General features: G+C 35.7%; 1 protein-coding gene and 1 pseudogene across 2 annotated transcripts; one reads left to right on the top strand and one right to left on the bottom strand.

The window, feature by feature from the left end:
• The first annotated feature begins 55,177 nt into the window (after positions 1 to 55,177).
• Positions 55,178 to 192,654, top strand: LOC145287598 (WD repeat-containing protein 25-like). 2 transcript variants are annotated; one of them, XM_080135460.1, is made up of 10 exons: positions 55,178 to 55,677; positions 94,014 to 94,098; positions 113,196 to 113,340; positions 130,377 to 130,566; positions 132,936 to 133,044; positions 137,315 to 137,346; positions 170,420 to 170,519; positions 185,252 to 185,317; positions 191,392 to 191,484; positions 192,448 to 192,654. In XM_080135460.1, exons 1-10 carry the CDS (start codon positions 55,484 to 55,486, stop codon positions 192,607 to 192,609), a joined length of 1,176 nt encoding a protein of 391 aa, XP_079991586.1. In that variant the 5' UTR covers positions 55,178 to 55,483; the 3' UTR covers positions 192,610 to 192,654. The 2 variants fall into 2 exon arrangements, with proteins under 2 accessions (XP_079991586.1, XP_079991620.1); XM_080135494.1 differs by lacking the exons at positions 55,178 to 55,677; positions 94,014 to 94,098 and adding an exon at positions 98,756 to 98,880.
• LOC145284229 (U2 spliceosomal RNA) lies at positions 77,585 to 77,711 on the bottom strand (annotated as a pseudogene).
• Positions 192,655 to 262,500: the final 69,846 nt, after the last annotated feature.

The raw sequence follows: 262,500 nt of genomic DNA, 5'->3' as shown, positions 1-262,500 counted from the left end.
TGCGTGAACATAAACGAAAACTGTTTAATATGCATTCGCGTACCAAACTGCCTTGTCGAAAAACCTTTAAGCCAATAAACACGAAAATAAATGCCCCTTCCTCAGGTGGCCAGAAAGTGGGTGCTCATTTCAAGTTAAATTTACATGGAAAAGTTTTTCGAAAAAAAAAAAAAATTCTTCAGATCATGAAAACTATTTTGGTACTCCTTGGGCGTTGAGTTCCATGGCGACCCACAGAATTATTTAATGGTCGTTCCCTTAGTACCCCCCTAGTCAAGGCTAACGCATGCGCACGTAACATTTTATTTATTTACTTACTCACTTTTTAGTTACCACATTCTGGTAAATCGATCACTTTTTTTTTTTTCTAAATACGGAAGTGTCTTCGGGAGATATAAAATGGTCGCATGTTGACGAAGCAATGTATCGGGAGGCGTACAGGATGAAAAATTATCGGTAAATTTTTAGATTAGGTCCACCTCCTCAATTTTCTTTTAAATGACGACTTGAAATCGTTTCGACTATGCTGAATACGAAAATCGCATTGAAATTTTGCAGAAATAAGTAGTTATCAAGATATAAAAAGTTGTATTATGCATTGTAATCTTTGGCGGCCATCTTTTTTTACGTGCGTGTATTTGTTTATGGCGCGTGTGCACGTAAAAAGATGGTCGCCGAAGAATACAATGTACAATACAACTATTTATTTCCGCAAAATTTCAATGCGATTTGCGTGTTCAGCATACTCGGAAACCTATAAATGTCGTCATTGAAAGGAAAATTGTGGAGGTGAACCTAATCTAAAAAAATACCAAATTATTAAACATTTCTCCAGCATGTTAGTGAAATTTATAATACTTTAAAAAAAAAATTAAAAAAAACAAAAGTTTTGAAAAAAACCCAGAAACAATTAAAAAAACAAAACACCCACAAACTGACTTTTAAACTCGAAACTTTATTTTCATAAAAACAATAAAAAAAGTCATGTTAAATCTATTTTTTTTCTTTGAGAAACAAATATATTTCTGACTTACAAATGCGGTAGAGGCTCATATTATTTTTACTTTCTATGGTTTTGATATACCGTGTTTTTATTGCTTACAAAATGGGTGACTGATTTATCAGAACGTTGTAACTAAAAAGTGAGCACCACTTTCAAATGTCGAAATAATGATTTCTTTTTAATTTTTGTTTAATAATCTGTTTAATTAGTGTACAATCAATAATAATCTAGTGAAAAAAATTCCAAAAACCTATAAGTATAGAAATTAAGCACGTTAACTCTTTTCATAAATAATTAAAAAAAAAGTAACTAAACCATTTATTGCTAATTTGTCACGTGTACAAACATTTATTTATTTACGTAAGCTTAACTCTTTTCATGAATAAGAAAAGTTTTACTCTTTAAGAATAATAAAAGGAAAAAGTTACTGAACATTTATAAAAGGAAAAATAATTTCTCACGTACTTACTTCTTTTCATGAAGGCCAGAGGAATAGTTGGCCGAAAAGTCGTGAAACAACAATTAATAAAGATGAGAATAATAGTCCGCAATAAATAAAAATGTTGCTAATGTAGAGAGCGATCCGCGCTATTTTTTAAATCATATTTCCACGTTTAAGTAAAATTTTACGATATGTTTTCTTTTTATTCAATTGTAAGGTTAAAGTACAGAATAGGTACAAAACATCCTCACCTCCCCATGTTAAGAATGACTTTTTAAATAATAACATTATTTCAGCACGGATCACTCTCTGCATGAGTATCATAAAAATTAATACAAATAATACTTATCTCAATAAGTGAAAGGCTAATTTCTACCGGAAATAAAATGGCGATAATCTCGTAGTTACGAAAAATATTTTTTATTTAATTTAATATTTTTATAATTCGCAATGTTAAATTATTTTAGTAACATGCACACATTCCTTGACTTTAAAAATAGAATTTCTGAAAATTTTAATTAGATTGGTAACGTAGAAATATGGTTTAATTCGCTTATAACGAACCAAGAATTACATTTATATATATATATATATATATATATATATATATATATATATATATATATATATATATATATATATATATATATATATATATAGTTTTTATCTCACAACATATGTAAGGTCCAATATAATAATCGATAAAGAATTGTTGCTATAATAATAAATACGTAAGTTGCATGAATTAAAATATCATATTTAAGCGTATGTTACAACCGGGAATCGCCGAGCGGACTGCTACTTTTATATGAAAACTTTAGTATGTTCTTCTTCTGAACTTAGATCTCTCCGATCCAATTAAAACTTTTATTTATAATCTCATGTAATCGTTTTCCGCTTATATTAGTAATCGCGTTCTTATTTTGATAAATCTATCTATCTATCTATCTATCTATCTATCTATCTATCTATCTTCCTTATTTTCTAAAGAAGGCATAACTTTATTTTCTCAAGGGGGGGCTTTATAACTATAATATTTTAAAAATAAATATTAACAATTTTTTTTTACACAGGCATCACCACTTATCAAGGCCAAGAGGCCACTCGAGGATAAGGGTTAAAAAGTGTACAGTAGAAATTGGACAATATAGTAATCGTTAGTAATGGACATTTAGTAAATTTTTAACAAGTGGAACGGCTCATCAATAATTTGTTTACGTTAGACTTGAAGACAACCATATTGTAGTCAGCTGGAAAGCAGAAAAACGGAAGACAATTTCACAGGAAAGAAAGAAGCTTTGCTCATGGAATCTACGTTTAGGTTTAGGCACAGATAATGAGTGGGGGAAATTATTGATAGTGTTTTCAGCTAGACGAGTGTTTCTTGTGAAAGTTTGATGAGGGGGGACCATAGACTGAAGCTCAGTCGAAAATATCAATACAGCAGAGACAAACTCGCAACATCTCTTCTGTGAGATAGAGGTTGCAGGGAAGAGAAAAGGATATCTCCCACGAGACTACGAAGTCTATTTTGAACTCTATCAAGGCAGGACAAGTCCTTTCTTGCAGCTCCTGCCCAGATATGGCAACCGTATTCAATCCTTGGACGTATCTGGCTCTTATATAGATAGAGAATTGCATCAGCAGTGAGATATCTACTGGATCGATAAAAGGATCCCACAATTTTCCAGCGGCCTTGGCAACAGATTTGATGTACCTGTTCCATTTAAGATCTGGGGTAAAGGTCAAGCGCAGAAGCTTGTCAAAACTTGAGGCCTCCTCAAGACGAGAGCCATTCATTTCAACTGATGCCAGATGTGGATCAGAATGTTGATGATGTAAAGATAAAAGCTTGGTTTTAGATGCATTAAAAGTAACCAGCCACTTCTTTCCCCATTGTACCACGTGCTCAAGATCAGAGGAGAGAGAATCGGAGAGAACTTGGTCGTTTACTGTCTTAGGTGTGCTACCATAGAAGGTAGTGTCATCAGCATAAATGTCTATGAATGATGTAAGGATGTTATGTGGAAGATCATTAATGTAGATCAGGAAAAGAGTTGGGCCCAGGATGGACACCTGAGGGACTACAGCATTAATAATGTGAACTTCTGATTTTTGCCCATCAACTACTACTCTTCTAATCTGTCAGAAAGAAATGATTTAATAATTTCCAGCTATACCATAGCTAGAGATCTTGTGAAGTAAACCTTCATGCCATACCCTATCAAAGGCCTTTGTATATGTCAAGAGCAATTGCCCTAGAAAGGTTGCATCCGTCGAGAGATTCGCTAATCTTATGAGATATAATTGTAAGCACATCTGCTGTAGATCTAGCAGAATGGAAACCATATTGTGTGTTACTAAGAAGGTTATTTTTGCTGAGATGGTTGATTACTTCTGTATTTAACACAAATTCCAGAAACTTACTCATGACGCACAGGAGACTTATTGGCCTGTACTGAGAGGAGGATGAGCGATCACCTGAATTCTTAAATACGGGGCATACTGATGAGATTTTCCAGGGTGATGGGAAGCAATTCTCCTTAAGACAACGTTTAAACAGTTTTGTAAGTTTGGGAACTAGTTCTGGTTATAGTTTTTTGAGTACTATAACTGGAATACCGTCAGTACTATAACTGGAATCAAGGTTTTTAACTAGCTTGGCAATATCAAGTACAGATATATGTATATCACATAGCGTGTTTTCTGATACAGGAGGAAATATTGGGGGTTAGCGGCCTTGGCCGCAAAGAGTAGAATTAGCTGCAAAGTTCTTGGCAAAGAGTTTGGCTTTGTCTGATTCTGACGAGATTACCTCTGGTCCATTGATAATAGTTGGGATAGAGCACACGCTTCTGTTCAGGATTCTGTTTGCTATTTGCCAAAACTGGTGGTAACCAAGCCGCTGCTCAGCTACTTTGGAGTTAACGGACTGAGTATACAACTCTTGCGTTCTTTATTACTTTCTGACAATGGTTGCTGGCAGTCCTGAAAGCGGCTTTAGTTTCCATACATCTATTAAGTTGGAAGCAGTGGAAAAAATGATTTCTGTGCGCAATGACAGCAGCATATTCTGGAGAGAACCATGGCTTGCTGTTAGGTTTTTGCTGTACTTTTTCAAGGGTATGAAACGGTCTATACCTACAATTAACCATTCTGTCAGGTCTGATACTATAGAGGACACATCCTTTTTAAACATTGAACGCAGAGGTAGATCCGATATAAATGTACGTAAGTTATCCCAGTCAGCCTTAGTATATCGATATACTGTACGATGGAGAGGTACGTCTGAGGACTTATTTCATTTCATTTTTATCTTAATTGATACAACAGAGTGGTCGGAAGATCCAAGAGGAGACAGAACAGAAACTGAACATAGCTCAGTGCAAGTTGTGAGAAAAAGGTCTGGTATGCGAGTGCATACTAGCCGTCATTGTCGGGCACACGGATGGGTTCAAGAACAATCTGAGTGAGGTAATAAGCAATGGAGAAATCATGACAGAACCTCTCCTCATCATCGGTCTTGTTTGAGTGGGTCAACCATTCGACGTTGTGAACATTGAAGTCTCCACATACGTGAATGTTAGCGGAAGGATAAGCAGATTTGACTTGGTCAATTTTCTCAGATATGCATTTAAGGATAGTCTCCGCTGTTGTGGGGGCGATTGAGAGTAAATATAAATACAGTACTGTGAGCTAGTGCAACCCGGAAGCACATAGGGTAAGTTAGGATCTTCTCTGGAGATATCCCTACCACATGGAAAGCCATCTTTAATATAGGCACATATTCCATGCCCATGGCGATCTTGTTATTTTAATTATTTTCATAGCGACACACACACACACACACACACACACACACACACACACACACACACACACACACACACACACACACACACACACACACACACACACACATGTGCATGTAAGAAAATCTAAAATAAGATAAATATACACATGAAAATAAACATAAAAAATAAAGAAAAATATACAAATAGAAATAAGGGTGAAAAAATAGAAGGAAGAATAAGAATATCGGATGATGATTGAGGTTATGAGGAGCAGAACGAGAAGAAAGGTAGGGAGATGGAAGTTGCCATGATATAAGTACGGGTTATATTAAGGCTAGAGGAGGCTGTATTGGTGACTAAGGATAGATTCTAAAAGATTATAAATTTTTTACGTCTCAGGATAAATATTACCTCTTCAAACAGAAAACTTGTGCACGAATTTTATGATTTTATGTCCTCTTACGAAAATATAAAGATATAATGCCACTAAACTCTAGGTCTAGAATACTTGTTTCAATGCTGATCAAAATACATTTCTTTACTGGAAAATGTCCAAAATTCAAAAATTAAACAGTCTTTTGAAAAAAGATGAAATTCAGAGGATCTTGCAGAATTGATATCAAATAATTATAGATCAAAGCTAATCTGATTTGAACTTTAAAATAAGAGGTTGTACATATAAAACAACAATTGACTAGTTTGATCGTAAAGCAAAGCAAATATTCTATATTTCACTTGCCCACCCACTTATTATATTTTTTGAAATGATCAAATTTCTTTTCGCAACTAAATGTCTGTAACGGTACGCCAGAGACATTAAAATACATAAATAACATTTCAGTTACGCGCATATTTCCGTATACACCCATGCAAATTCTGTGTAGAGAAAAAGTAAAACTTTGTCTTTTCGTGCGGACGTAAAACAGAGCATACCACGTGACAGAGGGTATCCACTTTTTGTCGAATCACCGCTCGAAGAAAAATACATTTCTCAAATCTTTTTTGACAGCCTCGCTAAAGACACCAAGGGATATAAAAGACACCGTGTGAAAATCAACACCTTTTTTTCTCTCTTTTTCTCTTTTCCTGTCGTTTCAGCAACATGGCGCAAACACGTACGACCCGTCTGAGAGGAAGAATATGTCTCCGCCGCTCAAATTTACTTTTTCAAACCGAGCAGGATAACTACCTAACGATCGACTCGAAGATATTTGCATGCAAATTGGATCTGATTTCTTTTAAAAATAAATAAATAAATAAATAAATAAATAAATTCTTTTTTGCGTTATTTTTTTTTAAGGAACAACACTTCATCAGACTCAAGACCCTCTCATTTAACTCCGGAATCAAAAACAAACTTTACCATTTCTTTTTATGTGCGACGACAGAGCACACATACATAAAAAATGATGGTTCCTTCAATAAATTTCTCTATGAAATGTTGAAACCGGTTTTCATATTGCTAATTACTGACACCTTTTATTTTTTATTAGGGGTTGGGAGATACTTATCTATGCTCACGCCATGTTTGTGATACCAGGCATCAGTGAATATCGACCAATCCCAAACATGTCTATACAACGTCTCTTAGACCGTTCACAGTTTAAATATAAACGATTTTAAATTCTAGGACAAGTTTTAAAAAATATTTTAAAAATGTTTCTGGTGCTGCTGTTTTCGTCGATTATGTGAAACAAATCAATCATTTTAGAATTTCAAGCGGGTATTTAGTTTCGAATATAAATTTAATGTAAAAGGATTCCTTATTATCGGGACATTCTATTCTTTTGAAAAAGTTACAAAAAACAAACTTTTATATATACAATAACTCTAACCCTAACCCTAAAATCCTTTTAATATTCTAGAGAAAATGCAGATGTATAATATCTATTGTTAAAATGTCACAAAATCGAATGTAGCTAAATTTTTACGAAAGTATTCCACCCCACTGTCAGTGTCTGTTTGCATAAAATATATTAAATAAAATATATTACACACTATACATCATTTCTCTAAGCAGGTGTATTCTCAAATTCATATTAAACAACGATTAATTATTCAATTATTTCACTCCAGGTCAAGATTCTACACTGAAGATTCTGAAAGAAAAAAAATATATACGTATACTGATAGTAATAACATATTTATGATTAAATAATTAGTTGTAACCCCTTTTTAGACGAGCCCTTAAAAAGAAGTAATATAAGCCGTCTAATTTAAGCTTAAATGCAAGTTCTTTTATACGTGATTTATTAAACACTGTAAAAAAGCCCTCTAACTACAAGTCGTTGTCAGATTCACTGGCGGTGACTAATAAATTGATACTTTAAAGATGCTATTTCAGAAAAATCAGAATTTCAAAGTTTTATGAAAAAAAAAAAATATTTTAAAAAGTCAAAATATTTTCATAAATATTTGGAAATTCCAAGTGACTGCTGCTGCTGCTTTCAAAACAAAACGTACACGACCACATATTTTCACAACTACCACTCAGATTTTATGACGTCATATTGCTTTTATCAACTATCGTTCATCATGTATGACGTCACACTGCTTTCAGAAACCATTTATCCCTTATGCTGTCACACCTTTCAGAATGAGTTAGTTAATTGCTCATTACCCGAGGCGCCCGTAACAGGGAGTTTCAACGTGACTGCTCAGGCTATCTAGAGTAGGAGTACTCTGTCTCTTGGGCGCTGGATTTTCAATCCTCACCTTCCGACTTTGTGTCACATCTCGCAGAGTAATGAGGTAATTCATGCCGCAACTCATCTATGGGGCCAAACTGACTCCATCCATAGCGGTATTTTTAATACTATGCTAAGGATGTGTATTTAACATTCATCCCACAGACTCTGAGATCACTTCGGCTAGGTGTCTTTTTCTGTCGGACTAAAGTGTGGAGGCGATATTTACTAGGTACGTGCAAAATGAAAGCCGATGCTCAAAATGTATAAATATTTTGACCTCTCAATTTGCTTAAAAATTCACCAAAAATCAGGAACTTAACCAATTTTTATGGAATTTTCATTATTTATCAAATAATGATCGCAGAATATAATGAAACCATTATTTTTATTTGACTATTAGTGGAAATATATTATTTTGTTTAAACAAAAACATCTTTAATAAAGTTATGATCTCCACTAGTAAAAATAATTGAAATTAATTTTGCTTTTTTATGAAAATAAAGCATGGTAAATTGTAACAATGAAAAAGAAAAATTATTTTTCAGGAATATTATGACCCCCCCTAAAGCCCGTATTAATGAATTTGATACAACACGAAGAAAAATTAATTTCTCATACAACCGTTATTATCATTGAATTAAAAATTGTTTATTTAATATTTTCACACAAAAAAATTATAATTACAAAAAATATTTCTATGTTTTTTTAGCTGACATATTTCGCGTAATTTTTATGTTAGATTCTAACATTTCCCTTGCTAGAATGAACGTGTAACTTTCAGCGTAACGTAATTGTTATATAATCTTGAAAAACAAAAGAAAATATTTAATTTAAAAGCAGGAAAAATAATTAAATTAAAAAATGGTAAAAATTGTACAAACGTTCACGATAGGAATGCACAGATGCATGGTTGAAAAAAAAAGAAAAAAACTAGCACTTCCCTCCTCCCTCTAACTACCTGACGTCATTTTCAGACAGCCTTTTGACTTTCTAACATTTTGGGCTTCCGTAGAATCCATTTTTAGACGACTTCGTTTTATTTTGTTTGAGCTAAGCCAGAATCTCTTGCTTTTGGGAGCTAATTAAGCTCTTTTTTGTACAAACAATGTGTTTTCTATTTAATTTAATATATTTGAACTTTACTAATTAGCGTTAAAATAGACCCAGAAAACTAATACTTATTTTTCAAGGGATTTTGACATTGAATTTACTTAACTTCCAAATTTATCTCAACTCGTAAATTTCCGAATGTCGCCGTGAAAAGATTTTTTCAGAATAACCTTTTTTCATGTATACAAATATTTTTTTTTTTGCAAACTAACTTTATGCTTTAATTTTTCAAATACAATCAATAAGTAGTTAGAAACCTACAAAAAATTATGATAAACTGACTTTCAAACCTATGTCCCCTTATCTTTGTTCCACCCTTATTGGCCGCACCTAATATAATATGATGTAAAATTATGCCTGCTTCTTGAAGTGGATCAATGAAATGAGTTGATTTTAAAATAGAAATGAAATATTTCATGTGTATTTGATAATTTCTAAATATTGTTACAACATAGAATAAAATATCTAATGTCAAGTACAAAAATTACTGTTAGATTCAACATAGAGAATCAAAACACAGAACAGATACTAAATTATCTCTACCATGCCAGAAAGGAAGAGATAATGCCTGGGAAGATGGTATCATGACACTACACTCTCTTCAAAATAGGTGATGGTAATCCCTGTGATGATAGTAACAGAACAGATACATTATCCTTACTACCCAAGAATGGAGAAGGTCATACATGGAGGAAGGTCTCATGACAACGAACAGGTACTACACTTACCTCCTCTCCGCAAAAGTGATGGTAAGCTCTATGATGATGGTCTTATGACTTTACCATTTCCATTATAATTTTAAGAAAAATAATCTGACTACGGAATATTTTGGAAAATGACTACTTTTTTGTTTTTTTTACAAATTACTACATAATTTTATTGCTTTATCTTAAAATTACTACATTATGACGTTGAAAACTTCAAAGATACGCTAACCCCTCTTATAGAATAAATATATTTTTTTAAATTTTAGATATTATACATCCGAGACAACGCCGATGAAAACAATACCAACTTGATAGATCTTTATATATATATATTATTCCTTAATTGGAATTCATTTTTTGAGATGAGCATTATATGTTAATTTTTATTTCGGACTATTAGTCTCATCTTTATTAGTTGTTGTTTTTGGATCTTTTTATTGGTTCACAACGTTTCGGCCAACTACCTCTGACCTTCGTCAGGTGGTAACCGCGACGGATAGGAACTTCGAATCTCCTAACTGCATTCTCAGCCATCACTGCCATCCGTAGTTATTTGTCGTCTCACCACATTTTTTTTTTACTAATTACCTCTGGCACGCTTTGGGTGGGATTGAAACCGCTATCTTCAGGAAATGTTCATCTGGAACCATAGAGATTCAACGTCTCTATCAACTGCGCCACGGGCCCCGAAGGGCGATCAAGGTTGGATTCTTTGATCTTATAAATCCACGTTTATTTATTATCTGATCTTCCATAGTCGGGTCCGTACCGATTGGTATTCATTTTTTGAGATGAGCATTATATGTGACGAAGGCCAGAGGTAGTTGGCCGAAACGTTGTGAACCAATAAAAAGATCCAAAAACAACAACTAATAAAGATGAGACTAATAGTCCGAAATAAAAATTGATAGATCTTTGTTTAGTAGTTTTGGATTTTGGCTGGACATATTAACATATACACATAAACATTATACCGGTTGTGATAGGAGCAACTGGCTTAATAGAAAAAAAATCTTCAGAAATATTTAGCAGCAATCCCTGGAAGACCAAGCTGTAACGAAATACAAATAGCAGCCACAAAGAGAACAGCGTCAATTCTTAAAATAGCCCTCGGATAAATAAATTTAAATCATAACGGAATCAAGTGTTAGCTCCAGGAGGAGTTAGCTCCCTTGATCTCTTAAAACTTACTGAATTGAAATAATAATAAAAAAAGGCTTACACATACACACATACAAACATTTGTTCTTTATATAATATGCTAGCAAAGCTAACCAGTGTTGCTCAGACCATTTTCATATCAAAACGTCAATCTCCTCTCTCTCCAACCATCTCCTTATATTTCTTTTCCTCCCATAAAAACGGCAGTAAAATTGTGTGTAATATTTTATATTAAAATTTGTATCAATATAACCCCGCGTCTTTTTTCTCCACCTATTACATGCATTGTGCTATTAAAGCATATAAGAAAAAGCAGCTTTGTTAACTGAAATTTAGTATAATAATATTCATGTTCACGTCTGTTATTAATCTCATCTACGAAAGCTATTGTTTTTTTTTTAATATAAAACCTAGCGGGAGACCCGACGGTGCTTGGGATTGAATGAGCATCAACGAATGCTCCACACGTCCAATACTTTTATTGTCATCGTAATCATTGAAATCGCCCATTTTTCAATCAAATTGATTGATAGTCTGCTCTAGTCGGGGACGCATCTCGGTAAACCGGAAGATTCACATGCTTTCCCGCAGTGATTTAGTCCACAATACATTGTAATTTACATTGCACTGTAGAGAACCTACGGTTGATTGAATAAGATTATTTTATATAATGGCTTGAATTGAGGTTTAAAATGCACAAGTTAAGTATGATGATTAAATTGTTGTCTAAACAGAAACATTCACTTCGAACGCGTTACTGTCTCATGAAAGAAATTACTGTTGATTTTATACGCTAGATCGTTTTGCTTGTGCGTTAACAAAACTTCCTAAAAGCATTTCTTTTTAAAAATCGACCAGTTTTTTCTTTAATCGTATTTTTCTTTTTTTTAGATTATCGATTTTTTTTATACTTATCGGATGCATTTCGATACAAAAGTCATCTAAGAACACTCCTAGACACATCAAGTGCACTTGTGTGTAATTAAAAATGTCGATCTAGCAGTTTTGGAGTCTATAGGGAAAAAACTCACACACAAAGATAAAGTGCCTTTAATATATAAGTAGATGTTTGTGCACGAATTTTTGAAAATGAATAAAACGAAGCCGTTTATCACTTACTTCTCGTTGATGTTATGTACTACGGCTGATCTCCAATAATAGTCGTCTCGCCACCAAGCTAGCTCAATTCTAGTACAAAATCTAGCGTTAATCTAACGGATATACTACGTGCAACACAATTATTACTGTGATGTAACAGTTAAGCTTAGCGCATACTAAAGTAGATAGTTGTTCTGTTGGCCGTAAGTATTCTCTTTAACGTATTTTCTCACGTGTCTTCCTCTTCTGACTTAGAAATGGTTACTTTCTTTCTCTTTTTCTTTTGCTTCACGAAAGCTATCGAATCTTACCACATGACTGGACCAGTCTTTACTTTATTCTCTGCCATGTGCTTTTCTTAACTTTTGAACGAAAAACGATGAGTTTGCCCGCAATACGCCACCATAAGCAGTCGAGCGCTAACCAATTTATCATACAAAATGGCATATTAGACGTCCTGAACTACCACACTTAACAATTTGGTGCAAGATGTATTGTCTATAAAAGACAATTTCTATATCTATCTATTTATCTATTGCTAGCGCGGGCGGGGGAGGGGTAGCGCCAGGCTTTGCCCGGTTGTAAAATACACTTAAATATGATATTTTAATTTGTCCAGATTTCGTATATATTATTATAGAGGCGTGATTTCAAAAGTAAACATAAAAAGTATTTGGGTGCCATCAGCATTTCAAGTGACTTCACACTTTGTTTCGATTTCCATTAAAAAATATTTTAACTGTTCCAATTAGACGTAATCTATAATAAATCTTACAAGTCGCACAACTTTCTCTTAGCTGTCTATATATTTATCGCGCCTCCTCACTATATTTTGTTTCGACTAAGCTCTACTATTTCTTAATGTTTCCGTGATCACATGGAGAATGGATGACTTCACAAAAACATGTAAATAGAATAGAAGAAAATGTCTCTTTACTTCTATACGAGAACTTGTAGGGAGACCTGCCGTTGTCCAGGATTGAATGGGGGAGGGAATAAAAAATATTCCACCCTCCACCCTCCTATACGTTTATTGTCATCGAAATCGGTGAAGTCACACATTTTAAAATCAAATCCATTGATTATCTGCTTTGGTTAAGGACTACCCCGAAGTGTACCGAGAGAAGCCTTCATATGCCTTCTGTCAGTGATTTAGTTCACAATACATTGTAGCCTACATTGCACTGTAGAGAATCTACTGTTGTGTTTATAAAATAATCTGTAAATAATGGTTTCGCTTAATGTTTAAAATGCAAAAATCAAGTATCATGGTTAAATTGTGCTCTGAACAGAAACAATGTGCTCCTGTCTTCTAAAAAATCAACTCCTGATTTTATGAAATTATTTTTACGCAATCACCTGAATTAAAGTTAAACGTACACAAGTCAAGTATCATGGTTCAACCGTGCTCTGAACGGACTGCTTTCTTTAATCGGATTTTTTTTCGATTATCGATACTTATCAAACGCATTACGATACAAAACTTACGTAAGAACACTCCCAGCCACATCAAGTATCTTTGTGTGAAATTTAAAAAATTAGTCCAACCCTTTCCGAGTCCATAAGGAAAGAACACTCACACACACATACATATTCACACACACATACACATTCACACACAAAGTTCCTTTTATATAATAGATGATAAATGATAAAAATTCTTTTCTTTACCACCACCACCAACAATAATAATAATAATAATAATAATAATAATAATAATAATAATAATATGTCACATAATCCCGAAATCGAGTTATGTATTTAAAATAATATTAAATAAATAAAGGGAACTTTTAATTTAATTTTAAACCAAATCTTATTATGTTGCTTGACTTGCCCTCGACGTGAAATAATATAAGAGAGAAAAAAAGAGAGAGAATCTATAAAGAAGAGACGTTTAAAATAGAAAGTGAAGACATGCGTGCGTGAAAAAAAAATGTAAAAAGAGAGAGAATCTACATAGAGAGGAAGAGGAGGAATACATTAGGTAGCACACGCGTAAAAATATGCACCGAGAAGAAGAAGAAGAAGAAGAAGAAGAAGAAAATGGAGGACGGTTAGAGGCAGTGGGCAGACGACAATAGTAGAGCAAAGGACAGGCCGAGGAAGAAAATGGCAAAAGTTTCACTGTATCTCCAGATGAGGCGAACAATTGATGCGAAGTAAAAAGAAGGAGAAAGAATACGAAGAAATAAATGAAAAATATGTTTTGGCTAGCAACAATAATGCTGAGCGATGAACAACGAATTTCTATGTCCGGATACTGTGACAGACGAGAAGAAGAGGTGAAATTTATCAACGCAAACTTGCTGCAACATTAGATAGCAAAAAATAAAAGAAATTGCGAAGAGAACGAATCGAATAAAATGGGGCACAACCGACATCGAAGAAAGAATGAATAGTTAAAACCCCACACACATAAAAAGAACGGAACTGTGAGTTTATCCCCTCCTTTCTTTCTTTCTCCCTCTCTCTTATACCCATATACCGACGAACTATTATTTTTGTTTTATTTCTTTTTGAGCCATTGATATATCTTCTGTCGGCATATTTAGATACTGCTGGATTTTCCGGTTGTCATAAGTTTTTTGCTCTGTCTGATTTTTTTTTTACCTTTCTTTTACTCCTAGTTTCGGAATTTTTAAATTCGTATTTGATTTTCTGCATTCCTTTTTATTGTGTTTTCGTCTATTTACTTCACAATTCGCAGGTTTGAGAGACTTTTCACCTTTCCCTAGCGTTCTTATATATCGAACCCCAACGAACTTTTTACTTTAATTTTATTCTTTTTATATAATTGTCACGAACAGTACTTCTAAAGGAGTCGCTCTAGTAACAAAAGTGGGGGCTAACCGCCCGGAATTATTTTTCCTTTTATAAGACCCATAGACGAACACAAGTATGAGATAAAAGAAACCCTAAATCTAAAATAACACGCATAAATACATTCTTAGATACCCCGCTCCCGAGGGCTTGTGTAAGTTAATTAAAGTTGACATTTTAGCCGTCGGTAGACATTATAAATTAGAGGTTAGATCAACTCTGAGGAAATATAAACTAGTTTAATTAGTGACTGAGTACTTCGTAGAAAACTACTAGGTCGACAATATAGTACTGCAAACCTTAGAAGAAAACTTACCAGAGTCTCACCATGTCGAAATTAAGCACCGGGTGACCCTGAAATATTTGTTCAAATAGAATTAACTAAACTAAAAATGAAACAGGCTACTAGCATTAAGGAATTAAATGAATTGTCGAAACAATATAGAATAGTTGTTGAAAAATGATTATATCAGCTCCCTGATCTACCGACTCCCCCCTCGAAATAGCACGCACAGCCCTTAGTTATGATGATATGGAAAAAAGATTAGGAAGGAAAATCCCTCGGCATTTGCACACTGCCATATAACCCTTAAGTAAACAACTGACCACACTAGCAGTAGTTTAAAAGTAAATCAACAGCAACAAAAATCTGGTATTGAAGATGACATCAACATTCTTCTATTATGTCGATATGGCCGAATATTAAAATAACAAGCTCTCTACCGAAGAGGAGAAACAATTGGTCTACTCTAATAACGAAGGAGATCGACAGAGGGTCAACGTTATAAATACTATTATTGCTACTGCTACTGTTATCACCACTACTACCTATACTACTCCACTACCACCATTGTTATTACTACTCCCATTAAGAAATAAGACCCCTAATATTTTCAGAGCTGTAAGAACCGACCTTGCGACAAGCAACGTGATACCTTAGCTAGGAAAATGTTGGGCGACGATGATAGTTATAGCGACGACGATGATTATCTAATTAAATTACTCGACTGCAACGGCGGCGATTATTATAGTAACGGCGATAAAGATAACGACATTGAAAATAGTGAGTATGATAATTACAATGATGATGACGGTTATGGTGATGAAAATGAATTGGTCTGTGTTGACTGTAATTATATTGGACTAAATTGAATGATGGAGATGACAGTAGAAACAAAGATGATACTTATAGTAATAGTGACGATAAAACCAAGCTGACACCAAACGCAGACAAAAGTGAGTATAAAGACCAATGATGATTAAGAACACAACAACAGCGACGGCAACGATGATGATGATGATGATGATGATAACTATAAGAACGATAACAATAAATTAAACGACAAAAGAAGTGATGACTATGAGAATAAACTAAGAGACGAAGATGACGATGTTTATAAAAAGAAATGCATGTGTGTATGTACCGACTCATATCGTCCAGTGGATGTAATTGTATATGCGTGAATATATATATATATATATATATATATATATATATGTAGTTCATAAATGGGACAATAACATGCAATGGACAGTTCTTTTAACAAAAGGACGAATAACATCTTTGTCTGTGACACACCAGACAAAAGGACACATACCTTCTTCCACTGAGTCATTTTGATTCTGAAGGGTCTTTGAAATAAAACACTTCCCCTTTGAAAGAAAAAGCATACGCTGAGTTATATTTTCATATATAACATTTATTTACATGACGTTCTGATTCCCTTTGTTTTGTTCCTATAACATTTAGTGTGCCCATTGGAATGCTTCCATGGACAGTAGAGACCAAAAACCTCTCCCAAACCAATCTCCAGTCAGACTCTACTGGGCCCTGGTCATTGACCAACTCTAACTATCCAACTGCCTCATCTGTGTTGTCAATAGACGATAAATCATTTATTAGTTCGTAAAACTGACGTCACAGAACGAGGTTGTTTAGATCATTCTTGTTATTGTTAATTACCTTAACTTTTGTTTATGTAACTTACATTCCAAAATCTCTTATTACACAAATTTTCAGTAAATTCCAATATTCATTATATAAATATCAGCATATTTTGTTTTAAATACCTATCCCATCTCAATAATATTTTTCTCTATCGAAGGTAAATCTAGAGAGACCACTGTATTCTTTTAAAATAATAGTGATGGCTGCATTTTAAGGATGTACCATAACACATGCTGAATGTAAAACAATGTTATCGATTAGGAAATATTCTTTTCCTAATCGATAACATTTTACTTGTAAAATACTGCAGCCCACATTTTGTTTGTTTCTTCGATTCATCGGGTAATCCAGCGTTTTCTGGGAGTACAATATTTAACAGTATCTTTAAAATCTCTATAAATTCGTTTATATATGAATAAGTTGTTTCTTTTACAATGTTTAATCTCAACATTCTTGTCGGTTATCGTACATTCTTAAAATGCAGCCGTCACTATTATTTTAAAACAATACGGTGGTCTTTCTAGATTTACCTGAGATATCTAACCCAACGGAATTTAAAACAAAACATTAACTGCTCACTTGCTCGTCCTTCAAAACAGTTCCTCTTTGTAGCATGTCTTTCAAAACTTTAACAAACGTTGCTTTTAGGTTACGTCTTCTGATAGCAGTCGCATAGACTCTTAGAAAAACGCAACATAAAGTAAGTAACATTTACTTAGTCATTTTCTCTCTCTATGACCCTGACAGCGTGTGTTCATTCTTATTGTAATTTCGTCCTTAATATATTATTTGCTTAGTACCTATATCTGATGTTCTCTCCTTCTATTCCGACTCTCCGTTTATATTTGTCTTCAAAAAACTGTTTAGCTATGTATCTAAATCCAACTGTGTCTTCACCATATTCATTGTCAGGAAGCGACAGTGAATAAGGGGTTAACAACACGTGTTATGAAATAGGTAGAACAGAATAAATTATCTATCTATCGATCTAGCTATCTGTCCATCTCGATCTGTCTATCTAATTGGAGAGGTAGACAAGAGATGGATATGATGATGTTTTCATAAAACCTGTGAAAATATGAAAAGCTAGATCGTAGACAAGTTTACCGAAAGGTCTGGTCAGCTGATCGGATCTACGTGTAAGTCACGTGATCAGGTTAACTGGAGATTATCGAGAAGTTGGAAACAGAGCGGTTGAGCTTTACGGTTGTCTCTCTTCCCTTCCAATGTAGACTGTTAAGACCACAAGCAAAGAAACCCACTTTCCATTTTCACCTGCGCGACATCCTGGAAAGTAAAATAAAAACTAATATGAAAACCAATTATCGTCTTGGAGTCAATGTGTTTCGTCCAAAAGATCCCAGCCCCCTCCAAGAACAAGATGATGTTAGGATGGACCAGGTTCAGTGATCAGAGAAGATAAAGGTATGTCGAAGATACACATATGACACACATACGCACGCATATGAACATTAAACGATCAAATACCACACAACAAAATAACAACGGGTTCAGAAAGTGAAGAACCACTAATAGACATTTAGTAACACATTTAGGACACGTCACAAACAAACACGAAACGTATACCCCGTTTATATGGGTGCCGTTCATGTTAGCATAACGTAAAACACGGATTGACAAGCCTGGTGTTAAAATCTAGCTTGTTTCACCGAAACATTTTCACTTATGATGCTGGCAACCTGCACGTAAGTACTCGATGTGTTTCTCGAAAGGATTTTAACGAGAAATATATTAGAAAAACCAATACCAACGATAGAGATATCTCATTCATACGAAATTATTCAATGGATGTTCTTTATTATTATTATTATTATTATTATTATTATTATTATTATTATTATTATTATTATTATTTTTTTTTTTTTTTTTTTTACTGCCCACGATTATAAAACATGTAAAAGGGAGACTTCATAATTATTTACTGGATATTAAAACAGTTTACTTGTTTATGAATAAACGAAAATGCATTCTGGTGGATTTTAATGTTAAGTTTCTTTTAGTATTTTACGCTATTGTATTTTTTTTTTCAATAATTAAATTGTAATTTTGGATATAATATATTACGAGTGTTGAAAATCTTAATACAGTCCCTCCCGTAAGTACCCGATGTCTTTCTAGAAAGTACTCTAACTAGAAAGATATTAGGGAAACATATACCAACAACAGAACAATCTGATTAATTTGCGAGCCTATCCTTGTTTTATCGTTATTTCCATGGCAGGTGCTCGTCTGGACTCCAATCTCTGCCCCCCCTCGCCAATCTTTCACGAAAAACACCCGTCTAGCTGAATCCACTGTGAAAAATTTTTCTTCACTCTTTATCTGCGCCTAAATCAAAACGTGGATTCCATGAACAAAGCTTCTTTCTTAGAACTGCACGCCTGTGGAACTCTGTTCCGTCTGCCTGCTTCCCACTGGACTACAACTTGGATGTCTTCAAGTCCAACGGTAACAAATTCCTAATGAACCACCCCTTAAGTAAACACTTCATCAAATCTCCACACTAATGTAATGTACTTGCAATAACCCTTATCCCTGAGTGGCTTCCGGACCTTGATAAGTGGTGATCACTGTGTAAAAAAAAGATAGAAAATAAAAATAAGAAATTAACAAATAAATGATACTAAACAACAACATCAGCGAAGGATCACAAATAATTAAATGGTTTCTCGAAAAATTAGGACTCTAACTGTTATGGATACGAGTGAATCGATTGGTCCAGCCAATCAAAACATCTTTCATATTTAATAGCTTAGGTAAATTAATAACAAACCGCATCAGGAAACATTGTCGATGGACTTAGTTCTAGAAGCTCCTTTAATCACCATTATTCGAGGAAACGCTTTGAACTTGCTCTTGGCCTGTAAACCCAGAGAGATATCCGATGAAACTTCTTGATAACATTTAAAATGGCTATTTTGTTTGCGGAAAATAGATACCCGACACGTTCATCGCTAAATTTATTTAATCCTACAGCATAAAATATTCACAGCTTTTTCAGCTTTGATACTAAATAGCGCGTGTGATTATATTTTTGTACGTAAATATAATTACCAGTGCAATTAACCATGTTCTTTGGTTTTGTCGCTTTGTGTTTTCAGGGAAAACTTTGTTTTTACATATAAAATCTAAAACAATTATATTGTCATTTTGACGGGGGCCAGATTTATAGGGATCAATCTTTTTTTTTTTTTTTTTTTTTTTTTTTTTTACAAAGGCATCACCACATTATCAAGGCCCAGAGGCCACTCAAGGATAAGGGTTAAAGAGTGTACAGTAGAAATTGGTCAATATAGTAATCATTAGTAATGAAAATTTGGTAAATTTAATAACTTATATGGAACGGCTCATTAAGAACTTATTTACTTTAGACTTGAACACAACCATATTGTAGTCAGCCGGAAAGCAGGAAAACGGAAGACAATTCCACAGGCGTGCAGTTCTAAGAAAGAAGCTTTGTTCATGGAATCTACGTTTAGGTTTAGGCACAGATAAAGAGTGGGGGAAATTATTGATAGTGTTTACAGCTAGACGAGTGTTTCTTGTGAAAGTTTGGCGAGGGGGGACCATAGATTGAAGCTCAGTTGAACACTTTCCATGAAAGTAACGATACATCAGAGACAAACTCGCAACATCTCTTCTGTGAGATAGAGGTTGCAACGAGGAGAAAAGGACATCTCCTACGAGGCTACGAAGTCTATTTTGAACTCTATCAAGGCAGGACAAGTCCTTTCTAGCAGCTCCTGCCCAGATGTGGCAACAGTATTCCATCCTTGGACGTACCTGGCTCTTATATAGATAGAGAATAGCATCAGCAGTGAGATATCTACTGGATCGATAGAAAGATCCCACCATTTTTCCAGCGGCCTTGGCAACAGATTTGATATACGTGTTCCATTTAAGATCAGGAGTAATGGTCAAGCCCAGAAGCTTGTCAAAACTTGACGCCTCCTGAAGACGAGAGCCATTCATTTCAATTGATGACAAATGTGAATTAGAATGTTGATGATGTAAAGAGAGAAGCTTGGTTTTAGATGCATTAAAAGTAACCAGCCACTCCTTTCCCCATTGTACTACGTGCTCAAGATCAGAGGAGAGAGAATTGGAGAGAACTTGGTCGTTTACTGTCTTAGATGTGGTACCATAAATGGTAGTGTCGTCAGCATAAATGTCTACAAATGATGTAAGGATATGATTTGGAAGATCATTAATGTAGATCAGGAAAAGAGTTGGGCCCAGGATGGATCCCTGAGGGACACCGGCATTAATACTGTGAGCTTCTGATTTTTGCCCCTCAACTACTACTCTTATGAACCTATCAGAAAGAAATGATTTAATAATTTTGGTCGGAAGTTGTGCGGCAAGGTGTTTGTTCATATGACATTTACATTTCTGCATGTTGGTAACATCAAGAAAACAAGAATCAGGGAACGAATTCCAAAGGTTAGCTATTGTAGGGAGGAAACGTTTTCCAGTATTTGGTTTCCTGTAAAGTACAATGTGGGATTTTAACGCTAGTCTGGTCGATCCAGAATAGTTTCTTTGAGAGGTTACAAGTGCAATAAGTTCATCAGAGCACATTCCGGAGAAGTACTAGTAAAACAAGCTTAGGAATGCGGCGATGTGACAGGGAATGAAGCTTAAAAAGCAGTGCGGACTGTTAGATTAGAAACTCTTTTGGCACCCTGTTCAAGATAAATGGATTAGCAGTTGATACATTTGCTCAGATATGGCAACAATACTACATGCGCAGGGGAATTGTGACTTTATAGAGGTATATAATACTGAAATATGTAATACTTTTTCTCGTACATTAGAAGGAAGACCCCTTCTTTGCTGTAGATGTGGCAGTATCTTCCATAGACGTATTCCATTACATGTTGTCTTAGAATTTCAGACTAAGTAGTAAGAACCTACAACCGAAAACCTAGGACATAGGCGTGAATTAAGGGCATCACTCAAAATTGTGAAGATGAAAGAATACTGCACGATTCTCTTCAGCTAAGGAACGAACCTTGGCACGAGCATTTATTTTAGACCAAAATTCGGGGTAAGAGGGTGTGTCGTATTGTGCACCCTGTGGCCTTTTTGTAATTAAGGGGAAAATATCTTAAGTAGTTTTGCCGATAGTAAAGCGAAATGCGCAAACAGACACAAAGAATGTTACTCGCACCGAGTTCATTGCCTTTGCTTATAGTATGCGACCATAATCAGCCGAGCATGAAACCATTCATCATGCAAACTGGCATATTGGACGTTTTGTACTTTAGTGCTTTTTTTTTCAGATTGACGCAAGGTGTATTTTTGTAATTCTTACAGACTGGTTGAAAAAAAACAAAACAAAACAAAAAAAACTATTTCCTGTAGTTTTCGTCCCAGAACGGTAAAATTGTAAAACACAAAACAGAATTTGTAAATGCAACCTGTGGCATACTGGCTCGTGTATGAAAGAATGATACGGATTAGCAGATTTGCGTTCAACCTTTTTTTTTATATGGAAATCGACAAAACATGAAGCCACTTGATGTAAGGAGCTAAACAACACTTCAAGATCAAAAGCTAGCCCGCGAAAAGTGTTAAGTAGATAGATTCCAGCCCAGAAAACAACAATTCTGTCTCTTTCATCAAAAACATCGCTTATGGAATGTGATATCTAAAGGACAAAATGACTTACTTCAGAGAATCTTATGCGCAGACACGTGTGTGTGGTTCTGAAGTAAGTTATTTTTGCAATCCATACAATTTTCCCTACACATACACAAAGAAACTCTCATTTATATAGATTCCCCGAGGAATAAGTCAGCATAAGAGAAGTAACTAATTTTTAAAAAAGCAGAGTTTCTTCTTTTAGTACAAAAAATGGCTGACAACAGACTCACTCTGATGAAATATGCATCAGTTTGAGGTAAAAGAATCAATGATTATTTTCTAATTTTTAGATATTATTCATCCAGGGTAACGCCGATCAAGAATATGCCAACTCTGTGCCTTTTTATTTGTTATTTTGAACTTTAAGCTTAATATACACACATACTGGCACAGAGAACTGCTCTTTATATAATAAACTCTGAGCCGAGATAAACTTGAAATAAATTCAGAGTAAAACGTAATAACTTTTTACGTTTCTAAAATTTTGATTTCACAACGTTTTGGTCGATATAACTTCTGATCTTCTTTAGGCGTATCTTGTCGAACTCGGGAATCTTTCTATCAAACTTCTCAAAGACCCGTGATATAGCGATTAGAGTCCTTGGGAAATTTCAGTTGTAAATGTGACAACTCTTGAAAATGAAATGTTCCATAATAAGTGTGGGCAACCGAAAGTACAATGGCGAATTACTTAGGACTTCTATCCAGTCATGGTTGCCATGCTATCTCCGTGAATTAAATGAAGGGTTCCGTTCTGCGCAGATTTCCGAATTCGATAGAAAGATTTTCGTGAAGAAGGTCGGAGATTACACCGACCGGAACATTGTTAAAATGACATTCAATATGAGAACAGTAGCCCGAAGAGTCTAAATAATACGTATTTCACTTTTATAAATGTCAAGCGCGAACGCTGACTTCACAATATTATATGCATGAATAAATAATGAATAAAACGTATTTTCTTTTTATATATGTAAGACAAGAACGCAGACCCAAGAAACTTATTTGTATTAATAAATCAAAAGTAAAATAATTTATTTGAAAAAGTATACTTCTTAGCCTTTTGGCTAGATCAAATTGTAGTATCTGTTCTTCACAACATCAGCGGAAGTTTCATGCAATTATCTTCCTTAAAAAGTTCAAAATACAGTCAGATATACAAGCAGATAAAATGTTGCTTATATCATAAGTGGACTAGACACTCCGAGCCTAGTTAAACCTCAATATTAATAAAATGAATGAATTAAAAGTAAAACACATTTGCATTTTATAAATGTCAAGTACGAAAATAAAATATCAAAATAGGTAGGCCCCGAAACTGTGCATATTCTCTCCTGATGATCCAGCAATATCTAGAGACCGAAATGGATTGTTCCACAAGTGAAAAAAGCTGGTAAACTTTATAATATACAAGTCTACGAGGTAGGACCCTAAGTAATGCGTATTCTTTCTTGATAACTCTACAATATCTGCAAACCGGAATTAAACACAGCAAGTTAAAACGGCCAATAAACTTGATTATATAATGTTTTACAAGGTAAGCTGTATTTTCCAACCAACATGTTTGCTCACTTCATTGATAGTTTTTGCTATGTTGCTATGGCAAATATTCAAACAGAGAAAGATAAAATATAAGCAGCTAAGGAAAGATAACTGCGAGTGTCTTCACCACATATTTAAAAGTACGGTTATAGTGTATGCGCGTATATTTGTTGCGTGTGCACACGTGCGGTAAAACGCAGGCGCGCTTTAAAAAAGAAAGCATATTTAAATATGCGACATCCCAAGAAACGGAATTGGGATCGAGTGAATGAAAAGCAAAGCATATAATTAACTGACGTATGGTTAGTGCATCAAAATAAGGATGGACGTTAGAATTACAACACGAGTGAATGATTGGGAAGACGCCATATTTTAGAAAGATAATAATAATTATATGATTATGTTAACATCTGATTTCACATAAATACAGAATTGCCTGCGTTGTTTCGGAGATAGGTGTTAGGAAAATGGAGAACGGACAGTTGATTTATGGTCTGCCAGGAATATGGAAAGTAGGAAACCGATGAGAATTAAATTAAACAAAATGGTGTAAAGAAAACATCGCTTGATATATGACCGCTTGCATATATATATATATATATATATATATATATATATATATATATATATAGACATATATATACATATCATAATGGAATGCTTGTGTCTGTCTGTCTGAAAAGGAAACTACGCTTTTGTCTAGGTCACACTTGACCTATTTTTTACTTCTTATTTAAGATTATCTTAGTTTATTATTGGAATTTGTTGAGATGAGTAATTTGTATTTTTATTTGCGGACTGTTATCCTTATCTTCTGAGCCAGTAGCGCAGAGGATAGAGGCGTCAACTCTCTACGGTTCCAGGTGAGAATTGTCTTAAGATAGCGGTTTCAATCCTAGAAGATTAGTTAGCTAAATCGTGGTAAGACGACAACTATGGAAGGCAGTAATTACTGAGGATACAGTTAGGAGACTTAACACTCCTATCCTGTCGTGGTTAACCACCTAACGAAGGCCAAAGAATTAGTAGGCCGAAACGTTGTGAAACAACAACTATTAAGATAAGATTATTTTATTTTAATATTTCACTCAAGAAATAATCGAATATATAAATTGTCTCTCTGATATATCATGTTAAATAGCAATGTACATGAAAGTTTGATATTTGATTTTGACAAGCGATTTTTGCCTTTTGGAAAATAATTATTCCGGCATGAAAAAATGTTACAATGAAGATATTTTTAAATAATGACATAAATATTCAAGAATGTAATAAACATTCATTTCTCTTTAAATGTAAACTTATTTCCATTAATTTTTAGAGTCTTTTAATCTTTTTATCACTTACATTTTTTTCATTTAAACTAAGATGCCATTAATGAAGTTCGGCTATTAGTTGTGAATCAGTTTCTCTGCTTAGGTGTTCTTTTCTCAGCCATGTCCAAACGTTTTCGTGAGACTTTCTCTTCACATTTTTCTTTTCTTGTTTTATCTCTTGCCTCTCTGTCTTGTTTGATGTTTTAATCCATCCTCGCACTTTTCAAGTAAAATCAGTTAGCATCATAATTTGGGTGTAGTACATAGTGCATGGTCATAAGTTTCCTGGTCTTCTGGTCGAGATGTGTCAGTTCTTCTTTTATCTAACTATAGACGACCCAGTGTATCTTACTATCGATACTTCCTATGTGTTTATTCCTTTTCTTAGGTTCCTGCAATATAATTTCGTTTCCAGGAATTTTCTTGTTCTCCTTATGTGTTTTGTTTCCTATTTTATCTTTCAATTCTGTTGATTTTATGCAGGTGTCATGTTTGCCTAGCATTCTCATGTGCACTTGGTTGGATGATTCCTAACCCTCCAGTTTTCGCATTCGTGTAACTAGCAATGCAATCATCATCATCATCATCATCATCATCATCATCATCATCATCATCATCATCATCATCATCTCACCAGACGTTCGCACAGGGGTTATCATCAGAAACTGCTCTCTTATAACAACCGATGATGTTCCCAGAGTCTGGATGCAAACAAATCTCCTCAGATTTTCAGTAGTCTCCATTTCTTTCAGTAACCTTTGCAAATGAATTTGCCTTATCACAAAAGTCATTTGCCATTGAAAGGGATATAGCGCCTATTCTCCGTTTGATTCCGATTTCTCTTTAGCTTTTTTCAGGTTTGTAAGAAGTGTTCCTAGTGCTCCTACTATTATTGTTATTATAGTGATCATAATTATCCCTTCCGAATCCCACATGAACTTTTAATAATTTTTGTCAAAAAGTTGAATATTGTTACAAAAGAGTTGAATCAGTTATAAAACGTTCTTCTACCTTTGAATAAAATTTGGATTTGAGTTCAATCCCCAGTAAATCTTTCACAATCCTCCATTTATATTTTCACATATTATTTGCTTTTATGTATGTTTCATTTATAATTTCATATGTTTTTAAATTTATAATTATCAATTTTCCTATTAATTCAAAGACTAATACTGCACACAAATGTGAAAATGATGGGCATCCGTAAATGTGTTAAAAAATGAAACTCAAAGTCAAAAATCTGTCAACTGAACAATGAACGAATCCTTTGATCTCCTGCACTCTGATCCCCAATGCTGGACTTACATAGATCCATTGCTAAAGTTGCTGGGAAGATGGTTGGATCATTCTACCGCTCCAGAGCGTATCTCACTCCCGACTAAATTTTCTACCTATACAATACCTAACTACATCCTAAAATGGAGTATAACTGCCACATTTAGGGAGGGGCTGCTAAGAGTACCTATTACTGCCTTGGCAGGACACAAAACCGTATTTGATATCTAGTGGACGAGGATTGTTTCAATGATAATCTGAGGAAGCTAAGTCAGAAAAATATGCAGGATGAGGCAAAATTTCCTGATCAATGTCTCCTAGAAGATCTGCTGAGTGTGGGCGGGTATTATCATGATGAAAAATGACTCCATTCCTGTTGACTAAAGAATGTCGTCTTCAGGTCAACATGGATGAAAATGTTGCAGAAAAATATACATGATGCTTTAATAATCTGAAAGAAAAAGTTATAAACTAATTATGGTGGTAATATGTTTAAGTAATAAAAATTTGCATAAAATAAATTACAATGGTTTAGTATGTCCCTTCTTCAACCCGGTAAAAACTTTTGCACCGATCTGATAAATACAATTGCATGTCTGTGTGATATTTCTGCGAATCTATAATCGATGCACAGAGGCAGATGTCTGCTAAGTACATGAATAATCAATGAGCAAAACCGGAAGACGTATCACCGTTTTTTTTTTTCACATTTGTTTCTCTAATGTCGCCATTTTATGGCCAATCACGTTCAAACAACGAAATGTCTGTATGAAAAGTCATCTATTTTTTATGTTGTTATTGTGACTTTGGATACAGTTCGATGTAAGTAGCTGTTTAGATCTTTAGAATTATTCCAACGCAACAGTGGATGCAAGTGGGTAATATGACGCAATGAGCCACACGAAGCGCCGCAGCTAATTGAACGCACACCAATCTCCATTTGATGACGCAATGTTATGTAATTTGTGTTACCCCATTCACCGATACAAGCGAGTCACTAGTTAAGAATTGACGAAAATAGTTTTTAATGATAAAAATCGCTCGAGAGTAGAAAAACAAAGGCCTGGTTCCAATGAGTTTTGGCGAATACAAATAAGGTCCTGAGCAGATGCGTGTCCTTTATTCCGACCATCATCAACGGGGTTGGGGTGCAATCCTCTACTTGCATAAGAGCCATATATGTTCTAAACTGGATTCCTGTTGCCTCATCTGGGCAGGAGCTACAAGAAGCACCTTATCCTGCCTTGATAAAGTTCAAAACCGGCTTTGAAACCTAGTAGTTGATGTACTTTTCTCTTCCTTGCAACCTCTTTCTCACAGAAGAGACGTTGCGAGCCTGTTTCTGCTCTACTGTTATTTTCATGATAAGTGTCCGTCTTGACTTCAATCTATGCCCTCCACCCCCGATAAACTTTTGCAAAAAAGCACTCGTGTAGCTACAATCACTATCAACAATTTCTCCCACACCCTATATCTGCCTAAATCTAAACACAAAATCCTTGAAAAAAAAAGCTTTATTCGTAGAACTGCCAGCCTATGGAACTTTGTTCCACTAGTCAGATTTTCAGCTGACTACAACATGGCCGTCTTTCAATTCTTGTTGCACCGCCTCCTTAAATAATCAAATTCTCAATTTGCACCACTAACGATTACTACACTGTTGTCCCACTAACTATCGTAAAGTCATTAAACCTTATCTTCGAGTGACGTACGGGCATTGATAAGTGGTGACTCTCTTGTAAAAAAAAAAACTTTAAGAATCCCCTTAGGAACTTCTTCCTTTATTTCATTCGGTTGTAAGGTGAAAATGCGGTTCATCTAGATGTAAATTCTTAAAAAGATTACTGTTGTTCTTTTTAATTGTTTCTATTGTTTCGAACCATGAGAATTCTATAGAATAGAAGAAATAGAAGAAAAGAACAACACTTCTACGAATGCTAGTGCCAACATTACTGCGAGTCAATTTCAACATGTTAACAAGATAGACGAACTCCTGTTTCTGCCGACGGAAACGACGACGAACAATTTGTGAGGATCAAAGAAATCCCCCACGCTGTTATACAGCTTGAAGAATTGTAAATTTTATGCCAGAACCGACTTTTAAGTCGACAGCTTAAATGTTGCCAGGGAGATGGTGGTGACTAACCTTAACGACACGGACTGACAACCTGGGTATCAAGTTGGACTCCTGTTCATTCTACAGAAACATTTTCACTTAGGATGTAGGCAACCTTCACGTGTTTGAAACAAAAACAAAAGAAAAATAAAAACAAAAGAAAAGAAACTAGATGTTATATGGAAAACATATAAATTTATTAATGTTAGACAAACAACTGCAGACGTCCATAAGAAATTAATCGGATGCCAGAAAGAAATGTTATTTTTAGTACTTTACGCAATTGCATTTTTATTTTAACAAAAATAGCAATAAATGGCAAATATGAGGTATGTATAAGTCACGTAGAGATAAAAAACATACATCCACGTTCGAGAATTATTCACACCACTTTTATTATTAGTATAGAGTAGAAAGAGAAAAATCGTTAGTCACTTTTTCACAAACTTGTACAGAAAATTATTCTCCTATAAAATTGAACAGCTTCGTATCTTTAATTGCATGGTAACAAGGCCGATAGCCATTAGTCGCGTGCTCTTGTGTAATGAATGAATGCGTGAATGTAGGATTGACATGAAATTCTTAAAGACAAACTAAAATGACCGAAAAATGGGCTGAAATGACTTAAATAAATAAAAAGTAAATGACTTAGAATGACTTTAATGAACTTAAGGATGAATTGAATGACCTTAAGAATGACTTGAATGCTTAAAGAATAACTGGAATCCTTCAAAAACAACTTGAATGATCTGGAGAATGACTTGAATGGCTTTGAGACTGACTGGTTGTACAGTGGGTGATCATTTTACATTAAATTAATATAGAAGAGCGATCCTCAACTTTATATGACAATAAGTACAGCATGTAGTAAGACAGATACTACACTTTGATCTTGACCAAAAGGCCAAGAAAAAGGGTATTTATTTGCTCCCCCACCGAGAAAATTAGGCACAAGGTAGATTTTAAATGTGACGAGTGAAGAGGAAATGGGGACCAACTCCTCGGGATGTAGGGGAGCTGGATAGTGACAATTGGTATGAAGGGTTTCCCCTAAATCGACCAAGGTCTTATATGTGGGGTTTCCTCCCACATATGGTCTTTTGCTTTCAGTATCTGCCGGAACAGATACTACACTTTGCTCTTGGCCAAAAGGCCAAGAAAAGGGTATTTATTTGCTCCCCCACCGAGCAAATTAGGCACAAGGCCGATTTTTAATGTGACGAGTGAAGAGGAAATGGGGACCAACTCCTCGGGATGTAGAGGAGCTGGATAGTGACAATTGGTATGAAGGGTTACCCCTACATTGACCGATGTCTTATATGTGGGATTGCCCCACATATGGTCTTTGCTTGCAGTATCTGCCGGAACTGATACTACACTTTGATCTTCGTATTTAATTTATTTCGTTTAAAGAAAAAATTACAATTAAAAAAAATCCAATATAATATTAAAAAAATTTTTAAAGTAAAATCTCCAAAAGACAAAACAAATTTAGGCACAAGGCTCTATAAAATCTGGGGAGGGGAGTGTTGCATGGTCTTTGTAACTAAAGTAAAAATGGAGTCTTTGGCGAATTTACTCTTGACTGGCAACATTTACCACAATACCTCGTTCACTGTGTGGAATCTAAAGCTAACTAATGAAAACCCCAGCGTTTTTGGAAAAAGGATGTATATACAATTTCTGTATGTGTGTGTGTGTGTGTGTGTGTGTGTGCACGCATTTTTTTTTTTTAAAATTAAAATGTGTGTGTGTGTGTGTGTGAAAAAAGTTCAATTCATTGGAAAAAATAAAAAGTTCTTGAATTTGGAAGAAAAACAGTTCGTGCTAGAGAGTGGGAAATATAGAAAAAATGTACAAAAAATAAAATTGCCTAGTGCATTGTTAGTAAGGTCCCTCCGTAAGATAATCTAAGTTAGATCGCCTACTGTTTTCCGGGGCACCGAAAACAAGCGGGGAGATTCCTAATGGGGATTGGGAAGAAATCATATCGGGTGTTGGGAGTAAAATAAATAGATTGTTAAAAACAAAAGGGGGGGAATATATTAGGTGGCGACCTTCGAGTAGGGGTTGATCAGGGGATGATAAAACAAAAAGATAGGGAGGAGGGTAGTGGTAGGGTAGCCTCGGAAGGTTCTCTAGTGCCAAAAAACAAACAATCGAGGGACAGGATCTCATTTGTACCACTAGTCAAGAGTCTCTTTACTTTTTATTTGTCTAACCTAGTGGGATAGGCTCCGTAGGACCCAGTACCGCATGTGTCATGCCTATGGTGGTAACACGAATTCAAACTTGGCGCCTCGTCAGATGCACAAGTTAGCGTCATGCACCCACCTCTTGTCTAAGGCCACTCGAGGCAACCTCTTCCAATCGCATCTGATCTTTACTTTAAGCAGATGTTTAAAGTAGACGATCAGATCCCGATCTGGAACAGATATCCCTTCGCGGACTTGCTTGAGGCATGTGATCGATATGACCATCCTCGCTACTGCTAGTATTGCTAGAAAAACCATTCTTTTCTCCCTAGGCAGCGGCGGATCAATGTTCTCCACAAAATATGATTCGTCGAGTTCAAGCCAGCGCTTGGCATCGATGCGAGCCGTTACTCGTTGACGTACCCTAGGAGGGTCTTGAGCCTGCTACAGCGGAAAAAGGCATGACCGGCTGTTTCTCTCATGTCTTTGTCGCAGCGCAGGCAGTAGACCCAGGTTTCTTCATTGTAAAGATTGAGTTCCTCAAGGAGGGGCAGTGCGTTCCGGACAAGTCGCCAGGTAAGGGAAAATTCCGAATTTGTAAGAAAGTCCCATCCCGGCGCCCAACTCCACTGCGAGCTGACCTCCTCCAACGACATCCCCGTCCGTTTCACTAGTGGTTCCTTTTTGCTACACCCCACTAGCTCCCGATAAAGCCTGTTCCTAGACTGTTCGAGGATACTGGTCCCTGGCAATGCTCTAAGTGCGGACCGGCATTCGGCGTAGAATGTTTTTTCCCCCTTCGGTCGAAGCACAGCGGAGACCGAGGGGTTAGGTGTGAGATTGGTAAACGAGCTTTCAACCGCAGTGACCCATGGAACATCTACGTACAACGAACGGCCCAGGAAGGCCAACCTCTCTGCGTGCTTGTGACACAGAAGATCAGGCAGTCCCAAGCCTCCCTCGCTCGGATTTCGAACACAGACCTCTCTGCAAACATAATGCTTACCCTCGTTCCACAAGAGTGTGTCGAGGTGCTCCTGTAAGCTGATTCGTCATTTTGCATGGAGGGGAAGTACAGACAGACGGTAAAAGATGAGCGGAAAGACGTATGTAGCACACGCCTCCGCCTGACCCTTCAAGGACAATTTCCTTCGAACCCAAGTCTTAACAGGGGATTCGACCTTGGCCTCTACTTCCGACCAGTTTTTCTTCAGCTGGAGACCCGGTCCGAACCACACACCAAGGATCCGGACCAGGCCGTCGGTCCAACTGAAGATGCCCGGAAGCGAATTTACTCCGGTCCAGGCACTCAACCGCAGACCCACTGACTTACTGCGATTGAAGACGGCCCCCGTAACTTCTTCATATCGAGCGAGCGCCTCGGTGACCACTTGAATGTCCGTGGGGCAAGACACAAACACGGTGACGTCATCGGCGAACGCAGAAACCCTGGCTCGTGTGCCTCCAGGGAGAGCTATCCCACGCAGGACTGGTGTAGTCGCCTCGTCCCTTAACTTGTGAAGGAGGGGTTCCAACGCCAGAACGTACAAAAGAGGCGACAGCGGACAACCCTGTCGCACCGACCGGGAGACGGCAAAAGACTCCGACAGCTTACCGTTGATCTGCACCGCTACCGTCGGCCTGTCATACAGTACAGAGATCCACTTGCGGAAGTCCGGATTAAATCCGGCGGCCTCCAGCACAGATCCCAGGAACCTATGGTCCACCCTATTGAAAGCCATGGACTGATCCAAACTGATAAGCGCGGCCTCGGCGGCGTCTTCTGTCCCCTTTATTATCGTGCGTATCAGATGAAGATTGTCCTGAATCGATCTCCCCTTCACAGCATAGCTCTGGTCTGGTTCGATCAAGTCCGTGATGACAACCTGCAACCGATTCGCAAAAACTTTGGCCAAAATCTTTAACTCTGTGTTTAGCAGAGTCAAGGGCTTGAAATCGTCTGAATCTTCCTCACCACCATGCCGTTGACCTTTCTTCAGCAATGTGATCACACCCTTGGTCACCTGCCCAGGGATGGAGCCCTGAACAAATTAATGGTTGAACATATCCTTCAGAATAGGGATCAATATGGGCGACAGCCTCAAGTAGAATTCGTAGGGTAAACCATCAAGCCCCGGGGACTTGTTGCAGCCGACCTGCTTCAACGCAGTAATGATCTCATGTTCCGCGACAAGACCATCACAGCTAGCCGCTCGAGCCGCCATGAGGCGGGGTGAGTCGGCCAAATAGCTGCCAAATTCTTTGACCTTGAGTCTGTGTAGTTGGGTGAAGCGCTCTGATAGATGCTTTCGAAACCCCTCGCAAATCTCCCGCGTCGACGCGAGGGCGTGCCCTTCCAGGTCGTTTACTTTTCGAATGTACCCGTCCGAGCCGCGCCTTAGAGCAGCCTTATGCTCAACAGCGTCAACATTAACAGCCTCATTAGAGACTTTCATTAGCCTAGCCCTAACTATCTGGCCCTTGTACCGCTCGCTAGCCAAGCGGTTGAGGTCTTGTTTAGCTAGCGCTATCTCTAGGGGGTCCCCCCCTTCAATGCCTGGGTAAGCCTATTCTCTATACACTTCTTGGCCTTAGCCCCTTATCTAGTGCGAGGCGTTGGCTGTACTGGACCGAGAAGCGTCTAATCTTAGCCTTGAGACAAACACACCACTTACTCCCGGTAACCGGGGCGGTTACCGGGAGTAAGTAACTAATGCCCGTTGGATTATCTCTGTAACCTTCAACCGGTAGTCCTCCAACTCCAACAAGGTGCTGTTGAACTTCCAGTATCCAGCAAGTCTAGGCCTAGAGCTCAAGTTCAGACGGGTCATAACTAGTTTATGGCCCGAGTGTCCTAAAAAGTGGAACGTGGGACAAGATAGGAAATCTACATCGCCTCTTCTAACATCCGATCCAAGTAAGTACTTGGATAGGAAGGCATATTAGGATGCCACGTCCACATCTCCCGCCCCAGGTGATCCAGGCGAAATCTGTCGACCAGGTCGCTTGAAGCCATCAGGTCAGAAAGACTGCTGTCACACCACACCGACCCGCTAGCCCCTCCCGACCTTATCTATCTTGGGATCAAGGATCGCATTCCAATCACCCATTAAGACTACCCTCTCTGGATTATCAATAAAACCTTCCACCCATCGAAAGAATGAAGCTCTCTCCACAGCGGAATTAGGCGCATAAACTGCGACTATCCGAAACACACTGCTATTAACGGCAACATCGACGACAATCGCCCGCCCGTCCCCGTCCGCGTGAACAACATTCACCGACGCTGATAGGGTGTGATTTACTAGCAAGGAGATTCCACGACTATAGGTATAGCCATATGCTGAGTAAACATCATAGTCGCTCACCAGCACCTGACAATCACCGTCACAAATAAAGTGGGTTTCCTGTATAGCGGCAATATCTACCTTGAGGGACACCAGATCTCTCATCACGCGCGCGGCCTTACTTCGACATCTGAGGTATCTCACATTATAAGTAGCCAAGTTTAAAGCCATGGTCACCTACCTTATTCAGTGTCACACACCGGCCTGAAATCCTCAGGGGTGAGGACGTGGCAGGCTTGTCCGAGGCTTCCGGTCAGTAATTCAACTGAGGGTAATCCATTCTTGGCCACGCCTTCCACATCCAGGGGAAAGGTTAGTTTGAGTGTCCTGTAAAAGGAGGGGTGGATGTAAACAGGGACTCTGCCCTCACATTTGTAAAATAAATTGTTCAGCAAAGGATGCTCCGTGTCCACCAGCTGCTGGCCCGGGATTGCATCTTTCGTGGCATCTATCATGGCCCAGATAGCCTCTGTCCTGGAATCCTTGTTGAATAAATGTGGTCAATAAGGGAGCGTCTTTGAAGTTAGTGGGATCAGTGATATTGTCCCCACCGACATATGTAAAGTTTCTTAGTTGGTTGTAACGGACCTTCTGCAGGCCTTTCAGCTCTGGTGTTGCCTGCAGAGGGCCCGTCTCATATATCCTTCCTCCTGGAAGGAAGGGAGTCTTTTTGTCCGCTCTGTGCGGACAGTTGTGGTTGGGGTTGGTTTCTCTTTAGCGGGGGGGGGGGAGGAGTAGGGGAGGAGGCAGTGGGGGTTGGCGTGTCTGGTGTAGGGGTGCTTGGTGCTGGGGGTGTTGCTTTTTTGGGGGCGTCATTTGTCTTTTCTGGGGATGGGTTACGTGCTAGAGTCCTTGGGGGGGTTGGGGATGGAGGGGGGTTGTTGCTCTGGCTGTTTGGGGGTTGGGGTTGAAGGGAGATTAGCCTCGGCATTTGAAACATTGAATTTCGGGGTGGGGGTGCTTCCTTTTGTCTTCCTACTCTTTCTCCTCTTTGTACTCTTCTCTGCCGTCTCTGCTGCTTCTGTTGATTGCACTACTGCTGATGCTGCTGTCTCTTCTTCCGACGCATTCTCTTCCTCCGAGCCTTGAAGTTTCCTCTTGTTCGAGTAAGAGGGTGCCGGGATGTCCATGGGAGTTTGCTCTGGCTTGTCTTGGGTCACTGTTTGCTTGGGCATGCCTTTGGGGCGTCTGCCCTTCTTGGTGACCGTCGACCAACCAGCCTCTGCTGCTTGTCCCGGTTCAGCTGTAGTAGAAGTTGTTGGTGCGGCTGCAGCCGGGGTTTGCATTGGTTCTTTGGTAGGAGCCATCCCTTGTGATTTGGGAGGGGCTGTGGCCGGGAGTCTTTTAGGGAAGTCCTTAGCCATGTGCCCTTGTTTTTGGCAGTGCCAACATTGGGGCCTCCTGCCCTCCGCAATGATGGTCATCGTCCACTCGTCGAATTTCATCATCGTAGGGATTTTATGGAATTCGGTTTTCTCCAGGACCATCTTGACCTTATGATCTCCGGTCATCACATTTCGTTGACCGCGGACAACGTGACGGATTCCACGTCTCCATACTGGCTTAGTATAGCCCCGACCTGCCGGGCTCCCATGAAGACCGGGAAATTCAGCACGGTGACGTTCGTTCTCCTCTTATTGAGGTACTCTGGTTGGAGTCGAATCCTCTTCCCCCGGTGGTCGGTTTTTGCTAGCCTTATCGCGTCTTCTGGGCTGGGGAGCAGCACGTCCCACGTGGCATAGCTCCTCATGCAGATGTAACTGGCTGGAATGTTAAGCTCTAGGAGAAGTGCGACCATGCTGTCCTTATCGACTCCTGTCAGGCTTCTGGTCTTTAGGTCAGATGCGGTCAGGGAGAGAACTCTTTTCTCCAACTTCTCGATTTGACCTAAGAGGGGTTTGACGATGTTGCCCACTGTATAGTCCTTGTAGGTGGAGTTAAAGAGCTCTCTGTAACCCTCCAGAGTCAGTTGGTCTTGCTGCGTTTTTCCAGCTCTTGTGGTGAGTTGGATGGCCTTGGACGTGGAGCTTCTGGCACTGCCTGTGGTTGAGTTTGAGGTGTAGTCTTGGCCTTGTTGGGGGGTTAGAGTCGGCCAGTCAGCGCTGAACGTTGCTTTCTGGCTTTGTCCAGCTCCCTGACTGCCTCTCTTCTGCTTTGTTGCAGAGTCACCTTTGGGAGGATGCTCTGCGAAAGTTTTCTCCTTGGATGTTTCATTTTCTGGAGTTGGAGCTCCTCCAGTTGGTAATGAGGCACCACTTCTTCCAGTTCTGCTTTCCTTCTAGAGTGTTGCCTTTGGGTGCGGGTCGTTCATTTCCCCTCTGAGAATTTTAAGAGAAGCTACCGTTTCTTGTATTAGCTTCCTGGTTCTCATAGTGACTCCGCTTTCCTCCTCCTCCTCCTCCTCCTCCTCCTCTTCTGCGGATGGGGGATCCTCTCCGGGAGGAGTCGGTGGGTCGCTTGAGGTGACTAGCATCTGCCGAGCTGGGATTGCCACTAGCTGTGGTTTTCCATCTGCTTTTGCTGTCTCCTCGTTCTTCTTCCTCTTTTTCTCCTTAGGGTTGCCCTCTTGGGGAGCTGGGGTGACTTGGTTGCCATCGGCAAATGAGGATTGAGGTTCAGAGGGTGCCACTAGTTGTGGATCACTTGAGTGGTACTTCGTTCCCTCATCCGCTGCAGGCATGGAAGCTTCCATCTGGGAATGGTCCTCTTGGGGAGCCTGAGCGGGAGTGTTTGCTTCGACCGACGAGGATTGAGGTGGAACCGGTGTCGCTGGGCGTGTACCACCGAGTCTGAGCCTCGTTCCCTCGTCAGCCGCTTCTTTGACTCCCCGGACTGGGGAGTGGCCCTCGTGGGGAGCAGGGAGCTGGTTTGGTTGCCCTTCTGGTGTTGGCGCTGCTTGGATCGCCGTGGGCTGCGGCCCTACCCTGGCCTTCTCCTTCTCTTCATCCCTCGTGGGAGGTGCTCCCTTCGATGGGGAGTACTCGAGTGGGGCGATGTTGCGCATCTGCGGTGGTATACGTCTTTTCCCCGGAATCGTGCGGAAAAACTGCACCGGCCGCTGCCGCAGACCAAAGTGTAGCAGGGCAGAAAAGAAAATGCAGGGAAATGGGGGGGGGGGTGGAGGGGAGTGGGTGAGGTCAGAAGAGAGAAAGTGGATTGACCTTCCCTCACGGGGATGTCAGATTAGTCAGCTCAGATCCCCCGCAGGGGTGGGAGAGTAGTGAAGGAAGACGCAGTGGGTGCTAGCGGGTCAGAGTGCCGCCTCGCAATTAAGAGAGAGAGGGGATAGACATCTCTGCCCAGAGAGGAGAGCAGAAATGAAACACCCGCCGTACCCACGTCACCCTACCCACAAACAACCCCAAGGAAGCGAGAAAGAGAACCCGGTCTGCTCAATCCACTGGGGAGCAGCGAAGGAAGGCAAAGAGTGGGCCTAGCAGGTCAGAGTGCTGCACAGGCAATTAAGAGGGGAGAAAGTAGACCATTTCAACCTCAGAGGGGAGGAGGAAACAAAGTACCCAAAAGAAAAAATCCTAAGCTAACCCGACGAGGTCGCGTCTACCAAAGAAAGTGTTGTCGGTCCCGAAAACAGCAAACTCCCAAAGAAGGGATTGGTTTTCGGGTCCAGACTACCACACAATGGCGTCGGTCCTGGGGGAGCGAAAAGGGTGCAGACTCCCCAAAGAGCAGGTCGGTCCCACTAACCAAGGTTAGTAAAGTCACAAAAGTGACCAAAGTAAAAGCCTTAAACTTGACGGGTGGGTCAAGTGGCGGGACCTCTTGAAAAAAAAAAAAATAATGAGTAACTGGGGAACAGATACTACACTTTGATCTTGTTTATATATTTTATTGCTTTTAAAAATTTTGAAAATACAATTAAGTAAAAAACAAAAGATTTTTAAACAACAAAATTAGGCACAAGGCCCTACAAGAGATTGGGGAGGGGAAGGGTTCAGGGTCTTTGTGACTAAAGTGATTAAAAGTAATAAATGTAGACTTTGGAGTCTTACTCTTGACTGGCAACATTTACCAAAATACCTCATTCACTCTATGGATTTTAATCTAACTAATAAATCCCCAGCGTTTAAGAGTCAAAAACATATTTACAATTTATAAACAGTTGTCTGTGTGTTTGTGTATGCATTTTTTTTTTAATTAATTTTGTGTGTGTGTGTGTGTGTGTGTGTGTGTGTGTGTGCATGTGTGAAAAAATAAAATTCAATTTCATTAGAAAATAAAAAGTTTTTGAATTAAGAGAAAGATTGTTCGTGGAGTGGGGAAAACTAATCAAAAGTGTTCATATCAAAAACAAAAAATGAATCCTACTGGGTTGTTAGTGAGGCCCCCGTGTACTAATCTAGGTGACTAGACCCGCCCCCCCCACTGTTTTCCGGGGAACGAAAACAAGCAGTGCGATCCCTAATGGGGATTGGGGAAAATACCTTAATGGAAGTGGGAGAAAACAAAGCAACGGGTGGAGGGGAGTTGGAAGGTGACCTCTGAGTAGGGGAGTGACCGGGGATGTTGAAAAAACAAGGATGTCGCACAAAGGGGATGGGCAGACTCAGAGGTTCTCTGGTACCAAAAAATAAAATCAGGAACAGAATCTCATTTGTACTACCAGTCAAGAGTCTTAAAATGACTTAGCTAGAACATAAGCGGGATGAGTTCCGAAGGACCCAGCACCGCCCGTGCACTGCTTAAGGAGGGAACATGCATTGAAACTTGGCTCCTCGACGGATGCACAGACTAGTGCTGTGCACCCACCTCTTGTCAAATTCCACTCTAGGCAACCTCCTCCAATCGCATCTGATCTTTACTTTAAGCAAATGTTTAAAGTAAACGATCAGATCCCGATCCGGAACAGATGTCCCTTTGCTGACCAACTTGAGGCGCGTGATCCAAATCACCATGCACGCTACTGCCAGGATCGCCAGGAAAACCATTCTTTCCTCCCTGGGGAACGGCGGCTCCATGTTGTACACAAAATAACCTTCGTCGAGATCGAGCGGACATTCCGGACTCTCCGACGTACTCCAATAAGGGCTGGATCCAGCTGCAACTAAAAAACGCGTGCCTGATTGTTTCGGGCTCGCGTTCGTCACAGCGCGGACAGAAGCCCCTCGTATGTTCTTTATACCGGCAGAGTTCGTCGAGAAGGGGCAGCGCGTTTCGGACCAGTTGCCAGGTGAGGGAAATAAGAACAGCATCTATTAAGAACAAACCTTTGATCTTAACCAAAAAGGCCAAGCACAAAAGTGTTACGGACAGACCGACCGACCGACTGACGGAGTGACTTATAGAGTCGCTTGCACGCGACTAAAAACCAATTTAAATTAAATTGTTTTATCTTTCTTTCAGACTTTTCCTGTTTGCCAAAAAATTACTGTTTTGTTGCAGCCACCCTTTTCTTTGTAATAACAGAGGTTGTAAAGTATATATATATACAGTGATGATCATATTTATTGGCACGGTAAAATAAAAGTTAAATTTTGTCTAATAAATTCTAAAAAAGGGATTAAATTAAAGAAAATAACAAAGTATATTATGTATTTTTAACTGGCCTTTCCGATGCAGCAATCGGATTTTAGAAAAAATAAATAACAAAGGAACAACAAACATAATTGCAAAAAACCCTTGTTCAAAATTATTGGCACGATTTATTTAATAATCAATTGTATAGCCTTTGGCCTTGATTACCTTCCTCAGTCGCTTTTCATAGTTTACAACCAAGTTGTTGCACTCTTCAGTATTAATTTTAGCCCACTCTTCCTGACAATAATCCTCCAATTGAATAAGATTCTTAGGCTTCCTTTGCATTACCCTCAATTTTAATGTTCTCCATAAATTTTCAATTGGATTAAGGTCTGGGCTTTGTGATGGCCACTCCAAAACATTAATATGATTGTCCTCAAGCCATTTCTTAGTCAGTTTAACCGAATGCTTTGGGTCATTATCTTGCATGAACCACCAACGACGACCAAGTGAGAGCTCTTTAGCAGAGTCTTTCAGGTTTTCATCCAATATTTTAACATAATCTTCCTTTTTTATGCTACCTGTGACCTTAACAAGTCGCCCTGGTCAAGAGGCAGCAAAGGATCCCCAAAACATCAAACTGCCTCCACCGTGCTTCACTGTGGGTATGGTGTTCTTAGGCAGGAAAGCTTCGCCAGATTTTCTGTAAATATAAGACACTTTATTATGGCCAAATAACTCTATTTTCGTTTCGTCAGTCCATAGAACACGTTTCCAGAATGCAACATCTTTATCAATATGACGTTTTGCAAAGGCCAGCCTTGCTTTCAGGTGCATAGGCTTCAATAAGGGAGTCTTTCTCGGACGACATGCTTTTAAACCAGCTCTCTTCAAAACTCTACCAACTGTATGTCGAGATACATTCACTCCAGAGGTGCTCTGTTCATCAACAATCTCCCCAACAGAGATCCTTGGGTTTTGTTTTACTTCTCGAACAATTTTCCGTTCATCTCTTGGGGAAAGAATCCTTTTTCTCCCTCTACCCTCTAAACTCATAACGTGGCCTTGCGATTTGAACTTGTTTATTATGGCTCTAACAGTGGATTTGGGAAGGTTTAGCTTCTTTGAAATCTTATCATAGCCCTCCCCATTGGTATGGCATGCTACAACAAGCTTCCTGACGTCTTCGCTGTGTTCCTTAGTTTTAACCATGGCGATTGAAAATTATAATTTAGTCACTTATAATAGTTTAAATAAATCGCTATCTAAAAATTATCTGAAAAAAATTATTCACTGAATTAGCGTTAAACAAGCATAATATGGCTATAAAAAAGTTCAGAAAGCACGTAAACCGGAAATTGATTGATATTATACTGATACTAAAAGAAAAACAAAGCCGTGCCAATAATTTTGAACAAGGGTTTTTTGAAATTATGTTTGTTGTTCCTTTGTTATTTATTTTTTCTAAAATCCGATTGCTGCATCGGAAAGGCCAGTTAAAAATACATAATATACTTTGTTATTTTCTTTAATTTAATCCCTTTTTTAGAATTTATTAGACAAAATTTAACTTTTATTTTACCGTGCCAATAAATATGATCATCACTGTATATATATATATATATATATATATATATATATATATATATATATATATATATATATAATACTCATGAGCAAAAAAAAATGGGCCAAGAGTGAAAGAAGGAAGAAATCGATTTTTCAATATTTTTCCATGAATTTTTGTTCAATTTAACTGAAAATTTCTATTTTGGAGATCATTATTATTATAACATATAATATGTGGAAAAATTAATTTTAAAAATGGTAAGTCCGCATCTTGGCGAGGATATAAAACACTGAATTGCAGGATTAAAACTGTCCAAAATGACTTACAAGCAGATTTTTGATATTTTAAGAAAAGAAAATGTGAAAACATCTCTTTCTGCAGTGAAGCGAATTGGTCAAAGGTAACAATCAAGAATCCAGAAGCTGAGAATATCCCAGAACATCATTTTTCAACACGATGATACCCCTGAACACACTGCTAAAGTAACACACACACACACACATATACACACACACACACACACACACACACACACACACACACACACACACACACACACACACACAAATGGTTTTCTGATAATTCAATTGATGCGATGGTTTTTGCCAGGTGAAAGCCCCGATTTAAACCCAATCGAAAATATTTGGTCCATAATATCTCGTGCATTGGCTGGAAGAACTTTGTTGAAAAACGACAAATTGTGGGAAGCTGTGCAAAGCGGATGGAATAGCATCTCCTCTTCAGAGTGTTCCACTTTGGTTGAGAGCATGTCTAAAAGTATTGATCTTTTAAAGAAATAAAAAGGAATGCGATTCTGTTCTAAGCATTTAATAAATTAAATGTCTTCTTCTGTGTTATAAGGCTCTTTTAAGTTTCCTTGTTCAATTGTGCTTTGTTCAAAATAGCTTTTAGTGCAATAAAATGGATAAAATTTGTTTGGCCCATTTTTTTTTGTTGTTCACGAGTGTACATTATACTCCCAACACTTACTCCTACAGAGATATTGTTAGGGTAAGAAAGGTGAGGTTTATGATAGGATTATATTAAGTGAATGTTTGCAGATCGTTTTGGTAGTAAATACGTATGGCATATGATTTTACAGACAGCCTAGTATCGGAAATGTCCGGAGAAATTCCCGATGATCATCTGAACTGCACCGGCAAGGATCTGCTCGATCAAGTAGCAGCCCAGTACGGCGAATTTACAAATGCTGCCGACAGTGCTCGGGCTTTAATAAGAATAAAATAAGTTCGAGGAGGGGTACTTGCGGACTTACCAAGGAGGATAAACAAATTTAGCTTATAGGGATGCAGAGATGAAGGAAGGTCCAGCTGTGCAAGTGCACGTGCACTTAGCTGAATTATTCATAGATGCGTTAAGTAAACCCTTTATCAAGGAGGATGTGATCAGATCGAATCCGACAACATTATCGGAGGCCTTGTCTGCTGCTAGACAAAGCGAAATGCTCTATGAGCGACTCTAAAGTGGCCACAAGAAGGAGCAGGCTTTCTTAAATGATAGCGTTTACAGGTATCAGGGGCACAAGGGGGGCCCAACTGGATTTAGGGTACCCAAAACCGAACCTTACAACAGCTGTAATGCTGTAAGATATAAGTTTTGTGGGTGTGCTTCGGCAAGACTGCAGCGAGGGCGTTCCAACTATAATAAGCTAGAACGAGACTGGCAATGTTCGCATGAAGAAAGATTAAATAACTTCACTTCAGGAAAACTCAACGCCAGATTACACTCGAATCCCACTCACCACCGAACGCCACAGATGTCAAGCACACGGACATGCAACCATGAAATACCCTCACAGAAAGGAGTAACCCTGGGAATACCTGTACTTGCAATAACCTTTATCCCTGAGTGGCTTCCGGGCCTTGATAAGTGGTGACCACTGTGTAAAAAAAAAAGGTCATGGATGTCTAGAAAGCGGCGAGAGCAGACCTTAACGGCCCCACCAAAGAAATAAATCGGTCAAGGAAACTCGGGAAAATAGAGACACCCGAAGAAATAAACTCCCCAACCAGAGATCCGGAATGGAGTGGAAAGTAAAGATAAGAGGTAGACCTATAGAGGCACTGATCGATACTGGATCGGAAGTCTCACTCCTCAAAACATCAGTTTTATAGGAGATAAAAACGCATAAAGGAGAGTTAAGGGATTCTAAGCTAACGGTTACTCTTGCAAACGGACAAAGGATGGCACTAAAAAGCATAGCCCATTTGCCTATGAAAATGAAGAAGGCAAAATCTTCGTCAAGGTTTTATATCATTCCAGACTTAGATAGGGAGTTGATATTTTGATATTATGTGCAGAATGGTTGCAAAGGAACCAAGCCGAAATAACCTTTCACCCTAACCAACTAACGGTTAGAGGGGCGAACATCCCACTTTGTAATAATACCAGTGGTAGAATCAAGTTACCGCCATGCACTGCATCGACGCACACTGTTAGAGCAGTTTCTAACAAACATATCAAGAATCCACCCCGTCAACATCGATCTCCAATCCAAAAAAGGAAACCTGTAACAGAGGCAATTAAGGTATGCCCCACCTACCCACACCACATCTATGAACCATAAAAGCCTCAGAAAAATTGTCAGATTTCCACAAAACTTTTCCTTTCGGAAAAAGAAGCGTCTTTCAATGACTAATCCTTTCACACAAAAATCCAAGAACACTCAAATGCTTACAAAATATCTGGATAGCCCACAACCTAGAGAATTCTCGAATTTACCCCTGTTCCATATCATAAGTAGCAGCCGAGTACAAAACAAAAAACTTTTGAAAACGGCCAAGAAATTCGAAAAAAAAGAAGAAAAATATATATGCACAAGAGCAAAGAGAAATTGTCACTAACACACACACACAGACACACACAGACAGACAGACACACACACACACACACACACACACACACACACACACACACACACACACACACACACACAAACACACACACACACACACACACACACACACAAAATATTGAAAAATTAAAAAAAAATAAAGCTTCACAAAAAGTCAATAAAAATCAAATGACTATAAACCTAAACAGGGAATGATTAACATTTTTCAAAAAAAAAAAAAAAAAAAAAAAAAAATTGATCAAATATTATATAAAAAAAATGAAAAGAATGAATGTTTCAAAAAAAAAAAGTTAATAAAATTAAATGAAAAAAATTAACGAAGATTAACGTTTTTTCAAAACAAATAAATAAATAAATAAAATAATAAGAATAATATTAATATTTCATCAAAACAAAAATGATCAAAAGAATTTATATTAAAAAAAAAGAGTGAACAATAATTAAGAATAATTGAGAGAAGAGAATAAGAATTTTAAAAATAACCATTGTGACAACGACCCGACGATAATGTGACACAATAGAGAGCGCCCCTATTGAGGGATCTGGGGTGTTCTACATTGATGAACCTTGTGCCTAACTTGTCTGTACTTGTGAGGTGCAGACGTGTTGAGCAGGTGCTTGTAAGTTTAAGAAGGTTGGAGCATGTCGGCTGGATTTGAATGGCAGTCGTTTATTAATATTCAACCAAGTCAAAACGATCTGAATTCAAAAGGTCAAACCCAAAAGAACTCGTCATCAAGAAACAAAAAAACAAAACAATGTTCACGCGTTATATATGAATCTTTTTCTCTCTCTTTCTCTCTCTTTCTCCCTTTCTATATTTCTCTCTTTTACTCCCTTTTTCTCTCTTTCAATGAAGAAAGAGAAAATTAAATATAATTCTATTGTTTTTTTAAACAGTTGAAGCTTGGATTCTGGGGTCGACGGACGCGACATAGCAGTTTTAGCTGCATTCGTCTGATTTCAACTAGTCTTTATAAAAATATGCTCCGCAAGTATTAAACGCAAAATAACTTATGTATTTTTATATAAAAATACATTTGTTCGCTATTTTTGTACAAGCGTTCGATTTCAGCATGATGTCCCAGCCAGTAATGCCGACGATAGAAAGCTGCCTGTAACGGCGCAGTGAAGACACAAGAAGCGACCCATGCCAGCCCATTATAGTCGACGACATATTGACCCATTGTGTTGTTGTGTCCATGGTCCTATCGTTTGATATCGTGTCTAACACCGAGGGATCTGGTTGCGTTCCCAGGACTAATCAACTCCCCCAGGAAACGATAGTGTCACATCTAGTCTTCTTTGAAGTAATTTCTTCCGCCTACGATTCTCTTGTTGTACCGTTCCAACAACTTATGGAAGTCACAGCCTCTTACATCCTCTCAATTCTTTCATAACAACAACCTCTACGGGTTTCTTTGAACTTTGTAAATAACCAAAAGTCACAGGGAGCAAGGTCTTTACTATTGGAAGGGTGATGAATTGTCTTGATGCTCGTCTTGGTCAAATGGTTTGTGACAAGAATGGAGTTGTGGACTAGTGTATTATCTTGGTGGAATATATATATATATATATATATATATATATATATATATATATATATATAGTATTCCTTGTTGACTGTCTGTTTAGTGGGAATCCAGTGAATGTATATCATGTCCATGCTGTGAAAAAATCATCATATGTTTCTGGGTTGATTTGCCCTGTCTGGCATCCTTGTGTCGGGGAGAACCAGTATGATTCTACTGGGCAATATGTCTCTTGGTCTGTATCAAAGCAGTAGATCCAGCGTCCATCGCAGGTTACAGAGCATCAAGAACTGCGGGATCTGAATTGATCAACTCGACCATCTCCCTGCTGTCATGACAACATCTTTCTTTCTGATCTTCTCTGAGAACCCTTCGGACAAACTTTACGCAAATCTTCAGTTCCTCGCGAATAATTGTGTGTATGGTTCTCTCACTGACATCAAACTATGCACTTATTGTCTCTATAGACACATGAAATTCTTTATTTGGCCTATCAACTCTGGTGTTCTGACTTCCTTACTTCTCCCACACCTCTCATAATCCATCACGGACTCCCTACCTTCCTTGAATCTCTTATGCCACTCAAAAACTAATGCTTGATTAATGCAAGATAGTCTAAAAGCAGTCTGAAGCATTTTATACGTTTCTGTGGCATTTTTTCAATTTTAAAACAGAATTTTATCGTATATCATTCTTCTAAAGTGTCCTCACGTCCAGACTGCATTTTTGATATTCACCAGCTATGACAATCAGGCTTTAGTATGGTGCATTCCACTTCCTGTTGTAACTGTTCATTTGAACTTGAAATGATAAAAAATGGGTAGTAGATAAAAATATGTGTAGCAATAACATATTGATTTTTCAAGAGGTGACGATAATTTTAAATGCCTGTACAACATGCCAGGAAACATATTTAAGACACCTTGTTTATTGCTAAATGTCTAGAGTGCCTCGACAGGAATGCCCAGCAATTTTTAAATAAGCCAGAATGCTCAATCCTAAGGATGCAGGCTTGATTCTCCCATCTTCTGGACTGTTGCTACATCTTCCCGCCATTCAATCTTAATCCGTTTCTGTTGTATGTTCTTCCTTCTTCCTCGCTGTTTCTTGAAAGTAGTAGTCGTTAATGGTCCCGTCCGTTGAAAGCGATGTTCGTTGAAAACTTGCAGCCGTTAGTCCATTTGTCGAAAATAAAATCCATTTAGTTAAAGGTTGGTTGCCAAATCAAAAGAATCCTCCAACTCAAAGTCTGAAGCAAACGGTGTCCGGTCATATTCAGTTCCTGATATCAATCTTCATCTGTAACATAGCTTCTAGCGAGAGTCTCAGTTTCACAAATTAATTTATTTGATTAATTGTTAGGTAAAATACTGAATAGTTAACAAAGCTCGCCTCTCTATGTTAAAAATTGCTTTCTAAATAATAACGTAATATTATACTTTCGACTAACCGCAGATTATTTAGCAAGTCATTCTTTACAGGGGGAGGTGGGAGATCTTTGTGAATTGTTCTGTATGTTCACTGCACAATTTAATAAACAACTTAATGAATAAAAATTAATACAAAACTTGGCAAACTACAAAAATAAGCTTACTCCGTACATTAAGTGGCTTCACGTCTTAGCTGGAGCGATTCCTATATAAAAAAATATATATTAATATATATATATATATATATATATATATTATAGGAATATGACCGGATACCTTTGTTGTGGACTTTTTTTTTTATTACATCTTCACCCCAAACAAGGCAAATTGCCACTTTGGTGTAGGTGGCTACTATCAGGGGCATTGGTCAAGATCAAGGTGTAGTGTCTGTTCTTTGGGTGCTGCACTTCCATTTCTTGTTCTCTTTCGGTGGAGGAGAAATCCTTCACGACTGAGACAATTTTTATTTTTGTACCTTTTCTTCACGTTAAAAAACGACCCTGGTGTCTAACTCTGTCCCGTGGGGAGGCATAGTAACTAGGTACTATCAGGGGCAACAACTACTGGGTTACTATGTAGGGATTTGCGCAGCAAGATGTTGGTTCACGTTACACTTGAACTTCTGCACGTCAATACTGTTGGGGAAGCAGGGACCTGGAATGGAATTCCAGAGTCTAGCGGTTCTGGGGAAGAAACTATTGGAGTAAAAAGATCTTTTACATATAGGGATCTCTACAGTGTGGGGTGGGATTTAGAAGCCTGTCGGGTTTGTCGAGGGTGCTCACGTCGTGGGGGCACAAGTGATTGCAGTTCGTCAGAGCATTCACCACTAAAATACTTGTAGAAGAGGCAGAGGGATGCAACGTTTCGTCGATGGGACAGAGGCTGAAGCTTAGATGCTAGTTCAGGGCCTATCAGGTTTGCGACTCTCTTTTGAACCTTGTCAAGGAGCGAGAGAGTCGTTTTTTTTTCCTGATTTGCCTGCTGGTCAATTTTTGGATTACTATATATTTGTTTGTTGTCCTGTAGAAGTCAAGGTGCACGCAGTGCCTCGATCAGGTTTTATTTACTGCGATATGAAATATTTCAAGTTTGTTTTCTTTTTAAAAAGAAAGTGGCAATTAGTTGTTATTTCAGTTTAAATGAAACTTGTGTTTGAAGTGGGGAGTTTTTGTGGTGTTCATATTGAATTGGTTTTGTGTATATTTATTTTTTAAATTTTATTTTTCATGGTGTTTGTGTTTTACCGAGAGAGCAGCGGAAGCATTAATAAATAAATAACCAAATGCTTCACAAGAATCTTACTCAACGATTGCAACCGTTAGAACGAGTTTAATTTAATCAACTTTATGTCGAGAGTTCTAGTATGTGCAAAGAATCGGTGTGTGATAAAAAGAGACGAAAACGGATGCTTTCGGGGGGGGGGGAATGTCGATAAAGAAAAGCAAAAAGATTTGATACATTTTTTTTTCTTTAATAAGTATTAGCATTAGTACATGTCAGCAGCAAAAGTCACCAGCATGCACCGGGGAGCTAAACATGAACGAGAAACCATGTAAACTCTTAAAAAAAATGCCTACAAAATACGTATTATTTTGCAGTACATAAAAATCTTTTAGGAATAATACTCTACTTATCCAATTTACGACCCAATCTCTGGCAGTTTCTCGTCGGCATCTTCCGACAGTTTGCTTAAGCAGATATTACTCACCGACAACAACCAATGTGTGAGTTGGAGCTGGCTGACAACAAGCCTCTCTAGATTTCCATTCCTCTCCACCTGGTACGATAATTTTTGCAATTGAATTTGCGTTATCGCAACTGCCGCTTTCCATTGATTCTCGCTGGTAGTGACTATTGGTCTTCACTGGATTTCGGTGGCAACAAGCCTGTCCAAGATACCAGTTCTTTTTATACTTATCTAGTGGAGGTCTGATTAGGGCTTACCTTCCTCGGTCTTTCCATCCTCCTTGGGCCTTTACAACTTTTACGACTTCATTTTTTGTGATGGTGTTGGCATAGTTAATTTACAATGATGCAGTTTTAGTTTTCTTAGTTTCATGTGTTCTTTTCTATACTTTATAAAACTTCTATTGCAGTTTCCATATTGCTGGTTAAGTTTGTATCTCATATGGTTTAATTTCCGCAGAAGATTTTAGCTGCTTGCAGCATTACTGTCTGTTGTATAGTCGCAGTTATCCTCTTGATTCTGATTTTTACTAGTTTCTTTTCCATGGTCTTTGACAGTTTTCCTAGCGCTCCCACAATTATTGGTTTCATATTGATTTTCCTCATGTTTCATATACATTTCAATTCCCTGGTAAATTCCGCACATTAGTTTCGTTTGTCCATCTATTTGGTCTTCACCCCATGTTTTGCTGGAACGACAAAATCTACAATTTAACAGGTTCTTTCCTTCTTGCAAATTATCATGGCAACCGATTTCCTTTCGTGGATGCGTTTATCTGTTTATTCCCCCATGTCCCAAAGGTATTGTGATTTTTACTTTTCAGTACAGTTTTCGGTTGATGCATTTAATATATATATATATATATATATATATATATATATATATATATATATATATATATATATATAACGGTGTGTTTGAAGGCTTGTCAATGCAGGGATTATATATATATATATATAATATATATGATGAACGTTATTACTTTATATATATATATATATGTATATACATATATATATATATATATATATATATATATATATATATATATATATATATATATATATAGAGAGAGAGAGAGAGAGAGATAGATAGATAGATAGATAGATAGATAGGGGGAGTGTCTTCGATGGAAACTTATTAAAGATATATATATATATAGAGAGATTGATAGATAGATAGATAGAGAGAGAGAGAGAGAGAAAGAGAGAGAGAGAGAGAGGGGAGGGAGGAAGAGTGTCTTCGATGGAAACTTATTAAAGTATTCGTCAATTTTTTTTTTTTGTAAAAGTAACACCAACTCCCACCTGTTGATGAGCGCGAGTTTGTTCATTTCAGTCATAAGAAAAAGCTTAATCCTTAATTGATTACTCGATTTGAAATCGATTGCTGTCACTTGTATTATTTAAATGAGCCTAAGTGTATTTTCGAACATGCTACATACACTTAATTACCTGTGATGTCGGTGGCTTTTGATTCTGTCAATCCGAAAGGCTTAAATCATTAAATAAATCTAATTGTTGTGTTTCTTTTTCTTTTTTTTTTGTTGTTTTTTTGTTTTACGTTCAACGGTTTTAATCTTTTTCTTTAATCCGAAGGAAGGTGTAGCACAATTGTTATCGTCATGGTCAGTTGAAACGGTGAAACAGGTTAAAAATTCACCCATTCACCGTGGATTTTACAAGCTTATGAAAACTTTCACATTTCCATCCCTTTTTTTAATGTTTTAGTTATCCAACTTCCCTTTAGCTTTCATGTAAATATTTTTTAAATGAAATTCATTTAAAACAATTTGAGGATATTTTAAGTCAATTAACCGTTTGTTTATATGTCATAATCACGTTTAAACACGGGCTCCCGTTATATCACCGACGTTTGCGACGTTGAGCTTGGCCAGCATCATATGAGTGACTATTTGATAATCCTAGGTAAGCGTGTATGTTTGTAGGTGTTTTGTTTGTGACACCATCATTAGAAGATTGCCGTACAGAGCCAACAAGCAACCCCTTTTGGTTTTTTTTTAACAGAGCTTCCCCCACTTTCCTTCACCACGGTTGAGAAATTTACTTCCTTGTATTGCAACCCTTCAAAAACTAGAAGGAGGTTAACATGTTGAAAGGTGGCCTGGAACTTTGCATGGCAGAGGGCTTCATCTCCCTGAAGTATTATACATAACCGCTTACCTAAATCCATACAGCGTCTAGTATTTCAAATGGTCACACATCTAGTACTAGTTTGGCTAAACGTTGCTTAACATTGGTGATCTTAAGAGACCCGTTGTTTCAACGTGATTATGTCACACACACACACACACACACGCGCGCGCGCGCGCACACACACACACACACACACACGCGCGTGCGCGCGCACACACACACACACACACACACACGCGCGCACACACACACACACACACATATATACACACACACACGCGAGTGTTGTTCAAAAAGTAATACCTCCTATATTTTTCTGCTAGAATGGAAGAGAAGAGATTGCAAATTACAGTGTTATTATGAGTGAACCTATGCATTCATGACCTGAAAGTTTCACATCTCTGTTGTAGATATTGACGGCGCAAGACTCCATGAAAACATAACATCTCAGATTATTTAGCAAGTCATTCTTTACAGGGGGAGGTGGGAGATCTTTGTGAATTGTTCTGTATGTTCACTGCACAATTTAATAAACAACTTAATGAATAAAAATTAATACAAAACTTGGCAAACTACAAAAATAAGCTTACTCCGTACATTAAGTGGCTTCACGTCTTAGCTGGAGCGATTCCTATATAAAAAAATATATATTAATATATGGACGTGCATCAGAATCAGAGATGCGTCACTGAACTCCTGGCAAAAGTGTATTGAGAATGGTGGTGATTACGTAGAAAAAATAAATTCTAGAGTACAAAAAGTTGCTCGTTTGAATGGTATAATTCCTGTCTTCATAACTCTAACTTTTTGAGAAAAAATTCAACGTTTTGCTTTTAGAACGAATATATATATATATATATATATATATATATATATATATATATATATATATATATATATATATATATATATATATATATATATATAAACATATTTTTCTTCCATTCCTTCTTTATTTTCATGCCAACAGAGGTGACGCACTAAAGTTGTTTTGAAAGTTTGAATGAGACATTGTCCGTCTATTATGCATTTTGGTGACCCCGATCGTGAAGGCTTTTAATACCTACGTGCCGTTTAACAATGGTTACACCTCACAATCACTCCGATATTGTGTCACATTCAGACAGGAGTTTGAAGGAAGAATTCTCGTATAGGATATCATTTGTCATGGATACTGGTGGTTAGAGAGGCGTAATTGTTAAAGGAAAGCAGCATAATCTTACTAGCATTAAATTACGACCCCATCTCACTACGGTCTGGAGGACATTTTCTAACGATTCTGCCATTGTCTTAGATTTGTGTACATATGTTCTTCTCTCGTGCATGTTATAAGGCGTTGTATCATCAGAAAATATACCCATCTTGGACACAATATTATTAGGGAGGTCGTTAATAAATCTCAGGAATGATTGTGGTCGAAGGATCAACCTCTGAGACACTCTCACATTAATGTTATGCTGTTTGGATGTACGTTCATCACTGACAACCTGGATTGTCCTATCGTCTTAGAAAAATATAATTATATTTAGTATACGTCCAGTTATACTGTACGATTTAAGTTTCATTAGCAGCCCTTTGTATCAGATTTTGTTAAACGCCTGGGATGTATCGAAGGCTATAGCTTGGCTTCGCCTGACTTATCCAGTGCATGCGATATGCGTTCAGAGTATCTGTTAAAATATCTGCAGTAGAAAGATATTGACTAAACCTGTACTGTTTGCGAGTTGGTGAACCAGTGCTTTATCAATTTAGGTCTCAAAGATTTTAGTAATGAGAGGGAAGAGACTAATAGGGTGATAATTGAGAGAGTCGGTCTTTTCACTAGAATTCTTGTACACTGGTACCACAGCGGCCATCGGCCACCTATTAGGAAAGCAAGATTCAGCAAGGCATTTATTGTAGAGTTTGCAAAGTACGGAGATTAGCTCAGCTGAGAATTTGTTAATTAGTTTAGCAGAGATGGGATAAGGCCCACACGCCTTGAAAATGTCTAAGTTTTTATGATATCGCGAACATGAGAAGGCGTGATTTTCAGATCAAGTGTGGCTTTAGTCCGTAGGCGTATCATCGGGCATCAGTTGCGCTTTCTCGGTTGCCATACATGCGACCTTCTTGTTGTTGGGTAGTTGATGAATTACTGACTACCCTTTATTCATTACACTATTATAGAATTTCCAGAAATCACGAGTTTCTAACTTCTGCATTCCTATACGTTCCATGATTATTTCAGGATGCTTTCTTTTGGCTATCGTTATTTCTCTCTTACAATGATTTCTAGCATCTATGAATTTTTGCATATTTGTATTTGACTTATGATGCACAAATCTGCGGAATACGTGGTGTCTTTATGCAATGGCAGCTGCACAATCTGTAGTGAACCAAGGGCATGAGTGGGGCTTGCTATAAACTTCCGCGCCAGAACATGTGCTTTGGTCCGCTTTGCGCCATTCAGTTATCTCATTGGAACACTCTTCGGCAGGAACATGGGGCATCTCTGACGCGTTCTCTGATGGCTTCCCAGTCAGCTCTTTTGTAGTAACTTGTTGTTTAGAGCAATGGCTACTTGCTTTGGAGTTGGAACTTAAGTGATGTCAACTGATACCACTAGGTAGGTGCCGTTTCCAAGTGGTCTGTGGATATTAGTCACACAATCCTCGGGTACTGTGGCGAGGCATAGATCTAGAAGTGAAGCCTGCTACTGCCCACGATTTAGTACATCCAGCTGCATTTGTTCAACCTGAGAAACCAAGCCAATTTTTTTTTATAGTAGATATTAAAGTCACCAAACGCATGTATTTGGGAGTTAATATCTAAGGAGAGTGCTGCACTTATACCATCAAAAACATGATCCTGATTTGAAGGAGAACGGAAGAGAAAATATTAATGTCTAAATCCTAGTAAAAAAGTATTATTTTTTAAACAAAAAATACATCTACTGAAGTTATTGTTTTCAGTAGTAAAATGCATGAGTTTATTTATTTATTTTAATGAAAATAAAGCATTGTAAATTATAAGGATAAAAAAAAATTTTTTTTACAGGAACATTACAAAAAAAAAAAAAAAAAAAAAAAATCCCCTAAACACCGTATTAATAAATTCGATATAACTCATAGAAAAATCCATTTTTCTAACTACCGATATTATCATTGTTTATTTAATATTTTTACCCAAACATTATAATTGCAAACAAATATTTCTACTTTTTCGTTTGAATTACAGATTTTGAATAATTTTTATATTTTCGTTGCTCGCATGAATATGAAACGTTCGGCGTAACATAATTTTTTATATAATCTTGAAAGATAATTAAATTAAAAAAATGGTAAAAATTAGACAAACGTTTACGATAGGAATGCACATCTGGGAGAAAAAAGAAAAACAGCACCCCTACCTCTCTTTAACTAACTGACGTCATTTTGAGCTTCTGTATGAATCCATATGACGAGGACTTTATTTCTGTTAGTTGAATGAAGCGAGATTCTCTCGCTTTTGGGAGCTAATTAAACTATTCTTTTTTGTACAAGCAAGGTGTTTTTTTGTTTTTTGTTTTAAATTCAATATCTTAGGATTTTACGTTACTAATTATCATTGAAATAGACCTAGAAATAATAATATTTATCATTATACATAATAATACATAATAATATTTATCTTTCAAAGGATTTTTACCATGAATTTATTTAACTTCAAAATTTAGCTGAATTAGCTCGCCGGGAAAACATTTTTCATAACTTTTTTTTTCACGTGTACAAATATTTTTTTCCTTTCAAATGCAATAAAAAAAATAGTCGGAAACCTGCAAAAAAATTATAAGTCGGCTTTCCTAATTATGTCCCCTATCTCTATTCCACCATTTTTGTAAATGGGTACGAAATAGGAATCTGATAAGATCAGAGATCAACTTTCAGAATATATTAACACATGCCAGGCATGAAAACTAAATAAAGGGATCTCTACTCCTTCAACTGACACCCAAATTCGTTTTTTTAATAAAAAAAAAAAAAAATTTGTTTTCTTTTTTTCTTTTTCTTTTTTTTCTTTTCTTTTTTTTTTTTAAATATTTTTATTCTTTCTTGCTTCTATTTTTGCTTGTTTGCTTGTTGTTTTTCGTTTGTTTGTTCTTTCGTTTTTGCTGATTGCTTTTTTTTTCTTTGACGAATCAAAATTGAATAAATTATTCAACGCGTCATTAAACGGTTGCTACTTGACAACGCGGACGCCAAGGGCGGATAACTCTCATTTCTCAGTCTTTGATTTGAATGCTGTCAAAAGAAAGAAAGAAAGAAAGAAAGAACGGAAGGAAGAGAAGGAAGATGTGAGCATTAAAGTCCGGACTCAACAGGTAGAAAACAGCTAAAAAAGATTGAGAGCAAAAAAGATTGAGAGCAAAAAATAAAATAGCATAAAATAAAATAAACTACAATAATACCAGCAATATCATCGAACGAAAGGAAACATTTGGACTTAAACGACCAACTAAATAACAAAGCCGATATTTAAAAACAAAAGCAGTAAATAATGTCATATACGCGCTCGCAAACCCCTATTTCTTGTAGCAGCCGGACGTCCGTGTCGTCACAGTCCACCCGTTTGACTTTTTCTTCTCACCCTACTGGACCAGCCCCTGGTGGCGATGGGATCAGCGTCTCGTCGCTCTATCCGGCAATTAAATCACCACAAACAGACGGAAATATTCGTGTGGTAATGTCTTTGTAAGTTGCAATTTTTCTTATTAAAACGCATACTTAGTAGTAGTAGTAGTAGTAGTAGTAGTAGTTGTAGTAGTTTATGTCTTGTTTGTTTTCGGTGTGTATATCATTTCCCGGATTTTCTTTTTAATACTAAGGATTAATGTTTTGTTTTCCTATTTATTCCTATTTCAGTCACCTAAACTATTCAGAGTGAAGTCGGTCTATGTTTTACTTAAATCATATTTCAGTGAAATAAAATAATAATAATAATAATAATAATAATAATAATAATAATAATAATAATAATGATAATAGCGAGAAATCAATGGTAAAACGGCTGTTGTGATAACGCAAAATGCTTATCAGGGTGAGATTTTTGGAAATTATGGGAGACTTACTGTCACTCAGAATACACTTGTTATTACCACTATTATTATTATTATTATTATTATTATTATTATTATTATTATTATTATGTGAGTCATCGTTGATAATTAGTTGAGTGAAAGTTTCTAGTGAGCAAACAACAACAACAACAACAACAACTACTACTACTACTACTACTACTATTACTATTACTCTTGATTTTTTTTTTACATAGGCATCACCACATTATCAAGGCCAAGAGGCCACTCAAGGATAAGGGTTAAAGAGTGTACAGTAGAAATTGGACAATATAGTAATCATTAGTAATGAAAATTTGGTAAATTTGATAACTTATATGGAACGGCTCATCAAGAACTTATTTACGTTAGACTTAAACACAACCATATTGTAGTCAGCCGGAAAGCAGGAAAACGGAAGACAATTCCACAGGCGTGCAGTTCTAAGAAAGAAGCTTTGTTCATGGAATCTACGTTTAGGTTTAGGCACAGATAAAGAGTGGGGGGAATTATTGATAGTGTTTACAGCTAGACGAGTGTTTCTTGTGAAAGTTTGGCGAGGGGGGACCATAGATTGAAGCTCAGTCGAACACTTTCCATGAAAATAACGATACATCAGAGACAAACTCGCAACATCTCTTCTGTGAGATAGAGGTTGCAAGGAAGAGAAAAGGACATCTCCTACGAGGCTACGAAGTCTATTTTGAACTCTATCAAGGCAGGCCAAGTCCTTTCTAGCAGCTCCTGCCCAGATGTGGTAACAGTATTCCATCCTTGGACGTACCTGGCTCTTATATAGATAGAGAATAGCATCAGCAGTGAGATATCTACCGGATCGATAGAAAGATCCCACCATTTTTCCAGCAGCCTTGGCAACAGATTTGATGTACGTGTTCCATTTAAGATCAGGAGTAATGGTCAAGCCAAGAAGCTTGTCAAAACTTGAGGCCTCCTGAAGACGAGAGCCATTCATTTCAATTGATGCCAGATGTGGATCAGAATGTTGATGATGTAAAGAGAGAAGCTTGGTTTTAGATGCATTAAAAGTAACCAGCCACTCCTTACCCCATTTTACTACGTGCTCAAGATCAGAGGAGAGAGAATTGGAGAGAACTTGGTCATTTACTGTCTTAGATGTGCTACCATAAATGGTAGTGTCGTCAGCATAAATGTCTACAAATGATGTAAGGATGTGATTTGGAAGATCATTAATGTAGATCAGGAAAAGAGTTGGGCCCAAGATGGACCCCTGAGGGACACCGGCATTAATACTGTGAGCTTCTGATTTTTGCCCCTCAACTACTACTCTTATGAACCTATCAGAAAGAAATGATTTAATAATTGAGAAGACATTTCCAGCAATACCATAGCTAGCGATCTTATGAAGTAAACCTTTATGCCATACCCTATCAAAGGCCTTAGATATGTCAAGAGCAATTGCCCTAGAAAGGTTGCCTCCGTCGAGAGATTTGCTAATCCTATGAGATATAACTGTAAGCACATCTGCTGTAAATCTAGCAGAACGGAAAACATATTGAGTGTCACTACTCTTGATTAATTAATTAATTAATTACTGATTATTTTTCAAAAATTGTTTTTATATTTACCCCACAAAAATAGTCATTATCTTTAATTAGAAAATTATTAACTTTTCATGTGTTCTTATCTGACTTGTTTATAAAGTTGCCGATTCCCTTTTGGTGCTTGTCCAGATTTTCATCGATTAAAAAACAAAAATCAAAGGAAAACCTTTATGATGTACATACCCGTGACAGAAAAAAAACAAAACAAAAAAAACAAACAAACAAACAAAAAAACAACAAAAAACACGTGAATGTATCAAGTTAGCTTTATTTTTAAATAAGAAAATCAAATGCTACGGCTAAACTACGAGCGACGATCTCGCGACCACACTCTAAAAATATTAAAATATTCTGAAGGAAAAGGCAAGATAACTCCAAATCGAGATATTAGAAAGCTATTCTTAACACGAGGAGCATTGAAAAAAAAACAACAAAAAAAACAAACAAACTTAAATTCACTTTAAATGTTTTCATTATAAAATAAATCTACTAGATAATTTTTGGTGTACGATGTTTTCTTTCTGTCATGGGTACGTCTACGTCACACAGAGCTTTTTTCTTTATTTTTGTTTTTTATATGGGGGGGGGTTCTAGACAAGAAGCGCCCCCATTTTTTGAGCGAATGTTCATTTCAGCGTTTCATGTGTACGTCCGTCTTTTTTTAAAAAGATATTAAAGAAACAAAAACAAACTAAAACATAGTTTTAATTTAAAAAAAAAAAAAGAAAAAGTTGATTTGGAAGAAATATTGAGACCAAATTTGCTTTAAATAGTTTTGGTGACTTAAATAGGAATTAACATATTTTTGCTGTTTGGTTGGTTGTTTATGTATATGTTTGGTCCGAAAAATGTACGCCACTACTAATAGTACCAGTTATGGGTTTGTATTACTATACACATAGATTCAAAACAGTTGTCAAAAAACAAATATATAACAAATAAATGTTATCAAGGCAAAATAAATTACTTTTCTACCTAACTGGATAATCTTTTAGTGTTTTTATTTAATGTAACATGTTTATTCAGCTCGAAAAACATACAGTGTTTACTGATGTATTGAAAAAATTACAAATGACGCCAGACTCTTTGTTGAACACGGTAAGTTTGGGAAAAGGAGTTAAAAATTAAAAAAAAAACTAGACAAAATACTGTTAAAAACTGCCTCGAATATATGTCAGCCTATGTCACGGTATTATATATTGAGCGTATTTTGTATAGTTTTTTTTTATTTTAAACTCTTTTTCCCAAACTTACCGTGTTCAAGAAAGAATTGGGCGCCATTTTTAATTTTCCTTACGAATGTGCATATATATATATATATATATAACAATACAGAAACAAATACGAAATAACTATATATATATATATATATATATATATATATATATATATATATATATATAACAATACAGAAACAAATACGAAATAACTATATATATATATATATATATATATATATATATATATATATATAGTTTTTCGTATTTGTTTCTGTATTGTTTGGATATATTTATATTACTGAAATTAGTGGCCCGTCTATTAATTATCGTGGATTTGTTTGAAATACTGTTTATATACATATAATTATGAATAATAATAATAATTTTTTTATACCTACAGACACTAGTGTTTCATGTTTTCGCAATCATCAGTTTAGGAATTGACAATTCCTACTATTCGGGATATTCGAACCCAGCCAAAACGAAGCCACCTTTAACGCCATTTGCTGTTGGCCACTTAACAATTGCCAGGGGAATGATGAAAATTAACAACTTAATAAACGCCAAATTCAGGTGTATACAGTTCTATCCATCTATCTATCTATTCACTATTATATAAAAAAGAACTTTATGTATATGTGTGTGGGTTCGTTTCCTATAGACTGTGAAACGGCTGGGTCGATTAAAAAATGTTCCTACGTAGGAATGCGTTTGATAAGTATCGATAATCGAAAAAGTCGGATCAAAGAATGAAGTCCGATTTTGATCCAAGTTAACACTTGTATATAACCTAACATCACAAGTGCATTTGAGAAGTCTTATCACCGCACAAGCAGGAAGACCCATCATATAAAATCAACTGTAGATTTCTTTTTGTAAAACAGCCGCACGTGCGAAATGAATGCTTCTGTTTAGAGTACAATTGAACCATGACACTTGACTTTTGCATTTTAAACTTTAAGTGAAGCCACTGGTTTTATAAAATCAACAGTAGATTCTCTACAGTACAATGTAGGCCAAAATGTATTGTGCACTTAGTTACTGCGAGGAGGCATGAGAAGCTTCCTCCTGGTTCATTGCGATGTTAGTTTTCCTATCTAGAGCAGACAATCAATCGATTTAGTTAAAAAAAAAACAAAAAAAAAACGAGCGATTTCACCGATTTCGATAAAAAATAAAAGTGTAGGAGGATTGAACATTTGTTGATCCTCATTCAATCCCGGACAACGTCGTGTCACCCTACTAGTGTTAATATTCATATACGGTGGACTATTGTATGTGTTGTGGTTGCAAGGTTGAACAATACTTAGTAAGGAAATACAATGGAGACGCAAACAACAAGATAACGCAATAATAAGTGTATTAAAGAAAAGGTATATTTACAATATGTACAAATGACGGTGTCGAGTCAGAGAGTCTTGGTGGGAGGACATGTACGCTCTTCGGCGTCACTTCCGGTGGCATTTGAGTAAGACACACCAAGGCCAACCTAGGCTTGCCATTTATAGTGTTATGTTATTCGCATATGCAAATAAGTGGTTGCCACCACAACAGTATGGTTTTCGATAAGGCACGTATGTTTCATACTTAAATTTAAAAGTTCTGCTGAAAAAAATTACTTCGTTTTTATCTCCATGTCAAACAATCTGTATTATTTATTCTCCTTTTATCTAAACGACTGCTTGGTGTGCTATGGAATACGTTTCGAAAGTAAGGCCTGTTATTTTTTTTTAACTACAACAACTAAAACGTTGAAGAGCTACGAAGACGAGAGTGGTATCATAAAAACAAGTGACCTTTCGTGCTTCAGAATTTATTTTTCTACATAGCCACCTCTATTCTAAGTATACTTTGCTAGCTTCTTTTGATGCCACGGTGGTAAAAGTCCAGAGCGCCTTTTGTCACTCAATCTCTGTCGCCACTTTGAAATCAACGAAACCATCTTCCAACTGTGCTGACATCAATTGCATCGGCTTCTTAATCATTCAACAGGCGTCGGTAAATGTTGGTCGGTTCAATTTTTCTGCATGAACGAATTCAATTACGCATTTCTGCTTTTGACATACATCACGCCTTGTCTTGGCCGATTTCCATAAAAAATTATACTTATTTTTAAAACTTTTGAGCTTCTAAAAAACAAACAAACAAAAAAACAAACAAACAAACAAAAACAATGTTATTTATTTTTGAAAAACGAGGCCAAAAGGGTGCGACATTATCAATAGCAAAATAAATTTTTATGCGAATTTATACGCTGTCTCTTTTACAAAACTTTCGCGTTTAATTGATTCAAAGCTTAAATGTCAGAATGAATATAAAATGATTATTTTCTGTTTCCTTCTTTTCGTTATTGACTGACTTTGCCATTTATCTTTGTCATATTCGCTTCTTTTCATGCAGAAAGATAACAGAAAGAGGCGTTGCTGAGTTTTGTTTATGTCTTAGAGAAAATTTACTTAGGAGAGAGAAAGAGACTAGTATTTATATTTACTTCTTAAACTCAACTTTCTATTCTAACAAAATGAGTAATGAGATTATCAGTTTTCTATATTATTGGTCGTGTCTCGTTCGCATTGCTTCCACCATAAAAACCTTAGTTTTTCCCGCCCTTCAGTTAATTAAAATATAGCTTCCATCGATGGATACATTTATAAACTGTCATCCAATCTTCAGCCTCCGTCCCATCGACGAAATATAGCATCCCTCTGCCTGTTCTACAAGTACTTTAACGGTGAATGCTCCGACGAACTGCAAGCATTTGTACCCCTCGACGTAAATACCCCCGACAAACCGACAAGCAGCAAAAACACCACCCCTTCACAGTAAAGATCCCTAGATGTAAGAGAGCTTTCTACTCCAGTAGTTTTGTTCCCCAGAACCGCTAGACTTTGGAATTCCCTTCCGAGTTCCTGCTTCCCCAACTGCACTGACATGCAAAAGTTCAAGTGTAACGTGAACCGACATCTTGCTGCCCAACTCCCCACATAGTACCCCTGTAGCTTATGTCCCTGATAGTAGCCCCCTACATCAAAGTTGCAATGTGCCTTGTTTGGGGTGAAAATGTAATAAAAAAAAAGCAAATTCTTGATGAGCCGTCCCCTGAAGTAATCCAATTTACCGAATTTCCACTACTTACGATTACTACGCCATTGCCCCAATAACTACCGTACTAATTCCTTATATATGCACCCTTTATCCAACTACTCGTAACATATCATTAACCACATACCCAAATCCATCGAAAATAAAATTCAGCAAAACGGAAAATTTTCAATAAACACAAACCCTTTTATGAAGCAGCTCTAAAAGATAAGTATATTAATACCACCATCAACTATATTGCCCCCCCCAACAATAAAAAACACAGATTTAGGAAAATTATTTGGTTCAACCCTCTTTGTAATATAATGATTAAAGATAAACTGGGAAAAAATTCTTCAAGTTAGTTAACACCCACTTCCCCCCAAATAATATAAAATCTTTAATAAAAACACCATAAAACTCAGCTACAGTTGCAACTATAACCTTGAAAGAATAATTAAAAAACATCATAGAATATTTAATAACAGCAACGATTAGAAATAAAAATAAAATAAAAGATAATGATAATAAACCAAACCCAAACCATAACCTTAAATGAATAAAAATAACAAATACTAATAATGGACAAGATAAATGCAACCGTAGATCCAGCACACTCTGTCCACTTAAAAATAAATGTTTAATAAAAAGCATAGTTTACTAGGCCACTATATTTGTCCAAGAAAACCCGAATAACAAGAAATATTACGTAGGTATGACTTCGTTAGATTTCAAAACCAGATATTATGACATAAAAGTGCGTTCAATAATAAAAAAACATCGAATGAAAACAGCACTAACAAACCAATACTGGGAACTCAAAGAAAGTGTTTGTTCGCCGATAGTTGAATGAAAAATAGTAAGACAAGCAAGTACATGTAGGGACCTAGACGATGCATGTAGATTATGCCTGAATGAAAATTTTGCTATCCTATTCTTTTAAAGAACCACAGCATCTATTAAACTGTAGGAGAGAAATTGCGAACAACGGTGTGCACAGGATATATTTTACTCTAGGATAGCGTTACAAAATAATTTTAAATTGACAATAACAATAGAAAATAATAAATAAATAAAATAATAAAAAATAAAACAAAATAAAATCAACATACATATGCATAAATAATTTTATTAAAAAAGTAAAAATATAACATAATATCCGAAGTATAAACCAAAACACAAAACTAAAACTACACCTAGGTTGAAAGTAGGTCAGCTTACTAAGCACAAAAGTATATCTACCCTTCCCATAAAAACACACAAAGGGAAAAGGGTAAACCTGGGGTTAACTGTATCTTTGTCCTATAAGTGTCCGCCCATTGGCTGATTAGGATGGGCGCGATTACAACTAAGAAGCTGATTGGCGAAAATAAAAATGCGCGGTAACTACAACTTTTTGCATAAACCTGACAAATTCTCAGGAGGATGAAATGCGAAATATTCTGTGTAGCTTAATTGCCATATATATTTTTTCATAACTTACTATATATATATATATATATATACACATATATATATGTGTGTGTGTGTGTGTGTGTGTGTGTGTGTGTGTATAATAAAATTATACTTCAAGGTAAAAAATTATTCAACGTTGTATATATTTCGACTCAGAAACAGCAATTCTTCCTCGTTTATCTTGGAATGTGAGAACTAAAAGACATAACAAGGGAACTGAAAGTTACGAGGTTGCTGACAGTAAATCTAAGGTCTGTTTTTTTTTATATTCCTGAATTAGATTTAGAATTATAAACAAAACAAAAATGTTTAAATTTAGTTTTTAAACATTTATTACCTAAACGATATCATCTTAATGTAGGTCGCATGTTATTTACAATACCCCCCCTCCAGAATGTCTTCCTTATTTCTTTCCTGCTTGGTAGAAGTTTTATTCGTCTAGCAACACTGATGACGAATCACAGCCAGAAACAAAGAGGAAGATGAAACGACTCATGCAACGAACACTTGACAGAACAACGACCATTAAAAGAAACAAAAAAGCCTGGAAAAAACCATAACACATAAACACACGTATCTATGTATAAAGATGCTTTGTTTGGTTTATTGATTACTTATTACTGAAAGCATTACATATCCAACTTCAGTAAATACATTTCAATTTATATGACTCATTACTTAGCTTAACCGTCATCAATTTAAGGGGAATAACCTTCGCCACCTAATAAAAAGTTTTTCAATAGATGTGGATTATTTGCCTTGTAGACTTCTTCTTCTTCTTCTTCTTCTTCTTCTTCTTCTTATTATTATTATTATTATTATTATTATTATCATTATCATAATAATAATAATAATAATAATAATAATAATAATAATAATAATAATAATAATAAACAACAATACACTGAAAATTACGCAAATTCATCAAGTATTTTCTAAACAATGAAACACATTTTAACGGCAAAATATATTGTCCGCTTACGTTAAGGTTAACACCAAAGGGACATAATTCAGTATACATCATCAAAATAATATCAGATATGAACCGTTTCCCGATCAAATTTGAAATTTGAATTTATTTTGCAAAAAGAAGAACACTGGGTGATTTGTATAAACTTTTGTGTAGAAACGTTTTTTTACCCAACAAGCATTTACATAATACTGTTTTTGCGTAATTACATTTTTTTTTAATATGAGGTAAAACTGAATAAACGTGCCTAAAAAAACTATTCAAAAGAAATCAAAACAATATTAAAGTGATTATTAAAAGTTATATGTTGCACGTTGTTATATCAGTGATATGTATTTATTATCAATCTTTTGGTTAGAACCAACAAAACAACTCACAGTGCATTGTGGGAAATAAACTGTACACGTTCAACATGTCGCCTCGTGTTCCAACCTGTTTTTAACAATAATCCATAATCGGATTTGTAATCTGTAGTTATCAAGCTAAGAACAACATGACGGAATGCGTAAAGTAGAAGCTAATACTCAGGTTGTCATTAATCAGTTACTTACAAAAAATATGTTGCGGTTAAAGGTACAGGCCTCGCTTTTCTTGTGAGTAGTCGTGTAGTGTGAATGGATCTAGTGTATGTTGTACCATGGCGATAAATTAGTAACAATCGAATCAGGTAAATATCAGGTTTAGAGTTACTTATCTTTACCTAGAAAAGTCTGGGATTTTTATCTCTATCTAGAAAAAAATCTAGGCTCACTCTATTTTACATGAAAAGTCTGTGATTACTTATCTTTAGAAAAAAATTATAGGATCGCTTATGTTAATCTAAAAAAAAAAATCCGTGGTCAGTTATCTTTATCTAGAAAAGTATGGGGTCGTTTATTCTCATCTGAAAACGTCTGCCAGCTTATCTTTACCTCGAAAAAGTGTATCACCCTAGAAGGTGACTATGTTGATTAATAAAGTCGAATTTTGACTAAAAGTTGTATTATTAGTAAGGCCCGAAACTTATTGAGCAATGTGCTATTAGAACGATATTACGTCACGAACAGCACAATAAATCTAATAACAGTTGAATTTCAATATAGCTGATTTTTGCAGTCCATGGGAGCATCCATTATGCAATTAATGAACTCTTTGTTTTGTTGCCATTCAAGTTATAACTGCTCCATTTGGAGTCGTGCTCTCGTTTGTCGTCGTGAGAAAGCGAATAAACGTCACTATCAGCCAGATTGTTTTCCTCTCGTAATCTTTGCCGACTTGACCTCGTTCAAGCGCCTCACACGAAGCCTCCACTCGCTGACACTTATCTAGTTTGTTTCCTCTTTTTCTAATTTATTATATGCACCAAGCCTTCGTCCCATGGCGAACACTCAACTATGAATACGCAAAATATATCGAACGCTAAAAACTAAAGCACCCCCCCCTCGACTTCCGGTCTTTTTATGTAATATTGATAAACGTTATTAAATATGTCTGCATCGTTTTGAATGTCGATATGAACTCATATTAGCGCTTGGACAAAAACTAGACAGTTCTAATCAGTCGTTTCCATTGCAATATGAATTCCCCCAGCATTTGCCCGCTTTTCTATAAACACCTAAGCATATGACAGATTTATCAGAAACATGAACGGAACCTATTTACTTATCCCCATCCCCACGAGGGCAACTTTTGCCGCAAGGTCAGTTTTTAATGTGTGGAAAATCCAATTTCTCCAAAAGGACATTCTGAACTGAGACAACAAAAAATATGTCTTAGGTCTAGAAAGGGGTCGTCTTTACTGACGAATGAGAGAAAAATATGTATATATAAAGTGCAGTATCGGAACAGATGTCGCACTTTGCTCACCAAGTTGTCAGAAAAGCTTACATTTTTTTTTCTGAAGAATCCAATTAAACCAAATTTATTCGGTTTATAATAATTGTCATGAAAGGACTCTGCTACTAATTAAAACATGATTTTTTTTTTTACAATATAAAGAAGTAGCGTCATCAGTCATGCGCAGTGCGCCCCGCACTTTGCTTATTTTTATGAGTTCTGTCTAAAATAGATCAGGTTAGGATTAGATTCTAACTTTGCATGTTAAAATCAATGAAATGCTCAATATAATTGCAGAATAAACACCATTGTGAAGCGCATCGTGGAATAGCGAATAATTATCTTTGTGGGTTTATGCGGAGGCATAAATATAAAAATTATACATGGCATGAATGGATTCTAAATTCTGGACTAAATAATTAAATCATTTTTTTTAAAACATCCTTTATTTTGTCTGTTTTGAAAAACTGACAAAGATATTAGCGAGACTATTCTATAAAAGAGCCAAAACTAAACTCACCTTGATCACTTGAGAAATATCGTCAACGAAGAAATATATTTCTTATATTCTTACGTATACTTTGTGAGTTTTGCGGAAGCAGAAATATAAGGAAAAGAATAAATGAATGAATTGCATCCCATTAAATAAGTAATCATCTTTATTTATTCACTACATCCAATATTTTATCTGCTTTTTTAGTGGGGTTAGTATAAATGATCATTTTGTGTGTGTCTGCTTTTCACTCTTACTGACACCAAACAAGGCATAGTGCCACTTAGTCGTAACTATTTGGAATCATATGTGCAATGTTTTTATTAATCAGTTACTATTACATCAAATAAAATACACTTTATACAGCTAGTGTTTATACGAGGTCTTTTATTCTCTTCATTTTTACTGTTTCTGTTCGACGTGTCTCACGAGCGACCGTTGATTGTTTCGCTTGTTTGATAAACTAATAAAGACTTTTCTTTTTTCAAGGTTTATTTGGAGAGAATAGACTTAGGTGAGAGAAAGACCAATGTAGTCTAATTGTTTTCTTTCTTAACTTACTCTCTAACTTAACGAAATAAATGACACAGACGGACTAACATCTAAGTAACATTCGTTACCATTATCAGTTCTCCACATCAGAGGAACTGCTTAATTCTTATGGTTGTCCTGATATGAAAAGTGTAGGTTTCTCTCGCTCGAAAGACGTGACGCCATTCCTGATTGTTTTTCTATTTTGGCTGCAACGTTTGACTTCTACTCTCTGCCTCTACACGTCTTTTATTCAACCTTGTGAATGATTACGTTTGCAGATCAATTCAAAAGCCTGTCAAAATGTACAGTTGTAAACTAAATCACTACTAATCTAATATTGAACTTAATCACTACTAAACTAATATTAAACTTAATCACTACTAACCTAATATTTTTCTTAATCACCACTAACTTTATATTTAACTTAATCACTATTAACCTAATATTTCATTTAATCACCACTAACCTAATATTTAACTTAGTCACTGCTAACCTAATATTTTACTTAATCACTACTAACCTAATATTTCATTTAATCACCACTAACCTAATATTTCATTTAATCACTACTAACCTAATATTTCATTTAATCACCACTAACCTAATATTTAATTTAGTCACCACTAACCTAATATTTCATTTAGTCACCACTAACCTAATATTTAATTTAGTCACCACTAACCTAATATTTAATTTAGTCACCACTAACCTAATATTTCACTTGTGAATGATTACATTTGCAGATCAATTCAAGAGCATGTCAAAATGTACAGTTGTAAACTAAATCACTACTAACCTAATATTGAACTTAATCACTATTAACCTAATATTTCACTTAATCACTATTAACCTAATATTTCACTAAATCACCACTAACCAAATATTTCACTAAATCACTACTAACCTAATATTTCATTCAATCACTAATAACCTAATATTTAACTTAATCACTATTAACCTAATATTTCACTCAATCACTACTAAAGTAATATTTAACTCAATCACTCCTAACCTTATATTAATTTAATTACTACTAATTAATATTTAACTTAATCACTATTAGCATAATAGTTTACCTAATCACTACTAACAATATTTCATTTAATCACTATTAACCTTATATTTAACTTAATCACTACTTACCTAATATTTAACTCAATCTCTAATAACCTAATAATTCACTTAATCACTATTAACCGATGATTTCATTAATTACGACTAATCTAATATTTCAGTTAATCACTTATAACCTAATATTTAACTTAATCACTATTAACCTAATATGTAACTTAATCACCTTTAACATCTAAGTAACTTTTGCTGCCATTATCAGTTCTTTACATGATGGGAACTGCCTCGTTCTCATGGCTGCCTCGAGAGAACTGGTATGAAAAGTTTAGTTTTCTCTCGCTTGAAATACGTGACGCCATTCCTGATTGTTTTTCTATTTTGGGCTACAGCGTTTGACTTCTAATCCCTGCCTCAACTTTACTCACACGTCTTTTATTCAACCTTGTGAACGATTACGTTTGCAGATCAATTCCAAGAGTCTGTCAAAATTTATAGTTGTTAACTTAATCACTACTAACCTAATATTTCACTTAACGTAATATGTAACAGATCTACGGGGAATTGAGTAGTGAGATGTCAGTTTATATTATATTTAAACTTCTGTTCACGCCAAACCAATCCATCGCTAGATTACAACGGCAAACCAAAATTTTACACCCCTAAATTTTATATTAAAAATAGAAGAAATCTACAAAAAATTAACAACTCCTCTTTCAACCTATAATATCTTCTCTTGCAGTATTTTTTTCAAACAGAACTTTTAATCTGATCCTCCAAAAACTATAGATCTATACGACCTGTATATTCTTACTCCAAGTCTAAAGATGTACGTAGTAGCAATGGATTTACGGATTTTACCATTTTCAACCAGCTTTAATAATTGTATCTCGTTATTGTCTAAATGCATTTCCATACTTGGACATCAATTTGAATATCCTCTTTTCTATATAGTCCTTCATATATTACTGTTGAACTTTGAAGCTTTCAATGTTTATGCTAACCAGCAATGTTATAGCACACCTATATAAACATCCTTTGATAACCATTTTTCACTGAAGAAAGAAGCCAGATTTTTGAAACTCTATGAAACAAGAAAATAATTACCATTATCTTGTATTCCTTTATGGACAACTAGCAAGGAGACTCAATGCTGTCCGGGTTGAATGGGAATCATCGAAGGTTTCACATTTCCAATACATCGTAATGGGTGGAATCGCCCATTTTTTAATCAAATCGATTTATTGCCTTCTCTTATCGGGAACTCGTCGCGGTGGACCGGACGGGAGCTTTACATGCTTCCCCGCTTTGACTTAGTCCACATTACATTGTAGTCTACATTGCACTATAGAGAACCTACTTCTGATTTTATAAAATTATTTTATATAATGGCTAAAATTAAAGTTTAAAATGTAAAGGATCATTGTTCAGTTGTGCTCGAAACAGAAACATTCACTTTGAGCGCACCCCTGTCTTATCAAAAAACATGTTCTTAGTTGAATACGCTGAGCTTTTCTGCTTGAGCCTTTCTGCTAAAATGCATTTGCGATGTTTTGATCAAAATCGAACTGTTCACTCTTTAACCGGATTTTTTCAATTATTGATTTTCGATATATATGGGAGACGTTCCTTTGCAAAACCTATCAAAGAACACTCTCAGACATGAAAAAAAAATAGTGCGAAATTAAAAAAAAATCGACGCAGCCATTACAGAGTCCATAGGCAACGAACTCACAGAGAGAGAGAGAGAGAGAGAGAGAGAGAGAGAGAGAGAGAGAGAGAGAGAGAGAGAGAGAGAGAGAGACAAATGCCTTTCATATATATTATATATATATATATATATATATATATATATATATATATATGTACAAGTAAATTGTTAATGCTTTGTCGATGTCTTCTATTAATTGTAGGAAGATCTAAATTTAGATTTGACGGTTTTTGAGAGACGTAGATAAAATGTTTATCCCCTGGAACTCTTGCACCAACTGATAATAAAACATTTTCAATTCACCTTCGCTTATCTCTGCCGTCGATCGAACCCGGGAGTAAATTTACTAACAAAAATAGAATCGGAAAATTTTCGAGTCAATACAAGCCATTGTACAAGAAAGTACGTTTTTCACTTTCAAGACGCTTACTAAAAATTAGACAATAAATCATTGGGTCAATATAAGTATAAATTTTAGATTATTTCCCTTTATCCGTGCAAACCTCTAACTCACAAAAGACGGAGAAACAAAAACCTAAAACTCAACACTGGTGTGCTGGCTTTTTCTCTCTTGATTAAGCATACACAAAAGTTGTACAACACATTAAGTTTTAGGCTTCCGCTTTTCCATATTAACTGATATCGGCACATTTATTTTAACCTCCTCTATCTATCTATCTATCTATCATATAAATGGACAATGTGTGGGTATGAGTTCGTTCTCTATCGACTCGAAAACGACTGAGTCGATTTTTACGAAATTTCACACGAAAGTACTTTATGTGCCTGGCAGTGTTCTTAGATCCGATTTGTATCAGAATGTTTTCGATAATTATAGATGCCTTTGTTTTTTTTGTTTTTTACATCTGGATACTCCAATTTTACGAACACTTTTGGATTTTACCGTCTTTGGATCTTCCACTCTTCAACCGAACATCCATTCACGTGAAATAATTTTTCATTTTTCGCCATTCCCTCTACTTCGCTGTGTGTGTGTGTGTGTGTGTTTAAAACTTTTAGAAAGTACGCCCTATAACTCCCTTCATATATATAATTTGTTTACTGATTTTTGGGAAAGAATTCAAACAAAGTGCTCGATTTCAAAGAAAAACCTCTTCAATATAAGAGCTTAATATTTATTTATTTAAAATTGTACAGGTCAGAAAAACATTGGTACCGTCGATTTCAAGCCTGCCCCCCTTATATTAGGCTTGAAACCGACGGTACCAGTATATATATATATATATATATATATATATATATATATATATATATATATATATATATATATAAACTGTTAATTCTTTGTCGACAGATATTCTAGTATTCGGGTTTTGACGCTAGCATCTAAATCTAAATAGGACTTCACTACTGTGGAGCTTTTTTCCTAATTATCTGACCAACAATGTTGATTTAAGCTAATGGCGCCCAGTGCTCCAATGATTAAGCTGCAATTCACTTGGAAACTGGATAGAACATTCCGTTTTTGTTAATTGCTTCTTTTTATTGCAGATTGATATCGATCACAATTACGAATGGCTAGTTCATAAAGCAAAACAACAACTTAACAAGATCAGCTGCTCGGTCTAATCAACAGATGATGACTGGCGATTAGCTACTTCATATTACTTTGTTCCAAACAAAATACTTTTATAAGCTGCATTTATAATACTTGAAAAAAAATGCAACCTAATTGGGGTCGTATGAAATTATATTCTTAAAAGGTCCGTCTCTTCCTTTTTTTTTATTAATAAGTCTTAAATGTTTCCAAAGACAAAAGTAGGACAAAATAAATATCAAGCAGACCAATATTTATAAGACAGAGCAACTAGAAGATAATACATTTAATTTGACAGGTTCGGGCTAAATAGAAAAAAAGTTATAGACAACAAACAAAAAGTGGAAACTTCGGATACAAAACAATAAACGCCATTTTCAAAATGCTGAAGTTATCACTACAAAAAGTGTTGTATTTCGGAACCCTATCACATCCCCAAATCGTTTTAACTTTCTCAGTTTAAAGATATTTTTGTTTTTACTAGAAGGAGATCAAGGCCCAAGACTATTTGAGGATAAGAGTTAACTGCTGGTAGGAAACAGTGCTGTTATGAAATGGGAAAGGGAGAAATGAATGCAAAACACAATAAGCACAATTTTCAATTTTTATGAGAAGCAGAACATATATATATATTGGATGGTACCAAGACACTTCAAAATGTTACTATTTTCAAAATTTACTTTGTTTATTTTTTGTTGTTTAGTTTTTATATATAGTGCTTCCAGTATTTTAAATCTTTTAACGTTTGAATCCATATGAATGATTTTTGTGTTTTCAACTAGAAATTTTCTAAACTGGGAATATGGGCAGCCATGTTGTTTTAGGAGTTGGGAAATAGCGCTTGTGTCTGCAAGGTGTGGGGTAATCGTCCGGACAATGTATTAGTCGTGTGTCCAATGTAGCTAATTAGTGTTGGAGAGGCATTCTCCCAAGGGCATTTGAATTGGTAGACTACATTGGTTTCATCGACTGGTTTGTTGTCCGGGAAGTGTTGTTTTTAATTATAAGATTAGCAGTTGTTAATGTTTATAGTAGATGATAAATCGGATATTATTATTATTATTGACTGGGGATATATATCGATGTAATATATTTCATCTGATTTAAAGTTGTGGTGTAGCTGGTTGCGATAGAATATGGGATGGGGGGGTGTTAATTTGGTTATTATTAGTTTGGTCTAGGTTTCTAATTGTCAGTTTAATTTGTTTATCGACTAAGAAATTGGGGAACTGATTATTAATCAAGACCTCTTTAATTCGATGTAGAATATTTTTTTATTTGAGGAGAACAATTTGGATCGATTAATAATATTCTTTATAATTGCGATCTTGTATCGGTAGGGACATTTACTTTTGAAGTTTAAGATACAGGAATTGGTTGCAATAGTTATTTCATACGGAGAAGTAATGAATACATCTTTGCTGGAGTCTATGAGAACATCAAAAATGAAATACTATTGTTTGTATTTAATTCATAAGTGAAAGCCAGTATGGAGTTTGTTTGAAAATGGTCCGTTAGTTTCTCTATTTCGTTATTATTGTCAGCAAGAATAAGAATATCGTCGACGTAACTAACGTAAACAGACTTAAAAAAAAATAGTATTACCTATTTTATTCTCAAGGTTGGACATATGTATGTTGCTAAAGTTGCAATACCGACCTCATTGCTACCACATCTATTTGAGTGTAAATGTTGCCTTTATGATCATTAAAGGAGACCTCGGTTGTACATATTCGTAATATTTTTTTTAGGATTGTAAGGTTGATTTTAAGTTGAGGGGGAGATGGATTATTGTATATATTGTCCATAATGATATCAAACGTTTCGTGAACTGGGACGTTGGTGAAGAGGCTTCCAACGCCTAGTGAAGCGAGGATATTATTAACTTTTGTTGTTTGCAGAATTTGTATAAAAGTTCTTCGGTAGATTTGACGCTGTATTTGCTTTGTAGGTAAAGAGTTATGAGATCATTGATTGTTTGGGTTAGTTTATAAATAGGACTTGTTACTTGTGAAATAATGGAGTGGAGGGGAGAATTGGATTTATGGACATTACTATATAGGTATCCGGGTTTATAATCATTAATTATTTCAGCGAGTTTTGATTGTCTATTGTAGCACTGTTCGCAGTAATGTTTGATTTGAGTGAAATAGCGCATAGAACATCCATTCAAAATAAACTAAATTCTTTATATAAAGGCTTTATTTTACTTTCTCAAAAGACAAAAACAACAACAACAACAACTAAAAAACAAAAAACAAAAAAACTATATCAATCTCTCAAACCAGGAACTTACCGAACACCAAATTGAATTTCTTAACCTAGGACCTAATTGACACATCTTTAACATATGCAATCACTAAATAAAAAGAGCTGAAATAGAACTTCTATATGAAAATATTATTAATTAAAAAACGAACAAAAAATCACTACGCACCGAGGAATAAAAGACGTACTCAAAGCCGAATCCATTAAAAACAGGTTCTATATAATACAATCATAATTAATTATCTGGAAAAATAACCAATGAACTTAAAAATCACCCAAACATTATTGTTAGAAAAAGTGACAAAGCTAACACTTATGTAATACTTAACACATCTGATTATTTTCAAATACTAGAAACCATTTTAGATGACCACACAAAATTTAAAAAACTGGATCGAAACCTATAAATCAACTAAAAACTCAAAAGGTAGCCATATTTCGATTTTTAAATCACGAGGGAGGAAGAGAAGCTATTATTTAACATGATGAGCTGGGTGGCGGCGATTTAGATTGAGTTATCTCCTCATGGCACCCACTCCCTTCGTCGTGGTCAAAAAATTCAAACATTCAGCTCACTGCCATAAAAAATTATTTTTCCTCTGTAAGTGAAATTTTTTTCGGAGAACTTAATTTCATAACAGGTACGTACAATATAACTTTTTATTTTTTTATTTTTTATTTTTTTAAATATTTTCACTTTTTAACGTCTTGATTAAACTGTACAAGCACCAAAAAAGCTTTTTGTTTAAGTTTAGAATTGATATGCTCGTCCTTTGATTGTATACTTTCTCAGTTGAAAAAAATCGGATAGATCACATTCGAACTCTACAAATGTGAAGACTTAATAATACAAAAATTAAAAATGAAAAGATGCCGTTTTAATCTCTGTCAAAAATATAAACGTTTAATAAAGAAAAAATATGTCAAGACCAGTGATTAAAACTGGAGATTGAGGATCTTAAGTGTGACTCGCTCCTACGCTGCCATAAAGACCCAGACAGAGACACTGTTTCTATTATTATGACTGAAACACTGTTTCTATGATTATGGCTGAAACACGGCAGTGAAACTGTTACGCAAAATGAATTGCTCATTATCTTCAGTGATGACGGCCGTCTTCATCGCCTTGTATGCTGTGTCTGCGTTGAAAGTTGGACACTGGTTTCCTAAAACAAGTGCGGCTGACACACGATTACGAACGTGCATAGCTTATTTCACCGCTATATATTTTAATTTGCTTTAATTTGTCACGATCCGTTACACCCCTGCAGTGTATCGCCTTCTTTAAATGACATTATTCGTAATATTTCGCCTTTTTCCCAAGAGTTTTCATTTTGACTTGAACTTATAGTAATGTTTTAGCTACTAAAATAATTTTTATACATGAGTATATTTTATCACTTTTAGCGGAGAGAAATACTCTCCGCTAAAAGTGACAAAATTTACTCACGTATAAAGATTATTTATCACACATGAGACAAAATATACTCACATATACAGTAACAAAATATACTCACGTATAAAGTGACAAAATATACTCACATATAAAGTAACAAAATATACTCACGTATAAAGATTATTTATCACACATGAGACAAAATATACTCACATATAAAGTAACAAAATATACTCACATATAAAGTGACAAAATATACTCACATATAAAGTAACAAAATATACTCACGTATAAAGATTATTTATCACACATAAGAGAGAGAAAGAGAGAGAGAAGGGGGAAGAGAGAGAGATTAGTATTCTCTTAACTAATTAGTAGATATATTATAAAGGATACATTGGTGGACACAGTGAAGAGACATCTTATTAGGGCATTTCGCTGTTGACGATTATCAAAGGTTTTCTTTCAGTTATATCATTTGTTTTTCTCTTGTTTAACCTCATTTAACTTCATACGTAAACCTAAGGTAATCTTCTCGCATCGTGTTAGAAATCGATTTCCCAAACTCCGTGTCACTTCTATCTTCACTTAGTTCAACCTTGTCAATATCAACACTACCTGGTTTACTCGTTATTTGACATAGATCCATCCATCTTTTTGAATCTTGTATCATTCAACGTGAATATTAGTTTAATTAGTTCTGTTGCATAGAGTCACTATCTTCCTCTGCGGGTCATACACGTTTTCCTTTCGGTTATTTCAGCATGTCCCGCGCACGTCCTATAGACAGACTGATCTCAAATCCCGTTTCTCCGTCAACCTCGATATCCGAGATATCATGTGTCGATTTATGTTTATTTGTTTTGCTCTACTTCGACCTATTTGACTTTACAGAATCTCTCCCTGTCCATCTTTTGTAGGGACTTGTTTATTTCGGAAACTTTGTGTTACTTTGATATGCACTTGGTTCAATAATTGTCAAGATTAACACTAGCTGATGTAATCACTACTCAACATATGGCCATTTATTATCATATATTATGCAGTATGCATAATCATTCTGATCAGATCTGAATTATCAGGCAAAAACAAAAAGTGAAAAAAAAAAGTTTGGTGTCTTTTAAATTATGGAATCAATATCTAACATAAAAACCCTGTGACTTACTTTCATTAGCGCATTCTAATGACCTTACCCGACTGAGTTTAATTTATGATCCTCATTTGTAAAAACTCGCAACAAATACTCGTTTACCTACAACAACTTCCTTTACTCTATTTCTGTGCTTAAAACTAAACGAAAATTCCATGAACAAAGTTTCTTTCCTTAAACTATTCGTTATTGGAACACAATATGGCAAGGCTGCTCCCAACTGACTACAACATGATTATTTTCAAGTCCAATATAAATAAGTACTTGTTGAGCCGTCCTCTTATATAATTAAATTTACATAAGTTCCATCATTACTGATCATCACGGTGTTGTCTCATCTGTTACTTGACACTCATTAGCTCTTATCCTCAAGTGGCCTCCGTTCCTTGATAAGCGGTAACTAAAAGAAAAAAAAGCGATTTAATTTCAAAATGGCGCTGATTTCAATGGATTGTCTATAAAAAATGGGGGGAAAAATAGACGAATATAAAGTTAGTTTAGTTTGGTTTTATTTGTTTCCAAATTTCTTTTGATCCTAAACTAAATGGGAAGTAATTGTGTTTCATGTCAGAACAAGTCAAGACTCGAACACATATTTTCAGCGGCCGAGAACCTAATTAATAAACTTTAATACAGTATGAATAGAAATGTGCAGCTTTTAGATTGGTGTCGCAAACTGAAATACTTGAAAGCTTGGCACATGTATTATGCGCATAAAATTCAGGCTTCTGCCTTTCATAATGGTCCGTCCTGACGATGTGAAAACCACAAAAACCAACGATTAGGTTTAATACCCCATACTTAGAAAATGTCTGTAGTATGCGACTAAAATAATTACCGCCTAACACTCGATCTCCTGTTATAATATATTTTATGTGTCTCTAATTGCTAAGTTAACTTGAAAGTTGACATCCCAATAGGTTTTTAAATTTTGAGTTTAAACTCAAATCACTAGAGTTTAAAGTATAACTAGGCTGATAGCGTGCTCTCGTGTAATGAATGAATGCGTGAATCTAGGATTGACATGAAATTCTTAAAAGATAAACTAAACTGACCGAAAAATGGGCTGAAATGACTTCAATAAATAAAAATTAAATGACTTAGAATGACTTTAATGAACTTAAGGATGAATTGAATGACCTTAAGAATGACTTGAATGCTTAAAAAATAACTGGAATCCTTCAAAAACAACTTGAATGATCTGGAGAATGACTTGAATGGCTTTGAGACTGACTGGTTGTAAAGTGAGTGATCATTTTACATTAAATTAATACAGAAATGTGATCCCCCACTTTATATCACAATAAGTACAGCATGTAGTAAGAACAGATACTACACTTTGATCTTGGCCAAAAGGCCAAGAAAGCTGCGTTTATTTGCTCCCCCCACCAAGCAAATTAGGCACAAGACCGATTTTTAATGTGAGGAGTGAAGGGGAAATGGGGACCAACTCCCCGGGGAGTAGGGGAGCTGGATAGTGACAATTGGTATGAAGGGTTTCCCCTACATTGACCAAGGTCTTATATATGGGCTGCCCCCACATATGGTATTTGCTTGCAGTATCTGCCGGAACAGATATTACACTTTGCTCTAGGTCAAAAGGCCAAGAAAAGCTTAAAAAGCTAAGAACAGCATATATTAACAACAGACCTTTGATCTTAACCAAAAAGGTCAAGCACAAAAGTGTTACGGACAGACCGACAGACTGACCGACCGACCGACCGACCGAAGGACCGACGGACCGACGGAGTGACTTATAGAGTCGCTTGCACGCGTCTAAAAATCTCTTTACTGAGTAAAGAATTAAAACTAGCAATAACACTTATTCATAAAGGGAGTGAGAGAAATTGTTTTGTAACAATCGACTCGTTACGAGTTTACTTTTATTTTTACTCTTATTCACAAGGCATAATGTTACCTGACTGTAAGAGGTTACTACTAGTGACCAAGGGCTCTTCGTAGGGAATTAAGCAGCAACGTGTCTTGATCCTATTTGAATTTCTGAGTGTTACTACAGCCCAGCAAGAAACAGAGGATGAATTGCAAAGTCTAGCAGTGGTGCGATTTTCCTGTTTGTCGGGTTAGGTGGAAGTATTTACACCCACCACTATTCTTTTCCTCTTAGACAGTGTAAAAAGCTTCTAAATCTTATATGTCTCGCATTATCAACTAAGTTCCCTTTTCAATCCCCCCCCCCCAAAAAAAAAATCAGGACAATTAATTCATTTACAGGTAAACAACCGTTATGTGTACGTGAATTCCGAACCTTTTTTTCAATGGACTCATAGAAAACTAGAAAGTTAATAAAAATACATCGGAGTAGCCCTAATAAAAGAAGGAATATAATTTGATTCGCTTCTTTCTAATCAGTGTTTAGTTTACATTTTTTTGTTATACTGGGATATATGTTAAATTGACGAAGATATGATCCTCGTCTAACTGCGAGATTGTATAACGGTCTTGCGGTCGAAGTGAACACCAACTGACGCGATCATCCCATCCGAAACGGATATGATTAAAAAATGCTCTTTAATGCCATCATAGTCCCAGCCATATTCAATAGACCTGACAAACACACACACACACACACACACACACACATATATATATATCTTAGTGTATCTGTCTGTTCGTTCACCTTTTTTCGGAAATTTCTAAGTTAACTTAGAAATTTTGTTTTGACCTTGCTATGATAACGCAATGACTGGTATTCGTGTAATGAACAGTAAGGGTTTAATAGGTATTTCTAGGGATTAGACATCATAATACCAAATTTACTGTAGAAGTTTTCTCGGAAACTACTGACCGATCTAGCTGAAAATTTTGTATGAATCTTTGTTATGATGAGATTCAGCGAACTAAGAATTATGGTATCCATTCGATTCACAGTTAGGGATTAATAGGGATTAGTATTTAATGCAAAAATGAGCACAAATTTAACCATTTTACCAAGTGAATGGGCTACAACTTTTTTAACACACACACACACACACACATTTATACTATATCATTTTTTAAATTCCTACAGATACTAGAGTTTGATCTTTTTGGGAATCATCAGTGCAGGGAGTCACGATCACGGCTAGTGGAGAGATACTAACCCGGCCACGAAGCCATTTCTGACTACATTTGCAAGGAACAAACCACACGGCCAACGTTAACTGCGAAAGAAATACAGTTAAAATTTAACCATTTAATATTAAATGTGGAGACGTCCGTCCAGAGTGATATAATGGTTATAAAATTACAGTCTGCGCATACGAGCCTTAGTGACCAACTTTCATTTTACTTTAAAGTGCTCAACAATAAGAACCGAGTTCTTAAAGGGGCTAACATAATTATTACTATAATAATTTTGCAATACCTGCATACACTAGTGTGTCATCCTGTCTGTAATCACCAATGCGGGGAGTCAAAATTAAAGTTATGAGATTCGAACCCGGTCACAAAGCCATCTCTGACTCCATTAGCAAGGAACAAACCACACGGCAAACGCTAACCGCGAGAAATACAGTTGAAATTTAAACATTTATTATTCAATGTCGAGACGTCCGTCCACATTGATCAAGCCTTGGTGCACTTGAATATTTAGTTCCAGTTTCGTACATTGCGCGTATCTATGGGACAAAATAAAGAATGGAAATGATCATCAGGAATCTCAATAAATTAGCTTGGTTTGCCGACCCGCGGTGAATCAGTTAAATGTATTAATTTATCACGCGTTTATTCGCTGACTTCCAACTGATATTTAAATCTATAATATACTACTTCATTTTCCAATGACCACGTTATGCTACTTGTAATTTTCAAATAAGATTAGTTATTTGTAGGCACGTGTTCGAATTCTATACAATTCCAGGGTTTTTTTTTTTTTTTTATATATAAACTGTCTATGTTCCAAGTCCGTAGAATAATTAAGTGGTCATTTAATAACATTATTACATTTATAAAAACCAGTATCAACTTAAAAAAAAAATGTTTGTCTCATTTAAGGGCTTATGATAAATTGCAGAAACGTGTCTGTAATTTGATTGGCCCCCTACCTTTTCTTCATTGCAACCCCTTTCTCTCTCTTTTTTCCATACGTGATGTTACTAGTCTCAGTCTTTTTGATAAATACTATTATGACATGTGTTCTTCCAAATTGTCTGAGTTATTCCTTGATTTCTTTGTTCCAACTTGTTTGACTTATTAGTCTAGTAGTTTCTATCAATTCGATATTTTGCTACCTTATTTTAATACTGCTTCTTATTCTAGTAGCTTCTTTTCCCCAAAATCATATGTTGTGGAACTCTCTTCCTGTTCACCTTTCTTCCTAGTTACAGCCTCGGTCTTTTCAATAGTAAGGTTAATGGCATCTCCTACCCATGTGTTATTCATTTTGTGTGCTTGTTAGCTCCTTATATTAAGTGACTTTGATTTGATCAAAAGTTATCAATAGCTTTCATTGTAGAACAGTTCAGTGATAAATGTTAGTGTTAAAATGTAAACATTTATATATTTGTTTACAATCAGCTTAACTCAGCAGACGACAATGAAGAGATTCAAGCATTGTGTGTGTGCGTGTGTCACGGTTAGTAAGCGTGCATGTTTATGACTGTGTGTATGTGTGAGTTGAGATAGAAACACAAGCCGGGCAGTAAGGCGAGGGGGATCCCAGACAAGCTTTGTCGTGGATTTTGAATGAAAAATAAGACCTTATATGAGGTCGAAATGGATCCAAACGGGCTATTTCGAATAAATTCAGAAAATCTTCTGATTGTTCAGAATATATTTGTTATTTGTTTTTATTAATTTAGGTGAATCCATGCGCGAATCCGGTTGCGCAGAAATAAGTTTAAGAATCTTCATTTTAGACAGTGAATTGTAAACTTCGCTAGCTGCACCATTGTAATAAGCACTTTTGTGAATGTTATAAGTATTCTCACAATTATCATAATCTTTATCGTTAATACTAATATTATCAATATTTCTATAATGATTATCTTGGTGTTTGGTGGAATTAGTTGCATGTGTGGTAAATATATGCCTGCATCTTGTAATGTATACATTTAGAAGCTTTATGTAAATGCGTAAGATGCTGATGCTCTAACTGAATCTACCTTTGTGACCTTGTTGAAAGGCGCTGATAAAGAGACGATTTTGAATGTGCATATACAAAAAAACAAAAAAAAATGATAATTCCAAGTAGTCTCTGAATATATATATATATATATATATATATATATATATATATATATATATATATATATATATAGAGAGAGAGAGAGAGAGAGAGAGAGAGAGAGAGAGAGGGGGGGATTAGACCTAGAGTCTAAAGAGTAGAGTTTATTTTAATGTATTAGTAAATGTATTAAAACAGTGCTTTTATGATTTATGGTGGTTTGAACCTGTCGAATTTAAACCAACGTTTATGAATGCATCCCGTAGAATTTCGTCTTTTAAGTTTAAGAGAATGGATTTACCGTCATTATAGTTTAATATATTAAGCGCTTCATATCTATAAAGTGTGCAGAATCTCTCAGCCGGCATGTACGCTTTATAAGATCCAAGTATTTTCCATTTTAAATTGAAGGGAATATTTCCATCATTAAGGTGCCAAATATATTTTGATAAAGATGTCTGGTTTTTCAAGGATAGATTTTTAAAGGAGTGCTTATGTGTGGAGATTCTCTGTTTACTAAGTCTAGATTGCATTTTGTTTAATATATTTGTAATAATTGTTTACAGCTAGGTTTAGAGTAGTATTGGTATATAATACTTTGGTTGTATTTGATTAGTAGATTAGTTAAGGGGGTGTTGTCGTTGATTAATTGTGCACTGGAATTAGTCTGTATGAAAGGATTGATATGGTTACTCCCCAAACAAGGCATAGTGCCACTTGAATGTACAAGTGTACTACCATCTTGAACATAACTGCAGAAATATTGTGCAGGGAGTTGAGCAGCAAGATGGTTGTTTATATTACACTTGAACTTCTGCATGTCACTACAATAAGGGAAGCACGAAAACGGAAAGGAATTCTAACGTGTAGCAGCCATAGGGAAGAAACTATTAGAATATAAGACTTTCTGCCATCTGGGGATCTCTACTATATAGGGGTGGGATTTTTGGTACTTGTCGAGTGTGTCGGGGGTATTTACGTCGAGGGAGTACAAGGGTTTGTAGTTCGTCGAAGCAGCTACCATTAAAATACTTGTAATACAGGCAGAGGGATGCCACATTTCGTCGATAGGACAGAGGTTGTAGCTTAGCTGACCGTTCGGGACCTATTAGGGTGGCGACTCTCTTTTAAACCCTGTCCAGGAGTGATAGATTAGTAGCAGATGCACTAGCTCAAATGTGACAACAGCACTCCATACATGGGCGAATGGTGGCCTTGTATAGGTATAAGATACTTTCAGGCATAAGTAACTTTCTAGCACCGTAGAGAGAGTCCACCTTCTTCGCAACAGCCACGGCAATGCCCTCGATGTATCTGTTCTAACTCATCTCCATTGTGAACGTTAAGCCGAGGAGTTGAATGAAGTATTTTGAGGTAATGTATCATTAGTCATAGCTATTAGTTGTTGAGAAGGTTTCTTGCAATTATTAAAGGAAACAAGCTTAGTCTTTATATATATATCTACTATAATATAAAGCTGAATGTCTGTGTGTGTGTGTGTGTGTGTGTGTGTGTGTGTCTGGTCACGAATAGGCTCCTATATGATTCACTATTTTAAAAAAACTGATTACATATAATGATAGAAAATCTATCGAGACACAGGAATGGGTATGTTTGATCTGGAATTAAAATTGTGAGGTCTGTGTTCGCGCCTGGTCCACAAAGTATGGAAATAAAAAAATAAAAATAAAAAAAAACGTTTACAAGTGTTTTTGATATATATGTACATAAGAATACTTTGATAAGTATGTTTTAACTTAAATAGGGATGGTATAATAAAATTGTGGGGTCTGCGTTTGTGCCTGGCCTCCATAGAATGGAAATAGGCACAAACTTTAATAAAGACTTTTCATATCTATCTGCATAAGTATACTTTGATAATTATGTTTCAGTTTGAAGAAATATGGTATAATAAAATCATGGGGTGTTCGTTCGCACCTGACCTCCATAGAATGGAAATATGTCACAAAGTTTAACAAGATTTTTTAATATAGATCCAAGAATATTATGATAAGTGTTTCAGTGTGAACAGTTTTGGTATAATAAATTATGGGGGTTATCTATTTTATTTTTACTTTCATCATATTTTGCTTTGGTTTTGATACCCCCAAATTCAACCCAAATTTACAACCCTTCCTTTTCATAACCTATCATACTTTCATAAATCAGAGTCCATTTTCTGTAGGCTGTTTTTGAACCCAATCAACGACGGTTACTTTTGCTAGTATATATATATATATATATATATATATATATATATATATATATATATATATATGTGTGTGTGTTGCCATACCAGACGCAGCTGTTATGACAACATATAACTTCTCTTTATCTCATTCCCTATCACAGATGGTTACGTTTCCAACCGGTTTCCCAGACCAGCAAGAACACACTTCACTTCTAGATCTGTTTCTGACCACAGTTCCCGATGACTGCGTAACTATTGCCCACAGCCCACTTGGGAACGCCGATCATGCAGTGGTAATAGTTGAAATAGCCCTAAACTTTAGAGCCAAAACTGAAGAGCCACTGCTCAAAACAACGAGATATTATAAAAAGGCCGACTGGGAAGCCATCAGCCCCCTCCTTGACTTTCCTTTGCAGACAGACGCCACACTAGACGATCTGAAAATAACCCCTTCTCAGGTGCATGCTATCATAAGAAATCTTGACACTGCAAAAGCATGTGGACCTGATCTCATCCTGGCTGTGCTATTAAAAATGTGCTCCGCCGAAGTAGCTCCAGTTCTCGCCAAACTTTACAACAAATGCCTTAATGAATCTTGCTTTCCTGCCTGCTGGAAAACTGCTTCTGTAGTATCAGTTTTCATGAATTCTGGCGAAAGAACTGACCAAGTAGATTATCGCCCCATTAGCCTCCTCCCACTTTTCGCCAAAATATTTAAGACCATAATTAACCAAGCTCTAGTCCATCACCTTACAGATACTAAACTTCTGACTGACCAACAATATGGATTTAGGCAAGCCCGTTCAACAGCAGACATCCTAACTGTAATCTCAGAACGTATATACCAGTCACTGGACAAAGCAGGGGAGGGCAGAGCGGTAGCTCTAGATATATCTAAGGCTCTTGACAGGGTATGGCATGAAGGTCTTCTCAGGAAAATCAGATCATATGGTATCACTGAAAGAATACATGACATAATTAAATCCTTCTTAGATAAGAGAAAAATCCAGGTTGTCCTCGACGATCATACATCTAAACAATATGATATAAATGCGGGAGTGCCTCAGGGATCTATCCTAGGACCTCTGTTATTCCTAATATTCATAAATAACCTCCCTGAAAAATTGCCTCTAAGATGGGTATATATGCTGACGACACCACACTCTATAACAGACACGACAGGAAAACAAATGAACACATATCTAGAGAAATGGTAGAAACACTAGAGGATGACCTCCAATCTATAATGAAATAATCATGGAGAGTAGATAATACAGTGGATGTGTTATCGGCAGCTCCAGTAACTCGCTTCTCCTATTTTGTCATTCAGTCCTCATTCAATGAGTGATTTTTCTGACAAAGGGTGAAGAAAAAGCTGCTTAAAGGTCGGTAGTACTTGGTGACCAGTAGCCTGAGATGTCGGAAATTTTTCTGTCTCTGTCTGTCCTTGTGGCCATGTCACTAGTAAGGGTGCTGGAGGTAAACGTTTTGTCTGGGCTGACGTTATCCGCCTGATAGTCAGGGACCCGAACCTTGGATTAACCACTAAGGAGGCTGTCCTATCAGCAGGCGCAAAGTACTGGGACTGCTGTATTGCCATTTGGTGAGTGGATCTGGACCATGCAGTATCTCTGGTGGGGCCTCTCGATGCCATACTAGTGGGTAATTGTTACGGCTTTACCTTTTCGTGTGCTACAAAAAAAAAAAAAAAATTTTCCTGTCTTTTTCTCTCTTACTTTCACTCTCTGTACTGCTCTAACCAAGTATGCCGACCTATTCCACAAATCCCAAAACTTCAACATGAAATATCTCCAGAAAAAAACTCGATTAAACCTAGAACCCCATCTTCCAACGTAGACCTCTACTACCAGGTCTCCTTCTCCAACATCAGGGGTCTACGTTCCAACCTTCCAGAGGTTGAAACCCAATTACAGGAGACGAAACCGGACATATTATTTCTAAGTGAAACTGGAATAGGGCCGACCACTTCCCTAGATGAGTTCATAATTAACGGATACTCTAATTTAACAGCTAAATCTGACACCCAAGATCGCCATGGGCATGGAATATGTGCCTACATTAAGGATGGCTTCCCGTGTGGCAGGGATATCTCTAGAGAAGATCCTAATTTACCTTATATGTGCTTCACGGTTGCACTTACTGACACCACTGCATTTATATTTGCCCTCTATAGGCCCCACAACAGCGGAGTTACTATCTTTAAGAGCATATCTGAGAAAATAGACCACATACTGTCTTCACATCCCACGGCTAACATCCACATCTGTGGTGACTTCAACGTCCATAAAGTGGAATGGCTGACCCATTCAAATAAGACAGATGATGAGGGGAGGTTTTGTCATGATTTTGTCATTGCTTATGACCTCACTCAGATTGTTCGCGAACCCACCCGTGTGCCCGATACACCCGGTCAATATGCAAGCCTCTTAGACCTTTTTCTCTCAACTTCCCCTGAGCTATGTTCATGTTCCATTCATTCTCCTCTAGGATCCTCCGACCACTCCGTCGTATCAGTTAAGATAAAAATGAAATGTAAGAAGCCCCCAGACGTACCCCTCCACTGTACTGTATACCGATACTCTATGGCTGACTGGGATAGCTTCCGTACATTCATATCTGATTTACCTCTGCACTCCAAGTTTAAAAAGGAAGTGTCGTCTATAGTATCAGATCTGACCGAATGGTTAATTGTAGGCATAGACCAATTCATACCATCTAAAAAATTCCAACAAAAACCTAACAACCAGCCATGGTTCTCCCCAGAATGTGCTGCTGCTATCGCGCACAGAAATCACTTTTTCCATAGCTACCAACGTAATAGATGCACTGAGACTAAAGCTGCTTTCAGGACTGCCAGCAACCACTGTAAAAGAGTAATAAAAAATGCAAGAGAGCTATATGCCCAGTCTGTTAAATCCAAGGTAGCTGATCAGCGGCTTGGATCCCACCAGTTTTGGCAAATAACAAATAGGATCCTGAACAGAAGTGTGCGTTCTATCCCAACTATTATCAATGGACCAGAGGTCATCTCGTCAGCTTCAGACAAGGCCAAACTATTTGCAAAGAACTTTGCAGCTAATTCTACCCTATGCGACCAAGGCCATCAACTCCCCATATTTCCTCCTATAACACAGAACAAGCTAAGTAACATACAAATATCCATGCATGAGGTCGCCAAGCTAATAAAGAACCTAGATTCCAGTAAAGCAACTGGCCCTGATGGCATCACAATTATAGTGTTAAAAAAGCTTCAACCAGAACTTGCTCCCATACTTACGAAACTGTTTAAGCTTTGCCTTAAGGAGAAGTGCTTTCCAACACTCTGGAAAACCTCATCAGTTTGCCCTGTATTTAAGAATTCAGGTGATAAGTCATCTCCCTCTCAGTACAGACCTATAAGTCTCCTGTGTGTTATGAGTAAGTTGCTGGAATCCATATTAAATAGAGAAATAGTCAACCACCTGAGCAGGAATAACCTTCTTAGTGACACACAATATGGTTTCCGCTCTGCAAGATCTACCGCAGATGTGCTGACGGTTATATCCCACAGGATTAGTGACTCTCTTGACAAAGGCTTCCTTTCTAGGGCAATTGCTCTTGAAATAACAAAGGCCTTTGACCAGGTATGGCATAAGGGTCTACTTCACAAGATTTCCAGCTACGGTATAACTGGAAATGTTTTCTCAATCATTAAATCATTTCACTCCGATAGGCTCATAAGAGTAGTGGTAGATGGACAAAAATCGAAGGCCTGCAATATAAATGCTGGAGTCCCTCAGGGGTCAATCCTGGGCCCAACTCTCTTCCTGATCTACATCAATGACCTCCCTAAACACATAAGTAAATCATTTGTTGACATCTATCCTGATGACACGACCATCTACGGCAACACATCAAAGGCTGTAAATGACAAAGTTCTCTCTGATTCTCTCTCCTCTGATCTCGAGAGCGTGATTCAGTGGGGGAAGATGTGGCTGGTTACCTTTAATGCATCCAAAACCAAACTCCTATCCTTACATCATCAACGCTCTGATCCCCAGCTGACATCAATTGTGATGGATGGCTCTCGTCTGGGTGAAGCCCCGTGTTTTGACAAGCTTCTGGGTATGACCTTTACTCCTGATCTGAAATGGAACACGTACATCAAGTCTGTTGCCAAGGTCGCTGGAAAGATGGTGGGATCCTTCTACCGCTCCAGAAGATATCTCACTACTGATGCAATTCTCTATCTATATAAAAGCCAAGTACGCCCAAGGATGGAATACTGTTGCCATATCTGGGCAGGAGCTGCTAAAACCAGCCTATCCTGCCTTGACAGAGTACAAAATAGACTTCGTGGCTTAGTGGGGGATGCCCTTTTCTCTACCCTGCAACCTCTCTCTCACAGAAGAGACGTTGCAAGCCTATCCTTGTTTTAGAAAAGGTTAAAAAATTCACATTCGCTGATGTTATTGTTTTTTTTTTTGTCAAAAAATCCCTAATTTTTGCGCTATTCAGAAAACATTAGCTTTATCAAAACATATTTGTAAATTTCCATGTATAATATTTTGGTTGCAGAAATTCCCCTCTGGACAAAATACTGTAGGTTTCCACCAACAGATGCCACATACAAATTTATTATGTTTAGATTATTAGTCACTATCTTATGTTACTTTAGAACGACATTTAGTGCACATTTAGTCGCTATAATAAAATCCTAGATTTCATCCTAGGAGCTACATCATTACAATTTCCTAATATCAATTCCTCCTACCGCCCTCAGTCAACACCAGGAGGAAAAATACTCATTATATATATATATATATATATATATATATATATATATATATATATATATATATATTGCGCTTACACCCTTCGTAACTGGATTTTAAACTCATAAACATAACATAGTCTTTCCCTTTTCCGATTCAAAAATTACAAAATCTCCTCAGAATAATGCCACTCATTCTGATTGACTGAGCTCTGACCATTCTTTTATTCCGGATTAACAGTATTCGCATGCTAAACGAACACTAATGTACCATTCAAATATGGAGTCATAGTGATACCTACTTTTGCCATGTGAGTAAATTGCTACGCTATTTTCTTACATTTTACGGCGTCAACAATATCTACACCAGTTTGCATTTCCTCTCACTCTTTCTCCCTATCTCTCTCCGTAATTATTCTTTCCAACTCTCTCTCTCTCGTCCCCATCCTTCTCTCTTTCGTTTGCTTTTTACATTTCTTTTTATGCCAAAGAAAACAGACAAAAAACATTTCACGACGATGCCGAAGAAAAAGACAACAAAAAATTATTTCCTTCTCTCTCTCTCTCTCTCTCTCTCTCTCTCTCTCTCTCTCTCTCTCTCTCTCTCTCTCTCTCTCGCTCGCTCACTTTTTACATTGCTTTTTATGTAAAAAAAACGATAAACATTTTACGGCGTCAACAGTTTCTATTTTCTCACTCGCTCGCTCACTCGTGTTTATTTTATGCTAAAAAAAGTTTTATGGCGTATATATGCTGATGACACCACTCTCTATAACCGACACGACAGGAAAACAAATGAACACATATCTAGAGAAATGGCAGAAACACTAGAGGATGACCTCCGATCTATAGTGGAATGGGGACAAAAATGGATGGTCACATTCAATACTGCCAAGACTAAACTTGTTTGCTTCAATAATTACAAGAGACCTTCTCTATCACCAATAGCAATAGCTGCCCAACTCCCCACATAGTACCCCTGTAGCTTATGTCCCTGATAGTAGCCCTCTACAGCAAAGTGTCAATGTGCCTTGTTTGGGGTGAAATCGCAAAAAACCCCACTACCTACAACAGATTTTATTTCCTCTGTCTTTCTATCTCGCTCAATCGCTCGCTTTTTACATTTCTTTTCATGCCGAAAAAAAAACCCAAAAACAAATATTTCACGGCGTCAACGTTATCTTCAACAGTTTTTAGTTCCTTGCTCGCTCATTCGTTCGCTCGCTCGCTCGCTTGCTCATTCGCTCGCTCGCTTCATACATTTTCTTTATGCCGAAAAACCCCCAAACATTTCACGGCATCAACCCTCCCTACAAAAGTTTTTATTTCCAACTCTCTATCTCTCTATCGCGCGCGCTCGCGTTTTACATTTCTTCTTATGCCGACAAGAAAAACAAATATTTTTCGGCATCAACACTATCTACAACAATTTTTATTCTCTCTCTCCTTTCTGTATATATTCTTTCCAACTCTTCTTTCTTTCTCACACTCTCTCTTATACTCTCGCTCTCTCACTCTATCGCTCGCTCTTCTAGTACTTCGATTATTGTAGAAGATGAGGATAACAATCCGCAAATAAGTAAATACATAACTATTTTTTTTTTTATTGATTATGGATATTTTTTTATAATGAAAAAAAAAAAAACAGTTTGCTACACTGATTCCTTACTAATAAAAAAATGAATTTTTTCCTTTTTTATTTTTGTGATGGTGGTGGTTGTGGGGTTTCATTTACATAAACTGAGCCACAGCGACGCGTGGCCGGGTACGGTTCGTTAAATATATTTCTTATTCAGTGGAATTTCCGCGGGTTCTTCTAGTTATATGTGACGTTAAATTTGAACTCAACCTCAGATCAAAGGTCTCAAACTCAAATTCAACTGTTCTCTTCTCAATCACATCTCATTTGCATACCCCCTCCCTCCTCTCGGCACATCACGTGATTTTCAGTCCATAAATACCAGGGGGCGGCCATTTTTATTTTCTCTTTTTTTTTCTTTCTTAACACGAGCCGCACGATGCATGAGGTAAGGTTCTTTACTTTTAACCACAATATGCTTGAAAATATATGACTTCACAAAGTTAACTTTGACGAAAGCTACCATTCATCATTTATGACGTCATACACTTTAAGTAAGCACTTTATGACCAATAAAATATGAGTATCAATCAATGTGAAGGTCAAAAATATTTAATAGTATTATAATTAATTAATCCTGACCCAAAAGGTCACACTTGATCAAGTTTAGGTTTTAGACCCTAGGATTCTGATTTCGATTCTTGCTAAGTTCAGCCTCGCTAATGAACTGTATAATGATGGAAGTCGTGTCTTTGAATGATTATATCTTAAAAATATGTAGCATCTTGCTTCCCATCAGGTAACATCACAGAAGCAATATTATTCATAACTAGCATTTACATACAGTGCTTTTTGTTCCACAGTATCGCAAACAAAATAAACAAATAAATTACATCTATTACAAAAAAGCATACGTTAAGTACTAGAGGGGAATGTCTCAGTGGTAGAGCTTCAAGCTGCTGTTCAGCTGGGTACAGTTTTAGAACCCCGGTATCTGCAAAAAATATTTAATTAATTAATATAATTATTTAGTAATTATTATAGTAAATAATTATATATATATATATATATATTATATATAAATGACAAAAAGTCTATATTCCAAATTTCAAGATATTGACCATCTTACCGTTTATTTCTTTAAACATGTTAAAATGTTCAATTATTGACAGCACGTGTTTCCTAGTGCAGAATCATTGATGTAATTGATATGTCAATGTTTTACTTCATTCTGCCCTTACTCATCGGAAGAAAAGGAACTCATCAACTTTAAAAGAAAATAAATAGAACATGGACATAATTACAAAATCCGAAAATCAGAAGAGACGTTGAGAGCCTATCTTTGTTTTATCGTTATTTCCATGGCAGGTGCTCGTCTGAAAATCAGAAGAGACGTTGCAATTGTGTTTTCTTTTAGTTACGCCATCTTTGAATTTTAATGTAGAGTCTTTCAGCTTGTTTTCAAAATAGCGTTGCGAGATAGTCACCCCTCCGTTAACTATAAAATTTAATTTTCTTATTTAAAAATAAAACGACTTGATCAATTTATGTGTTTTTTAATATGATATTTTCTTTCTGTCACGGGTACGGACATCATATATTTTTTATTTGCGAGAATTCTGGACCAGCGCCTCTATTTCTTAATTCATTCTTTGCTTTCATTTTTTCCTTTAATTCCATCTTTTACTCTTCATCTTTCATTTGCTTCCTTTCATTCATTCCTACCAGTTCTTTTTTCTTTCAGTCTCTTTTATTCATTCTTTCCGGTATTTTTCTTCTTTCTTTCTTTCAGTTTTTTCTTTCTTCTTTCATTTTTTCAGTTTCTATTCTTCCTCTTTAGAGAAAACTTCAAATTGAAAATTCTCGGTCCTTTGCATACGGCCAATAAAAAACGTGAATTACGCTGGAAAACTCGCGAGAAATTACATCCGTGAATAGTAAAAGGCAAAATGAACCAAACAAGAAAACACACACACACACACACACACAGAGAGAGAGAGAGAGAGAGAGAGAGAGAGAGAGAGAGAGAGAGAGAGAGAGAGAGAGAGAGAGAGAGAAAACAAACAAAAAACAACTACATTAAGCTCTTAAAACAGCGTAGGAAAACAAAAATAAAATAACTTAAAATAAACAAATGTAAAGTATTATATCCAAGACTTTCTCATGGAGTAGGATAGCAAATTAAGTATTCATTCATGAAGAAAAAGCTTGTACTGAACGCCATTTTTTGCTAGCACCAATATTTCTTTGGCTGCAACAGAATACGCACTTGGGAAACGACAGCGTTTGTTTAGGCTTAAATTACAGAAATTGAGAGGAAGATGATGGTCGTACGGTATAACTGTTAGTAGTTGTAATCGTGTTCACACTACTGACAAGTGCTTCGGACGTTGACGGATTCTATATCAGTTATACAAATGAATCAGTATTTTGGACAATAGAGTCACCAATTATCAAGGCGCGTAGGCCACTCGAGGATAAGGGTTAATTAATGTATAATAGTCAATGGGAAAATATTGTAGTAATCGTTAGTACTGAAAATTTGGTAACTTGGATTACCTATGAACGATAAAAGTGTCGTATTAGAAAAGACGATATGATTCCATTTCCGTTTGATGAAAATCGATTTTCTTTTTTTTTTTGCAAACCATCTTGTAGTTTGCCAGTTGTGTACAAATCCCCAGAGTGATAGGAGCCGATGTATTCATACTTAAATGTTATAGATGCTGTTTTTTTAAGCATATGTAAAACTCTTGTGCTATCTATATTATATTTCTCTTTGTCTGGCCACCATTGTGTTCAACTTTTTCTCGGAACTACTAGGCGGATTTGGTGAAAATCATTTGTGGACGTTTTTTATGATAAGATGCAGCTAACTAAGTATTATGGTATCTGTTTGATGCACAGTAAGTGATTTATAGAGATTAATATGCATTAGTATTTAATGCAAAAGTGAGCAAATATTTAACTATGTTCAATTTGGCATAAATCATTCATTCTGAGTCAACAGGCTATAATGTTGAACTGTTTTAACGGGCTAAAAAGTTTAACTGTCTATAATTACCTGATGGAGATGTTTTAGAGAGAAATTGTGACGTAATCCCTCAATGGGAAGCTTTAGGAATAGCTATGTTAAGATAGCTTTTGACCGATCCTGGGTAACGGCATGTGCCTTGGGAATTTAGGGTGGATAAATATAGATATATTTTAATTCATTGTCAAAATGGATATATTTGCTGTTTGGTTGGAAAAAACCTGAGATATTTTGTTATTTGGGAAAAACTCAACAACAGGAATTGTGAGGATTCAAGAAGAACATATTGTACTGGCTGAGTGATGGCTGATGACCTCAAGGTTATGGGATTTTAATCTTGAATTGGGTCTCAGATCGTTGGGGTTTAGCGTGATTTGATTGGCTGGGGAGACTTCTACCCCACCCACATCGGGTCGATACGCTCTAAAATTAAGCAGATTGCTTGTTGATTTCGGGTAGAACAGATCGTATAGAAACCGCCGTTCCCTGGAGGAGCCCCTCTATTTCCTCACCCACCCGTCTGTCGCTGTCTGTGAAGAGATTTGAGACTTTGAAAAAACTTACTAAGAACTGAATGATATTTGTACAAACATTTGTACATAACTTTGTGAACATTAACTCTGTAGACTAAAGTACACGAGTTTGTTTTTCTTCCTGTCTGCGGCTTCGATATTCGCTTTCAGCATACAGAATTCAATGTAACAACACTCAGAGAATACTAGACGACACGAGCCGAGATTTCCAGATAAATAGGGGTCCTTAACCACCTTCTTCACGAGGAGGGGTTACAAAATAAGCATTACACAGAGTACTCGTTATATGATGATATAACATATTGTTCTGCTTAAATTCACCAATAAATTAAAATTTAAAGTTATTCTTATACTTTTTCTTTCATTTGAAAACCAATGTTTATTATCTTCCTCACAGAGAATGTCCTGTAGATGTAATGTGTTGTCAATTCAGTGCGGATGGGAAACGCTTGGCTGTTGGTCTCTCTGATGCATCTATTCGGGTAAGAAACTTTAATTTCGCCCCACCCCAAACCACTTTACACATTAAATATATGAGTATTTTGTATATTTACGTAATGCTATTTTTTATTCCTATTTACAATGCCTCCCCACGGGACAAAGTTATACTATTTTTATTAATCGTAATCGTACAGGCTGGCCATCCCTCTCCTTCCAAATTCCACCTCTCAAAAGGGCCCGCTCCAAAATTGCCAACCATGAAATCGTTAATAAACTTCACAATTATTTTTGTTTTTAATTCAAGCCATATTTTGGTACAAACTTCAGTTGATAACTGACTTGTCTACTAAGTTCCAGTTATAAATGCCCAACAGTCTTTGTTTTGCAGCCGTTCAATATGGCGGATATTTTAAAGATAGTTTTAATGGATAGGAAATGTAAAGCTGAATGGGATCCACACTACCGTACTTTAACCTCCCCGATTGTAGGGTTATCTCAAACATAATGTCTATAAAAATAATCTTTAGACGATTTCTGTATTGAAAATATCGTGGCTGCAAAAATCAGTCGTATGCAGGTAGTGACTGTGGTGGTGATAGTAGTGGTTGATTATTGTTAGTTGTTTTTTTTGCATTTTCTCTCCAAACAAAGCACAGTGCCACTTTGATGTACAGGAGCTACATTCTGTGACATAATTTACAGGGATATTATGTAGGGAGTTGAGTAGCAAGATTGTTGTTTTCATTACACTTGAACTTCTGTATGTCAGTACAGTTGGGGAAGCAGGAACCCGGAAGGGAATTCTAAAGGCTAGTAACCATGAAGAAGAAACTATTAGAGTAGAAGGCTTTCTGGTATTCTGGTATCTGATGATTTCTACTGTGTGGGATGGGATTTTGCTGCTTGTCGGGTTTGTCGGAAGTATTTACGTCGGGGGCGGGGGTGTATAAGGGCTTGTAGTTCGTCGGAGCATCTACCATTAAAATATTTGTAAAACAGTCAGAGGGATGCAACATTTCAGCGATTGGAGAGAGGCTGAAGCCTAGCTGACAGAGCATTCACCGCTAAACTACTTGTAGAACAGGCAGAGGGATGCAACATTTCGTCGATGTGACAGAGGCTGAAGTTTAGATGACAGTTCAGGATCTATCAGATTGATGACTCCCTTTTGAACCTTGTCTAGGATCGAGAGACTAGTGGCAGATGCACCAGCCCAAATATGACAACAATACGCCATACATGGGCGAATGGTGGCCTTATAGAGGTATAGGATACTTTTGGGTGTTAGTATATTTCTAGCACGGTAGAGAGAGCCTACCTTATTCGCAGCGGTCCTGGTAATGCTCTCAATGTAATTGTTCCAACACATGTTTCCTGTGAGCATTAGGCCGAGGAGTTTAAAAGATGTACTTTCAGATGAAGAGTCTTTGGCCATTGCTATTGGTGGTAGAGAAGGTTTCTTGTAGTTATTGAAGGAAACAAGTTTAGTCTTAGTAGCATTGCATGTGACCATCCATTTTTGTCCCCATTCCATTACAGATTGGAGGTCATCCTCTAGTGTTTCTGCCATTTCCTTAGATATGTGCTCATTTGTTTTCCTGTCGTGTCTGTTATAGAGCGTGGTGTCATCAGCAATTATACCCATCTCACAGGCAATTTTTCAGGGAGGTCATTTATGAATATTAGGAATAATAAAGGTTCAAGGATCGACCCTTGAGGCACTCCCGCGTTTATATCGTATTGTTTAGATGCATGATCGTCGAGGACAACCTGGATTTTTCTCTTATCTAAGAAGGAATTCGTCCAGTGATACCGTACGATCTGATTTTCGTGAGAAGATCTTCATGCCATACCCTGTCAAAAGCCTTAGATATATCTAGAGCTACCGCTCTGCCCTCCCCCGATTTGTCCAGTGACTGGTACATACGTTCTGAGATTACAGTTAGGATGTCTGCTGTGGAACGGGCTTGCCGAAATCCATATTGTTGGTCAGTTAGAAGTTTAGTATCTGTAAGGTGATGAACTAGAACTTGGTTAATTATGGTCTCAAATATTTTGGCGAAAAGTGGGAGGAGGCTAATGGGGCGATAATTTACTGAGTCAGTTCTTTCGCCAGAATTCTTGAAAATTGGCACTACAGAAGCAGTTTTCCAGCAGGCAGGAAAGCAAGATTCATTAAGGCATTTGTTGTAAAGTTTGGAGAGAACTGGAGCTACTTCGGCGGAGCACATCTTTAATAGCACAGCCGGGATGAGATCAGGTCCACATGCTTTTGCAGTGTCAAGATTTCTTATGATAGCATGCACCTGAGAAGGGGTGATTTTCAGATCGTCTAGTGTGGCGTCTGTCTACAAAGGAAAGTCAGGGAGGGGGTTGTTAGCAGAGTCCAGTGTGGAGTTGGAGGCAAACCGTCTGGCAAACATGTTAGCTTTCTCAGTTGCAGAGCAAACAACCTCATGATGGTTGGATAGTGGGGGAATTGTTGATTGCCCATTATTTACTACACTGTTGTAGATTTTCCAGAAGTCTCAGGTTCCTAATTTCTGTGCTTCGATGCGTTTTTGAGTGGTTTCAGTAAATTCTCTCTTAGCTGTCGCTATTTCTTTCTTACAGTTATTTCTGGCTTCTATGTACTTCTGTCTGTTTGAACTGGAAGTATGTCGGTTAAAGTTGCGGTACGCCTGCTGCCTTTTCGCTATGGCAGCTGCACAAGTTGAAGTGAACCATCGGGGATTGTAGGGTTTGCTATGGAATTTGCGCGTGAAAATGTCCTTTTCTATTTCATCTAACACAGGCTACGTTTAATATCGACACATAGGTTAAATTATATATCTTAAGGCTTTTCAGAAGTCATAATGAAAAAATATAAGATAAAATGTAATACATACTACAAAATATATGCTTTCGTCAATCAAACTTCTTGTTCAAATGGATTAGGCTTTATTCTGTAGTAAAAAATATAACTAGCAGGGGGGGGGGGGTGCCCGACCTTGCTGGTCATAAAATACACTTAAATATATTTTAATTCATGCCGATTTCGTATTTATTATTACAAGCCAATTCTTTATTAAATAAGTTGTACCTAATATATAGTACTGATTTAAAAAATTAACAAAAATGACTTGGGTGCCCTATACTAGAATTAAAACCAAAAACATTAAGCGTTCCGACCGCGTAGCCTACTGTTTGAGCTAAAACGGTGCATTGATAAGAAAGATTTAAAATTAAACGATAGCTAGCTATGACTATGATGGCTATGATTGAATTTGCGCATACGCAAAACTAATAAAAATATGCCGGCAAGTTGAAATGAACATTTTGCATTTCAAATTACCGACATATTTCTGTAGACGTTATTCATCCACCCAAACAAAGATTTTACTGATTATTTACCATCCTTGGTATATGATTATTTACCATCCTTGGTATATGGTTACTATTTCCTGTTAATTTAAGTGTCATGTGACTAGCAGTCTTAGAGTTCATCATTTAAATACCCACATACATACATCTCCATCCATCCATATCCCTTGAGCCCCTGGAGGGGCATAGGCCATCTACAACTTTGTAGATGCTTTTGTAGCGAGGAGTTTATTTTACAGGGTGAGGGTACTGGCCCCATGCCCAATCTTCCCAGAAGGTACATACAGCGCCTAGCCTTCCCAAATGGTCACCCATCTGGTACTGGCCAGGCTCAAATTTGCTTCAGTGATCTGGCGAGAACCGGTGTATCAACGTGATTGTACCGTAGACATACATACATCTACTGTTTTATTTATATAGAATATTCGATTAACTCTCAGAACAATCTATAATAGATAAAATCGTCCGCAAATCGTCCTCTATATAATATTTCTCTTAGTCTCTCTGTTTATTTACTCGTTATTCTTTTTTTCTCTCGGAAAGTATTGCGTCAATATGGCTGACATTTTGTATGGACCTTCACTATAATAAGGTATAGCAGATTAAGTATTATGGTATCCGTTTGATGCACAGTTAGGGGTTAATATGCATTAGTCATCACAATACTACATTTACTCTAGAGGTTTTCTCGAAAACTACTTGGCCTATTTGGCTAAGATTTTGTATAAATCTTTGCTATGATGAGGTGCACCGACAAGGTATTATGGTATCCGTTTCATGCACGTTTAGGAGTTAATAGAAAATAATAGGGATTAGTATTTAATGCACGGTACTTAGTTCATTGTCATAACAAAGGTCCACGTAAAATTTCAGCCAGATCGGCAGAGAAAAAGTGGATAGACAGACAGACAGACAGACAGAGACAGAGAGATAGACAGACAGGCAGACAAAAAGAAATATAATATAGATAGTTGAATTTCCCTTCTACATTCTGTTTTTATTTCTAATATAAAACAGTTTAACTTATTTTAATAGAGGAACTTGAAACCTCTAATTGTTTATTCACCTCTTGTGTTAATGAAAAATGACCCTTTCTTTTTCTTGCGCAGATTTTGCTTTAAGGATCTTCAAAGATATTTTCTTACTAAGTATTTTTCTTTGTCTTTATTGCTTATTGTTATATTTTAATTTCGTAGGATTTCGGCGAGTAAAGCCTGTACGCATGAACATTGCTGGCAATGTTACAAGCGATAAAGACAAAATAGATTCAGATTTGCTTTGCTTCTCATCTGAATTTCGACTTATCAATCTAGTTGTGTATAAATCTGTCATCACGTGATTACTTTCAAAGCCAACATCCGGTTATAAAGAAAAGCTTTTAACAGAACGTTTAATAACGTCAACGATCCGGCACACCCACTTTAGAATTTACATTGGAACAAAATGTTACTTGGAAAATTGTAAATATACTAAACGTTTCTTAACCCGTTGGGTCAACATTGATTCATTGTACATTAGTCTATATAGTCATATAATTAGAGATAAGCTATATATTCATTGTCCAATTAGCTTTTGTTATCGAAGATAATCGACAATTGTCTTTTATTACGCAACTGATGTATTTCCATTTTTATTTTTGTTTGCGCCATTTATTTACGTAAATTATTTATTTGTGTCATTTTTTATTTTTAATGTCACTTAATATAATGTCATCATTTAATTACGTGTTACATAAGTTGCGTGATTTATTTAATTATGCCATTCATTTATTTACATAGTTTATTTATTTACGTAATTTATGTAGTTACGCTATTTAGTTACCCTATTTATTTAGGTCATTTATAATTACTTCATATGTTAATTTACGTTAATTATTTATTTGTGTAATGTTTTAATACAAGTTATGTATTTACATTTTGCTTTACATCATTTAATTAAGTAATTTATTTGTGTCATTTGTTTAATTACGTCATGTATAACTTACGCAATTTATTAAATCACGTCATTTGTGCATTTACGTCATTTATTTATTTACGTTATTTATTTATTAACTTTATTTATTCTTTTTCATCTGCTTTATTTAAAGTTGTTTATTTATTTATGTCATCAATTGAATTGCGTAATTTTAAGTGTATATATATATATATATATATATATATATATATATATATGCATAATAATGCCATAAATTAAACTCTTTAAACAAATATTGCATTAATTTCCCTGGATAGATATATTTTACAAATCTCTATCAATTAAAGACAACTATATATACATACATACATACATACATACATACATACATACATATATATATATATATATATGTATATATATATATATATATATATATATATATATAATTTCATAAAGTATTAGAGTAGAATGCTTTTCGGCATCTAGGAACCTCAGCAGTGAAAGGGTGGAAGTTTATTGAATAGTGCATAAGAGTCAGAAAGGGGCAGTAGATGCAGCAGCCTAGATGTGGCAACAATACCCCACACCTGGGCGAATTGTGGCTTCGTAAAGATATAATATAATTTTTGGTGTGAATCATTTTTTAACATGATATAAGAGCTCACCTTCTTTGCAGCAGCCTTTTCTATGTCTTCTATGTGTGTTCCTATTCATGTGACTTGTTAATAATGATCTTTGAATAATGAACTTGCAGGTAGGTTGTTATTTGTCTCGTAGTTGATGGTTGAGAAATTTTTTTCCATAGTTGCTGAAGGAAACAATCATATGACGTCATTCTCTTTCTAGCCGTTTCTCCCTTCTTCTATTCTCACGCACATTTTAACATTTTCTCAACAGACCCATCCTTGAACACCCACTTTAATTGATTAAATTGTTTCTAATTCTTTTCCAAAATTGATTTTACTAATAAATTTTATAACTAAATTCCATCATGCAAAGAAAAGGTAACAGCTTCCTTATATTTATAAAAAAAATGTCCTTGATCGTTCCTCGGATTGATTAGAGAACAGAACAAACGTTAGTTCATAAACACAAACAAAATAATCGTCCCAGAGCATAAATTTACAAAAGAAATATTTTGTATATGTTTCAAATATATGTTTACATAACATTCTGTTCATATTTTGCTGAACAAGAAAGATTCTTATTGAATTAATTTGGAATCATTTTGAGATGAATAAATTGGCATAATTTATTTTATTTAATTATTTGGACTATTATCTTCATATTCTAGTTGTTTTTTTTTTCACGACGTTTCGGTCACTTATTCCTCTGGCCTTCCTCAGGTTAACCGCGACGAGATAGGAATGTCGAATTCTCTAACTATATCTACAGCAATTGCTGCCTTCAAAAGCTGTTGTCATCTCACTATGGTTTTGTCAACTAATCCTCTAAATTAATTCAATAATATAACAATCGGTGGAGGTAGCGGTTTCAATCCCACCCAAAGCCGGACAGAGGATTAGTTGACCAAACGGTAGTGAGATGACAACAACTATTGAAGGCAGTAATTGCTGTGGATGTAGTTGGAGAATTCGACATTCCTATCCCGTCATGGTTAAACTGACAAAGTCCAGAGGAATAATTGGCCGAAACGTCGTGAAAAAAACAACTAGAAGATGAGGATAATAGTCCAAATAATTTAAAAAAATAAAGGAAGATTCTGTAGCTGAGATATCTAAGAAATTAGAGTCGATAATTTAAAGGCCGTGAACGGGCCTGAAAAGTCGTTATCAAAACCTCCCCACTTAATTATACAAATTACATTTGATTGAATGTTATTAATAAAAGTCAATGTCAATTTGTTTTCATTGTAGTAAGTCCGGTAAGAAATGAATAAGCTTAGACATTTGTTTTTAATGAGCAGACGATAATAAAAAAAGTTAATGAGTTGTGTATACTTGTTTAATTAGCGTTTGTGTGTGTATGCTTATGGCTGTATATATTCATGAGTTGAGATAGAAACACCAAGTCTGACAGAGAAGCAAGGAAGTCTGAAGCAAGCTCTGTTGTGGATTTTGGCTCAACTTTTTATTGAAGAAAAATCTGTCTTTTTATGCATTCAAAGCGCCAATTTTTATGAATGGATCTGATTGGCTTAGCATATTTTTTTTATTAATTCAAGCGAGTACATACACAAAGAAACATGCGCAGAAAGCATTTTAAGCATTCTTATTTGGGACACCAAAGTGTAAACTTCACGAACTACAGCCTCCCGATAACTTTATAAAAATGTCGTCAGTAATTCCTTTGATCGGTTAGTCATCGTTAAACAGTTTTTCAATCTAATACGTGAATATTTCGCAATTCCATTTCCTTATAAACCAGCGTTTTCCGAAACTCCTGGTGCAAATACTATTGGCATTTCCCGTATCCATGCATTTCCACAATACCGATGCTAACACAAAGCCTAAAAATACATAGGATCCTCAAAATAGCCTACCACATTGTCTGCAATAATTTACAAGTGAATATTTCAACATTTAAACAGACGACGCTACCATTTACGACAAAAGCCAGAAATGATCAAGATCTCTTGGAGCCTCTCTTCTCTAAGCTAGACCATGTGGCACAATGGAATGAATAGTGAGTAGTTAATTTTAATTGATCCAAAACCAAGCTTATATCTTTACACCATTAATGCTCTGATCCCCACTTGGTACAAATCGAAATGAATGATTTTCGTCTTGAGGAAATACTCTGTTCTGACAAGTTTCTTGGACTGGCCTTCATTCCTGATCTGAAATGGAAGACTTACATAAAATCTGCTGCCAAGGTTGCTGAAAAATTATCATTCTACCACTTCCAATGCAATCCTCTACCTATATAAAAACCAAATACGTTCTAAGGCGGAGCACAGTTGCCACATCTGGAGAGGAGCTAATCAGAGCACCCTCTTCTGCCTTGACAGGGATCAAAACCTTCTTTGAAATCTAGTAAATAATGTTTTTTTCCTTCTCCTTGCAACAACTTTCTCACAGAACAGGCGTTGCTAGTCTATCTCTCCTCTAATCGTTATTTTCATCGAAAGTTCTCGACAGCTTCAGTCTATAGTTTCCCCTACAAAACATTCGACACAAACACACGTCTAGCTACAACCACTGCTAACAATTTCCCCTACTCTCTCTGTGCCTACAACTAAAAGCAAATTTCAATGAACAAAGTTTCTTTCTTAAAACTCCCATCGCATGGCAGGTGCTCGTCTGAACTCCAATCCCTGGTCATCCCTCGCCAATCTTTCACAAAAAACACCCGTCTAGCTGAATCCACTGTCAAAAATTTCCCCCACTCTATATCTGTGCCTAAATCAAAACGCGGATTCCATGAACAAAGCTTCTTTCTTAGAACTGCACGCCTGTGGAACTCTGTTCCGTCTGCCTGCTTCCCACCTGACTACAACTTGGATGTCTTCAAGTCCAACGTTAACAAATTCCTAATGAACCGCCCCCTTAAGTAAACACTTCATCAAATCTCCACACTAACGTAATGTACTTGCAATAACCCTTATCCCTGAGTAGCCTCCGGGCCTTGATAAGTGGTGATCACTGTGTAAAAAAAAAAACTCGATACCACGGGGCTACTTTATTTTACATATATTTGCCCAAAATTCGCAAGAAAAAAATGAGACACAATCTTCACATAACAACTGTAATAAAAGATCTTATGTGTTTCAATCTCTATTTATGATATAAATTATACATATGTAAAATATTATTTCTATATTTGTATGGGAACGCGTCTTCTCTGAATATGAATGTCTGGTATACAAATTTTATTATTATTTGTGATATTCAAATGATAATTTTATTATTATTTGTGATAATTAAAATGATAATTTTATTATTATTTGTGATATTCAAGTGATAATTTTATTATTATTTGTGATATTCAAATGATAAATCAAACAAAGCTAAGTAAAATCCTTAACTGTTTCGCATGTAATTAGAGCAAATATTCTTTACATTTCTAGGCATATTGTAACCGATAATTTTTCTCCACTTAAATAGACCATTTCGCAGTTTACAATACCATCTCACTTAAATAATAAGTCAATGCTATAGTTTAAGACAAACTCGGTAAGAAAAAGAAGAAATTATGCTAATTTATTTAGAGGACATGAAAACTTTATTTAAGTACGATACTTAATATAATCAGCCATCGAAAGGCAAATTTTTTTTTTAATAAGAAAAAAAATAAAATAACGTTAATAACATATCAGCGACCCCCCCTCCTTGTACACTGCCATTTCCTTTCCGGACACCTGTTCCAAACCTATGCTCTTGATCCATCATTTCATCAAAATACGAAGATGAGTGGCTCCTATGTCTTACACAACAATTTATCAGTCTGTACTATTGTCTTTAAGCTGATATCATCAAAAATTAGATAAGCTGTTTTAAATTTCCTCTCTTGACAAAATTGCCAACCGAAATACAAACGGATTTTCCTTTACGATAGAGGATAAAACTGAAGCAGTATACTTAATATGTACAATACGTGCATACTAAACTAAACCACCTTTGCTACCTATATATAATCGCCTATACTGAATCCTCATCAGCTCACAACTCTCTGTATCCCCAGACTCTTAATTTCTCAAATCTTATATCACCAAGAGATCCTTCTGAATAGATACAAGAATTCTCCTAAGCAGTTCAACATCCAGTGATCATATATCTAATCCTCATGAAATTGCTTATATCACTCTGAATATTACCTTAAATTTTCATTTTATCTCTAAGCTAAGTAGAACACCTCATAATACACTATTCAACTACTTTTAAAATTAGATAAACCCAGTTGCAATACTAGAAGTGCTTCGTCCCTGACCTAGACTACGGACTTGTACAATAAACCATGAAACTATTGTACCTAAAATTCCTCTCAAAACTGCAAAATACTGCTGCTTGTATACTAAGTACCTCCTATAGATATTTTACCTCCAAGATGACTGCCTTGTCTGTTTTGCATGACAAACCTTTTTATTTTTTACTTAAATTCTCTTTCTCCTGATCACTAACAAATCAAACTGCTCTATTTCCCAAGTTGGCACTAAACCTAATCCGTTTCACGTAACTTAGAGGGGTCCTTGCTCTTCGCCCTTGACCCTAACAGACTCGTAAATTGATACCCATTAACACCTAAAATTTCCTAGGCATGCTCCTGATTATAACTCCTAACCCATAACCAAGCTTCTAAGTAAATACTTACTAGCCATAGTCCTATACACAGACACAAGTAATCTATAATGAACAGCAACCATTAATATCTCTTTGTTAAGAGATAGTATTGCAATAATTATTACACAAACTAAGCCGGTACTCATTGAAATAAAAACTTCCGGATATTAAGAGAAAGGCGAAGTCATTCTCCTTTGTTGTAGTCTAAAGGCAACTTACTCAAATTGTCTAAAATTCCATGCATTCGTATACAATACTACTTATCCATACATCTATATTTAATTATACTTACAGAATATGCAATAAGCTATATCTATCAGGTATAACTGTACTCCATATCAAATGTTCTCTTGTATCTATACTGAGCATATCTTATCTTTCAGTCTTACTAAATATTCGGTTTGGGCACCAAATCAGAATTTCTAATAGCAAGTAAATCATACTCTAACACTTTATCCTAATCTTAAACCTACTAAACCATATCTAACCATACATTCCTAAACTTACAAAACTATATCTAACCATACATTAACTCGTCTCTCTAAATCCAATACTGTAGCAAATTTAGCTGCTTCCACTGCATGAATTTTTACCTATACCCTCTCCCAGTAAAAATGAAAACGGAAGCATAGTAATACCCTTTTTCAACCACGTTTGAGGAGTGAGAATTTTCTGTAGAAGTTAACCTAAATGCCCGATTTTTTCAGGAGATATTAACCTAAATAACCAATAAATATTAACTACCCATGCGGGGTCGCAGAAATACCTGGATTAGGACCCAGGCGCGGCGCGAACCCCCTCGGAGCTGATGGACCCGTAGGTCTTCCCAGGTCATCCGTCTAGAAGGAAAGCTCTGAAACTAAACCTAGGAGAGGGAGGCCTCTTCAGTCCTGGACGACAACCTTCCTAGAGCTGGTGACTCAAACAAATCACCGGTTGGCAAACCTAAACTGCTTAAGGAGGAGATAGGCTCTGTCTATCGCCTGGCTTTCATACTCCTTCTTTGCCTATTAGCCAGGCGTAGAGGTACTATCACAGGGACTCGTCTGAATCACCCAGTGGTTGACCTTGTTTCCTGACTAGGGCAATGAACGCTGCTTTCCTCCGCTCCCGCCACATCCCATCCCGCTAAACTGGACACAGTGGGGTGCTTCAGTGCCATATATGTCGGTGCAGTTGGACTGGGCTGGCTTTGCCTAACGGATTGAGGGTACCGGATTGACAGTTCCTGGCTGCTGTTTCCGACTGATAGTACAGGAGCCCCAACTCTTTGGTAGCGCTTAGAGCGGCTGCTCCATCAACAGTTGTAAAATATCGGGATGTTTGTAGTGCCATGTCGCGCATGGAAAGGGACTCTGCACTCATCCCCGATGGGCTTTCCTGAGGCCACAATCCTGTGAGTGAGGACAGCTGATGGTCTACTTGTATTGCATTCTGGTATTCTGCACAACTACTTGTCCAGCACCCCTCATTCACTAACCCTAACTGAAACTTTTAAATAAAATAAAATGAAATGACAACTCAAGCAAAAGTTACGTTTAAACCAGGACCAAACTCAAAGAAAACCAACCTGCCTCCTCCCTTGAGGCTTGCATTTACTAATATCCGCGGGCTTAGAACTAACTTAAATGATTTTGAGTCATTTCTCCTTGTAAACACCCCGGATATCTTAGCATTAAGTGAAACTAACCTTCACTCCTCCATTCCCTCCAACCACTTTAACATGCCTGGTTATCTCCCACTCTACCGTAAGGACTCGGACAGACATATGTATGGACTTGGAGTTTATATTCGTAACACCCTCCCCCTGACTAGAGAAATAAAACTAGAATCAGAGGACTAGGCCTTTATGTGTTTCAGACTAAATATGCAACACAATATTAGCTACTTGTATTTTCTCTACCGCTCTCCCTCAAACCAAGACTGTACCCTAATAAACAAAGTCTCAGACAGCATAGATATAGCACTCTCCCTCGATACTAGCGCACATATACATATATTTGGTGACTTCAATGTCCACCACAGTAACTGGCTAGGATTCTCTAATCACACAGACGTAGCTGGTAGCGCAACACATAGCTTCTCTATATTCCATTCCCTATCTCAGTTGGTTACATTTCCGACACGTTTCCCAGACCAGCAAGATCAACGTGCCTCACTTCTAGATCTCTTTCTGACAACGGTTCCCAAGCAACAAATGCCCACAGCCCACTCGGGAATGCTGATCACGCTGTGATAATGGTAGAAATCAGCCTAAATTCTCGCCCTAAAACTGAAGACCCACTACTCAAAACAACGAGGTATTACAAAAAGGCTGATTGGGAAGCCATCAGGGAGCTCATCAGAGATGCCCCATGGTAAAATATCTTTACTCTTCCAGCGGAACAGTGTGAAAATGAGACCACTGAATGGTTCAAAACTGCTATTGAAGCACATGTTCTCGCACGGAAATTCTATAGCAAGCCCCACTCTCCCCAATGGTTTACTTCTGCTTGTGCAGCTGCCATTTGTCAAAGGCAGCATGCGTTTCGCAGATTCAACCGACATAAGTCCAGCTCAAATAAACAGAAGTTTATAGAAGCTAGAAATAATTGTAAGAGAGTGATAGAGACAGCTAAGACAGATTACTCTGAAACCACCAGAAAACGCATCGAAGCACAGAAATTAGGAACTCGGGATTTTTGGAATATCTACAACAGCGTAGTAAATAATGGACAGTCAACTATTCCCCCACTATCAAACAATCATGAGGTTGCTTGCACGGCAACTGACAAGGCTAATCTGCTTGCTAGTCGGTTTGCCTCAAACTCCACACTGAACTCTGTACACCACTCACTCCCTGATTTTCCTCTGCTAACAGACGCCACACTAGACGATTTGAAAATCACCCCTTCTCAGGTACATGCTATTATAAAAAACCTAGACACCTCAAAAGCATGTGGACCAGATCTCATCCCGGCTGTGCTATTAAAAAAATGCTCTGCTGAGGTTGCTCCAGTTCTCTCCAAATTTTACAATAAATGCCTTAACGAATCTTGTTTTCTCGACTGCTGGAAAACCGCCTCTGTGGTACCAGTCTTCAAGAATTCTGGTGAAAGAACTGACCCACTAAATTATCGCCCCATTAGCCTCCTCCCACTTTTCGCCAAAATATTTGAGTCCTTAGTTAATCAAGCCCTAGTCCAGCACCTAACAGCTGCTAAACTCCTGACTGACAAACAATATGGATTCAGGCAAGCCCGTTCAACAGCAGATATCTTAACTGTAGTTTTTGAACGTATATACTGTTCATTGGATAAAACAGGGGAGGGTAGAGCGGTGGCCCTTGATATATCTAAGACTTTTGACAGGGTATGGCACGATGGTCTTCTAAGGAAAATTAGATCATATGGAATCACTGGAAGAATTCATAATGTAATTAAATCCTTCTTAAGTAATAGAAAAATCAAAGTTGTCCTCGACGGTCGTACATCCAAACAATATGACATAAATGTGGGAGTACCTCAGGGGTCTATCCTTGGACCTCTATTTTTCCTGATATTCATAAACGACCTCCCTGATAAAATTGTTTCGGAGATGAGTATATTTGCCGATGACACCACTCTCTATAACAGATATGAGGGGAAAACAAATGAACACATATCTAAGGAAATGGCAGAAACACTAGAGGATGACCTCCAATCCGTAGTGGAATGGGGACAAAAATGGATGGTCACATTCAATGCTGCTAGGACTAAGCTTGTTTCCTTCAATAACTACAAGAAACCTTCTCTACCACTAATAGCAATGACCAAGAACACATTGCCTGAAAGTACTTCTTTTAAACTCCTCGGCCTAACGTTTACAGGGAATATGAACTGGAATATATACATTGAGAGCATTGCCAAGGCTGCTGCAAGGAAGGTTGGCTTCCTCTACCGTGCTAGAAAACTACTTACGCCTGACAGTATCCTATACCTCTATAAGGCAACCATTCGCCCATGTATGGAGTACTGTTGTCACATCTGGGTTGGTGCATCTGCTGCTTGTCTCTCGCTCCTGGACAGGGTTCAAAAGAGAGTCGCTAACCTGATAGGTCCTGAACTGTCATCTAGGCTTTATCCTCTGTCCCATCGACGAGATGTTGCATCCCTCTGCCTGTTCTACAAATACTTTAATGGTGAATGCTCTGACGAACTGCAAACACTTGTACCTCCCCGACGTAACTACCCCCGACAAACCCGACAAGCTACTAAGTCTCATCCCTTTACAGTAGAGATCCCTAGGTGCAAGAAAGCCTTTTACTCCAATAGTTTCTTCCCCAGAACTGCGGGTCTTTGGAACTCCCTTCCGGGATTCTGCTATCCCAACTGCAATGATATGCAGAAGTTCAAGTGTAATGTTAACAAACATCTTTCTACTCATCTCCCTTCATAATGATCCCGCTAATTAAGTCCCTGATAGTAGCCCCCTGCTTCAAAGTGGCACTGTGCCTTGTTTGGGGTGAAAATTTGAATTAAAAAAAAAAAAAATCATAAATTACATCGGTGGCAAAATTGTGTATGAGAGTGGTATATTTGTTGATAATACCACGCGTTATAATTAATATGATAGGAAAACGAAGGTACACATATCCAAGGCAATGGCAGAAACCCTATAAAACGACATTCAGTTGGTTGTGGAATATTGCTGCAAGTTGGTTGTAACATGTAATACCACTAAATCTAAGAGTCTTTCCTTTAACAACTACAAACACCTTCTCAACCACCGATTGCTATGATGAATAAAACTCGATCCGAGAGCCCCACCCTTGGGCTTCATTAATTTAACATTCACAGGCATGAATTAGAACAAATACATTGAGAACATTGCCAAAGCTGCTGCAAAGAAGATACGCTCCCTCTATCGTGCTACAAAATTACTTACATCCTATATTTTAAAAAAGCCACAGTTCCTATGCATAAAGTTTTGTTGCTACATGTGGGCGGGTGCATCTACTTCTATTCGTGGAGCCCAAAAAAACTCTAAAATCTTATAGATCATGTACTATCAACAAAGCTCCAACTACTGTCGCATCGCTGCAATTCTGGATCTCTGCCTGTTTTACAAGTACTTTAATGGTATGTATACGGATGAAGTCGAAGCATTTCTGTATTCTCGACGTATATGCTCTTGACTAACACGATAAACACCAAAATCCCAGATAATCATTGTTGAAATTCTTAGAGTTTGGAAGCTTTCTACTTTAATAGTTTCTTACATCGGAGTTGTAGACTTTAGCATTCCCACTTAGTGTCCTGCTTCCCAGACTGTACTAAACTGCAGAAGTTTAAATGTAATATGAACAGAATCCTACTACTCAACTCTCCACATATCACCGTTAAACACGATCTCAAATAGTGGCCTCTTACTTTTAAGTGGCAATATGCCTTATGTGTGGCGGGAAAAGAGGTAAAAAGAGAATACGTTACCACTTCAGTTGATGAAAGGGTGGAATCTTCACGTTCGTAAAGCATTTTACATTGCAACAATTTACACTCAGTGAAAACATTTTGCAGTAATCATTTTGTAAGCTTACGTAGTATCCGTTATCTATAAAATAATATTTTGATACATATAAGCTGTATAATTTTTTAATGGGATGTAATGTTATTTCTTTTTTTGTTTCTTGCCTATTTTAGTATCGAAACTTGGCAGCGCATGCTTCAGTAAGTAAATTATTTAATCTTAGCAATTAAAAAAATACACGCACTTTCATGTGGTGTTAGGCACAGATAAAGAATATATTTATATGCGTTTGTGTGTGTGTTTGAAGAAAGAAAAAGTCATATATATATGCATATCAATAGTGTATGTGTGTTTGTGTGTGTGTGTTTGTGTGTGTATGTGTGTTTGTGTGTGTGTGTGTTTGTGTGTGTGTGTGTGTTTGTGTGTGTATGTGTGTGTGTTTGTGTGAAGAACGAAAGAGTCTTATATATATATGTATATAAATAGTGTATGCGTGTTTTTTGTGTGTGTGTTTGTGTGAATAAACGCATTGAAGAACGAAAAAGTCTTATATATATATGTATATAAATAGTGTATGTGTGTTTGTGTGTGTGCACTGAAGACTTATGATACAGCAAAAAAAGTCTGAATATATATAGACGTCAAACATTTCAATTGAGGAAAATTGGTTGGTTGTTTTTGTTTTACGGCATATCAACCCTTCTCAGGTTATTTAATGCCGAATTCATTGATTTTGAATAAAATTTTTTTAATAGAATATATTTCTGGGTCAGAGTGGACCTGGGAATAATGCCAATTAAGGGGTGGCTCCACACTCCCCAAAAGCCACAAGCTAGGACCTCATCATCGGATATAGTTTAAGGTCATATCCAGGACCGGAGGAAAATTGGGAGGATATTAAGGTATCTGATATGTCGAATGGACGAGGAGTGTGCAGGGTATATATAGAGGTTAAACTAATTTAGGTGAATTTAAGCTAATTGAGGACTTGAGAGAAATTTGGAGGTATAAGGAATTGGGAATGTGAGAACTAGGGAGATAATATGATATAGCAGAGAAGGGTGATGGCATGGAGTGAAGACACTAAAGGAGAGGGCTGTATAAAATGGCCACAGATATCTATATATCTATAAAAGTAAAAGTGTCTGTCTGTGTACATTTCCCTACACAATAACTCTGTCAACTTTCAGTCTACAGAATCAAAATTTGATATACAAGGTACTGAAATTTGGGAAAATCTTTGTGATCAGTTTTCGGCTGAAAATTTGGCTGTTAAGAGGTCAAAGTTCAACGATTTGACCTGTGAGAACTCTACTAAATTCCTCTGCCAATTTTGGGTCCAAACACTTGAATATTTAGATATAGGTTCCTTAGACATGAATCAAACTTAATAATCTGATTTGAGCCCAAAACAATAAATGTATAGGGGTCATAATAGGGGCCAAAGTTTAAAAAAAGTTGACCTCTGCGGTCTCTACCAAATTACTAAAGACAATTTCTGGTCTAAACATTTAAAATTTTACATAAAGGGTATTCAGAGATGGGTAGAACATTTGAGCTACAAATATATAAATCTATGTATGTATCTTTGCATGTCTGCATAAAACTTTCGACAAAGGCATCGGATTTTACAAGATCAGTATCCCTTTGAAGCTCGAGCCTTCAGACAACAAATATCGAAAAATTGGCTAAAAACATTTATATCTTCACCTTCAACTGGGCCCTTTTCTACAGAGAGGAGTCGCTTTTTTCGCCGATATTTTCGAAAGTCACCCCCTCTTTTCGATTGTCCAGCCTTAATTAAAACCTACGTCACTTCTGGTTTGGGTTCGAGCCTGCCTTCCTACTACCACTTTTTTTTTTGCTCAACACACACCTCCAAACACCCGGGCAACGCCGTACACTCATGCTAGTATATATATATATATATATATATATATATATATATATATATATATATATATATATATATATATATATATATATAATTTATGAACATATGTTTATGATAACTAGCAGAGACGCCCGCCGTAACCCGGTCATAAAATACGTTTAAATATATTTTAATTTATGCAGATTTCGTATATATTATTAAAAAGTCAATTTTCTATCGATTCTTATATATTATAAAGTTGTGATTTCAAAAGTAAAAAAATATATTCATATTACTTGGGTGCATCAACTTGAATCGAAACCAAACCCAAAACATAGGAAGAAACAAATTGGTTAAAGGAAAAATTATACTCGCATTTAGGTAAAAATGCCCTTTCGTAAATAATTGAATTTATTAAAAAAACGCATCGCAATAACAAAAACAAATAACATCTAAATAAATCGCGATATATCCAAACAGTCGGCGAGATGGACCAGCGGTTAAAGAGGTCAGGCTCATTTCCGTTAGGTCTCGATTTCGAATCTCGCTAGATTCAGCCACTCTGATGAGTCGTAGACGACGAAATACGTGTCAGTGAATAATTATATATATATATATATATATATATATATATATATATATATATATATATATATATAAAACTTGAGTTCCTTCAACTGTAATCGAAACTGAAACCAACACTTAAGAAGAATTCTTGGTAAAATTATTTATAAAAAAGAGAGATGACTTGAGTGCAATCAGCTATAACCGAAACCAAAACTTATGAAGAATTCTTGGTAAAATGATTTATTACAAGAAATGGAAGGTAATAACAATTAAACGACAGTCACCCGAAAGAAAATGATTTAACACACACACTACCATCTAATCTTGCTCTCGTATTTCTTACATGATACATATATAGATTTACATACATGCATACATACATACATATATAAATATATCAGTGGTAGAGCATTCAACTACACATAGAATGATCTCTGGGTGTACCCCATCATTTTATTTTAATTTTTTCTTATTAATGATTTCAAATTACAATAAAAGAAAAATGTATGCGAGTGTGAATTCAAATCTTTCTTCGTTATTATTATCATTATTTTCTCGAAAAAAAAAAGCCCGCAAAATAGTGACTGCGTGTACAGAAAAGATATCCTTGAACAAGTGCTTCGTTTAAATGTGAAAATCCGAATATAAAATATTCATTGATTTCATTGGTTGATTTGTTTTTCTTATTCAGATCTACGATATGAAAACTGGCCAGTTTCGTCATCAACTTGTCGATGAAGACACATTGGCTTGCCATCTGCCAGTTACTCAAATACGTTTCCGTTCCTCCAATCCAGAAGAACAAAGCGACTACATGCATATCATTATTGCATCATGTAAGTTACGTTTTCATGTATAGTTCAACTGCTCGAAGTACACACCTACACAGCTTATGAATCGTTATATTTGACGTTCATCCTCGTCGTCACTGTTAAGTTTGCAGGTTTGAAACAAGTAACGTAGAAAGCAATACAATGACGACTCAACAAACAAAGGTAGATCAAATAAGAAGTGTATTAGGAAAAGGTATATTTACAAGCTATTTACATAATGGAGTCAAATAAGAGAGTCTTTGCTGGAGAAACATATCTGCTCTCGGCGGCCTTCGGTGGCTTCTGGTGAACACACACTCAGACTAACTGAGTCTTCCTAATTATGTGTAATTACTATCCACATATGCAAATGAATGTGTGCCACCACAACACCCTCCTCCCAAGATTTGAAGTCGCACAGATTTCAATATCTTTTTCTCTTGGGATTTAACATTAATGGTTCATTAAACTTTCTTTTTCTACCTGATCTTCGGGGTTCAGGTGTATATTGAGGCGGTTCCAAATTAAAGGATTCGTATATGATGTCCATGGTTTCCTCCTCTTCGACTGCTGTTGTATAATCACCATCTTGAATGTGGCGTTTTTTATTTGGTTCAGGTGCCTTTTATGTATATTTTGTGGACCGTTAATCATGTATGTACAATCACCAATGCGTTTATCCACTACTCCACATTCCCAGTAAGAAGTGTTATTCCTGTAGCACTTGAAATATACTCGATCTCCTGAGTTATATTTCTTTCTTATCATGTGTGTAGTGTTTCGGACAATAGTTTATCAAACGCTGATTTCATCATTCTTTTTCTTTACATATACGGTGGGGGCTGCCCAGTCGCTGTGTTCTATTTTTGATAGTATTCCTGTCTGTTCCAATCTGTCTAATTCTTTATTAATTTTTTCTAACCCAAAACTAAAAACTGGGCTAGTGTTTTCCAACCCAAAACTGGGCTAGTGTTTTCCAACCCAAAACTAAAAATTGGGCTAGTGTTTGCTTTAAGTTCAAACGAGGCCTTAAATTTATTGCAACGACCTAATTTAGTCATAAATACATCAGAGAATAATTTTTTTAAAGTTCTCTTTTATATTTTCTGTTGTTGGAGTAGTACATTCTATTTTTTTTTTACAGAATGTATTAATTGGCTTATCCCAGAGTTCAAATTTCTCAATTAAATCTATTCCAAACAGGTTTTCGCTATTTTTCAATACGAACATTTTTAATTTCTTCGTAATCCCTTTCAATTTTATCGGAAGGATAACTTCTTCAAATTTTATCTCACCACCAGTTACCGTCCGAGCTGATTTACTTGTTTTCATCATGGTTGGTTTACCAAACTTTTTCCATGTATTCAAGTTTATTATAGAAATATCGGATCCTGAATCCAGTTGTAATTTTATTGACGTTTTAAATATTTCCGCTTTTATGTATTTTCGCCGATTTTTGTCTAATTTTTCATTTGATTTTGTTTGCTGTACTCTCTTTCTGGTGAAATCTTTATATCTGCAACAATCGCTTTTGTGTCCGACTTTCTTGCAAATGTAGCATTTTTTCTTCTTATAAGGGCAATCCGATTCCCAATATCTTTCTGCGCATCTCTTACAGTTATATCTAGGAAGAGACTTGTTATATTCTTTACTATAATTATAATTATTATATTTGGAATATTTCGTTCCGTTTTGACTGCTTTTATTTGTATAGTTCTTGGTTGGAGTGTATGGTTTTCTAACCTTTCTTACATATGCCACTCCGGATTCTTCTATCTTTTTTGAATCCTTTTTTAGTGTAATGGTCCTTTCACAATCCTCTGCTAATTTATGAAGTGTTAAATCTTGCGCAGATTCCAGCTTAGACAACACTCGTCTGCGTATTTCTGCATTTTTCGTGGAGACTAACCCTTGTGCGAAGATTAGACATTTGAAATCATCTACTGTTAGTTCCGCTAGCTTAAAATTATCACAGTTTTTATTGACAACTGATGCGTATGTCAAATAATCTTGGTTGTCCATCTTCCTTAGATTCATACACAACCATCTCTTATGAAAAAGAGATATATTCGGATTAAATAATTCTTTTAGTAATTTTACAGCTTCCATGAAATCTAATTCCGTAGTGCTTTTAGGTAGTATATAATCTACGAACTTGCTGTGTTCTCTTACACCCAACTTCCTGAGTGAAAGGCTCACTTTCTGGCTATTTGGCTAACTTTTACAGTCCAGTTGAAAGACATTCTCGTATCTTGTATAGTATGCTTCAAAAGTCTTTTCTTCCTCAGGCACATAATTAAATGTGTCCATGCTATTAACTATAGTTGTATGCGAGAAATTAGTACTGTCGACATTTTCTCGATTAGTCTTTAATAGTTCCAGTATTTTAGCAAAACGTTCATTTTGCCTTTCTTCATATTCAAATTGTAATTTCTTCTGCCTTTCTTCTTGTTCAAATTGTAATTTCATTTGCCTTTTTCTTGTTCAAATTGTAATTTCTTCTGCCTTTCTTCTTGTTCCATTTGCCATTTCAATAATTTCTCCTCTCTACGTGCATCTAGCTCGGATTGCGCCTTTTGTTGCGTCTGCAAAAATTGCATTAACATTCTAGATAAATCTTCCATTTTTTTTGTATCCTTCAGTAGCAGTAATGCAGTTACGAAGAAAAATTGTACAATTTCACATGCAACACAATATCCGTCCCATATAAAATGGCTTGTGTTACAAAAAAGAATTGTTCATAGTCCTGTTTTCAATAGTAATATCGCTGCTCGAATAATATTTTCTCACTTCGCTAGCGAGTCAAGCTCATCCAACCACAACATAAGAACTGAGGCTTTTGCTGAAACCACAAAATACGATTTACTTTTCCGTTTTAGGCATTTCCTAATAAATAACAGCCGAACTTAGGTACAACTCTTTCCATAAAAAAAAACGTTTTTCAACTCAAGTCACAATTGAAAAAAATTAAATGTATGGACTACATTTAATTTTTTTTTTTGCGTGACGTTTTACTGTTTTATATCCGTTATCCAGTGACAACTTTAGTATAAAAAAATCTTTCCTTGATTTTAGTTTAATTGTGGTATTTTTTTTTAAATACCGAAGAGAAAAATTTAGTTTACCAAAAAGTCTTTAGTTGGTATTTACAGCAATTTAGGAAATCCACTGGTGAACGTTTTTTCTCCGTATGTTACTTCCTTTAATTTAGTAATACGAATCTGTTCTTCGTAATTTCGTAATACGAATCTGTTTGTCGCTTTGCAAAAATTCACTTTTACAGTTTGTTATTTTATTTTTTTTTAAGATGGATTCCACCGGAAACGGCGTAAATCGTCGCTTTTTTTGCCACGTTCGAGTTTTTTTTTCTTTGAGACTGCAATTAAAGGATTTGGTTTGTCTCTTTTTTTTCGACTAGTATTTTAGTAAATAAAATACTATTAATCGAGGTTACTTTTTTTTTTTAACCTGAATGTAGTTTTTGTTCTTGGAATTTGGGAAACAACCGTTTCTTTCTTTTAGTGTTGTACTTCGCGAGGAAAATATTTTGCAGTTTTCCAATGTTCGCTGAATTATTCATTTTTTTCCGCTTGATTCGAACTTTTCTTTAGCGTAAAATCCGTTTTTACGACTATTTCGTTCGTCAAAACTTGTATTCCTTAGAAAGGTCAACTGTTGCATTGTACTTTTTTTTAGTGAGCTCTTTCCAGTTCTTCGTCAAACTGTTATATTTGACGTTCATCCTCGTCGTCACTGTTAAGTTTGCAGGTTGAAACAAGTAACGTAGAAAGCAATACAAATGACGACTCAACAAACAAAGGTAGATCAAATAAGAAGTGTATTAGGAAAAGGTATATTTACAGGATATTTATATAATGGTGTCAAATAAGAGAGTCTTTGCTGGAGAAACATATCTGCTCTCGGCGGCCTACGGTGGCTTCTGGTGAACACACACTCAGACTAACTGAGTCTTCCTATTTATGTGTAATTACTATCCACATATGCAAATGAATGTGTGCCACCACAACAGTTATCTTAAAAATGATTACGTCTTTCTGAAATGTTCTTTCGCGTTTATTTTACTACTAAAATCCTGTCTGAATAATGTCTTGCGGCGTGAAATTAATTGTGTCAAAAATGTGAATTACTTTTTCGCCATACGTATTTAAACAATCTGATTCAGATTTCTCAATTTATTTCCTATTAACAAGAAGACCCGGCGTTGCTCAGGATCGAATGATGGTTTTCAATATGTTTATTACATTCTTGTTTTTTACTGGCCTCTAACTCTTGTGTTGCTGCTCCCTAATAACTATTTAATATATGAAATATACTAGAATATGAGCCTATATACATACATATATATATATATATATATATATATATATATATATATATATATATATATATATATATATATATATATATATATATATATAGATGGCCACCTCGACGTTATACATTTTTTCCTATTCACTCGCACTAGGCTAAATATTAATATTTGTTTTGAAAAGGCTGCAACATGATCTCGAATTGCCTAAGCAAACAGAGGTTTATCTTTGTCATCCAGAGTGTTAAGATTGTGATCCACAGTATCAGTGGCAAAAAGAACAGACATTTCCAGCAAATCTACATCTCCACCTAGAACATTAGGTTCCACACAATCTGCCGCATTTTTTCAATATTTTTTTTCAAATCTTATCACTTCTGTATATGAAGCATACCCACAATCAACTTTGAACGATATAGATGATGAACTTGAACAGCAAGTCCCACTTGTAGCGGTGCAATGGCAGCTTGTGGGCGAACTGCCTGAATTATGGCATGACCAACTTCAGCAACCTTGTCTTTCTCAGCAAACAATACTTCCAGTGCTATTCACAGATCAGTTGGAATGAATGAAAACGCCGAATCAAGCTTCAAATCCTCACTACTTAGATACTGATTCTTCATCGTGGAAACCTCAGACGATATCACTTTTGATTAATCTGGCAGCAGTTTCAATAATAGCACATTTTTGGGATTCTTCATCATCTTCCTGACACTTTCTTTTGTAATATGGTCTCAGAATCTGTGATGTTTGTTCTCTCATAGTGACAATATCGCCCAAGCCTTCTCCTTCAGAAAATATGATTGAATCCTTAAAACGCTTTTTAAGATGCTTTTTCAAACTGTAATTGTCATAGGGTTCAGAATCAGGATTGGAAGGCTCAGTTCTTTTCAGTTCAATGTAAGTACACATTTTCTGAAATGCTTCATACTCATCTTCATCTTTAGGACGGCCTGGCTTTCTGCACTTGGTACCAGGGGCATACTGGAACTCAAAAGGTACAGATTTGAGGTTCCTGAAATTTCTACTACATGAATGATGCTAAAGGTCACCTGCTGCATGTAAATATCGTAAATATTATGCAATTCGGCCCTTTAAAAACATTTTTCCATGAGTCTCCAATCATCTGAATGGGATTCACAAACCTCCAAAATTGTTTCCACAAATTTGTCTGTGTATACCCAGCTAAAGTTTCCCTTGTCCAGATCAATTGTACATTGACAGAATATGCAGTCCTTTGCACTATCAAAAGCTCCACTTGAGCGTCTTGTGGTTCTCTTTCCTTTGTTTTATTTTTATTTTTGAAACATGGAGCTTCCTCTAGACGAGAGTCATCCATTTCAATTGATGCAAGATGCTGAAGTACTACTTTCGTTTGCAGCATGGCTTTTAATGTTTTTAACATTAATGTATTGTTGACGACAGCTTTTATGCACTTTCATACCAGCTTCAACTACAAGATGGTCTTTCTGATTTACACCGGCATCATTTATTCCTTTTGTCCTCTTGCACTGAAATGCAACCCAGTTATCACTGGAATCCTCAATCTCCTCCTTGCAGATTGGACAAAAGTTTGACTGACTGTGCTTGTACTCATTGTTGAATCATATCTGAAAGATGCGAATTAGTTATGCGGTTAGATCCAATCAAATATATATAAAATGCTACCTCTACCTCCAAAACATTGGCATATCATAGGCCAACATCATTTTTATGATCTTAATGTTCTTTGCCCCCCCCCCAAGGTAGGAATAGACACAAACATCATCTAATTTAACTTACTAATCCTACATACATCAAATCATACATCAGCTCAAGTCTGGGTAGATACCCACATTATTTGACCTGTTGGTCTTTTTAAATCTGTCTTCTCCTCTTCACTCAGCTCGTGATTTTTCCTTAAGGATCTTCCTTTCTTTATATCTATTGGAAAAATAGATGCTACATAATTGTTTTGCTTTATAATGATCCTATCTTCCGTTTGTCTAACACACAATCCCAGTTGCTTGGTTGTTTGGAGGTGTGTGTTAAGCAAAAAAAAAATGTTTTAGTAAGCAGGCTCGAACGCGTAACGAAAGAAAGTGGAAATGTGTGCAAGGTTGTTGGTTGAGCAAAAACAAAAAAATAAAAATTGCGAGCGCAAAAAAAAGTGGTAGTAAAAAGTACATTAATACCTACCAGGATCAGTTAAAACCTTTTTGTTACAATTGGTATTTTCCATATATTAACCTTACTATAGCAATGACCATTCTTCTTCACTGATATTTGGGTGGCACCCTAAGGTCTCAGTTTTTTTTTGTACCCAAGTAGTGGAAGTTTGGTTAGTCCATTCCCTCCTAAGTCTTTCCATCCTCCTTGATCTTTCAACTATTTGGTGTGGTTTCAGTTGATGCTAGCTCTACATGTTTTTGGAGGGGGGAAAAGTCAATATACAATTTTACGGTTTCGTTTTTTTTTACTCGCATCGTTTTGTTTTAATTCTGTTGCATGTTCAATATGTCTGGTTAGCGTTTGTCACTCATGTAGATTAAACTGCACATTTTAAGGTTTTTCTTAAGATTCCAGCTGTTTTCAGTATTACTGACCGTTGCATAGTCTCAGTCTTCCCTTCAATTCTGATTTTTCCAGATCTTTTTTTTTCAAATTCTTAGAACCTTTTCTTAGTTCCCCAACAATTATTTGTGTGATTTTCTTCAAGTGCCGTATTCCTTTCAGTTCTCTGGCAAATTCCACGTATTATTTCGTTCTTTCTGTCTTTTTGATTTGTCCTCTGCTGGAACGGCAAAATCCACAATTTGGCAGTTGCTATCATTCTTGTAAATTATTATGACGTCCAGTTTTCTGGCTTGAATGAGTTTGCCTATTTGTATCTCCATGTGCTAAAGGATTTTGTGGTTTTCGTTTTCCTGTACCGTCTCCGGTTTGAACCATTTGTCAGCATGTTTGAGGCGAAATCGTCTGCAGAGCTCCCATTGTACTGCCTTCCCCATGTAGTCGTGCCAACCCCTTTATTCCTTTTGCGCTGGTTTACTGCATTCACTTATTATGTTGTTCATTGTTTCAACTTTTTGTCCACAGAGTCTACATTTACTGTTTTTTATGTTCTATTTATTTTAGCTTTAATATGATTTGTTCTAATCCCACTGTACAGATGTCAGTAGAGACTCTGTTTCTGTGTTCTTGTGTCCTTTTTAGCCACATCCAGTTGTTTTCATGATTCTTTGTTATTCTGATGAATCGCCTATGTAGTTCTTTCTTTTTCCACTTTTCATGTCTTTTTCTTTCCGGTTTCATCGTTTCATGTATTGTTTTTAACGCTGCCTCTCGTTGCGGTGATCAATCTTTCTGTGTTCTGACAAACGTTTTTTTTGTATCTTCTACATAGTCTTTTACGTTTATCAATCCCCTTTCTCCTTCGTTCCTTTTCACATAGAGTTGGCCAGTATCGTCTTTTGTGTGTAATGCATTGTGCATTGTTATTACTTTCCTTGTCTTCTGATTAAAGTGCCTAAGTTCTTCTTTAGTCAATCATATGAACAGTTCAGAGTACCTTATTAGCTGTACTGGCCAGGTGTTTATTCCTTTAATTAAATTTTTACTGTATAGCTTTGTTTCTAACAATTTCTCTGTTCTTCTCAGGTACTCTTTTCCGATCTTTTCTTTCATTTCTGTAGATTTTATGTTATCAGCTTCCAGAATGCCAAGATATTTGTAAATCTCATGTTCTCGAAGCACCCTCATCTTCTCTTGCTTGGAGAGTTTCATTCCTTCTAATGTTTTTAGTTTACTCTTTTTCCATCTACAGTAGTGCATACGTTTCCATTCCACATCCCATCTTAATGTTCTGGCTTAATATTTTGGTTGTGTTTATCAGCATCTCCAGTTTCTTTTTTTTTTTCTTTTTTTTCTTTTTTTTTACATGGATGTCACCACTTATCAAGGCCCGGAGGCCACTCAGGGATAAGGGTTATTGTGTTTATAGTAATCAATGAGATAGTATTGTAGTAATCATTAGTATTGGAGATTTGATAGAGTGTCTTACTTAAGAGGGCGGTTTGTCAGGAATTTGTTTATGTTGGACTTGAAAACATTCAATTTGTAGTCAGGTGGAAAACAGGCAAACGGAAGAGAGTTCCACAGTCGTGCACTTCTGAGAAAGAAGCTTTGCTCATGGAATCTACGTTTGGATTTAGGCACAGATAAAGAGTGGGGAAAATTATTGACAGTAGTTTCAGCCAGACGGGTGTTTCTCATGAAAGATTGGCGAGGGGGGGACGAGAGATTGGAGAGACGAGCACTTGCCATGAAAATAACGATAAAACAAAGACAGGCTCGCAACGTCTCTTCTTTGGGAGAGAAGCTGCAGGGAAGAGAAAAGGGCATCCCCCACTAAGCTACGATTTTGTACTCTGTCAAGGCAGGATAGGCTGTTTTTAGCAGCTCCTGCCCAGATGTGGCAGCAGTACTCCATCCTTGGACGTCCTTGGCAACAGACCTGATGTACGTGTTCCATTTCAGATCAGGAGTAAAGGTCAAACCCAGAAGCTTGTCAAAACATGGAGCATCACCAAGACGAGAGCCACCCATTTCAATTGATGCCAGATGGGGATCAGAGCGTTGAACATATAAAGATAGAAGCTTGGTTGTGGATGCATTAAAAGTAACCAGTCACCTCTTCCCCACTGTACCACGCGCTCAAGATCAGAAGAGAGGGAATTAGAGAGAACCTTGTCATTTACGACCTTTCATGTGTTGCTATAGATGGTAGTGTCATCAGCATAGATGAATGTTTTAGTAGATCATTGATGTAGATCAGGAAGAGAGTTGGTCCCAGGATAGACCCCCGAGGGACTCCAGCATTAATAATTTTCAAACAGCTTCATCTCATCCATATACATGATGTGTTTTTTTTTGTTCTGTGTCTACAAACTTGTATCCGGCATTACATTTTCTAAGTATGTAGTTGAGTGGCATCATGGCTATGACGAACAGTATTGGTGATAGTAAGTCTCCTTAGAATATACCTCTTTGTATTCTCATCTCAGCTGTTATTTTCGTTTGTCGTTCTAGTCGGGAGGCCATCTTCCTTTTAGTATCATTGATCTATTCTGCATCCTTTTGATATTTCACTTATTTCTCCCAAATACTTTTTTTCAGAATGCATTAGATTGGTCAGCGACAAGTATAGCGTGATTCCCTTTCAATTCCTTCTAATTGTTCTACTTGTTTCGGGTTGTTCTTGAACAGTTTGTTTCGCCGATAAATGTTGTCAGCGTCATGTTTTACTTTGACACTTCTTTTTGCTGTTTTTCACACCAATTTTGCTAATTGGAATGTAAAGGGCCACGATTTGGGATTGTGTGTAACAAAGGACAGTGGGGATTTGAGCAGCGAGATGCTTGTTTAAATCATATTTAAACTTCTAGATGGTAGTACAATGAGGGAAGTAAGAAAAAGTAGCCGTTCGAGTGAAGACAACTGTTAGAGGAGAAAGCTTTCTGACATCAAAATATTCTAACAGTGAAGGGGGGATTTTGTTGCTTGTTGGGTTAGTTCGGCGTATGTGCGTCGAGGGAGCACAAATGTTATGAGTTCATCAAGGCATATTCCATTAAAATACTAAAACAGGCACAGGATTGCAACATTGTGGCGATGGGACAGGGATTGGAGCTTGGTTAATAGTGCGGAGCCTATTAGATCTTAGACTCTTTTTAGACCTTGTCTACGAGGAGGAGATTAATGGTAGCTGCACGGGCACATCTGTAGTGATAATACTCCATGCATTGCGAATTGTTTCTTTGTAAAGATATAGGATACTCTCCAGTGTGAATAATTCTCTATCAGGGGATAGGGAGCCCACCTTCTTTGCAGCAGCCTTGGCAATGTCCTCAATGTATTTGCACCAATTCATGTTTCTTAGATAGAGTGTTATTTTTCATGACATCAGTGGTTGAGATGATTATGTGTAGTTGTTAAAGAAAAGAAGTTTAGTCTTAGTAGCATTAAATGTTAATATCCACTTATACGCTGTTTCAGTTCTTTGATTGCACATTTGAAACATTTTCGGTCTATGTCAAGCTGGGTTGTATATATAAATGAGGCGTCAATAACATAACAAAGCTAACGAATTAGTCTTTCACGGACTTCAGGGTTTGCTATTTCCGACAGCTGGTACTTTACTTAAACTCCAAGTTGTTTTATGTGCCCATTTAAACGTTATCATCACTAGGGCTTTTTTTTTCTGTATTTTCCCTGTTTTTATAATCCGAATAGCTTCGACACAATATTATCAACAACTTTAATAACTTTATTGCACTGATCGAGATTATTTACTATTAAAAATGTTAAGACTTTATTCGTTTTGGTTGTAACAAACACGAGGTCTTACATTCAAATATTTTTAGTTTGTTATTTAAAAGATGGAAAGTGTAATATTTCTGCAGGTTAGAATACGTATGCGTTCGTATGTTTGTGTGTTGAGAGAGGGAGAGATGAGAGAGTGTGAAAGGGGTGTCCTATCCGTTTCCTGAATCTTATGGCTTAAGAGATACAACTTATTTCACTGTTGCACACACAATTAAACTAAGTTTCCCTGTAAATAGTTTTATCTTTTAGACACGGCAAAAACAAAAATAGACAAGAAAATGGAGAGACGGTAGAAAACAACAACAGCAAAATAACACCTTAACAAAAGCAAAACCTCTATTTGTTTTCTCGTTTAGAAATTTACATCTGAATAAAAACAAAAATAATTTTTTTCATTTTGCCAACTGCGTAAAACATGCTCGCAAATTAACAAAACCATTATGAGGTATACTGATATACAGGCATGTAAGATGTTAATCAGCTTAGAATATTTTTCACTCCCAAAACTAAAATCTATTTTCCCTCAGATTTTACTATAGTACTACGTGTTTGGTTACTTTAACGACTCTGGGTTATGAGCAATATTTCTCTCCTAGAACTACCCTATCTGCGAACACAATACGGTGGAGCTGCTTCCTAGCTGAATATAACATGGTCGTTTTCAAGTCTAATGTAAATAAGTTCTTGAGCCGCCCCTTTATATAATTATACCCTAAAAAGTTCCACTGCTCATCACAGTGCTATCTCACTATCTATCTAACGCTCATTAACCCTTACACTACTGTGGACTCCAGAGCTTGAGAAGCAGTGAGTTCTAGGATACTCTCAAATTTGAAAGATGAAGAGTATTATGAGAGAATCGAACATGATGAATCGAATAAACAACAATGATTACTCATAAGGACGGTTTATGACTAATATTTGTTGTCAGTGAATTTATGAACCACTAGTTGTAGCTTGCAGGGAAGCCGTCTCCTAGTAACGTGTTCCAGATATGGGAAACCCCGTTCATTGTGTGATGTTAGGCAAACGAAGAAAGAAAAGAAATTTCTTTTCAGTTGTAATATGAAGACGAGTTCTTATGTGAACGTCTTACAAGAACCAACCAGAGAGTGGGATTTGGTTGTGCATCTTCGATGGAAATTACTATAAAGCATAGTAGACTAACAACGTCTCTTTAATAAGCAACGAACTGTAAATAAAAGAAGACATTATCTCCCACTAGATTGTGAAGTTGATTTGGTACTCTCTTAAGGTGAGAGAGAGTATTCTGAGCGGCAACTTCACAGAGGTGACAGCAGTATGTATCGGGTTCTTATACAAGTAAAGGATACCATCAGTAATCAGGTATTTTCTGGAGTTGTAGAATGATTCTTAGCAACAGGTTATATATAATCTTCAATTTTAGAGGGAAAGTAACGAGGAAGATGTGGAATACTTGTTTCAGTGCAGATTCATAAGAAAAGTTATCTATAATAATTGGGTGAAGTGGAAATACATATTAAATTCTTGGGAAAAAGCATACTGCAATAGGTAGAACTGCGTGCAAAATTTGAGCATAATGAACTGAAGTTATGAATTTTGTTGAATTTAGCTCCTACAATCATTGGGGTTTTGCATCATTAAAATTTGCATTAAATTTACATCATTAAAATTTACATTAAATTTACATCATTAAAATTTACATTAAATTTACATCATTAAAATTTCTATTAAATTTACATCATTAAAATTTACATTAAATTTACATCATTAAAATTTATATTAAATTTACATCATTAAAATTTGCTCAAATTTCAAATATGTTGTGTAGATTTAACATTTGGTGTAAATCACATTTCAACGTTCAGCAAGAAAAAACATTGAAAAGTCTTATTCTCAAATTGTATTAACAATTCTCCTTAACACGATTCTTGTCAATAAAATAATCTGGCACGAACAACGTGAACTCAGTATTTTCTCTGTTTCTCTTGTCACGTCAATTTACCGTCTCTCACTGGGATCAAAGTTTCTACTCTTTTCTTTTTTTTTAATCTCAACGAGAATTCATCTATACAAAACAATGCCTATTTCCAGTTCACGGTGTTTGCCGCTTGTGTCAGTTCTAATTGTCCATTGCTATCTTGGCCGCTGTGGACCGTCGTGCATGGTCTGCGTTCATCCGGGACACTGTGTGTTCTACAGGAGGGGCCCGCTCAACCCATCCTAGAGAATGCCGCCTCAAGTTAATGAACGGCACATGGAGCGATCCTCACTCTTTTACCCCACGGATGCGCATTATGACTGCTACAATTACAAGGGTTTCTTCCCCAGTTGATTATTTATTTATCAAAAATCATTTCGACGAGATGTTGCATCCCTCTGCCTGTTCTACAAATACTTTAATGGTGAATGCTCTGACGAACTGCAAACACTTGTATCTCCCCGACGTAACTACCCCCGACAAACCCGACAAGCTACTAAGTCTCATCCCTTTACAGTGGAGATCCCTAGGTGCAAGAAAGCCTTTTACTCCAATAGTTTCTTCCCCAGAACTGCGGGTCTTTGGAACTCCCTTCCGGGATTCTGCTTTCCCAACTGCACTGATATGCAGAAGTTCAAGTGTAATGTTAACAAACATCTTTCTACTCATCTCCCTTCATAATGACCCCGCTAATTAAGTCCCTAATAGTAGGCCCCTGCTTCAAAGTGGCACTGTGCCTTGTTTGGGGTGAAAATTGAATAAAAAAATAAATAAATAAAATAAAACTGCACGCCTGTGGAACTCTGTTCCGTCTGCTTGCTTCCCACCTGACTACAACCTGGATGTCTTCAAGTCCAACGTAAGCAAATTCCTGATGAACCTCCCCCTAAGTAGACACTTTATGAAATCTCCACACTAACGTACTGTACTTACAATAACCCTTATCCCTGAGTGGCTTCCGGACCTTGATAAGTGGTGACCACCTTGTAAAAAAAAACAAAAAAAAAACGAAATCATAGATTTATACAATTTCGACGCAACCGTTGTATTGTTGTATACTCCGAAGACCAAGTCATATTGTTAGCTGAAACCAAATCACGGTACACTTCTCATCTTAATTATAATTATTCAAATAATTTATTCAACACGTGTATATTTTTCTGTGGAGGGATCAGCGCTTATTATGGCCGAAGACAGCTCAAAAATAAGGGCTAATGAGTATCAGTTGGCCGGTGAGACAACACAGTTATTACCGGTAATCGTGGAACGTGGTTAGTGTTGGTTTATTTACGAAGACGGCTAAACAAGAAACTTGTTTACGTTAGACTTGAAAACAACCATGTTGTAGTCAGCTTGGAAGCAGCCACATCGTATTGTGTTTTATTGACGGACGTCCAGCATAGTTCAAAAAATTTTCCAAATCATTTATAGTTTTTTTTATTATTTCTTGATTTAATAAATTTCGTCAATAGAAATGACGATCGAATTTTTCTTTTTAAAATGGTCATTTACTTCTACAGTACTGCTAACCATAATTCATTTTTATTATTTACTATTAGCATCTTAATAATAATTAACATGGCTGCTCTAATAAAAAAATAAAACTAACTTTTAAAACTTTAAAATAATTTAATTAAAAAATCTATTAAATTTCTTAAATATAAGTATATAGCATAAAAAACTATAAAAACGTGAATGATTTATTAATTCGATCGCAACTTGATCGTTCAAATCCACCCGTAAAATATATTTTTACTAATAGTTGTACTAGTAGATGTAAACAGAAATATTTGACATTAATTCAAGAAAATCATTCTGTTATAATTACGAATAGTTCAAATAACTGTCTAAAAATCTAATAATAATCTAGTTATCTATATAAATAAAACAGTAGATGTATGTGTGTCTGTCTGTGGGGAAATATTTAACATATAAACTCTTAACCTACTGGTCACATAACACCGAAATTAACAGAAAATAGTAATCATACACCCACAAGTAAAATCTTTGTTTGGATGGACGAATAACGTACAGAAATATGTCAGCAACTTGAATTGCAAAATATTCATATCAACTTGCCAACACTTTTTCTTTTGCACATGCGTAAACTAATCATAGCCAAAAGTGGTTTAATTTTATAACTTCTTACCTATCTATCGAGTTAGCTCAAACAGTAGTGATACTGGTGGAGAGTTAATTTTTTTTTGTTTTGATTCTAGCTGATGGTACCCAAGTCATTTTTTTTACTTTTGAAATCAGTATTATATATTAGGTGCAATATAATATTCAATAGAAAATTGACTCTGTAATAATAAATACGAAATATGCATGAATTAAAATATATTAAGCGTATTTTGCGACCGGCAAGATCAGGCGCTCCTCTGTTTTAAATAAGGTTGGTTGTTTTTGTTTTACGGCATATCAACCCTTTTCAGGTTATTTAATGTCAAATCCAGTGATTCGGAAGAAATTTTTTTTTAGTAGAATATACTTGTTTTTTTTTTTAAGTTGGTTTCTATTCAACCCATAGTTGGAACCCTAAGAGGTACTACAACTCTGGGTCAGAGTGGACCTGGGAGCAATGGCAATTAAGGGGTGTCTCCACACTCCCCAAAGCTCGCAAACTGGGGCTTCGCCATCGGTTATAGTTTAAGGTCATATACAGGGCATATTAAATGAGTAGCGACAACGAAGCTATAGATGCACGATAGTAAGCATAGCTTTAATAATATGAAGCTGAGATCCAGTAAATGTAATTGCTATATCAAGAATAGCATTTATTGAATAGAATGCGAGTGGACAGTATAGATAGTCAGTAGGCAATGAGTAAATAACAAACTAAAAAGAACATGAAAAATTAACTGTTATTCTATTAATTCGATATTTCGTTTCAGTTATGAAACTTTTCCAATTTTATCAATTTTTTCATTTGCTTATTACCGTATCTATTATTATAGAAAAAACGACTATGTCGTACTTTTCACATTGAACAGGAAGAAGTCATGCTTTTTTAATGTCTCCTTCTCTCTCAATTCCAGATCCCAAATCTTCGTATACAATACTGTTAAAGAATAGCCGCTCGTTCTTGTAAGTGAGTAAATAAGAGATATGATAGTCGAGGATTCGAACTTGCGAAGCTAGATTTGGAATTGAGAATTCCGATCATAAGTTAAAATAAATACAGAATACATTATGTTATTGAAATACAGAATGTTATTGAAAATGGAATATAGAATTACCATTGTTTTGGTTCATATAAATAATTAGATATATGTTCATAGAGAAAGGAATGTAATGACATGAAATCAAAACAAGGAATCTAGATCAGAACAATAGAAAATATTAAACATATTTGTAAAGTAGGTTAGAGAAATCGGGTTGAACATGTGAGTAACAATGCATGCTTAAACACGGAGGCATGTCATGCCATGTGTCTGATATGCACGTGTTGGTCATGCAATGACGTCATGGGTCTCAATATAGAGAGCTTTGGTCAGTCAGTAGGTAACTCAGTCAGTCAGAGAGGAGACAAGTGAGAAGAGTGAGTCAGAGACAGACTGACATCGAACCCTGGGAAGCGAAGGAAAGAAGAAAGAATCATGTAAAGACTTGAATTCCTTGATGCAAAGCCATTGACCGGTCGCAATGGAATAAACGACATCACCATCTTTTTGTATCTGCGTCTTCGTGTTATGTATTCAACAGAAAAGGTATTGTCAATTTATATACAATAAGAACTTTGTGAAAATCATTATCTCAAAAATAGGTAAAGAAGTATATGTGTCAATGGTATAGAAACACTCCCATTCACAGAACTGTCAAACAGTATAAATGTCAAACGCACTATCTCTCGGTCTATCTATCTATATATATCAAATCTCCTCTCATAGTGTATTACATGTCGTCGGCTCTCCTGTATTAACATGTACCCTCTTTCTTTATATATACGCGATATATCTGCACACAACATGAATCTTTAAGACACTCTCTCTAACACGAACAACATATATATAAGTCGTCATCTTACTAATACGAAAATAACAACGAATAATACATATGTCATCCTGTCTAATAAAATAACACCCCTATGTAACAATACTTGCAAAAAGAAACTTAATCCATACATGCAGGGTGCCTCAAAATTGTTCATTTACTTTTATTCTAATTTATATTTCAAAATCGATGCTTAACCTTGAGACACCCTGCATCTGTCGCATACATCGGCCAGTATATAAAAAAAGCAAAAACTCCGTTGGAATCAATTTTCATGTTAAATACACATGGAAATGATTAATTGAAGAATTCTGAAAATCTATTGATGCTTTAACAAAAAAAAAAAAAATTCATGTTCATGTGTTCATTGCGAATGAGGTAACGCTAATTCTCCATCCTGTTTTCAAGATGCTTCCGGTGACGTCAAAGTGTGGCACTACACTTCCGCTACCTGCTTGCATACAATCTCCGAAGAACGTCAGACGATGACGGTGACCCTTAACCCCGACAAAACCAAATTCTTAACCGCTGGTTCAGACGCACTTATTAATGTGTACGACTTGGAAAGTAAGACGAAAATAAATACGTGTTCAGCAAGGTAAGAGTTTACTCAATTCCAATTCATTTTAAGGAGAGGTTATGAGGTAGGATGCCCCGATGTTGATATATGATGGGTTGTTGGTTCGTTTCTCGTCGGATATTCGGCTGTTTATCTATCTCTCTTTCTTTCTTTCTTTCTCTCTCTCTCCCTCCCGCCCTCTCTGGAACTTTCATTCTTGTTGCTTACGTTCATCAAATAATACAAGCGATGATATATCTAATTTAAGTACGAAGGGCGTTCCAAAAGTAATGCCTCCTATTTTTATTCCGTCCGAATGGATCAGAGAGGATTGCCAATTGCGTTGTTATGATCTACGCAATCATGACCTGAACGTTTCCTCTCTCTATTGAAGATATTTACGATGTGATACTTTAAAAAACAACCCCTGTCATGGACGTGCGTCAGAAGCAGAGATGCGTCATTGAATTCCTGGCAAAAGTGAATCGAGAATAGTGGTGACTATGTAGAAAAATATATTCTGGAACACAAACGGTCGCTCGTCTTAATGGAATAACGCCCGTCTTCGTAGCTCTTCAACTTTTGAGTTAAAAATAGGTGGCTGTATTTTTGGAACAACCCTCAGTTTTCATCTTCTATTGAATTTCTTGCAAGCCAATGCGTCCACATATCCGTCACAATATTTCAGCTCACATCTCACGGTCCTCAATATATCCAAGGAGTACTGCATCTAAGTTCCGAATCTTTTAATCTGATCCTCATGATGCAGGTGACTTTCTTTTAATATTCCCATGTTTTCTAACAGCACATGGTCTTCAACTCTCAAACTCACTAACGTTCACAGAAAAAAAACCCTGCCCGTTCCTTTTACCGATAGTAAATACTTCAAATTATTCTGAAATGAAAATATGCCAACGGATTAGCATATTACCCTGGCGTAACGGATAAAGCACTAAGTATAATGAGTTCTAAATAAATGACACTCTTCTGTAGGTTGAAGGTTCAATCTTAAGTAAGAGCGATACTAAGGATAAAATTGCGAATTACTTAAGACTTTTACCCGGTCATGGCTGACGGACCATTTGTGGATTAAATAAAAGGTTCCGTTCAAAATTCCGTACATATTTTCGAGTTAGTGAGAGAAGCGGATACAAGACACACCGCCTATAATGTTGTAAGGAACTTTGAGAATCGCCAAATGCGAAATCTTAAACCGAACCCTGCCGACATGTTAACTAAATAATTAGCTAAGAGTTTGTCTCATGAGTCAATTGTCTCTAAAAATAAAATTTTTATAAACTCTCAGCGAACGTCTACTTGTGTCTTTCCTGCATGAAAAAAAACTTTAAATAAATATAGCAGCCACTAAACAAAAATGTAACGATGCAACGATAATAAAAAAGCAACTATAAAAGAAGTGTTACATATTAAGGCCATACGCCAGTAACGGCTAAGTCAGCTAGTATGAATTTTTACAAGGTCACATTTAGTGCGTGTAACGACGATCTTCATCTGAAAACAGAATTATTTCTGGAGACGGGCGACATCAACTTGAGGCATAGGCAGAAGTTAAACGCGGTTGACAAAACAGACTCAAACAATAATGAACGACATCACCTTTCTCTCCGGGAAGCCATGCGAATGCGACATGTCAATGATGTAGAGAAAGGATAATCCCAGCGAATATTACCGATGTATCTGCTCATCTGCGTCACTCATTTCTAAAGTTGGAAAGTTAAGAAGTAAACAATTAGTAAAGATAACATTAGTCTCTTTTCTCTCTCCCCCTTAAGTACATTCCCCCCCTAAGTACATTCTCTCCAAATAAAACCTTGAGGAGAATTCAGCGAAGATCGCCTCGTGTTCTCTTTCGTGGAAAGAGTTTTATTCCTTAATATATGTTCGTCCATCGTTGTCGATGAAGACCACGAACATCACTGATGATGCTATGATTTGCGTGTGATTTATTTTTGTGTCAAAAGTTGTGCAATCCCCTACCAGACATCTCCTCAGTTGGCACTGTTTTATTCCAGTAGCAAGTAGAAATTTAGGACGACTCGAAACAATGCCGAGATAAACGAAGAGCATACACAGTCCCTTCTGGTACTAGCCAAGCTCATCGTTGCTTAACTTTGGTGATCTGACGATCGTAAAACAGAGGAGACAATCTCGGCCACTCATGAAATGGCGACGACGAAAAGCAGCAACGATAGAGAGAATATAAACGCAAGCACGCGTGTATGCATAAAAGAGATTTATTTGACTTACTGATTACTCATTAACAAAACCGTTTCAGAAGTGAGAATAAAAGGGACGCACGTATAAAGAGATGTTGCTTAACGAAAATATAACATTACAATATGATGGGTAATTTGTTTCAGTTCAAAGTTTTTCTTTTTGGTTTTCAGTGATTCAAGAGATTTAATGGATGGCCATCGATTCCGAATATTTGCGACTCAATATCATCCTTATTCCCAGAACGTGTTCTTGTCTGGAGGCTGGGACGATACAGTACAGGTAACCATTATTTTCTTCCTCATAACTATATTATCCTGTGACCCTATGTGGTCTACGTGGTCATGATACAATAAAACAAGATGAGTACTTGGTGTAAATCAGTTGAGCTCTGTGTATGTCTGTGGGTGCGATACCGTCACATAACATAGAAAAGGGGAACCATAAACGTTGTTCCTCGCGAGTTGTCAGGTAGCGTCGGTTCCCAGCGATTTACTTCTCTGTCCGATCTACTCTCTTCCGGCTTTGACTCCAATCTCTCCGATCTCTCTTGAGAAACCCCCGGGCCGACAGCTGTCATTCACTGTTCTCAACTGAAGATGGCCCACAAACTATCCCTAATTGTCGCAACTATAGACTGTCTGTAAACTTTATATTGTTATAAAACTGTCGCAAAACTCACCTCCATCCTAAAACTACCCTTTGAACTAAGTGTAAATATTCTGACATCTATGTCCGTTTCTTTGTCCCCCACATCTAGACTAATCATCCGATTTCAGAAAGCCTTTTTTTGTGCCTTCGTGAATCACTTCCTCGTCATTATCTTTCTACTAAGTTTACTTCCTATAACTTTGTTCAACCAATCAACTTATTTCTTATTTCTGTTATAGTTTTTCCTCTTTGCTTTGAATTTCTAACAGCTTGGAAGTGGCGGAGGTCAATAGTATTGCAATCTTAAGGTGATAAAAAAGTGAGGTAGTGAATAGGAATGATAACCTTGATAGTAACGAAATGTAGGTCTATAGTGTAGGTAGACATCGCGTTTGGAATGTGGATGTGACTGTTTTGATAATTTCAAGGTTGGGACAAATATTGAAAGTATAAGTATTTTATTGTTTTTATTTTGGAGTATATCAATTTTTGAAAGAGCTCGTACGGCACCGATCGAGAGAAAATCGGGCAAAAAGATAGAGCAAAACATGAGGACGAAGTAAACGGACGTTTCGTTTATTATAACCTCCAGCAAGAGATGGGGGATTTATTGTGTATGCGAAGGTTAGAGTATTAAAGGTATGTCTGCATTTTGCTACAGTACAATATAAGCATTTATAGCACCTGGTTTCACCGCATATTCACGTTCTGTTGTTTTGAACATCATTGAACATCATAGGAAGTAGACGACCCCGCCCAATTACGTTCTACTATTTATTTGATTTAATTTCGCCTTCGCCTATTTTTCGATAAAAAATATTTTTTTAAAATGTAAATAAGAACATTTGTTTTAAATTTCCATATCGTGTTTAGCGAACTAAAAGACAGACCTTACTGTATTGTGAAAAGAAGAGGACACGACACATGATTAACTGTTTCCCTCACATGGAGCAATGTTTGGAGCTTATCCTTCACACAGGATAAACACATTAACGCATTTTGAAATGAAGAGCATATAGGAGCAAGACTCTATTCTCCTTAGTGGAAGCAATAGTTGAAGCTTATCGCGAGCAAAGAGTGTATACCTTACCTTATTAAGAAATGGCGAAGATATTTTGATACTATAAACATCTGCAGCCCCAAGTGTTAGAAAAAAAGAGGAAAAACTATAACAAAAAGGGGAAATAAGTTGATCAGTAGAACAAATGTATAGAAAATGAGAAAAAAAACAATAGGGAGAAAGTTGTGCAGCAAGACACAAAAAGGCTCATGCAATAGGATTATTAATCAAGGTGTAATAGAAACTGGGACAAAGAAATGAACATGAAGTTCAATATATTTAGAGTTTGTTTGCGGAGAGTTTCAGCGTGGAGTGAGTTTTGCAACATTTTTTACGCCAGTTAGAAAGCAGTCTTGAGTTTGCAACAGTTAACGACGGTTTCCAGCTTGCAGTAATTGAAGGCAGGTTGTGGATAGGAACAGAGAAGAGCATGAATTGGTCAAGTGACTGACGAACATAGGCTCGACAAACAATTAAGATGTGGACGTTAGTGTTTAGAGAGTTGTTTTCCGCGGTAGTGTCATTCACGCACTCAGAGCCCAACTAATGTGTTTCCTATGTTTTCTCTTGTGTATTTTAATACCTGTGTGCCACCAAGAGAAAAGAACATCTCCTACGAGGCTACGAAGTCCATTTTGAACTCTATCAAGGCAGGACAAGTCCTTTCTAGCAGCTCTTGCCCAGATGTTGCAACAGTACTCTATCCTTGGACGTACCTGGCTCTTATATAGATAGAGAATTACATCAGCAGTGAGATATCTGCTGGATCGATAGAAGGATCCCCCATTTTTCCAGCGGCTTCGGCAACAGATTCGATGTACGAGTTCCATTTAAGATCAGGAGTAAAGGTCAAGCCCAGAAGCTTGTCAAAACTTGAGGCCCCCTCAAGACGAGAGCCATTCATTTCAATTGATGCCAGATGTGGATCAGAACGTTGATGATGTAAAGAGAGAAGCTTGGTTAGACGCATTAAAAGTAATCAGCCACTCCTTTCCCCATTGTACCACATGCTCAAGATCAGAGGAGAGAGTATCAGAAAGAACTTGGTTGTTTACGGTCTTAGATGTGCTACCATAGATAGTAGTGTCATCAGCATAAGTATCTACAAATGATGTAAGGATGTGATTTGGAAGATCATTAATGTAGATCAGAAAAAGAGTTGGACCCATGATGGACCCCTGAGGGACACCAGCATTAATACTGTGAGCTTCTGATTTCTGCCCATCAACTACTACTCTTATGAACCTATCAGAAAGAAATGATTTAATAATTGAGAAGACATTTCCAGCTATACCATAGCTAGAGATCTTGTGAAGTAAACCTTTATGCCATACCATATCAAAAGGTCTTACATATGTCAAGAGCAATTGCTCTAGAAAGGTTGCCTCCGTCGAGAGATTTGCTAATCCTATGAGATATAACTGTAAGCACATCTGCTGTAGATCTAGCAGAACGGAAACCATATTGTGTGTCACTAAGAAGGTTATTTTTCCTGAGATAGTTGATTACTTCTATATTTAACACAGATTCCAGCAACTTACTCATGACGCACAGGAGACTTATTGGCCTGTACTGAGAGGGGGATGAGCGATCACCTGAATTCTTAAATACAGGGCATACTGATGAGATTTTCCAGTGTGATGGGAAGCAATTCTCCTTAAGACAACGTTTAAACAGTTTTGTAAGTATGGGCGCTAGTTCTGGTTGAAGTTTTTGAGTACTATAATTGGAATACCGTCAGGGCCAGTTGCTTTACTGGAATCAAGGTTTTTGATAAGCTTGGCAACATCACGTACAGATATATGCATATCACATACCGTGTTTTCTGATACAGGTTAGACTCCCTTTCTTTCAATATCATTTTGTTTTAGACAGAAATCGGTCATCCTACCGGATACCAGACATTTACCCGCTATTACATACATTACAACCGAGAGATCTTTTAAAGATTCTAACTGTTTCTTTAATTGCAATTGTTTTGTATCTCTTTTGAACTTGATTCATCGGGTATATTTGCCAGATAATTTTTGAAATTCTTTTTCATAAGTCCGGTTACTCCTTTAATTACTGGAATGATGGAAAAATCTTCCTAAGATTCCGGTTTCGGTTCATGTCGTACATAAACTTTGATATTTCGTTATCTTTTTCTTCTCAGATCTGTTTAACCAAGTATCATTGGTGACATTAACTTCTACCAAAGTTGCTACTTTTCTTTCTTGTGCCCAATATGTCAGGTTTAATAGCACCGTTTTCAAGCTACACAGCTGTAATACTTGTATGGTCATGGTGGATGGTGTATGATTTATTTCAACTGTTCTTTTTGGTATATGCATAAATCCAACATTCAATGACATCAGCCTTCTCATGACAGTCTTTGGAGCCTTATTACTTCCGTGATGACTCATGATAAATTGAAAACGGGTGATTTTGTATGTGACGCCATCATTACAAGATTATCATTAAGGGCAACGAGTTCTCTTTATCCGTTTTTTTTTCAACTGAGCTATCCTTTCCTAGATGTATTCCCTTCACTATGGTTGAGCAACTCCACCTACCCCTCGCCTGTATAATAATCCTCCAAAATTTCAGAAGGAAGCTAACCGGTTCTACAAAGGTAACCTTAAACTATCTCAGACAAGGGCGTTAATCTCACAAAGATATTTTATACATACTGGCTTACAAGACTATATACACCACCTAGTATTTCCATATGATCATCCGTTTTGTACTAATCAGGTTCAACGTCGCTTAACTTCAGTGTGTTAACTTGATTTTACCTTTTAAGTCGTTTAAAATTACACAACTTTAAAATAACATGCCAATTTATATCTCTTTTTTCAGTATTGGGATGACAGGAAACGGCATGCGATCAGGTGAGTTTCAGTCCAAAACGATATAAGAACGATGTTATTAATTTTGGCAAATTTCATAAATTTTTTATGATTTGTTTTTACTGATTTGATCACGTGTTCAAATGCCTAGTTTGTTAACGACGAAGAAGCAAACGCATAAATTTGAAAAATTTTAATTAGGAAACCAGAGAACACAATTCAGGACATTTTTTTTTTAAATATTTATTTTTTAATTGGATTTGCAAATTTCTCATTATATCGATGCTTCTACTGCATTAAATTGATTTCAAACACAACAGTTCTATAGATAAAAAAGTATTTTTATTCACTGTGTTCGTAACAAAATAGAGTAAATGGATTTTGTATGCATTATCAACGGCTTTGTCATTAGACGTATTCAAATTAAGGCCGAGTAAAGACGGCAAAAAGAACATTAACGTTGCATGCTTAATTGGTTAGTATGTGACTCGTGTTGAAGTTGTAATCAACGATTAAGAATAAGACTTACTAATATTGGTGGATTGTCAATTGGATGATGAATTGAAATGTGTTCTAAATAAATTTGCGACACTCCTTTTCACTGACGCTGTAATTCAGACCATTCTTTTTTACTTCCAATAATACGTGATACGTATACGTATAACAATACGTAACACTTCACAGCTGGTCTTTCTCAATACGAACTTTCCCGTTTTTCAAAGGGTTTACTTATATTCAGCCAAACATCGTTTAATTTGCATAGGATGGCGAGAATTCGTGTTATTTCGCAAGACAATTGAAGATAAAACTGGGCGTCGACATTTTTTCTACTAGTCAGCAATTGAATCCTATAGGATGCGCAGACACGTGCGCGTTTTTGCGGCAAGTAATTTTCGCTGTTCTTATGATCACAAACAAGGCAGGGGCTGTTGAACCATTTTCATCGGGTACTTCTGCGAAGAGAAATGATGTAGGCTTCATCTGCATCTTCATGCGTTCTTGACCGCGTCATCTGAAAAGCTACTGATATCAGAATCACTGCGGTAAATTAAATGAGTTAAGGTTCGATTGTAACTCCAAATGTCGTGCATGTTTATCGTGATAGTCACTCGCGGTCATATCTTGGATTACTCGTCACTTAATGCAGTCTGATGCTACGATATTGACATGTGTTTCGACTAGTTGTCCTGAAAGTCGACCTACACTCACGCCATGCTTAAAAGATCTGCAGTAGTTTTGGTGTTGACGCAGCTTTTTCAGGCATTTTGTTAAGTGAACAGTTCTACTTATCGTGAATTTGACATTTTTGTTTATATTTTGTCCGTCAGTGAAGTCGAATTTGGAAAAGAATTCTTCTCGGTCTTTTGACCTTTAAACTGTGATTGGTTGCTGATTTTCGTCTTTCTTTCAACTTGCCTGTCTCATTAAAAATGGGCTGAAATGACTTAAATAAATAAAAAGTAAATGACTTAGAATGACTTTAATGAAGTTAAGGATGAATTGAATGACCTTAAGAATGATTTGAATGCTTAAAAAATAACTGGAATCCTTCAAAAACAACTTGAATGATCTGGAGAATGACTTGAATGGCTTTGAGACTGACTGGTTGTAAAGTGGGTGATCATTTTACATTAGATTAATACAGAAAAGTGACCCCCCACTTTATATCACAAAAATTATTTGATTTAGGGAATTTGAAACGTTATATTAGCTATGTGACCAAGGAAAATTTACAAATATGAGTACAGCATGTAGTAAGAACAGATACTACACTTTAAGATATTAAATCTTTTATTCCGGCAAAAAATGAACATGAATAAAAAACTTAGGCACTAGGCCAACTCAAAAGGAGGCAGATGGGGATCGTTGGTCATCCTTGTAACTCTAGAACGAAAAAGTTTCTCTTAGCTAGAATTTTCTTTCACCATAATACCGCATTCGTCCTTTCGTACTTGGGGACGTCCTACTTAGCACCCAATTGTTTAAAAAAATATTTCTGTGTAAAAACAAAGAAGCTTGGCCAAAAGGCCAAGAAAAGCTTAAAAAGCTAAGAACAGAATCTATTAACAACAGACCTTTGATCTTAACCAAAAAGGCCAAGCACAAAAGTGTTACGGACATGACGACCGACGGAGTGACTTATAGAGTCGCTTGCACGCGACTAAAAACTACCAAAATTTGCTCGTCCCGGTACTTTTATATCCGGATAACGGGGTGTGTCTGGCAAACCAGGGTATTTATATATATATATATATATATATATATATATATATATATATATATATATATATATATATATAGCGATTAAGTCATGCATAAGCCTGACGAATCCTATAGTGGATGAAACGCAGAATATTCAGTGTAGCTTAATCGCCATATATATTTTATAAATTACTAACTAGCTCTACCTACGTATGGAGCACTTTTGAAGTAAATACTTAAAGTTTACGCATAAATCTATACTTTCGTATATTAAATTTATGTGAGTAAATTGAGTAGTTATATATATATATATATATATATATATATATATATATATATATATATATATATATATATATATATATTATTCAATTGTCCCTCCAAACAAGGTACAGTGCCACTTTGAAGTATGGGACTACAGGGTGAACCCCCCAAAACGGACCCTAACTCTAATTAGCCCCCGTTTCTTAGTGTTTTGTCCGAATGAAATGATACGAAACTTTGGTCATATCTAGTTTATTATATTCATAGTTCATTAAAATTGTGGGGTCTGCGTTCGCGCCTGGTCCACAAAGTATGGAAAAAAAACCGTTTACAAGTGTTTTTGATATAGATGTACATAGTAATACTTTAATAAGTATGTTTTAACTTAAATAGGGATGGTATAATAAAATTGTGGGGTCTGCGTTCGCGCCTAGCCTCCATACAATGGAAATAGGCACAAACTTTACTAAAGACTTTTCATATCTATCTGCGTAAGCATACTTTGATAATTATGTTTCAGTTTGAAGAAATATGGAATAATAAAATTATGGGGTGTTCGTTCGCGCCTGACCTCCATAGAATGGAAATATGTAACAAAGTTTTACAAGGTTTTTTAATATAAATCCACAGAATATTGTGATAAGTGTTTCAGTGTGAACAGGTATGGTATAATAAATCATGGGGTTTATCTATTTTATTTTTACTTTCATCATATTTTGCTTTGGTTTTGATACCCCCGAATTCGAAGCTATCTCTTTACAACCCTTCATTTTCATAACATATCATACTTTCATAAATCAGAGTCCATTTTCTGTAGGCTGTTTTTGAACCTAGTCAACAACGCGTACTTTTGCGAGTATATATATATATATATCAGGGTGTCCACAACGCCTGGCTACATTATGTAGCCAGATTTTGTGGAAGCATCCTGTAGATTATGTAGCCAGACTTTGTGGGCACCCTATATATATATATATATATATATATATATATATATATATATATATATATATGTGTGTGTATCTGTACGTGTGTGTATATATATACATGTATATATACATATATATATACATATATATATATAAATATAACACGGAAATTACATAATTGTCGATGCAATTGTAATTTGTAATTTCCGTGTTATATTTTTATGTTATTGCTCTGTTTGCCACATTGAGCTCTCATACCTAGATTTCCTCCTGGAATTATTCCATTATAACACTATATATATATACACACAGGGTGCCCACAAAGTCTGGCTCCATAATCTTCAGGATGCTTACACAAGTTCTGGCTATATAATGTAGCCAGACTTTGTGGACACCCTGTATATATATATATATATATATATATATATATAATTATTTTTTTCACTATAATAATTAAATACCTACAGACACTAGTGTTTCATCCTTTCGGGATTCTTCAGTGCAGGGTGTCACGATTACTACCAGTCGAACGATTCGAACCCCGCGACACGAGACATCTCTGGCTCGATTAGCGGAGGCCATATCCATTCGGCTACCATTAATCGTGTGAAATAGCGTTGAATTTTAAACATTTTAATTTAAATGTTCATTACGTCAGACAGACAGTGATCAAATCGTTATACGATGATCTACGCATAAGAGCTAAATTGACCGACTTTTAATTCAACTGAAAGTGCTCAACGATAAGAAACGAATTTCTTATATATATGTATATATATATATATAATGTGTATATTACAGGAAAAATATATTTCAATTCTTAAAGATGTGTTATAGTGCTGTATCGTCAAACGAACGGTAATCGCAATAAATTTGTTGCCTCGTTGCAACAATATAGTAAATTTTGTACAACATGGATTTATTCACAGCTTCCAATTGTTAAGGAATGTGAACTTAGTAATTTTGTGATCCAACTAAAATGTGATTAATCAAGAAGGAAAAAGATGGCGCTAACATCAAGGATTCGCCGACGTCGACGACCTTTTCTTTCGTCGAGAAGAAGAATGTGATGCAGTTCTGCTAAAAAAACACATGGAAAATATTTACTGAACGATAACTTCTTTAATCACCTCTCACAAAACAACAGATGAGAATATGATCTTTTAAGATATATATGCGTATGTATCTTTATCTCTTTGCTCTTCCTCTCTCTGTCTATCTCTTTCTCTCTCTCTCTCTCTGTATATATATATATATATATATATATATATATATATATATATATATATAATATTGCAGAATTAAGAATTTAAAAAAAAATTAAATTTACATTATATAAACAATTCTTAATTTATACTTCAATATTTTAAGTTATAAATTTATATTTTTTACAAGAATATCTTATTTTTTCTTTCCCAGATTTAACAACTAGTTTTTTACTTTTATATTTAAATTTTGACCATATTATTTTTCATGCTCGTACTTTTCTATGTAATATTATGTGTGCGTGCATATCCATACATACCATAAGTACATGCACATATATATATATGTATTTATATATATATATATATATATATATATATATATATATATATATATATATATATATGTGTGTGTGTGTGTGTGTATGTGTGTGTGTGTGTGTGTGTGTGTGTGTTTGCATGGTTGGTTGTTTTTGTTTTACAGAATATCAACCCTTTTCAGGTTATTTAATGCCAAATCCAGTGATTTTAAAGAACATTTTTGTAATAGAATATATTCGATTTTTTTTCAAGTCGGTTTCTATTTAACCCATAGTTGGGACCCTAACAGGTACTAGCACTCCGGGTCAGAGTGGACCTGGCAATTAAAAGGTGTATATATACGTCTTTTAGCATTTTGTGATCGTCTAGTTTCTTGAATGTGTCTATAACATTTATTGATCATCTCTAGTATTCATGTGTGTGGATATTTTTTTTATAACAGGGTGTATAATAAGTGTTACGTTGTGGGGCTCTAAAAAGGGGTATTTTGTGTAATGTGTATATGTCGTATCATTTAGTTGATCGTCTTGTGTGTATATTTTAACATTTATGCAACAGTTCTAACAGGAAACGATTGACGTGGACGTATCGAAACAGTTGTAGACAAACAGTTCTTTTTAACAGATGCAAATAACACACCACATACCTGAATTATTTACGAACATTTATTTTCATGATCCGACCGGCATCTTCAGAGATTACACGTTTTTACATCTTGGCTGTCTGAAATGACGCCGCTCCCTGCGTCATGGAGACCAACTCCCTCTTGAATCGTCCATTCCCTCTGATGTCCAGCTAACGACTGATTAGAATCTCCCCAAATCTATAAATCACGTGTCTCACTACGTATCTCATTACGTGTCTCAGACCAACAGCTGATGTAACCGCAATCTAGTTATTTGTTTATGCAAACGAAAATCATGTTTACATCTATTTTCTATTTTCACATTTCTTTTTCGATATTATTATATTATGTCAATCATTTTTCCCAATTTAATTGTTTATTTTTCTGATTATAATAATTGATCCAGCGACTATTCGCCCGAATCAATTATTATTATTATTATTATTATTATTATTAATAATAATAATAATGTTTTGACCCTTGACCCTGCTTACCACAGTTAACACAGATACTACGCTATGATCACACCTCAAAAGGTCACAACCTTACATAACTATGGACAATGACAACTTACACAGACAATGGGACGGATAACATTTTCGGTGAAGAGACTGGCAAAATACACATACCTTTTCAAAGTTTCTTTCATGCTTCCTGCAATTAAAGATGCTTTTCTTTAGAAAAGGGAAATGTTAGGATGTGGATTATATTTGGGTATAATCATTTATTTCCGTTAATTGGAGTTGGGTACACGTTGGGCACGTTTACTTTTTGCTATTTCGTTCCATTGACTTCTACGGGCATTAACTTCAAACCCTAGAGCACAATACCTCTGTCCGTTCGCTAACTGGTTGAATACCGAACTAATCTATCCTCACTACCCACGTGTATATCTATCTAATCCTTTCTTTCCTTTAGTTATCTGATGTCACCAATAAATCATGTTTATTGTTTTTATTGTTGTTTCTTGAATGCGCCTATAACGTCTATTGATCGTCTCTGGTGTTCATATATGCAGATATTTTTACAACAAATTCCTGTTTATGTTAGTTATGAAAATTAAAATTCCTTTTCACCAAGTAAACATTCCTGATATATATTTTAACATAAATATTTTATCTTTAAATACCTTACCCGCTTCGATAAGATTGTTTTCTGTTATTCAAACATCCTTTTCTGTTATCGAAATATTTCTACTAAGCAAACACTGGTAATCGCCCACGATTGCTACCCGGCATTTTTCAAGACCAACAACACAACAAGGTAAAAATTGAAAAATAATTTGACGTTGGCAGGAGTTAGTCGACTAAACACGCGACTAATTCACAAATATACAAACTTAGTTTTTAATCGTTTAATCGTAAATCTTTCTCGGTCAATTGTTCACACGTTTCGATTACAGCAGGAGCCTTAAATGTTTTGGTTTCGATTCTAGCTGATGGAACCCAAGTCATATACATTATATATATATATATATATATATAGAGAGAGAGAGAGAGAGTAAGAGGGAGAGAGAAAGAAGAGAAAGAGAGAAAGAAGAGAAAGAGAGAAAGAAGATAAAGTTGTCGCCCTAAAGTAAAACAACACTACAGCTTTATTTGAAAACTTTTATTGAAAAAAATCAATTCAGTTAACTTGATTATGTAGTAGATCTGACATCTATTCCATGTAGGCGCTTTCGGCCTGAGTCTCCGCCTCTATACGGGCCGAGACTGAGAACATGCCTTTTCCACAAGCGTCGACAGGCACTCGGCAAATACTCGCCGGATGGCGGCGATCAGGTTGGCTTTAGTGTTATGGGAGGTCATGTTAGTGATGTTCTCAACGTATGATGAAACGAAGTAGTCCAACGGGTTCAGGTCGGGGGAAGAGCGGATCCAGTGACAAAAGGGTACAAAGTCGTAGCTCTTTTTCTGAAGCCACGTCTGGTTTTTTGTTGAACTTGTGGGTCGGCGTCGAATTCAGCTGCCACACCCATGGTCTGCCCGCAGTCACCTGATAGCACCAAGAGATCTCTGCACACTGTCCCAACGCCTAAGTTCCATCTATTTACACAAAGAGCACCATTTAATAGGCTAATGGCAGTTATCACAATCACTTGTTTATCACTTCCCAATATGCTCAACCCAAGATAGGGAGCATTAAAGTCATCCACATACAGTACTGTTTCGCTGCAGAGAGAGAGAGAGAGAGAGAGAGAGAGATGTTACATATTGGTATCATTGAGTTCTCACTAGGGTTATCATCCTGGGGCGCCATTTTGAATTCATTGAGGGGAACCAAATTGATCTTTCGTTACATTTGAATATGTTATATAGAGTTCTTCATTTAGGGGCACATTTTACGTTTTCTATACAACATAAGAAAGATTCCGTGTGATTGTCTCTAATATAAATGGTTGTGTGTTTGATTATTATAAAGGGAATCGTGTGTGTGACATGTAATTTCTGAACCTACCTCTGTTTCTTCTCGCTGTTGGATCATCTGGGAATTTCTCATCCTGGAGGGAGACTTGATACCTGTTTGACGAAGATTTATCACTCCAAGACGATGAAATGGTTTTATAGTTTTTTATTTCACTTTCCCCAGAGGTTCTGCAGAAGTGGAAGTGAAATCGGCTTGTGTTAGTTCTTCTTCACACACGTCAGCGTTCGTCTCCCCCTCCCCAGGGGGAGACCACGGAAGAACGTCCGTCTTCTTCAAAGCTCAAATCAAATCTCACAGATCTAGCCAACCACGTCACACATACGTAATTTGGTCAGCTGACCTTTGGTTCTGGTAAACGTGTCTACCTCCACGTTTACTCACCTCTCTCTCTCTCTCTCTCTCTCTCTCTCTCTCTCTCCCTCTCTATTCTCTTATAGAGACACAGAGAGAGAAAATAGAAAGAGTAAGAAAGCCAGAGAGGGGGGGGAGAGATGCTCGTTAACATTCCTCCACCCCTTTTTTATCAAAATGTATGGCAAGCCATACATTTTTAATAACTAACTAACTAAAAAAATAATTATGTCCGAAGTACATCTTTATTTTTTCACTTTCCGGACTCACCCCTTTTCCAAGAAAGATCAGGCACCAGTACTCTTCTACTACACTATCAACCCTTCTGCTGCTTCTCAAAAGTCTCTCCTCGACATTAACTTGCTTCCAAGTTAGACAAAGATACAGCTTTGCAGATATACATCTTGTCTAGGCGGTCGCATTGTTGGATATTTTCCACTGACTCTGCTCTTTATTTGGACCACTTGGACAAACAAATGGAAACTCCATTTTCGATCACTTTTTCGAAATGGGGCCAGCATATCGCAATTACGACCAGAACGTCGGATGCTCCATGTTGGTGGTAGCTTTATTGCATGGGGACTCGAACCCCAGACCCTCAGATTAAAAGTCTGATGCTCTACCGACCCAACCATCCCACTCGCGTCCTCGACTTTCAGCATAGGCCTAAGTCCCAGTTTTTTTTTCCTTTACTGTAATGCCCTGACGTCTTTCTCTGAGTGGTCCTATTACTGGAGCTTTGTTCTATTCTATCTACTACTTCGGGACTTCACAAAGCTCTTCTACTAACTTCCTTGGTTGGTCTAAGTCAAGATACGCCTTCACACTGATTCACTCGGAGCCTGTTTGAGTTCCTGGAACCCGACAAGATACGGAATCATCACTCCCTAACTAATGCGCCAAAGTTTACTTGCGCATCGATTTCTAACTAAGTAGCTTTCCCTTTGTGATTTTTCCGCATTCCCAGCAAGTCCCAAGATTCCAACCCAGATATCCCTCACACATTCCTCTAAAAAAATAAAAAATAATAAGGCTCTATCTTGTCCCTTACGTAATCTGCATCTTTCCCTTTCTTCTATCTCCCCGTGATTAGGCTTGGTACCGACTGTCCAGTCGCTCCGTACCCTGAGGAATTATCGCGACCTCGCACGCCAGACTTTTGTTGGACAAGACTTATTGCCGTTGCTTGGGCCTACGTGGCATCTTCCAACTCACTGGAACCACTAGTATTGTTTTAACAGGGTACTCATTACTCTAAAATAGTATTTCCCCTGCCAAATTTTCTAATTTGTGACAATACCGTGGCTTATAAAAAAAAAATAAAACAACAGAAAAAACTGCTTTCTACAGCCTAATCGCCTTGTAATTCTCATGAAAAAAATGCAACTACGCGCTAAACGTCCCTAAAATATAACTAAACCAACCAAATCTATTCCAAAATAATTTAATTTAATAATACCAATTAAATTCACCCAGCATGTTTTTTTTTTTTTAATTTTGGTACCTTTAATTCACAATAGGGTAACATTTTATTTTCCTAAGTACTTGCATACATATTTCATTCATCTTCTCTTGAGCGATTCGTAACATAATGGCCAAGTCAGCCATTGCACCCCCTCTGCCCCTTACGCCATGTCAGAGGGCATTTCATTTGCTCTCTGAAGTTGATTACAACTAGATCCGTTCACGCTGGACAGAATACATTCCGTTTACTGCTATGTCAGAAAAACCTTTCTTTTTTTTTTCCAAAGTCGGTAAGCGCAACCTGCCTTGAAGACACATAGCTTCACGGAAAACATCGGATTTCCACACATGAAGTACTCAAACTTGCTCCATGTTGATTCTACTCGAAATCAACAGAAATCACGATAAAAAAATAAAATTCGAATCATTTCCCGAGAATAATGAAATTAATAACTACCCATGTGGTTCAACACCTCTCCAAAATTCTAACATGCTTGCCACAGAAATTAAATTCCATTCACGCCCCACTTTTTTCTTTCATTTCTTCATATAGTTTATTTAACTCTATATTTATCTCTGTTTTTTTCTTACTTATGTGGTCAAAACGTCACTCATGTCGAATAGAACATTTATTCTACTTTTCGAAAATTAAAATTAATACCGACTGAACCTTTTACTCTTCCGAAACTTTTTTTTTAAAATCATTTATTACACTGTTTAAATCTTATTTCTTTCTCTTTTTCCCTATTTTATTAGTACTATTATGATTATTAATTAATTAACACGTTCTTTCTTTTATTAATCATTCTTTCAATAGACCCCACAAGCAAAGATTTCACCTCACCATTCTGCGAAAAAAAATACATGTCAAAGAACAAGAAAATTCTGCCAATACCGTTTGACAACACATCAATTACATAAAAATAATAAATTAAAAAATGCAAAAATATCCTATAAGCAATCACAAAGTCCCATCTCACTAACAACAAAATTCCAAATAACAAAACACAGATTCGTGGATACTCCTTTTGACCACGTCATCAAAAAAAAAAAAAAATTCCTACGAAAAATTCGCACAATCAGCGAAAAAGAAAAAAAATCATTTTACAGGACATGACCATTGTCTTTTCATCAACAGTACATATTGTTTTTCATTAAAAGTTACGCTTAGTTCACAGTTTAAAAATGACACAAAATATTCATAACAACATTGACATGTTTATCTTTGTGGTAAAGGCTCGTTACAGTCATATGTTCTATTTCTTTTTTTTTCTTTTTGTTTTTCTCACTGGCTGTTGTTAAAAATTTACAAAATAAGGTCATTCTTTGATTTTCCCTTCTAATTTTGACATTAAGTGATATTTTTCTTCGTTCATAACGAGCTAATTCCCAATACGATAAACATTTTTTTAAAACTATTTTCTATATATAAAGTTTTACATCTGTGTGTCTGTATGTCTTCCTTTTCTTTCTTCGTGAAAAGGTTGTACGTGTGTATTGCTTTTCTTTTTTTTTTCTTTCTTTTTTTTCTTAATTATTTTTCTAATTCGCCTAGTGTTTTAATGGACCCTACGTTGTGTGTGTGTTGATTTGTATTTTTTTTTCTACTGTTCTTTCTTTTTTTTTTTTTCCATACATTTTATTGTTTTTCTTGTCTTTTTTTTCGTCCTTTTTTTCCCCGTGGTAATCGAAGTTCTTTTTTTTCTTTTAAACCCACCCTTGCTAGGTGGTATGGTCAGTTAAGGCACCAAATTGAATATGTGTTACATATTGGTATCATTGAGTTCTCACTAGGGTTATCACCCTGGGGCGCCATTTTGAATTCATTGAGGGGAACCAAATTGATCTTTTGTTACATTTGAATATGTTATATAGAGTTCTTCATTTAGGGGCACATTTTACGTTTTCTATACAACATAAGAAAGATTCCGTGTGATTGTCTCTAATATAAATGGTTGTGTGTTTGATTATCATAAAGGGAATCGTGTGTGTGACATGTAATTTCTGAACCTACCTCTGTTTCTTCTCGCTGTTGGATCATCTGGGAATTTCTCATCCTGGAGGGAGACTTGATACCTGTTTGACGAAGATTTATCACTCCAAGACGATGAAATGGTTTTATAGTTTTTTATTTCACTTTCCCCAGAGGTTCTGCAGAAGTGGAAGTGAAATCGGCTTGTGTTAGTTCTTCTTCACACACGTCAGCGTTCGTCTCCCCCTCCCCAGGGGGAGACCACGGAAGAACGTCCGTCTTCTTCAAAGCTCAAATCAAATCTCACAGATCTAGCCAACCACGTCACACATACGTAATTTGGTCAGCTGACCTTTGGTTCTGGTAAACGTGTCTACCTCCACGTTTACTCACCTCTCTCTCTCTCTCTCTCTCTCTCTCTCTCTCTCCCTCTCTATTCTCTTATAGAGACACAGAGAGAGAAAATAGAAAGAGTAAGAAAGCCAGAGAGGGGGAGAGATGCTCGTTAACAGAGAGAGAGATGGAGAGAGAGAAAGAGAGAGAGAGAGAGAGAGAGAGAAAGAGAGAGAGAGTTCCCCAATCGTATAATACGCTTAAATATGATATTTTACTTCATGCAGATTTCGTATTTATTATTATAGAACCAATTCTCTATTGATTATTATATTGTACCCAATATTTAGTAGTGGTTTCAAAAGTTAAAAAAAAAATGATTTGTGTGCCATAAGATAGAATAAAAAACAAACCATTTAATTTTCCGGTGATATTCACTAAGCTAAGGACAGATGAATATTAAAACGTTAAAAATTAATGCAGATTAACATATAAATGTATATTTGCACACGTGTAGAATAGCACTTTAAGTCGAGGTACGTCTGCCAAGTTCCATTTTTTCAATTTTTACCTCTTAATAGCATTTTTACCGGATAAAAAACAAATAGAATTTGATCGCAAAAAATAAATAAAATAAATAAATAATTATAACTAGCAGGACCCGTGGAAATTCTACATACAGTGTTTACCGATGTATTCGAAAATTCAAGATGGCGTCTCACACCCTCTTTAACACCGTAAGTTTGGAAAAAGGTGTTATAAATAAAAAACTATACAAAATACTATTAAAAACCCGCCGAATATATGTCAACCTATGTCACAGTAACATGTATTGAGCGAGTTTTTAACAGTATTTCATCCGGTTTTTTATTTATAACATCTTTTCCCAAACTTACCGTGTTAAAGAGAGAATCAGACTCCATCTTGAATGTTCCAATACATCGGTAAACACTGTATGGTTTTCGAGCTGAATAAACATGTTACATTGAATAAAAACACGAAAAATATATCCAGTTAGGTAGAAAAGTAACTTATCTTGCCTTTGATAACATTTATTTGTTATATATTTGTTTTTTGACAACTTTTTCGAATCTATGTGTACAGTAATACAAACCCAAATATTTCTTTAAATAAATTAAATCGTAAGTAATGAAACAAATATTAAAAAAAAAATTGTTGTGTCCATTTTTTTATAGTATTTAAATATGTATGCCCTGTCGGTGGGCATTAGAAGATGATGAATGCCTGTAAAAGAAGTAAAATAAAACAGACAAAACATAAGTAATAACTATGTAAACAACGTGAAGCTCTGTATAAATGTTACAAAATTACTCGATTCAGCATTAAATAACACGAAAAAGGATTGATATGCCGTAAAACAAAAACAAAACAGAACAAGACGTAAAATATGTTTTGACTCTGTGTTACTCAGTGTATTTGCCAATGGTGACTGGTAATTTATTTAATAAAGTCATTCTTGACTTTTGTAACATTTATTTCTAAACATATTTTTTGTTATGTAAGGCTCACTCAAAAGTAAAAAAAAATAATAAAAAAGATAAAATGGCACAATAAAAAAAAAACGAACTCGTAGCGTTAAATGTAAAAAATATATTTATTATTGAATAAAAAAAAATAAGAAGCGTTCGCCGTTCCGTATTCACTACAATAATAAACAGAAGACATCGTTAAAAATGTAAGTAAAATACTATACTATATTTAAACTGTGGAACGATACCTTCTATGCATAATTGCCTTTAAAATAATCCGGAACCATAAATAGACAGTTATTATTATTATTATTATTATTTTTTTTTTGTTCGGGAACTTTTGGGAATGATAAAGATTGAACAATAAAGGGAGATAATTCACATTAATTTATGTTTGCGATGATGATGACGCGTTTCATTAATTAATGTTTGCGATGATGATGACGTGACACCGTACGTACAACCAAATTAATATATAGATGATAATGATAATAGCGTTCATCAAATTCTGTCTGTGTTCATTTAGAATATCACGTCATCCGATATTTGGGTTTGTGGGTGAATGCCCTGGAAAAGTCACTTCTGATTAATGTTTAGTTTTAAAATATGTAAACGAAAAATGATTTGCAGCGATTTTAACCCACTGATAAGAAAATTTTTAAATAAAATAGTGGGTACACCTAGGCTTGCACAAAGGTATTATTCGATCCGTAGTTAATCACTAGGCTAAATGTCCAGATTTTTATCACTAAACTATATGTCCAGATTCTAATGCACCTTTTTTTTTTTAATTTGCTAAAATTTTATTATCTCCTTTGACCGGTGTAACGTAAAACATTTCTCTGTCAAAATTAATACCCTTTATCTATAAGAGAGAAAAGTTATTTTTAAGATCGGATTTAGTCGATTTTCGATACTTATCGGATGAATTTCTGTACAAAATATATCTAAGAACACTGCCATTAGCTTTGTGGGAAATTTGTAAAAGATAGGCTCAGCCGTTTCGGAACCTATAAGAAAAGAATTCACACACAAAGTGACTTTTATGTAATAGTAGAGATAGATAGACATACACAATGTGTCTGTGCATGTATTTCGACATATATATATATATATATATATGTGTGTGCGTGTGTGTGTGTGTGTCTGTGTGTGTGTGTGAACAAAAAAGTAATACGAAAAATATATAAATGTTTATATCTTTTCTGTATTTATTTCCTATGTGTTGACGTGTAGGAATACAAAAAGTCTTTTGAAAAACCCCCCAAAACAAGACAAGAATGTGTCTTTCATAACTTTTGACCGATCCTTCGATCTCCTCAGTGTGAATATATATATATATATATATATATATATATATATATATATATATATATATATATATATATATATATATTTGAAAATCTGTGTACCGGCGTTGGCCGGGAGAAATGTAAAATAATAGTTTAATATATGAAATATAAGCATTACAATTCTAAAAAAAAAAAAATCAGAAAAGAGCCCATTTCACTGTAAGTATTTTATGCGATTAAAAAAAGATTACTTGAATAAGTATTTATTGTTTTAAATCAAATAAAATGTATAACTGAGTTTGCCGCTAACTGTTCAAACTGCAGCCGGTGGGTCAACGTGATTATTCTATACATGGCCACCAGCGATCGACAATGTATGCTGGAAACTGACAGTAACCGTTGCAAAGACAGCCAAGATTCACCAGTACACGCCAGTAAACACCAGTGAACGCCATTAAGCGCAAGTAACAGATGGGGGGGGGGTAGAGAACTTATAGATATGTATTTTCTATTTTCTTGGTTCTATGAAACGTTTCTCCATGTTTTGTCTCTGCAGCAGATTGTCTGTATTTAACACAGATTCCAGCAACTTACTCATGACGCACAGGAGACATTGGCCTGTACTGAGAGGGGGATGAGCGATCACCTGAATTCTTAAATACAGGGCATACTGATGAAATTTTCCAGGGTGATGGGAAGCTATTCTCCTTAAAACAACGTTTAAACAGTTTGTAAGTATGGGCGCTAGTTCTGGTTGAAGTTTTTTGAGTACTATAATCGGAATACCGTCAGGGCCGGTTGCTTTACTGGAATCAAGGTTTTTGATTAGCTTGGCAACATCACGTACAGATATACGTATATCACATAGCGTGTTTTCTGATACAGGAGGAAATATTGGGGGTTGGCGGTCTTGGTCGCAAAGGGTAGAATTAGCTGCAAAGTTCTTGGCAAAGAGTTTGGCTTTGTCTGATGCTGACGAGATTACCTCAGGTCCATTTATGATAGTTGGGATAGAGTACATGCTTCTGTTCAGGATTCTGTTTGCTATTTGCCAAAACTGGTGGTGCTGCTCAGCTACTTTGGACTTGATGGGCTAAGCATACAACTCTCTTGCGTTCATTATTACTTTCTTACAATGGTTGCTGACAGTCCTGAAAGCGGCTTTAGTTTCTATACATCTATTACGTTGGAAGCAGTGGAAAAAAGTGATTTCTGTGCGCAATGGCAGCAGCATATTCTGGAGAGAACCATGGCTGGCTGTTAGGTTTTTGCTGGAACTTTTTCGAGGGTATGAAACGGTCTATACCTACAATTAACCATTCGGTCAGGTCTGATACTATAGAGGACACATCCTTTTTAAACATCGAACGCAGAGCTAGATCGAATATAAATGTACGGAAGCTATCCCAGTCAGCCTTAGTGTATCGATATACTGTACGATGGAGAGGTACGTCTGGGGACTTATTACATTTCATTTTTATCTTAATTGATACAACTGAGTGGTCGGAAGATCCAGGAGGAGACAGAACAGAAACTGAACATAGTTCAGGGCAAGTTGTGAGAAAAAGGTCTAGTATACTCGCATACTGCCCGTCATTGTCGGGCACACGGGTGGGTTAGTGAATAATCTGAGTGAGATCATAAGCAATGGAGAAATCATGACAGAACCTCCCCTCATCATCGGTCTTGTTTAAGTGGGTCAACCATTCGACGTTGTGAACATTGAAGTCTCCACATACGTGAATGTTAGCTGAAGGATAAGCAGATAGGACTTGGTCAATTTTCTCAGATATGCTTTTAAAGATAGTAACTCTGCTGTTGTGGGGGTGATAGAGAGTAAATATAAATGCAGTAGTGTGAGCTAATGCAACCCGGAAGCACATATAGGGTAAGTTAGGATCTTCTCTGGAGATGTCCCTACCACATGGAAAGCCATCTTTAATATAGGCACATATTCCATGCCCATGGCGATCTTGGGGGTCAGATTTAGAAGTTAAGTTACAGTATCCTTTAATTGCGAACTCTTCTAGAGAAATAGCCCGTCCAATGCCAGTTTCGCTTAAAATAAAAGGTATGGTTTAGTCTCCTGTCATTGGGTTTCAACCTCTGGAAGGTTAGAACATAGACCCCTGATGTTGGAGAAGGAGACATGGTAGTAAGTGTCTACGTTGGAAGTTGGAGAACCGGGTTTAATCGTTTATTTTTTCTTGAAATTTGTCATGATGCAATTTTGGAATTTGGGACTACAAAGTCTACGATTTGACAGTATTTTTATTTCTTGTTAATTATTACGATATCTGGTCTTCTTGCTTGGATGGGTTTGTCCGTCTGTATGTCCATGTCCCACAGGATTTTGTGGTTCTCGTTTTCGAGTGCTGTTGCGGGTTTATGCTTGTACAATTTGTCTGTACGCTCAAAATTCAGTCGTTTACAGAATTCCCAGTTTACCACCCTCCTCACTTGGTCATGCCTGTTTTTGTATTCCTTTTGGGCAAGTTTGCTGCATTCACTTACTATATGGTTTATCGTTTCGTCTCTTTGAACACAGAGTCTGTATTTGCTGTTTTCTTGTGTTTTATCGATCCTTGCTTTGATATGGTTGGTTCTTATTGAGTTACCTTGCGGTGCAGTTATTAGAGATTCAGTTTTTCGGTTTATATGTCCTATTCGCATCCATATCCATGTGTTTTCGTTATTCTCATTTTTTGTCATTCTTATGGATCTTCCGTGGAGTTGTTTCTCTTCCCATTTCTCATTTCTCGTTTTGTCGTTTGTCACTCTGTTTTGTTTTTTTCAGTGTCTGTTGTTTTTTTCAGTGTCTCTCGCTGCCATAATTATCCTTTCAATGTTTTGCATTATGTATTTTTCTAGTTTTTTGTCGTGTCCTTCACGCAGTCTTCCATACAGATCAGTCTTCTCCCGCCGTCTTTCCTTTTCACGTAGAATCTGTCAATATCGTCCTTTGAGTGTAATGCATTATGCATGGTCATGAGTTTCCTGGTTTTCTAGTCCAGTTGTCTCAGTTCTTCTTTTGTCCACCCTATAAACGGTCCAGAGTATCTTACTAGTGATACTGCCCATGTATTAATACCTTTTATTAAGTGTCTGCTATATAATTTAGTTTCCAGGAGTTTTCTTGTTCTCCTGAGTATTCCTTTCCAATTTTCTCTTTCATTTCTGTTGCTCTAATGGTGTCCGCTTCCAAATTTTTTCAAGTATTTATAGTCGTCTTGTTCTCCTAGAGCCCTCATTTCTGTTTGGTTGGGTAATTCCATGCCTTCTGTCGTTTCTAGTTTTCCCTTTCTTATAACTAGTTGTGCGCACTTTTCCATTCCAAATTCCATTTGGATATCTTGGCTGAAGATCCTGGCAGTGTTAATTAGTGTCTGTAGCTCCTTTTCAGTCCTTGCAAAAAGTTTCAGATCGTCCATGTACATTAGGTGGTTCATTTTTTCCTCTGTATTGGAGAGCTTGTACCCGGCTTGGCACTTTCTCAGAATACTGTTCAAGGGCATCATGGCTATGATGAACAGTAGTGGTGATAGTGAGTCTCCTTGGAAGATGCCTCTTTGTATGTTAATTTCTGTTGTGTTGTCCATCAGCTTTCAATTCCAGTCTCCATGTTTTCATTGCATTTTCTATTACGTTGGTGATCCTGTTTGGTATTTTATATATTTTTAGGCATTCTATTATCCATGCTTGGGGGATCCTGTCGTACGCTTTTTTGTAGTCGATCCATGCCATGGCTAAATTCTTTCTCCTCCTTTTTACCTCCTTTAGGATCTTTTGATCTATATATAACAGGTCATGTGTTCCTCTTTTTCCTTTTTGGCATCCTTTCTGCTCCTCGAAGATGATTCCACGGTTATTCAGGGAGTGATAGATTTGTTCCCTCAGTTGTGCTGTCAGTATCTTCCACATAGTTGGTAAGCACGTGATTGACCTATAGTTGCTAGGGACGATTCCTTTCTGTGTGTCCTTCCGTAGCAGTGTGGTTCTATTATCATTATTATCATTATTATTATTATTATTATTATTATTATTTTGTCATCTTTATCATCATCATGACTTTTTGACAGCCTTAATAAACTATGATTCTGCAACACTTAAAAAAAATTATAATCATCACTTCTACAATTTCTTTTAATAATTACATCGACTTTAACGTTTTATGGAAAGGTCTGTTTCATTCTGTATAGACAATTTCCGGTCAGAGTAATACTAGCTTTCACGGACTGATTCCCCCCTCCCCGCTTGAAATCACTTTTTCTAAGTAAGCCGATGATGAAGGTTGTCTTGGATTTCTCTCTTTTTACTATTAGGTCTCACTTGACTAGGGACAGACTTCTCTTTGGACTACCGCACTGTCCGGAAAAAAAACAAAACAATTTTCATTATTTCAGCTTTTTTGAAAACTTTCCAATCGGATTATATGCATTGTCACGCTGGACTTATTTTGGAATATATTCTATCTAAATAACTATTTTGCATTTTTTGAGTTGTTTCGTTCAAGCTGACATATTATGCGCGGTTTGTTTTTATATTAGTTTTTTACATATCCAACATTTTTCAATTTTTTTATTTTTATTTTTTAATTTTTTTTATTTGGCAATTTATAACTACAATAAATTGCGATTTCACTTAATGCCTTAACTAGCAAATTCTAGCATTGCTACAAATATAATTTTCTGATTTCCTTATGTCCTCTGATAAGAATAGTAATAAGAATAGCATTCTTTGAACCTCCGCGGAATAAGGACTTTGTAAATTTTTTTTGGAGTATTCAGTCGAACAATAACTTTTGATTGTAAAGTTCAACGTAGAGTTTTAATTTTGTTTCTCTTATATATATATATATATATATATATATATATATATATATATATATATATATATATATATACTAGCAAAAGTACCCGTCGTTGACTGGGTTCAAAAACAGCCTACAGAAAATGGACCCTGATTTATGAAAGTATGATAGGTTATGAAAAGGAAGGGTTGTAAAGAGATAGTTCCGAATTTGGGGGTATCAAAATCAAAGCAAAATATGATGAAAGTAAAAATAAAATAGATAAACCCATAATTTATTATACCATACCTGTTCACATTGAAAACCTTATCACAATATTCTGTGGATCTTTATTAAAAAAAAACCTTGTTTAATTTTGTGACATATTTCCATTCTATGGAGGTCAGGCGCGAACGAACACCCCATAATTTTATTATACCATATTTATTCAAACTGAAACATAATTATCAAAGTATACTTACGCAGATAGATATGAAAAATCTTTATTAAAGTTTGTGCCAATTTCCATTCTATGGAGGCCAGGCGCGAACGCAGACCCCACAATTTTATTATACCGTCCCTATTTAAGTTAAAGCATACTTATCAAAGTATTATTATGTACATCCATATCAAAAACATTTGTAAACGTTTTTTTTTAATTTTTTTATTTCTATACTTTGTGGACCAGGCGCGTACACAGACCCCACAATATATATATATATATATATATATATATATATATATATATATATATATATATATATATATATATATATATATATATATAATTTTGGTTTAACATTTTAAGTAGCAAAAATGTGCAACGTCCCGAAAACATGTTTGCTTTCCGATTAACATTGTCCGCGCGAGTTGAAAGAAAATGGAAGACACACGCCTTTTCACACCACGCTTAGTGTCGTTTACTTCCATTGAAGTGGCTTCAATGTAGAGTACTCGGTCTTTCTCTGCTTTAAAAGGTTAATATAAAAGGCAAAAAAATGGCGCGCAATGTTGGTTGTTGTTTTTACAGGTGTCAAAATTCGACGTGGAAGCGACGGCTGGTGTGCTATTAAACGTTCTCATTTCCGCTTCACACGCCAATTTAGCGTTCTTGTTTTTAACGACATTAGTCATGAATAAGAGTACAGAAAGATAGATAGAGATAGAGAGATAGAGATAGATAGATAGATAGATAGATAGAGAGAGAGAGAGAGAGAGAGAGAAAGAGCGAGAGAGAAGGAGAGAATAAATAGCGAAAATAAGAAAGAAACCTAAACGAAGAAAAAATGAAAGGGAACGGAAATCGAAAGATGGAAAATATGAAAAAAGGGGATAAGAAAAGGACAGAAAAGAAGACAGAAAGAAAAAATAATGGAAAGCGGAAATAAACTGAGAATAAAAGGACGACAGAAATTATGATAGAAAAAGAAAAGGAGGGAAAGATAATAAAGAAATGGAGAAACAAAAAGAAAACACGCGGAACTAAAACGAAAAACATGCAGGAATGTAAAAATGAAGAGAAAGAAGAAAAGAAAATGAACAAAAAACCGCGTCTCATACACCGATTGAGAACAGAGTAGGTTAAAGAGAAAGATAGATAGACGGATAGAGAGACATAAAAAAGATTTTGATAGAAATTTCTTACACTTTCGTCCCATCGAAGGCCGGGTAAACCTGCTAGAATTAGATAAATGTCAAAATAATATTTGCATAAAATCTCTAGACGTTTATTATATACAGAAAATATTTAGAAACTGACTTTTCACTTTAAGTGTAATCGACTCACGGACAAAGTCAATTAGAGAGGCAAACACTTTTCTCCCACTCCATATTGTTCCCTAAACCTAAACACGTATTCCATAAACAGAGCTTCTTCTCTGCCCGTCGAACTCTGTTCCGCTGATCTGCGTTCCAGCTGGCTGCAATATCATTATCATGGAAGCCCATGTAAACAAGTTCTTGTTGAGCCGTCCTCGTAAATGATTTGATGATACCAAATTCCTTTTACAAACGATTAATACGCAACTGTTCCAATAATTACATTATATATATTAACCTCATCCTGAAGTGGCATAAGTGGTACCCCCCCCCCTTAAAAGAGCAAACCTACTGAGACCATATCATGCGATGCACTAATGTGTTGTGTTTTGTGTCCATATATATATATATATATATATATATATATATATATATATATATATATATATATATATATATATAATGAAATAAGAACATTAACCCATGCTACACGCTAGACATGGTAAAATATTTTTTTCTCTAAAACTGTTTTAATTTTCATTTGCCTGATAACATCAGTAATGATCGAAACATCTGCACATCATTTATTCAATAAAGGTATACATTAATTATGGGTGTAGGTAAGTGAGAACTCTTTATACCTTGTCCACACATATTGCCCAGATATATAAAACCCACCATGACATATATGCCACGCACTTACCTGCATTATATAATAAAAGCTATACTCCTACTATATCACAGAGATCAATTTAGTTCTCCACAACAGTTTCAATATTTCATTTCGCTCCAAATAAAACCGTCGCTAGACGTCGCATCCCTAATATGTTACCTAGCATCTTCTCTTCTCTTCTGATGAGAAGCATTAAACTTCGAAATACCACGGTATAAAAAGTTCTTCACTTACTCTACACCCTTAATTGATGTATACACTTATTAAATATATGAATTAATCTATCCTATCTATATATTTAGTTTTTATACTTTCATTTACTCCCTTTACTGATTATTATATAAGCTCCAAAACAATTTGTTGAGCTTTGCATTATCTCCTCATAAAGAATTGATCTTATTCTTTAGTTTTAACTTCTCCACACACACACACACACACACACACACACACACACACACACACACATATATATATATATATATGTGTGTGTGTGTGTGTGTGTGTGTGTGTAGGTTGGTTGGTTGGTTGTTTTTGTTTTACGGCATATCAACCCTTTTCGGGTTATTTAATGCCGAATCCAAAGATTTTGAAGAAAACATTTTTTAATAGAGCATATTTGTTGTTTTCACGTCGGTTTCTATTTAACCAATAGTTGGGACCCTAACAGGTACTACCACTCTGGGTCAGAGTGAACATGGGAGCAATGGTAATTAAAGGGTGGCTCCACACTCCCCAAAGCCCACAACCTGGGCCTCACCACTGGATATAGTTTAAGGTCATATCCAGGACCCTCATTGAGTGACTTTTACCCTCTGCAGGGGGGCAATCGGCGTATTCTAATACCGCACCGACAGGGCCGTGTGTATGTATGTATGTATGTATGTATATAAATATACTATGTGATTCTTCACCTTTGAATGTCATTTAATGGTTATTTGAAAGTGAGAGGGTAGGAGCTAAGAGAAAAGGTAAGGTAGAAACATGATAGATAGATAGATAGATAGAGAATTCGATTGCTAGATAGATACAGGAAGTAAGAATAGATATCGTTGAGCCGTATTCCAGTAGTTAATAGGAGTACATAGCATTTAACACGTATTTAATTGTTTAATTATTGTAAATACATATGGAGATAGATGTGTATATATATTTCAGGAATAGACTTTGATGGATTGCGTAATACGTTTTTTGTAGTCTATTAGAGTTTTCCAATACTGGTCATCTCATAAAAGCAAAGCATTTTATCCGACCAAGGATGGGACCAGATGAATAAACAATCGCGTAATGTTTGAGTGGTACTGGAAGATCTCCATTGGGTTCGCGGCGGCATAGTTATTTATTTACCAAGAAACAATAGCGGATAATAGACTGTTTATAAATGAGGAAACCTTCGCCAACGAACTTTTTCTACTTACATCATTCCGCGCCAAACACATAAAAAAAACACCATTTTAAAGCACGTTGGACAAATCATTTCATAATGATGACTCATTAACGTGGGGTAGAAGATAATCGTAGGCAGATTTAGACGTCGTATAAAATAGCTATATCAGCTTGCCCCATAACAAATCCCCCAAGTCATACTCATCCATTAGGCTATAACGGTGAATCTGGATTCACCTGTGGACGAGACTTTTCTGAAATAGTTTTCTGTCCTCACATTCCATGAGCGATGTTTCTGATAAAGAGGGAAGAATTGGTGTTTTCTGAGTCAGAATCTATCCCATCTAATAATTATCGTTGGCAAGATTTTGATCCTAGATTAGTATTTTTAGCTCCTTACATCAAGTGGCTTCATGCCTTGTCGAAAGCGATTTCCATAAAAAAATATACGTGTTATCTTACTGAACTTGATTTTTCTAATGTTTCTTACTTAATCAAAGTTTTTTCATTCGATTCTTTACATCAGCAAACGGTTTTAATGATCTGCATCTTGATCCTCTTAAAACCTTTATATTACATAATAGAACGTCTACCCCAGTAGCGATTAAGTTAGTTAGTGTAGATTTTGACAAGGGTCACACTTAGTGCATGTCAAAATGAGTTTAATTTGCAAACATATTAGTTAATTTTTATCTTACCTCGATTCTTTAATTCAGCAAACTTTCTTAATGCTTTGCATAATATTTTTTTAACTTTTTTTTTTTTACCCCAAACGAGGCATACTTGAACGTTTTTATAATTGTCTAACAGTAAACTATGCAGCGGGATTTCTATTCACATTACATTTAAACTTCTGCAGGTAAGTACAGTACGAGGAAGCAGGGAACAGCGAAAGAATTCCAAAGACTAGCAGTCCGAGGGAAGAAACTATTAGAGTAGAAGGTTTTCTGGCAGCTAAAGATCTCTATATTGTAGGGGTGGGATTTTGTTGCTTGGCGGGTTAGTCGGGAATATTTACGTCGAGGGTGGCACAAGAACTATAAATTCATAAGAACACTTTCCATTGAATTACTTGTAAAACAAGAACAGGGGGTGCAATATTATGGCGATGGGACAGAGGTTGGAGCTTGGCTGATAGTGCGGGGCGTATTAGATTAGGGACTTTTTTTGGACTCGTGTTAGATGCATCAGCACAGATGGGGCAACGATACTTAATGCATATGGCTTGAAACGATAGGCGTTCAAGCAGCCTCAAATATGAATGACCTATGACATATGGATTTCTAAAGATTTATTTTCAGAATAGTGACAGATCACTATTATTGAAAGCCCTCAATTGAGCTTTGGACTTTCTTCTCGGTAAAATTTCATTCTTATGCCTTTTCTTGGTTGCTCCATGATTCTCTTCTTTGGAATATGAAGCGAATATTTCCTTTATTGAGGCCTTTCTTTGCGTAAGATGATTTCAATTAAAATCGTATATATGTGGTTAGATCATTCTACTGTTTCAGAGAGTATCTTACTCCTGACGCAATCCCCTACATGTATACTCCTTCTAAAATAGAGTACACCTGGAGAACAAAACACATTTTTTTCTGTTATAACAAAGTACAAAACCGACTTGTAGATCTTGTTAGAAATGTCCTCTTAACTTCTCTAGAGTCTCTTTCTCACAAAAGAAAGGTTCATAGTCTTTCTCTGCTCTATTGTTATTTTCATCGTAGGTGTTCGACTGAGCTCTAGTCTATGATCACCCCTCTATGATCACCGTTGCATGCAAAACAATCACACAAAAAAAAACGTCGTCGAGCTACAAATATTATAAATAAATTTCGTTTTTGTGTACCTAAAATTAAATGGAAATTCCATTGGAAAATTTAGAACTTCCCAACTGACTACAACATGATTATTTTCAAGTCGAATATTAACAAGTTCTTGTTCAACTCTTCTCTTAAATAATCAAATTTATGTCCAGGTTCAATCATTTTTTACCAACCTTCACGGTGTTATCTCATCGTCATATACGAGACAAATTCATTAATACATACCCTTGAGTAGTCTTTAGGATTTGATAAACGATAACTCATTAATAGATAAAACCAAATTTTCATGGTAAATTTTTTTCTTGGCTTGATTCTGTTGTTAAGTACAGGGATTCACAGGAAGGGTCCCGTGAAGGTTGCCAACATCCACATCTGGAAGTGATGCTAAGGAACTAAATAGATTCGAACCTGCCACATGTAGGTCATCAGCGCACGTCATTAATCACCCCGCCATTGTTATCTTCCGCTGCAATCACTACCTCATAAAAAATATTAGCAGTAATTAATCACAACGTTTGTTCAATTTGGAAGGAAAAGATGAAACGTCACGCAAGGTGTCATTTACGGCTGTTTATCTCATTTTTAAGATATTTTCATAAAACAATGAAGAAAATTTTATAGATTTGTAAGCAAACAAAATTTGGGGTCATTTTGAGGCGTTCTAGACTCGATTCAGCTTTTTCTCCTAGAAATTCAGTTCTGTCAATTTTTTAAGCCAAGAATTGAACCACCATACATAACGCATTGCACCCGAATAATGATACTGACTCTACCATATCGAAGAGGCATTCACCCTGTTGGTTTAACCGGCTTCCTCTAACGTATGAAGTTCCATTTGGAGTACGAAATTCACAAGCGGCCCCCGTTGTATGTATATCCCAGTTAAAGGAGGTGACGACGTTAAGTTTTTGCAAATCTTACAGGGAGTTTCTGACGTCATCCTCTATACAACGGCTGGTAATCCTAAATGGTCACTCATCTGGTACTAACCTGGCTCATCGTTACTTTAACTCTGGTGATCTAACATGAACCAGTGTCAACGTGATTATGCCGTATATATAATACTGATTCATTCTATTTAAACAGAAAGAGAGAGAGAGAGAGAGAGAGAGAGAGAGAGAGAGAGAGAGAGAGAGAGAGAAGACTGATAAGTCATGGAGAATTCGCGAACGATGCAGTTAAATGATTAAAAGGGTGCATCAGAAAAAATACAGAGACGTTGAATACCGCCACCAAAATCATCGACAAGATAAACAATACGGAGAGCAGTGAAACAGGAACTAATAAAACGTGAGAATAGTAAGATAGGAAAATTAGCAATAACATTGTGAGACCAAAGGGATAGCATGAACATGGTTACAAAAATAACATTTTCACAGATGAACGTAATATCTGGTGATAGCTGCAAAAACGAACGAAATCAGAACGAACTTGATAAGAGTAAAGATCGACAAGACCCAAGGAAACTGTAAACAAAGAAACGAAATGGTGAATCACACAAGTGAAAACAGCAAACTGCTCAAAAACTACAAAAGGAAAAAAGAAAAGAAAAGAAAAAAAGACAAGTATGAATGCCAATGCATTTGAAACTGTGCAAACCCCTTTACAGAAAACTAACAAACAAATGGTAAAGACATGAGCCGGTGTCAATAGTGAAGAAGGACAATCGTAAAATCTTCATTCACGTAAGGAGATCATTTTATTATTATTATTATTATTATTATTATTATTATTATTATTATTATTATTATGTTTTTGTTGTTGTTGTTGTTGTTAAAAAATAAGGAAAATAATAAAAATAAGATAATATTAATATACATATTATAAATAAATAAATAATAATAATAATAATAATAATAATAATAATAATAATAATAATAATAATAATAATAATAATAATAATAATGTCGTAATAATCAACAAGAAAGAAAAGTCCTGTCAAATCGTAGACTTTGCTGTTCCAGCTGACCACAGGGGGAATATCAAAGAAAAGGAGAAACGGAGCAGATACACAGAGCTAGCTAAATAGCGGAAAAGGGATATCAAAGATTAAGAAAATCAAAATAATACCAATATCAGTAGGAGCACTAGGAATAATCCCGAAAAATTTTGAAAAATGAATGGGAGGAATTGGCATCAAAGGAATGACTGGAAAAAATACAACGAACAACAATAATGAAAACAACTGAAATATTAAGAAAACCGTTGAATGTGGAAACTAACAGATACAGGAGCAACAATCGCGGGCCAGACAAACTGCTGCAAAGGCAAACCATGAAACACTACATGGAACCAAGAACACTGAAACCGCATATCTATAAGTTCTCTAACCCAACCCCCAACTCCATCCTCCCATTCCCACACTACTGTCCTCTCCAAAAAGAGTGAAACCAAATACCCAAGTAGTAAAGGAGGAAGGAAAAACCGAGGAACTGACCAGATCTCCGCCGGATAAGTGCGAAGAGAATTGGGTCATTGGGGAGGCTTATTGCCACTTATATGAGTGGCAATAAGACTCCCCAAGGACACAGTGAAGACCAATAGCCGCTGCCAACGCGGAATCAATGGCAAGCAGCTGTTGCAATAATGCAAATTTACTTGCAGATGTTATCGAAAGAGGTGGAGAGTACTGGAAACTTAGAGAGACTTGTTGTCACTCAACTTCCAGGGAACACCACAGGTTGTTTCCAAGGAGAGATCTTTGATGACCTGTGTTAAAGCTCCTTGTAAGCCAATATAAATAATAAAAATAAATAATAATAATAATAATAATAATAATAATAATAATAATAATAATGAGGAGGAGGAGAAAAAAGAATAACATATTATTAAAAATATAATAATAATAACATTAAATAATAATAATAATAATAATAATAATAATAATAATAATAATAATGGAGACTAACATGCATGAACTACAGACACAAACTAGATACGCAGGAAATGCTACAGATGTAAAACACAAAGGAGCATGACATGCAATCATGAAAAATGAAACGATATAATTGTAAGATACCCCCTTTATTTGCGCGTGTCATCATGCACCTGCACCACAGCAAATAAGTGAGGAGGGTTAAGGAGGATGGAAAGACCTCCGCTAGATGAGTGCAAAGAGGACTGGGGCATTGGGGAGGCTTATTGCCACTCAAATTATAGTGACGACCAATGGTCGCTGCCAACGAGAAATCAATGGTAATCGGCTGTTGCGATAACGCAAATTCTTTGAAAAGGTTATCGAAAGAAGTGGAGATTACTGGAAGTCTGGGGAGACTTGTTGTCACCCAAATTCCAGAGAACACTATAAGTTGTTATCCAAGAGAAATCATTGATAATGCCTGGTTCGACTACTCCTAGTTAGTAAATATTAATCAAGAAGAAACTTTTAAAAGTCATATTATGCGATTCATTACAGATCATAAACTATTTGTTCACATCGGTATCGCAAAGTTGCGAAAAACTCATTCGCATACCAACTAAAAAATTAGCAGAAAAAGAAGTATAACCTTTAACATATTTATCCAACAACTTACTAAACAAAATAGTAAATGAGAATCCGGTGGATTCATGATGGTTAAAGTCAGTGATGCGTGGCAGGTTTTGTTTACCCTCTAATTGTCATCACGAAACTGTCCTTTTCCCCAGGGTGGTAACGCTCCCTCATTCGGTGCAGGAGAATGACTTTATTATTGTTAGGTTGTACCTAACAATTACATCATCTGAAACGTTGTGAGAATAAAATTCGAAATGAAAATAGTATTCAAAATAATACAATAATACAAATTATCGATCCTCATCTAAAAACATCTGGCACTTATATATTTTTGGTACCGCGGTGAAATAATAACTTTATTATTTTGAAAACCATTCTTAATATGGGGGAGGGGAGAGCGTTTTTAAAAATTATTCTGTGCTTCTACCTAACAATTTAATAATAAAAAAAAGATATCGCGAAACTTGAATTTAAGTATAGAGTGGTACAAAAAATACATAAGTACCAAAAATACATAAGTACCAAAAATACATATATACCAAAAATACATAAGCATCGAAAACACATAAGCACCAAAAATACATAAGCACCAAAAATACATAAGCACCAAAAATCCATAAGTACCAAAAATACATGAGTACCAAAAATACATAAGTACCAAAAATAGATAAGCACCAAAACTAAATAAGTACCAAAAATACATAAGTACCAAAAATACATAAGTACCAAAAATACGTAAGCACCAAAAATACATAAGCACCAAAAGTACATAAGTACTAAAAATACATAAGTACCAAAAATACATAAGTACCAAAAATACATAAGCATCGAAAACACATAAGCACCAAAAATACATAAGCACCAAAAATACATAAGCACCAAAAATACATAAGTACCAAAAATACATGAGTACCAAAAATACATAAGTACCAAAAATAGATAAGCACCAAAACTAAATAAATACCAAAAATACATAAGTACCAAAAATACATAAGTACCAAAAATACGTAAGCACCAAAAATACATAAGTGCAAAAATTGCATAAGTACCAAAAATACATAAGCACCAAAAATACATAAGTACCAAAAATACATAAGTACCAAAAATACATAAATACCAAAAATACATAAATACCAAAAATACATATGTACCAAAAATACATAAATACCAAAAATACATAAATACCAAAAATACATAAATACCAAAAATACATAAGTACCAAAAATACATAAGTACCAAAAATACATAAATACCAAAAATACATAAGTACCAAAAATACATAAGCACCAAAAATACATAAGCACCAAAAATACATAAGTACCAAAAATACATAAGCACCAAAAATACATAAGCACCAAAAATACATAAATACCAAAAATACATAAGTACCAAAAATACATAAGTACCAAAAATACATGAGTACCAAAAATACATAAGCACCAAAAATACATTAGTACAAAAAATACATAAGTACCAAAAATACATAAGTACCAAAAATACATAAGCACCAAAAATACATAAGTACCAAAAATACATAAATACCAAAAATACATAAATACTAAAAATACATAAGTACCAAAAATACATAAGTACCAAAAATACATAAGTACCAAAAATACATAAGTACCAAAAATACATAAATACCAAAAATACATAAATACCAAAAATACATAAGTACCAAAAATACATATGTACCAAAAATACATAAGTACCAAAAATACATAAATACCAAAAATACATAAATACCAAAAATACATAAGTACCAAAAATACATAAGTACCAAAAATACATAAATACCAAAAATACATAAATACCAAAAATACATGAGTACCAAAAATACATAAGTACCAAAAATACATAAGTACCAAAAATACATAAGCACCAAAAATACATAAATACCAAAAATACATAAGCACCAAAAATACATAAGCACCAAAAATACATAAATACCAAAAATACATAAGTACCAAAAATACATAAGTACCAAAAATACATAAGTACCAAAAATATATAAATACAAAAAATACATAAGTACCAAAAATACATACGCACCAAAAATACATAAGTACCAAAAATACATAAGTACCAAAAATACATAAGTACCAAAAATACATAAATACCAAAAATACATAAGTACCAAAAATACATACGCACCAAAAATACATAAGTACCAAAAATACATAAGTACCAAAAATACATAAGTACCAAAAATACATAAATACCAAAAATACATAAGTACCAAAAATACATAAGTACCAAAAATACATAAATACCAAAAATACATAAGTACCAAAAATACATAAGCACCAAAAATACATAAGCACCAAAAATACATAAGTACCAAAAATACATAAGTACCAAAAATACATAAATACCAAAAATACATAAGTACCAAAAATACATAAGCACCAAAAATACATAAGTACCAAAAATACATAAGTACCAAAAATACATAAGTACCAAAAATACATAAGTACCAAAAATACATAAGCATCAAAAATACATAAGTACCAAAAATACATAAATACCAAAAATACATAAATACTAAAAATACATAAGTACCAAAAATACATAAGTACCAAAAATACATAAGTACCAAAAATACATAAGTACCAAAAATACATAAATACCAAAAATACATAAATACCAAAAATACATAAGTACCAAAAATACATATGTACCAAAAATACATAAGTACCAAAAATACATAAGTACCAAAAATACATAAATACCAAAAATACATAAGTACCAAAAATACATACGCACCAAAAATACATAAGTACCAAAAATACATAAGTACCAAAAATACACAAGTACCAAAAATACATAAGTACCAAAAATACCAAAAATACATAAGTACCAAAAATACATAAGCACCAAAAATACATAAATACCAAAAATACATAAGTACCAAAAATACATAAGCACCAAAAATACATAAGAACCAAAAATACATAAGTACCAAAAATACATAAGTACCAAAAATACATAAGTACCAAAAATACATAAATACCAAAAATACATAAGTACCAAAAATACATAAGCACCAAAAATACATAAATACCAAAAATACATAAGTACCAAAAATACATAAGTACCAAAAATACATAAATACCAAAAATACATAAGTACCAAAAATACATAAATACCAAAAATACATAAGTACCAAAAATACATAAGCACCAAAAATACATAAGTACCAAAAATACATAAGTACCAAAAATACATAAATACCAAAAATACATAAGCACCAAAAATACATAAGTACCAAAAATACATAAGTACCAAAAATACATAAGTACCAAAAATACATAAGCACCAAAAATACATAAGTACCAAAAATACATAAGTACCAAAAATACATAAGCACCCAAAATACATAAGTACGAAAAATACATAAGTACCAAAAAGACATAAGCACCAAAAATACATAAATACCAAAAATACATAAGTACCAAAAATACATAAGCACCAAAAATACATAAGTACCAAAAATACATAAGTACCAAAAATACATAAGTACCAAAAATACATAAATACCAAAAATACATAAGTACCAAAAATACATAAGCACCAAAAATACATCAGCATCAAAAATACATAAGTGCCAAAAATACATAAGTACCAAAAATACATAAGTACCAAAAATACATCAGCATCAAAAATACATAAATACAAAAAATACATAAGCACCAAAAATCCAAAAACGAAATACTTTATAATTGTTGACTTAATTTTGATAAAGTTCGTATTTATTTGGAGGTAAAGTGTTAACTTGAGTATAAAATTGCAGCAAAAAGAAAAACTTTCCAACATCATTTATTACTGATTATAAACGATCTGATCAGAACAGTATTGCAGAGATGAGAAACCTTATTGGCATCTCATTAATATTCTCTGTCATCAAATGTAAAGTTTTGAGATTGTTTGGTCACATTTAGTTTTCAAGTCCAGTGCCACATATTCGTTAAGGGCTTATTATAAGGAAGCCGATCGAAAGGCAGAAAAAATGATCATTAGCCAACGTTTGTGATTGGACAAGCATGAACATAAACCAAGCGAACAAATTTGCCCTAAAAGCATAGGACTTAGGAGACACTTAGCCATGTGAATTCATACTCTGTAGCCAGCAGTAGAAACGTTTAATAATAATAATAAAAATAACGAAAAACTGAAAAATTTATATTTTGCGGTCCCAGCAATCACGTTTTGTTTTCATTTTTCTGTTTATTTTAAAACTTTCTATTTCCTAATTCGAATCTCTTCATGGTGTTCCCTAACTTTAACCCTAACTCTAACCATGGCGTTTTCTCTTTTGCAGGAAGTTGTGCGGTCCCCATATTTGTGGTGAAGCCCTTGATATAGATCCTATTCAAAATCAGATCCTCACTGGTTCGTGGCGAAGAGGGGAGGTATTGCAGGTAAAACGCGAATCCCATCTGTCTGGCTCTCGTGAAACTCGCTCATTTACATTGTGATTCGGTGTTCGTGTGTAACCAAAACAACGTCACAATTTCAAACTTGATAATATAACGAAGAGTTGATGCATGTAATCGAAAACTGCGTCACAATTTTCAAACATATGGCATAATATTTTCTTAGATTTTTAAAATCTTAAATATCTTATAATGTAAAGCTGATGTGTAATAAAACATACGTCATGATTTTATGATATGACGTCATATTTTCAGAATTTTTATCCGGAATATTATTATTGGAAATTCGTGTATATAATCAAGATTGCATCACAATTCTCACAAATACACGTCATATTCTTAGATTATTTAAATATCTTACTCTAATGGATACTCTGCGTGTGTAATTGAAATGTTACAATTCTTAAAGACATTACGTCATATTCCATTTAGTTTTATTTGGGATTTTAATTCTGTTGCTCTAATGTTACGATGGATGTTTAAACCTTCACACTATATGACTATATCTATAAATGCCTGATAATACCCGGAGCTTTTGTATTTTTAATTTTTATTTCACATTTTTTTAATATTTTGTTTTCTTCATCGTTGTTTTTCCAAAGTATTGATTTTATTTTTTATATGATCTTAAAATTTAGATGTGATTATCACGGTATTCATTGGTAAATACACAAATAATTAAACCAGATAGTTATAAATTATAACTGATTTTAGTGAGCTGGTGTTATTTTAATCTATACTTATAAAATTAAATAAATTGCTTCTTAAAAATTTCAGTCTCAATTGAGAAATGGCTAAAAAGTTTCAAATGATTTCCAAGTAAGCTAATCTTTCGAAGGAAATATTTCTTACCTTTCTTTTATAAATAAATTGAATGAAGTAATAGGCTGTATACAATAGTGACATTTATGCTTATGACACTACTATCTATGGTAGCACATCTAAGACCATAAACGACCAAGTTCTCTCCGATTCTCTCTCCTCTGATCTTGAGCACTGGTACAATGGGGAAAGGAGTGGCTGGTTACTTTTAATGCATCTAAAACCAAGCTTTTATCTTTATATCATCAACGCTCTGATCCCCATATGGCATCAGTAGAAATGAATGGCTCTCGCCTTGGGGAGGACTCATGTTTTGACAAGCTTCTGCGCTTCACCATTACTCCTGATCTTAAATGGAACACGTACATAAAATCTCTTGCGGAGGCCGCTGGAAAAATGGTGGGATCCTTCTATCGATCCAGTAGATATTGCTGATGCAATTCTCTATCTATATAAGAGCCAGGTACGTCCCAGAATGGAGTACTGTTGTCACATCTGGGCAGGAGCTATTAGAAAGGACTTATCCTGCTTTGATATAGTTCAAAATAGACTTCGTAGCCTCGTAGGAGATATTTCTCTTCCCTGCAACCTCTATCTCACAGAAGAGATGTTGCGAGTTTGTTTCTTCTTTATCGTTATTTTCATGGCAAGTGCTCGACTGAGCTTCAATCTATGGTCTCCTCTCGCCAAACTTTCACAAGAAACACTCGTCTAGCTGAAAACTATCAATAATTTCCCCCACTCGTTATCTGTGCCTAAACCTAAACGTAGATTCCATGACCAAAGCTTCTTTCTTAGAAGTGCATGCATGTGGAATTGTCTTCCGTTTTCCTGCTTTCAAGCTGACTACAATCTGATTGTCTTCTTATCCAATGTAAACAAGTTCTTGATGAGTCGTTCCACTTAAGTTTACAAATTTACCGAATTTCCATTACTAACGGTTACTATATTGTTCAATTTACTACTGTACACTCTTAACCCCTATCCTCGACTGGTCTCTGGGCCTTGATAAGTGGTGATGCCTATGTAAAAATAAATAAATAAACAAACAAAAAACCCCTAAAAATTGTGGATTAACTTGTGGGTTGAACCAGAATCTATTTCAGTTTTATGCATCGCAAATTTGTTGTGGCATAAATTAGGAATGCATATCGTGAGCAATGAAATTTTGTACTGAACGATTTAAAGACGTTTAAGATAAGTCAAGAGAAATAACTCATGACATGATTGCCTTCTTTAATGCTTAAGAATATTCTTGAGTAAGGAAAAACGAAACGATCCCAAAACATTTCCTAGCCTGAATGAGTATATTTAGAAAAAAAATAAAGTAAAATAAAATATATTGGTGTCAATAATATAGTAGAAAGAAGAGACGGAAGAATAAGAGAGCTTAAATGAAATATTGATACGTCAGACATATTGGTATTTGGGCCAGACTTTATAAATTACATAAGATAACTTTATATATTAAATACAAGGAGCGTTCCAAATGTAATGTTTCCTATTTTTATATTCCATCAATATAGATCAGAGGGGATTACACATTACATTGTTATAATGACTAAACTTATGCATGACCTGAAAGTTTTATCTCTCTGTTGCAGATATTGACAGTATGAGACTCTTAGAAAATAACTCTTTCCATGAACGTGTCTTAGAAGCTGAGATGGGTTAGTGAATTTCTGGCAAAAGTACATCGAGAATAGATGTAAATATACAGAAAAAAATTATGGTGCACAAAAAATGGCTGATTTTACTGGTACTACTTCCGTCTTTGTACCCCGTCAACACTTTTAGTTAGAAAAAATACGAGACTTTTCTTTTGAAACGACCTTCATATGACACAGTGCGCTCCGGACGCCCATGCTCAGCCATCGTTCATCGCTTATAAAAGTGTAATAAGAATGATAGCTAGTATGTAGAAAAATAAATTTTGGAGCATAAAATTTCGCTTGTTTTAATGGTACTAATATCGTCTTCATAGCTTTTCAACTTTTGGAGGTAAAAATTAAGCAGTTTTACTTTTGGAACGATTCTCGTATCTAACGACAATCTTTTGATATAGGCGTCGTAATGATTTCAGCACTAATCCTATCGCAAACTACGAACCGGGTACTGATTCAAACTTGATCCAAGTTTTTTTTTTTTTAAATAAATGTTTAAAAAAATAAGTTTTAAAACCAAAAACATGGAAACAATTATGATAGAAAACCTATTTTTATCGAAAATAGTACCAGAAAAAGTTGGGGTTTTTTTTCGTATAAAGGAAAATATTATCTTCTGATAACTGATTGCTGATTGGTTAATTGTGTCGGTTTTTTCTGGCTGCTTTTCCGGCAGTTTACAGACTTGGCCATGGATCAATTTCTGAATCAGTACCCGGCAACTTATTGAACACTAGTTTAGTGACAATCGTATCCCCCAATGAATACATCGTATTAAAACGAACTTGAGTTCATATTCGATCACACGTTTTACGTCACAATCTAATCTCTTAATCTGAGTGTTGTAGTTTTTCTCCAGGCAAGGCGTGAAGCTGCTTAATGCAAAGAGCTAACAAGAATGAAAGATGATTATCAAAAAGACAAGAGATGACTATTTGCCTTAGTATTGAAAACACGAATATGATAGGCAGGAGGAAGAGAGTTCACAAGCTTGTCGTTCTTGAAAAGAAGCCACTGAAATAGGAAGCTGTATTTCAATGTGGTATCAAAATAATAAATTGATATAGATCACAAAACCAACCAGTTAAACAACCTAGAACAAAAGAAACGGAATAGATCAGATAATTTTGAAGAGCACATGCCATGATCTTTCCGTTTCGCGTAAAGTTTAAACACTTTCTCATAAACTTTCTCTACAACTGAAGCTATTTACATCTTCATATATACTTTAAGACCATGTATGGAGTACTGTTGTCATATTTGTGAATCTCTGTTCCATTTGAGGGTTCTTATTAGGTATAGAAACGTATCTGTAAATTTGATTGGCCTTCACCCAATTTTTCTGCAACCCCCTATCTTTCTTTTACAAAGTGATGTTGTTAGTCTTATTCTTTTAATGGATCTAAAATATGAAATCCAGAGTCGATTTCTCTTCAAGAGCAGGGCCATCCATGAGAATCCCAGGAAGATAATGTACATGCCTATGATTGAAAGACACGAGTCGAATCTTTTAACGAAATAAGTCATTTCCTACCTCATCCTACAACTGAACTCAAGTCAACTTTTTATCAGAGAAAAAATTGCGAGAAGCAGCACCATAATAGAGAGTAGTATTATTATTGATTCAAATATCATATTTATTCAAATATCAACGAGTATTATTATTGATTCAAATATCATATTTATTCAAATATCAACGAGTATTATTATTGATTCAAATATCATATTTATTCAAATATCAACGAGTATTATTATTGATTCAAATATCATATTTATTCAAATATCAACGAGTATTATTATTGATTCAAATATCATATTTATTCAAATATCAACGAGTATTATTATTGATTCAAATATCATATTTATTCAAATATCAACGAGTATTATTATTGATTCAAATATCATATTTATTCAAATATCAACGAGTATTATTATTGATTCAAATATTATAGTTATTCAAATATCAACGAGTATTATTATTGATTCAAATATCATATTTATTCAAATATCAACGAGTATTATTATTGATTCAAATATTATATTTATTCAAATATCAACGAGTATTATTATTGATTCAAATACCATATTTATTCAAATATCAACGAGTATTATTATTGATTCAAATATCATATTTATTCAAATATCAACGAGTATTATTATTGATTCAAATACCATATTTATTCAAATATCAGCGAGTATTATTATTGATTCAAATATATTTATTCAAATATCAACGAGTATTATTATTGATCCAAATATCATATTTATTCAAATATCAACGAGTATTATTATTGATTCAAATATCAACGAGTATTATTATTGATTTTGATATCAACCATTATCCGGTCATGCTATGTTTCTTTAACAGTTGATACGATTGCATTTCTAATTTGATCTACCAGTCGTACTAATTTGAATTTCGGTCTTTCAGTACAAACGACCTTGTAAATCTCCTACATAAGGTAAATCCTTAGTGAATTAAATTTGATTCCTTATCTCATGTGTTAATATGAATTCCAGAGTAAATTAGATGTCAAGCATGATATCATAGTCTGCTGTTGTCCCTGGAAGAAAAACAACTCGTTAATTAGGGGAAACAAAATATATTAAACAGAACAGCAAGCGCAACAAATAAGAAGTACAAATATGCATCAGTCCGACTGACTCGAGCTTAACCATGTGTGTTAACACTGAGAGACGTGTTAAGTGGAAGAGTTCTTTATTATCCGTAAGGTGGACACAACATAACAGTGTTATAATATATTAGATTTGTAAAAATCTAAGTATGAATATTGTAGTAATTCAAATTCCAGTCCTAATCTTAACTTTAAATGTTGTAGTGAATCAGAATGCATTTCTAATCTGATATTGATTCTACCGTGTCAGTCTGTCTGAAGCTACCTGACCGAAAATGCACCAAGCATTAGCGTTATTGGTTTTTCCTTTTCCTTTGTAAAACTCAACTATATTCTGAAAAGTCCAAAACTAAAAACAACAATGTTTTCTCTACAACACAACCAAACTAAACACGATTAATAAATAGTTGAAAATATAAAGAAATTGAAATAAAACATTTTTCTAAAATTATTAGATTCAGCATTAAATGATTGGAAAAGAGTTGATGTGCCGAAAACAAAACAACCAAACCAAACACCGCGAATAAATATTTTAAGATATAACAAACCTTAAGCATAAATACGTCTTCAACATGACCGGATTCTGTATTAGATGACCCGAAAAGCGTGTATATGCTGTAAAACGAAACAGGCAAACTTAATCCAAAACTTATGTTCGTCAAATCCAAAACTTATGTGCGTCAAAATAAATCCGATATAAGTTCTGCATTAGTTAATAATTATGGACGATTTCGGCACTAATCTAATCGTCGGAAAAAATGCTGATCTTTTTTAATCTTAATCCTATTTTCCAATATAACTGTTGTATCTTTATTTATTTGCGGACTGTTATCCTCATTTTCATAGCTGTTGTTTGACCATGTGTCGGTCAACTCTGACATTTTTCAGGTGGTTAAACTGAAGGTATAGAAATGCTGAGTCTCTTACTGTATCCTCCTTACTTATTGTTGTCTCACCATGTTTTGCCCAACTAATCCTCTAGCCTGCTTTGGGTAGGATTGAAACCGCTATCTTCAGACAATGCTCACCTGGAACCGCAGAGATTCAACGTCTTTATCTACTACGCCACATACTCGAATGGCGAGCACGGTTGAATTTTTGGTCTTATAAATCCAAGTTTTTCATTCTTCTAGTCTTTTATTGTCGAGTTCGTACCGAATGTTACTATGATAATTATGATTATATAATATCGCGATTAATCATCTGAAGAAGGCCAGAGAATGAGTTGGCCGAAACGTGGTGAAACAAAAACAACTATGAAGATGAGGATAACAATCCGCAAATAAATAGATAAATACAAATCATTCATCTCAAATGATTCCAATAAAAAATAATGTATAACTATTGTTGTCTTCTTCCTTTCCTGCTCTCGGTGCTACTGACAACGCACTTCTCTTTTGGGGCGCAACAGAACCCGCCTGGCCCTTTGGCTCCAGTGTTGATGAAGACAATGAGATAAAGAATCCGTTATAGTTACCGCCTGACACAACACATACACATAAACTCTTTTCTCTTCCAACAAGACTGCTCAACCTTTTCATCTCCGTCCAATACACTTTAATTCATGTTTCCAAGAACTAACCCCCTTCCCCTTTTCTACCAACGAAGATAATCAATATCAAAATGTAAGAATGATACTCAGACCTTTTATTCTACACCTTCTTCAGGTGTATCCTGTCGAGCTCGGGAATCATTCTTTCGAACTAGGAAATATGTACGGAATTTTGAACGGAAATGATGGCACGTGTTCCTTTCGTCAGCTAAGACCTGGTAGAAATTTTAAGTAATTTGCAATTGTATTCTAGCTATCGCCCGCACTAAGGATTGAACAATATTAATGCCGAAGTAATGAAGCGATATTAAAAATGTGATGCATTAGATAAAGTAAGACTAGAAAATTTCTAGTAAATATTTAGCTATCATGTGAAAGAAATGACGTTCGTGACAACAAAATAGTAATTTGGATAAATCGACTGCTGTTTGAGTGAGTAATATTTCAGCTGTTTCGGATCTTGCAGCAAATCAATGTTCCGCCCTAACCCAATACCTTAACATGAAAGTCACATTTATATTACATTTCTCTTTGTTTGTTTGTCTGATCTTTCTATTTTTTCTCGGAAATTACTGGGCTTATCTTATGTATTATGGTATCCGTTCTATGCAGAGATAGCGATTTATAGGGATTAGTCACCACAACACACACATTTTCTTTAGAAGTTTCGTCGGAAGCTACTGGCCCGATCTGGCTGAAATTTTGTATTAATAGGCCTTTGCTATAATCAGATATTGTTTTTTGTTTTTTTATTACATTTTCACCCCAAACAAGGCACATTGCCACTTAGGTGTAGGGGGCTACTATCAGGAGCAACAACTACTAGGTACTATGTTGGGATTTGGGCAGCAAGATATCGGTTCACGTTACACTTGAACTTCTGCATGTCAGTACAGTTAGGGAAGCAGTGACCTTGAATGGAATTCAAGTGTTTAGCGGTTCTGGGGAAGAAACTACTGGAGTAGAAAGATATTTTAAATCTAGGGATCTCTACTGTGTGGGGCGGGATTTAGCTGCCTGTCAGGTTTGTCGAGGGTGTCTACATCGTGGGGGCACAAGTGTCTGCAGTTCGTCAGAGTATTCAACATTAAAATATTTGTAGAACAGGTAGAGGGATGCAACATCACGTCGATGGGACAGAGGCTGAAGCTTAGATGCCAGTTCAGGGCCTATCAGATTGGCGACTCTCTTTTGAACCTTGTCTAGGAGCGAGAGACTAGTAGCAGATGCAACAGCCCAAATATGACAGCAATACTCCATACATGGGCGAATGGTGACCTTATAGAGGTACAAGATACTTTCGGGTGTTAGTAGTTTTCTAGCACGGTAGAGAGAGCCTACCTTTTTTGCAGCGGCCCTGGCAATGTTTTCAATATAATTGTTCCAACTCATGTTTCCTGTGAACGTTAGGCCAAGCAGTTTGAAAGATGTACTCTCAGACAGCGAGTCACTGGCCATTGCTATTGGTGGCAGAGAAGGTTTCTTGTAATTATTGAAGAAAACCAGTTTAGTCTTGGCAGCATTGAATGTGACCATCCATTTTTGTCCCCATTCCACTACAGATTGGAGGTCATCCTCTAGTGTTTTTGCCATTTCTTTAGATATGTGTTCATTTGTTTTCCTGTCATGCCTGTTATAGAGTGTAGTGTCAACAGCATATATACTCATCTCAGAGGCAATTTTGTCGGGGAGGTCATTAATGAATATTAGGAACACTAGAGGTCCAAGGATAGACCCCTGAGGCACTCCCGTATTTATATCATATTGTTTAGATGTACAACCGTCGAGAACAACCTGGTTTTTCTCTTATCTAAGAAGGATTTAATTATGTTAAGCATTCTACCAGTAATACGGTATGATCTAATTTTTCTTAGGAGACCCTCATTCCATACTCTGTCAAAAGCCTTAGATATATCTAGAGCTACCACTCTGCCCTTCTCCGCTTTGTCCAGTGAATGGTATATGCGTTCAGAGATTACAGTGAGGATGTCTGCTGTGGAACGGGCTTGTCTAAATCCATATTGTTTTTCAGTCAGAAGTTCAGCACTGTAAGGTGATGGACTAGAGCATGGTTAATTATGGTCTCAAATATTTTGGCGAAAAGTGGGAGGAGGCTAATGGGGCGATAATTAGATGGGTCAGTTCTTTCACCAGAATTCTTGAATACTGGTACCACAGAAGCAGTTTTCCAACAGTCCGGAAAGCAAGATTCATTAAGGCATTTGTTATAGAGTTTGGAGAGAACTGGAGCTACTTCGGCCGAGCACTTTTTTAATAGCACAGCTGGGATGAGATCGGGTCTACATGCTTTTGAAGTGTCAATGTTTTTTATGATAGCATGCACCTGAGTAGGAGTGATTTTTAAATCGTCTAGCGTGGAGTCTGTCCGCAAAGGAAAGTCAGGCAGGGGGTGGTTGGAAGGGTCTAGTGGGGAGATTGAGGCAAACTGACTGGCAAGCATGTTAGCAGTGAAGTAAGCATTATGTCATCCGTTTCATGCACAATTAGAGATTAATAGGGATTAGTCACCAAAATACCACATTTATACTAGAAGTTTTCTCGGAAACTACTGGGCCGATCTAACTGAAATTTTGTATAAAACTTTGCTTCGATAAGGTGGAGTGAACTAAATATGTTGTCCTTTCGATGCCAAATTAGCGATTAAGAGAGATGAATATAAATTAGTCAACAAAATGCCAGATTTTCTATAGATTCTTTCTTAGAAACTACTAGGCCGATCTGACTGAAATTTTATATGGAACTCTTTTATAATATGGTGCATCGAATTAAGTATTATGGTATCTGTTTTAGGCATAGTTAGGGATTAATAGCGATTAGCAGGGATTAGACACCACATTTTTTTCGGAAACTGCTGGGTTGATCTGGCTGGAATTTTGTATCGATCATTGTTATGATAAGTTGCAGAGAACGAAGTATTATGGTATCCGTCTGATGTAAAGTTACAGGTTAATATAGATTAGTATTTAATGCAAAAAAATAAAAGAAATTTAACCATATTCAACTATCAATTTGATAGTAAATACTCATTCTAAGTCAACTGAATATAACATTTTTCTCATATTTAACGTCTAAACGTCTCGTTTCAATTCTAATTTTCAATTATGCATATTATATAGTAAACTGGATGTCAGTCTTCATCCGTCCTTAGATCTAGATGTCGTAATGAATTAAAAAAAGAGGAGAGTAAAAAAAACTGCTCTTCGTTCATGATCGACGATTGTGCTATTGTTATAAGAAAACAACAAAAAAGTAATAATCGTTTTGTTCATGTCAATGACATATCGTCACTATCGGCATTCGTGCGGTTTGGTGCCATTTCTTTTTAATGCAACGCAACATTAAAGAAATACTGAAACAACGATCCAAAAGGACACGCGACATTTGAGTCATAAATGATTTATGTTTCAGAAACGAAATTTGACCTGTCGATATTTTTGCTTGTTGACACCAAGCGAACACACGCGCCCACTAGCTCGCCATCATTGCGCATAGCGCGAACAGTCACCGTTGCTGCTAACAGTGAAACTCTAAACCTTTACGACATCTGTGAGCGCCAAAATGTGCCTTTCGATTTGAAGATAAACAAAGAGAATCTTTTTTTCTGATGCCATAAATATAACTTACTCTTTAATGTTTGTTGTTTAGATACGCCCATAATTACAATTGTGCTTAAGATACGCCCACAATTACGTGTAAATTAGAGATTTTTTTCACTAAACGCGCAAATTGAATAGAAAGAATATTAGTTTTAGTTTCATCAAGTAAATTATTTACTAAAATATTAATCTTCTATAGTATAAAACCAGGTCTCATTCTCACTTACTCCCTGTATTAATCTACACACACACACACACACACACACACACACACACACACACACACACACACACACACACACACACACACACACACACACACACATATATATATGTATATATATTAAAACAATTATGTCTTCTTTGAATAAAGATGGAAAAAACAAATTCGCACAATTTTTTTCTTCGGTTTTTAACTTTTAAATTCAGATGAAAATATCTCGACTCAAGCAAAAACTAATTGATTAAAATAAGTACCATAAGAATCAATACACTTTTACCAACACATAACAAGTGTATTTATGCCAATAATGTAAAAATCTCACGTTCTGGTGGCGATTAAGTCGCTGAATGCGTCTTTGATATCACTTAGGCTTTTGAAGCATTTCTCGCGCAGAAAGTAGTCGAGATGCTTGAAAAAGTGGTAGTCGGTTGGTGAGAGGTCTACAGAGTATAGCGGATTAGGCAAAGGGTCGGTTTACCAACGTACGGTCGAGCATTAACGTAGAGGAGAATTGTGCCGTTTCTATTAATGCTGGGAGTTGTTATCGAAGTTTCTGATACATTTCATTTATTTGTTGACAGTACTTATCCGCCATAATGATTTTATCTGCATTAAAAAACTATAATGAATTAGACCGGTCGGAGACCACCAAATAGTCAGCATGACCTTCTTTTCTTGCAACTCTGGTTTCGGGAAGTGTCGTAGAGCTTCGTCGGCATCTAGCCACTCAGCTGGGCGTTGCCAGTTGTCATAATAAGACACATTTTTTAGCGCAAGTCACAATCCGGTCGAGAAATGAAAGAAGGAAAGATGACACTTCATAACGGTGTATTTTTTTTCTTTTTTTTTGGGGGGGGGGTCATTCAATTTGTTAAGGCACTCATTTATCAAGTTTTTTTGTTTTTCCAGTCTCTCTCATTTGGTTGAAAATTGTCGTGTACATTACGTCTAATTCAAAGGCAAGTTCTCGAACAGTTGTGTGTGGATTGGCTTCGATTAAGACTTTTAATTGATCGTTGTCAACAACCGATGCCCGACCACTACGCTCATCATCCTCAGGACTCTCGTCGCCGCCATGAAATTTCTTAAACAACCATTGTACTATGCGTTTAGTAGTGGTCCTTACGCCAAACGCTTTGCTGACATCGCGGGCTGTTTCAGCAGCTTTTCGGCCTAGCTTGAATTGGCAGAGGGAATTTGTGTGAATTTGCTTTTTTCCATCTTTTATTCAACGTTCTAAAAAGAAGACATAAAAAACGATTGTAATTTAAACGATTAGACAGACTGAAAAACGCCCTTTAAAATGATATATAAAGTAAAGGTATTATAACGATAACTTATTTGAAAATGCATCATTTGAAATCAAAATTTATTCTGCAAGAACTTTCTTCTTAACCTAATAACTAAAATGCTTGCAAATTACTTTATAACAGCAATTCCAACAACAACAACAACAACAACAACAACAACTACAACTACAACAACAATAGTAACAAAAGCAATTTGTGTAACAACAAGAAAGGTTTAGAAAGTTTTTCAAACAACAAACAAAAGTCAGTACTTTGAGAATACCTATTATCACTCTCAGAATTTAAATACACCCGACAGTGGTTCAATATTTCCAGCTTATTTTCGTAGGCTTGAAATAATACTTACGAAAATCTCCTCACTAACGGATGTACTTGCAATAACCCTTATCCCTGAGTGGCTTCCGGGCCTTGATAAGTGGTGATCACTGTGTAAAAAAAAACAAAAAAAAAAAAACGAAAAGATGCAAACAATGGTCAGACGAGATAAAAATCACTCTATAGTTACAAAAGTTGGGAACACAAGGAATACTAAATACGCGAATTTAATCTTTCACTAAGAAAAACAGAAACCATATAATTTCTATTTAGAAAGTCATGGCAAAAGGGTGGGGTGGAGGTCACGTTGAAATATCGTGTTGAAAGTCATTTCCGGTTTAAAAAATGTTTTCCTCAATTTAATAAATTTTATGCTTTTATTGAAATTTGTCGTCTTCTAACTACTGATTGGCTAAACCCTTTTGGCGTCTTTTGAGTGTTTACGTAACCTGCCGGAAGATGCCGGCACGAAGTCGCAGTACATTGGGTCGTAAACTGGATGAGCAAGAAGAATCTTTGCACAAACCTGTTGATTCAAAGTACTGAACGGAACTATCCTGATACTTGTCACTTGCTTAGCACATAAAATATTTAAAATATTAAATGCGTAAAGAAATGAAATATCTTAAATAAATTTTTTGATTATCTCGAAAGACATCCTCTTTTCCCCTTAAGAACTGGCTCGCTAGTTTTCGGAGGTGGAGAGTCACCAGAGAACGGTGAACAGCTAATTTCTGATCTGATCGATTTGAGAAAGTTTTACTAATCGTTTTGCATTTTATTCTGTTTTACTGTAAATACTACACTGTTTTTAGTACCCCTTCCCACACACTTTCAACTGATGGATATGAAATTGTAAATATATTTTGTAACGTCAAAACCCGGGAATAACGTTTAGTATGATCATCAATAATGTGAATGCAGTATTATGGTGATTTGGAACTAGTCTAAGAGAATAGATTAAAAGGATGATGTACGAACCCTATCCTACCTCACCCAATTTGGTATTGTGCCACATTCGTTATATACTTTTTAAATATTTTTTGTGTGAAATTTATTGTAATTATTATACAAAAGTAAATATAATCATTCGTTATTCTTGTTATACAATAGGTATAATTATTGTATTGTTTATATCAATACGACAAATTTTCTCACTTTGAGTGTTATTTGCACAACGTTTCGGTCGATGTAACCTCCGACCATCGCCATGTTTTGGTAGGAAAAAAGGGGATAGCTCTGAACTCTAAGGTTTCGAATTTTTGGATCTAGTTGGAAGTAAGTTTACACAAATTGTTCATTATTAATATAAGGTAATTTAATTATCAGGGAATGCTAGGGGTATAATTTCTAACATATTATGATTAAATTGCTAATTAAATCCATTAACCAATATACATCGACCGAAACGTTGTGCCATATCTGGGCAGGAGCTGCTAAAAACAGCCTATCCTGCCTTGACAGAGTACAAAATAGACTTCGTAGCTTTTTTTTTTTTACACGGTTGTCACCACTTATCAAGGCCCGGAAGCCACTCAGGGATAAGGGTTATTGCATGTACAGTACGTTAGTGTGGAGATTTGATGAAGTGTTTACTTAAGGGGCGGTTAACTAGGAATTTATTAACGTTGGACTTGAAGACATCCAAGTTGTAGTCAGGTGGGAAGCAGGCAGACGGAACAGAGTTCCACAGGCGTGCAGTTCTAATAATGAAGCTTCGTTCATGGAATTTTTTCACAGTGGATTCAGCTAGACGGGTGTTTTTCGTGAAAGATTGGCGAGGGGGGGACCAGAGATTGGAGTTCAGACGAGCACCTACCATGGAAATAAATAAAACAAGGGTAGGCTCGCAACTTCTCTTCCGTGGGAGAGAGGTTGCAGGGAAGAGAAAAGGGCATCCTCCACTAAGCCATGAAGTCTATTTTGTACTCTGTCAAGGCAGGATAGGCTGTTTTTAGCAGCTCCTGCCCAGATATGGCAGCAGCTTAGTGGGGGATGCCCTTTTCTCTTCCCTGCAACCTCCCTCCCACAGAACAGACGTTGCGAGCCTGTCTTTCTTTTATCGATATTTCCATGGCAGGTGCTTTTCTGAGCTCCAATCCCTGGTATCCCCTCGTCAATCTTTCACGAAAAACACCCGTCTAGTTCAAACCACTCTTTATCTGTGCCTAAATCAAAACGTAGATTCCATGAACAAAGCTTCTTTCTTAGAACTGCATGCCCGTGGAACTCTGTTCCGTCTGCCTGCTTCCCACCTGACTACAACCTGAATGTCTTCAAGTCCAACGTAAACAAATTCCTGATGAACCTCCCCCTTAAGTAGACATTTTATTAAATCTCCAATCTAACGCACTGTACATGCAATAACCCTTATCCCTGAGTGGCTTCCGGGCCTTGATAAGTGGTGACGACATCGTAAAAAAAATAACACTTAAGATTAGAACAATTGTTCGATTGATCTAAATAATAGGAATATATTCATACCTCATCTAAATAACTCACAGCAGGTATAATTAGATTTTGTCATATGTATAGTAAAATAGATGTTTAATTTTTTTAATATATTTTTCTGTTCCAGATCTGGGATTTCTCAACAGGAACTAAAATCAGAGATATACCTCAAAATCCATTGGAACCTTGTCTTGTAAGTACAGTCTGCATCAGGTAATGTTGAAAGCCGGATTATTGCGTCAACTAATAAAAGTGGGATGAAAGACGCAAAGTTGTGATTGGTCGAAAAATGCTACGCGTTACTAAAGCAGATAAAGCCAAGTTACGAGGGGCATTATAAAAGTAATGCTCCTTATTTTTATTCCGTCCGAATGAAGCAAAAAGCGGGGTTGCGCATTGCATTTTTATGATTACTGAACTTATGTACCCATGCCTTAAAAGTAGCATATCTTTGTTACAGATATCGACAGTGTGAAATTCTAAGACAGCAACCCTGTTATGGACGTATCTCAGAAGCAGAGAATGGTCATTGAATTTTTCTACGCAAGAAAAATTGAACTGATCAACATTCACCAGCGTCCGTTGAGCATTTACGAAGCCGGTGCAGTTGATATCAGCGCAGTTAGGTGATGGCTTTGTCGATTTCAGAGTGACAACGGAGATATGAATGGCAAAACGTACTCTGTATTTTTAATGACCGTGCCATAAAAAGAGGCTAGCAAAAGTGCAAGTGCATTGAGAATGGTGGTGACTATGTAGAAAAATTAAATTCTGGGGCACAAAATGTCGCTTGTGTGATTGATACCACTCTTGTCTTCCTAGCTCTTTAACATTTTAGTTATTAGGTTAAAAAAATAGGAGACCTTACCTTCTGAACAACACTCGTATATGACTTGCAACTTGCAACAATGCTCCCCTTTTGGACTACATATCAAGTAAGTGCAAAATTTGCTGCCGATCGAAAATTTCATGTTAAAAATGTAAAACTTGATTTCGATATGTCAACGCTTGAAATTTTTTTTAGGTTTTGATGTGAAATGTTAGTTTAACATGTTAAATCTGATCTTGTCATGCCAACCTGAATCCGTCTTAATGGTTTCTCGAAATCCTCGAAATACTTGATAATCTGAGTTAGCCAAATGAGGAGAATATGCGGAATGGGGCAAGATTTCCCAACCAAGAGATCGTTAGTCAGTTGTGCTGTGTGATGACCACCATTATTATGATTGAAGATAGTCCCTAACTGTTGACTAAAGAAGGTCGTTTTCCGTAGGAGAATATGTATACAGTATACATAGGCTATGACTTTGACCTTTGACTGTAACCTTGAACATGGTGTGCCCGTTCTCTAGGTAGGGGAACATCATCATCCCAGATTTGATCATGATCGGTCCTGTGGTGTGGGCTGTAGCAGAGTTGTATACAAAAGCAAACACACTGTAGTTTCCTAGGCGTAAATTCACCAAATCTCTGGAGTTTATCAAAAAGAGCTTAAGTACAAGTAGAGCGTAATTATAGTATAACAATTGATATAAACATTAATGGTTATATGTGCTCGTATGTATATACGTTTTTGTTGCAATTAATTTCCGATATTTAAAAAGGAAAGTGAAAATCATAAAAAATACAAAGAAAGGAAAAAGAAAGATAAAGGATTCAAGTTTTAAGCTATATGTCCCACATTTCCTTAATTTTCTTATTGTCTAATTTCTCTATCTATCTATCTATCTATCTATCTATCTATCTATCTATCTATCTCTTTCTCTCTCTCTCTCTCTCTCTCTCTCTCTATATATATATATATATATATATATATATATATATATATATATATATATATATGTATATATATATATATATGTAAAGTTTTCTTTCAGTCTTGACAGACTATGGATACCCACTGTAAGGGTGCCTGTGCGTGAAACTTTTGTGGAAAGAGTTGCGCAATCTGCAACCACACCTCTCCTGAGTTGAAATTGTTGAATACCAGTGGCAAGTGGAGGTTCAGTACGCCTGGAAACAATACCGAGATAAGCAGAAAGCACATACCGCGCCTAGAATTCCACAATGGTCACCCATCTGGTACTAGCCAAGCTCAATATGGCTTAACTTCGGTGATCTAACGAGAACCAGTGTGTCAACGTGATTATGGCGTTGTTGTTAGGTAGTTGCCTGTCTAGCCGCACTGATGAGCTGTGATACAGTTAAACAGTACTGTATGTGGATGAATATATATATATATATATATATATATATATATATATATATATATATATATATATATAGTGCAAAATTTTGTTGAAAATTCAAACAGTCACATTTTCTTTTTATAATCTTCGTTTATTTCCTGGATTTTTCCATTACAGCTGTTTCATTGATGAGTTGGCAATTTTACGATTTATGCTTCCATAAAAATATCCTGTCCTCACTAACTTCTTCAGATGTTTATCCATTAGATTTTTACAACAAAAGGTATATTATTAACATGCTGGACATCGTATACGGGTAAAAGGATTTCCTCCATCTTTTGGTGTTATGCCAAAATAAACGGTGACGAGTTTTAAAATAACAATCTAGACCCGTTAAACGAAAACGGTATACATTGAAAGTAACGACATTTAAAAAACAAACTTTATATATATATATATATATATATATATATATATATATATATATATATATATATATATATATATATATATATACACAGTGATGATCATATTTATTGGCACGGTAAAATAAAAGTTAAAGTTTGTCTAATAAATTCTAAAAAAGGGATTAAATTAAAGAAAATAACAAAGTATATTATGTATTTTTAACTGGCCTTTCCGATGCAGCAATCGGATTTTAGAAAAAATAAATAACAAAGGAACAACAAACATAATTGCAAAAAACCCTTGTTCAAAATTATTGGCACGGCTTTGTTTTTCTTTTAGTATCAGTATAATATCAATCAATTTCCGGTTTACGTGCTTTCTGAACTTTTTTATAGCCATATTATGCTTGTTTAACGCTAATTCAGTGAATAATTTTTTTCAGATAATTTTTAGATAGCGATTTATTTAAACTATTATAAGTGACTAAATTATAATTTTCAATCGCCATGGTTAAAACTAAGGAACACAGCGAAGACGTCAGGAAGCTTGTTGTAGCATGCCATACCAATGGGGAGGGCTATGATAAGATTTCAAAGAAGCTAAACCTTCCCAAATCCACTGTTAGAGCCATAATAAACAAGTTCAAATCGCAAGGCCACGTTATGAGTTTAGAGGGTAGAGGGAGAAAAAGGATTCTTTCCCCAAGAGATGAACGGAAAATTGTTCGACAAGTAAAACAAAACCCAAGGATCTCTGTTGGGGAGATTGTTGATGAACAGAGCACCTCTGGAGTGAATGTATCTCGACATACAGTTGGTAGAGTTTTGAAGAGAGCTGGTTTAAAAGCATGTCGTCCGAGAAAGACTCCCTTATTGAAGCCTATGCACCTGAAAGCAAGGCTAGCCTTTGCAAAACGTCATATTGATAAAGATGTTGCATTCTGGAAACGTGTTCTATGGACTGACGAAACGAAAATAGAGTTATTTGGCCATAATAAAGTGTCTTATATTTACAGAAAATCTGGCGAAGCTTTCCTGCCTAAGAACACCATACCCACAGTGAAGCACGGTGGAGGCAGTTTGATGTTTTGGGGATCCTTTGCTGCCTCTGGACCAGGGCGACTTGTTAAGGTCACAGGTAGTATGAAAAAGGAAGATTATGTTAAAATATTGGATGAAAACCTGAAAGACTCTGCTAAAGAGCTCTCACTTGGTCGTCGTTGGTGGTTCATGCAAGATAATGACCCAAAGCATTCGGCTAAACTGACTAAGAAATGGCTTGAAGAAAATCCTATTAATGTTTTGGAGTGGCCATCACAAAGCCCAAACCTTAATCCAATTGAAAATTTATGGAGAACATTTAAATTGAGGGTAATGCAAAGGAAGCCTAAGAATCTTATTCAATTGGAGGATTATTGTCAGGAAGAGTGGGCTAAAATTACTACTGAAGAGTGCAACAACTTGGTTGTAAACTATGAAAAGCGACTGAGGAAGGTAATCAAGGCCAAAGGCTATACAATTGATTATTAAATAAATCGTGCCAATAATTTTGAACAAGGGTTTTTTACAATTATGTTTGTTGTTCCTTTGTTATTTATTTTTTCTAAAATCCGATTGCTGCATCGGAAAGGCCAGTTAAAAATACATAATATACTTTGTTATTTTCTTTAATTTAATCCCTTTTTTAGAATTTATTAGACAAAATTTAACTTTTATTTTACCGTGCCAATAAATATGATCATCACTGTATATATATATATATTAAAAATAATTATTTAGACTTATAATTATTTCCGCCTTTTTAAGAAGTAAGTTTCTTACCAGTTGAGCACTGTCTGCTGAAATGTAAAATCGGTCATTTGGCTTGCATACGAGACCGCGATACTTTAGTCGTTCGATAACTGTAGACTTTCCTTGTATAACGTTTATCCTTTTATAAATGTTTAATTAAATATTGTTGTTATATACGGTGAATCTGTGGGTTGTTTCTTTGCTAATGGAGACACAGATGGTTTTGTTGCGAGGTTCGAAACTCTCCAGCGTCAATCCTATGGCTTTGTTGCGGGGTTCGAAACTCTCCAGCGTCAATCATAACTTCTTGCAATGATGATTCTGCAAAAAAATTCAGTGTCTGTAGATATTTAAATAATTATATATATATATATATATATATATATATATATATATATATATATATATATATATATATATATATATATATACGTTATCATAATAAAAATCACATACTTTGAATATATATATTCAATAAAGTGATTTTTAAAAAAATGCCACAAACAAAAATTGATTGTATTTACAGAAAACACTTTAAACCCGGATGCCAGGAGGAAAAAATGAATTTGTTTTATAAAAAAATAACACACACACACACACACACACACACACACACACACACACACACACACACACACACACACACACACACACACACATATATATATGACTACTTCATTTAATCACATAAATTAATATACGAAAGTATAAATTTATGCGTAAACGTTAAGTATTTACTTCAACAGTGTTCAATACGTAGGTAGAGCTAGGTAGTAAGTTATAAGCCTGATGAATCCTAGCGTGGATGAAACGCGGAATATTCTGTGTAGCGTAATTGCCATATATATATATATATATATATATATATATATATATATATATATATATATATATATATGTGTGTGTGTGTGTGTGTGTGTGTGTGTGTGTGTTTTAAACTTATGTTCTTTTCTGTGCAAGAGATGAGAAATACTACCAATTAGGAGATTCGAACCCAGTTACAATATCACACTTGGTAGGCTGTCAGAAATTATCACAAAACGTGAGAAATGTTTGATAGCCAGGTATCAATTTATCGATGAACTTGAATGAAACAATGACGTGGACATATCGGTGTTATTTTGAAGAGATAACCAATATTTGTACACGAGGGTGCTTCAAACGACGTTCCATTGATGGAGAGTTAGACAAATGTTCTTTGTTAAAGAAGAGGAGTGTATATAACAACAACAACAGTCTATATAATAGACAGAGTCTGTGAACATTTGATAGTCAGAAAAACATTTAACATGACAGTAGCAACGAGGACGAGTTCACATATCTATTTCTTCGAAATATGACACCTCACAAAGTTATATTTTTTATATAACATTTTTTTCACACACCGTGTCAACATTTCAGAGATTACAACGGTTTGACTTCAAACTTTGGATCTTGATTTCACCGGCTTCCACGGTGTCATCGTCCGGCTTCTCGTCTAGTATCTGCGACGATTTTTCAACTAACTATGAACGTCCGTGTATATGTGATGGTGTAAAATTACATACAGTAATCAGTACAGTTAAATTAGAGCTCAATTAGAGCGTTTCTTCATTATTTGACCAATCCCGGGCACTAACCAGTGGCCTTGCTGGGAGAAATTGTTGGTTGGAGACACAAAATACAAGAGGAAAAAATAACTTCGAGAACATTAATAATAATAATCATTTGTGAAGAGAATTCTTACAGGGTATCGAATAGTATTGCTTTATTGTTGGAATGGCGATTGACTAACGTCACATATGGTGTCAGGTTAAGCCAGTTCACTTCATTTGCCGTTTTAGTTTATATATTATTATTTTTTTAATATTTGTATATTTTATTATAGTTTTCTATTTCAGTTATATTGTGCCCAATGGATGGGAATGGACCGCATTGTAAGTGGTGGTTCCAATGAGAACATGGCGCAGATATACGACCGCAGTTCAACAAAGGTAGAAATAAATCAATTTCATATGTTTTTTAGTGTCAAACACTGACGTTAAATATTTTTCTTAAATAATACCGTGAAATAATATCGTAAAATAATGTTAAATATTTCGTTAAATAAGGTGGTTAAATAATGTGAATAATGTCATTAATTAATACCGTAAAATACTGTCGTTAGTGTCGTTTAATATTGTCACTATATATAACGTTAACTAGTGTAAAATAATTTTGAATAGTGTTGTTACTTGATATCGTTAAATAATGTCACAAAATAATGATAATGTTAAATATTGTCCTTAAATAATATCGTTAAATAATATTAAATGATATCGTTAAATAATATTAAATGATATCGTTAAATGATGTTTAATATTGTCGTCAAATATTGTCGTTATAAATGGTGTCGTAAAATAATGTTATTGAATAATGTCGTCAAACTATATTATTGTAGCTAATAATGCTAAAAGTAAACTTAAGTACATTAAATAATGTCGCAAAATATGTTCCCTTAAACATTGTGGATAAGTATTGTACTGAAATAATACGGAAAAATAATGTTATTAAATATTTTCGTTAAATAATGTCACATATTGTCTTAAAATAACGTTAAATATTGGGGTTAAGCAATTTCATTCAATGTATAAAAACAATATCGTGAAATAATCGTATTAAATATTGTTGTTAAACAATTTCATTAAATAAATTACTAATATGAAACAATTTTAAATAATCACCTAAAAATAAAAAAAATTAAATTCAAGAATATAATAGACGTTGTCTATCTATAGTGCTAAAATGTGCTAAAAATAAAAATTAAAAGCTAAAGCTATTTTACTTTATCCTGGGCAACGTCAGTATTTAAAAAATATTTAAAATAGGTCAAGTGGCTGTATTTTGTGGTCTTGACTGTAATATAATTTCTGAATGTTTTTCCTTATAGTTTATTTAGTGTTTTCGTTGTGTTACAGGTTACCGGTCGATTGTACAACCTTCCTAATTCAGTATATTGTATCGACAACGACGGCAACATTAACTGTCCAACGTTGGCTGTTGGGTTTGGCCGTTATATATATATTCTGCGTCCGGACACAGAGAAACGAGCAAGGCACGTGGAAGGCACACAAGATTGAACAGTATTTTGTGTTAAATAATAAATCACAAAATTCTTTATTTTTTGCCAGTTTTATATTGAAAATCTATTGTCATGTTTGTTTTATGGACAATTGGGTTTGTTGTGATCGATGTAATGTATAAATGATCGGATTATATTTGAATGATATGAGAGCGCATCGGTTAAACTTCTCGGCTTAACATTTATAAGCAACATGAATTGGAACAGATGCATCGAGGACATTGTGAATACTGCTGCAAAGAAGGTGGGCTCCATCTACCGTGCTAGAAAATTACTCATACCAGAAAGTATCATATATCTGTGAAAAAAAAAACAAACAATTCGCCCATGCATGGAATATTGTTGTCACAGTTGGGTAGTGCGTATAGTACATATCTCACTCTTAGACAGGATTCTAAAATATCTCAAATCTAATAGATGACACACTCTCAACCAAGCTCAAACACCTGTCCTATCGCCCAAATGTTGCATCCCTGTCCCTATTTTACAAGTATTTTAATGACATGTGCTTTCATAGCACTTGTGCCTTCTCGACGTGTATACTCTCGAAAAACCCGACAAGCAAGCAAAATCCTATGCATTCACTGTTGAAATCCTTAGATACTAGAAATCTTCTACTCAAGTAGTTTCTTCTCTAGGACTTCTAGACTTTGGAATTCCCTCCCCGTTTCTTGCTTCCCTTACTGTACTGACATGAAGAAGGAATGTGAACAAAGATCTCGCTGCTCAACTCTCATAGTCGCCTGTGAGACGTAAGCTTAAATCATAGCCACTTACGCTCCAATTTTCAATATACCTTGTTTAGGGTGAAAAAGTGTGTTTTTTTTAATGTAAAGTTAGACACATGCGGATTCACCATGGAATGATATGGCGCATATTTTATGATGAGCACATGGTTTAGCATAGAAAATAAAAGAAGATAGGTTTTTGGAGGATTTATTTTAGATTTCCAGATTGAGAGTAAAATTGAGGAGATATCTGATGTTTAACGCATTTTAAACTCGATTGCCTGTTTTTATTCACCTAACGCAATATTCTGAACGTACGTTTTCAATCAGATCAGAAATTCTTCTCGCATTCTCCTGACTCCTTCATAAAATTATGTCTTCCAATGAATCGTTTACTATGTAAGAATTCCACAGAAAAATGTTACAAGTTTTGACTTACTTTTTACCGAAGTAGCTAATATAAAACACGAAGGCCTTCCAGATCATACGCAGTTCACCAGGCCTTGTCTTTTCGGATTTTTAATACTAGCGTATTCTAAGGTCATAGTTGATGGTGTACTGTTTCCAATGCTTTTCAACGCATACACCAATTTGACAATAAAATTTACTTGAAAAAGAAATTATCGTCTTGTTTACAAACAAGTTGGCAGCTACTGATTGCTTTGTATGATATGTCTTGGCATACAGATAGATAGATATATCAACTTTAGACAATGCGTGACGAGGCAAATGTCATATCAGCATTGCAGAAATGGCATTTCGCGTGCGCGAGTGGACAGAAAGCGATGCCCGTACTTATTTTCATGAGCATGGGCTTCGGCGCATAAAACATGGTGAATTTCTGAGTGTAGACAGGTTTGGTTTCTGAGTTGTGTAGATTCCTGCATTTCGTAGTAGAAAAAGTAAAAGAAGGAAGTAGAAGACGACGAAACAAAAACATCGCATAATAAATAAGTATAGTGTGTCACTACGAATGGTTTGTACATTTGAATAGAGAATTAATGCGACTTCTACGGAACATCTTGAAACAAAGTGAAACTTCAATTTCTGCTACAAATCTGATTCTTAAATTACGCAGAACGTTTAGAATAAAATACACGCGAAAAAAAAGATTCATCATTTTTTTTATATAAGGATAACATAGATCGGACGAGAGGCTAAGTAACTCCGCCATATTACGTAAGAATGGGCCAAAGTCTCATCTGTGCTTTACATATATTGTACGAAGAATTTCCGAAGTTATATCGTAGAAACATTGATAAATAATAATAAAATATATCAGTGGTGTGAGTTCCGTTATAGAAGCGTTGATTTAATTTGAATAAAATAAGATGCGCATCAAGTGCGCTTGAAAGCCAAATTACAACGCAATTTTACGAAAATAAGCAAACATTTTACTTGCTTGAAATTTATAATATAAATATATTTCGGAGTCAAACACCACCCTCAGTATCTTGTTTATTTCTTTTTTTCTTCTTCTTTCTTTGCCATGTTGTAAAGTTGGAGAAAGAAAAGTCAGTAATAAATATCTGCGCGTTGTCTCTCAGCGGTTGTATTAACATTCTCAATGGCGGTTATTGTTATCAAAGAGCATCACATTCATACATAAAATTTTAAAAAATCAGAAGTTTCAATTCTGCTCCACGGCCTCTCCAACTAATTTCTTTGTGACTAAACTCTACGTGTATATAGAAACCATCTCCCTTTCTAGTAACGTCACCAATACACGTAGCACTAAAAATCATCGCCTGTTATTTTGTCATATACATTTGTTTAACTAAAATTGCGATGTTATTATTATTGTCAGCTAAACTTCCTAACTGTTTGTTTAAGTAAAAATTCAATTTCCAATTTAGTATTCAACTCAAATAAAATTCTTAACTTGTTTCTAAAATTCTGTTTTATCACATTAACATTCCTGGTACGTTTCTTTTAGCTGACAAAAATCTAAACTACGAAAAATGATAATAATAATAATAATAATAATAATAATAATAATAATAATAATAATAATAATAATAATAATAATCTAGTTTACTTTCGGCGTTTTTCCGCAACCTACAATAAAACAATAATAGTCTAGATCAAGACTAAAGCTGTACCTCATTTTATGTAGGAAGTAGGAAACGGTTGAAACTATTCTGTTGAGTGAGCGACAAATTTTTATTATTATGCTATAACAGTGGTATATATATATATATAAAAATATATATATATATATATATATATACAGTATGGTTGTCTTCAAGTCTAACGTAAACAAGTTCTTGATGAGCCGTTCCATATAAGTTAACAAATTTACCGAATTTCCATTACTAATGATTACTATATTGTCCAATTTCTACTGAACACTCTTTAACCCTTATCCTCGAGTGACCTCTTGGCTTTGATAATGTGGTGATGCCTGTGTAAAAAGATATATATATAATGAGTGTATCAGTGTAGTTTCCTATAAGTTTTTCAAAAGTACTCATGAAAAGCAGAGCGTAATTATAGTATATTTATTTACACAAACATTATTAGGTACATATGGGTATTCTTAGATGATACCGCTTCTGTAAAGGAGGTGCAGTAGAAACATGTATGCATATATGTAGCCAATAATGTTTGTATAAATAAATATACTATACAGAAAAACAGATAGAGAGATAACGAAGAAGAAAGGAATTAGTGTATCTATAAGTGCCAAATCATCGGGCATAAACAGTAAACATTCAGCGAGTATACAACTATAGGAAATCGTAATATTATCTTTTGCGCAGTGGTTGACTGCTTTTTCTTAATTCCCTAAAGAAGATTTAAGTACATATATACGTAACGTGGCAGTTGCGCCTGAACCACGTTCGTTACATTTCAAACCTCTCGAGACCCCTGTCGTGTGGTACTATTGAAAAGAAACAAACAAACAAGAATATATAAATACGACTTTTTTCTGTTTTAATAAAAAGCCATTTATTTTCGTTACTTTCCAAACAATGCCTTTTTCTTGATTGTTTTTACTGTTCATTTCGTTTGTAATGAGATTAACAAAACCCTGCTGTCTCGAGACCAGTTTAAAGTCTCCCGCCACCACTATGTGGCCACACGTCCATCTTCCTCGATCCTTTTTTCTTTGTCTTCTTGACCACACGACTTTACACAGCCATCTTTCCCGGCTTTCTTGCTTCTTTTTCCAATCACGTGGAGTATTTTTTCTTCTTTTTCCTTGCACACGCACACTTCATAATTTGCATATGTGTTTTAATGGCTACTGTTGCTAATACCTTCGCTAGCCACATATCCTTAGGTTACTTCTTATATTTTCACACGTGCCCATACGCGCTCTGTTATATACCCCCCCAAATTCTGGTAAATAATTAAATCAGCTTGAGATAATAAAAGAAAACAAGAAAACTCAAATGTTCACACAGTAAAACATGAATAATTAAACCAAAATAAAAATGTCCTAATGTATAGTCTACTCGACATTTCGACTTTATACTTTTTCGTTAGAAATTTCTTTCTTTATTTATTGGTTTACTATTTTTAATTTGTTAAAATGAAAGAATTTCATCGTATTTTTTCTAAATATTTAAAAGCAATGTTTTAATACGTTTTAAAAAAGAAAAATCAGTTAACTGCTGTAATAGCGAGGATGGATGTTTTTTTTTTGTATTTTCAGAAATTTAATTGAAACAGTCTTAAAGTGTTTCAGCTTGGTTGTGCAAGAATACAGTTTTAAATGTTAAAATAGTTTACAAAGATAGTTAAATTATTGCAAGATCAAATCGGAGTTTGAATAGTCTTTGATGTTTACTGGTCTTGAATCTGTAAATTCACCAAACTGAAATGAAACATTTTTATTTTAGTAATGAAATTTATTGCTTCTTGACAGTCTTCATAATATATGTTATACTGTTAATTGTGTTCCAAGATATATTTATACATATATTCTTTCGTGTGAGTTTTATGCAACTTTTTCTTATTCTCTTTCATCATCCCTTGATTCCCTCTCACTATCCTATCAGTTATAACATTGCTCTATTGTCCAAATAGATTTCTTTTAAAACTTTGTTTAAACTTCTTCTTTGAAATATTTGACTAAACCAGTTACTATATTTTTCTATACCCATGAATCGTTTGTCGCTTTATTGCTCAGTTAATTTTAATGAGATTATTTGAGAGAGCACTAGTTTATTAAACCCTCTGTTAAGCCCACGGACCATTTTTTCTCTTAACGGCTCATCCCCTGTTTGGCGAAATTATTCAAGACAATTTCGGCTTATTTCTGTCTTTTTAGTGCTCAGTCACTTTTGACGAAATTTGAGATAATTACGGTTGAAACCAAACCCAACGGGCTTGAGGCATTATCCATACACCCGACTTATTCGGATATCAACATTATACAACAATTATTGCATATCCACTTTTTTCGTGTAATATTAGAGTTTTACCGGCAGATCTGTTACCTAATACAAGCACTGTTTATTCACATATTATTCTATTTCCGCTATTTTCTAAAATTCTTTGTCCGTACACCGATCTATCAAAATTCAGTAACTAACTTCTGATGGCTAGGTTACGTTCCTTGTCCAGGAAATTTGATTCGTTGTCAGAATTCGGATTGCCTAGAGAAAGAAATCGTCGCTATTTACATTTTCTCTATAACCGAGGACTATGAGCACACCAAATGCTTAGTTGGCAGTTATTTTTTTTGCAAGGTGATCACTACTTATCAAAGCCCGGAAGCCACTCAGGGATAAAGGTTATTGCATGTACAGTACGTTAGTGTGGGGATTTAATAAAAATGTCTACTTAAGGGGGCGGTTCATCAGGAGTTTGTTTACGTTGGACTTGAAGACATCCAGGTTGTAGTCAGGTGGGAAGCAGGCAGACGGAACAGAGTTCCACAGGCGTGCAGTTCTAAAAAAGAAGTACATATAAAGAGTGGGGAAAATTTTGGGCAGTGGTTTCAGTTAGACAGGTGTTTTTCGTAAAAGATTTGCAAGAGGGATTAGAAATTGGAGCTCAGACGAGCACCTGCCATGGAAATAACGATAAAACAAAGATAGACTCGCAACGAGAGCGGTTGCAGGGAAACGAAAATGGCATACCCACTAAGCCACGAACTCTATTTTGTACTCCTTCAAGGCAGGGTAGGCTGGTTTTAGCAGCTCCTGCCCAGATATGGCAGCAGTATTCCATCCTTGGGCGTACTTGGCTTTTATATAGATAAAGAATTGCATCAGTAGTGAGATATCTTCTGGAGTGGTAGAAGGATCCCACCATCTTTCCAGCGACCTTGGCAACAGACTTGATGTACGTGTTCCATTTCAGATCAGGCCCAGAAGCTTGTCAAAACATGGGGCTACTCCTAGACAAGAGCCATTCATTTCAATTGATGCCAGATGGGGATCAGAGCGTTGATGATGTAAAGATAGAAGCTTGGTTTTAGATGTATTAAAGGTAACCAGCCACGTCTTCCCCCACTGAATCACACGCTTGAGATCAGAGGAGAGAGAATCAGAGAGAACTTTGTCATTTACAGCCTTTGATGTGTTGCCGTAGATGGTCGTGTCATTAGCATAGATGTCAACGAATGATTTAAGTATGTGTTTAGGGAGATCATTGATGTGGACCAGGAAAAGTGTTGGGCACAGGATGGACCCCTGAGGGACTCCAACATTAATACTGCAGGCTTCTGATTTTTGTACATCGATCACTACTCTTATGAACCTATCAGAGAGAAATGATTTAATGATAGAGAAAACATTTCCAGTTATACCGTAGCTGGAAATCTTGTGAAGTAGGCATTTATGCCATACCTTGTCGAAGACCTTTGATATGTCAAGAGCAATTGCTCTAGAAAAGAAGCCTTTGTGAAGCGATTCACTAATCTTGTGAGATATAACCGTTAGCACATCTGGTGTAGATCTTGCAGAACGGAAATCATATTGCATGTCACTAAGAAGGTTATTTCTGCTGAGGTGGTTGACTACTTCTCTATTTAATATGGATTCCAGCAACTTACTCATGACACACAGAAGACTTATTGGTCTGTACTGAGAGGGATATGACTTATTACCTGAATTCTAAAATACAGGGCATACTGATGAGGTTTTCCAGAGTGTTGGAAAGCACTTCTCCTTAAGGCAAAGCTTAAACAGTTTCGTAAGTATGGGAGCAAGTTCTGGTTGAAGCTTTTTTAACACTATAATTGGGATGCCGTCAGGGCCAGTTGCTTTACTGGAATCAAAGTTCTTGGTTAGCTTGGCGACCTCATGCACAGATATTTGTATGTTACCTAGCGTGTTGTCTGTTATAGGAGGAAATACGGGGAGTTGATGGCCTTCGTCGCACAGGTTAGAATTAGCTGCAAAGTTCTTTGCAAATAGTTTGGCCTTGTCTGATGCTGACGAGATGACCTCTGGTCCATTGATAATGGTTGGGATAAAACGCACACTTCTGTTCAGGATCCTATTTGTTATTTGCCAAAACTGGTGGGAACCAATTCACTGATCAGCTACTTTGGATTTAACGGACTGAGCATATAGTTCTCTTGCATTTTTTATTACTCTTTTACAGTGGTTACTGGCGTTTCTGAAAGCAGCTTTAGTCTCAGTGCATCTATTACGTTGGTAGCTATAGAAAAAGTGATTTCTGTGTGCGATGGCAGCAACACATTCTGGGGAGAAACATGGCTGGCTGTTGGGTTTTTGTTGGAATTATTTAGATGGTATGAATTGGTATATGCCTACAATTAGCCATTCGGTCAGGTCTGATATTATAGAGGACACATCCTTTTTAAACATGGAATGCAGTGGTAGATCAGATATGAATGTACGGAAGCTATCCCAGTCAGCCATAGAGTATCGGTATACAGTACGGTGGAGGGATACGTCTAGGGACTTATTACATTTCATTTTTATCTTAACTGATACGACGGAGTGGTCGAAGGATTCTAGAGGAGATAGAACGGAATATGAACATAGCTCAGGGGAAGTGGAGAGAAAAAGGTTTAGAAGGCTTGCATACTGACCAGTAGTATCGGGCACACGGGTGGGTTCGCGAACAATCTGAGTGAGGTCATAGACAATGGCAAAATCTTGACAGAACCTCCCCTCATCGTCCGTCTTATTTGAGTGGGTCAGCCATTCCACGTTATGGACGTTGAAGTCACCACAGATGTGAATGTTAGCCGAGGAATGTACAGACAGGATGTGGTCTATTTTCTGATATACTCTTAAAGATAGTTACTCCGCTGTTATGGGCCGATAGAAGGCAAATATAAATGCAGTGGTGTTAGCAAGTGCAACCCGGAAACACATATAAGGTAAATTAGGATCTTCTCTAGAGATATCCCTGCCATATGAGAAGTCATCTTTAATGTAGGCACATATTCCATGCCCATGGCGGTCTTGGGGTCAAATTTAGATGTTAAGTTAGAGTATCCGTTAATTATGAACTCATCTAGGGAGTGGTCGGCCCTATTCCAGTTTCGCTTAAAAAGAATATGTCCGGTTTCGTCTCCTGTAATTGGGCCTCAACCCCTGGAAGGTTGGAACGTAGACCCCTGATGTTGGAGAAGGAGACATGGTAGATGGGGCCTACGTTGGAAGATGGGGTTGTAGGTTATCTTTTTACTACAGCGGCAACGCAAGCTGATGCATTTTATCCTGAGTTTCAGTTTCAAAAAGTAATTTCCTTAATGTCAATTGTTTAACCTGACCGCCACACAGTTTTGATTGTCATGTATTCCAAAATTAAAACGACTAAAATTTTAATCTTTCTGTGTTCAATATTTTTCTGGGTCCAAGTAGCAAAATACCAACAAACAAAGGAATCACACACAGTTAAAAACCTCGCAAATAAAAGAAAATTTATTATAAGTTGCTCAGCATAGCCTGTGCTTAAAATGAGCGTTTCTTTTCTTTTTTTGTTTCTAATTAAAAAAACAAAGCAAAAAGAAATAGTGTATTTTTTACATAGGCATCACCACTTGTCAAGGCCAAGAGGCCACTCGAGGATAAGGATTAACGCGTTTACAGAAGAAACTGGACAATATAGTGATCTTAGTAACAGAAATTCGGTAAATTTGTTAACTTATATGGAACGGCTCATCAAAAACTTGTTTACGTTAGACTTGAAGACAACCATATTTTAGTCAGCTAGTTTTCATATTTAATAACAATTTATCACAATGGCAGGATTAATCGTCAATTATAAAATACCCATAAGCTTAGAAAAAAATTACTACTCTTTATAGAAATAAAGTGAGACTTTTATTTTTTAGTATTTATTTTTATTAGTACTTACTTTAGTACTTATATTTACTTTTTCACGCGTTATTATTTTTTAAACATTTATTTCGGTCTGGTAAAACCTCCAGCCAAGTTTTTAAAAAAACATCTTATAACGCTAGTAATCTATAACAATAAAACCGGATATGCCATTCAAACATCCAAACACAAACTTATAAAAATATGTTCAAGTCAAATGGTTTATTCTAACTTCCTCTCTAAAACTAAAACAAAAAAAAACTATTTACTAGGTTAAATTAACTATGGAACAATATCCCTTATTATTATGCATATCTGATCAGTAAGACTAGAACGTTCGTCTTTAACACTAAAACAACATTGACGGTAAACCACGAGACTCAGAAAGCAAAAAAATATGGCTGACAGGACGATGGTAAATTCGAAATTAAGCAGACAAGAAGAAAAGAAGCGAACAATTGACTCACTGATTGGTGCAATATCCTTTTTCTTTTTGAAGTCCTCCATCCGGGTTTTTTTTTTCGTCTATTTTTTCGACTGCTTTCTTTTTCGTGGTAACATTTATTTTTCTTTCTTTTTCTTTTCCTTTTTTGGTAGAAGGTATGGTCGCGGAATCCAAAATAAATATATATGTAACGTGACCGCTACGCTCCATCCGCGTCCGTTACACTTGAAACCATTCTAGGACACCCACGTTTTTACAAAAGCCATTTATTACCATCACTTCCCAAAATGCCTGCTATTTATTTATTTTTACTGTTCATTTCGTCCACAATGAGATTAACAAAACCCTGCCATCCCTACACCAGCTTAAACGTCTTTCGCTGCCACCACGTGCAAACACACTCCTCTTTCCCGGTGCGCACTTTTCTTTCTTTTCTTAAACTAACGCCGATCATAGCCAACCATTTCTTGTTTACGACTTTACATGTTCACCTTTTCCGGAAGCACTCTTGCTTCTCTTTCCGACCACGTGGTGTATTTTTTCGTTTGACTCAAGCCCGCGCACACTTCTAAATTTGCATATGTGCTTTAACGGCTACTACTGCTGCTAATACCTTCGCTATCCATATCTGCTTCGGTTAATGCTGATATTTTCACACGCGCTCATATATATACAAATCTTTATATTCATAAAGTTAAGTATATGTATACATATTATTTCCAGAAGGTGAGAAATGATATAATTATTTTCACAGGCAAGAAACGTCGCATTTCACACGAGTCGCGAAAGACAAAAAAAGCTTGAAGGGCAAGACTCGAGTTTTGCCCTCATTTGGGCTTATCAGTTGAACATGTCCGAACTTGAGATTCGAAACCCGAATCTTATGCATGTGAGGCGAGTAGTCTGCCGCTTGGTCAACCACACCACACAAAAAAAAACTAACACAGATCAAGCAAACCGCGGCGAAATCCAACTATGGAATGTACCTACTTCGTCTCCAATAAGGGGTATGGTACCAACCACCGAGAACCGAAGCCGATGTTTCACACGGTTTTTACACTTGCTAGGATGATGTCATCCAAAAAACTAACCTAGCTAGCAAATTAATATTACATTTGTCAATGTGGAACTCATTGTAGAAATAATTAAATCATTTATGATTTAATTATTTCTACAGTCAAGTTACAAGACTGCAAAAGATTCGGCTTTCGAATCTCGAGTTCCGATGCGATCATCTGATGAGCCGAAATGAGAACGAAACTCAAGTTTCGAACATTCGGTTTGGTAACCTACATGGCTCGTGTGAGCTGCAACGTTGCTTAACTGTGAAAATAATAATTTTTATTTTATGTATCTACATAAAATGTTATGTATTAGTTTTCAGTATTTAGTTTAACGATGCTCGATACGTAAGTACAGGGAGGTAGTAAGTTTTGCACATATATATGGCAATTAAGCTACACAGAATTTTCTACTTTCGTGATAATTCATTAGGATATTGCAAAGGCCTAACGAATCCTCACGAGAATGAAACGCGCAAAATTCTGTGTAGCTTAATTAACATATATCTTTTCAAAAATTACCATATATATATATATATATATATATATATATATATATATATATATATATATATTCCAAGTTCTCACATTTATTTTATTTAAATAATCATTCATTTTAACAGATCAAACTTCAATAAACTTTTTAAAGATCAGTTTCGCTTACGTGGAACAATCAATATGTATGTATTTATTTATTTAATTTTTTACCAATTTGTCTGTCAGGGAATGAAAGATAATGAAGGGATGTGGAAAAGTATATTTTTTAATTATATATATGTATATATGTATATATATATATATATATATATATATGTATATATATATGTATATACATACATACACACAGATATATCTAAATATAAGTATTAAAATAAATAAATAAATAATAATAATAATAATAATAATAATAATAATAATAATAATAATAATAATAATAATAATAATAAAACTTTAAAAACAGACCATATGAAAAATGACAAACTGGAGAATACCAGAATACGACGGGATACATGCATATTAGTTAAAAAAAAATTCACAACAGACTAGTCCAAAACACGAGAAGATGTACACAGGAAACAAACGTGCCAGGCTGGATGACAAAGGCAGAAGCACACTGATACAGAAGGGCACAGAGAAAAGAACCACCCCAGCAACTATGAGCCTATCACGTTTCTACCCACTATGTGGAAAATATTAACAGTACAGCTGAGGGAATAAACCTACCACTCTCTTAATAATCGTGGACTTCTCTCCTAGAAACAGAAAGCATTCCAGAAAGGAAAGAGAGGAATGCATGATCTGCTATGCATAGATCAAAAGATCCTAAAGGGAATACAAAGAAGGAGAAAGAACTTAGCCATGGCATGGATCGACTACAAAAAGGCGTATGGCAGGATTCCACAAACATGAATAATAGAATGATTAAAAGTGTATAAAATACCAAGCAGGATCATAAACGTTATTGAAAATGCAGTTAGAACGTGGTGACTGGAATTGACAGCTGATGGACTACACATAACAGAAATTAACATACAAAGAGGCATCTTCCAAGGAGACTCATTATCACTATTGCTGTTCATCATAGCTATGATACACCTGAACAATATACCGAGAAAATGCCAAGCTGAATACAAGTTCTCTAATACAGATGAAAAAATGAACCACCTAATGTGCATGGACAACCTGAAACTTTTTGCAAGGACCGAAGAGGAACTAGAGACACTAATAAACACTGCCGGGATCTTCAGGTAAGATATCCAAATAGAGTTTGGTATGGAAAAGTGTGCACTACTAGTTATAAGAAAGGGAAAACTGGCGACAACAAAAGACATGGAACTACCCAACCAAACGGAGATGAGGGCACTATGGGGAACGACGCCTATAAATATTTAGGAGTTCTGGAAGCAGACACCATCAAAGCCACAAAAATGAAAGAGACAATTTGAAAGGAATACCTCCGGAGAACAAGAAAACTTCTAGCAACTAAATTTTTAGCAGAAACCTAACAAAAGGTATAAATACATAAGCAGTATCACTAATAACATACTCAGGATCGTTCATAGGGCGGACCAAAGAACTGAAACAGCTCGATCAAAAGACCAGGAAACTCATGATCATCCAAAGGACGATGTTGCCCGACTCTACGTGAAAAGAAAAGAAGGCAGGAGAGGACTAGTTTGTATAGAAGACTGTGTGCATCACAAAAAAAAAAGAATTAGAAAAATAACGCAGAACACGGAAAGGATAATCATGGCAGCGACAGACACTGGAAAAATCGACAAAACAGAAAACAAAGAGAAAAAGTATAAGACGAGAAAGAGAAAATTGGAAAGAAAAACAACTACATGGAAGATTCATAAGGATGACAAAAGATGAAAATAACGAAAACACTTGCACATGGATGCGAAAAGGATACATAAGCAGAGAAACTGAATCCCTAATAACCGCAACACGAGATAACTCGGTAAGAACCAACCATATCAAAGCAAAGATCGATAAAACATAAGAAAACAGTAAATGCAAACTCTGTGGACAAAGAGACAAAACGATAAATCATATAAGTGAATGCAACAAACTTGCCCAAAAGGAACACAAGAACAGAAACAACCAAGTGGGAAGGGTAGTACACTAGGAATTATGCAAACAACTATCTCGAATGCACAGACAATAAGCCGGCAACAGTACTTGGAAACGAGATTCACAAAATCCTATGGGACATAGAAATACATAAACCCATCCAAGCAAGAAGACCGGATGTCGTAATGATTAAAAAGAAAAAAAGTCCTGTCAAATCATAGACTTTGCTGTTCCAGCTGACCACAGGGTAAATACCAAAGAAAAGGAGTAACTGAGCAAGTACACAGAGCTAGCCAGAGAGCTGAAAAGGACATGGAAGATGAAGAAAATCAAAATAATACCTATAATAGTAGGAACACTTTGAAAAAAAGAATGGGAGAAATCAGAATCAGAAGAATGACTGGAAAAATACAATGAACAACAATAATGAAAACAGCAGAAAGTTGAATGTGGAGACTAACACACATAAACCACAAGCATAGACCAGGCAAACTACTGCAGAGACAAAACATGAAGCGCTACATGGAACCAAAAACATTGAAGATGCATACCTACAAGTTCTCCAACCCCCTCCTCCATTACCACATCAGTGCCTCCCCCTCCCCCAAAAAGTAGAGTTAAGGAAAGTCTGAGAGTGAGCACTTACCAGACCTCCGCTGTATAAGTGCGATGAGAACTGTGGCCTTGGGGAGGCTTATTGCTACTCAAATTCCAGTCAAGATCAATGGCCGCTGCCAACGAGAAATCAATGGTAAGCAGCTGCTGCGATAATGCAAATTTATTTGCAAATGTTATCGAAAGAGGTGGAGAGTACTGGAAATCTAGGGAGGAAATACTACAGGTTGTTTTCAATGAGATCTTTGATTACCTGTGTGAAAGCTCCTTGTGAACCAATAATAAGTTAACTATAACAGAGCGAGGACTATCTTTCTTTCTACTATAGAAGACAGAAGAACTTTATTTAAGTAGTATACTTAATATATGCAATCACCGTACGCTTGCTTGTATTAAAGTGTCCTCCATGATACCCATACCAAACCACTGCACGTGGCTCATAATTTAACTGTCACTATATTTGTAACTGCAATATACATAATCTTAGCTGTGATACTAGGGCTAATTTTCTGAGTAGATGCAACACTCTGTGCTAGACCTTAATGACTACAATTCCGAATCCCAACGAACTAGTTGTTCCTATAACTGGGAGGGAAAAACCTAATAGCTAGCTACGAAATCTTATACATTTTACCTCCAAGACGATTGCGTTTGTCTTACCTGCATGCAAAAAAAAAAAAAAAAAAATGTTGTTTTTTCCCCCTTTCTTTCAAACTAAACCTTACCTGTAACTCAAAAATCCTAATGGAAATCTATCTGTAAATAAATAACCCCTTTTCTCTTGAACGATAACAATCTACTCCTTCCAACCTATCCGCCACTAAACTCCTACATTGCCCCGCATTTGTAGTGGAATCGCTAACTTCCAGCCTCTAATCCCTCACATGCAAACTGTTTTAATAGCCATCACTAAACATCTATACATTTCTACCTCTAAGGCATGCATTACAGCTCATTCCTATCCAGTAAGGGATTTAACAGCCTAAGCACTCAGAGGCAGGTATTTAACAGTCAAAGTACTCAGAAGCAAAGCGATCTGCATTACATAACTGTCTCCTCGAGAGTTTTGCAACGATTAATACGTTATTGAAACGACACTCCTTGTTATGAAAAATGTCCCATGACTCTTACTTGAAAATACCTACAACTTCAACTCTATTCGCACCTACTGAAAACCTGCCCATATATCTATTCACCTAATTACGCATGACTCAAAACTCGCTGTCTTATCCATACTATATTGCACTTACATCTTAACCCTCCTATCATCTAAAATAGTTTGGGCACAACTCGTAGCTCAATTCTTAATACCTACTCATACTGTAACATTATCCTAGACCTAAGCTAACATCAATAAAATAAATAAAAAGGGTAAGACTAAAACCACATTATCTCCTCCCCAACAAGCCTTCTTACAATCATAGACGCTTACACTGCATGAACTTCACTCACCCCCTTTACCCATTAACAATTAAATAGCATGTCCCTAAATCACTTTGAGGAGTGTAACTAATCAGCAGAGATATAACCTCCACAAACTAACCCAGTAAAACTAACTAACCACGCGGGGTCGCAGAAATACCTGGATTAGAACCTAGGCGTGGAGAAAACCCTCTTAGTGCTGACGGACCCAGTAGGTCTTCCCAGATCATCCGTCTAGGAGAAGGAAAACTCTGAAACTAAACCAAAGGGGAGGGAGGCCTCTTCAGTCTTGGATGACAACCTTCCTAGAGCTGGTGACTCAAACAATTTCACCGGTTTGCAAACCTAAATTGCTTAAGGAGTAGATAGGCTCTGTCTATCGCCCGGCTTCCATACTCCTTCTTTGCCTATTAGTCAAGCGCAGAGACACTATCTCAGTGATTCGACAGAAACACCCAGCGATAGATCTTGTTTCCTGACTAGGGCAACGAACACCGTTTTTCCCCATTCCCAGCACGCCCCACCCCTAAAACTGAACACTTGGGAGTGCTTGAGTATGAGATATGCCTGAGCAATTAGATTGGGCTGACCTTCTTCTAATGGGTTGAGGGTACCGGATTGACAGTTCCTGGCTGCTGTTCCCGACTGGTAGTACAGGTGCCCTAACTCTTTGGTAGCGCTTAGAGCGGCTGCTCCATCAACAGTTGTATAATATCGGGTTGTTTGTAGTGCCATGACGCGCATGGAAAGGGACCCTGAACTCAGCCCCGGTGGGCTTTCCTGAGGCCATAATCCTAATTGGAGAAAGGTCAGCTGATGGTCTAATTGTGATGCATGTCTGAAGCTCTGCATAACCTCTTGTTTAGCTCCCCCTTATCTAAACCGAAACTGTTAAAAAAATAGTACGACAGTACAATCTAAAAATAAGCTTAAACCAGGATTAAGGACAAACAAATTCAACTTGCCTCCTCCCTTGAGGCTCGCATTCACAAATATCCGTGGGCTTAGAACTAATTTAGCTGATGTTGAAGCATTTCTATTAACAAATACCCCGGATATCTTAGCACTAAGTGAGACTAACCTACACTCCTCCATTCCCTCTAACCACTTTAACATGCCTGGATATCTCCCACTCTGCCGTAAGGACTCTGACAGACATATGCACGGACTTGGAGTTTACATTCGTAATACCCTTCCCTTGACTAGAGAAACAAACCTAGAAACAGATGATCAAGCCTTTATGTGCTTTAGACTAAACATGCAACACAATATTAGCTACTATTATTTTCTCTACCGCTCTCCCTCGACTCAGGACTGCACCATAATAAACAAAGTATCTGACAGCATAGACACGGCACTGTCCCTCGACACTAACGCACAAATACATGTATTTGGTGACTTTAATGTTCACCACAAAAACTGGCTTGGATTTTCTACTTACACAGATGCAGCGGGCAGTACAACTCATAGCTTCACTATATCTCACTTCCTATCACAAATGGTTACGTTTCCAACCCGTTTCCCTGACCAGGAAGAACAACACTCATCACTTCTAGATCTGTTTTTGACCACAGTTCCCGATGACTGCATAACAAAGGCCCACAGCCCACTCGGGAACGCTGATAATGCAGTGATAATGGTTGAAATCGCCCTAAACTCTAGACCCAAAACTGAAGAGCCAATGCTCAAAACAACGAGATATTATAAAAAGGCTGACTGGGAAGCCACCAGGGAACTAATTAGAGATGCCCCATGGAGAAATATTTTTTCTTTCCCTGCTGAACAATGTGCAAACGAGACCACTGACTGGTTCAAAACTGCAATCGAAGCGTATGTTCCCATGCGGAAATTTTATAGTAAGCCCCACTCTACCCAATGGTTTACGTCGACCTGTGCAACTGCCATTGCTCAAAAACAGGATGCATACAGAAGGTTTAACCGACATAAGTCCAGTTCAAACAGACTGAAGTATATAGAAGCTAGAAATAACGTTAAGAAAGAAATAGCGACAGCTAAAAGAGAATTTATGGAAACCACTAAAAGCGCATCGAAGCACAAAAACTAGGAACTCGAGACTTCTGGAAAATCTACAACAGTGTAGTAAACAATGGGCAATCAAAAATTCCCCCACTAACCAACAATCACGAGGTTGTCTCCTCAGCAACCGACAAGACTAACATGCTTGCCAGTCGGTTTGCCTCAAACTCCACACTCGACCCTTCCAACCACCCCCTACCTGACTTTCCTATGCGGACAGACGCCACGCTAGACGATCTGAAAACCACCCCTGCTAAGGTGCATGCTATTATAAAAAACCTTGACACTTCAAAAGCATGTGGACTCGATCTCATCCCAGCTTTGCTATTAAAAAAGTGCTCAGCCGAAGTAGCTCCAGTACTCTCCAAACTCTACAACAAATGCCTTAATGAAGCTTGCTTTCCGGGCTGTTGGAAAACTGCTTCTGTGGTACCAGTATTCAAGAATTCTGGCGAAAGGACTGACCCATCTAATTATCGCCCCATTAGCCTCCTCCCACTTTTTGCCAAAATATTTGAGACCATAATTAACCATGCTCTAGTCCATCATCTTACAGATGCTAAACTTATGACTGACAAACAATATGGATTTAGACAAGCCCGTTCCACAGCAGACATCCTCACTGTGATCTCTGAACGTATATACCATTCACTGGACAAAGCGGGAGAGGGCAGAGCGGTAGCTCTAGATATATCTAAGGCTTTTGAAAGGGTATGGCATGAGGGTCTCCTCAGGAAAATCAGATCATACGGTATCACTGGTAGAATACATAACATAATTAAATCCTTCTTAGATAAGAGAAAAATCCAGGTTGTCCTCGACGGTCGTACATCTAAACAGTGTGATATAAATGCGGGGGTGCCCCAGGGTTCTATCCTTGGACCTCTATTGTTCCTGATATTCATAAATGACCTCCCTGACAAAATTGCCTCTGAGATGAGTATATATGGTGATGACACTACACTCTATGGCAGGCACGACAGGAAGCCGAAGGAACACATTTCTAAAGAAATGGCAGAAACACTAGAGGAAGACCTCCAATCTGTGGTGGAATGGGGACAAAAGTGGTTGGTCGCGTTCAATGCCGCCAAGACTAAACTAGTTTCATTCAATAATTACAAGAAACCTTCTCTACCACCTATAGCAATGGCCAACGACTCCTTGGCCTAACGTTCACAGGAAACATGAGTTGGAACAATTACATTGAAGGTATTGCCAGGGCCGCTGCAAGAAAGGTGGGCTCTCTCTACTGTGCTAGAAAACTACTAACACTCGAAAGTATCCTGTACCTCTATAAGGCCACCATTCGCCCATGTATGGAATATTGCTGCCACATCTGGGCTGGTGTATCTGCTACTTGTCTCTCGCTCCTGGACAAGGTTCAAAGAGAGTCGCAAACCTGATAGGCCCTGAACTGGCATCTAAGCTTCAGCCTCTGTCCCATCGACGAAATTTTGCATCCCTCTGCCTTTTCTACAAGTATTTTAGTGGTGAATGCTCTGACGAACTGCAATCACTTGTGCCCCCACGACGTGAGCACCCTCGACAAACCCGACAGGCTGCTAAATCCCACCCCCACACTGTAGAGATCCCTAGATGTAAAAGATCTTTTTACTCCAATAGTTTCTTCCCCAGAACCGCTAAACTCTGGAATTCCATTCCAGGTCCCTGCTTCCCCAACAGTACTGACGTTCAGAAGTTCAAGTATAACGTGAACCGACATCTTGCTGCCCAAATCCCTACATAGTACCCCAGCAGTTGTTGCCCCTGATAGTAGCCCCCTACACCAAAGTGGTAATTTGCCTTGTTTGGGGTGAAAATGTAATAAAAAAATATAAATATATAGCTATATCCCAAGTTCCAATGTTTTATTTATCCTAACAATTATTTATTCAAGCATATCAAAATTCGGCAGACATTTTTACAGATCTGTTTCGATTATGTGGAAGAATCAATATGTGTACGAGTTTTTTATTACGTATATTCATTAGAAAAACAGAAATTTTCTTAAAAAGAAAGAAGCATGCCAATGTAATGTAGAAAATGAAGCATACAGAATGACTCACGTGGAAGATAAACCAAAAGTAAATACACGATATAAGTTCTTTCTATAAAAAAAGGAAAAAAAAAGCAAATGTAAGCATACATATAATGATTTTGATGTTAGTTTTGGGGTTATTATTATATGTCGAAAAAACTTATTTCAACGGTCAAGGGGGATTACCCAAATGGTCGCGTAAGCTTCTGAAGTTGCAAAGGAATTCTCCTTGCGACTCCCCCCCCCACTCGGGCCAAGTAACAAAGTAGAATTAGGAGGTGGAAGCAGAGAGCAACTGGTAACAAGGGTTGTGCTGTCTGCTTTACAACGAAGTTGCGATAATGACTCAATAGAAGAAGTAGACTAGAACTGTTGGTTGCAGTAACCTATCGCCAGTAATAAACTCACACTTTGACTGATCCAAGACAGTCTTTTGCAACAAAAGGAACATGTCTCCCACCCCCTCCTAATCTATATATTCGTTTGTCGTTTTTGCAATCAGTTTGGATTTTTTCATTGAAGCTGACCCCACTAACCTAAGTAATCTTCCTTTCTTTTTTTGTTTTGTTCTCACATATAAGTGTTGCGTAAAGGTGTGGTATTTATATATCCATGTATATACAAACAAATAAACATACGTGTGTATGATGAGAATAATGGATAAAATAGAGAAATAAAAAGGAACACACCGAGTTATGTGTTCATCAACGTTTCGTCTTTATATTCATCCAGAGGAAGTCTCGAAATAAAGACGAAACGTTGATTAACACATAACTCGGTTTGTTCCTTTTTATTTCTCTATACGTGTGTATATAATTGAATCGTACGTGTGTTTTTACTTGTTTGCATTTATGATGTTTGAATGTGTAATGTGGCACTACTAATATCTTTTGTGACCTTATCATAAACAGACCATGCATGTTCTACGTTGTGCTTGTGGTATATAACGGACTGTTGTCCTCATCTATTTTACGGTTCTTGATTCATCTAGTGTTGTTGGTGCGTGCCGGCCAGAATATATAACAACATTTACATAACGACGTAACTTGTTCTACTATTGTTTCTTCTGGGAGATTCGTCAACCGTCCTTGGGGAACTGGAATCTGTTACAAAGAACACGCAAACAGGCCCGAAGGCGATATGAGATTTTATGTATTTATTTCATTTCCAGCATATGACACAGTAGAACTCCGGGATACGGTGGTCTAGGATACGTTTTTTTCAGGTTACGACTTTTTCAGCCCCTGGTTGCGATTTTTTCCCCACCTTACAGTGTTATTTATCATGTTATTTGATAATATACATGTGTATTATATACTGTACTGTATTTTGTTACCAATTTTTGGGGTTCTGCTGAATTTTTATTTTTCAGATTTTGTAAATATTATTAAAGAGTCGTAATTTCAAAAATAAAATATAAAAGGATTTGGGTGAAATCAGCCAGAATTAAAACCGAAATCAAAACTGTAGCATTCAAAGCTGGTGACGTTACCACTGTACCATCCTGACACGCATATGAACTGATTAAAAATTAAAAATAAACTAAGATGAATGTACAAAATGTATAACGATTTGTACAATTTTGACTCCTTTTTGATCTCTTAAAAACTATTTTAACCGGCTAAAGACCCATAAAAGAAGGGCCCATAAAAAATTGAATCATTTGAGGCCTCAAGCGCACCTCTGCAACTTTTAGTTTCGGAAAAGATAGAGTTTAAAAATATAGAGACAGACAGAGAGACAGACAGACAGACATGGTGGGTTTTATAAATTAGGTTATGTTTTTAATAAAATGTAATTGTTTTTTTATTCAACAATATGTCTCTGGTATTATTTAATTGTATTTTTCATCCAATGTTACATCTCTGGTGAAATTAAATCTCTTTTAATTCAACAACGTGTCATGTATTAGGTTGACAAGAAAGTTCTTGCGGAATTTTTAATTTTTATTTCAAATGACGTTTTTTCAAATAAGTTTTCGTTATAATACCTTTACTTTATATATCATCTAAAAGAGCGTTTTTTTTCCGTTCTATTTAATAATTTAAATTACAATCGTTTTAAAAAATGTATTCTTTCCAGAACGTGACGTACAAGATGAGGAAAAGCAAATTCGCACAATTCTCTTATTTCAATTTAAGCTAGGTCGAAAAGCTGCTGAAAATGCTCGCGATCTCAACGAAGCATTTTACCCAGGAATCACTGCTGAACACATAGTACAATGGTGGTTTAAGAAATTTTGTGGTACCGACGAGAGTCTTGAAAATGATGAGAGTAGTGGTCGGCCATCGGATGTTGACAACGATCAATTAAGAGCCTTAGTCGGAATCAATCCACGCTCAACTATTCGAGAACTTGCTTCTGAATAAGACGTAACTTATACGACGATTTCTAACCACTTCAGAAAGATTGGAAAGACAAAAAATACTTGATAAATGAGTGCCTCACGAATTTGAACGACAACCAAAAGAAACCTTGTAATAAAGTGTCATCTTTCCTTCTTTTACCCAACAAGAACGACCTGTTTCTCGACCTGGTTGTTGCGATGAAAAGTGTGTTCTTTATGTCATCCGGTGACGCTAAATTCAATGGTCAGACGCCGAAGAAGCTCCATGACACTTCCCGAAGCCAGAGTTGCACAAAAAGAAAATCATGCTGACTCTTTGGTGGTCTGCAACCGGTTTCATTCATTACAGTTTTTTGAATGCAGACGAAAACATTAAGACGGATAAGTACTTTCAACAAAATGAAATGCATCAGAAACTTCGACAACAACACCCAGCTTTAGTGAACTAAAAAGTCTCAATTCTCCTCTCCGTTGCTAAACCGACCCCGCAGAAGTTGAACGAATTGAGTTACGGATCTTTGCCTCATCCGTCATACTCCCCAGACCTCTCACCTACTGACTACCACTTTTTCAAGCATTTCTATAACCTTCTGCGTGAGAAATGCTTCAAAAACCTAAACGATATCAAAAATGCCTTCAGCGACTTCATCGCCATCAGAACGAAGATTTTTACATTACTGGCAAAAATACACTTGTTTTGCGTTTACAAAAGTGTTTTCATTCTGATGGTGCTTATTTCGATCAATAAATTATTGTTTGAGTCAAGATATATTCATCTGAATTTAAAAGTTAAAAACCGCAAGAACTTTTTTGCCAAGCTGATAAAAGCCTGTTGTATATCCAATGTTACGTTTCTGATAATATTCAATGGATTTTTGTTATCAAAAAGGCGTTTGTGTTAACATTTAATCATTTTCGTATTCAATTTAATGTTACATTTCTTGTAAAATGTAATTGGGCTTCTCTATTCAACGATACGTCTCGCGTAATGTTTAATCGCCTATTTTTTTTTTAGCCGATGTTACGTCTCTGGTAATATTTATGCGTCTTTATTAAACTCTACGTTCCATGAAGTAAAAAAAAAAGGAACAAAAGCATCGGTAAACCAAAACCGACTTAGACAAGGTAATAAATAAATGCATTTCAAAACAACATCTGTCCTTGGTCTTCAATAAATAATAAAAAAAACAAAGATTTTTAAGCATAAATTCCTGCAGTATACATGCATAATATGATCGAGTCTATTACTGAAATTATGGGTGGTAGCCTCTTAGGCGAGGCGCCACGCCGACGACGACGGCAATGCAAGCCCCGTCTGCTCCTCGTCTGCGGTATGCGGAGCGGGGGTAACAATAGAGGGCACCCACATAGCGCACCTGGTAATATAAGGTAGACGAAGGCGGCAGAAAATCACGCAAGCATTTCAACATAGTTAAATAGGAGATAGGCCCACATACGATGCCTTCGTCTCATTTGAATAGATTTTTTGGTATCAGAATTCAACTTCTCATCTTAGCATCGACCATATAACAAACACGACACGTGCACATGTGCGAGAGAAGAAAATAAAACAATAAAATAAAAAGACAAGCTTCGATAATCGGTACATTCTTATAAATGAATGCGCCGATATATATATATATATATATATATATATATATATATATATATATATATATATGCGCGTGTGTGTGCGTGTGTTTGTCCCCCCCCACATATATATATATTGCAATAAGCTACACAGAAGTTTTCGCGTTTTATAAGGATTTGTCAGAATTAAATGCATGTAGTTCATATACATGGGTGTGTTTATAAATACACGTGGTCTGAAGTTTAGCAAGCTAACCAATCAGATTCATTGTTATCCCCACCCATTGGTTAAAATTTTCATTAGCCAATCGAATAGCTTTTCTCATACAAAGCCTTGGCTAACTTTTATTTCCTCCCCCTTTGTTCAGCTTAGAAGAAGGATGACTATATATAGAGAGGAAGTGAGAAAGAGACAGAGAAAGATGGACGAATGTACTTCTGGACGAATGCTTCTGAGCGAATGTTTAACATAATCAAACCCTTCTTACCCAAGAGAAAAATTAAGGTTGCCCTCAATGACCGTAGAATAAACAAAAATATATCAATCTAAGTGTACCCTAGGAATCGACTGTTAGACCTTTGCTATTTCTGACATTCATAAACAATCCACCTGTTAAAAGTGTGTCTCGGATGGATATATTTGCTGATGACAACAAAATAAACATAAGGGAGCAAGTGTACTCATGTTGAAGATAATGACCTTCAGCTTGTAGTCGAATAGATGGTCACATATAATGCTACTGATACTAAGCGTCTTTTTTTAACAACTAGAAAAGCCTTGCCAACCACCGATTGTCAATCCACATAACATTTACATTGGAGATCATCCGTCAAAATCATCGGCTTAACATTCGCAGGCAACATAAATTCGACCAAATATATTGAGGACATTGGCGAGATTACTGCAAAGAAGGTGGGCTCCATCTACCATTCTAGAAAATTACTCACACCAAAGAGTGATTTGTATTTTTACAAAGCCACAATTCGCCAAGAAATGGAGTATTGCTGTTATGTTTGGCCTGATATATCTGCGACTAGTCGCTCACACTTAAACAGGATAAAAAAGAGTTTCCATCGTAATAGGTTTCGCGCTATTAAATAAGCTTCAAAACCTGTCCAATCGCTGCAATATTTCATTCCCGTACCTGTTTTACAAGTACTTTATGCTTTTTTTTTCAATTTAATGTTACGTTTCAATAAAAATCTTATGAGATTTCTTTATTCAACGTTTAGATTGATATTGAGCTGAGCAGCAAGATGACTGTTCACATTACATTTAAACTTCTCCATTCTGAAGTTTAAATGTAAATCTACGTCTACTATGTTGAATTGCTTGCGTAATTTTCTGTCACCTTCGTCTACTTTATATTACGAGGTACGCTACGTGGGTACCCTCTATTGTAACCTCCGCTTCTCATACCGCAGACGAGGTGCAGACTGGGCTTGCATTGCCGTCGCCGTCGGCGTGGCGCCTCGCCTAAGAGGTAACCACCCATAATTTCAGTAATAGACTCGATCATATTATGCATGTATACTGCAGGAATAGCTACTTACTCTAATAATTTCTTCCCTCAAACTGTTAGACTTTTGATTTCTCTCCATATTTTCGCTACACTAACTATACTAACATGAAGAAATTTAAATGTAATGTGAACAAGCATCTCGCTTTTCAGCTCAATATCAATCTAAACGTGAATAAAAAAACTCATTAGATTTTTATCAAAACGTAACGTCAAATTGAAAAGGCAAAATTATATGTCAACAGGAACGCATTGTTGAATATAATCACATAAGGAAAAGACGTAACATTGAATAAAGTTGGCAATTACATATCACGTGTTGTTGAATATACGAGAGAGTTAAAAAAATAATGCTTTCTATTTTCATTTCGATCAGAGGGGTTCAGAGGGGATTACAAATTGCATTGTTATGATGACTGAACTTATGCATTCATCACCTGAAAAGTTCATCACTCTGTTGCAGATATTGATGGTATAAGACTCTAAGAAAGCAATTTATGTCATGAACGTGAGTCAGAAGCAGAGATGCGTCATTGAATTCCTCCATACAGAAGAAATTGAACTTATCAACATTCACTGTTAAGCATTTAGGAGTCGATGCAGTTGATGTCAGCTCAGTTAGGAGATGGGTCCGTGCAAAGCGAGCTTCGGACGTCTATGCAATGGTGACTAGATGGAAAAATAGGCTCTAAAATACAAAGGTCGCTTGTTTTAATAGTACCATTCCTGTCTTTGTAGTTCTCCAACTATTTCTTTTGTTAAAAAAGAAGCATTACTTTTAGGACGAGCTTAATAAAAAAAAAACCAAAAAAAAAAAAAAAACGTTGAATTTTACTAGAGACAATAGGATTAAATAAAAATGACAATTAAATGGACGTATCATTGTATAAAAACAGCAATTGCTGGCCCCAACGTTGTATTGTGATTTTCCATTTGTCTTCATCTCTCTTCTTCTACCCATGTCGTTGTCTCTCACATTGGCGATTGCCGAGGACGCGAGCACTGATACAGTAGAATCCCGGGATACGGTGGCCCTAGGATACATTTTTTATTCAGGTTATGATGTGGAATACGATGTTTTTCCGGCCCTTGGTTACGGTATTTGCCCCGCCTTACCGTATTATTTATAATGTCATTTGATTATATATATGTGTATTATATACTGTACTGTATTTTGTTACTAATTTTATATGTCGTATCCTGAGGTTCTACTATAAGAAAATATAAAACAAAATAAAATACCGACTCTGACACATTATGCAGATATCAGTGGGTATTGGGGGAGGGGTGAGCCCATCACGAAAAACGACTCCCTAAACACTAACCTCTCGATATGCTTCGAGCGAAATACTCTCATAAATCGTTCCAAACAGACAACTGTCATCAACTCTCGGTAACTCAAGACCGTCCGTAAAACAATCTCTAATTAAATGTATTTAAAATCGAAATCTTTAAAGTCTCGTCTTTGTCTCAAAGGGACCGATAAGCGGAAACAACTTACCCACTCGACTACTCCTCAGCTGATTACCCATCCTTTTTCTTATCACTTTTATGCATTTAATGAATGACTTTACCTTATCGTCCTTATCGTCGTCACTTATACTTTTCATCTAATAATAAATCATTTCCTTCCATTGTTATATCTATTTCTTTTTTTTTTACTTCAGACACATTTTTTTCCTCTTTTTTCCACTTTTTTATAAATAATTCACAATGGACGTCTATGCTATCGCAATTGTATTCGTTTCCTATTACCTGCCTATCAGGAAAACGCGGAAAACAAATCGTGTTTTTTTTTCCAAACTAAAATTCCAATGTTCATCTTCCACGTCTTAGCCGAAACTACGTTACTTCCGTTGTCACTTTAACCTAATTCGTAAATTAATTTCTGGTGTGAATTTCCTAATATCTTAACGTCACTTATTTAAACAATATTTTATGTTCAATGCTTGTGTTCGCATTGTCAGTGTTCATTTAGTATTAGACTGGGCGACTGGTCATGAAAGATATATAAAAATTATAGGTAATTTTGGGCCTTCTGAAACCATTGCTCGTTTTTCCTAATCGTTGTTTTTTAAAGTCTTTTTTACACTCATACAAGTCATTTTCTACTTGGACACATTATTATTTGGAATCGTATTTAATAGAAGACTGTGAGGAGTTGAGCAGCGAAATGTCTGTTCACATTACATTTAAACTTTAGCGGATTAGTACAATTAATGTCGCAGGAAACAGAGAAACTAGCAGTTGAGGTGAAGAAATTACCTTTCCGGTATCTAGTTGAAAGGGTGGAAAAGGGGTGACGGGTGAAATTTTGGTGCTTGTCGGGTTAGTCGAGAGAATATACTTCAAGGGAACGCAAATGCTATGAGTTCATCAGAGCAAATTCTATTAAAATACCTGTAAAACCGGCACAGGAATGTAAAATTGTGGTGATGAGACAGGGGATGGAGGTTGGCTGATTGTGCAATGGCAATCTGTAGTTGCGAAGGATTTTTGTATTTGTTAAAAAAAGAAACTTAAATATTACTATCGATTTATGGTCTCACTCCACTACAGACTGAAGTTCGCTTTCTTGAGTTTATAACATTTAAACTTATACTTTATATATTGCGTTTCTAATCATATTGTGGCCGCTAATTTACCATTATTAGATCGGGTAAGCCCTTTTATAAAGATACATGGATGTATCTACTAAATGAAACGAGTTCAGCAATTAGGATAATATTTAAAATGCAAATGTGACAGACAGACAGACTACCTGCCCGACCGACAATTGCCTTCATCAAAGTATATAGACGCGCGTAAAATAGATATTTATCAAGTAAGCCTATTTGTATGATGATCAGCTTTCCTGTTTCTGATCGAAAAGGCATGTTTCAAATTAAACAGACATTATTTCGAAACGTTAGTGCAATGTTTTAATTAAGTAAGATTTACAAACAGAATATATTTCATACGAGGTGCGTCCAATAAGTTTCTAAACTTTTTTGTACAATCATTTAAAATTGTCGTAGACTCTTAAAAATTCAGTATGGTATTGCTATATATTTTATGAGATAACTGACCAATTTTTATGATTTCAGGTTCAAATGAACAGCTAAACTAGGAATTGGGATACCCTACTAAAGCCTGATTGTCTCAGTGGGTGAATTTCAAAAATGCAATCTAGATATGATGACACTTTAGAAGAACGATATGCAATAAAATTCCAAATTCCGTTTTAAACTTGGGAAAAATGCCACAGAAACGTATGGAATGACTTAGACTGCATGAATCGATTATCAGATTTTGAGTAACATAACAGATTCAAAAAGACAGGGAGTCCTTTATATATATATATATATATATATATATATATCATCTGTTTGTAAGTCTTCATTAAAACATCATATAAATATATATATATATATATATATATATATACTCTCATATTTTAATGTCATAAACATCGGTACAATCGCCCATTTTCAATCCTCCACGCTGTTACTTAGTCCACAATACATTGTAGTCTACATTGCACTGTAGAGAACTTACTGCTGATTTTATGAAATTGTATTTAAATAATGGCTTGAATGCAAAATGTCAAGTAGTATGGTTCAAATGTGCTCAAAACAGAAACATTCATTTCGAACGCGCCCTTGTCATATAATAAAGCTACTGCAGATTTTATATAAATATCGAAAAGAACGTATAAAGTCTGCAGAAAGATAAATAAGAACACACTTGTTTAAAGTGTTTATAGACACATTACTCAAAATAATTGAATTTAAAACGCACGTTAAATTACTATGTATATATATATATATATATATATATATATATATATATGCATGTATATATATATATATAAGTTCCATATGTATCACAAACGTTTTCGATTATAGTGGAATCCTCCACATTCTTATACGTATTAATTATACGCTGTCTATCCTCATCGAACTTATCGACTCCTTCTCGGTACCCTCTGATCTATCTCTCACAGGGTTCTTAGTCGCTGACTAGTCACTAACCGATTAGACTACATGATCATCATCCCACTGGCTTTCTTGAAGATGGCACGCTTTCCCATTTTCAATGCTCCAGTTGTCCAAATCAGTGCTAACAGCTGCACTAGTGTAATTATGTTTATCCCTGTAATGACATGGGGAAAATCTTACCTTTAGTTTCGTAGTTACTTTCCATTTCAAGACTTAAATAGTCACTTTTAATTCTTCATATTAATCACGAATGACAGCTACAGACTTCTGAAAGTTTTTCTAGTTTGAGTAGTCGTCAATACCCTTCCACTTAACAACTAGTAGAGTGGGTGTGATACTCTGGTGATCGCAGGCGGAGGCAACAAACCGTGACTCTGTCCAGGCATAGTTCCGCATCTGTCACGCAACAGCTCACGCTCCATTGGCCACTGCTCACCTGTTCTGCTGTTAGTATTTCTTCACTTATAATCCCTACGCTTCCTTTACACGTCTTCGCCGGATCGAACACCACATGTTACCCCTAACCCTTCCAGTAGAAGATGTAATATTCACACACGAACGGGAGGTACCCCAAAGTCTAGGATGATCGGCAGTGGAGAAATCCTGAGCCCGACACGCCCAACTAGCGCCGGCGGCGGCATGATCAAACAGGGCCCTTGCTCGACTAAACCCACCCCTGCCGGCTCAAGTGGACGGTCCAGCCCAGACCCTCAACCACCGACCACCGCACTGGAATTAAATCACCAAAACCCAGAAATCAATGTTCAAAATACAGCGTGATTCGTTATAATTCAATTTATTGTGATCCGGACAACGCCAAATTGCTCGCCAGCCGTATCAGCAAGTCTCTGCCTGCTTGACGAAGTAAACCAATTTTACCTGCGTAGTTGGTCCCTCCTTTTTTTCGACTCCGTTTACATTTTAAAATACGACACACACAAAAAACTACTATTATTTTTTCTTCTATCATTATCTCGTTGCTTAAAAGCATCGAGTAAGCTACCTTCGATACCGGTATGTACGTTCGTGCGAGTAATCTCTATCGCATTTATGTATTTTTAACTCTTTTCCATTTTTAATTTCAACGCATTGATTTAATTACTTCAAAAAAATTTTCTGTTCAATTTAATTGACAATCATTAGCTTAAAGCCTTTGTTGATCCCTTTCGTTTTAATTCATAAAATTATCAACCACAGGTTTTCAAAAGAAAAAGTTTTTTGTTTAATTCCCCAAATATCAATGTACAGATTTTCATTTTCTTTTTAGTTTAAAGATTCAAATCACAGTTCAAATTCAACATTTCTTTTCCTTATTCCGACAAATTATTCGTACCGTCAGTTTAATGAGTACAAATCTTTATTACTTTTGTTTATTGAATACCTTTTTAATTTATTTCAACCCTTCGTAGTTCAGATTAGCCTCCAAGAAAATCTTTTTCTATTTAATTCCGATTGACTATCCGTTCTGTGAGTTTCAATTTCAGTTTCTAAAATCAATGATTTTACACTAATTTTCGCCCCCTTCCCCCTCGTAAAGGTCGCGATTAACTGACAGATTCTTTTAATTGGTTTAAGGACTCGCCATCCTCGCCATCCTCAGATAAGCGGATGGCCCTTCATCAAGCAGCAGTTCGGCTTCCTCATCCGACAAATCTTCCCTATCTACCATCCACTGCTTCTGGAGGGATTCCTTATCTTCACAAAACCACTCAGAAAGGGTCCCCGCACGACTCTGGTCTCCCAGAGGAATTCTTTACCGGTTTCATCAACAAGGCTGCCAGGTTGAAACTAATCTCCACCACTTGCTTCCTCAACCAATCGTTCTCCAGCGTCAATTCTCTACTCAGGTCGGTCACCACATATTGATATGTCCAGATCTCCAATCTAACTTGTAAGGGATATGCGTCATACCCTCCAATCGTAACTTCGCTTCATCTGCCTGAGTCAACTCCAGGTCAGCTGAACATAATGGACTTCTGTTCGTTAGTCGATGGTACGCATAGGAAATTATTAAGAACACCGAAGCACCCGTGTCCACTAGGGCCGTCATTTCGACATCTCTTGTCATCATTTGACAGGTAAAGTCGGGACCTTCCTTTAGGATTTGACAGACCTTTACTTGCCTTTTCTCCTGGCTCCATCCTTGGGCGGGACCTCGCAACAAGAACTTCTCGCCCAGCGCTATCCGTGTACCCTTCGAGCTCTCCGCAGAAATCCAATTTATTATCTCTGAGTTCCCTCTTCTTTCTTGGAGGGGTCCAACTTTCTTCGGGAGCACTCTTTCGCAGCTGGCTCCTACCTCCACATCGCTAGCATCGTCTTGACGGGCAAGTTCTGGCCATATGGTCCGACTGACCACAGGTCCAACAACACAGGGGTCTTTCCTTCATTAGGGTCGCCTGCCCCTTCATGTTTTGGACAACTTTTCTTTGTTCCCCGGAGGCGTGAGTCGTTGGACGCAGCACAACACCCCAGGAGTGATTTTAATCCGGGTTACTTGACACTTCATTGCTTTCTTGGCCGTCTAAGCTCTGTTTCTCTGGGTTTTGCCACCGGGAGGGTCATGGGATATCTGACTATTATACTTTCTTATTCCTAGTCGGCTATCTCTTGCCGCTTTGCATCATTTGGTCGAATGTCCCAATTCATGACACTTCTTACAGATCGGATCCAGATCCCATGATTTCCTCCACCATCGGGTCGGACAATCTACCGCACTATGTCTCTCGTATCCACAAGTGAAGCAACCATCCCTAGTCGACCCAGAACGGGTTTAAAGAATCCATATCTTAGGTCCCATGTCCTTCTCCTAGAGTCTGCTTCTTTCTCCTAGTCTTACTCTACCTCCCGCCCATGGCGTTGTGAGACTCTCTCAACTGGCTTAGATCGAAGCTTTCCGGCAGTTTGGTGATCTCTCGTAACATCTTCCCGCCACCGGGAGCTTCGAATTCTCGATCATATTCGAGCACAGTTGTGCGCCGATTCCAGGGTCTCTTGTAACTTGACGGGGTTACCCTTCAGGACACACGCCCGAATCCACCAGCGCCTAAGTACGTCGGCCAACTGTGCCTAAATGGGCCCACTGTCCTTTACCGTTAGGTAAAAGAACGCCCTTATAGCTAGCCCTGAAATCCTCTCATCCAGCGCAGTTTTCTCCTCCCTTGAACTTTGTTGGAGCCGGAATAGCTCCCTCACGATATCGATGGCGGTCCGTTCACTTTATTATACTTTCACGAGTTATGCGTGCAACTTCCTCCACGTAAAGCGTGGATCGTCTCTGAACTGACACCCGATGAACCGCGACACCAGTCCTAGTGCGGCTTCATTTGCCAGCAGAATCATCTCTACACCCTGCAGACCGAAAACCTCCTATTTGTTTTTATACGGCCCGCAGCCAATCGCCCAGCTCTCCCGAATCACATTTGAATCCAGGAATTTTTTAAATCTCCAAGAGGGTCCGGAAAACCTCAGTCACCTTTGGCAATTTCATCCATAATCCTCTCCTCGATCATCTCCTAGATTATATTCATCCAACCCTTCCTCACTATTTGTATCCACCGACACCTCTCCTCGTTCCACGTCGCGATTCATTACCCTCGTCTTAGCGTCCTCCTAGTTACTATTCATTTCTCTTTTATACGGTAAGTACTTACAACAATAACAACAACATTGAAAGAGAAACGAAAATTCACTTTAAAAAATTCAACAGTCAACTTGTGTAGAGCGATTATCATGCGACCGATACCACTAGGCAGTCTAAAGGTATCAAACAATTTTTAATCAACGCACACAGACTATCGAAACACTCTTTTCTTATCTTTTACAAATACGACTCAAGCTTTTTTGTCTAAAAATAAGATCACACACGCACCATTTTAACTTCTGTAAGACATTTGACAGTTAAAAGACGTCAGCCAACTTATAATCAACACACTTTTCTGTTCTTAAAAATACGACTGACGATTTTGTTCTGAAAAACAAAATAAAGCCAATTTGACTCCCTTAAGATAGTTGGCAATTTAAAGGCGTCAAACAACCGATAACAACATACATAAACTATATAAACACTTTCTTTTGTTAACAATATGATTTAAATTTTCTTTTGTTAACAATATGATTTAAATTTTCTTTTGTTAACAATATGATTTAAATTTTCTTTTGTTAACAGTATCATTTAAATTTTCTTTTGTTAACAATATGATTTACTTTTTCTTTTGTTAACAATATGATTTAAATTTTCTTTTGTTAACAATATGATTTAAATTTTCTTTTGTTAACAGTATGATTTAAATTTTCTTTTGTTAACAATATGATTTAAATTTTCTTTTGTTAACAATATGATTTAAATTTTCTTTTGTTAACAATATGATTTAAATTTTCTTTTGTTAACAATATGATTTAAATTTTCTTTTGTTAACAGTATGATTTAAATTTTCTTTTGTTAACAATATGATTTACTTTTTCTTTTGTTAACAATATGATTTAAATTTTCTTTTGTTAACAATATGATTTAAATTTTCTTTTGTTAACAATATGATTTAAATTTTCTTTTGTTAACAATATGATTTACTTTTTCTTTTGTTAACAATATGATTTAAATTTTCTATTGTTAACAATATGATTTAAATTTTCTTTTGTTAACAATATGATTTAAATTTTCTTTTGTTAACAGTATGATTTAAATTTTCTTTTGTTAACAATATGATTTACTTTTTCTTTTGTTAACAATATGATTTACTTTTTCTTTTGTTAACAATATGATTTAATTTTTCTTTTGTTAACAATATGATTTAAATTTTCTTCTGTTAACAATATTATTTAAATTTTCTTTTGTTAACAATATGATTTAATTTTTCTTTTGTTAACAATATGATTTAAATTTTCTTTTGTTAACAATATGATTTAAATTTTTCTTTAAAAAACAATTTAAAGGCGTCAGACATTCTTTGCTCTTAACATTCAGCTTGTGTAAACGAAAGAAAATAAAACAATACATGTTAACTATTCTTCTCCTTAAAAAACAAACCATTCCCCTCAAGGTCCCGGCGAGAAAAGAACTCAAGTCAAAATAAAAAGTTTAAAACTCATCAAAACCTGTAGCTTGACGCACTCTGCAGGGATGTAATCTTGTGCGACTGATGTCAATCTTTAACTGGCTCAAACCGGAGCGATTAAAAGTCTGTGATCGTCAAAAAAAAATAAATAGATAAAATATATAAAATAATAAATAAATACGTTGTATCATTTTTCTGTAGCGGTCACTTAGATGTGACTAAAGTTCGTAATAGCGTTTGCGGTCACCTCAGTTCGTCCAAAAACTAATTTCTTCTCTTTTTTTTATCGAGTTTGTCCCTGTTTCTCGCCCCAAGGGTCAAAATCCTCGGTTACGGATACCAACGTGACTTTTACGCAGCAGGACGCATCTTATCTATCCTGGTAACCAGGGATAATTCTGTAACACCTCTCCGGGTCTCTTCCGATCCGAGGAGCTAAAAAGTTTTTCATATTCCAGTGTCTTTCAATCTTCAGTAGAAGTTTGTTGTTTTCTCGTTCACTCTTTGAAACAAGGGTCGATATGCCGTCCGTTCTTTAGCGCCGGTCGCTCGCTGAAAATGAATAGCTCATTAAACCAAAGATGTCGTCAAGCAAGCAAGAAGAGAGAAATCAGCTTCACACACACACACACACACACACACACACACACACACACACACACACACACACACACACACACACACACACACACACACAAACTCGTTTTTTTCTGCACTTATTATTACATTTCAAAACAAATCGATTAGAATCAAAATAATATTTATAAGTTCTTTTTACAATATTTTCATAAATTCTGTACAATAGTCAGAAAATCTGTGTTTTTCTTTCAATGATATATGCATATATATCTAGATTACACATATATATATATATATATATATTTATGTAATCTATGGGTTACTATTCTGCAAGACTTAATACTAAAATATCACTCGTTGCAAACATTACAGCTTTTTAATCAAGCGTTGCAAACAACATCCGAAATCAGTCAGAACATACTGAATAGTTCAGCATTTATGTTTATGAATTTTATTTGGATGAGGATTGGTATGTTGGGTTATTTGGATTATTCTGACACCTGAGAGTATCTTGTATCTCTACCAAAGAATAATTCTCCCATGCACGGACAATTGTTGCCACATCTAGGTTAGTGTACCAACCACTACTCTCTTCTGAAACAAGGCATGAAAATAGCCTTCAGTCTGATAGGTTTCGCACTACACACCAAGTTCCAACTGTGAATCGAACGGATACCATAATATTTTGTTCACTGCAATGGTTTATACAAAATTGCAGTTAGATTGGCCTACCATTTTTATAGAAAAGGTAGAACGGGCAGACAAACAAGCAAAGAGAAATATAATATAGATTATAGAAAGTGGTTAAAAGATGAATTTCAACGTGTTGATGAAAAGAAAACTCAATCACGTGTGTCTCCAACTATTCAGTGCCGCGAGCAAGAATTTTTTTTTATGTAATCCATAGATGATATGTTTCGGAAGAACCTATTGCGCAATCCATAAAAGTCTTGTGTGATAATCAATTCTAATTGACAGACTTTTGGAGATGGAAGATTTCTGCCCCAGTACGAAGAACACAATATAGAAATATTGAAAGTTCCGAAAACACCGTGCATAAGCACTTATTAAAGCCGTGGCTCTGCGTGAAATATGACGAGTGAACAGCTATATCTCCCTCCTTTTTATTTTATTTTATTTATTTATTTTTTGTAAATATATTATTTGCGACGTATGTGCGTTTTCGTACTATTATCGTTAGCAATAAATTAGTTTGAATTCGTACTAAAATGTGAGGACCGCCTGAGAATTTTATCAATACATGTCTGAGGAAACTGCTACAAAGTGCTAAGATAAGCAACATTTATGATTTATTACGAAAAATTACAAAAATCATGCTTCGCCAGTGTTCGCATTAATATTCCTATAGATTAACATCTAAATCGGTGAATTAAAAAATAGATAAGAAAACGACTCCAACTAAAAACATAAAATATACATAAAAATCGAAAAACGTATCAATCGGCCCAGAAAGAAGGAAAAAGGGCCTCATTATGGAACGAAATATTATTTTCAAAAGTCATTTAAAATTGTGGTGATTACTGTCTTGCTATTTACTGGGCTACTCCCATTCTGAATCAGAGTTGACGTAGGAGTAGATGTGTCAGAATGTGTGACTAAATTCAGATCTCTGTAACAGTGTGGTATTATAACCGAAATGGTTGAAGTATTAGCAGACTGAAGTAGTTGTGCAACACCTGAAACGCCGTCCAAATTCCAACTTTTTGTATCCCGGCTTCAACTGCATTACAAATCTTTCCTCGTTGCAAAAAAAAGAAGAAAATATAGATAGAGGGAAGATATATAATTTATTTTCCCAGAGTAAGAAATGTAACACATGGCACAAAAAGTGGTATTTAAAAGTCAACGTACCAGAAGAGAAAGATTCTGACCTTGCAAACAAAGCCTGTGTTACCCCTTCGGCATTTTGCGGTAGAGATGCATCAGGCGATTAGAAATAATCAAACCTCTGATCAAAGAGAGAAGGCAAAGGCTGCGAAGGTGGACATCCTAGAATTGTACAGGACCAGCAGAACACCACAATCAACAGAGTAAAAGTCTAGATTGTTGATTTTGAGACTGAGGGAACTATCTCAAGCGAGAAAGCGGGAGAGACAGACAGAAAGAGGTTAAAATACATACATTTTTATTTCCAATTCTTCAACACATTGTTCTGAATGTTAACTCTTTTACACACTGAGCTGACCGTTTCAGTTGTCAACCTGGATAGCATAAGTAACCTGGCCCACTGATATGCGCTAACCATTCGAGATGACAACAGATGATCCATGTAAATTATGTCTTCATAAAAAATTTGCTATCCTATACTTTAAAGAACCCCAACATCTATTAAACTGTAGGAGAGAAATAGCTAACAACTGTGTACACAGGATAAACTTTACTCTAGGATAACGATAAAAAATAATTTAAAAATTAACAATAACAATAGAAAATAAATAAAGAAAATAAACATACATATACATAAATTATCATATATATATATATATGTGAGTGTATATATATATGTGTGTATACATATATATATACATATATATACATATATATATATATTCTTTTCTATAACATTATCGTTTTTTCTATATACTTTCTAAATATTTTATAACTTTATAATTTTTTTATTGTAATTCTTTATTTCTTCCTTGTTTGGCCGGTTTTTCACCTGCAATTTCCGTTTTATCGTTTAAATATTCCTATCTATCAATTATATCAATCTACCTACATATTTATATTATACAGGTATGTTTACTTATGCTTTACTATATGCATTTGCTTACATACCTACTTACATACCTACATACTTATTTACATAATATTTACTTGTTTTATCCGGAATTTTGCAGATACCGGTCTTTCTCTCTCCTCTAATTTTTAAAAAAAATTATTTATTCATCTATTTACTTATATGTATGTATGTGTGTGTGGGAGGCGTGTTTGTTATATATATATATATATATATATATATATATATATATATATATATATAAAGCTGAATATCTGTCTCTGTGTGTGCCTGGTCACGAATAAGCTCCTATATGGTTTACTATTTTAAAAAACTGATTACATATAATGATAGAAGATGTATCGAGACACAGGAATGGGTATGTTTGATCTGGCAAAACGGTGGTTCATTAAAATTGTGGGGTCTTCGTTCGCGCCTGGTCCACAAAGTATGGAAATAAAAAAATTAAAAATTTAAAAAAAAAAACGTTTACAAGTGTTTTTTGCTATAGATATACATAATAATACTTTGATAAGTATGTTTTAACTTTAATATGGATGGCATAATAAAATTGTGGGGTCTGCGTTCGCGCCTGGCCTCCATAGAATGGAAATAGGCACAGACTTTAATAAAGACTTTTCATATCTATCTGCGTAAGTATACTTTTATAATTATGTTTCAGTTTGAAGAAATAGGGTTAAATAAAATTATGGGGTGTTCGTTCGCGCCCGACCTCCATAGAATGGAAATATTTCACAAAGTTTAACAAGTTTTTTTAATATAGATCCACAGAATATTGTGATTAGTGTTTCAGTGTGAACAGGTATGGTATAATAAATTATGGGGTTTATCTATTTTATTTTTACTTTCATCATATTTTGCTTTGGTTTTGATAGCCCCAAATTCGAAGCTATCTCTTTACAACCCTTCCTTTTCATAACCTATCATACTTTCATAAATCAGAGTCCATTTTCTGTAGGCTGTTTTTGAACCCAGTCAACGACTGGTACTTTTGCTAGTATATATATGTATATGCGTAATTGTATGCATTCATATATATGTATGTATGTATGTTTGTATTTACATGTGTATGTATTTATTTTGTATTTCTTCTTATTTGATTTGGTTTCCTTCAAAAACTCCTGCTGATATTTCAAAAACTCCTGCTGATAATTTATTTCTTAAATAATAACGTGTACGTTTCAGTTGACCTCTTTTTTGCTTAAAATGTTGGTGCCTTTAATATAATCTTGTCTGGGTCATTTTTACATTGGTTTTTCTATTTTAAATTTATTCCAATCACCTTTTTTTTCTTCCTCCCTTCTTCTTCTTCTTCTTCTTCTTCTTCTTCTTCTTCTTCTTCGTCTTCTTCACGCATTTTCTTTAATTCAGCCTTGCCTCGACAGTCGAGCTGTAAAATTTTTTACGCACATTTTATCTTTCTTTAAATAATATATTGGAATTATTTCCCTTTTCCTTGTACCTATTTGTGAATTATTCCACGGATTTCTGCCTTTTGCATTACTTTGGACCATCTTCCAATTACGCGATTCCCTTATACGAAGGGATATTTAACTAACTTTCTTGGATTCTGCATATTTAGATTTTACCGTCATTGGATATTTTACCCTTCACGTGAAATCACTTTTTTATTCACCGTATTCCCTCTGCTTCACTTTTTGTTCTCAAGTAAGATCTATAACTTACTTGTAGTTTCATTTAATACTTTTGCAAGCAGAATCCGATCCCGCATTTTGTTAAATCCTACCCTCTGATGAGAAGGAAAGTATTTCCTCGAAACTCCGTGAATTAAGGACTATCCATTTATTTAGTGTTTCCTTTTAAAAATTAAATATGTTTTTTTTTACTTTTTTCAAAGTGCTTTTAACATGTTTTATTAACTACTTGTTCTTATATATATATATATATATATATATATATATATATATATATATATATATGAACTAACATAATAATAAAAAAGCACATTTAACTACACCTAGGTTTAAAATAGGTCAGATCACTAGATATCTACTCTTCTCGATAAAAAAGCACACACAAAGGAAGGGTTAAACCCAACGTCAACCGAGCCTTTGTCCTATAACTGCCCATTGGCTGATTAGGAAGGGAGCAGTGAAAACTAGGAATCTGATTGGCTAACTAAAAACCCAATAGAGTATGCGTATATAAAAACGCGAGACAACCACAACTCTTCGCATCCTAGCGTGGATGAAACGCTGAATATTATGTATAGCTTCATTGCCATAGATATTTTTATAACTTACTACCTAGCTCTACCTATGTTCATTATTAATACACCCACTTTAGAATGATGACTTTTCACTTAAATTTTGCTTGATTTTACTTGTCTTCCCCTGAGGATAAAGAAATACGGGTTTGAAATGTGGTTCTTTATCATTGTGCCACCCACAAAACAAGAGAGAAAAGGACAGGAAAGCTCGACTTTAGGATGGTAAGTTAAGCGATGTCATAGACAAAAGACTATGTCCAGACAATTTTATAATTTGAGCTTATAGGAATGTAAAGAGATCCGAAGTCACCATGAGTTGAGTTCTACGTGCAATATGACATTTGAACAGTAAAGATTTTTTTCTTCTTAAAATATTTATTTTTCAACCTGCCTGCGTTTTTCGTGTAACCACTGCCTTTAGTAATGGATTCGTTTGAATTAGTACGAAAATGTAACGACCGCCTGGGGATGTTATGTACACACACAGACACACAGATACACAGATACACACACAGACACGTTCACTTTTATATATATATATATATATATATATATATATATATATACTAGCATTTCAGCCCGGCGCTGCCCGGGTGTTTGGATGTGTGTGTTGAGCAAAAAAAAAAAAAAGTGGTAGTAGGAAGGCAGGCTCGAACCCGTATTGTGAAGGAGGAAAAGAACGGGGGAAAACCTGACGTCTTTGCTGTTACGACCACCGCCAAACCGGAAGTGACTTATATTTTAATTAAAGCTAGGCAATCGAAAGGAGAGGATGACTTTAAAAATTATCGGCGAAAAAAGCGATTCGAGTATACCATGAAACTTCTACAAAATGCTAAGATAGGCAAAATATTACGAGTGTACACCTTCCGCCAAAAACTGGCGGAAAAATAGGCTTCAACAATCTTTATAGTACTAGTAATATTCGTATATTCGTCTAGATCGGTGAAGTTAAAACATAGAAATTAAAAAAAACTTTTTAAACTGGAAAAATAAAATTTAAAAACAAAATGAAATAAGAAAAAGAAAAAGTGTAAATTTGTGTAGAAAGAGGAAAATGCAAAATAAAATAAACAAGTGACGTCAAGAGGATTGTCTGACTTGTTATTTGTTTTCCCAATTTCCATAAAAACTAATAATGATTCAGCCTTGTACTTATTCTACTCACTATCTTTCACACAACGGGATGGATATATGTTTATTTGTAATATAAATTTTGATTTATACAAAGATTTTTACTACACATATACATATATGTTTCAGTTGTGACCTTGTTCCAAGTCCATCTTCTTCAGGCCGCAGTACACAAGGAAAATAAAATAACAACTGAAATATGCATGCACATGTGTAGCCAAAATGTTTGTATAAATAAAAAGTTATACTAAAATACAGCTCTATTTATTACGGAGAACTAGATTGTAAACACCGTAGTTTCATTAGATTAACATCCGTGAACCAACAACGATACACACAATTTATTTATTTATATAAAAACAAATATACATCTGTTTTTATAGAAGGGGAGAATGATCGTTTATTTCCGTTCTATGAAACGCCCAGAAGTTATCGGATAACCAAATAGGCAGATACGTAGATCCCAAATTATTCATTATTAATGTAACCACTTTAGAGTGATGAATTTTCACTCATCTTGTCTTAAATTTTGTATTAACATTTTTTAACCGATGTGGCTTCTTACCCTTTTTCAGGATAATATGTTTTTTTACTCGTTTTCACTCCAAACAAGTCATACTCCTACTTGGACATAAGGAGTTACTATTTGGACTCGTGCCTACGAAGACTCTGTCTGGGTAGGAGCTGCTAGAAAGACCTTATCCTGCCTTGAAAGAGTTCAAAATAGACTTTGTAGTCTAGTGGAAGAATCCCTTTTTCCTTTCCCTGCAATCTCTTTCCTACTACCCCTTTCCAGAGTAGAACTTCTCGTCATATCAGAAAGATTTACTGCATAAGTGTGTCTGGCGTCGTGTACTTAGAGCAAGCTATATCTAGTGCCATGTATTGAGATCTAGCCGATGTAGCAGTCAGAAAAACAGAACATATTGGTGGTAAATGGGCAAAATAAATATCTTTTTTTCTTTCATCTGGAAAGTTTGTGTCGAAGTTCTAATTTTCTCTGCAACGTTTGAGTTCACATTTTAAATAGTAATCGCAATGTTCCTCTACAGCGTTAATATTTATGCTGTCCAACACAGAAGGCCTTCTAAGAATCTAATCAAACGAACAGCAACCATATATAAAAAAAACATTCTCAACCACTGATTGCCCTGGCAAATAACGCGCTACTTGTTAAGTCATCGTTGAAACACATCGGCTTAACATTCACACAATAGAACTAATACATTGAGGACATTGCAAAGGATGCTGCAAAAACGTGGCCCTCTTTTATTGTGCTAGAAAATCACTCACTGTATGGAATATACTATAGCTTTACAAAGCAGATGCTGACAAATTTTGCCTGGTTAATCTACAAATATTCTTAAACAGGGTTCAAAAAAGTGTCAAAGATAATTGGTTTCACCCTATTAACCAAGCTCCAACATCTGTCTCATCGTTGCAATGTATCATCCCTATTCCTGTTTTACAAGTAGAATGTGCTTTGATGACCTCGTAGAACTTGTACTCCCTCGACGTACATAAACCTGACTAACCCGTGAAGCAGCAAAATGGCACCCTTCAGTATTAAGGTCCCTAGATGACGCAAAAAATTCTACCTTCATAGTCTCTTTTCTCGGACTGTCACACCTTGAGAATTCGTTACTGTTCCCTGCTTCTATGACTGTAGAATGAACATACATCTTGCTGCTTAACTCCCCACAGTTTCCCTGTAAGAAATGATCCCAAATGGTAGCTTCTTATATCCAAGTGGCAATATTTCTTGCTTTTATGAAGAAGAATATAAAAAAAAAAAAAAAAAAAATGGCACCAAAATGTGTTTCGGCTGGAAACATTCGGAGATTCATTCAAACATAAATAAAGAAACAAGATCCTGTATATCTGCAGTTTTATTTATGTGTGGTATTTTGACAGAATCTCGTCAGAATTCGGTTTTTGTTTCTCACGGAAGCAAAAAGCTATTTATTAACTGTCGTGATATGTTGGAAGCAAAATGGAAAAGCGATATTCTTTCATTTTGTGTAATAGAAACTGGAAAAGTCAACAACCGAGGCGGCAGAACTTTGTTCCATCAAAAACACCAAAATGTCTAGAATATCAAAGTATAACCTGACAGCAAACCTTCATTTAAATATGTGGTATTAAAGATGGAGGAACAAGTAAAATCTGTGGCGTGGTCCCTGGCATGGGTTAAGGCCATCGTTGAACCACGATAGCGTATTTGCGTATTGCCAAGAACCACACCAATATTTACTAGGACTTAGGTATAAAAGTTTTGTTTTCGCAAAAGAAGAAAATACGTTATATATATATATATATATATATATATATATATATATATATATATATATATATATATATATACTTCATTTAATCACATAAATTAATATACGAAAGTATTATTTTATGCGTAAGCTTTAAGCATTTACTTATTTTATTATTTTATGCGTAAGCTTTAAGCATTTACTTTAACATAGGTAGAGCTAGATAGTAAGTTATAAAAATATATATGACAATTAAGCTACACAGAATATTCCACGTTTCATCCACGCTAGGATTTGTCAGGCTTATGTGAAGAGTTTCGGTTGTCTGTCGTTTTTATATACGCACATTCTATTGTGTTTTTAGTTAGCCAATGAGATTGCTAGTTTCCACCGTTCCCTTCCTAATCAGCCAATGGGCAGGCACTTACAGGACAAAGGCCCAGTGGACTTTGGGCTACACCCTTCCTTTGTGTGTGATTTTTAAGCGGAAAGAGTAGATATCTAGTGATCTGAACTATTTTAAACCTAGAGGTAGTTAAATGTGTTTTATTTATTACTAGCAGGGGTGCCCGGCGTTGCTCGGGTGTTTGGAGGTGTATGCTGTGCAAAAAAAGCAAAAAAACAAAAAATGGTTAATTTTTTAAAACTTTGACCCCTATTATGACCCCTTAAAATTTATAGTTTCGGGCTCAAATCACTTTATTAAGTTAGATCCAGGTTCAAGGAACCTATATCTAAAATTTCAAGTGTCTAGACCCAAAATTGTCGGAGGGGTTTTGTAGAGTTCTTAAAGGTCAAATCGTTGAAATTTGACCCCTTAACAGCCAAATTTCTGGCTGACACCCGTCACATCGATTTTCCCAAATCTCAGTACCCGGTATTTCAAATTTCGAGTCTATAGACTAAAAATTGACAGAGTTATTGCGTAGGGAAATGTACACAGACAGACAGACAGACACGTTCACTTTTATATATATATAGATAGATTATGTTAGTATTTATATATATATATATATATATATATATATATATAATCACGTTGTCACACCGGTTCCCGCTGGATCACCGAAGTAAAGCAACGTTAAACCTGGTCGGTACTAAATGGGTGACCATTTGTAACTTCCAGGTGCTGTATGTGCTCTCCGCTAATCTCGGCATTGTTTCCAGTCGTCCTGGTTTTCTCCTTGCCACTGGACTCAAACAGTTCAGATTCAGGAGATGTATGGTTAAGGATTGTGCAACCCTTGCATCACAATTAGACGCGCTACTGTCCCTAAAGGGTATCCTTTGTCTTTCAAGACTAAACGGAAGCATGGGGATATATATAAATTCCAAAATACGGTGTATATATATCCATACATACATACACACACATATATATTTATATATATATATATATATATATATATATATATATATATATGTGTGTGTGTGTTATTTATGTACATGTATGTTTATTCTATTGTTATTGTTAATTTTAAAATTATTTTGTATCACTATCCTAGAGTAAAGTTTTTCTTGTGTACACAGTTGTTCGCTATTTCTCTCCTAAAGTTTAATAGATGTTGGGGTTCTTTAAAGTATAGGACAGAAATTTTTTCATGAAGGCATAATCTACATGGATCGACATGTGTTAGCTTGTCTTACTATTTTTTAATTCGACTACCGGCGAACGTCCGCTTTCTTTGAGTTCCTGGTATTTTTTGTGCGAGTGTTGTTTTAATTCTGTGTTATATATAAGTAGTCGAATGGAAAATAGTAAGACAAGAAAACACCTGTAGAGACCTAGACGACCCATGTAGATTATGCCTTTATGAAAAATTTGCTATCATGTACTTTAAATAACGCCAACATCTATTAAACTGTAGGAGAGAAATAGCGAACAACTGTGTTCACATGATAAAATTTACCCTATGATAGAGATACAAAATAACTTTAAAACTAACAAAAACAATAGAAAATAAACAAATAAATAAATAAAATAAATAAACATGCATATACATAAAATATCATACATATATATATATATATATGTATATATATATATATATATATATAAAAACAAACAAACATAAAAAAACCTAACCTAGATTTAAAACAGGTCAAGACACTAGATATCCAGGCTAAATAGAACACACACAAAGAATCAGGTCAACCAGAGGTCAAATGGGCCTTTGTCCTATAAGTGCATGTTCATTGGATGATAGGAAGGGCGCGGATGGATACTAGAAAGCTGATTGGCTAACTAAAATTTTAATAGAAGGCGCGTATGTAAAAACGACAGACAACCACAAAATTCGCGCATAAGCCTGAAGAATCCTAGAGTGGATGAAACGCGGAATATTCATTGTTGCTTAATCGTCATATATATTTTATAAATTGATATATATATATATATATATATATGTATATATGTATCGTAAGTTATCATTCTAAATCCAGAATATGCATTTATTTTATACGCATGATGGTTTTAAATATGTTTATGTGTAGTATTACACGTGATTCGTTAAATAGCGAATACCTAGTAAACAACTCATCAGAGACAGATATGCATTCCTCGGAAAAAAGGATATAGTGAAGGAAAATGTTGATAAAAAATAGAGATTTGTTAAAGTTCGCAAAATCATAAGAATTAAAAAATAACTCTTACTTATTATAGTGTATATAGACACCCTTCCAAAAAAATTCAAAAGAGAAGGCGCTATTTTATGGCACTATATTTAATTTTTCAGATTTAAGGTCACAAAGATTTTGTATTTAAATTAAAATTAAAAACAAGAAATTATTCACTAAATCTAGATGCTATTCGCTAATTATTAATAATAAAACATCTTAAATTTAATCAGATTCTTGAGGCCATGAAAATTTTTAATTTAATTTGCGTAACTAAAATAACCCACATATGGTGAGATCATTCTACCGCTCAAGTAGATATCTCACTGTCGATGCAATTCTCCACCTGTATAAAAGCCAAGTACGTCCTAGGAGGGACTACTGTTGCCACATCTTGACAGGAACTGCTAGAAGCAGTAATCCTGCCTTGACAGAGTTCAAAATAGACTTCGTAACATAGTAGGAGATGCAGTTTTCTCTTCCCTGCAATCTCTTTCCCGCATAAGAGACGCTGCGAGCCTGTCCATGCTTTATCATTATTTTCATGGCATGTGCTCGTCTGAGCTCAAACTTTTACAAAAACACTCGTCTAGTTGCAACCACTATCAATAATTTCGCCCACTTTTTATCTGTCTCTGATCCTTAACATACGAGGGGCGTGCAATAAGTAATGCACTTGCCTCACTTCCAGTTGTCGGATCTAGCTGAAAGTTTGCATTTGCAATGATTTATATCTCTACGGATTATGTGGCAAATTACAGCTATGAACTAATTGTGGTTTCTGTTTTACAGGTGTTTGAACTGAGCCCGGTGTAAAATGGAGCCTGCTGAATGTCGAGCAGTGATCCGTTTTTGTATTTGAAAGGATGCACACCACAGGAGACTTTTGATGAAATGAAAGAAACTTATGGTGATAATGCCCCATCATATGACCTTGTAAAACGCTTGCATCGTGAATTTAAAAATGGCGGGAAGTTTGTGCAAACAGCTCCCAGACCTGGTCGCCCCCATTCTGCCATTGATGAGGCATCTGTCCGTTAAGTTGAGGTTGCCATTTTGGAAAATCGACTATTCGCCAAATAGCCCAAGATGTCAAGATTAGTACAGGGTCTGTGGAAACAATCATTCATGACCATCTGCATATGCATAAGGTATCTGCCAGATGGATTTACAGGTTGCTCACACCATTCCAGAAGCGAGAACGCGTCGAGTGCTCGAGGATGAATTTGGAGATGTGCCAAGAAGATGCGTCAAAGATTTTAAAAAGACTGATTACACAGGATGAAACCCGAGTCCATCACTATGATCCAGAGACCAAAGCCCAGTCAATGCAGTGGAAGCACTTGGGCTAACCACCTCCAAAGAAGGCAAGGGTGCAATCCTCCGCTGGCAAGGTCATGCTCACAGGACGGAGTAGTGATGACAGATTTCATGGCAAAGGTACCACAATTACAGGAGCCTATTATGCTTCACTTTTGAGGAAATTAAGGGAAGCTATCAAAACCAAGAAGCAGCGCAACATCAGCAAAGGTACCCTCCTCCTGCAGGACAACGCCCCGGTTCACAACTCGCATGTCGCCAGATCAGAAGCACGGGTGTGTCGGTATGAAATCCTTCCCCATCCTCCCTACTCTCCTGACCTTGCACCCTCTGATTTTCACCTCTTCCCAGCCATAAAGTTGTTTTTGAAAGGAAAGCGTTTCCCAGATGACGCAGCCTTGATTTCTGAAGTCACGTCGTGGTTGGAGAACCAACCTTGGGTGTTCTACAAAAACGGTCTCTAGAGCTGCATCAAACGATGGTAGAAATGCATAACTCTGGGTGCTTCCTATGTTGAGAAAGACTAATAACTGTGCCAAGTTTCGTTGCTCTATTACTATGGGAAGTGGGTCAGGGGCATTGCTTATTGCACGCCTCTCGTAGATTCCATGAACAAAGCTTCTTTCTTAGAACTGCACGCCCGTGGAACTCTTTTCCGTTTCCCGGTTTTCCAGCTGACTACAATATGATTGTCTTCAATACCAACGTGAAAAAGTTCTTGATGAGCAGTCCTATTAAGTAATCCAATTTACCAAATTTCCACTGTTAACGCTTACTACATTTTCCCATTGACTACTGTACACCTATTAACCCTTATCCTTGAATGACCTCCATATCTTGATAAGTGATGACTCCCTTGTAAATAAAAAGAATACATTAAATTAACTGTCCCATTAAAACCACAAAACAAGTAAGGTATTTCCCTTTATTCTGAAATTATAGCCCTTATATTGAAATTCTAGTTCTACATCATTATATAAGATATAAACTAATCGAAATAACAACCCAAGATGAGAATATTAGTCCAAAAAGTAATAAAAATTTACCGGTTTCCAAATTTGAATTATTATTTTACATCACTAATTCCATCACTAATTCTATTGGAGAAGTTAGTCCACATTCAAAATCAGGAAAAAGAACAATTATTACTGCCCAAAGTTTCACCATATTAATCCCCTTCCAAGGCAAAAACATTGTATATTTCTACTGACACAAGTACTGTTAAACATAATTATTTACTCTGGATATCTAAGTTTTAATAAATTATTATTTATTATTACTTTATTTATTTATTTATTTATTTCATTTTTTTTATCTACACACACACACACACACACACACACACACACACACACACACACACACACACACACACACACACATATATATATAGTGTTATAATGGAATAATTTCAGGAGGAAATCCGGGTATGAGAGCTCAATGTGGTAAACAGACCAATAACATATAGAGAGAAGGAAATAAAATAAACTGAGCGTAAGGAAAAGAAAAAAGAAAAAAAGAAGAGAGTGACCATCCGCTGCCTGTCATATGGTTTCATTAGTCTAGAATCTCTGAGAAAGAGAAGGGAAAGAAAATGGAGATTATACGCGCGTCATAGAGTTCATTGAGTCATTGAGTCATGGAAAGTAAGTCTATTAAAAGATGAATAAAAAAAGTTTATATACAAAGTTTTAAAACTATCTGTATTTTATCATGTTAAAATTAGTTAGAAATAAATATTATCTTATAATACATTTAAATATTGTATTTGTAATATATTACTTATGTATAAGTTAGTTTTTAAGGTTTGTAACATTGATTGAAAATATTTTGAGTTCACACGTTTTTGTGAAAACTTTCTTTGTTTTGGAAGTGAAGGAGAAAACTAATCCCAACGAAGTGTGGAAGGAAATAGGGCCAGCAATTAGGCAGTTGTGCTTCAGTGTTCATCGGAATCGCCTGCCTTATTAGTCTTATTATAAATCTTAAACCTTCTGTACCAATTAATTTGAAATATATTCACGAATACTGGTTTCTTAATTAACAAATAGCGTTTATAGTTTATGTAAGTTGATTTCTGCATTCAAGGATTTTCCTTAATATTTTAGGCGTTCTCATCATTACCATCCGCTGTATAGTTTTAGTTTTTCCTTTGATTGCATTTCTTCCGAGTCTTTGCCCGTTTGTTTCAGGACCGTTCCTAGAGCTCTTACGAGTATTGATATTGTATTGTATTTCACCATGTTCCCTATCCATTTAAATTATCTGGAAAGTCTCGTATATTTGCTTCGTTTGTCGGTCGCCTTAATTTTTATACTGCTGGGACGACGAAACATACGATTTAGCAGTGTTTTCTTCTTATTAAGGATTACGACATCCGGTCTACTTGCTTGGACTAGTTTATCTGTTTTATCTTTATTTCCTAGATATGAATTTTCATTTTTTACTATTGTCTCCGATTTGTATTTTTTCCATTAGCTTGCATGTTCAAAATGCAGTCGTTTGCAAAGTTCCCGGTTTATTGAATTTCATTCGTAGGCATATCCGTTCTCGTATTCTTTTTGAGCTTTGCTGCACTTGAATAAGATTAGAGGAGATCATTTTTTTTTCATTTTGCATCTAGCATTTTGCGACCGTTGGTAAATAGCTTTTTACTCCAGTGAGAAACAAAAACCGAATTTGTACGAGATTCTCGAAGTTTACTGCATTCGCTGATTATGTGATTTCATTTTGTTGAGGAGAAACTAAATACAAAGCAAAATAAAAGACAAAACTGTTTTTCACATCGAAACGAAACAAGTTTCTAAAATGTTGTAAAATTGTTGTACTATTCAGGAAAAGTTAGACAAGAAAATAATAATAAAGAGATTTTTCATTGTTGATATATTGACTAAAAACACCAAATACCGTAGAAAAAAAAGCAATAATTTATAAATGGCTAATTTACAGAGCAGGAATTCACTTGTCTAGTTTTCTTAATACTAGCAGGGAAAGCCAACGTTGCCCTGGATTGAATGAAATCAACGAATATTTCACACTCCTATATTTTTATTGTCATCGAAATCCGTAAAATCGCCAGGGAGGAACCTTCACGTGCTTCCATGCAGTAACTTAGTACAAAATATGTTATTCTACATTGCACTGTTTCTTTTAGAAAATTGTTTTATAGAAACTTCTTTCCAGTTAACAAAAAAAAACATTAAGAAATTTACGTGGAGGGTTTTAACCTACAGATCATATCATGCAAAAAAAAAAAAAAAAAAAGCACATACATTTTCAAGTCTTAAAAAATTCTTTGCAGCTAATAAAAAAAAAAGAAATTTATGTGCGAAGTTTGGACCTACAGAGCATGTCATGCAAAAACAAACAAACAAAAAAACAAAAAAAAACAAGAAAATACGCTATCAACTTACTCACAGTAGAATTTTCACGGACCGTTGTTCTATCATTGTTGCTAAATAACGACATGGAAAAATGGCTTTACCGATGATAGATAAATAAAAATAACGGTTTCGAGTATCGATTATCGGTAATTATCAGAGGTATTCTGAGACCAAACTTAACTAAGATCCCTCCCAAACTTATATACTAAAGTTCTGTAAATTTTTAAGAAAATCCATTCAGTCGTTTCGGAGTCTATAAAGAACGAACTCACACGCAGATAGAGATAACGTTGCATATAATTGTAGGGATACAAATGTTTCGGCCCGTACTGATATTTTTATATATGTAGTTCGTATGTATATATTGTTATTTTTATTAATTTATTACTTATTTATTACCGCTTTTATATGAATAAACTGAACCTATTTTTCGATGAGAATAAAAATGGGTGCCAATTCTGGTCTAATAAAAAATGAATTCAAAGTACAAACATTGTACTAGCGGGCTATTTAAATGAACTTTGTGTTATTAATATTTATAATCGAATACAAAATTAAAAAAGAAAAGTTATTTCAATATAATCAACATATTAATTTATAGTGCCATTACATCCCTTCTTACTGATCTTCCGCTTGTCATGGATAATTTTCCTGAAGCGCTGGACTTTTAACACTAGACGAAATCTTTTGTAACATGTCGCGGTTCTAACGATATTTGCTAAGTCACATCGCTAATTACCTTTAAAATTTTATTGTTAAAATCACTCCTACTCACGTAGTTATCTTTACATTCTTCTCCACGTCTACATCCCAAATGGTCAGATATTTACATAAATTTATTTTTCATGAACTGATTTATTGATTACAATAATCGCTCGTGAGGTTTAAAATTTTAGGCATTTGAGACGGAAACTAAATATTGAATCACAAAGCGTTTTTTTTTTTTAATAAATCGTACTACTTTCAGAATAAGCGTTGAACATGGGGATAGCATAAAGGACGTCCACATCGTTTAGTTAGAAACTTTAGAGACATTGTTGATCCAGTACACTGGGAATGGAAAAAAGCAAAATAGACCAATGGATGGTGAATAAAATCTCGTACGATATTCGGTATGTTGCAAAAATATCCTGAGTAAGATTTATGAAGTATATGCTAAAATAATAATGTACTTATATATATATATATATATATATATATATATATATATATATATATATATATATATATATATATATATATGTGTGTGTGTGTGTGTGTGTGTGTGTGTGTGTATATATATATATATATATGTATATATATGTGTGTGTGTGTGTGCGTGTTTGTGTGTGTGTATACATATATATGTACACACACACACACACACACACACACACACACACATATATATATATATATATATATATATATATATATATATATATACTCGCTACATTATTATCCATATTTTTCTAATTATCAGCGTAGATATCCATTTTTGCATACGTTTCAGGTGCGGCACAACACAAAAGGTGCAATGATAATTAAAAACAGAGGTACATATGGTTCAATTTATATATATATATATATATATATATATATATATATATATATATATATATATATGTATATATATATATATATATGTGTGTGTGTGTGTGTGTGTATTTATGTATAAATATATAAACTTGAACCATATGTACCGTTATATATATATATATACATATATATATATATATATAAACTTGAACCATATTGACTGACAGTCGCGCTGCGCTGTTGATTACATGTGTTTGCTCCTCAAACATAATTTATTACAATTTTATCCTTATACTTATACTAGTGTACGCCCTTCATCGAAAATAACGTGGGAAAATTATTCTCCTCTATTGTTTCCAATAATATTATAATAATACCAGAAAAAACATGTAAAAAATTTAATTTTTTCTTATGAAATTATTATTATTATTATTATTATTATTATTATTATTATTATTATTATTATTATTATTATTATTTTCGATTATCTGATTAAACCAGCAATTGCTGATTTGAAGTTATTTTTTTTAAATTGACATGAACACTAGAATATTTCAATTGAAAGTCAAATATGAACATAGAGGAATAAAAGGCGAATCAAATTTGTTATAGGTTATTTAAACAGTTACATTGAATTTAGCTTAAATTTTCAGTTTTTGAAAAAATTACAGACTTTCTTTTTGCCGGCACTATATATATATATATATATATATATATATATATATATATATATATATATATATATATATATATATAAAGTGACCTTAGCTGTCTGTCTGTCTCTCTGTTTAAGGAACGTTTCTTCTAAAGTACTTGGAAAACCTTTTGGTTTTGAGACTTCAAACTTGATATCTAGCCTGTAAAATAAGTACTAATGGGTCAACATTAAAAAACATATTCGAAGTTGTTAGGCGTTAATTGACTAAACGTGTACATTCTACGCATGCGCAAATATACATTCATACGGTAAAGTCGGTTCATTTTTAAGTTCTCATATCAATATGTTACTAGCTCAGATGGTAACGAATCAAGCGGGAACGCTAAATGTTTTGGTTTTGATTTTAGCTATTCGTACGTAAATCATATATATATTTTTAGCTTTTGAAGTCATTACTATATATTGGGTATAATATAATAATCAATAAAGAATTGGCTCAATGATACGAAATCTGCATGAATTTAAGTGTATGCTTACGATATGGTAACGCTGTTCAACCTGCTAGTATTTATGTAAAATTGATTGTATGTGTGTGTGTATTTGTGCGCATGCGCGTGTTGAATGGTCTCTACTCTGTCAATTTCTGTCTTCATACTTGAAAATTAATATATATGATACTTGGACCTGTGGAACAAAATGCTGCAAAGTCATCAAAATTGAAAAAATGGAACTTCGTAGGCGTAAGTCGACTTCCACGCATGCACAAATATATATTTATACGCTTAATCTAATTAATCTGTAAATCTTTGATATGCATGTTATCATATCTCAGACAGCAGAAAGCTAAATGTTTTTGTTTCTATTCACAAGTCCTATTTTAAAAATTTTTTTTATATCAGGTACAATATAATAATCAATAAATAATTGGATCCTATAATAATAAATATGAAATATACATGAATTAAAATATCATATTTTAGCGTATTTTAAAAACAAGCAACACCGAGCGTCTTGCTAGTATATATATATATATATATATATATATATATATATATATATATATATATATATATATATATATCGTTTCTTGGAGGGTAGGTACAGAATTGAATTATCGCAAGCATGAAGAGAAGACTTCTATGATTCATGATTAAAACCGGTTTCGCCCTCGCTTTCTCAAAGCTGTACCGAGAGATTTTTGTTTTAAAAAGCGGGGAATCGAAAATATGTACAATTTAAAATAAAATCACGTTGCGTTACGTTATGTGTGGGGAAAAGAGATTAAAATAAAGCAACGTTTCTATTACTCGAAGATCCTAGAGATTAATCACGCTCAAATCCAAGAAGTATTCCCCCTGTTTACAGAGAGAAGGCCCACTTAACCCAACGTGAACAGTCTCCAAGATCTTTAAATGGAATAATGAGTGAGCATAACTCAGGGTTGAAAATAAGTTTGTGCTAAAGTTCGCTGCCTATGACAAGTTTAAATAAAATTGTCAATGATTGAAAACCCGTATGTGTTGACTAGCACGTGTGTTGCTTGGTATACCCCACTTCTGATTTTGGTAGGTACGTGCTGTTGGACTCTTGCATCCAATCTCAATGTTGTTCGACTCATATAGTTGGAACTGCAAATACATTCAAAATTGTAAATTACATTATTATTATGGTGGGGGGTAAAACATCGTTTCGAGAGAACGGCATTAACGTTCTCGTAGGGAACGCAACACGCTCATTTAAAGCAAAATAACCATTTTGCACTGCTGAGCCGATTTGCTTTGCGAATTTCTCACTTACTGCTCTCACCCATGGTAAACGCAGATATTTTAGGCATTTATGAAGTGTTTGAATTGAAGTTATAGAGAACTCAGTTATTTTCCTTTGCATAACTGACCTAATCACATCCAGAGTGTACCCATTGTTTGATAGGATATCACTAATTATTCTAAGTTCGTCATCAAATTGTGATTTTGAGCAAATCATGAAGGCACGATGTGTTACGGTCAAAATGAATCCCAGCGTGTATATAGTCCCGTAAATGTAGATTTACGGTATATTGATGTAAAGTAAATACATGGTGTTTTTGTTACCAATACATCAAGGAAAGCTATGGACAAGTTACACTCTCATTCATAAGTATACTGTAACGCGGGATGCATCCTATTAAGTAGGGAGAAAAAATATTTACCTCTGTTTGATTATTGAAAAGGCAAAATTTTTCGTCCACATAACGAAAATAGACTAAGGGTGTCATGGGTCTAGAGAGTAATTGCTCTTCATAGAAATCCACGAAAATATTCGCCATTATCGGCCCCAGGCCCGATCCCATGGACACACCTTCTATTTGCCGATACATTGCATCCGTTGAAACTGAATTCAACAGATGTAGTGGCAAATTTCATCAGCTCAACAAATATGCTTTCAGAAATGGGAGGAGGCGATATTTGGTTACGATATAAAACAATCTATACAAATAGCAATAGCCTCTAAAATCTAGACACAAGTAAATAGGTTGATAATGTCATAAGATAAGAGACTATAGATATCTGTACATATATATATATATATATATATATATATATATATATATATATATATATATATAAAGCTGAATGTGTGTGTGCGCGCGCGCGTGTGTGTGTGTGAATAGGCTCCTATATGGTTGACTATTTAAAAAAAAAACTGATTACATATAATGATAGAAGATGTATCGAGACACAGGAATGGGTATTTTTGATCTGGTATAATGGTGGTTCATTAAAATTGTGGGGTCTGCGTTCGCACCTGGTCCACAAAGTATGGAAATAAAAAATTAAAAAAAAACGTTTACAAGTGTTTTTGATATAGATGTACATAATAATACTTTGATAAGTATGTTTTAATTTAAATAGTGATGGTATAATTAAATTGTGGGGTGTCACCACTTATCAAGGCCCAGAGGCCACTCGAGGATAAGGGTTAATAGGTATACATTAGACATTGTGATTTTAGCATAGTAAACAGTGGGAATTTTGTAACTTGGATTACTTAGGGGGACGATTCAATTAGAACTTGTTCACATTGGACTTTTCCTTTTCTTTTTTTTCATAGGTATCAACTCATTATCAAGGCCAAGAGGCCACTTAAGGATAAGGGTTAAAGAGTGTACAGTAGAAATTGGACAATATAATAATCATTAGTAATGAAAATCTGTTAAATTTGATAACTTATATGGAACGGCTCATCAAGAACTTATTTACGTTAGACTTGAACACAACCATATTGTAGTCAGCCGGAAAGCAGGAAAACGGAAGACAATTCCACAGGCGTGCATTTCTAATAAAAAAGATTTGTTCATGGAATCTACGTTTAGGTTTAGGCACAGATAAAGAGTGGGGGGAATTATTGATAGTGTTTACAGCTAGACGAGTGTTTCTTGTGAAAGTTTTGCGAGGGTGGACCATAGATTGAAGCTCAGTCGAACACTTTCCATGAAAATAACGATACATCAGAGACAAACTCGCAACATCTCTTCTGTGAGATAGAGGTTGCAAGGAAGAGAAAAGGACATCTCCTACGAGGCTACGAAGTCTATTTTAAACTCTATCAAGGCAGGACAAGTCCTTTCTAGCAGCTCCTGCCCAGATGTGGCAACAGTATTCCATCCTTGGACGTACCTGGCTCTTATATAGATAGAGAATTGCATCAGCAGTGAGATATCTACTGGATCGATAGAAAGATCCCACCATTTTTCCAGCGGCCTTGGCAACATATATATATATATGAATATTACCTTAACATTCAACAAAAGAACAAAAGAGAGTTCATGTAAGTCCTTTAAATACATGATTTGCCGTAAAAAATATGTCTGCGTCCGTGCCTGGCCTCCATAGAATGGAAATAGGCACAAACTTTAATAAAGACTTTTCATATCTCTCTGCGTAAGTATACTTTGATAATTATGTTTCTGTTTGAAGAAATATGGTATAATAAAAATTATAGGGTGTTCGTTCGCGCCTGACCTCCATAGAATGGAAATATGCCACAAAGTTTAACAAGGTTTTTTAATACAGATCCACAGAATATTGTGATAAGTGTTTCAGTGTGAACAGGTATGGTATAATAAATTATGGAGTTTATCTATTTTATTTTTACTTTCATCATATTTTGCTTTGGTTTTGATACCCCCAAATTCGAAGCTATCTCTTTACAACCCTTCCTTTTCATAACCTATCATACTTTCATAAATCAGAGTCCATTTTCTGTGGGCTGCTTTTGAACCCAGTTAACGAAGGGTACTTGTGCTAGTATATATATATATATATATATATATATATATATATATATATATATATATATATATATGTAAACATGATGCCGTTTGTTTTTGTTAGCGTTACTTATTGAATGAATTCAATTATTTATATGGAAGGGAATTTTACCTAAATGCGAGTTTCCCTTTTACTAGTTTAGTACCGGCATATGCATTATTTTTTAAATGTAATTATCCACTGACACGTGTTTCGCCGTTTACGACTCATCAGAGTGGTTGAAACTAGCAAGATTCGAAATCGGAACCTTGTGATAAGAAGTCTAAGCCTCTTCCACTCGCGTGTATATAAACACCCCCCCCACACACACATATATATATATATATATATATATATATATATATATATATATATACAACCCTCCATATATATATATATATATATATATATATATATATATATATACAACCCTCCATATATATATACACACACACATATATATATATATATATATATATATATATATATATATATATATATATATATATATATTACCTTAACATTCAACAAAAGAACAAAAGAGAGTTCATGTAAGTCCTTTAAATACATGATTTGTCGTAAAAACTATTTTTGTCAGAAGGAAATAATCAAATTTAAATACTTTTGGAGGAAAATAATATAAATTCTATAGGATTAATTTTTACTCGAGTTCCTCGAATTATCCGTTTGAATACTGACAATAATGAAGAGATATAAATAGTGAAAATGAAGAAAAAGATTAAAAACTATATATTATAAATATATATATATATTTATAATATATAGTTTTTAATCTTTTTCTTATATAAATATTTCTTATATAAATCTTATAAATATATATATATTTGCATCATAAAGAAGAAACAAATTGTCATGACTAATAATACGCTACTTTTATTCAAACTCCTTGGCTGAACATTCACAGGAAATATAAATTAGAACAAATACATTGAAGACATTGCCAAATTGCTGCAAAGAAAGTGGGCTCTCTCTACCGTGCTAGAATATTACGCACACTTGAGAGTATTCTGTTCATTTACCACTACTCTCTCACTCTTAGATTGGGTCCAAAAAGAGTCACTGACCTTTTAGGTTTCACACTGTCAACCAAGCTTCAACCTCCATCTCATCGCCGGAATGTTGCAACAAGGTAACTGTTTACGAATACTTTAATGAAATGTGCTTTGAGAAACTCGACCTAAATAACCCCTACTAACGCGATAACCAGAAAGATCCCACCTCCTTTACTTTTGAGGTCCCTAGATACCGGAAAACTTCTACTCTAATAGTTTCTTTCCTCACATCGTAACATTTTGGAATTTACACACGGTATCCTACTTCCCAAACAACTGACATGCAGAAGTTTAAGTGTGATGTGAACAGACATCTCACTACTCAACTCCCTACATAGAGTCTCAGTAGATATGGTGCAAAATAGTATCTACTTACGTCCAAGTGGCACCGTACTCTGTTTTGAAAATAAATAAATAAATAAATAAACTGAAACGTCTAAGACGGAGAAACTGACGGACGAAGCCGCTCCTATTGGTGATGCTTTCTTAGACATACATCATGAGAAGTGCAAGATGGGAGAGGCACGAAGATGAATTGTTCAACGCTATCTCTCGTTTGATGTCTTCTTCATCTCCCAGCAGACATTCTTCCGTCTGACGATCTATGACGTCAATGGCGAAGAGGAAGGGTCAACGATCAAATCTGTTGGGATCCCAAAAACATTTCTCTATGAGATTACAGACAAGCTGAAAAATTCCCTCATCAGCATAAAAAAAAATACACTATGCAATATTGTTTGGGACTGGGAGTAGTTTTGGAGTTGAATTAATGCCAGTGAAGTAATGGGACTGAGGGTGGTGGAAAAAAAGCGTTTTTCTCTCAATTTATTATTTGCGAAAAGGATATTATTGCGAATCTTAGTCATCATCAACCAATCATAATCCTTGAATTAGATCCGAAAATAAATAATGTAGAAGTTGATTCAACAAATAAAGTTTGTTTTTAACATGGAGTCACTGCTTATCAGGGCCTAGGGGCCACTCGAGGATAAGGGTTAACGAACGAACATCGTAATAATCGATAATTGTTGAAATTGGATAGAGATTGACTATTTACGAAGACGGTTCAACTTGTATACGTAGGACTTGAAAACGATCATGTTATAGTTATGTGGGAAGCAGTCCAACGGCATTGTGTTCTACAGACAGTTATTGTGGTATTGTGTTGTTCAGAGTAGTTCTTGTTTAGTTTTAGGTGCAAATAGATAGTAAGAACATTGTTAGCAATGGTTGCATCTATTGAGTGTCTGCCGTGAATGTTTTGCAGGGGGATAATGAATTAAAGCTCAGTTAAGCTCCTGCCATGAAAATAACGATAAATCAGAAATAAACTCGAAATGTACCAGGGATGAGAAAAGAAAATTGCATTCGTTTGATGCATAGGCTGTGACTGTCTACTTGTTTTTTTAATTCAGTGCTTGATTTAGGCTTTTGACTTTAGTGTCAATCATGTCATCTCGATCACTTCTGCAACAAGGTATGCTGGTCGCCATCTTGGAAAAGAAAAAAGGAAAGTTACTGGTTCCATAGATGGTTTTGCATTCTTGGAGTTATTTTTGTTTTGTTTTTCGCCTTGGTTTCGTATGTGTGAAAAATATTTAGTTGACAAAGGAAGGTAACTCTAATAAATTTTAACAGGGAATTTTCTCCCTTTTACCGTTGAAATTTTAAGGAGGAGTGGTACAATTTTTTTATAATTAGAGGTTCCCAAATACGTTTGATCTCTATGCTCTGTCTACTTAGTAATTTAAAAAAATTGTTTTAGCATATATGCAGCTTCTTGAAATCGTCTAACTCTCCCTCTTTCATCCCTGCCAATTATTTTGACTTCATTCCATAAAGGAAAGTGTGTTCTTTTTTCTTTCCATATATGATAAGCTAGTCCGAAATTTTCGACTTGTTCCCATGTTACGGCTTTACGGTATTCTTTTAGGTTTACCTTTACAGAGTGACCGGGTTCACCTTTGTATAGCTTTTCGGATTTGCGTGAAATCTAATATACGTAGTTTTTTGTCATTACGCTTGAATATTGTTCTGATGTCATATAGACTGTATATCAAAAAATAAATTTTCTTTGGTTAGGCCCTTTACGTATTGTGAGCAAACTGTGGCGAGTTTTTACGGACCAGGATATAAATACCCTAATTCGCTACAAGTAAAAATAATGAAACGAATTGAATGAAAGAAACAAAAAACTCAAATGCTGGAATAAAATAAACATGTTGTTTATTTTCTGTTGAGAAATGAAAGTCTTGGATGTACACGTGTTCATTCGGCCGTTGACGACTACGCGCGTGGAATGAAAGAGGAATGCAATAGAGAAACACGAAGTGGCAAGTCGGCCTGTAGAAAGAGAGGGTTAAGCTCAGTAGAGAGTCGCGCACATGTCTGTGTTGATGGACCTGGGCCGAAGGGGAGATAGAGTGAGAAAGTCAATCCAGTTCATGGGGAGAGAAAAGCGTATAAAGTGTACGTGCGCTTACCCCCATATTACAGTAGCAGGGAAAGTGACGTTAGGGCGCGCGGTCGGTTCGTCGGCTAAACAGGTCGACGCTGGTCCGAAAGAAAAAGGGAAGTTGACAGGTTTTGTTGACTTTTATACTGGGGTCAATGTTCTGACTGCGCATGTCTGGCTTTCACTTTAATAGAAGTGACGTCACAGCTCGGGGGTGTGTGTGCACGTTAGCGTGTGTGTATATGCGCATGAATGTGAGTGTGTGTATGAGGATGTGTATATGCGTGCATGTGTGTGTGCGTATGTGCGTGCGTACGTGTGGGTGTGTATATATGAAGAAAAACATGTTTGAATAAGGTACTGTCCTTTGGTGTTTGTTCCAGATTTTCCGGGGCCGATGTAGTCTCTGGTAGTCATCTCGGTGGAGAGTTATTTTTAGGTTGTCCATCTCCTCCTGAAATGTGTTGTCGCTACATATTATTTTGGCACGATGTTGTAAGCACCGAAAGGATACGCCGACCCAAAGTTGCACAAATAACACTCGAGAATGATAGTCCGATCATTACAAGTAATACATGTAGCAACATGTTATCCGTATTTATAATTGACTCTCAAAGATTCCTTAAAATGACCTAGAAAATTTTTAAGTATCTAATTATTTTAATTGGTTTGATAAGAGGATTCGGTTTCGTTTAGAACACAATATCATTTATTAGTCCAAGTAGAAACCGTCTTTTTATTACATCAAAGTGTTATTTGGTTTTACTGCTCTTATATTGAGTGTCATTTTCACAACCTTTCGGTCGATGTAAATTCGGAACTTTTGCATTTTGTCGAATTTGGGAATCTGCACGTAATTTCAAACGGAACACTGCTTTTTTTTTTCATTGGACATACTTGCTCTCGTTCCGTTAGCCATGACTGGATAGTAATTCGCAATTATGTTTTCGATCGCATACGTTGAGGATTGTACCTTTAACCTTCAGAAGACTATCATGTTTATAACTGAATACTTTCAAGTACTCTCACAACTGAGCCATAGTGTCTTGAGAACAATTCTAGTACGACAAGAACCGTAAACATATTTTTTTTTACATAGGCGTCACCACTTATCAAGGTCGATAGGCCACTGAAGGATAAGGGTTAAAGAGTGTAGAGTAGTCAAAAGGACAATATAGTAATCGATAGTAATGGAAGTTCGGTAAATTTGTTAACTTGAGTGGAACAGCTCATCTGAAACTTGTTCACGTTGGACTTGAACACAACCATATTATAGACAGCTGGAAAGCAGGAAAACGGAAGACAATTCCACAGGCGTACAGTTCTAAGAAAGAAGCTTTGATCATGGAATCTATGTTTAGGATTAGGCACAGATAAAGAGTGGGGAAAATTATTGATAATGTTTTCAGTTAGTCTAGTGTTTCTTGTGAAAGTTTGGCGAGGGGGGACCATAGATTGAAGCTCAGTCGAACACTTTCCATGAAAATAACGATAAAGCAGAGACAAACTCGCAACATCTCTTCTGTGAGATAGAGGTTGCAGCGAAGAGAAAAGGACATCTCCCACCAGGCCATGAAGTCTATTTTGAACTCTATCAAGGCAGGACAAGTCTTTTTTAGCAGCTCCTGCCCATATGTGGCAACAGTATTCCATCCTTGGACGTATCTGGCTCTTATATAGATAGAGAATTGCATCAGCAGTGAGATATCTACTGGATCGATAGAAGGATTCGACCATTTTTCCAGCGGCCTTGGCAACAGATTCGATGTACGTATTCCATTTAAGATCAGAAGTAAAGGTCAAGCCTAGAAGCCTGTCAAAACTTGAGGCCTCCTCAAGACGAGAGCCATTCATTTTAATTGATGCCAGATGGGGATCAGAACGTTGATGATGTAAAGATAGAAGCTTGGTTTTAGATGCATTAAAAGTAACCAGCCACTCCTTTCCCCATTGTACATCGTGATCAAGATCAGAGGAGAGAGAATCGGAGAGAACTTTGTCGTTTACTGTCTTAGATGTGCTATCATAGATGGTAGTGTCGTCAGCAAAAATGTCTACGAATGATGTAAGGGTGTGATTTGGAAGATCATTAATGTAGATCAGGAAAAGAGTTGGGCCCAGGATGGACTCCTGAGGGACTCCAGCATTTATACTGTGAGCTTCTGATTTTTGCCCACCAACTACTACTCTTATGAACCTATCAGAGAGAAATGATTTAATAATTGAGAATACATTTCCAGCTATACATTAGCTGGAGATCTTGTGAAATAGGCCTTTATGCCATGCCCTATCAAAGGTCTTTGATATGTCAAGAGCAATTGCCCTAGAAAGGTTGCCTCTGTCGAGAGATTCGCTAATCCTATGAGATATAACTGTAAGCACATCTGCTGTAGATCTAGAAGAACGGAAACCATATTGTGTGTCACTAAGAAGGTTATTTTTGCTGAGATGGTTGATTACTTCTCTATTTAACACAGATTCCAGCAACTTACTCATGACGCACAGGAGACTTATTGGCCTGTACTTAGAGGGGGGTGAACGATCACCTGAATTCTTAAATACAGGGCATACTGATGAGATTTTCCAGGGTGACGGGAAGCAATTCTCCTTAAGACAACGTTTAAACAGTTTTGTAAGTATGGGTGCTAGTTCTGGTTGAAGTTTTTTCAGTACTATAATTGGAATACCGCCAGGGCCGGTTGCTTTATTTATATTTATGTAAATATCACTATTTTATTACTACATATTATTGAATTTCATAACGCAGCGGCGATATCAGTCGACATTTTTCAGTAAAGGTATTTTCAAGTTTCTGCCGACTACACATAACTTCGTTAATGCGTATTATTCCTACAGATGCAATGAAAGATTTACTTCTGAATTTCAAAATGTATAAAAAAAAGCGTGGATTAATTTTTTTAATTTTGACCGCTATTATGACACATTAACATGTATTGTTTTGGGCTCAAAAGTTATTAAGTTAGATCCATGTCCAAGGAACCTATATCTAAAATTTCAAGTGTTTAGACCCCAAATTGTCGGAGGAGTTTGGTAGAGTTCTCAAAGGACAAATCGTTGAACTTTGACCGCTTAACAGCAAAACTTCTGTCCGACAACCGATCACAAAGATTACCCCAAATCTCAGTACCCTGTATATTAAATTTCGAGTCTGTATACTTAAAATTGACAGAGTTATTGCGTAGGGAAGTTTACACACACACACACACGTTCACTTTTATAGATATACTAGCATTTCATCCTGGTGTTGCCCAGGTGTTTGGAGGTATATGTTGAGCAAAAAAAAAAGAAAGCGGTCAATTTTTTAAATTTTTACCCCTATTATGACCTCTTCACATTTATTGTTTCGGGCTCAAATCAAGTTATTAAGTTAGATCCATGTTCAAGGAACCTATATCTAAAATTTCAAGTGTTTAGACCCCAAATTGTCAGAGGAGTTTGGTAGAGTTCTCAAAGGTCAAATCGTTTAACTTTGACCTCTTAACAGCAAAATTTCTGTCCGAAAACCAATCACATAGATTTTTCCAAATCTCAGTACTCTGTATATCAAATTTCGAGTCTGTAAAGTAAAAATTGACAGAGTTATTGCGTAGGGAAATGTACACAGACAGACACACTCACAGAGACAGACACACATATACACAGACACGTTCACTTTTATAGATATATAGAATAGATAGATATAGATAGATATGAATACCCGTTTTTATTCTCTTTTAATTTAAATCGTCCTTTTTTCCTCCTTTATTCTGTTTAGACAACCCCTTTTATCAGATTAGCATCAATCTCTTATATAGCGTTGTCGCTTTTTAAGTTTATAATACGTTTATTTTGGGCACAATTTTAATTTTCTTTTTGATATGTTCTTTATATTCAAAGGGACCGTATCCTCACTGTCTTCAGTATTATCTTTTTATTATTTTATTATTATCTATATATTAATACGTTAGCGTTTTTGTGTGTCACGATTTCCGGCAAATTTCATTGGTTGAGATTGAAGAATACACACGCTATCGTATTAATATATAAATTATACTAAATGTGAGTTAATTGATTCGGTGAGTGTTTAATGAGATCCCAGGCTGTGGCGAAAATTGTGGGAACGAAAGCTTACCTCTTAAACGGCCTCGGTGTGCGTTTTGCCGACGCAGCATCATGATGCTGAAAAGGGTTCAAGATGGCGCCTGCGGCTTTATATAACAATGCAGTCTCGCAGAATCTCGTGTGCTCTCACGCACGTATCCAAATTTGGAGGACTCTATCTTTTATAAAACAGCCTACTGGAGCAGATGGGACAGACGTGAAAACGAGTCTACAGAAAGTACTGACGGACGACGCTGCTGCAGTGAGCTGAGGTCTTGTGTACTCTTTTTTCTTTGCAACAACACAGGCATAATCTCCTCCTTCTTTTCAAATAGGTGGATGATAGTCTAACGTGTTTACCTCCCTGTGATTACGTTATTATTTTCTGTTAAAAATGCATATAATATATTTATGATTTACTAGATTGTCAGAAGATGTCATATTCCAAAAATTACATGAATGTACTGCGGATTCCAAAAATCCGGTAATGGATCAGCGCACGCTGGGGACTTATTTGTAACATTCCAAAAATTACGTAAATCTATCAAGTAATCCTGAGTTCATATTTTTGTCCTTAATGTTCTCATGGCAGTAATTGCAAAAATTCTTCCTAAGAAGGGAGAGGATTAAAGTCACTGGTATACTGAAACTGATACTACACTCAGAAATTCATGTTGACGTAATGGTTGCCTAATCTCTAACCGTCTTAATTTTTTATGCGTTTATGTTCGAAAAGCTGCTGAAACAGTTTATGATTTAAACGTTACTTTAGTTTAAGTATATTTTTAACAGTGGAGTGGGGGTATGAAGTCAGTCCCGGAAATGGCTGAAACGGTTTGCGATTGAGACATTACATTAATTTATGTATATTTTTATCAATGGGTTGGGGATATAAAGTCAGTTCCGGAAATGACTGAAACAGTTTACGATTTAGACATTACATTATTTCATATATATCAATTCAAATGCCAGTGCAATGCTGGTTATGTTGGGCGAACATCCTTGCACCTTTTGACTCGTATAAACCAGCATGTTCCATCGAAGATCAGACAAGGGAGGATGGGGTCTGGTGGTCTCCCTCCTTCTAAAGCCTTGGACTCTGCTATTGGCCAGCATTTGGTTGACAACCCGTGCTGTGGCGATAGATATAAAATAGATTGGTTCGAGGTGCTACATAGAGCGGACTCCAAAAACCATTGAAAGATTTTGGAGTCTGTCTCTATTGCGGTGCGTCAACCTTCTTTGTACCGGCAAAAAGAAACATCCAACGCATTGTTTCTCTTTGGGGAACTTTGAATCTTTTCTCCCGCTTTTTTTTCTTCCCTTGTTGTGCCAATATTTTAATCGTTTTTAAACGTTAATAAATTTATTTTAGTGTTCCCGTACTTTTGGCACATTTAATAAGTTCCCCATTAGAACTCTTTATTTTTCGACACAATATTATTTTATATGCTATCGATTTTCTCCTGACGAGATAATAGCCGAAAGAGCTCTCGAGAAACTTCCGCTTATTTTCAAAACTATATATAAATTCTGTACCTCCTAAACATTTATTTAAATATCTTCGGAAGAGGTACACACAACACCAAATAGAAGCATATAATAATATTAAAGAGTAGAATTAGATCTGCCAATCTCTCCTTAGCTTTTTTGCGTTCTTGTCTGGAACAAGATGTGGTCCCAGTTTACATTAGTAAACGCATTGCTGCATCTAGGGTGAAACCAAGTTTGTCTATGGAGCGTGCGTTTATACGTGACGACATTAATAAGTTGACGGAGAAGCTAGAGGCGTATATTAGTAATCGTCATCACCTCTTGTCCGTAGTGAAGGGGTTTCTGTCCTTTTTTTACTTTTTCCGTTTTTGCAAGTATTTATCTATTGGTGATCAATTTGCTAGGCGACATGCTTCTAAAGACAATAGTAAACAACTTGCTCTTCTGGTTGGCAGAAGATATGGGTGTGAACCCATTAATGGAAGCAAACATATTTTCAATTTTTCAAAAACTGTTCTTACAGAAATTGAAAATAGTTTTGTCTAGGGTTTAGATTTTTGTATTCCCCCCCTACGAGTATAAATAAAGAGAGAACACTTTCTGCCTTTGAAGTTTTGTTCTCCCAACTTAGACATAATGTTCCGAATTCCCCGGAAAAAATTGCTGGGATGAAATCTAATTTAGTTGCCTAAGTGAAGCGTCGATATTTTTTAATAGGTTGAATTCCTTACATGGGGTTCTTAAGTTCCTGTCGATCATAGCGACTTTTTCTGGAACATAACGCAATTTAAAACTATGAAAGCGTTAAAATCTAATACTGATATTTATATGTGCAAACCAGACAAAGGTGCAGGAGTGGTGATTTTGGACAAATCGGACTACGTTGAGAAAATGGCAGTTATTCTCAATGATATTTCGAAATTCCGTAAACTCGGCCCCGTCGAGTTGACGGATAATACTTGCAAGAACGAGGCTAAAATGCAAAGACGTCTACTTGCATTATTTAAAAAGAAGGTGTTTTGCAAGGACGTCTATGACAGGATCAGGCCCTCTGGGTCACAACGTCCCAGAATGTATGGTCTCTCCAAAATCCATAAGCAAGGTGTTCCACTGAGACCTATTTTATCAATGGTTGGTTCAGCACAACATTCTTTGGCTCAGTGGCTTGTGGAAATTCTGTAACCTGTGCGCGAGTTATATACCATGCACTGCATCCTTGATTCTTTTCGGTTCGTTGATTGTGTACGTGGGTTGGATTCAAATGCAGAAACGTCTTTTATGTGCTCATTTGATGTCTCTAGTCTATTTACTAACATACGGTTGGATGAGACTATACGTATATGTACCGACGCGCTCTAGGATGGTCGCCTGACTGCTCCACGGTTTTCTAAAGAGATTCTTATTGAACTCATTTTAATGTGTACTAAATCCGTGGAGTTTAGTTTTTGTGATATTATGTACTGTCAGGTCGACGGGGTTTCAATGGGGAGTCCGTTGGCCCCAAATTTAGCGGATATTTTCGTCGGGTACTATGAATCCGTTATGTTTAATTCTACAACTAAACCCACTGCATATTTCAGATATGTTGACGACACTTTTGCTGTTTTTCCATCGCAAAGTGAAGCGTCGATATTTTTTAATAGGTTGAATTCCTTACATGGGGTTCTTAAGTTCACTATGGAAAGTAAGAAGGACAATTCGCTTCCTTTCTTGGATGTTCTTGTCGAACGTTCAAGGGGGGGCTTTCTCACTACAATTTATAGAAAGCCGACATTTACTGGCCTATATGTGAACTAGATGTCTTTTGTACCAAAATCACGTAAGGTCGGCTTAATTAATACTTTGGTACATAGAGCCCTCATGATTTGTTCGCCTAACAGATTAGACGCCGAACTCGATAAGATCAGGGAAATATTCATCAATAATGGTTATCCTGTTGACATTATTGATGACTGTATTTTCAAAAAGGTTGCGGATTTTAAATCCCCTAAAAAGTTTGGACCCTTGAAATGCCTGGTTTATTTAAAATTACCGTGGATTGAGGAAAAGAGTAATAGACTTTCGAAACAGATTCGCAGAAGTATTTACGACTGCTTTAATTCTGTGTCCTTGCGTTTGATATATACTACGAGACCTGCTTTCCGTCTTTTCGCAAGGATAGTTTGCCTTACATCCAAAATACTAATATTGTATATCAATTCAAATGCGATGCTGGTTATGTTGGGCGAACATCCTTGCACCTTTTGACTCGTATAAACCAGCATGTTCCATCTAGGATCAGACAAGGGAGGATGGGGTCTGGTGGTCTCCCTCCTTCTAAAGCCTTGGACTCTGCTATTGGCCAACATTTGGTTGACAACCCGTGCTGTGGCGATAGATATAAAATAGATTGGTTCGAGGTGCTACATAGAGCGGACTCCAAAAACCATTGAAAGATTTTGGAGTCTGTCTCTATTGCGGTGCGTCAACCTTCTTTGTGCCGGCAAAAAGAAACATCCAACGCATTGTTTCTCTTTGGGGAACTTTGAATCTTTTCTCCCGTTTTTTTTTCTTCCCTCGTTGTGCCAATATTTTAATCGTTTTTAAACGTTAATAAATTTATTTTAGTGTTCCCGTACTTTTGGCACATTTAATAAGTTCCCCATTAGAACTCTTTATTTTTCGACACAATATTATTTTGTACGCTATCGATTTTCTCCTGACGAGATGATAGCCGAAAGAGCTCTCGAGAAACTTCCGCTTATTATTTTCAAAACTATATATATATGTGTGTGTATGTGTATATGTGTGTATGTGTATATGTGTATATAAAGAAAGATAGAAAGAGAAGGGGGTGTGTTAGATATATAAAGAGAGAGAGAGAGAGAGAGAGAGAGAGAGAGAGTATCAATAAAAAAAGAAAATGATAATATAAAAATATATAGCAATGTATATGGATTTATTCATTTATTCAATAATGATAATACATCAATTGGAGATGTAAGATAAGTAAGAACTTTTTATACCATGGTATAAAGACGTCTTACTTATCCTATAATTGATGTATTATCCTTTTTGAATAAATGAATAAATCCATATACATTGGTAGATATCTTTATAATATCATTTTCTTATTTTATTGATTATTGAAGTAGTATAACAGCCTCATTTGTTTTCAGTATCCCATTATAAAGATATTTGAAAATCTCTAACTTCAAGTGTGTGCTTGAATGAAATAAAACTACTTATGCAGTCGCCAGAAAAGAACACACTTAACGTAGCTTAATAAAATATATGTTTCCTTATTCGTTCTCAAACATATCTCGAAATAAACGTTCAGTTCGTTCTCTTTGTGATAGATTCGCTTTAAAGTATTCTCTCGCAATAGTCAAAAGGGCAGTTAGTGTCTGTTTGAAAATATTCTCTCAACGTAATATCAAAGAAGCTGATTGTAGTTGGTTGACTGACAGCTGGGTAAAGATGGAAACTGTTTTTTATCATACGTCCTTTTCGACAAACGTATTCATTCTGGTTTCGTAGTCGTTAATCCAACTGCATCTTTGCACATTACATTTTCGTCAAATTGCGGACATACTTTCGGGATAGACTTCCTAGCTAGCCTAGTGCATCCAACAGTCATTTATTCAGTGGGTTCTCGTGGAATTTCTTCGACTACAAAACCTATTATTATTATTATCATTATTATTATTATTATTATTATTATTATTATTATTATTATTATTATTTCTTCTTCTTCTTCTTCTTCTTCTTATTATTATTATTATTATTATTATTACTACTACTATGAATGTTAATAAGCTACAAACAGTATCCTCACGTTGACACGTCGATTTCCAGTTGGATACCCTGAAGTTAAGCGACGTTTAGCCTGGTCAGTACTAAAATGGGTGGCTATTCAAGAATTGCAAATGTTCTATATCCTTTCCGTTTATCTTTGCATTTTTCCAGTCATCCTGAATTTCCCCTGGCTACTTAAATCAAGCAGTGCTGACCTAGGAAAGGTGAATTTGGAGATTACGCAACCTTTGTTTCACAATTACCTTCACAGTCACTCTTACATTGTCTCTCGAGACTGAACGAGGTTATGCATACAAGAAGAAACTATTGTTTAAAATTTTATTTACTTTTTTTTGTTTGTTTTTTGTTAAAAAGTACTGATGTAGATGATCAAACATAGTCAGTAGTATTCGGATGATTAATTGGAATCAGAAAAATCGGAACTTTCGGGGGTATCGGAATCGAAAACTTTTGCGTGTATAATTATTATTATTTTTTGTTTTGTTTTTTCTTTTTATTTGTTAAAAACCTAATTTTTCATTGTTGATGATAAAATTATAAACAT

The sequence above is a fragment of the Euprymna scolopes genome, chromosome 1, assembly GCF_053919585.1.
Source record: "Euprymna scolopes isolate OS-2025 chromosome 1, ASM5391958v1, whole genome shotgun sequence".
Taxonomy (NCBI): Eukaryota; Metazoa; Mollusca; class Cephalopoda; order Sepiida; family Sepiolidae; genus Euprymna; species Euprymna scolopes.
Note: the sequence above shows the minus strand (reverse complement) of the source record. Positions and strands in the feature narration are given on the sequence as shown.

Bases quoted from the DNA above. Each gene is read 5' to 3' on its own strand.
- LOC145287598 (XM_080135460.1), top strand. From the start codon at position 55,484: ATGTCATATACGCGCTCGCAAACCCCTATTTCTTGTAGCAGCCGGACG. The intron at 137,347-170,419 runs GTGAGTTTCAGT...TCTCTTTTGCAG, and splicing joins AGGAAACGGCATGCGATCAG to GAAGTTGTGCGGTCCCCATA. The intron at 185,318-191,391 runs GTAAGTACAGTC...TTTCTATTTCAG, and splicing joins ATCCATTGGAACCTTGTCTT to TTATATTGTGCCCAATGGAT.